Consider the following 219,883-nt stretch of genomic DNA (forward strand, 5'->3'; position numbering starts at 1 on the left):
TGATTTTTTATCTATTTTGACATTGAAGATATATTCTTCTATACAATTGATCACTGACAAAATTACGTACCTTTGCAAAGTCCTTTAGCTAGCTTTTAGACTTGAACAATTTGAAATAAAAACATCTGAATTAAACACTCCACAAAATCCTGAGTAATTTCAGAAGTTTTAAGCAAGACTTCTAATTCTTTTTCCATGGTCCCAAATCACATGTACAAAATAATGCCCCTCGGTTAGAACCTCTGCTTTCTGAAACTCTTTATACACCTCTGTTATGTGCTGTGCCTTTATTTGTATTATCTCACAGTGTGTGCATTTATAATACAGCAGGTAAAGGTAATGAGGAGCTGGTAATAAAACATGAGAAATAAAATCTTTGTGCTTCTCTCATGTTCTTCAATGCTTCTCTAGGAAAAGCCCAGAAGAATTCCACATTAGAAAGCCACACAGAAAAGCTGTCAAGGACTCAGAGTAGGCAAAAAAAGAACCAGAAAACCTAGTCACACAAATATTTGTACTATGGGAATGTGGTAAGTGAGTCTCTCTCTGGTTATCAAGAAAAAATTTTTTGTACTGCCATTTCTCTCATTCTCCAAGTTTTCAATGAAATTCAGCTGGTTAAAATCTAACCTTTCTAATCAGAGCTTCTCAGACTGTGGTCTCCATGAGACAGAAGTTGCTCTATAAAATAACTGCAATTCTTTTTTAGGGTTCTTTTTGGGGTTGTTTTTTTTGGTTGGTTTTTGGGTGGGGTTTTTTTTGTTGCTTTTTAATTCATGCACTTTCATTGCCACTCATGTAAAAAAGAAAACATCCCATTCTGCAACGGAAAACAAGGAATGGAATTCAACCCATACACTATTTTTATTCATTTATAAGTCATGCTTTTGGCAGTAATGCATGGAATTGTCTATGTACTTCTTTTTTCACTAAACTAAGACAGTTTGCTTTATATTTTCTGCATATTTAAAATACATTGTCCTCACTACCATAAGCTAAAATTAACATAAAAAAACCTGCTTAATTTCTCATTGGAATATATATCAAGCTGCTTGAATACTTGGTGTAGGAGAACCATGGAATAATTACTCACTAAATGGAATATTTAAAAAGAAAAGCAAAAGCCAAAACCCCCTTCCTTTTCTGTCTCTTCAGTTACAATTTTCTAACAGACTGTCCATACAGATCAATTGATATAAAGGACAAATTGTTAATTTCTTTTTAAGCAACATTACATATTAGTAATTTCACATTTTTAAATTGTAAATAATGTTGCTGTTTTCAAGAAGTGCACTGTTAATGAAAATATGCTTTAAAAAAGGGGTAGATCTAATAGGCAAGACGCAAAGGATGCAGCAAACTCACTAGAGTTTAATTATGGCACTGATTTATCAGAAAGTCAGTTATCCAAAATATTTTGAGTTACTAGAAATTTTCCCAGGTATTTTCCCAGGACTGACAGGAACTGAGAAGCTTTTTAGCAAGTGGAGAGCATTCTTAGCAGATAAGCCTAATATTGAACATAATAGAATCCTTGCACAAGCTTTGCAAAGATGCAATAGGCTCAGGAGAAAAAGATAATCAACATAAAAGAATTGTTTACACGTAGTTTATTTCATTCTAAATATTATGTTTATGTCAATAAAATGAAAGCATAAAATAACAAGTATCTGGAGTTAAAAGGAAGTGATTTTTGGGGCCTTATTCTTTCCTTTGTGGCACTTGACATACATATTCATTTGTGTGTGAACTGTAAGTTAAACTAAGATTTTGTACTCAGTATTTTAACAGTCATTTGCACTAATTTTTGACAGACACTGGAGACAGCACAAGGTGAGAGATGACTTCCTGATTCCCCTTTGCAAGTTCCATGTGTAGCTTTATATGTGCACTAATGTGTGCTTATGAGATGATTAGAATTTTGTTGCTCGAGATTTATTTCACTGCATAGTTTTGTATGAATGATGAATTCTTTCTGCTCTCAGTTTAAGATGTAAGTATCCAGACCACTTAGTCATAGTGCAGTCAGGAACCCAATATTTAAACAGACTAATCATAAAAAATTAGTCATGACAAATCTTAATTATTAAAGATGATAAAGGCCTGAGAAAGGTCAACATTAAACTGATGTTCCCATCCCAGTGAATTATTTCTTTTAAAAAATGTTTTTTTCAAACATCTGGATTCTTAGAGAAATCCTAAATTACTCAGGATTTCTGTAAAATTAAAATAATTACATTTCATACTTATTTAATAACTACTACAAGGAGTGAAAGAAATTACAGAGAGCAGAATTCATGCTAAATCATTGAAAATAATTCATTTATACAGCTACCAGTAACTCATATAAGGTGGTTCACACATAAAATTGATTCTGTAAAGAAAAATCTCTAACTCACAAAGACAAAGCAAGTTCAGAACTTTTGCTGTTCAGTAGTTTTCCAGAATGCCTTGGAAAAACATCCTTTAAACCATTATAATCAGATTTAACTGTTGTGTCTCTTAAGTCTCTTAGCAGCAGGTGAAAAGATTGAGTAACTGCAAACACTTTGTAACCATTAACTGCTGGTAATATCAAATAAGGCCAACCTTTCACACACTGTACTTTTTTCATGCTAGCCACATCCAAAATTTAGGTTCATAACCTTTTATGCTAATTCCTCAGGATAAAAACTGGGGGGGAAATCTACAGATCACTGCTGAGCAAGTGAAATGAAGCTGCTATTTTTAAAATTTTAACACACAGACGCATGACCCGCAATGACCACAAAGCCAATATTCCTTTGGCTCTGCAGCCCTAGAATGGGACAGCTAAGCTGCAGAGCTGACAGATGAAGTGAACTCTGGAACCAAGAAATTCACCTACCTGTTCCCCAGATGTTGTCAAACACTTCAGAGACAGTTGTGATAGTCTTAAGATGTCACTCCTTTTACTAACTTTTTATCATCCTCAAGCCCCAGTAGATAGAACTGCCTTCCTGAGCTTGTTGGGTTCAGCTGAATTACCTTCTACAGCAGTTAAAGATTTCTCAATTCATTATGCCCAAATATCTGCAGTCCAGTCACACTGAGACCTGTGAGGGGACAGAGCATATCCAACAGCTCAGTGGAGCTCGTATGCACATATTTCGTGTGGAGAGAGGTTATGGAAATAATTGGGAATACAATTATCAAAGATTTCACTGTTTAAATCTAGCGGTCATACTAGGAGTTATTCCCAAAAGGGTTAAATCTTGGTTAAATACATAGATTTTTCACAGAAATAACAACAAGCACATGCTCAATGGGCAGGTCACTTTCCTGCCAATATCAAATCTCAATTCCAAGCCTTTGGGTCATTCCACTATTTCAAAGAATAAAGTTGCCAGACCTTTGTTTTTCAATAAGGATAATACAGAACACACGTCCCTAGTTTACTTTTAAAAAAAAATTTGAAGAAGTTTACCATGTTGATTTTCTAAGTTGTTATTTCTTTGGACTTCATGCATTTGTTTGTTTTAAGGATTGCTGTGGTATTCGTAGGTATCCAAACTACATCCCAGACTATCACATGTGGATACTTAGTACAGCAGCACAACTTCTAGGAGTACTCATTTAGAATTTGTAGACTTTTGGACTGAGTGCCAAAACATTAATCCCGCTGAATCTGAAGCATAAAATTTCTTTCAATTATATTCCTCATATACAAGAAATATATTTAACGCTATGAGATACAAGCAGATATAATAAAATGTACACTGATATAAAATCGGAACACTTAAAATTAGCTCTTAATAATTCTTCCTTCTAAAGAGTTTTTAACACTATGAGTTTTAGCTAGTAAGTTCATATGTACAATAGTCTGGGAAAATCTAAGTAAAGCAATTTAATTTGAAAATGCTCAACATGACAGAGAAAGTGAAGGAGCTAATGCAATGCAAGTCCTTAGGCACTAACATTAGGGGCTCCTCTTGTCTCTGGTCACACATTCTTACTCCCTCTCCCCAAACCAGCATCTCCTGACAAGATGCTGGTCAAAAGGACCCTGCTTATCTTTTTTAGTAAGCTCAAGGAATGAAGCAAGTAAGATGTTATCCTTACAAAAAGGGAATTATTTTCTGCCAGTTCACTTCCCTGAACTGGTATGACAGCAAGGAAGGAGTATGAAGCCAGGATCAAGATGACCATTCCCATCTGGAAGTTTACTGTGTGCAAGTCAAAAATAACAGATAATGCTATTATTCTCTTTGAAACAACAGCAGGAAAAAAAAAGATGTGGCTGCCCGGGGAGGTGGTGGAATCACCATCCCTGGAAGTGTTCAAAAAAAGATTGGATGGGGCACTTGGTGCCATGGTTTAGTTGAGGTGTTAGGGTTGGACTCGATGTTCTTAGAGGTCTCTTCCAACCTGGTGATTCTGTGATTTTGAAACCACAACTTTCAAAGCCAAAATTATGTTTCCAAGCTTCTAGCCTTCTATGTGTCTATTAGTTTTTCTCATGTTTCTGATTCATAATCAGTATGAGATTCTCTTGCTCAGAGAAGTACTGGTTATATCTTAAGATTTATATAAAGCAGCTGCTGGCTTTGTAAATCACCTTTCTACTTAGAAGTTATGTGGTGTGATAATTCTCACTTTTCATATTTTATTCCACACTAACACCTCTTACATACTCTTCACATAAGAAGCAGTCAGGTGAGTAAGTATTGTATGAAATAGAGAATGCCACCAGCGCAGCTTGTAGGTAAAATGCTCAGAACTGTTAAGAAATTACCTTTGGAAAAGCTCTGCGCCGACGTGGGAAATCTATCTGTGTGTGAAGTAGGAATTGTGTTCGTGGTTATGAAACTGCTGTATCATTGAATACCTAAGAAGTATTAAAAGGATGTGAAATCAGCCATATGCTGTCAGGGCTGAGTAATCCATGTCTCAGACGTGGGGCTGTGGAAAATGTCCCACCCTAGCAGCTTCCAGTTAAGAGGGAACATAAAATGACAATGGAATGTCTGAGCCAGACGGCAACAAATTCACCCAAACTCTTCCTGCAAGCCAGGGTCTTAAGCTACAGATTTCCCTCAAAAATGAAAGGAAGATCAACAGCTACAACTAGACCTCAAAAGCTAAAGCATTTCAGAAGTGCTGTGGATCACAGAAAGATGGAAAACTTGTGCATGGAGAAGGAACAGTGAGGTGTGCTTTGCTAACTGAGGGCCGGCCAAATGAAAAGGAAACTGGCTTCAGAACTGTGACACAGACATGTATGCAACATAATTTAGCAAAGCTATATACAGAAGTGCACGGCACAGAGTGCACAGACTATGCCCAAAACAACATTAGAACTGAGGAAGGGAAGTATACACAGTATATTCAGTGTTTTCTCAGCTGTATGATAGACGCCAGCTAATACAAAGAATCATTGATTTTATGAAATTTTTACACCTGTCCTTGTCTCCTTCAACTATCACATCTTTCTAAGAGGTGAACTATAAACCCTGAGTGAGTAAAAGGGCGGCAAAAGGAAAAGCTGTGCTTAATCTTTCAGAGAATGTAGTGACACAGCTGTCAGTGCTCATCCTTGGCGGGAGGCACACGTGCAAGCAGCCAGCAAAGTCTCACACTTACCAAGGAATAGAAGACAAATAATCTGACTGAAAGCTGAACCAGAGAGAAATCTGCTTTCCACTTAGATCAAACAAAGCTTAAAGGTATATGGGCTTCAAGAGAAAGAATGGAAACAAAGCAAGCCATTTCCAGCTGACTGGACATTATGAAGCCTGTGACAAGCCTGTTTCTTCTCAGTTGTCAAGTTTCACTTTCAATAAAAGTTAACATAATTATGATTATTTCAGGAAACCTTCCATGCAGTCATACCTACAAGTGGATCTTCACTACAGAGATGCTCTTCATTAAATAACTTCTACAAAATTTGAGCTGTTACTTGTCTGTTCTTTCTATGCCAGAGGAAGATTTCGTACCTGAGACAAATACTTGCTCCCAATGAAATCTATATTCTTCCATATATTGTAAAATTACATCCAAGCTACTAAACTGGAATTTCAAACCATTTGTAGATATACCAAAAATAGGATCAGGACAACATTCAGAGCTGTTTTCTTAACATTATAGGTAACTATTTCTGTCTTTGACTTCTTTACTCATAAGAATTATTTATTCATAAGATAGCAATTTGCATTTTTAATACTTTTAATGCCTCTTCATTATTACATATTTCTTACTTGTTTGTAGGAAAAAAGTATGAGGGTGCATTGTGATTTTCTTCTTTTTTTCTGGGTGGAGAACCACAAGCAGGAACTTTGGAAATCACACATTAGCACAAAATTCAAGTCAAACCATGTCCAAACAGCTCTGGCTGCCTGCACTTCAAAGCACTGGCAAACCCCCACACAGTGTTCTTCCAAGGTTTGCTCGATTGCCATAGTGGTGAATCATGCATGACCATAAAAGAAGCTGTGTGAATGTTGGTTGGGTTTTTTCTCTCTATACAGGAAACAATAAAACATTAATAAAAAAGTAAGGTCAAGAGAGAACTATAGAACTGTTCTTCAGTGAGATCTAAGTGGCCAATTTTTTTTTGACCTGGGACACCCAGTCAAAACATTCGTTATTGAAGATCTCACTGTGACTCACATGTTAAAATTCCAGAAACAGTTTTAACTCACCCCTAACTCTGACAAACTGTGACAAACAAACTCTGAAACATTTTATATCAATAAATCTGACAGAGTTTTGTATATGTCACTCCAGAGCATTCTAGCTTGTTTTGGGTTTATTACTCGGACAAAAATTAAAGTATGGCAAAATTTGTGTCACTTAGCTCATGGAAAATTTAATGTTTTGCAAAATTAGACATCAAGGCTAATGATGGAAGCATTAACATATATCATGAATTTGCATTACCACAAATCCTGATACAGAGATTATGAAATGTTTGTCTTTTCTTTTGAGAGGCATTTAGAGTTTAACAAAAGATCTGCATGTTCTCAAAAAAATTGCTCATCTTGCCAAACTTTTAAAAGTAAACGAATCTTTCAACTGTATGGCAAATCTTGCAAAATCTTGATTAGTACAATACTTCTCCAGAAATATTTCCTTTACAGCATTTCAATTTTTTTTTCTTGCAGATATAAACCTGATTTTTATTTCAACTATTATTCCTGTCAGTGTAGGATAGGATATGATCTATAAAATCTTTACATGAATTCACTTTTTTGAAAGCACATATCCATTTAATGACAAATAAATCATTATATAATTCAAATAGCTAAGACCTGCTACTAGTACTCTGAATAGTACAGAATGCATTCTAATTTATTTTCTCATTATGAGTATCTACTTGAGAAAAAAAGTGAATTGTAGGCTTGAATCTCAAGGGAGAAGAACAAGGAAAAGCAAAGCTGAGTGAAATACGAAGTTCAGATATCTTTTGGAACTCCATACTCATGTAGAAAATAGCCCTTCACTTCAGGATGTCAAAGTCAACATCTGAATTACCACTTTTGTACACCAAAAGCACACAGCAACAGTACAACAGTAGTTGCTGTATACTGACTTTCAAAAAACCTGTCTTTAAGGACAGTCAGTCAGGTATGAAAATAGCAGAAAATTTAAGACTTCTGTGCAGCATTAAATATCACCCATTCAACTGTCAGTCCTACTCAAAAACCTGTTTTTATTTAATAATTTTCAAAGTAAGCATTAAGCTAACAAATAGCTTTCAGTAGACAAATTTTACAGCTTCAGCTCTTGGCTAGATTAAGAATATTGAAATTTAAATATCATAAAAATGTAAAAGTAAAGCTGTAACATTTCAAATAAAAGACTTCCTATTTCCAGTGAACATATATCTGTATGAAATGTGTTTGCTGTTGACAGGGGCTGATGAGAGCCAACTGGATTCAGCATTAATTTACAATTGTTTCAAACATACATAATACAGAACATTATGCCAAAGTCAAATAAGAACAGTAAAGCTCCTTTACAAAATACAGCTATGTTTAACAGTTTCCATTAAGTTGGTTTTTGGCACCAGAAAGATTCCTATGACCCAATTTCCACCTGCTTATTGGCTTTATATACCATCTAAAGTAAAGCACCAAATGGGAAACTGCTAAGGAAAAGGTAACAAAACATGAAGGTTTTTACAGTTTGCCATGTGTATGACATTATTTCTCCACTTAACTTATGAAAAATAATTATCGGTTAGGGAAGTGATGGAGACTGTGAACATTAAATTTCTTTAGGGAAATGCAAGTTAGGAGATCAACTGATTGGTGTTCTGACAATTTATAGCAGCAAACAAATAATCACAAACATTTATTAGAGTTACTATATAAGTCCCAATATTTTTATATCCTGTGTGTGGGTTTCACATAATTATGAATGCAAGAGTCAACAATGCAATATCAGGTAATGCAAACACTAATATTTGATTCCAAGTCCTAGATCTTTTTCAAACAGATGGCTTCCCAATGGTGATATTTATTGAATTAAAATTCCATTTGAGCTTTTCAGGGGAAAATTGTTTAACTGAAACCATATTTAATAATTTCTAATTGTATATGGGCAAAACAGCTCAAGCTAATGGGCGGTAAGTTAGGAGGTCTCATGCTGCAAATGTAACACAACATTGGCAAGTGCAACAATGGCAAATTTATAACATTTCAAATAGAAACTTTCTCCACAAGGTAAAACTTACATCTTAAAATTCTGTGGGGAAACACACTGGCAACTCCCCCTTATGTGCAGCCTCTCAAAAAGCTTTATCTCAGTCTCTTTCAGCCACACAAGAAACGTCAATAATCAAATCCATTCAAGCCACTTCAATTGCACCTGTTTGCACAAGGCTTGAACTCTAACTTGTCTGAAGTTGATTTAGTTACCAAAATCTCATTATATACTGCTATTTATTGACTCAGTAATTTCAAACATCTATTGGTTTGCATAAGCCTGTGCAAAAGTGAAATTAAGTTCAGCCCTGAATACATTTGGAGTGTCTTGTTTATAAAATTGGTCTTTTTATTAAAAAGCAGTTAATAACACACAGTTTGTACTTGGTCTATACAAAGTCCCTAAAGACTTTGAATTCTGCACTGCAGATTTTTAAATTGAGGTCAAAGAAATTACAGTATGCTTTTGGGAAAGAAGAAAAAGTTTTCAGGAAGGTCAGACCAATGAATCTTTGGAAACCCTGGCCTTAATATACTAATTAGGTCATCCTGAAATAGAAAGTAGCTTGTTACATCATTTGGCTCTTCTGCAAATAAAGATGGTATTTTCTTAATTCCCACTTATTTATTACATATTTTCATGGAATCATAGAATATCCTGAGTTGGAAGGGACCCACAAGGATCATCGAGTCCAACTCCCGGCCCTGTGCAGGACATCCCAACAATCCCACCATATGCCTGAAAGCATTGTCCAAATGCTCCTTGAACTCCTAAGCATCAGACCATAAAGGAAAATTTGCTTTGTACTTCAAAATTATTTTAAATAGGTGGCTTAAATACACTTCTCCTGCCCACTATCTTCCACCAAGGGAAAGCTTGCTATTAAAATCACTCAGATGTTTTAACCACAGTCACATTTCGATGTGTACCTTTCTCATAAGGGACTTGTCATATAACTGTAGTGCAATCTCAATCAACTCTGTTGCATATAATCAAAAACTTATAAAATCCAAATAATTCAATGTTAGCACGGTTTGAAGGTTACTCTGATTGCTTTTACTGTAATGGTAATAGCTCATCTAAGATGTAGCTATTCCTTTAGAGAAGATAATTCCCACAATATACTTTGTAGCATCTTCATATTCCCTCATCTTGGAAAAACTCCTGATCCTATTTATGTGATCTACACTAAAGAAACTAACTAAAGGTTACTTTTTAAAAAAACAAAAAAGAAAGGTATTTGTATTTTTACTTTGTATTAATAAATCTCTTCCTTGTATATTTAAGGAGACAACCTCCAACTGAAGCAAGCCTGTTGGGTGGTGTTTCAACACTGCAATTCTATTAGTCTTGATTGCACTTGCCTTTTCCATTCCCCCTTTCTTTACCTACAAGGCTTCATAAGGTGGTCAAGTCACTCCTCATGCACACTCCAACAATGCCGTCTGTCCCATTGTCACATGAGGGCCCAACAGCCCAGCACTAGGAGAAGAAAGATTTCTTCAGAAGTTCCTGTGATACTAAAGTTACGTGCATGTCCACACACTACTACTTCAGGGCAAGGGAAATAATGTGAAAACTAACAAATGTTCACCTTTTAAATTGAGAGCATTGTGTACTCCAGGACTCCACAAGCTTTTAATCAGAAGCATTAATTACAGTATTTCTGTTTAAAAAGGTGATTTTCTGTTGCAGCAATCTAAGACTGCAACTTCGAAAAAAAGTCAGATGAAGGTCAGGAAGCTATAAATGCTAAAGTTAATTTGCACAAAAATCCCTCTTTTACTGCACACATTCAACACTGATATCACAGCAAAATATTTTTAACTTTACACTGTAAATTTAAAAAAAGTGTAAGTGACATGTATGGTTCAACTTGGCTAAATTATTTTGGACCAAAGTAAGCTCAAGTTCAAGCCTGAGGTGCTTCTATTACAGACTTGGATACTGCACTTTGCAGGCACTGCATATATTACATGAAGAATTATATCCTAAGCAAATTAAAAATTTTTTTTATAGTTTGCTACCTTTCTTTGTGAGCCCCAGAGACTTTTTCTCTACACTCAAAGAACTCTCTCTGCATAAATAATGTATTTTATGAGTTCCTACTCTGCGTGGTTTTTATATCCCAGACACCTTCAAGCCACCTTCACAAGCCTTCTCCTGGAGATATCTGGCTCACCGATAATGTGCGTAGTTGGCAGAATGTACGCGACTTTTGAAAAAAGCAATCTTTACTTTTTGCTTAGATGTTCTATTAAGTCCAAACACAGCACAAGAGAAAACACTGTACTGGAATAAAACAAAAGAAAGACTTTGTACAAACTTTAAAAAAAAACTTGAATGTGAAATTAATGTTAAAGTCTTCATTCAAAAAATAAAACTGTAAGGATACAAAGAGAGCATACATGGAAGTTGAAATAAAAAATAAATTGAAGCATTGTTTCTTCTTTGGTATGCTCTGTCTTCCACACAAACTCAAAAGCAAAAATAATAATTAGATTATTAAAACAAACAAAATCCAAATTCAACTTACTCCCATTTGTAATGCAATCAGAGCATTCCAAGTAAGTGGCCTGAACCTTAGAGTCCTGGTCTGTCTGTTAGGGAAGACGGAATGCACTAGATGTGAACTGAAATTAGTATGTCTCACAACACTGACCACATGCAACAGGATAAACCCTTCTCTTTGTGCTTACATGATGCTTAAACTACACCAGGAGAATATTTGAAGAGAACTGTAGCAGATACTAAATGTCACTGGAAAGTATTTTTGTGTATTTATTCAAAGAATTTTAAAAACATTTTGCCTTTTCCTACAAATATCAAGATGAAAAGTTTATGTTGTCCCACAGAACTCCATTCCTGCATGAATACAGAAATATTAACCAAGAATACTTGGACTATGATTTCTAAGAACAGCTATTCTAATTGTTCTTATACTTCATTTCCCCTGCCTCCTCCCACCTGCATTATTCCTGTGCACCATTCAAGTTGCATTAAAAACCAGCTTCTGTGTAGCAGTGTAACTGCCCAGGTAGGTTTACAGTGAATATTTATCTGCGGGACCCCAGGCATGCTTCCATGCCTACTGTTGTGAAGACATCTCAAAAAGTAAGAATTTGTATTTTTGCCTAAGGGAACTGCTCAGAATGAGCTTCTATATGAAGTCTCTTACACAGTGATTATGTTCCAAATTCATAAAACCTTCATACACATTGTTTAAACTAACATCCTCACCGAATGAACACACATTTCTAACTCCATGCTCTGTGCTGGGAGTTTACCAGGAAAAGTTGCATTGCAGGTCTTTTCAGGACAAGAAGGCGGAGAGGGGCAGGGAGCGAGATCACTGCATAAACTAAGACTCTATAAAACAACACTGTCCCCACGCATTGAATTGAAATACAGAATAACACAGCTTAGTTAAAACACTATGGAGGCAGAGGGAAGGGGAAAGGACCAAGACACAAAAACATGGTATTTTACAGCGCAGACAGACCCAGGAATGATTTCAGAAAGAACAAATGAGGCAGAATAACTTGTTTATGTGTTTATGGAATAAGTGTTTATGATCATATTTGTCAAATGAAATTGAAGAAAACTGTCATACCTGATTTTGTCAAAAAATTTATAATAGATGTAAAACAAGTTAATTCACCATGTACTGCTTTCATGGAAAAAATTCACGTAGTCCCGAGTAAAGAAGTACTAAATTCATTTAAGCAATTATTCTTTTAATATGCAATAATGCCTCACATGAAAATAAAATATACTTATGGAGCTTAACTGAATTCAGTCTCAGAGTAGCTTCAGATATGTAATTATCATTTCCATTTTACAGATGGAGAAACCAGAGACGCAGAAGGGTTAAAGTGTGCTGCCCAATGTCACCCTAAAAACTGGTGGCTAAGCTGACGGTGAGGAAAATCAGATTATCCAGCGCCATCCTACCAGGAAAAAAAATTATCTGTCTCATAAATAACAGAGCAGCTCAGAAGTGTTTCTCCACTTTGCCAACATTGTGGATAAATGTTGGCAGTGTAAATGTGTGGAATTTGGCATAGAGCCTCTTTCCTTACAATGTGTCATTCATCCTCATTTTTAGCAATTCAGTGGCTGTTCCTTTTAGGTGGCTATTAAAGGAAGAATAACAGAACAAAACTAGATAATAGAACACACATATTACACTAATGAAACATAAGTGAAGTAGAACATCCTCTAGTAACTTTGTAGCATTAAAACAGCTCTACAATAACCATCAGATTAAGTGCCAGAGCTGTTCTAGTCCTGGGATCTATTGAAATATTCATTTTTCTGGTTTGATTTTGTTGGAAAAATGTGAAGTTGATTGTGATACGATTTTATAGTAAACTGAAAGAAGTGCCAGTAAAATTGCCAGAGCAATTTACTCTATCTAGAGCAAGCAAAGACAGGAAATACTGTACTGTTTCCCCTTACAATGCTGTAAATCTTCACAGCTTCCCTGAAGAATCATCCTCAACTAAAAACTTCAGCTAAATACAATATTAAATTCACATTTACAAAACACTTGAAATCTCTGCAGGTTGACTCAATTTTGAGTTTCCCAGCCACAGCTACTTACATATAGTACCAATAATTAAGGATTTCTGTCTTCTGAGAATAAGATGGTGTCTCAAGAATAAAAAGCACTGCGAAGCCAAGAAATCCTTTAAATTGTATCTTATTCTACACCAAGTTTGAAAATGCATTTGTGAACTGTTCTGGTTAAGTTGTATGCTGCTGTTTGATCCTCATCAGAGCAGTGGAAATACAAATAAACTGAAGGAGAAGAAAAATTCATTATTCATATTTGTTATAAAATCTCAACTAAGTGCATATAATAACAAAGATCAAAATGTTTGCAGATTCCCACCAACCAGGAATTTCAGTGTTAAACTTGTGATAAACATTCCAGGGTGGAAGAGAGACAAATCACTCTATGAAGAATTGCTTTAGTTTCAGACAAATGATTTCTAGAGACTTTTCAGCTTCCAAGTTCAGGATAATGTAGAATACAATATCCAGTAGCACGTATGGCATAAGAATTGGGCGTTGTACAAGGGAACTCAGGCAGCTGCTCAGACTCCAAGCCTTGCATTTGTAGTTCCCTCTCAACTCAGTGCTAAAAGAAAAAAACATCTTCCAGAGCATGAAAGGTGTGAGACAGTTGCAGCCACGTGAGAGTGAGCTGGATCACAGAGAAGTGCATGAACTGGCATGTCTGAATATGACTAAGTGCCAAGCAGTTCTACAGTGATTTAAACATGGCTCAGACTTCAGGAAATGAAGGGGGAGTGGGACACTGATTTTGAATGTGGCATAATATTATTTAATCACTAAGCCATTACCTTCTTCTAATGAAATATAAGTAAAGCACTCATGATTTTCAATTCAACTATGTCAATTCTCCAGTTATTCTTCTGTTTGGATATTTCAAATTTTGTAAGGGCTGTTAACTCCCTGCCTTGGTTTTATTATTAAGCAGATACTGTGTATCTATGATTATGGATGCTTTAACTTATTTATATTACCCATTTTTTCCATTCCAGTTTCCAGTAATAATTTCAGTTACCTAAAACCCAGACAGAGCATGCTAAATTGGATCCACCCAACCAGAGAGATCACTGGCACAGTTCGGAATTTCTCTCAGAATCATTCACACTGATTTCTGTTCCACAGAAAAAAGTCTGGAACATGGCAGCACCCTCAGTTTGTAATCTACAATAATAGCTCTGTGTGGTTTACACTAAAAGTTTTGAAAATTCAGTGTGGTGGGATTTTTTTTTCAGTTTGAATATAGATAGATCTTAGTAGGGCTCTCCTAATCTATGGAGTAAACACTGATGTCTGGTAGGTTCAGAATACACAAAGCAAGAGCAGCAATGAAAAATATATAAAACTCACAAGTCTTGCAAATTTTTCTGATCTACTACAAGTACTTGTATTTACATCTCACTACAGTAAACATTTTTACTTTCTGTTTTTCTAGGTTAGACTACATTAAACTTGGCAAGCAACTCACTTCTCCTTAGAGGAAACTTGAAAATCATCTGACCTTTTTGCCAGACTGAACTCTAAAGCTATCTGATATGCAAATATATTTCAGCATTAAGAAAAAAGGACAAACCCCCAAGTTTCCTGAAAATGAGTTAGCTGGCACTTACATTACTCAGAACACTAGACAAGTGTCAGCTTCCTGCTGTTTTTTTCCAGAAGTTTCTACAGTTGGACTGTTAGCAAGTATAACTCCAGTCAGATTTATAGGCCAGAAAGATCACTTACTCTGTTCTGTTTCCCACAGTACTGAGATGCCAATGCTTGGCCTTATTCTTCCTGTGCATATCATATACACATCTGCAGTCATCACATACTCCCATCTAGAGCTAGACAACACATTTTTGTATTTTATTTTTAGAATGTGCCTTGCAATACAACCAAGACCTCCCAAAACCAGGATGGAATAGAAACTGAATATTCTCTTCAAAGACTGCATGATGGCTTTCTCAGCAAAATCTGCTAACAGTAATTATCTATAAACTGAAAAACTAAGCAGAAAGCTGAAAAACTTAAAGTATATCTAGCATCTTCCAGCTGTCCCAAAGAAACATACAGATAGTAAACCTACTAGGAATGCTTGATAAGAAAATATTTCTCACTTTTACAAACTAAAATTAAATGACTAAATGAGGTGTCAGGGTTCTTATTAAGGATGTAAAAAGAATCAAGTAAAGGAATTTGTACAATACAAACCATTTCTTTCATTTTCCAGTGTCTATTTGACTAAATGTTTGTGTATTGTTTGCTAACATAAAAAACCCCCCTAGGTTCTTGTAAAGGTTTGTGATATAAATACCATAGTATTGGCATTTAATAGAAGAGCTGTGCAAACAACTAGTAGCAACCTTAGAGCTTGTTACACTATTACATTCATGTTAAACAGTAGTATATCAGTGACTATGAATTAGTTGTCGCTAATAAGGACAAGACACATAAAATCTTCCCCAGTGTGAAACATCTATATGCTGTGGTCCAGCTGAATGCTCAACACTTCCAGGCAGTGTTGATAGAATTGCATGCTATTCAACAAGACAGGAAAAAAACTTTATCTTTTCTCACTCTAGTGTCACATTTGTCAAAGGGCATCCCTGCACAAAATTTTACCTGCACAAGACTTTTCAGTTCTGTTTAAGAAACATTAAATGTGAAGACATAGGCAAGAGTTCAACAACTAATTAACTTCTTCTCATCTTTACTGATAACCTTTGTCCATTTTCCTTCAGGAATAGTAGGATTTTTTTGGTTTTGGTTTTGGGTTTTGCCTCCAAGCAAAACTCTTGCAGTTTTCTCTAGCTTTGATCATGTTTGACAATACACAGCTCTCAGGCTGTTAGATGAGCTCTTTGTCAGTGCCCCCAGCCTTCCCACTTGCAGGAATCCCCTTGCACTGGTGGCAGCACAGCTGAACACAATCCTTGCAGTAAGTTAAACAGTCACCATGCCAGATTATTCATTTTATGTTCCACTTCAGGTAAATATTCTGCATGTGGAGATGCAGTGCTCTACCCATGAACACACTGAGATTACACAGATTGCCTGAGTCATACAACAGCCTGTGAGAGGTAAAGAGACTGCAATTTCAAACACAGTGATAATTTCAGTTCTTGCAGAGAGAAACAACGTGAAGCCTATTTGCCAAAATGAGTAATAGAGCTATAAATACTGATTACAGTTCACAAACCTACCTTAAACTGTGTGATTACATTTGAAATTGTACTCCATGTTCAATTCAAAGCACAACGTTTATCCCAATAATTTATTCCTAAATACAAAGGTAAAATACACACAAGTAAAACTGTATGTAATGCAAACATTCAACATTTTTCAAAGGTTTTTTTACTGCATTTCTAAATGCTGTGTTTATGTGTGTGTTTGTTTTCAGAAATGCATTCAGGAAACAAGAAAGTGTTTTGTTTAGCTAACATAAGTGAGCATTTTGTAAATAGAAGTAGATGAGAACGTGATAGCCACCTTTAAATTAGTTGTGCATTACCTAAAACTGTTGAAATATGCTCAGGAAGGAACGCAGGGAAGAACCTTTATTTAAGAAACTGGAATTCAGGACATATCACAATTCTTTTCTTGTCTGAACTCCTGTAGAAGCAAAACACAGAACTTTCCAAATTCCTTATATGAGAAAACATCTACACTAGATTGAAAAGCATCTACTGACAGAAAATCTTCTGTTTCACCAAAATACACGGGCCTGAGTGCCTGTTTTGGCAAGCCAGAAGAAGAAAGTCTGTTTGCTTTTGAAGATACTGGGACACATGCACAAAAGCTTCTAGCTCGTGCTCATAAAACTCACACCCTAAGATTAGGTATCATACACACAAAAATAAACCAGACAATGTCTCTTCAAATATGAGTTTGTACATTCAGCATGTCTTCAAAAATTGCCAGACTATACTGGGAATCCTCTCAGAACACTGAAGCCTTTTTTTGCCATGAAAAATAGTACACTTTCCTCAGAAAATGCTACTTTTTACTGTTGCTTATTAGATCTATTTTATATGTTGGAGTAGCAATTTCAAACACACATCTTTCACAGATTACTTCCGCGGCAGAAAAACAGCTCCACCTGCTAACATTTGAGTGCTACTAGTATGGAAATATATTAAATTGAGCATCATTCTGTTCTTTAGTCTTCTTACAAATTCAACAGTTTTGTAGAGTTTGTATAGCTGCTGCTATAATTTTTTTCAGGATAAACTACATTAATTTAGATTTTAGTATGAGCTAGTCTTCATACCTAATTGACTTACTACTACTGTCATCATCAGTGTTTCAAAATACCTTTCAGAGTAGTTGCAAGGAAAAGAGGTATTTGTTAAAACCATCAGTCTAAAATATTTTCATACTTAGTTTATATTTAGTCTAATTCTTCTAGCTCTTTTTTCAAAAAGCAAAAAGAAGGCATAAAGAAGCTAAAAGACATTAAACAAATGATTCTGCCATTGAATTGCCACTTTACTTCAGACACATCCTCATCCCAAATTTCATGTTAGACATGAATTAGATGGACAATAAGATGTTAAATTCCTGTTCTTGGACATTATTAAAACCAAAGGTGTGAGTCTCAAAAATTCCTCTCAGCATAGTTGCAAATATCCATTACAAATTATTATTAAGATGCTATAAACACTTCAGAACATCTTAGTGCTGCACCCTCTACGAGACAGAAGAATTTACTTCAATTAAGAAAACTGACTGAAGTACTAAAAATACAGTGATCTGTTCTATGAGAATGGAATGCTACACATTTCAAGCAACACCTCATTTACCTCCTAAAATTTGCCAAAATATAAACACTTCCCATTAACTTCTTCACAGACTCATCATTTAGTACCACCATCCTTTAATCTGTTTTAGTAACAACTACTGTAAAACCTCAGGGGAGTATGGCACAACCCAGCAGAAAGGGTGATTAGTCTACAGGTGAGGGAGCCCAGTAATACTGAGGTGAAATTCTCTGGTAAATCATCTCTTTGCAACACTGTGTCATTCATTGAAGACAACATGCTCAGCACAGGACCAAACAACTGAACTATTATTTCCACTTTCAGCAGTTCTATGCTATTGTAGTAAGAAGTTTCTAATCGTAACTGGCAGCTTCTCAACAGCACATCAAAAATAGGATAACTGAAATTAAATCGAGCATATGAGAGAATTGAAAGGAAAGGCTGAAGCGTAAACCTTTTCTAAACAGAACGGAGAGTCAATTTTACATTACTGTGATATTGTTAGCAAATATGTATCAGTTATTTATTGCAAATGAGACAAGAAACTTCCCGTAATGCAAAAGACACATGCATATGCTTGGAGCAGACTTATTTTTGAAGTAAGAAGCATCCTACAATTAAATCATCTAACATCTAATTTAAAAAAACTCCACCCCCCTGAGTATATACATGAACTAAACATGTTCAGTCATCCTTAAACATTCTAAGTTTAAAATCCAATTTGAAAGAAATATTCAAAGTTGTAACATATTCAGAATCAAACAAAACAGCCATTCTTACCTCAGTAACAGTGCAAAGCTTTTTGAGGCTTATAAAAGGAACTGGTAACTTCAAAAAAAATTTTTTGAAGCAATCAACTTTAATACAATCGTATTTTCAGTCATTCGATGGATTAAAACCAGATCACAGATTAGGATTCAACTGGCTCAGCACAGCCACAACGTCCAGACTTTCATGTTCAGCTGCACACCACTACCAACCCCATCACACAGGGTCACTCTGGTACAACATTGTTTGCAAAACTTGTAGACTATAGACTGGCTCATGTATAAATACAACTATCAGCTCTTTTAAGAAATTAATATAAGCACAGGGAAATCTAACTTTTTCCAGTTTGGCTGAATGTTTTCCATATTGCATTTCTGAACAGATGTGTTCCATACAACTTAGCCTTGAGCTGGGACCAACTTGTGATCTGCTATAGCACTCATGGAAGCACATGGCTGCCAATAATTATTCTGATGGGAAAAAAAAAACTTTTTAAATGAGCTTCCTGCATACCTGTTAGAGCAAAAAGAACATCTTAAATATGAATACAATGACCCTACAAACCTCAGTCTAACCCACCATCTATTGCTCAACATCCAATGAGGGTATGGCAGTATTTCTGTAAAGCACACATGGAGTGTTAGTTTAGTGTAAGTTTAAAGCTGCAACAGTACAATACAAACAAGCAAATGTTTATTCATTTACTAAATGTACTGTGGAATAACTCAAGGAATCTGCTTCAATGTACATATCTGCTCTGCCGGCAGTAGTCTAAACACATCAAAAGCTAAGAACTTTTGATTTTCAGGACTCATCTTTATGCTCCGAATTGCCGAGGACATTTTTGTCTGCATTACATTTACTATGATTTAAAGACAGAACAAATCCAGGGTACTAGATGTTTTCTGGGCACCGTGACAGAACTCAGAAGTTTAAAGAAAGAAAGAATTGCAACATTTACTTTTTCCCACAAGCACCAGAAGTTTTAGCTTTCCATCTCTCTCTTGGTTTTACCACTGAGTCCGTAATAAAATTTAGTTCTCCATCTAAATCATCTGAAGCTTTTAACTTTTTCTCCAAACCATAAGCTCAAATCTTACACCAAGAACAGGCCATTGCACTCGCAGCAATCTTAATTTCACATGGAATTCATTCAGTCTCTTACCTGCCCCCATTCAAATCCATGCTTTAGAGACACTCACACTCTTTTCCCCAAGTCTAAATTACACAATTATCTCTACTTCTCATTTACCAGCAACTTCCTATATCCTGTGCTGCAATCCTGTGCATTTTGACACGTTGATACTTCTCACCCATAAATACTTGAGATAAAACTGAAAATTATTACTTCAAATACAGTTTTAACGTGCTTTCTGAGGCGAGCAATGAAGTACTCCATCACTACAGATAAATTATCACTGTCAAGTCTAAGTTCCAGCCAAATAAGCCCATTCTTGTTCCTCTGCGGTGGCAGGATTTCAGCTCACCTACCTCATTTGTTGCTGAGCCAGACCTCCCTCATGTTTCTCCACACCATTTCCTCAGATACTCCCATGTTCAGGCCTACACTGCCAAGTGCCCCTTTTTTTTTTTAAACACTCCTCACAAAATTCCCGTATTTTCTCAAGGCAATTCCTCACTTCCTTCAATGCCATCTTCCAGCGCTTCTATACATTGTTGATTGTTGCTTCCTACACCCTCCTCAGCGTCCCCCCAGCTCCGTCCCCTCAGAGCCAGCGGTGAGGACCGGCCGCTCCTGACCCTGCCCCAAGCAGGAACCCACCCAGCTGCACGGCTGCTGAGGAAAATGTTCCACGTCAGCGCTACCGAAGGCAAGGTAATACTGGCTCCTTCGGACAGTCGGAAGGCACAGGCACAACCCCTCAGGGCGGCTGCAGCCCCCGGCGCCACACGGCCGGCGGGGAGGGCAGGGGCGGCGGCCCCGCCGCCAGCGCCCGCCCGGCTCTGAAGGGAGCGGGAGAGGAGCGGAGAACCCGAGCGCGAGCTGAGCCGGGACAACGCTCCCAGGCACGCGGGGGAGGCTCGGGGCTGCCGGGTGCAGGGCCAGGAGCTGGACTCGACGACCCTCAGGAGATTCTGTGATTCAGTGACCTCTGAAGTCAGTTAACAGCACAAACCCCCAGCGAGCAGGAACCCCCAGAGCCATCACAACTAGTGATGACAGCTTTGCTTGCCCAAAACAAATTCTACACACATATTTTAAACGTACATTATGAAATAAATGTGGATCTAATTTAAGCTACATTCTTTCCCTCCTAGAATTAATTATTTCATTTAAGGTGCAGGGAAGTGGACCAAACCCCACACAACAGCGAGGCCTGGTGCAGGATCAGTGGGGCCAGTCCCTGCTTAGGACACCACCGTCCCTGACCTCTGACACTCGTCCACCCAAATTCAATGTTAGAAATATTACAGCCCCCTCAAGCACAGTTTAGTAGCTTACCCAGCTTATCAACAGATAAAATCAAACACACAAAGACTAAGACATGCAAGAACCCTGCTTTCTTAAGAGGTATTAATTATTGATAGACATCAGTTGATGAGGCTGACAGCTGGACTGGGGGCCTCACAGAGTTAGACCTAAAGACAGTCAGAATTTACCCATGAAAATATTACAGTGAAATTTTGCAGCTTCAGTGAAACCCACAGAGAAGGCCAAGAAGACAATCAACGAGAGAAGATGTTCTAGACACAAGGAGAGGATGTCCTTGTTATGGGACATTAAGAGTGTACAAGGAAGAATTTGTGGATAATACGTAGCAACTATACCTTTGCTTGTATAGCTAATTGTTTTACAGCCTCATCATTGTTTGCTAAGCAGCCAATCTCAATAGGCCACAGCCCTTGTGAAGAGGTATAAGAATTGCAGTAGAGAAAATAAAAAATCTTTTCTATCTCTCTCGAATATGGATTATGACTAGTGTGTGCTATTATGTCCGCCTCGACAAAAGCCACATCTGGGGACTAAGACATGCAAGAACCCTGCTTTCTTAAGCAGTATTAATTATTGATAGAGATCAGTAACATCCTGCTTCTCACAATGACAACTGAGAGGAGGCACGTAGAAATACTGGGTATAGCTGTTAACCTTTGTAGTGAAGTATGTACGTAGCCTACTCTGAAGAAACAAGTTATAAGGGATTGTATTGTGATGTAATTAAGACCTCTATTTTCCCTGCAGGTATGTAAGCATTGCTGTTCAAGAGTGAAAAAGATCCTAATGGCCTCGGGGTACAGACTCCAGGTGGATTCTCTGTGTCAGCTCAGCCCTCTGTGTCTCTTGAGCAGCTAATTCCTTGCCCCTTAACCTGTACTTCTGACAATCCCTTTAAATGCTTTTGTAGCCTTTTGTCATCATGACTCTTAAGCTCTGTCCCAAATCATGTTATGCCAGTTCTTTAGCATATACTGTTAATAATTCACTCCAACATTTGGAGAGAACACTGTGTGATTTACCTGAATCACCTCCAAGAGAGATGAATGCTCTATACAACTTTTATTAGGTGTTGCACATATTCAGAGAATTAAATTTGCAAATTGGTTTGGATACTCAAGATGAAAGTGATTTAAGTATTTAGTCCCAAGGTCAAGAGAGTCCTGGGGAAGAGAAGTCTCTGGCTCCTTGAGAGCAGAAGAGTTCAGTTACTAATTTTCCCTTGCATCACTAATAGCAAGACTTCTTTCCCACATTTTAGTGTGAGAATGTGATGATAGAGCTGCTATTAAACGATTTAATTATAGTACTTCTGGGAGTATTCTAAGGTTAGAAATGCAACATTTCACATTTAACATCTTGAAATTATTTTTCCCTTTGCAATGCCAGTTCACAATCATTTAAAAACCCATGAATTTTGACATACCTTCAAACAGGTTATTCCATGTTTAAATGGCAGTGCTTCCCACTCTAGTGTAAATACTGTATGATGAAGCCTTCTTAATATTCCACTCTTACCCAGCAATGGTTTTGAACTTGCTGATTTGTAGACTCTTTTGTTTTCACCCCTCCAAGGGAAACACAGAGCGATTTAAATCTTACGACAACAGGCTTGCTTTTCTTGGTTACATTTCACAAATATCTTGAAAATAGTCCATGAAACAAAAGGGTCTGATACTCAGGATGGCCAAAAAATTGTTATATTAGGAAGAAGGAAAGAAAAGAAAAAAAAAAAGATTTCACTAAAACCATTTCAGGTGCTAATAAATAAAAACAAGCCAGTTCCTAAGAAAATGTCTTTAATTTTCATGTTATGGAAATACATATTTTGGTTTTATTTCCATGATACAAAAATTTAAATATCAAACATTTTCTGAAATCTACCAATGCAGATCCTTTTTTAAACAAATAAAGGGCTGGTGCAGTTAGCAGGTTTATCACAGGTACCAAAAAACATTTTTTACAAAATCAGGATTTAAAAGTGGAAACAACAACAGATGTGAAAAAGAAAAACTACCTCCCACCAGGAAAATAATGTTTGAGAAACTTTCAAGTTACAGTTTTTTGAAAGGGTAAGGTATGTGTAATGCTGGTATTTAGATGAATACCACCTGCACAGGGGGTGGGGGTAGAGAACAGAAATTCAAAAAAATGTTCCCAGGTAAAGTAACTGGTAGAAAGCAATACATGAAACTGCAGTTCTACCTGTTTCCAGAATGCTGACAGCATACTGATGCTGCCTGAAAAAACAGCTAAATATTAGGAGAGCTGTGGTAACTCCCCAAGCAGAGGAAACGGCCTAGCACAAAATCACAGAGTGCCAGTTCTTGTTGTACAGTTCATAGCCAGCATGCCAAAGGAGGTGACTAAAAGGACATTGAGTCTTGCTTCTTAAACCTAACATCAGTTACAACAGCAAGGATTTCACAGGATCAACGACAAGTCATATACTAGGTGATATACACACAAGTAAAATTGACAGTGATTGTTCAAGAAACAGTTTAAAATAATTAAACTGATTTTCAGGACACATACTGCTTTGTTAACACCACTTTATTTAAATAAAGTATGGCTTCCAAGAGGTGTATTCTCTTAACTGCTTTCAAACAATTCCACTTGTTAAGGCAGTTGTTTCCTACCATGTTTCAGGGACCTCAAAAATTCCAGTGGAACTAGTTGTGAGGCTTCCTAAAAGACAGAATCATAGAACAAAAATTAAATCAAGCTTGGTGGTTTTCTTGTTTTTTCAGAGGATATTAAGACATATTTTCCTGTAGAGGGAAGCTCTAGAAACATTACTGGTAAGTCAATATTTATAAAGAGAAACCAAGAGACTGTTTATGAATAGGCACTTAAAAAAAAAAAAAAAAAGAAAAGAAACAGGAAAAAAATAAAGGTTCATTTCAGGCTTCTTACATAAATGGTAAATACTGTATTTTTAACCCTAATAATTAGGTAATTTCAGTTTTGCAGTTTTTGGGATGATAAAGTTAAATACTATTTCCCCAAGTGTACTTGTCGTTATTTTTATTCAGGCTGTTAAGACAGGGAAAAATATTTCCATCCCAAATTAATTGGAGAATAAAGATGACTCACACTAATACCGATAACGCATATTCCCATAATGCCAAACACAGAGCCTGAATTTTATACTCAGAATTACAGTACACACTCTTGTCATTTTGCATATGCTTACATGCCCCAACTGCCCTACTGAATAACAAGACGAAAACAATTTCCAAGGACAGCTTTGGAATCAGCTAAGAAAGATTTTACCAAATCAGGAGAAAGGATGCTTGGTATATAATAGCACTTTCTGGATAAAAGCTGCTAGTGCAGATATTGAAATGAAGCTTTAATTATGAATATTTGAATATACTTCAATGCAGGCAGTGCTCCAGATGACTAATATGGTATGGTCATCTGGACCAAATTAAGATAAGACAATTTTTATTATAGTCCAATTTCTGCAAGAAATTACTAACAAACATTGAAATAGAATCAACAATAAATGGATCAATAAAAATAAAATCTTTTGAAGTTTAAATTCATGTGACCTAAGGTTAGTTATTTCCTGGTTTTTGTACAAGCTAATAACTCACAAAAACATTACAAAAAATTAACAGGTGAAACATCATCATATGATTGTAGCCTGCCTGCATTTAGTCAGACATTCACTTCCAAATATTTTGACTAACAAAATATATAGGTATTAAAATCTGAAAACACCCACCTTCACTTCAACCCTAGGTGAAAAGTCTTCAGCCAAATAAATCACAATAAAGGTTATGGCTACAAACACCACACAGAACATTGCATGTATTAATGCATACATCAAAACAGAGTGCCTTCAATTTTGCTTATGACATGCAAAACACATTGAGTAACTTTAACTACAAAGTCACATTAAAAAATGTTAAGAATAGCTAAAAAAATATTCAAAAAGCTTTCTTTTAAGGAAGAAAGTTAGCAGAAGTAATAAAACAACTACATTCTGATTCCTTTCTTTGGTTGGTGTCAGACTGGGTTTTCATTGGTTTTGAGTTTTTTGGTTTGGAGTGAGTTCTTTGCTTTTTGATGTTGTTTTGGGTTCGTTTGTTGAGTTTTTTCACAATTTTTGTATGATGCCGTCTTCAGTGTCAAGAAGAACTTGGAATGTAAAGAAGTAAGTTACTGCTCGAAGTGAAGACTTTCAAGAAAACATTTTCAGTTCTGTTCAGGCCTAGGACACTTTCAAACAGAAAAGAAAACCATGTGCATGAACATTGCACTTACCTGCTGGAACTTGCTCTGTCTTGATCTTTTTCAACTTTTTGGGTCTCTTCTTACCATCTGGAAGGGACTCTGCACAGGAGTCTGCCTGATCATTTTCTGGACCTTGGCCTTCTCCCTCTTCCATATCATCAGAACCAGTTTCTTCCTCAATAGGACTCATGCTTCTCTTTCCCACTGTACTGGTACCTGTAAAACTGGAACACAGAAGAAAGATGATCATGAAAAGTCAAGAGTAACTATTACATAGGTACACGTTGTTGTACATCTATTAAATGCTTATGAAGGTAGAAAAATAAACTGTCATAAGTGGTGTACCATGAAATTACATTATCTGGAAGATCTGACTTCCATAAATTTACTATCTAATCCAATCTTATGTAGATCAAGGTATTCATTCTTTGTAGTATCGATATCTCAAATTTAGCTGCTATTCTGATGAGATCACTCATCTGAAATGTAATTAAATCAGTTCTCTATCCCTGCACAGTTTTACATTTTATTCTCATAGTTATGCAAGCTCTTGTAAAGCACTGTCAATAGACACCAAATTACGTACAACTGAAGCCTCAAAAGCACATCTTGATATTGAAGGATTCTACATGCTAACTTCATCCTCTCTCCTGGAACTACAAGTAGTTTTAAAAGCATTTCTATATAAAGGTAGAGAAAACCATCAAGCTCCATATAAAAACTTTAAATCCGGCTTTAAGAGTCCTATTATTCGTGGGGCTGGTAAAATAAAAAGCACAAAAAATTGCACACTCATTTCATTAGCAGCACTTGAATGAAGCCTGACTAACACAGTATAAAGATGAACTTAGAGCTCCACTTCATTCGGCGCACCCAGGAATAACCCTGGGTAGGCTTTCGTTCCACTGGAATGCTATTGTTAAACTTCCTTAAAAGACAAATGACAATATTAAAACCAAATTAGCATGAGTATAATAAAGAATGCAGTAGCAAGGGGGCTAATTAAAAAACAGTTCCCATTATGAACCTCTAGATATGTAAACACCAGCTACTTAAATGTCTAATATAACGCTTTTAGAACAACCAATTAAAAAATGTAGTTTTAGACTTATAAACTTCCATTTTTAAATTAGAACTATACAACATGGCTGTATGCATCTAAGCCATGTTCAATCCTGTGAGTTAAATAAATATTAATACTAAGTTATAAAACAAAGCCTTACAAGGTATTTTTTTTCTTTTTAATCAACAGCAGGGAATTATGGTGTTTCAATAAGGTTTCAGCCAAAGGAAGAACTGTTAAATTTTGTAGTATAGTTTTGGCTTTGAAATGGAATTTTTTCAGCTGAACATTTTGCAACTTAAAACAGACTCTGTCTGGGATGTCCAAAGGCAATAAACAAAGATGAAACATATGATTACATCTCATGCTCTTGCTTCCACTTTAGGAGCACAAACACCATTTACTTTGATGAATAGCTGGTTTTTGCTCCAAACATTCACACACAGAAGGCCTTCTTGCATGATTTCTTACAAATCATCATTGTGAGTCATACCACAACTACCACCAATAAAAAGATGGAAGCTAAAAAGCTGGATAGAATTGTTAATCCTATGTACACACTTCAATATTGCAAAACAGGCAAAAACTAGGGTCAGAAAGAAAAAAGTCTAGGGAAGAAGGAGTATTTAGGAAATGAAAAACTACTATTTTTAAAAAATATAGTTTAGAAAAGCCTGTAAGAATTCTACTTTGGGGAAAGCCATTCTGAAAAATACATTAGGAAGAAAAAACTCAGGAGCCATAAATTCTGATCCCAGGATTTCTTCAGACATATGAGGAGCACTTGGCTCTCAGGAGGGAACTTGGACTCACGGTAGGAAGAAGATCCCTTCTTGAATGGTCTCATGGCTGAATTTACCTTTTTCTAACTTATGACTCTCATGAAATTATTGCAAATAAAGAGAAACAAGTTCTTGACCATCACTGCACATTTAGCTGGGTACCAAAGTACAACATAAAAATTAATTTTAGGCCTTATGGTCCTCCTGCAGATATCTTAAGGGGAAAAAAAAACCCACCACCAAAAAGTGGCAGTACAAAATAAACATATTTTATAATGAAGAACCATTGACTTCTTGCTTTCTCCCAAAATACTAATTTTATTTTATATTCATTTATTGATTGCATGGCTTCTAAAGGTGAAAGGCTTAATTTTTTTACATCTTTTTCTTCTTTAACCTAAAATAAGATTCAAGATTACAGCAACATTATTTATGCACTTAGTAGTAAATGAGTATGGTTGCATATACGAGTTAGAGCACCACTCAGTTCACTTTTCTAATTGTAACACTTATTTTGGATGTGTCCACATATCTGCCTCAACTTCCTGATTCAGCTGAGAAACAACTGAACAAAGTTAAAGATTTAAGCACAATAATAGCCTCAGTCGTTGTCCAATGCAGACAGATATCTTTTATGATCCTCAACTGTCTGGATACCTGAACCATTCAGAGACACAGATTTACACCATCCTCTAACTACGTAACACCTGTACAACAGCTATCCAGGCAAAAACTGTATTTATTTTCTAGAGAATCTATTTCAAGAGGTACTAAATAGCAGCAATCCAACTAGTACCACGGTAATTAAATTGAAAGAATCAGCAAGTGGAGGGGGGCAAAAGATAGGAAAACAATTATGATCATGTAGCATTGAACATTTTCTGTTTTGGGAAAGCATATCTGAGTTTTAAAAGAAACACTTCATCACAACAAGGCATTTGAAACTGGCCTGGATATATGTGGAACTACAAATAAATTTCACTTACACAGAAACCTAAGTTCTCTTGACACTCAAAACAACATTGAGGGGTGTAGGGAGTAGATACTGATCCATCATAAAAATCAGTCATTTCAGCTTAAGAGCAGGTGAAATCACCTGAAATAACACTACAACACAGGAATACTACAATAATTTGCTTGCAATATTTGTTATCTATACCCTTAATACCTCAGCTTCTGCCAATTATTATTCTTCAGTGGGTAATAAACCACTATAAACAAACATTTCTGTAAAAAAACAAAAGAATCATCGGTAGAAACACTTGAACATTCCAAAAATTAGATAATCTTTGGCAAAATGAAGACATTCAAGGAAGTGGTGCTACAAACAGCACCCTGACTTGACAGAAGATGCAGCATTCATAGTTTTAGATAGAATATTTGTAAGGCAAAGTGATGTATCCCTTTCCTGTACTTCATACGAGTCTTTTGCCATTGGCCTTATCCTATTTTACTACTCCTAGATGATGATTAGGAGAATAAATAAGTACAAATAGAGCAGGACACCTAGTTTTCCATAGAGCATACCCTATTTGACTTTTCCTGCTATGGTTTAACACTATTTTGCTAAGGAAAAACTTAAAGCCATGCATTTAACAGTCATGGCAGAGCTGGCAGGCAGACATTTGCTAAGCACAACATAGCCAGTTCCATCTGTTTCCTAAGTGTGTTCTGAATAGCAACAGCTTTAGACAAGGGGATCTTATTTACTATTTGAAGTTTTGTCAAATGAAGCAGTTTTTCCTCTACTTCTCCATTGTATATCAATAATTAGGCATATTTCCATTGAAATAAATTTTTCTATTTAGCAGTAGTATTAAGTTACATGCAAGGAATATATATTAATTATAAATAATTTTACCTTGTGACTGCTACTAATAAACTTTATTTTCTGAAGAGAAGGTCCTCTACAATATAGGACTACAGTTTTATCAATAAGACAAGAATTAAAGAACCTTTGTTACATACTTATCAATCTGTCAATTTAAGACAAAAGTTCCTCACAAGAAATACCCAACAACTTCCTTACTCTATGAAAAAGTAGCCAGGACATATTGTCATCATGGAGACAAGCAGCTATTCTGCAGCTGTGCTCCTTGGCAGAAGCTGATGCAGCAAGCTTATTAAATAATAAATAAATAAAGGATGCAGTAACATGAAGCTATTATAAGGGATCAGCTGCTAGATACATCACAGTACTGAGTGCTCAACTAGATATGACTTCAACTAATCTGGACAAACATACACATTTATACATGCATACACATATAAATCTGTCCTAATTGTTTATATAAATATTGATATTATATTTTACATAAAATTATTATGGAATATATAAAATATAAATATTTTACATACCTTTATATATAAGTATTTTTATATACCTTTGTCTGGAAAAATAAAGTGTTCATCTTGAGTGACATGAAATACCATGGTTTGCAGTTCCACATTCTATCTAATCAGATTACACTTCAGAGGAAGCATTTACAAAATATAAATTGACAAAAGAATAAAATATAACTAGTAGCAAATAAAAATAAATTAAGAAAAACATGTCAAAAGACCTGCATGAGAAGGAATTTGGGACAGAACCAAATCACTTTATTAATGGAATAATAAAAGAACAAAAATTTATGTAACACCAATTACAAAAGAAGATCTCTCAACAAAATAAAGGCTGCTATCCAAGGATATCAAAATGTTGATCATGTAAAAACAAAAAGCTACTTGTAGAATTTTTTAACACTAGATGAAAAAATATATTAAAAATTTTCAAGGAGAGTAGGAGGATTGCTTAGACAAACAACCCTTTGGGGTATGTCAAACTTTTAAGGAAAGAATTTACTGAAAATTTTGTTCAGCAATTTTCCAAATTACACATTTGTGTGGACCTTAAACTTCTTTGCAAGACAACAGCAAATCAGCTTTCTGTATTTCCTGTTCTCCATAAGCTGCCACCGTTACCATCTGACTGGAACCTGTGAGGTACCCAAAACCCAACGCCCATTGAGAGGAGACACTTCCTCTGGCAGAAACAAAACTAGGACTTAGTATTTCTTTGCAGCAAACTCAAGGAGCAGTAAGTGTTTCCACACTGTTTAATAGTTTACTGCCTTAGTTACAGCCCTAAGCCTTAGCCACGTGCAGGCTAGTGCCAGGACAATCCTTAAAGCTCCTCAGCTCCTCACAGCATGTACTCTCCACGCTTCCTAAGTACAACAGTTCAATTAAACTAACTTCATTTCATATGGACTTTATCATCAGCTTCCTCCATATGTTTTTTGGAATCAAACATGTCTATAGCACATTTAGAATTCCCACCATGACAAAAGCCATGAACATCTGACAGCTGGCCAAAATACACACCTGCAAAATCATAAGGTCATGAGAAGAACAGAAAAAGTTCAGCAAATTTGTTACACAACAGATTAACATTTACAGGAAGATATAATGAGAACTAGAACTTAATGTAACATTTCCAAGAAAGATAAAGCAGAAATACCTCAGCACCGGTTTTATGACCACCATATTTGGTTTGTCTAACTATGGAGCAGGGAAGAAAAGGAGAAACAAACCCCCCCCAAACGAAACCAAAACATAAGCTTAGAGAAATGTAACTTATACACTCTACTTAAACTAATTCTCATATAGAATTGATGGAACTGGGGGGACAGTGCAGGAGAAGGGAGGGGGGAAGAATGGCAATAACTTGATGGGTTATTTATACAATCATATTAACACTGAAAAACTCTTCACATGCTCAGCTACACAGATGACTGAGAAAAAAGCTACCTGCTACCATCATATCCAAAACCTGTCATTAATATCAGAAAGTAAAAATGGAACAAGAAATACACACAGCAACACAGGAAACATACTGTACCAGAACCAAAAGTGGCATGTCCTGACTTAATTTTGCCCCTAAATAATGAACTAAAACCTTTTTCAAGTTTTCTACTAGAAGTTTAACACCATGCAAGTATCATCATTTGCTATCCTGTTTCTGAAGCATATGGACAACTTCATCAGGACTGCTCTAGAAGGGAATTTATACCCTTCTTTGTGGCACTATTATCACCACAGAAAGTCCAAAACCAACATGGTCTTTACAAGGATATATGATGACAGCTAAGTATCCACATGACACAAGCCATCTACAAGTGTCATATGAATAAAGAAAATAATTTTTTTATTTTGGTTATACGAAATGGTGCTGCTACATCAAGCTCAGAAGCTGTGATGCAACCTGCCCTCAAGATCCCAGAATTTAGAAATCTGTCTAACCACATTTGTGATGAAATTCCCTCTGTTCCTTTACCTATAATCTTGTGATAGCTGATACACCACTACTGATTTATATGCAAAGAAATATATACAGAAAAGTGTCCTGTGTTAGTTAAGAACTACCTGAAAATTGTTAGATTTTGAATAGAAGTGCAGTAAGAACATGAGCTGGCAGCACAGACATCTCACCTGTTAACGCAGTAGTATCGACTCGGGGAAACGTAAGGTGTGCACTGGGTTTTTAACCTCTTCCTCTCCATCTCCTTCCAACTATCTTCTGTACATTTTCTCTTGGCCTGTTTTTCTTCATGTTTTTTCTCCACATATTCTGCATATGTCTGGATCCTATAACTTTCAGCATACCGGCTGGTGTTTACAGCTATGGAGAAGAAGGATGATGTTATATACAAAACACTTAAATGACAGCATGCCCTCTCCTGAAATAACTTGTTTTGAAAAGCAGAAGGCTGCAAGCTATTTGTTCTGTTCATAAAACACTTTTTAGTTCCATTGTTAGCAATTAAAAAACAAACCAAAACAAACCCAAAATGCCATGCTCTCCAAAAGTCACTCTCTCTGAATTAGATGCTCAAAGCTCTTCTCAAAGTCAGACTTTGTGCAAAAAGAGTTAAATCTGCTTAAGACGTTTCTTTTAAATTAGAAACTATCAATTCTTCAGTCGTAACCCTCTTCCAGATTGCTTGTTGGCAAGAAAAGATTTCCAGGATTTTTTCCCTTTTAGTCTCATTACTTAACCCAGCAGGTTTATTTTGCAAGTCTGCCAGGAAAAGACGACATTTGCAAAGCCTTTGCCAAAACTCTGTTTGATTGCTGTGAAACATAAGCTTATTTGAGCTGCATTTTTGGTTGCACAAGATATCCATGGAAGAAGCACTTAACTAATAGCCAGCTGTTCCATCCTTGTATCTTTCTGATGTCTGATCTCCCTTCAACTAAAAAAGACTGCAAGTTCAAGGTAGAAAAGATTTCTGTCAATGCAAAATTAGAAGCACTTCAAAACTAAAGACAAAAACTTTCACTGCCTCCACTCAGTAACAATTTAACAACATTCCTTCAAGTCCCAGCATCTTCACAGCTCTCAGCCTTTAGTCTGTGAGCCAAGCTCTGGCCTGATGCCATCCCTGTAACAGATGAATCAGCAAATTAAACTGACAGTCAACTGGTGTCTTCTGCTGCTTTCAGCCTAGCTCTCTGAAAGAAAGTATTGTAAACCAACCAGTAAACCAGTTTAAATGTAAAACAAAACAAACCACCCCAAACCTCAGATTGTTTTTTTGCACATTTTAAAATACTGCAATTGTAGTGGAGACAAAATCCTGATGTTATTACGCACTTTCAATTTTTTTTGAGCAATTTCAGATGCATATCCAACTTTTGGATTCTAGCTGAGCTGTTTGAAATACAGGTATTCTGTGCTACGTCTGGTGCAAATGAAATGGCAAGCTCCAACATCAAATTTCAGAAAAAGTGAGGAGGATGGAAGTACGTGTTTTTTTCTCCTCTTTCAGGATGGATCATCTATTCTGTATATTTGCTGTGTTACAGTGAAATGAGTTATCCATAATACCTCCCATGGTATATAGATGATGCTGTTCAATGTCTGTAATGCACATAAAACCAGGCAAGAGTGTTGTCTATTTACTTTTAATTCCAAGTACAGATATCAGTAGTTATGATTAACAGCCCCATGAGATTGTTGCACTAACCAACAAGTGTCAGACATACCTCCTTTCACCCCCCTTCTATTTGTTTTGAACTGTGAAGTTACAGGATCTGTAAGAATTAGGACAGTATTTATTGCCCATGAAGTTATGCTGCAGGCATCATGAATGAATTAATAAGGCTCACTGGAGTTTACTCCATGCCAGCTGACATTCCTCAGGGTAAAATTTGTTTAGTTAAACTCAAGCATGTTTTTACTTGCTAAAATCAAGCACAAAGTTACCATGGATCATCTGATACATACTCATTTGTTAAAACACAATAACATTATTTGTTTTGCTACAAGCTATGAACCAAAGTTATGGGTCTGCCATTTAATTTCCCAACAAACTCAGCCCCTTTTTAGGAAAAAAACCAAACCAAATCATTTGAGGCCTAAAGGTAATTCTAAAATAAATCTGTGCAGGAGTCAGTATTTTTCAACAAAGACAACGCTGCTTTCTTGAAATATGACATGTATTTTGCAGCAATCCATTCTTATGGCACATACACACACAAATATATGTATATACATATATAACATATATATTCGATATAAAAAGTTATGTGCTGAATAAATTGTTTCATCATTGAACAACTGAAATGAAGGCATATGGAGAAGTCTACGGAGCCACACAAATAAATAAATCTCTCATGGTCTTGAATTAAAGAGCAGCTCCCTGTATGAGTTTAATACATTTGCTGATACTTTTTTGATAAATGCTGTCCATATTGCCTAACAAAGCAAATACAGTTACATTGTTCTGCACTCCCAGCAGAAGAAATGCATTGCTAGAATGCTCTGTGAGTTCTAAAAAGCTAAAGAGAACTCAGGGGGGCTATTTACTTATTTCCTTAAATTGTAAGAGATGAGAAAAATCTTTCTGTGAGAAACCTGACCTAGTTACCAACACCACATGGCTGCCATTTCACATTACTTGCAGCCCTAAAGTTTGTGTCTCATAGCAGAATAACAGTAATTGCAAATTATTTTAGGAAAAGCATTTCTAGAGGATGGCACCTTCCCTTGTTACTAGGGAAGACATTGAACAGGCTGACTGTCATTGAGTGGTCCAAGAGGAATGTGTACAAAGATACCCTTTTGCCAAGTCCTTGCTTTTATGCAGAGCAACATCCTGACAGATGGACACTGACAATATTAAGCCTCTTAATAAATAGACAAATATGTTGGTGAACTGTGTAGGTAAAAGAAAAAGCCACAATATACAAATACAATAAACACACAGAGCTATACAGATTAAGGCTGCAATACTAAACACTTAAGCTTATGAAATATTGAAGTAAAATTTCACCTGTGAAGCCTTTAAGTGACCACTGTATCGATGCTGCATTAATCTTATCTGATCATGTTCTACTTAAAACATGGGACCATTGCCGCAGCCAGAGCAACAGTGTGAAATTAGTGAGTAGCTAAGTTAGTGTTTTGTTTTACTCTCAATACTCACTGTATGGTTCCACAGCCTTATTTATTGACTACTAGGGCTATTCATGCCATGTAACAATCATGATGCTTGCCATGATGACAAAAGTGCACATGTATAGTCCACTATTTCAAAGTAAAACTCAGGAGTGGAAGCAGCAGTGCTGTGTGCCTATTTTATACACAGAAAGCAGAAGACTCAAGATCCCAAATTAGAAGGCATCTTTTTAATTAACCTAAATGGAATTAAAGTGTCCCCTATAGAACATTCAGGGCTGAGCTCCTCCACAGCAAATGTACAAACATATTCCCAGAGAAGCCATAAATCCTAAAGAAACAGTACATGATCACATAACCGTGGACATTATCAAGGCATAAGCAGAATTCAACTACATTATGTTAAATATTAGTGAAATTGTCATTGTAATATTAATGGCCCTTTTTGTTAGCCTATATACAGTTTTCAGTCTTTCAAGCATACCTGGACAATTTCTGCTGCAAGGCATCAAAATGTTAACACACATGACTAATTAGTTAGACCAGAGTCTCTTAAGTATACTTGATAATAGGAACTATCTGCAGGCTGTACCCAAACTGGTAACACCAATTTGTACATGGTGCTGCTCATCCCTTTGTTTTCCTCTCCTGTATCAGTTTAAGATTGAAGGTGCCCAAAAAAGAGTGTTGTACAAAGGTGGTCATCTCTCTTGGTATCTGAATGCAGAGCAAGGAGCAGTATTAATGCAGTGACAAAGCAGCTCTTCACCTTGCAAAGGAGGATGGCAAGTTAGACAGCAAACCAAAATGAGGCTTTAAACCTCCATGCTGGATAACAGGGGAAAATGGACAGGTAGTCTGAAAGAAAGTGGTTTTACAGAAGAAAGATAAAGTACTAAGTACAAAGCATGCCAAAGAAAGAGGAAGGATCCTTATGCAATGCTTAAACTTAAAATATTTCCCTCAACAAAAAAGAGAGATGATAGTGTAAGTCCACTGAGACATTTCATGCTATGCACATGTATGTAGATTGTTCTAAAGGACTTTAACTCCCTTACAGATGAAGTTATTTAATTACCGAAAGAATTCAAGCTACTTAACCTTTGCACCCTGCTAATTACCTCAGTAATTAATACATTTCACAGCTTTTGTTTCAACTCATTTCAAAAAATCCAAATCAAATGAAAAGGCAGTCACAAGACTTCCAATGTTAAGAAAAAGCCCTGTTCGAACTTACGGAGGACAAAGGGCATTTGGGGTTTGGGGTGGTTTTTTGTTTGTTTTGTTTATTTATTAGCTGATGAGAAAAAAATACAGCTGCAGGTGCCTTAAAGGCAAGTCTATAATCTGTCCTCTTAATATCACATCAGTAGTGCTAGATGTTGTAAAATAGCTATCTCTAATATGATTTATACCACAGGTTCCACTGTAATTCAGTAATTCATTTTCCTGCTGCAGTTGAGATTCCTGAACACCACAAGCTGAAATTCACCACATCTCAATCCCTGCATCCACTGCAGAAATGATTTTAAATAAACACTAGAAAATTTTTACTCCCAGGATTGCTAGTGAAGTGTTCATATCTGTGTACCTACAAATTAAAAGCGTAATGTGTTTAGAACATTTCCATTCTAGTCAGAAATTCTCCATGTCTATTATTACTCAAAGCTCAGAGAGCTCAGACCTGCAGGACTTTCACACAGAAATGGGCACAGTCTGGCCCCACAGCTGATTTCACCTTGGTACCAAATGGGAGTACCCTGTGTTCTGCTCCCTAGCCACTGCTCCAAACCACCTGGTCCCACTCTTTTAAATACCTCCAGGGATGGTGACTCCACTGCTTCCCTGGGCAGCCTGTTCCAATGCTTGACAACACTTTCAGTTAAGAAATTTCCCCTAATATCCAACCTAAACCTCTCTTGGTGCATCTGGAGGCCATTTCCCCTTGTTCTATCGCTTGTTACCTGGGAGAAGAGACCGACCCTCACCTGGCTATAACCTCCCCTCAGAATGTATCTGGCATGAATTTCACATTAACTTATTGCTGAGTACACAGTCATATGAAATGTAATTTTTCAGACTTTGGGTAATACAGAATCTACTACGTGCACTTTCCCCAAATTCAGTGAGGAGGGACTGATACACACACAATCTCAAATTACTTTTTAGATATTTAAACTGTGGTGGTAAGCACTCATGCTAAATAAAAAGCTCTATAGTAAACCTCAGAGAACACTTATAAACCATAAAGTCCAGCCCTGTCTGAGAAACTCAGAAGTTCAGAAAGATTAACGATTTAAACACAAATCACTGAAAGGCAGTCACAATTCCAGCTGCTGCACCTGCTTTAGTCCATTGCTCCCCTGCTGTCTGAATGCACTGGGCTTCTCAATGCCGAGAGGAAGAAGATATCCTGCACACACTAAATTCTGTATGAGCTCATGTATCAGGGCACCAACACATGGAATAACTTAACATTACTTCAATGCTTGCCATTTATGACAAGCAGTTGCTTTCCATATGTATTTAAAATTTCAGGTTAAGTATATTTACTGCATTTTAAACCAGCAAGAAACACATTCTCAGGAAGATTCTCAGGTTAAAATTACTTCAAAGTTGAACCAGTGGTCTTAAAATACTGCAGAAGTTATTCATAACGAAAATAGAGATATTATTAAACTGCACCTAAGCCTTAGGTAAAGGGAATTAAGTGCACGTGTTGGCTGCTAACGGAAAATAATTGAGGTGTATTTTTGAGGTACCACTGATAAATTTGTCCATTATTTTCATTAACATATAATCATGTAAAATGTCTCAGAAGCCCAATTTTATTTTCAAGCACTTTAAAACTTTAAACATATTTATAAGACTTGCCCATGTTTTAAAAATTAACCCATTCCAAGTACCAGTGGTTTTTAAGAGTACATTTTAGATGGCCTATAAAGACTCCACAAGCGCAAAGACATCTACAGGAACCTCCCTTTAAGAGTCTATCAAGGTTCTTTTTAGACCAGCAACCTGAACAGTCGAAGTTGGATGACAACAAAATTCAAGGAAACCATGAAAAACAAGAGCTTAACATCGATTCAAAGCATTCACTGAGGACTCTCAAAGTTAACTGCACAGAACAGTTGAGGGGCTGAAGTGGTTGAAACACAAATACTTCAGGTTATACCAACCTATTCATTAAAATAAAATACTGGGCTTACTTGACAGTTAAGACAAGCTGAAGTCTCTCCCATTTTTCCCACCATTTCCAGACTATTTGGATGAAGTCTAGACCCTTGTAAGTCACAGGATCATTGAAACAGCACTTACTCCATATAAACCTCTCCAAATGAAAGGCCAACTTTATAAACACACAAAGCTGAACAGAATCCAAAGGCAAACTTATCTAGCAAGACAGGAATCTTAAGAGCCAGAAGTTGTAAGCCAAAAGTTAGTTCTGAAGTTTCTTGTGTTCATCAGCTCTAAGAGTGCACAGTGTTTATCTTTTACCACACACTTCACAAGTACGTGCTTCACATTTGACAGAAATGCTGAGACCACTTGCAGTGCAACTTGGCAACAGAAAGTTTTGTCTCCCAGATGTCCAACTAAAGGAATATCAACCATTTAATCAATTCTTTTTAACTACCTACTTTGAACAGCAAATCCCAACAGAACATAGATTGTGTTTACTGCCCATTATAGTTTTCAGGTGCTTATAGCCTGGAAATCAGTTTACAGCACAGCATATTGCAAAAAGCTAGACAAATTAGAGCCATTTAAACCGCCACTGTCATTAACCTGTTACTGGCTTTAAGATGACATTGTGGCAGTCCAACAGTAAGAGTGACACAGAGCCCACTGGAAGCCAAGAACCTTCCCCTGGCAAGGATCAGGTCCAGCTGGCACAGACAGGCACAGCAGGGTGACTGTGCAACTGTTCCCTTGCATTTGTCAGGCTGCAGCTTCCACTTCAAGCTATAGAGAGCAATCTGATTTTATACAAGGACAAACCTTTTCTATGCATAATAAATCGGAGAGACTGCCAATGTGTGAGTGCATGAATAACCAAATAAAGTGAAGATTCTTGGACATTACTATAAGCAGCAAAATGAGAAGTTTAAGGCATTTGACTCCTGTTTCCCAAGGCTTCTGGTTTGTGCGTTTTAAGCATGCCATATTCAGTTGGAAAGTTAGAAGCAGCTCCAAAATTGCCCATAAAAATACTGCCCTTTTCCCTACTTAGTTTTTCAGAGGAAAATAAGTGGAAGAGGAAACAAGTCTTTCTATATTATGAAAGATTCATAGGTCCTTCAGGGTAACACTTTAACAATTAAAAAATTGGAATGCATATTCTCCCTGGCCACATAAACACTACTGATTACCACATGAAATTTGAGGAGCTGCTCATTAGCTGAATTCAGCTAATCAAATGTATATTTCATAAATAGAAAATCTAATGGACCAATGTTATATCAATCAGTTTTGGACTAGGTTTTAATGGTTACCATCCATGATATTACCTAACTCAGGAACATTGTTTTAAAGAGCACTGGGGGATGAAGAGATACATTTTATTCCCTACACACTCAAACCGGATTTTTGAATCTGTGAGAAATCCAATACATTCCCAGGGTACTGATGAAGAAGTTTTTAGCCCATTTAAAATACTGAAGCCAGGGGAGTTAGATGCAACAGAAACAGCATAGCATAGCAGAAACAGCTTATGCAAAGTGCCACATTTTGAGAGGTCTGCTAAAGGTTAAGCATGATAATTAATTATTTGAAATATGAAAGACAACTATCACAATTTCAATACTACCCTTAGATACAGTTACACAAAACTAGTAGTATAGACAAATCATATTTCAAGTTGTCTTGTAACATCTATGAAGCTGAACAAAATTAAAAGGCATTGGAGATAAATTGTTAAGAAACCAGGTAGATTCACTAACTGGTTATCTTGAGCATGCACATCAAGGGAGGACAGCAGATCAGTCTTTAAACGATCTGCTGTTCAAGTCTCTAACTTTATGTTAGTTCAGACAAATATCCAGTATTTGATCACTGCTGCAACAGAGAAATAAAGACACCTCCCAGGTATGAACTGGGTTTCAGAATCTGATAGACCCAGAATCACTTAACGCTCCATGCAGATAATTACAAAACCAGTCCCATTTTCGTTGCTTTTTCACACACCAGTTCCTTATTATAAAGATGCAAAGTAAGTCTGGATGTTTTTACAGTGCTTAAGACTCATCTATTATGGAAATCTGAACACTTTAGGGGAAACTTCCATACACTCTTCATGTCCTTGATCCATTTATGTCCCACAGATGTTTTTGTTGCACTCATGTTTTCTTAACTATATGTATTAATACCAGCTCAAAGTCAGAAACCTCTCTAAGAGGTAAGCATAGAAGCACACCTGTAGCAACATCTTGCCTTGTATTCATATTGTTTCACAGGCCCCCAAGGCTTTTTATAAAGTCCAGAAGATGCAGACATTTATATAAACAGGTTAATAAACTGGCCACATTATTAGTTTTTCCTAGGTTCTTCACTTAAGCACATCTCGCTAAATCACAAATACAAACAGTGACTTTTATTACCTAAACAGTTCATTAAAGAATTTAAGATCAGGAAATGGAATAACAAAATTGATTTTATGATGTATTTATTACAGAAAAAAAACCCCAAGCCAACAAAATACCAAGAATTTTAAGCAATTTTACAGTAAAAATCACACAATTTTTGGTAATTGAGGTTGCTATAGTTTATCAGCTTGGTTGGCTCACTGCTTTCAGTATATGAGCTTCCACTAACCTGATTTCATAAAAACCTATGAAAGACTATAATCACTTGAGCTTTCAAACAAATAACGTTTCCCAGCACACAGGCCACAGGACAAGCCTCCCTGTTTGTCAAAACAGAAAAAAAGACACAGAACAGTGCCAGAAAGATTCAGTTTCAGTATTTTGTAGACATTCAGTTTTTTCCAAAATATGTAGCTGCTATAATGAAAACAAGAAAAAAAACAAAACCAAGCCAAACAACAGAACAATAACAACAAAAAAAGTAGTGGTGATAATGTATATGCCAAGCATTTACACAATGGCTAAGTAACTGAGGTGACAGCAATGGCAAATTTACTGTAGCACCATCTAGGAAGGCTTTATTTGACATAATTCTTTATCTGGAACTTCTCATTAGAAATTATAACATTCTTACATCTATATGTAGATGAAGAAACAATGATTCTTGCTGCTATGGAGCAACTGCTGTAAGGAGGCTGCTGGTGAGCTCTCAAAATCCTCTGCAGAGCTAGGAATGTATTAGGAAGTATGATAAACACTCCCAGGATGTTAATAAGGAATTAGAGAGATGCACTGATTGTGCATCCAGACCCTGAAAGCTTCTCTATTTGAGCTTAGTAAGAATAGATGATGGTCAACTCAGTGGGGTTTTCTAATCTGTTTTATTCCTTTTTAGAACTTAATCATGGGAATTCTTTCTGTATAGCTCTTAAGTGCAACAAGACTTCAGCCAGTTAATCAGAAGTGCTACATATATTGCTGTTCTCACTGGCTCCACAGCATTGGGTGCAAGTGTTTCAGTAAGTGGGGATAACACCACCAGAACATATCCCACATGGATCATCTATAATGGCCTACTTCCAGCCAGTGCTCCCTGAAATAAGCGTATGGGTCAGTACTCAAATATAAACCCAAAAGAACTACAAAAAACTACAGAAACTACAGAGCTTGTGGATTCAACTACAGTCAATCAAATATCTTTAAAGAACCCCACCCCGAAACACAAATAAACCACCCCCAAAACAACATAAAATCCCCAAACCACAAATAAACCCAACCGAAAACCCACACACACCAAAAAGACTGTCCTCCCACATAACTAATAGTAATATTTTCAAATGTTTAAATAAAAATTTAAAAACTTAGGTCTGGAGAGATTGCACATTGTTCATACACAGACTGTAAGCACATTAGCAGTCCATGCTCTTCGGACACTATTATTTTGCATGTGTTCTACAATGCATCAAAAGGCTTCTCACTGCTTTTGTTCCTTGCAAATATAAGCCAAACTAAATGTGCATCAGTCCAAAGGGTATTTGGAGCCATAGACCACAAAAGACTTTGATAGTTCTACTCTGTGCAAAGTAACAGTAAAAAACCTCAATAAATACTGCACCAAATGAAGAAACCAGGACTACTCTACCTACAGGTTCAGGTACTTGGAGGATCATGGAATGAAACACAAAAATCTCATCCAAGTCCAGTTTGGGCTTGTCTTTGCTGCCACACATGTGCTACTGCTATGGAAGTCCAGTTCCTCCAAGCAAGTCAGTGGTTTTGCCATCAGAGTCACAGACCCTGCTGGCTCAGAGCATTCTGCAGGAGCCAGCTAAAGTCTTAATGCTAAAGTAAATTCAGTAACACTTACCTATTTGTACTTGCTCTGGCTGGCTCAATGAAACAAATGCTGATGTATCATCAATCCATGAAACCTGAATGTTACCTAGAAAAAGCAGAAGAAATTATTATGACCATTTTTATTTTAGACTCAGTCACAGATTTTTATCTGATGTGCCATGACATAAAAGAGCCAACTAAGAGTAACTTGCACCTCAGGCTTTTGTCCATAGGTGTGTAGTTCACACCCAGTTGCACAAGGGCCTGGAACTGTTCAGAAAATTAGGGCTGCACGTGCATCCTGTACACCCTCAGACCCTCCCATCCTCCCTTCATGGCTTCTATATAATTCTACTAAATAAATTGAAGACATTTTCTGGGAATTTCAGCCCTTTACTCAAATAAATAACAGCTCTTTGAGTGATGATAAATTCCAGTCAAGCAGCTGGTAGTAGGTAGAAGACTGATCACATCAATGGAGAACTCCAGTATTGGGACACTAAATCTTCAAACACTGGTTTGTTTGAATTCCACTATACATCATTTCCTGGATGTGAAATAAAAACTTAATTTGAGTCAATATGAGGACAAATGCACAAAATCATGGACCTCATTTGGAAGCTGTTACAATGGAACAGTGACTGGAAATAAGTTCCTCTATTCATCAAGTGTTAGTGCCTTTTCTATGTGAATGGCACTAGCACTAAAAGAGCTCATAATCAAACAAAAGTAGAGGAAAGGATTCCCATTCCAGACACAAGGTCTGAAATCCATTTACATCTCCTGTCCTTATCTAAGTGCTTTACTGTTAGTACAAGTCACATATTGAAAATTGGTGCCTTTTTTTCACGTAGACTAGAAAAATCAAGTTATATATAATGTTACACCACCATTTAACCTTCAGACATTACAAGGTTAAAAACAATGATGCAAAAGGGCTTAAAATACATTTATTCTCAGTTGTTTAATCTATTGAAATCTAATTTAGTCTACAGGTTACAAGGTTATAGAAGTCTCTTCTGAAATCCAGCCAGATTATAAACAGATTTTCTAATTATAAGAAAATAAAAGCCTAGATAGATTTCGTTCACATGCTATACATTTGAGTAGCCAGCTATTTAGGAGTTTAAGTTATAATCATTTTGATCATTGCCAAAACCATAATTAATTCAGTATGGTTTCTGACATCTCCCTGTACTGAAGGGCTAAGGGTGATATCAAGATGAGCCTACACCATGAAGTTAGAATTTCTTTAAACATTTTTTAGGGCACATAAATTCAATTTCTAATAGTTCTGTCTTTGAAGAACATAGAACTTTGCTGCCTATGGGTAAGGGTCTTTACTGTAGGGAGAACATCCTTTTGGCAGGACACTAACTTTCACAATACAAGGAAAGTCCGATCTGACTCAGGACTGCAGCTCAAAACTGTAGCGCATTTGGCAGGACCCTGACACTGAGCTTCCCTTACAGGACAGAAATTACTGTACAAATTCATATTGCTCCACATGCATTGACAAGTCATTGCTCCAAAACTCTTCATGTATCAAGTTCTCCATTTCTGTATTACTAATTACAAAATTTTCTAAACAATTATTTGAGACATCTGAGACCATATTCTGTTATAACTCTGGAACACAGAAGTGCTGTTCAGATTGTGTCCCTTTCCTATATATACAGTTAATTAATTTCAATCTACCTGAGTGGACTGAAAAAGATCAGAAAGAAAAACTCTCCTGAATATTTTGCAATTGTGCCCTCAGTGAAAAATAAGAAAGAACATCAGTGACAGACGAAAAAAAAAACCTCCTAAAGGAATTCAGCTACTATTCAATTGGACTTTAGCATCCATATTTTCACTAAGTACCAAATAAAAATAAATTAATAAAAATCCAACCTATTGGTGGCACATCATTTCAGTATCAGATCCTTATTCATTGTCACAGAAAGGCTGCTACTCTCTATATGACCCCTGACTTTGTATTTTTGGCTAATAGAGGGTTTCAATGCCTGCCAACATATGGTGCCTTTATACTCATATTTATACATTTTAAATACAGAATTTAAAGAAAGTCAAACATTAAATAGCAGACACTGAGTTACAATCTGAAGTGAACCACAACAAATGCTCTTATGCAACTCTCCATGCTTAAGAGATGCTCTCTTCAGACTATGCCACGATTCATCATTATTAAGAAGTAAGAATTTAGGAGAGATAAAATTAGTAAATTAAATCATTCGGCAATGCTGCTAAGCACTCAGTAAATATTGTGCATTTCAAAAGTATGGTGAAATGCAAATAAAGACCTGGAAAGCAAATGCATCTGTACCTGCAGTACAATATTTAGCAATCACTAGAGCCCCGTGCCAGCTCACTGCAAGGCCAGTCCAGTTAAGCCATGGACAGCAATGTAATGGAATACCAGCTCTAGAGAAATAAACCAAGAAACTTCTCTCTCTGCACTTCTAGAATACATCAAGAGTCTTCAATACTTTGAAGAATGCCACTGGCAGACTACGACATGAAGGTGCAAGTAACATATATTTCTTCTATAAATACATATGAAAATTCTCTATGTATCAACTAAAACATGCAAACAAGATTAAATCCACAGAATAAAATTATACTGATGGATTACATCACTGAAGCATTTTCCTTTTTATACTCAGTTCTAATACATTTCCTACATGGCTTTTACTGGTAATTAAGCAGTAGCTTTTATAATACTTTGATAATATGAGTTTCAATTAAAAGCCCAAAGACATTCATTTAAGTAGAAGTGAAGGCTATACATTAAAGCTGTATTCTAGCAAATCATATTTTAATTACTTCGTATTTCACATCAGCATGACCAAATAAACAACACCAATTTAAGATTCTAAAGTGTTCTAAGAGACTGCATAGTGCTGCAAGTACTTGTACAGTGAAACTACATTCACCCCTGAGACTATAAAAACATCTTGCATGAACAGGTGTCCATTTGGTATGCAGGCAGTCCTGAAGGATTTCAGAATCATGAACACCCCTTCTAGAGTAGCAAAAGTAAACCAGTTCCAAGTGTGACACTGCAGCCATTTCAGCTGTTTCATTGCTTTCATTAGAAGCTTCATGGAAGATTATAACTTTGCCTCAATTAATTCTAAAATAATTCTTCTGTAAAATTCGATTAATACTGCTTGATTTTAAAACACTTTTTTTAAACTGATGTAATATATTAGGATAATTCATGTCTCGTACTGCCTTTTTTTTTTTGCTTTTGGCAAATCACTGAACCTCATGCTGCTCCACTCTGCCCCTGACCACCTACAACTGGAAAAGCATGGGTACCTTCTGTATGCCAGAATTTTGGAAGGAATAACCTGCAGTTTGTTTTGAGACGCCATGGCAATTAGACCTAAACAACAATATTGAGTAATTATCGAACCTGGAGTTTGTAAACAGAAATATGAAAACATTCGGCTCTAAAATCTGGAGAAGTGCGAGAATTGACAATTCCCAGCCCGAGCATTCCGCGGTGGGCAAGTGCGCCCCCTGGCGGCGGTGCGCGTCCCCTGACACAGGGAAAGCCGGGGAACTGAGTGGTTGAAAACCCATGGAAATTCGGTCCAAACGATGTTCTCATCCCGGAACGGCAGCTCCGGGAGAATTCCTGTCATTTCTACATTCTCACATTCTACATTTCCCAGTCGGGACTATTAAATTCTATCTACTACACCGGCCCCTGCTGCAGTGAAGATGAAATGGTCAGAAAGAACTGAGGGAGTTTTATACAGGTCCAGAGAATGTGCATGTAGTACAAAGCCACAAGAGTAAGGAGCAGAAGACCACCATCAATTAGTTCAGCTCCCCAAGTCCCTACATTTTATACTTAGTAGAGCAACACCACAACTACTGGTCCTCAGTTATGAAATACCCTTTCTGCTGTTTCTTCTGGCTTGGGTGCTGTTCACAGTATTGAAAAATTGGTTATTTTCAAGCTTGCTTGCTTGCCTAGACTCACACATCCTGGAGTTTGGTTTTATGCAGACTGCAGGATGAACCTTGTTCCTAAAGCCTCGCTCTGCCTCACACCAATCCCCATTTCCTTTATCCACCTATATAAACTCTTACCTCCTTTCAGGAGAAGCTGTAAATAAAAGGATAAAAGATCCACAATATATTCAAAAAGCACCACATAAAGATTTCTAAAGAGCAGTTAATAAGAACAACAACTTTCAACACATCACTACAAAGTCCACACCATTAAAAAATTACAAAAAGACATTCATCATTATGTACACCAGGAGTAAGTCTGCACCCACAGACTAAAAATAACAAACCAGAAGTACTTGTCAATAATAACAACAACAAAAAAAGAAAGACAGACTGTATCACTCACCAAAGGCACTAAAAAGCTGGTATAGATCACTAGTCTTCCACTCTTTGGGAAAAGTAACATGAAGAACATTATCTCGTTTTGGCTGCACTACAAAACAAAAATGCTTTTGTTAAAGTAAGAGTCACTACTAGTATCTTTAGAATATCCTAGAACAGTCATCTAACATGGTCATGTAGCTTTTTTTTTTCCCAGTTTCCTTTTTAAATAAGAAAACAGGCCAAGATTTATGCAACTAGATAAGGCACAGCAAGAATGTGCATGCACTTAGGCATGAAAGACATACTAAATCCTACTAGCTCATCTGTATAAGAATTGAAACAGCATTTCCTGCAGTGGGGAAATGCCCACAAAACTAGTCCTTCCCATCCCTTGCATCAAACCAAGTTCAAGGACAGAAGGAAAAAAAAAAAAAAAAAAAATCAACAGCCTCTTCACGCTCCACCTTTAAAAAATTCTTAGCAATGATTCAATTTTGCCATTTTTCTGTCAATAAAAAACTTCCTGTGAAAATGTTCAACTCAGTTTTCATGTAATATTAGGTACAAGCTAGAATATACACACTGACTTTTTATTTCTACTACAAAAACTTATTACTCAAAACTACACCAGGAAAAAAAGACAGCTTATCAAGGCCAACATCTAAAGAAACGCAGAAGTCTTTAGGGTATATTGAAAGTCATTTTAAGCTTTGTCAACTTGAGAGACAGAATCCAAATCAAACTGCTGGAAGAGGTAAGAGTACAGCAGAAATTATCACATTATTATTACATATCTTACACACTTCTCCTAACTGAAGTTCCTTTCACTAGAGAGGTGAGCTTTTACAGCCTGTGAATTCCTATCATATTTTAAAAAGAAACAAGTGGAACACTGTATTTTCAGGGGCAAAGATACTGAAATATTTTACATTTTCCTACAAAACTATTTGCAGATCATTAATTAAGCCTCTCCCCAGGTATCTGCAGAGATCTATCTTGTAATGTACGACACATTGCTAAATCTTACATGGTGTTTTACATTGGACAACAGAGGCCGAACCATTAAAGTCGAGTGCTCCACTTCGCATTGTAGTGCTCCAGTTTGTTCAAGGTAACTCAAGGGTTAACTACACACAGCTTGATGTGATCAGATTTTAATCTGACCACCTGGTAACACTCTAAGGAAAAGCTTCTCTCTTCTTTTGGTATAGCAACATTGGGACTGTTTTTCATTTTAGTGAATGAACTAGCGACTTACCCTCCTGAATTTTTTTGTAATACAAACTTTTCTAGTTTCTGATCTCCTTAGCTTTCAGCACTAAAACTGGAGAGCTTTCCAAGATGTATCTCATTCATAGAGCAGGTGTCCAAAATCAGACCATCAACCACTTGTTATTGCTAAATAATTTAATCTGTTTCACCTAAACAAGTGGGTTAGCTTGAACTGGCCATAAAATCCCTAGTAATAAATTACAGGTGTACATGAGCATTGAGAGCTCAGGCAGGCTGGACAGAGACAAGTAATTAAGGAAAGCAATCCCTTCATGAGCACAGGTGAAATCCTGTTCCCTAAATCTGCTACTTAAACAGAAAGGACACAAAATTTTTTAAAGACAAAACCTCAATTTTTTTGCACTATGCAATTCAAAAACCAAAACCCCGTAAGCAACAGAAGATCAATTCAGTGCTGCACAGCTTACTAAACAGAGAGCAACTCGAAGTTTAATTATTTGTAATCCAGTAGTAGAAAATCACAGCATGAACAACTCCAGTTTCAGTTATTACAGCCTTTTTATATTGATTAGAGAAAAGAAACTATTCCTAACATTTCTGTATCTGTTCATTCCTAAATTCACTGTGAATCTGCTGTTAAAATCTCCAACTTCTACCTTGGGCAAAAACTATTTGATTCCTTTTCTGCTTTGCAGTCATTTTGCGCAGCAACTTCATTCTTTTAAATGAGTTTCTAACACACAGTAACAAAAGAAGATGATGAAATTCACATATTCAATACTATTTAACTTAGCATATGTTATTGAAATCCATTATTTCAGGAAAAATTGCACAAACCTGCTATTTCACTACCTGACAAACAGAAACACACAACTTACAACAGTCACTCAGTGAGCTGTGCCTCATCTCTTTTTTAAAAATAGACTCCAAGTGCACCTCCCACAGAAACATGGCTGTACTCTTTAGGTGGCTTTGCTTCTCTGCAAAACAGTCCCCCGCAGACAACCACCAGACAGCTTCCTCAACCTACAGTAGTGTTTCCATCTCAGAATAGCAACAGAAGTGTCTAAAACAGCCAGCTCAACATGCCACCCCCTACAAGTGCTTTCTGTTTCGAGGTTTAGAAAGCCTCGCTGGCTCAGGTTCTCCCTAACATCTGCATCAGTCTGTTCTACAGGAGTGGCTTTCAGATAAAAGAGACAGACTTTCAGAGGCAGACTCTTTTTTGGCAACCCTTCTTGGCAAAGTATCAAAACAATCCTGTAAGTCGGCCAGCAAGTGGAAGTAGCATCTTTACAAATTAGTAGCTTTGGCATTCTCTCAATGACCCAAAGTATTTACCCATTCTTCCACTCAGTATCCAACAGTTGGGGAAGGAAGATGCAATGTAATTAGATTACCATTCCAACAGAGCCAGAGCTCAGTGATCTCACCACCTAACTGAATTTAAAATTAAATATATGCCCTTACAGCATGTATTTTTCTCTCCAACAGTTACTTCCATCTCTCTAGAACTGCATTCTGTTACTATTACACTGGTATCTAACAGAGTCACACTCCAGTCTGAGCTTTCTGATGCAAGGAGTGGAAAATGTATCCACATCAGTATTGCTTCCAAATGGGTATAATTTTCAAGACATTGTGTATTTGACTCAATATAAAATGAAGCTTTTATCTAATCAAGGACCAGACTGACCTCCAGGGCCCCACATTCTCCTAAGTCAAGGCATCAGTGGGAACACTCATGCAAAGCTTTCCCCCTCATCATGAAACATCCCATAATAGTATAAGGACATTCAGATTAGTAAAATCTGTTTGCATTTAAATGTATTATTATAAACTAATTACAGCTCCAGGTTTGTAAACTGAAATAACCTGAAATGTAAAAGTATTTTAAAGTAACATTTTTCCATTATCCTAATCCCATGTGGCAAAAGAATTCTGATGTTTAGGTTGAAGTCAAGGAGAGGTACTGCTGCACATCACTTGAGAAACAAAGTGGCCACAAGATTTTCAGAACCATTTTCTATTCACTAGAACACACACCTCCTGTATTTACTGCTGGGGTGAGGGGACAGTGTTAAGATCCCACTTTTTATGTGATACAGTACATAAGAATAGTAACCCAAATAACAATAAAGCTGCTAATTTCAAACTCTCTCATTTAGTAACAACTTAATTTGTTCTCATCAACCCCCTTTATAATGCAGATTCTCTGGTCAAAGTTGAAGAATTTCTGGGTTTACTGTTTTGTTAAAGAAAAAAAAAGGAGCAGACACATTGAAATCATTTCATAAGTAGCTAATAGCCTAAATACAGCTAATAGATATGCTGATATCCATTCTTTAGATATACATAATTAATCTTTGCACTTCCTCCTCCAGGAAGTTTGTCAGAATGGCACTAAGTTTACAATGAAAGAAGCTACTTACAGTCTGGTCCTTCCAAATTGAGATACGGTATGTCCATTACTCTCATAAGAAACAGCCTAGAAGCAAAATGGAAAAGAACCATCAGCAAATTTCTGCCTGAAGACCTTTTCCTTTTAATAGTTTGTTCACGTTTCTTATGAAAAAGCAGAATTAACCATCCCAAACTTATCTTAAGCTATGTTAAAACAAACAGACCCTCTAAGGGCTAACAACCAGATTCAAAAAGTTACTTGGCATCATGACAGCAATTCTACATATTCAAGAAAACAAGGACAAAAAAGGCCCCAATTGTTACTGCTGAAAACAATAAAGACAAATGGGAAAGGAACATTAAGAAGCGGCAGCTCTGTGCAGTAAGAGACCCTTGCACAGTGGATAGTGCAAAAGCTGCCATCATTCTAAATTTACATAAACCTCTCCATTTTCTGAGCACTTCATCCTGCTTTAGACAGAATGGATCTTAAAACCCTAAAACTGCAAAAGCCATCTTGACTTCTCTGGAGATAACTGGAATGAGTCTTTTCCTCTATAACACATAACTGAAGAGTTTCTCAAAACATTCAAGAAATGCTTTCAATAAAAGCTATTATTCAGCTCTGAAAACTATTTCCTTCCAAAATAAGATGAACAGGTTAAAATCCTGTCATAGGTACAGGTGTCACATTGATGTCACAAAACATTTGCTGTGCATAGTGTTCACTGGAAGGCTAAAATAAGTAATGTTTTCCATCATAACTTTAAAAAGCTTCTAAAATGCTTATCAGATTACAGTTACAGCATTCAACTAAATACTAACTGATGTAAACAGCTGATAAAAACATTTTAAGTGTACAGACTGATCTGTAGTTCCCTAGAGATTCTTTGTATCATACTCCACTCACTAGTAGTTTCTAAGAGTTTGAGTATCATGCCCTTTCAGCGATTCCCTGTATCACTGAAAAGTCTTCTGGAATGCAGTTGTTAACTTGGCTTTGCTATAAATAGAAGAAAGAAAAAAAACCCCAAACAGAGGTAAAATATACTGCAAGGCAGGTTCATGTGTGAGCCACAGGGTGTGAGAACTGGCACCAATTGTGCCAAAACTGTCCCACCTCAGTTATCTTTGGAGTCTCAGGGAAGACACAGTATAACATGCACTGCATCCTCCTGAGCACTGCAGCACCTAAAAGGATCTTTATCAATAAAAATTACAAACATCTGCATCAATTACTTCAGAAACTTCACCCATTCCAGCACAGCACTGAGTAATGAAGACATTCTACAAAGAAGCCAGAGTTTCTTTTTATGTTTGACTTTAGGTGCCACACTTCTGTAGACTTGGCTTCATCATAGCTGTCTGTCTAAACTGGACAGGAGTGGCACCTTGGGAACAAAACTGGCTTTAAACACAGCTCCCACAAGGAAACCAAGGAAGATATCCTTACTCTGACATATCCAAGAGAGCCAGGGTAATTGTGAGAGCACTGTTGGCTCAAAAATGAAACAAAAAACCGCCATCCACCCAGAAAATAAAGAGGCACAGTGATCACACCACAAGGGTATCTTTTGTGGAATTAAAGGAAGGGGGAAAACAAAGAGGGAGCATGGGACACACCCTCCAAGGAACAATAGAAGGGATGTGACTACATTCCACCTCCGGTGGAAGACATCAGGCAGGATCACAACACCATAGCAGTGCACCCAGCTGGGCAGAAAAGAACTGGGATCTGTGCTCTGCCAGCAAGATGGACTGCAGACTGCCAGAAGACGCTCAGTTTGATTTATTACCTACAATCTGTGCTCACATCTTCATCTGTAATGTCAGTGTCACTGTTAGTAAGAGACACAGCCTTCTTCAGACCCCAGTGCAGGTGATAAGCACAGCCTAAATAGGCTAAATACAGTTTTTCTACCAGTCAGTAAAAGCAGTTTAGTCTTTGCTGGATAGTGGATGTCATCATCCATGCAGGACAGCAAAAGTGGGAGGTTTTATTAAAAAAAAAAATAAAGGCAGGTTTGCTCTAAGCTATCTGAACAAACATTTGCCAAGTTCTTGAAACCTACTACTTTTTAAAGCACTCCAATAACTGGTTTAAGTTTTGTAGGTAGCAGTTTTCATAAAGATAAAAATGGCATCTACCAAAAACACAACAAAAACTTCTGAGGAGAACACTAGTTAAGCTTCCCTCCTGGAGGTTTTATCATATTCAGGAAAGCAATACAGTGGCCAACCCCAAGAACAGATTTATGCCAAAAAAATACATATACCTGAAATGAATTAAGATCAGTTTTTTATTCCCTGAGACAAATCCTCCATTTATTTGTTTGGCAAAACAATTATGTCCCTAAACAGCACACATACACACAAACACACGTACTCCCTGTCGTCTAAATACTGATTTTAGTATTAATTGCACTTTAGGTATGTTACAGAAGTAACTGCATCTTGTAGCACTAACTTACACCACGTGGATTATGAACACTGAGTTCCAACATAATCCATAATTAAGCATCCACACCTATTCTAAGATTCCTCATCTACCTGTAGCACATTTAAATTAATAAGACTTCTCTGTATGACAGCATGAGCTCAGTATTAAATTAGCTAGATTCATGAGGTTGTGAGTTCATGTGAAAATCAATGTCATAGTTACACTTCTTTAAAAGGTAAGCAGACCAAGCTAAAAAAATGTTATTTCCTACACTGTTTAGGGACTATAGCCAGATCACACAGTCAGAGGACAGAGACCCATTTCTCAATAAGAACTATGAGGTATTTTGAGGAAGCTACTTGAAAGACAATTATTTCTGTGGCAAGTCAAGTAAAATGAGGAGAGTAACGTTATCATTGTGCCATTCACAGCAGTGCATAAATAGTCTCAAGGAGTCAACATTGTTCCTCTGCACTGAGCTAGGATGAAAGTTTTCACAGCTGTGTGGTGAACTGTGTAGAGAAACTGATCCAGCTGAAAAAAGAACAGGCATTTTTTTAAACCCAGCTCAGTTTACCAGTCCAGGTCAGTGACTACTTCAGCCACATGTGGCTGCAAGCACAAGAACAGTAACTATTTACTCCAACACCATGAGTGCAAAGCTATTGGTCAAACTGCACAAAAGCACACCAATCTCCTTTTGCAGTAATTTTGCAAAGAAAATTAAATATAGAAAAGCTGAGGGATTTGCAATGCACACCAGAGAACATAGCTCCCTATGCGAAATTTTCTACAAGTATAGCACAAACCCAAGTGATTTGCACAGATTTTGGTTTCTGATATCCATTGTATAAAACATTTCTAAGCTAATTTATATTTCTACAGACCATGATGCTATTCAGCTCAAGAAAACATGGTGTTCTCATTTCTCTACACCTCTTCCACCCCCTGCCTCCAGCTACATCAAAAGAATAAACAGCATTCAAACAACCCAAAGAGATACAAAAGAACATTGTCATTAAAAGTTTGTGAGGAGCTTGTGGGTGAGGGCAGGAAGATACGAAAGGAAAGAGCTCTTGCCCTAAACCAGTCAAAAAATTTCAAATCAACTCCAAAGTATATGAGATAATAACAATATCCAAATTATACCCATAAGAGTTTAGATACTGCAATAAAGAGTCCCATCATCTCAACTCATAAATGTTCATCGGGGATTACTCACAGCAGATGAGCAGGATTTTTCAAAGATATTGTATATACAAGAAAGCATAAAGATTACAGAAATGCATCTCTGGAATTCCTGGCTTATTGAGTTGTTTATCATATAACTTACTGCATTATGCCTAGAAGAGCCAAACAACCCTAAGGGAATGTCTGTTTTTAATCAGTTCCGCTCTCACAAAAGCCCTAAAACTAAAGATTTTACCTATGTTCATCATTAACCTATATGAACATTAACCTACACGCTGGCCATCACTCTTGAACAGGAAGCCAGGAAGTTCCTTAATTTTGCTGACATAATGAAAGACATCAAAAATGCTCTTGAAGAAAGTATTACCCTCATTTGAAAGCTAAGTTCATAAAAATCAAAGCTTGATTTTTTAATGTTAAATTTACTCCCACTAATCACATTAGTGACAAACCCATTCAAATAAGAAACATTTCCAAAACCCTAGCAATGATGTTAAAAGTTTAATCACTAAGCTGTATTTAAGTATTAACATCTACTATTCAGAGATCTTGAAATTAAGATTTTATGAGCAACCCAAAGAATCATGGTCTGCTCTAAAGAATATTTTCAAGACTATGTGGATAACAGTTCAAACTGAGAACACTGTTTCTAAATAGCTGCCCTACAATAAACTCCTCTGCTCAGCTTCTTTCAGGAAACACTTGTGACATAAGATATAACTTTCATTTGTTTAGCTTACTGTTTGCATGTTGTAGTTTGTGTTTTGCTTGAAGAACATGACTACAGCACAAAGGAAAAGGTTTCCTTGTTCTGACTGCTGCCCACAGGATCAGGTAGAACTTCTGGAGGAAGGAGGAAGATAGTTTTTTTTCTCCCCAGCAGGAAGAGAGGATGGTCAGCTAGGGAAAGACTCTACATCACAAACTAGAGACAACTAGGTGTAGCAGGAAGCTGGCTGGCAGCCCAGAGCACACCTGCCAAAAAGCCCCAGGAGCAACACACTCACTAAGGACCTTTAGGTAACACTGAACTGCAGAGCCTTGGATGCTCCTACAGGTGCTAAAAACACCACATGCTGCAGACAGAGACCTGGTCTGCAAGGACTGAATGAATGCAGAAAAAGACCTGTTCATTTAAACACCTCACAGCTCCAACTTCTGACATGCAGTTAAATCTTATTTAAAAAAAAGAAAAATAGAGTTGTCTTATTCTGGTTTGTTAGTTTGCATTATAGGAGAAAGAAAACTAGCTCAAAAAATACAACCCTTGGCCTGCTCACTGTAAGGAAAAGGTGAGACAGTCTCATGTCTAGGCTCTGACTTAGGTGATGTGGCAGATGGCTGATGTTAACTAGAAAATGGCAAAGCTTCTAAAATCATGTGGAAGTAAGACACGGCAAGTCTTCCAAGTTTCCATGATTTAAAAATAATATAATAGTTTTTCTGAAACAAGAAGCTACAAGTTCTGAATAATGACAGAATGGATAAACATTCTTTTCTTGCAAACAGTAATTTTCAGTTCTTGCTTAAAAAAGAAAAAAAAAAAAAAAAAAAAAAAGGCAGCTGCTCTCCCTACAGTTTTTTTGTTAACTCTTCCTTTCATTACAGTTAGGCAGTGTTAACTCTGAAGCCAGAACAGACACAGCAGGTTTCCTCTCACTTACTCTCACAACTTTGAAATGTCACTCCTAGAGGAATATTCCATTTCAAGTACACAACTAATTTGAAAAGCTTAAATTTAATGTATTATTGTGACAGTTTTAGAAGTTGCAGTTTGTACTTGTTGCAAATACGCATTTCTAGAAAGAATTTTGGTTATGATTGAAAAATTAACCTGCTCAATTGGCACCTACTAGTTGGTATGTGTGTGTTGGTGTTCCTGAAAACAACCTAGTGACAAATCCCATCTTAAAATGAAATTGTACCGATCAGTTCTATCTTCACCTTCGCATTCAAATCAAGTCACTGTGGGTCCACATTTAATCTACAGAATATTTGTAACATCTGCTAAATTATATGGAGTTACTGCCTCACGTCTCAGTGTCAAGAGAATCACATAACTGCTGTCACTATAATAATATGATTTTCAGAACAATGAAAGGTGAAAGCCACTTATCACAATTATTTCCTCATTTGTGAGGGCCATCTGAAGCTAAAATAATTAATTTTGCCAACCCTTGTATTACACGGTTTGAAAGAATGGAATTTTTCCCGAATTTAAACATTTAAATTCAAATTAATTTTTAATTCAATTTAAATTCAGCATTAGAACCTTTTTAATTTCAACTCCTTTTCCTTTATGTGACAGATTGCAGCACCTTTAGAAGTTTCCTAAAGTAAAATCTACAGATTAATTATGTAAAGGATCAAATCTGTGCATAAAGGCTTCTAGATTCCTCAAGTCCTTCCTTACTTCAATTTGTTCAAGGAGTTTGCATGAAGATCCAATTCAAAAGCAAAATACTTCTCATAGCATCATCCCGTAAATCATGTATGTACAGTTCTTATGCCATCTTATAATTGGGTTACCTGACAATGTTAGTATCAATGCTTTGTGTCATTTGAATTGACATTACCAGAGGGATATTTTAGTTTTTCCAGACTGTTGAGCACACTCAGTTTTCACTATCACCGGTTTCTGAGGCTCCTACAACATAAAGAACACCTGACCAGTTTTTCTTCAGTTCCACTACTCCCAAAGCTTACTCCAGAAACAATTTTCTAAATTGTAAATATATCCTCAACACTGGCATAAACAAGGCCATTAAAGCAGTCCGGGTACTCTTCTAAGTGTCCTTTCACAGGTCAGCAGAAAGTAAAGAAAAGGTATTTACTTCATAGATTCTCTCCAGCATTACCAGCATGAACCCGAAAGCCAATAAAACCTCAGTTTAAAGAAAAATGCAGTTAGTTATTGATTCCAAGGCTAGAGGTAAATCTGCTAAAGCTGATGCTGTACTTCCCTGTTTTAGCAGGTTTTTTAATACAACAACTACTTACTTGTTAAAAAAAGGTTCAATGAGTTTTGATCTAGCAGACACATGGCTTTTCGGAGGACTGAGGAATGAACCTGATGAATGAAGAATAAATTCAGTATGTATTAGCAGCTATGGACAGCACCAGGGAGAAGGTTTGGAAAAGACATCGTAAGTACCCAGGAAATTAGCCATGGAAATGAAGCACAGTCCAGTAATGTAAGCGTCATATCCTGCTTCATGGAGTTGTTCAGATGCTGTATCATAACTTGGAAATCCTTCTGCACTTTCTGAGGGGAAAAAGACATTTATAAATATATTATCACAGAAGATAGATAGTCCTGTATGCTTACCCACAGGATTATTTTGTCAGAGCTTAACATCATTTGGGGAAGTCTATACAATTTTCAGACTCTCTGAAATTTCTTAAGCTCTTAAAAAAGCAGTTTTCTTTGGCATTTTTAAGTAAGAATAGGTTTGTAAGATGGAAAGTCTTTCCTACTAAAAAGCCCTTAATCCCCAGACCTACTTAGCCAAATGGAGTATTAATTCTAAAACAATGACAGCAGGATTGCCCATAAAGAGTATCTTTTTTTCTGACTTACTTGCATTTAAGAGAACAGACACTCAGTCTAACTGAAAGCTTCACTATTAACCTGTTTGCCAACCATGTGATTGACCTATGGTCAGATTTTTCAGGGTATTTAAATGAAGATGGAACTAAGTGATTTAAGGATGTCTTTATTGATAAATGCATTGGTGTTTATGCTCTGCACATTCAGCAACATAAAGTACTACTCATCTTGATTTTTATCAAGCATTGAAACTTTCCCTTTCAACATACTCCACTCTTCAATATCACCTTCCCTATTCTAAATCAGCAGTTTAAGAAAAATTCCAGAACCTTGAGCTAAGATTGCCCCTTGATTAAATACCCTTGTGATCACCTCAAAGTAAAAAACCTTTTTCCTACTAGAAGAACTTCAGTAATGTCCAGAACACACACGACTGATCATTACTGTCTAAGTTTTCTTGGTTTTGTTTGTCCAAGTGCCTCTTGGAGTGCTCTGGCTTTGATCTGAAGACAACCACCAAACGGAAGTTTTAAATGAATTTCAAATTAATCCTCAAAAATCAACCTAAAAAAAAATCCATCATTAGAAGGTGATGAAACTGCTGTTCACTGAACACATCCATTCTTTTACTATCTGGATTCCATTTAAGTTCCAGGTATACTTCTAAATATAACTGCACTGTATGTATAGTGCCCTCATTTAAAGTCCCTTCATCAAAACACTAAGTATCAGTAGGGGAAAAGTACCAAGAACAAAAATAGTCAAAACACTTTGTTTCCTCTGAAAGAGGAAAACATTTCAGAAATAAGAGCATTTTGATATATCCTTACCAACTTTAGGAGGGCTGAATGGAACCTCTTTTAAACGCTTTTCCAGTTCTGCAAGTGATGTATTATTAATGATCTCCTGCAAGAAAAGCCATCATTAACTGCCAATGCCAAGCACATTTTCCCTGGAAACTGAAATCAAATAGGATCAAAGGAGTATTTACTGCTGCCACCTTGTGTTCTCTAAGGATTTACACACAGCCCCATTTCAAACTAAGGCACCAGAGGTGTGTCAAGACAAGTTTCAAAGTTAACTTGCCTCACCTGCATCGTGAGTCATGAGCATTTATTAATGCTGCTCAGAATTATTGATAGATTATGCCAAAGTAATATTTCTGTCTGAATCTAGTTTCATGCAGGGCACATGTGGCAAGGGAAAAGACAGCATGAACAGCAGGGCAAAATATTCTAAATATTGATCATAATAGTTGAAGGCATTCAAGGTGAGTATTGAAACGCTTGCTGACTGGACATTCTTGAATAGTTTTGTAAGTTTAAATTCTGCTGATTTAAAGTAATACAGAGACAGTGAAAGAAGCCTGACAATCAGAAAGTTGCTCCTACACTTCAACTTGGCTGAGTAGCATCAGTGAATCTACTGATAAATTATATGCATAAAATAAAAAACCACAAAGATGTATTAAAGATTAATCCCTTACTGAAGTTCTTAATCAAATATATGTTGTCAATCAGTACTACCGAGACATGCAGAATCAACAGCCAGGGAAGGCAAAACATCTCACACAATCTTTCTTAAGGTTGTCTGAGATCTATGAGGACCAGATTTCCTGTGGTTCTCAATCAAGCTTAGCTGTGCACACTCTTCATCAAGTCTGCAGACTAAAAAGTTACCAAGAACTAAGTACAGTGAACAAGCTCAAATGATGCATTAATTTGGCATCCCAAAGCAGCATTTCATAAACATAGCCTAAAAACCCAAGCATCTGCTGTAGAACTGCAAATATCAACACAACTGTACCAAACATAAAACTTGTGGAGGATTCTTACTTTTCAGAATGCCAAAGCCTCCATTCTTAGAGAGCAGTGTGCATCAAAAACCTGACAATACCCACAAGTATATTGTAGTAGCACTTCATTATGCAATGCTCTGGAGTTACAGAGCTATGCACAAAGACAGATGCTGCTTCCTCAGCATGTTTTTTAATTAATTCAAAGGCACATGGGAAAACAAGAGCTTATGAACACTTATCTCAATACTTCTTTAGAGAAATAAAACTCATGCTGTAAGAGATTTTAAGAGAAACCTGTAATTTTTTTTCCTCCTGCTGACTACCCACTGAGTTACTGGCCACAAGAGAACCTCATGATGATAAAGCATTTTTCCAGACAAATCTAAGTCAGCACTCACAGTACTCTAAGGTTTTGAGTATACAAGAAACTTCCAGATCCTGTTTGTTCATGAACAGCACTTTTTTTATCTCCTGAGGGGACATGCTACTTAACAAGAAGAAAATAATGTACTAATCACATTTTACGTAGCAAAAATTCTACATATTTTGGAATCCAAAGCTGCCAAACACAAAAGTCACTAGTAGGAAAAATTTGCATTCTATACATTCTGTAGGTTTAGATAAGGGGTAAAGAAAAATCATTGTTCTAAGCAGCATCACAGAAAACATTATTTTTACATTATATAGCTTTCTCTACAAAGAATATACTTTGTTTCAATAGACATGTATTAATTCAAGTTTGTATCTTCAAGTCATTCTATAATATTAATTTACCTTAAAAGGTTGAGTACTTGCCATCAGTTTAGTATCCAGTAACCTAGAAACAAAATAAGAGCTAAATAGGTTGAAACAGAAGAATGCCCGTTTTGCCAAATCCTCAAAAAATATTTTAGTGTATTAGCTTGGAAACAGCAGATACACCCTACTGAAAATTACTGTTGGATCTTGGAACAGCCAAAACATTCCTTGGCTTTGTTCAGCATGAAAAAGGACAGCAACTAAGGAACAGCAAGAGATGCAAACAACTACTAGCATATAAATCTTGTTCCAAATGAAGTGTAGATTCAAAACACCAAACATCACGCCAAACCCAGGGGAGTAGCAAAGGTGCATCTTTTGCCAAGAAGTGAACCAACAGCACTGCTTTTCTGAAAAAAAGCTGCTCAAAAATACTTTAAAAATTGTATTTATCTAACTTGATCCCAATTTCTTTTCCAGTAACAGCCAGGGTACAGGGCTAGGGCAAACAATATCAGCTTCCTGAAACTCTACTGAAATGGTTGAAAGTTTGAACTAAGAACTTACCGGGGAAAGACACACGATGTTACTTCCTTGAACTCACTTAGGTCCTAATTTAACATTAAACCGGAAGATAAAATCCAAGTCAGTGAAGTGTTTACAATCTCGGGAGGACAGAGAGCAGTAGCTACAAATATCCAAACAGCCTCTAAAAGTGAGCTACAGTAACTGAATTCTCACCATGTTAAGAGATATATCTGTCAGCACTACCATAGACACCACCTGCAATTACACACAACTACAGACTAAGTATTTCTGATTTGTCTGTCATTAGCAAGAAAGTGTTCCATCACTGCCAACGCCTTATCCTATTTTATAACCTAGGCTACCTCTAATTCCCACCTACTTAACAGTTCTTCTTAAGTGTTCCCAGCATTTAGTATTTCAATGGAATATAAGCAGTCACCCCAGGTATACAGTCAGTGACTGACTACAGGTTTAGATGTGCCAAGGGTCAAAGTACAGGAACTACTGACAATTGCTTAGGTTCCAACACCATCCAAATCAGTCCCAAACTTCTTTTTCCCATCTTACGATCAAGTGTTTCCCAGAACACCCACAAGTCCTTTAAGACTGCAAGTAACAATGTCATGTGAGCCATCCTTCCAATGAGACCTTTGGCTTCTTCAGACAATGTTCTTGGTGCCAATACACTGCTCAGCTTAACTGAAGTGTGAGGCTGTGCAGTCATGAACTGTTAGACTGCCCTGCTGCAGTCATCAAAGTGTGCTCCCTCCAATTATTCTGACATTACACCTCTTCACCCCAGTGAACATCATCCTGCTACAAGACTGCTTAGCATTTTATTAAGTGCACTATATTATATGAAAATACACGTTCCCATTTTGTAAACTACAAGGGGGAAAATGCCACATAATTGTCATGAAGCTCCACACCAGTATCTTGTAACATGTCAGTTAGTTAAATAGAGCTGATATAAACAAAAAACACAATTCCACTGTTTGATTTGTATATTTTAAAAATGCAAAGGGGAACAATTCAATCCAACTAAACTTTCTACATAAAGATTTATGAAAATAAGGCAGTAGCCCAGAAGTACCAAATGGATTATTTTAAAATGCTTTTCTATACTTCTTCACAGACTGACCAATTCTTCCAATCAGAAGAAAGTGTGGAGAACAAACTAAAAGACAAATACATTAAGGCATTTATTTTTTCATCTGAACACTCAAAAGATTACTTACATCAGGTAGGGGACAATAGAACTGATGTATGGTGTGCATAACATCCAGCAGCATGTTGTGCCCAATAACAAGCTTGCCCTGCAAAAAGAACATTAAATGTCTGTTACACTTCCAGTCCTGGCCATGGCAAAGGGTATCTGTGAAAACCCCTCTCAGATGCCAGCCAAGGGCACCTGGGAACAAATACACACCAAACTTCCCCATTTGCTCTCTGCCTGCCCCACACACTCCTCCGTTCTCTCAGAGCAGCCACTTCTTTTTCCTCTACTCCCAACCATTTATCAGAGGCTTCTGCAGCAGCTTCAAATGTTGAGAAGATGCACTAGAACAGCTACTTACAACTTGGGTTCCAAATGTTATCTACTTAAGATTGAAGTCAAGGCATTTCTCAGTCCATTACCTTTTAATTTACTTATAAAACAACACAATATATTCCTCATGGTTATAATATACAGTAATTATTAAGGGCATGGTCTGGCTCCTCACAGTGCAGAACCTTTCATGCCAGATTTTGTACAAGCAAGCTCCTTGAAAAAGCTCAAGCAGTTTTTTAAATGTTAACTTTTGATTCATTTGACATGACAACAACCCTTTTTGACAGCCTTTAACTGCCAGGGAAAAAAAACAAAAAAATCCACAATCTTTTCAGAACAGAGAAAAAAAAGCCACCAAAGTTCATTTACGTAAGAGTCCTAAGAAATTGCTATTCTTGACTCTTACAGAGAATAAGATTCTTCATGTTATTCTTTAGTTTAAGCTTACTTAACTTACTACACTCAACCACTGTAAACATGAAGAAACAAACTTCAAAAGTCACTTTAACTTGAATTTCATCTTCTCTTCCAAAATGTAACAGCAAAAGAATGCTTTCTTTGAATAATTTATTTTTTCTTACTAACAAAGGTAGGTTAAAAATCACATTAACTTACAGAATTAGCAATGGCATGAACAACTCTGGAGAATCCTACAGCATCATTCAATTCTTCCTGTAAGCAAAAATTCTGACATTAGTGAAACATAAATACAAATATTACCAAAACTGTACCTGCAAACTGGCAGATGCCCCCAGTTTGCCTCAAACTGTTTCTCAGCCATAGCCAAGAACAGACCACAAAGGAAATGTCAATATTTGGAAGATACAAGAGGCCAAAGCAGGATGCTGCTCGCAGAATTCCTGTTTTATACGTAGTTCTAGCTCACTGTCAAGTAGGACGAGTCACAAGCTCCTGTCCTGGGTTGCCCCTGGCCAGAAGCCAAACAGCCATTCTGCCCTTTGCTCACTCCTCACCCAAAATTCAAATAGAGACAGTAAGACTTGTGGATAAAGATAATGAGAGCCCTTCAGCCTCCTTCCTTTTGGGGGAGAGTGGGAGAGAAAGCCTTGACACTGTGCAAGTGCTGTTCAGCAGCAGACAAAACACATGGATGGTATCACTAGTGTTTTAGCCACAAATGCAAAGCACAGCAAAATACAGGCTGCTACAAAGAGGGGTAACTCCACCCCAACCAGAGCAGTAACAGCTGCAGTCAGTTCACTGTCAACACATGATCTCCAACAGTGCTCAGCAGCTATTACACTACAAACAGCTCAGAAGGTATTAAAATTAACCTACATATCTTCAGCTGTACTTTTTACAGCTATTGTTTAAATGCAACAGGTTGAATCCTGATTGTTACTCCTATTAAATCAGACCATATTTTTATGCTAACACAGACTGGGGAAGAAACATTTTTCATTATTATATAAACAAAATCAACAAGAAACATTAAAATGTGTGACATATTATATAACACTGTAGTTGTATAAACTGACTCTTGATAGATTTGGAGGGATCTGACTACAGCACAAACTGTTCTGTAACAGATTTTTCTTTTTCAGGTCTAGGGAAGTAATTTCTGCCTTGTGTTATCTGTCTTTATTCAACCAGAACTGAAATTCAGTAAAAACATTCACTGCTACTTTAGTTCAGCTCTGAATGCTGCTAGTCCAAGCAATAACACCCCCACTAAAAATGCTTCAGAAAAATCTACAGTAGAAGTAAATTGTTCCTGACTTGCCTTCTGGAAAAAAGAGATGCCACATTAGTTAATGTCTCTTTAGATATCTCTTTCCCTCTTAAAAGGCGCTCTGCATTGAAGTATTAGTTGCTCCACCCAAATTGACTTTATCTTGATATATGAAAGCACAAATCACAAGAGTCTGATCAGGAATTTCCACAATTCCAGTCTTATGACCCCCTGAAACTTGCATCACTCAGTAAGCAAAATACAAAGACCCATAAACAGTGAGAGTTCCTGAATATAGCAGGTGTGACCTCCTGGTCAGCCGGTTACCACAGCACTAGTGTACAGTGTGTTTCTATCAAGAAATGACACATTAATTGTACAGGACACTAACTCCGACAACTAAGAGCAAGCAAGCTTTGTAAGAGAAGGGAAGACTTCTTTGTGAATCCAAACAATGTGCCAACTTACTCAAGAATTTCTGCAAGAAACTGATGTTTCCTATTACTGGGCCACGCTTCTGTGAGAGCACAGATACCTGTAAGGAGGTATTCACTGCTCCAGAATACTCATTCAGTACTCCACAGATTCTGATTTTTTAGAATTTTTTAGAGTGCCATGCAACTTTTTGCTCTGTTGCAAAGCCTAAGTTATCTGGTAGAATTTAGAAGATCAGTTTCAGCCAGCCACAGCAAACCAAAGGGAAATGACACCAAACCCTATCCCGCATTTTTGCATTGCTGAGAGAAGTCAATGATTCTCACCCTACCCCTCTCACATAAACAAATGAAATTGAATTTATTTACCTGTTCTTTTGCTTGTTTCTGCTGCTCTCTTCTTTTTCGTTCCTCTTCATCTACCTTACTAATAACTATGTATCTCTCCTTCTAAAGCAAAAAATGAATCGTTTAAGGAATGACTCTGAGAAGTTCAGATTTAAGGCTGCTGCAAGTTGCTGTAAATTTACATCGTAAAGAAAACTGTCATACCTCAACAGCAGTTACTTGGCAACACAACTGTTTCTATTGTAGGCACCACATTATCACCTACTCCCAGAAGCCTACTTTAGAACGATGTATTTGATTCATCCACCAAACCTAATTTTTCCTAAACTCAATTTTTTCTTCTCAAAAAAGGTTATCAGCATTTCCTTGTAAATAGTTTGTGCCAAATACCTTTTGAAGCAGAAAACTGTGATGGGAAGTGAGGACACAGCATGTGATGCTGCTGTTTTTCCTTTAAGATCACAGCCTACTTTTCCCTAATATTGAACATCAGATCCACTGTACTTTAAAACATCTTTATTATCTGTTTAAAAAGTAATATTATGCCACACAAATACATGCCCACCATACATGTTGGTCAGATATAATGTTTAGGAACTAGTTCGCTGTATTCCATTTAAAACGTTTTCCATTTGCATAATAACAAAGCTCAAGTTAGATCTAAAAGTCAGGAGAGATGGTGAAATTGAGAAATACAATTTCCTTTAAACAGAACAAATGTTAGAGGCAGTAACAGGCCTAGTTACCTTATCTGATTCCAGCGTTTCCACATGGATACCTTTCGGATACCTACATCAAAACAAATGAAAAGAAAATATCAATAGCTATTTGCTTGGCATTTAGCATACTGAAACCACAAGAGTGATTCAGTAATTTCATGTTTCATTATTACTGTAAGTCTTAGGTGCAAAAGAACTACCACAAATCTCTTTTTAATTCTAATAATGGAAAATTTGAAGCAATAGGCTAGTTTAACTGGCTCCTTACATTACCTAACAGTAACTAGCATTTACACAATTTCCCATGCTATTGTTATGGAACCTGTAACTTCTTACTTTAGTGATATTAAGCAAACATCATCTAGATATTTCATCACAATCTAGAATCTTTGCTTTCAAGAAATCCAAACCAAAAATTCTGGTGAGAATGCTCTTTTTTACTTGCAGCCCCAAGACTGCATGCCTTTAATACATCAGTTATTTGGGGATTTATTAACAACCCTGAACTTTCTGCTAGCAGTAGATTTTAATAAGAATTATTAACTCAAATGTCATCACCTCTGCTACAGGGTTGCATCATGCCACTACAGCCACATTTAATTTCCAAAGTACTGCCATACACAGAGCCACAGAGCATCCAACTGATAGCAAAAGTAAGAGAATACTGCCTTTTACTGCTAAACCAGTAGCAATTACTCTCATCTCATTATAATAAACTAACCACAACTGTGCAACCACTGCAGAACCAGCAAATTTCCTTGTCCTCTGGCTCCTCCTAAAATTAGTACTGGAGAGCACACGCCAAACACTGTTGTGTCCTCTCCACGCTGACTGCTCACAGTTGAGAGCCTCAATCTCACTTACGAGCTGCCTCATGCCACAAACCTTGGATGCATCAAAACACTGATGCACAAGAGAACACTTCAATACAGAAAATGAGCTGTGAAGAGGTCAGGACACAAGGGCAGTCAATAACTTCACTCTTTTCTGCTTTAATTATCTCCATGCTACCTTCACAGCTTGGCTTTCTCTCTCCAACACACACAGAGTGTACTCATGTACAGCAATACTGCTGAATGTTAAAAAAAACACAGCTCAAGAACACATTCTTCCATCCACTCAGGGAAGACGCAAGGATAAGTGTCAGACAAACATAAAACTACATACTACAGGAAGCAATAGATATTTTACTGATCTATTAAAAAAAAGACACTGAAAAATTGTCAAAAACAATTCCACTGTTCTTCAGGTTAGTTCTCAAGCTCACTTCTTGCGATTCCATTTTATAAAGAGAAGCTTTATTTTATCCACTTTCAGTACTGCAGCACTGAATTAACTAAACATACAAAAAAAAGACTTGTGTATTTTCCACATCTTACTAATGCAGTCATAACAGTGAAAATCTTACTCTACAGCCTTATAGTTTCTCCTAAGGCCTTAAGGGATATATTTAGCCAATATACTAAGTTATCAGAACTGCTTATGCTTGGCATCCAACAGAAAACTATAACCATACCAGTACCTACTACAGAGTTACTATTTTTTCAGGTAAAGTCCACAATCTGTATAAGCACATGCACTTTCTGTTCAGTAAAAACCTAGCATGCTGCACTTGTTACATAATTCTAGGCTGCACTGCTCTATTCAGAGATTTTACATAGGAATGAAAAAACAAATACTAAGATTTAAAATATCTACATTAATCATCACAAGTAAGTTTAATGTAACTTATCTTCAGAACATTACAAAAGTCGTCTGTTAAAGGGAAAAAAAAAATGTCTATATGAATCACCCCAAAGTTAAGTAGATCAGCTCTTACCCAGATTTCTTACCAAAAGTACTAAAAATATACAGTAAGGCAGTATTATCAGTAACTTACTTCCAGCTCAAGGTCTGATAAATTAATTTCCTTTGAAATCTAAAACCAAAAGACAATAGTGTTACTAACAATCCTTTTACAGAGTGTTTCCTAGTAATTATTTTCAGTTTAAGCTGACTCGAAATGTACGTTTGTAGGAAGATTTTTTAAAGCAAGAGTCACTGCAATCAGAACCTATAGGCTAGGAAGAGATTTACTGAATTCCAATATTCAGTTGCCAAGCTGTAAAGGCATTTACACCATGTTTTACAGTTACCCACATATCTTCCCCTCAGAGAGTATTCTGCAGTCATGGTCACTCTGTATAGATACAGTGATGGTACCTTATCCCCAGCTTCACCATGCTGTACTATTTCTAAATTCAATTTTTAAAAAAAATTTTTTAAATAATCATGCTCTCCAAATATCTACTCTCCAAAGCAAATTAGATTTTTGGGAAGGAGACCTACTAGAAACAGTCATACACTGCCAACAGTGAACAACCAATAGCTCAACAGATTTGAAAAGTTTGTTTATAAAATGCATCTCCAACGCTTATGGAACACTTCAACAGTAACAAAAGGCAGCTCACACATACAAGACATTTCTTGGCTATACTTAAATATTTTACCACTACATGCAGAAGATACAGCTCAAAATAAATTACAACACCCGTATACATCACCACATTTTCTCAACATTCAAAAATTAATCAAATGTAGATTTTGCTACAGTTAACCCAAGTAAACATATTCTTCCCTGTCACTCCCCCAATTCTGTATGACCAAAAAAAAAAAATTTTTTTCGAAGAGATGCAGTTTCAGAAACTGACCCTGTACATGGCTCCAGTTCCAAACTTTCACTTTCTTCATTCTTTAATAAGTCTTCTATCTGTTCCCTGGAAGAAACAGATTATTTGCTTCTATAACTACTACTTGATTTTTTGAACATTTACAGCCCCTCCCAAAAGACAAGAAAATGCTTCAAAACAAAAAGAGCAGTGTTTGTTACAGTGAACTAATAGAAATGTCTTCAACATATGAAAATGTTACTACTGTTCACATTTTAGTTTTAACAACATCAGAGTACATTAAACAGCATTACTTACATTACTTTCTCAACAAATTTTTTCTGATCTTCAGGAATTGTTACAGGGCACTTTGTGGAATTAGGAGAAATGTATGACAGAGATCCTGCACCATTGGCTTGAGACCGTTTTTCATCATACTGTTCCCTTAGCTGTCTCTCTTCTTCCTGATTTAAATATGGAATTCCTAACAAAAAAAGTGAAAGCTCATCACAATTAGAGACAAATTAGGGATGTGTAGGGATTCAAGCATTTGCCTCTGTTACACCCCTGAAGGCTGAAATCAAACCCTTCCCTTTCAGTCATCTGCTCTAGATGTGTGTCTGTCCAGGCGTCCAGCACATGCCAGGTTAGCTGGAACCACTGCACTAAAGAGCCTCCTCTGCACAAGGCACGAGCCCCAGCACTGCAGAGCTGCAGGTCACCACAAAAGTATTGAGCACTTCTATCCTTGCTATCTGCATCACTTCAACAGCAGATCTGTAGCAGCCCCAGTCACAACGGACTGGTTCCTTTCCTAGACATTACCACTGATGTATTACACAGCTCCATACCTTGTTACTCTCTCTATTCATGCTTTGCCTCTATACAAAAATAAACAACCAAGCTCCCATGTAAGTGGGAATTCCATTCTGTTGAACTATGCAATGAATTCTTGGGAAGGGAGTTACCACCAGCACAACAGTAGACTGGATAGGAGTAATTCAAGAACTTCATTAGGAGTTAAGACAGTGTCATGGATGGCAGCCTTCTTTCTCTTTGTGGAAAATAATGAAAGGCGTCATCATAAATTTTGCAGACAATGAAAGAAATTTAAAAAAAAACCACAAAACCACAACAACTCACCGTTGCGAAAAACTTTATTAAAATCAAATCCTTGGTTTGCTAAAAAATCTATACTTGAACTCTGCAACAAGAGAAAAAGGCTTTACAATTGGCAAAAGTAGCTGTGGCATTAAAGATCAGTTCAGTTATCTTCATGCTTTTTTAGAAATTACACAGAGTCCAAAGCCAAGAACAACCAAGTCTGTGACCCTAACGAAGACACTGAGAGTTTAGCCTATGCTACTTTTCTTATTGGTTTTCAAATTCCATAAAGTACAAAAATAATGAATATGCTAAGGGTTAAAGATGAAAGAACAAACTATGTGGAGAGAGGAAACTAAAGAAAGCAAAATGTGGTTCAGGAGAACAAATCTGAGACCAGAAAAATGTTGGCAATAGCCAGGGAAGCAGTGAAAGCAAGATAAGCAGATGAGAACAAAGGATGAAAAAGCAAGGAAACTGGAAGTTCAATGAGAAAGGGGAAAAAAATAGAATTATCTTGCCAGGTTTGGAACGTTATCTCCAATTCCAGAAACCACACAATGCAATGCATAACAAGATTTAAAAACTGAAGTCAAGGATATTATCTTAAAGCTCATTTTTGGGATTGCTCTTAACTGATGCTTATTTTTTTTTTATAAGAAAAAAAACCCCAACCCAGAAACTTACATTTTTTTATCTTTAAAGTTGAAGTTTGTTTTGGGTATACCTTAACCAAACAAAATTTAATTGTTTTTCTACTAACCTGACAGACAAACTTGACATCTGGTGAATTTCTGTTAAAGGGTTTTGGAAAAATATAGAAGTTAAATGACTTCATTATATACCTGTAGAAAAGACAAGTTACATATCAATACAGCTTATCTGTATTACTTTAGAAAATCCCCAATTAAGAAAACAAGAATTAAAAGAATAACATACTTTTCTTCTGTGTCATCATATTTAAAAGTGCAAAGGCCAAACTGAAAGAGCAAAAAATCCATGGAATGCTGTAAAGGAAAGGAAAACTTTGCATAAGAATAAAATATGTACACATTTAAAGATTATCAGGGTGCATCCATATATGATTTCTCTCAATTTCAAAATTAAGTAAGGTGAATCTTCTTAACCAATGTTTGTTTTGCTGGCAATTTTACACACCAGATTTTTTCAACTAGTTTTCATCCCTATTTAATCATCTTACTATTGGCCCAAGATGACTTTAATATGCACTTCCATTCCACAAAGAGACAAGAACCATCTCTCTTCCTCCTCTTGGTCACACACACAAGATGCTGCACCAAAAGCAGGTTCAGTTTTCATTTTAGTCCATGTAAACACTTTACCTTTTTAAGTTTCTGATACCTTTCTTCTGGAGTGTCAAAGCCATTTGTTAATGCACTAACTGAAGGCCCATCACTGATTCCTGAGAAAGTAATACATATTTTTGAGTAAGCTTTTCAAAATTAACCACAGCAAAGAAATGCAACAACCAGTAATTTAAGAGAAACGTTTTCACTTAAAAGTACATGTTACAATTATTTCAGTTGAGAAAAATACTACTGCATAAAACCCATTCCTTTTAATGGCGGTGTTCTAGAAGCAAAGCTCTTCTGCAAAAGTTCTGTCATTCTGGCTCCTATTCAACATACCAGTAACAGGCCAAGACCTACCAGTACCCTAATGTAAATGGGCTTCACAACACAACGCAGGATCAAAGCAAAACTAAAAATGTGAAGAGTGTTGCCCAGAGATTCATTGAATAACTTACATCACCTTAACCAATATGCAACAACTGTATTTCCACAAGCACCTCATGTAAGAAAACCTAGTCTTGCTCACATTTGTGTCTCATGGATGAAGTGAACTCTGCATCCCAAAAGCAAAGTACCTATTTAAAGCATCTCTCTGCTGCATGTACCCTCTGGGTTTCACAAACACACAAGTTCTTAGTGCTGCCTTTCCATGTCCAAACATTTGTAGGGCCACCCTCACTTATCCCAATCCATTGCTTTCCTGATGCATACAACACCTTCTGGTTTTTTCACCCTCAGCTGCAACAATTATCAGTTGTCATGTTGAAAGATTACTGTGGGAGCAGAAGCAGCATGAGCATGACACGTATCTTTGACCAAAGCCTTGCTATCGCGCACGTAACAACTGGTTTAATCACTTTGTGGTAGCCTCAGCTTTAGCTTTTCAAGCCAACCCTGAGACACATCATAGGAGCAAACTCGGGCACCGAGGTCAAACCACCCCCCCTCAAGACACTGCCAACAGTTCACAATCACAAAACAGGTGTGACTGTACCTGAAAACTCCCCATCGATGGCCAGGAAGTCCGACTCTTCAATGGCTTCATACACTTTGTTTAGGTTATCCTTAAAATCTGCAGGTAAAGGGGTAAAACACACTTGAGACTACAATCGACATCGTCCGGCAGCCCGGCGCCCCTCGGGCGGGCAGGGGCGGCCAGCGCCGGCCGGACACGGCGGGGCAGGGGCCTTCCCGCCGCCCGCTCAGCCTCGGGGCCGCGCCTCCCCGCTCAGGGCTGCGCCTCACGGGTTCGGGGGGAGGGGGGGAATGGGGACCCCTTCGCCATGAAGGAGAGGCTGAGGCCGGAGCGGCCACCTGCCCAGGGCAAGGAAGCCGGTACGCCGGAACACCGGGACAGCTATGCGCCAGCGGCGCAGAGCTCGGGGCGCAGGGCCGAGTGGTCACTCACTGCTCCTGATCACCTCCATCCCGCGCCCCCGCCCGCCGGAGCTCGGCCCGGCACCGCCCGCCGCCGCCGCCGCCGAGCGCTTCCGGGACCGCCCCGCGCGCCGCACGTGAGCGCGCACGTGAGCCCGGGCCGCCGCCATTTCCTACCGGGGCGGAGCCCTCAGGGCCGCACCGCCCTGGCCGGCTGCGGGCCCGGCGCCGCCAGCTTTGAACGGTGCCCTGGGCCGGAGGCAGTGTGCTCTGAGGGGGACCGGAGTGGCTGCAGCCCGGGGGGAAGTCTTACACCAGCCGCAGTTCCGTGGGGTGTAGTGAAATGTCATAGATGTGGCCTCGCTCTCAGAGCCAGAAATGCGTAACTAACACCAGCAAGGAAGAGATAGGAATCTGCCTAGGAGACACCAGGAGGATGGTGGAGAACTGCTCGGGACGATGCCTTAATGATTGTAAGTCCAGGGGAACTGGAAATCTTGGCTTACTGCAGAAGAAGCGTCTTCCTATTACAAGCGGCAGTTTGACACCTCCTTGTGGAAGAGCGGAGCTCAGCACCCAGCAGGATGTCCCCGCAGCAGCGCTGTGGGAGGAAGACCTGCCCCAGAGAGAAGGTGCAGCACAAGGGCAGAGGGCAGGAGCTATGGGCACGGGGGGCACAAGAGTTCAGTGTGTGTGCTGCAGGGCTGGAGTTCACACGGCTCATGAAGCATCTTTTCCAGAATTCCAGCAGAATGAAAACAAATGAAAAATTCCCCCCAATTTCGGGGCACTCTCCCCTCCCAATTTCTGTATACAGAGAAAGATAAATAATTGTGCAGGCATTAGTGGAGGGAGCTTTTAAAGATTCTTCAGTATCAAGATTTGCCTTTTCAGTATAAGCTATTTATTCAACAGACATTCCCAGCAAATCATCTAATATGGTTAAATGGTTCACAATAAGATGTTAGTTAAAATTGCAGAGATGTTTTTATTTTGCAGTAAATTGGCTGAAGCCTAAAATTTTCATGTTACTCCTCAGGTTTTTAATATGCATTTCTGCAGTTTCTAGTTAAAGTGCTCATAGCACTTTAAAGTTTTATTTTATATTTATTTTTAAAAGCTGTTTTAGAAGCCTGACATTTTCCCCCAAGTAGCTGACAAATCTGGGAACTCTTTGCTTCCTTCACCTACAAAAGAAACTGCACATCAAACACTAAGATACTGTAATAAAGTACTTCAATAGGAATTGAAGTACTATGTCTTACAGATTAAACATTTGTTACTTCAACATGTATGTATTGTTAAATAAGCAGAAGGAACATCGAAAAAGTGGGAGAGGGCAATACAGGCAGTTAGTTTGAGACTCCATAGCTTTTTTAGATGTCAAATGTTTTATAAACTAGAACAGAAATGCCATGTTTTCACATCATTCAAGTCTGCTGCACAGACTATCAAACATTTGTATGTTCCGTTACTTTACTGAACATTGAATGTGAAGCTAAGTGAAAACACACACAAAAAAGTAGTGAAAAACTATAATCTAGAACAAGGCCTGAGTATTCTGGGCTGCATTTTCACCTTGTGTACCAAGGTAGATCTAGATGAACTCCCTCAGATCTAGAAGAGGTTGAATTCTTTCATGCTAGGGTAGTTAAACGATTTGCTGATTGGTTCTGTGGAAAAAATTGGCTAATACAGGAGAGAAAACAATGAGAGCCTACTATTTTATTTTTTTAAATAGGCTGGAATAATTAACTGAAATGTCATTTGAACTGGACTTGTAGCTTGCATCAAACTGGAACAAAATCTTCAAGAAAATGTCACTGTGTTGAACAGTGAAAAAGTACATCTCAGAGGTACTTCAAAAATTCACAGAATCACAAAATCGATTAGGTTGGAAAAATCCTCTGAGATCATTGAGTCTCACCTGTGACCAAACACCACCATATCACCCAGACCGTGGCACTCAGTGCTATGTCCAGTCCTTAAACACCTCCGGGGATAGTGACTCCACCACCTCCCTGTGCCGCCCATTCCAATCTCTAATCACCCTTTCCTAATGTCCAACCTAAACCTGCCCTGGTGCAGGTTAAGACTATGTCTTCTGGTTCTGTCACTTGTACCCTGGGAGAAGAGGCCCATCCCGACCTGGCTACAACCTCCTGTCAGGGTGTTGTAGAGAGTGAAACATTTTTTTTTGACTAGTCAAAAAGAATTTCAGTATGGGAACAGAGACTGATACAAGTATTGTGAATGTGTGGAGAGATAGACTCCTATGTGGTAAAAATAGTTTCTGTGCAGGATGCGTTAGCACTGCAATCAAACTAGCACCTGAAAGTCTCATTTACTTCTGAGAATACACCTCGAATCTTTATTGTAAAATCAGCCTTGAAGAGTTTCTGCGAAGGAAGGCTACCTGGGTACGTAGTGCACAGTAAGCAAACGTACCTCAGTTCTCACGAATATGGAAGTGCGTGTATTCCCAGAAACGGGAGTGTAGCAGTGCTCGTGTCTGGTGATTTTAAACGCTTGAAATAAAAAAGATGAGCGGCCATGGTGTCGCCCAGCGGCTGCGGCGACGGAGGAGCCGCAGTGCCGCCGTGCTCGCGGGGCGGGGCGGGGCGGAAGCGGCAGGGCGGGCCTGGCCCGGTCTCTCCTCAGCCCGTGGCTGCAGCCGGGCCGTGCGGGGCCCGAGCCTCCTGCTGTATCGGGCTGGGGCCGCCCCCGCGCCGGCCCGGCCCGACCCTGCACTGCCTTGCCCGGGCAGGAAAGGCCGCGGGCCCGCACCGGCCGTGCCGCGCCTCAGGAAGCAGCGCGGAGGGCAGGAAGCTGAAGCTGGGAAGAGACTGGAGAGGAGCTAGGAATTATTCTGCTGCTGGCTCTTACTTGGCGCAGACTGAGCGGTGAAATATTTTTCCTGTATTTTCCACAGAAGTCCTGTGCCTCTGTCTTTCAGGAAAACTAGAAGAATGTTTTTAGGTGCAAAATCATGCTTTTATTTCTCCATTTATAAGTGCTGTTTCAGGTTTGTGTTTTAGAAAGCCAGCAGCCTGTGCTTTGCCAGGGAAATGCAGGTTTGTAAATCTGAGGATTTTAGTTTCACTGTTGAACTATTGGTTTCTGTTCTTGAGGTTTTTTCTTAATTTTTATTCTTTACCTGCTTGCATGCTTGCCTCTTTGTGCTTGATCTGGATGGCAAGTTGGTAAGTTAAGTAGTAGGCAGGAGCCACATGGTGGAGAGTGTAATCATATTTTGGTTTGCTAGTGCCTGAGGAGAAAACTGTCTAGTTCTTGGTATCTTCTAACATACCATGAGTGATGAGTGAATGATCTGGATCAGTGTTTTTATTAAGAAACTATATACTGTTGTGTAAGAGAATGGAGTAGGAACATCAAGCAAATAGGTTTAAATTTTTGGTAAGCTTAGAACCATCTTAAACTCCTCTTATCTGTGCATTTTCTGTAATACTAACAAAATAACTGCAAGTAAAGTTAATGTGGAATTCAGACCTTTGAGAAGGTGTGCAGATCAATCCTTTATGATTCTGAAGCATATGACTTGGTTGATCAAACTTTTCTCTTTTTTTTAACGTTGCCCAGCAATGTCTAGCATTGACCTTTGTTAGTAATGTTTTATTCCATATGCTTGGAAAGAAGAGGGATGAAGTAAATTAGATCATTACATTATATTGGTATTTTATCTTTGTATCCTCTGATGGTATTTTCTAATAATATTTCCTTTGACTGGTGTATTTTGCTAAAACCTTGATTAAAGCTACTGTCAAAAGTCATGTGAATCATAGTGAGTTATTTTGTTTCACTTTCATGTATTTTGTAACATGGGAGAAGAAAGTACCAGGAGATTGACCCCAGCTATTTACATCTAGAATCTGGTTTTGATTGTAGTTAGCAGTGAATGTGTTGTTGAAAAAGTAGATCATGCTTCATTTTGGGGGGGGCTGAGTTACTTAAAAAGTTTAAAACCATCCGGGTGACAAAAGCGGTGCAATGATAAACCACATTGCTTACAATTCTAAACTTCTGTAATAGCTTTTTTCTTGTTGCTTTACAGAAGTAATGCCTTACCTGGTTTGAAGATCTAAGAGAGCTTTCTGTTTGTGTAAGGCATAAAAGAGAATGGAAGAAGATGAGAGTTTACGAGGGGAAACAGAGAGGGCAAAAGTTGAGCCACGTGCTACTCCTGGCCCCGGTCGGCAGATATCAGTCAGTGAGTTCCTGTGCCACTGCTGCTACGACATTCTGGTCAATCCCACCACCCTGAACTGTGGGCACAGCTTCTGTAGGCATTGCTTGGCCTTGTGGTGGGTATCGTCCAAGAAGAATGAATGCCCTGAATGCAGAGAAAAATGGGAAGGATTCCCCAAAGTCAACATCCTCCTCAGGTGAGTGAATTGTTTTGTGAATGCCATTTTTGTGTAAATGAAACCACGGAAATTAGCTGTCTGGTTTCTTGAGCTTGCTGCAGATTTTCTTAGTTTATTGGTAATCTTAACTGTCGCAAAAATTTAAATCCCAAAAGCTTTCAGCTTCTGCACTTGTAATGAATTATTCAAGTACATGGAATCAAGGGGTGGGTTGGTTGGTTTTGTTTTGAGGGAAGAGGTTTGTTTGGGGGGAGGGCTTTCCCCCCCTTCTAAATGTTTTGGGAGATGGAGAGGCAGGATCCTGAGCCTTCTAATATAGCTGGTTGTTTTCTAATAATTCTAAGTTAGATTGATCTTGGATAATTGTGTAGTTATTTCTGTAATAGGTACTATTTATTGGAAGAAATGTGATCATATTGCAGAACAAAGCTAGAAACATCTCTTTGACGTCTTGAATTACCCACAAGTTGTTTTGTTAATAACACTTTATTTGGGGTTAATAATATTTTAATAAATAGATGGTAGGATTGATGGTAGGCTTTTATGTTGTCTTTTGCTTAGCACTTTTCAATAATTGAGGCTTGCCAGTAGCACACAGAATTCTAATTTTATTTAAGAAATGACTTGGGAGTTATGTGGTATTTTAGCTTTAGAAGCTAAGGAAAATGTTGTTTAGCTGTGACTGATATAATTTTAAGTTTACTAAGATTTAATAACTAATTTTTTCTTGCTTTCAAAGATGATAGTCTTCAGTAGAGACTGGAAAACACAAATCCAAAAATTAGTCCCTTTTCTGAATATTAAGCCTCAACGGTTACAGTATAATGACAAATATTTTTCCTATTAGGGATGTTATTGAAAAGCTATTTTCTGATGCCATTGAACAAAGAAAAGAAGATATTCAACAAAACAGTGATGTAGCACACAGCTTAGCAACTTTCCAAAAATATGGGAATGACCAGATGCCGCCAGTTCCAAACACAAGAAGAATTAATCCTCGAGGAGGAGGGTTTTTCTCAGGCGTTCTGACAGCTTTAACTTGTGTAGCAGTAAGTTTCATCTGATTGGTTTTCCCTATTTGCTTAATTAAGCATGCAGTCAAATATTCTTAAATTACATGCACAGAAAAAAGATTGTCAGGACAGAAGAGACTCCAGCTGGGCAGAGTAAGTAAAGTGGCCTTCAGAGCTGTCTGTCAGGAGCTACAACTGCAGTGTACAGCAAATGGAAGTCAGTGGATAAAACTTCAAGATACTTTCTTATGAATATTCTAGTCTCCATGAAAAGGAAGATTCTACATGTCAAGCCCCTTACTGTGTGTTTATTTATATCATTAATGTATTTGCTTTGCAGGTAAAGGATCTTTGTTTATTTATCTCTGTAATCTACCTGTAGGTAGTTCTACTTGGCTATCACTGGAGTAGCAGAGAATTTGAAGATGATCTTCTTGTCCACAAGCCTGTTGCTAAGTGGACTGCTGAGGAAGTGATACTCTGGTTAGAGCAGCTGGGCCCATGGGCTTCACATTACAAAGAAAGATTTTTACTGGAGAAAGTAAATGGAAGGTGAGAGGCCTGATGGTCAAGGACAACTATCATGTGATTGGACTACTGATAGATTCATTAGGGATGGCTTGTTGTGAAATGACCATACTTTGTTACATAGATTGTGGGAATATTCTGTAGATGTATCAGAATAAATTTCAGAAGACGTTTTACCAATTGCCATTGAAAACTTTTAGTAGTAGATACTTACCAAGCTACCTGACAATTTTTGAAGAACTTTTTAAAACACTGACGATGCAGACTGAAGTGATACTGAGAGTAAAATTCTACTGATGTATTATTATCCACCCCTTCCACTTTTCCTTTCTTATGGAAACATGCACGTGCTATATGCATATGTATTCCACCCAAGAGCCATGCTGAAAGCAGGCAAGAGGAAGCTGGAAAAGAAGGAAATTTAAAACCCAGGCTCCGAGATGCAGTTGGTGTAGAACTCTTGATATGGAATGTAATGATGATCTTTTAAAGTCCCTGCCAACCCAAAGTATTCTATGATTCTTTCACCTAAAAGGTGCTACTTTGTATCGGTAGCTTAATGTTTCAGTATGCGGTTGTGTATTTGTTAGTCCTATCTTTTTTTGGTGAATAGGCACTGTTTACCTTCTGAATTCTTCTGCTTTTGTAGACTCCTCCTAACACTGACTGAGGAGGATTTCACCAAAGAGCCTTACAGTGTAGAGAACAGTAACCATAGGAGAGCTATTATGGCAGAACTGGAATGTGTGAAAACTTTAGGTGTTAAACCACCACAGAACCTTTGGGAATATAAGGTAAATTTTATATAAGTGTGTCATGTCATGTATATTGATTATTTCAAAAATAATATCTTTAAAACAAGATTCTCTTAAAGCCAGGAGGAGTGTTAAGGTAGTGGAATTACCTGTGTAAAAACTACTCAGTTTAATGAACTGTTGTTTTGAAAAACAATCCTTTGAAAAATGATTGTCAGAAAATCTAAGAACTCGCATGTCCCTTTCATTTTATTTTTTCACTGATTGAAACTTGATAATTTGATACCTTTATAGGCCGTAAACCCAGGAAAATCACTCTTTCTTCTGTATGCAATGAAGAGTTCTCCAAGACTCAGTATGTTATACCTATATTTGTTTGATTATGCAGAAGCTTTCCTACCTTTCATCCACACAATTTGTCCACTTGAAGACAAGTATGAAGATACTGTCACAAAACTGCTAGTAAGTATTCAGAACATTAAATATGCTACTTGCGTTAGTTATAAGCATTTCAAGACTAGCAGCATAAAAACACATGATGTAATTATTCATCATTTCATCTATTTACACTACAACTTTAAAAACAAAAACCCTACAGAGTAAGTGCTTCCTTGATTTTATTGTATGCAATCACCACTGTTGGAACCATTACCTTTAATAGGATTGATTCAAGGCTTTTAGACTTCAAATGTGTGAGACTGATTCTTCTGAAGTTCACATGACTACAGAAAGGCTCTTCACTCAAATTACCTGTATTTTAACAAATGGCATTATTGGGTCTGGCTGGCTGTGATGTTCTAATCTAGTGGAAATTACTGCATTACAGTATTACCTACTAGCAAGTATAATAAAGATAAATTACTGCTTTCAGTGTACAAAACCCCTAGCTTTTCAATGGAAGACTAGTGGAAATAAGCCAGTATTAAGTTTGTTTAATAGAAAATTGATTAACAGTCTTTTTATCCTAATTTACAGGACCTTAAAGATCCTTCTTGGAGGCAATGGAGAGAATTCATTGTAAAGTATTTATTTTTGCCATACCAGCTGATAGCTGAATTTGCTTGGGATTGGCTAGATGTGCACTACTGGACATCAAGATTTATAATTGTAAATGCCATGTTGCTCTCTGTTTTGGAATTATTGTCCTTTTGGAGGCTCTGGTCAAGAAGAGAATTAAAGTAAGTCTTACTGAGCTTGTGGAAGAGGGTAGGAAGTACATGGCCTTATAAACAGTCTTACAATTTCATAGTTGCTCACTGAAGTGAGTGTCTAACCTGAGCTCTGAGGTTAATAACAACGTGTGAATCTGAATTACCACATGTGCTACTGCTTGCTCTTGAGTACCTTTATTTCTGTGAATGCTTCCAAGGGTTTCTTACAGGTGGTTTTACTGATCAGATGTAGCAAATGCGGAAACAGTAACAGGCATGTTCTTAACCACTGGGAGATACTAACCCTTACCTTAAGAACTGCTTCTTATGGTGTCTGGTATTAGCTGTCAGCTCAGAACGAAATGCATCAGAATTTAGTCATGATACAGTGTAGTTATTACAGGATGAGTCTTCAGAATCCTAAGTAAGTTTAGTTATACTGATACTAGTTCTGATAATTTATCAGAATTTCTGTTTTCTGTTCTACCTCAGTCTTAATTCAAGCATATTAATATTCATAGTTGGTGGGACCTTTTATTTCCAGTTTTTGCAAATTGTATGGGAGAAATTCTTGTTTTGGTGTTTAGTGGATTTTGCCTTTGCCAGCCGATAGAGGGCAGAACGTGCCCAGAACAGCACAGGAGACATGGGACAACCTGAGGAAGAGCTGGGATGTGGCACTGGAACCTGCTGGGCACTGGGGTCTAAGTGCACTGACTCAGTGCTTCCTCTTTAAATCTGGTGCTACTGGGTTTTAAGAAAGTTTTTCCTGAAGTGCAAAATGGTGGTTTTTACAGGTACCCGAGTAAGGGCTAAGTAATTTAAAGCTGCAGCACCTACTAGCTGTTCTTAGAACTGGGTAAAAACAAACCAGAAAGTTCCTCTAAGCCTTTCCTTTTCCTTTTTCACAGGACTATTCCTCACAGAATGTGGAGACATTTCTGGAAAGTCTCAACCCAGGGACTTTTTGTTGCCATTTTTTGGCCTTTTATTCCTCAGTTTGTCTGCAATTGTTTGTTTTACTGGGCCTTGTATTTTAACCCAGTTATAAACATTGATCTTGTGGTTACAGAGATAAAGCGTCTGGAGACACAAGTGCAGTGATTGGCATTGGAACTTTTGAGTTGTTTAGCTTCTAAAAATGGACATTTTTGAATAAACTTTGCTTTTCTTCTTTATGTACGTGGCAGTGAAAATGGTGGATTATGTTAATTTAAACATACAAAAAAGCTTTAAGGTAAGTTACTCTTAAACCAGCTGATTCCAAATTGGAGGATGAAGGAAAAAGGAATTTTCTGTTGAAAAAAAAAATGCGCATTCGTGTATAGCCATGTAAAACTCATACAGTCATCTCACCCTATTTTTGGTCAGATAAATTTCTTTATTCTGTCCTGAGCATTCTGTGTATTTTCAAGCCTGCCTTAAAATCACTGTCTTCTGCACTGCTTCAGCGATTTCGTTTTTTTTCTTTTCAAACTTAGCATTTCATACTTAGCAATGTGTTCCTCAACTTAAGTTTGCCAAAGGAATGTCCTTCCTGGATAAGCTTGATGTTGAAAGTACTTCATTTATTTCGGTCTTCTTTACATGTAAAGTTGTAACTACCTTATACACAGTCTCACAGTAGAGTTTGTTCCAAAATTCCTGCAGTTGAAGGCAAAGACTACTTGAATTTTCTTGTGTCTTGGAAAATATGGTGATTACCATGGAAAATTTTTTATTCAGATCAGTTAGACTTCATCAATAGCTCCTATCATTCTCTCTTCTTGAATTCTGTTGCTAATTCATAAATTCAGGGTTATCTCTTAAAAAGGATTATTTTGGAAAAGTGACCTGACACTGTAATTACTTATGGCAATATAATGTGTGTATCTATGTCTGTGAGCAAATATTGACTGGAAAGTTAGTTTGTGTAAGCAGGATTGACATTTGTTAATGTATGTTCTTTTGACTGAAGCAAAAGGTAAGATTTTTTTGAGAGCTTTGTCCCCTTGCATTCTGCATTGGTTTGTTGTTTTGTTTATTTCACTTGTGTCAGTAATATGAACTAAATTTCCATATGAATATTTTTCATGATTAAAGATCTCTTTTGAAATCTTCACTATTCCTATAGAGGTGGGTTATTTTGTTTGGGTTTTGATTTTTTTTTTTTATTTTTAAATATTGAAGTACATGTTATTAGCTCTGACTTGTGCAAACCTGTTCTCTAGCCTGCATCTTTGAGTAAGTTGAGATGGGTGAAAATAGACATAAAACACTCCTGGCTCTATAACTGTTAAAGTTAGCAATTACAAAAAAGTGTATTATTCAGCAATTCAGGGTATTGATTTCTCTTCCCAAAAGGTTAAAAACGTCCATGAAGCGACCCTAGCTAAAACCATCTTTACATCCTGATGAGGTATGTACACTTCTGAACTTCATAAACTCTTGCTGTGTAGGATCAAGCACATGTGGGAAAGCCGGCTAACGACTTCTACATTTTTTCATGTTTCTGTTTTGGTGATGGTTTGCATTTGCATTTTTAAATCTGGCTTTTAAGTTCTAAGGGTAGAACTCCTCCCTGTGCTTACAGGAAATTCTGGATGTACATAGAGTAAGGAGCTTGAGCCACAACAAATAAGCAGCTGTTTAGAAAACTCTATTTAAAAAGTAAATGCTAGAAAAAAATAATTATATTAGGCTTTCTTTAATGCAGATAGGATTACTTAAGGTGAATGAGATTCAACAGTTAAATTAGGCTTTATAAGTGTTTAGTGTAGATGAGAGGGCTCTTTGTGCTGACACTGTCACTTCATGCACTTTATCCAGTCAGTTCGACGTTAACAAATGCTAAGATACACGTTAGTGGAGAAGTTTGGTTTGTATCTTACAGCCACTGGAGGGGGGATAAAAAGTTCACAGTGAATGATATTATGAATCTGAAACATCTGTGAATCTGAATATAAACAAAAATTAATATTGTCGGTTACTCCTTAAGCTGATAAACTCACATTTCTGTTTAGTCAATAAAAATGCATGGGAGAAGGTAAATAAGAGGAAAAATGTTTACTTCTGCCATTCTGGAGGTGGAGAGACTGAGGTGGCATGAAGGAGTACCAAGAAAGGGGAAAATCATTTGTTGTCATTACTGTGACCAAAAAAAAAGTCATTTTAGAATTAAATATATACAGAGTTACATATCTAATACCTACACAAAGGCTGAATCTCACCACACATAAAGTCTGGCCACAAAAGGTATTTTCTATGGTAGGGAGCTTTAGAAAAACATTTGGCAGCTTCACGGTCACATTCACATGCCATTTTTTGACATTTATCTTCTAGTGAGTCTGAAAGAAAACACAATAAGTTTGATATTAGTCTGAAGAAATTAAAAATACCAAATGGAATACCAAGAATTGCTCCCTCACGTTCCATATTTGGCCAACTATGCCTCTTCGATTTCAAGTGCAATAGGAACTGTACTGAACTTTGATAAGACTGAGAACCTGTGGATCAGTCAGTAATCACCAAACTTGGCAGATAAAAACTTAATTTTATCTGGCTTAAAAAGCCAGATAAAAACTTAAATACTCCTCTTCCAGTTTTTTAATAAAGGAACTCTGATAACTGATCCCTCTTTAGAAAGTGGTATGTGACCGTCCCTGCCTTCCCTCTTGCTCTAGTGAAACTTGACTTTGGGAAGATACTTCCTCCATTCACATACCCTTTATAATCTACTATAGGATATAGCATTAAAAATAATATATGGGATTTATACATGGCATGCAAAGATGTTCCATGTCCAGCCTAAATTGTCCACCTTTATTAATTTGTGCACTAAGAAGTTAGGTAAAGTGTGTTTGTGTGATAAAATCCATGTCTTGTCATGTTTGTTTTATAATTGTCGCGTTGTAACTCAACAGATTTCTTGGCATGAGCCTTTCTTCTTGGCATGAACATTTTCTTCTACAGCAATGTATTTTGGCTTCAGTGTGCCAACCCAGAAGTGTGTGGTTTTTTCTCTCTGTAACTGTAAACTGAAGAATCCTTGATTACATTTTGTCTTAGTGTTTGCCATTTTAAAAGCTCAGCCAAAACTCTGCTTGAGATTTGTCCAGGAGCAGAACAAGTGTTCAGTTTTGTGAATGAACTCAAATTTTGCCATGAAATGGAAGTGTTCTTAAAGTATGTATATGTTTATGCTGCAACTAGCTGCCCTAAGACCTACTCAATAGCATAAGTAGCATGAACAACATGATAGGATAAAAAATCAAAACATGTTAACTGAGAATTATTCTTCTCCTGGTATTGCTCCAGACTTTATCTTCTCCATGCTGCACTTTGTTTCCTGACAACATGCCTGCTATCTTGGCCGGTATTTTAAATATTGTCAGGAGCAAAATCTTCACAGCCAAGTAAGGGTGGACTGTAATGTGATTAATTAGTGTGAGAGAGAAGATGCTTTGTACATCTGGGGCAGGGGAAGAAATGAGCAAGTAGAGATTCTGAATGACACTTGGGCAAAGTAAAGGTTGAATGTGAAGAAGGAAAAGAGGTATTCCAAAACTTTCATTTGTTTTTGAGGCAAATTCTAAATTGAGTTATGAAAGGGGAGGTTTTTGTGTTCTCTGTGAATGGCCAACTGTGTTGCCTTTAAACCATGGTAGTCAGAAACTCAGACTTGTTTTAAACGAGTTTATGTAAGGGTTTTTGCATTTCTGTAGTGCAGATAATAACCAGTTCTCAAGCTCATTTGCATTCTAGGTAGAAGCATAAAATTACATGCAAAGTAACTGACCTAGCACCTGATTTTAAAAACAAAACAAACAAAACCCCAAACAACACACAGACAACAAACTAATACAAAAATTTGACCACAAGAAGAAAAAAGCTCAGCAAATGCTGGGGATTTGTGAGAAGCTACGGTTTCAATCAGTGTTTGAAGTATATGGAAAGCATTTGTTAAAATTTTGGGAGTTGTGAACAAAAAATACAAAAGAAAGCTGCTGTTTTCCAATAACCATTTTTTGGGGTTTTTCTTTCTTTGCGATCTCTTTGTCCTTCCCTTACTTCAGCATGACAAGTATATTTAGGAACAATCAAACAAAATTTATCAGGATGTGGTCAGCAGTCTGTTGCAATTTGTACACTTGTATTATGTAAATATACATAAATTTCAAATTAATATTTGTTAATTTAACTTCCAGAAATAAACATACTCATCAAATATTTTATTACCTCATTGTTTGAAACTGTAAACTGTAATTATGAATTCATTCATAAATTGCAGCCATCAGTGCAACTGATCAGGGGTAAATCTGCCAAAAACTTGTCCATTATAAACTTGCAAATGGTATGAAATATTTTCTGCCAAGTAGGGAAAAGATCCTTTTTAAAATGTTAAAATTTTCTTGTCTCCTGTTTGTAGTTGCTCTCCAGCTGGAGACCTGCAGGGAGTAGCATAACATGGGTTCTTCAACAACTGTAAATGCTCAGTAAAAGAAGGAGGGTTTTGGTTGTGTTTTCTGAAAAGGTAAGATGCTTCTAGATCACAGTTTTGTTTGCTTACTCAGTCAGTAGGGGTGGATTAAGAAGAAACAACTGCATTCAGTTGATTGGTTTAGCTGTGCTTTCTGGAGGCACAGTGTATCCTGGCAAAAAAAGTCACAAAAGGAAGGATACTAAACTAAGAGTTTTACAGTTAATTAAGAAAATACCTTTCTAATGAGATAATCAGTAGAAGTAATAAACAAACAAAACAAACAACCCACCCCCAAAACCAACACCAAAAAACTCCCAAGTGCTCACTCACCACACACAGCAGAATTGTCTTCACATTCCCAGTGGTAACTTTCAGTCTTTGGCTGACAACCTGCTTGTTCTGTCCTACCATAGCAGCAGTCGTGGTGAAAGCAGCACCTGAGAGGAACAGAAATGGTGATTTATGGTCACACAATCTGGGTGGGGTTTATCAGTGGGTTCCTACAGCTGTGAAATAATAAAACAGTCAACATCAGTGCATGTACAAACATTACCTGCTCAGGAACCAAACCAGGGTAATTGTTTATTAGATCACCTGGAAAAAGTTACTGCTTTAAATGTCTGATATACATTGAGCTAGTTGAATCTTCAAAGCATTCTGTTACATATGTGTATGCCTTCCTCCTAGCCCCTTCTACAAAATAAACTGTTAGCTCATTATCATTAGAAAATTTGGAAAGTTGCTCAAAATTATTATTTCAAAATTGTTCTTGTCATAATTGGCACAAAGAATTTATAGACTTTCTATGGTGTTGTGGAACTGAACAGTACAGGTAAGAATTAATGACATTTTAATGCTTAAAAAAGGCATTAAAGTATGCTGGTGCAGTGTCTCTGGTGCGGAGTCATCGCAAACCCAGAATACCAAGGGGGGGAGGTAACAAGGACCTGAAATTAGGCAGCTTGTAAGTTTTTGCTGCAAACTAATTACACCCTTTCTTTTTGACTTGGTGGAAGAACAGGGTGTTTCCACAAAGTCTGTCTTCATTCATTCCTTCTTTCCTTCATTCCTTCAGTTTCCTCCTGGTAGCCTAAAACTATCAGATCACAGTAGGCACGTGGTGTTTAGATGGTGTTTAGGTTGCTTGAGGAATTTGTGTCTGCAATAGGAAAAGTTAATGCTGTGAGCTCTCACTTTGCAATTACCGTTTTTTCCTATGCTTATTAAGTAATTACCTGGTCGTTCCCCACAAATCACTGTGTAAAGATCCTGTGGTACATAACAGTTGAACAACACAGCTCAACAACTCCATTTCATGCATAGAAATTAAAAAAAAACCCAAACCAAACCACACAACAACAAAACAAAAGCAGAACAAAACCCAGAAACTCATCATCTTGTCAGCTAATGTTCAATTATAAATTACATTGATGATAGTCAGTATGCTGAGATATAGTACTAAATGGAAAGGTTTGGTTTTTAGAATTCTTATATTTCAACAGGTTGAATTTTGCATAATTTTTAATGTATTATTTTGAATACTAGTAACATGGAAGATAGTAAAATCAAATGATTTTTCAATTGCCTTTTAAAAAAATTTTTACATAGCTTCAATGTTTGAGGTTTAAAGCTTCTCCAATAAGACTTTAGTTATTTAGCTCTTTGCCAAAAAGCAACAGCAAAGGAACTCTGTTGTACTGTGAATCCTTTATTAAAGCAATGAGAATTTGAATTAAAGGCAAGATCATGTACATCTACAGAAACACAATTTGAGTGCTTCAGAGTTTCTTAGCAATCTGAGGTGTGTTTAAACTGAGTTCCCTCTCTGCAACAGGCCTAATTTATATTTTAGTCCTTTTATCTGTCATCCGCATTCAGCACTTAATCACTCATATAAAAGTTACTCTCACCAGTCTACTCTGTCCTTGGGCCATCCTTTTCCTCCCAGGCCACAGTAGCATCCATAGCGTAGGTAGGCAAAAGGAGAGCGGCCTGTGGTGCATCTGATGGCTCCGGCTAATTCCAGAATTCCTCTTCGATTTCTAAAATGGGCTTCCCCAAAAGTGCCTTTATAAACTGTGGAATAAAAACTATTATTGAACTCATCAGCAAATATGAAATAGTTGGGATTGTTTGGGTTTTTTTAAGCATTGATAAAAAATGACAGTACTTGAAAATACTCCAGTTTTATTTTTGACACTTTGGGGCCACACTGCTTGACCCCAGTCCCTTTTTCTCCAGTCCATAGTGAGCAGAACACTGAACACTGAGAACGGCTGCAGTGGTTTCCTCCCATGGAGGCAGTATATGATGGCAGATTCCAGTCATTTCCAGTCCTCAAACTGGTGAGGGCCAGCATGTGTTCTGTGGCCCAGGCCCAGCCATCTGCTAAGTTTAGCTGCCCCAGGGTTGCAGTATTTTCTCTTTAACGTAACGTGCAATTTTGCCCATGTTATTTTGTAGAATGTAGTGCTTTACATTGGAACAAATAGGTCCTTTATGATAGGGTTTTGGTTTTCCTTAGTTTTAGACAAAGCAGCCAAATAATTGGAGGGGATGATGTGGTGGATGTAAGGCAGGGAAATGCGTGGGTGCTTGGAGTAATTTCCAGGGAAATTAGAAAGGTGGTGTTTGGTTATCTTTTTGTTTACTTTTGTTTGGGGTTGTTGTTTTTTAAGTGATTCTCACTTGTTATTTCTCCAGAACAAAGATTTCTTTAGGAACTATATTTTAACTATCTCATGTCAGTACTAAAGGAAGAGGTCCTAAGCAGCAGAAAACTGTTGAGACTCTGGGTGACACTTTTACAGGTTCATGTCATCCTGACAGATTGAACTAAAACACTGAAGAACCCCAATGAGAATGGGCAGCCTCTCCTTGCAGTGCAGGCTCCAAGCTATTCACAGCAAATTTTAAGAAGCTGAATGACTACAAAACAAATTAGTTTTACAAGGTTTCTGGTTAGAATTTCTTATTAATTACACAAATTTCCTGTTTTTGGTAAGAGGAGAACAGTTTATAAACCTAAACTCCCAGTACTGGTTACAGGTTGCAAAAGACATTAAGATTTAATAACTGATAACACCTGTGAGGGAGACAGCAGAAAAAAATAGTTAGTCTTTGTTGTTGAAGGCTTTGATAGTTATTTTCCTACAAAATAACTATATGATGATGCAATTGTTATGTAATCCGTATAATCACATAATCTATTATAATAGCATAATAGAGTAATCTTTTTTAATAGATTATATTATAATAGATTATATGATTAACTGTAATCAGTTAATGGAAAATCTGTCAGAAAAAATACTGGTCCCAGCACAGTTGAGTAACTTGAAACGTGTGGGATGCTGGTGACCTCCAGTACTTGTAATTTCATGAAACAATGGAATTTAAGCACCTCATGAAATCACCTCACTAAGAAATTCAATTGATTTGTGTGTGAGAATGGTAAAAAAACACTTCAGGAAGAATTCTGAGGCAGCATTTAGTATTTTCCTGACTGATGACCACTTCCAGATCTTTTCCCTCCTGCTTTTTGGGCATGTGATCTAGGGACAGAAGTGTTGAAACCAGGGTGCTTAAACTTGCACATGCAGCTTTGGCCATTGATTAAAAGCAATCATATCATGAGGAATTAAGATTGTAGTTGATTGCAGTTTCATCTCAAAACTGAGTTTGCACTAAACCTCCTTGCTAAGATAGTGAATAGTATCTGTTGTGCGTGGCTCCTGTTCCAGAATATTGCCTGTATGTTTAGTGTGAAATTTTGGTTCTGGGTAGCAGAAGCATCCATTTGGTTATAAACAAATTAGTTTTATGATAGCATTGAAAGTGTTATGTTATTTGTCAGTACAGGGTCAGTAAATTCTGAGCTGAAAAAAACCCTGCAATAAGGCTGCAGCATTAGAAATGGCAACTGGTTATACTCTTCAATGTTTAGTAATGGTTACTCTTGTACTCAGCCAGTAATGTCTGGAGGAACCATGGTTAATGGCAAATCTGGGTTTGCTCTGCATGACCTTGGGGATTCTGAAAAAGTGAAGAATTTTTACATTGTGTCTCAGTTTCTGGCAACTGGGTGTAGGAGAGATACAAGTCAGGAAGAAGAAAATAAGAATTTCAAAGTCATATTCCTGGTTTCATCAGAGCGTTTTTTGCTAACTTTGGACAATTCCTAGTCCCTTGATTTAAATCCATGACAAGTAGAAGTGATGAAATGTCTGGTAGCTGAGGAGTTCAAGTATAATATGCCATGTATCTTAAAAAAAGGACAAACTTTCTGTCCTTGTAATTTATTTGTGTTACAGTATCTGGACATCCAGTAAACCAGCACGGTATTGTACCATAGATACTCTGAATAGGATACTCTGTCACAACAGCTTTATGACCTGAGTTGTTAAAAGCATTGAGATATCATCTGAGAATGCATAGAACTATGGAAACAATCAGAGTATCAATATGTTGGTGATGATGATAGCATTGGTGTGTTTGTAATATAACAAAATCTCCAAAGATTTTTATCAGAACTGTTGTGGAATACAATTAGAGACTGAAGTGACGTTCTGCATATTTCCAAATGTTTTATGATTAAGTTTTTGTAATCTTCTGTGTGGTTGTTTTTGTTTTTATGAAGACTTTGTGAACAAGAGGTTTGATTATGTGTTTCTGAAAGAGCAGTGTTGTCTAGTCTGTTTTTTGGTTTTTGTCATTCAGATTGAGTGCAGCTCTGTCAAACACAACTTTGTAGGTGGGGAAAAAGGGAGGGAGCCAGATTGCATTTATTTTGATTTCATTGCTTTATAAAGTATTTTAAAAATCTACTCCCTTAAATTTCCATATGCAAACAGGGAAAAAAAATTAGAAACACAGTCATTTTTTGTGAAAGGTCTTATTTCCTATAATGTTTTACTCTTTGCAATGGGCTCAATGCAAAGATAATGATTATTTTTCCAGATACATTTTTATTGAAATGTACAACTTTGCATAATTGTGGCACCTAACTACATTATTAGCATCTAATACAGTGTATGCTGTTTCATGGGTTTAAAAAGAATTTCTAAGCCATTCTTTCAAAGACTGAGGGTACAGAAACATTTTTTGATGTTAAATGTATGTAAAATTTCCTATAGGGATATCTCTATGCAGTCATAGTACTCCAGTAGTTCAGAACTTGAAACTTGGGAATAAGCAGACTTTCTGATGCATCTCCAAGATCTTGCAAAAAAGAACTGTATGCCTTACAGAAACCTCTCCGTTTTTACTTAGACTTTTACCTCTTGTTTCATAAGCCATCAGGAATGGCGTTTTTCACCTCATTTTATTGCCCAGACAACTTACGTGCTATCTCCACAAACTCTGGTGATGTGTACATTTTTTGAAAGGTTAAATTTGCCTGTTTTGATACTTTGGACCAATTGAGAAACAGGTAAATTGCATTTCCCGTGCTCCTCACTCTGCCCACGGAGTGGGTGACTGAGATGCCTGACTCAGAGCTATCGGAGCGCAGCCAGGCTCTCTGTAATGAGCACTCTAAGCTGGCAGAAGCAGTGATTTCATTGCTTTCCTTAATGTTTTTGCTGAGGTTTGTGCCATGCAAAGGATGAAGTCTGGAGGGTGATCAAAATGCAGGAGGAATCATAGGGGCAATCTGAGGTCAGGAAGTAGAATTGGGGCAGGGAGCTTGGTGGGGCCCTAAGTCAGCCCCATTATGCAAGCACCTTACCTTGTGGGCTTTAATCACATGACTGCCTTCCCCCAGACCCAGCTCCATTCTGTGCCCAGAATCTGTTCTAGGAATGAATTGAGGCTCTTTTCTTTAGGATCCTGCTATTTGCAAGATTTGGTGTGGTGAATTTGCAAGCTGCGTAGGAATGTATAAAAAAAAAGTGGAAGAAAATCTTTTACTTAAGACAGCTGATTGCTATTCTGGAAGATAGGATTTTATCCTTACAGCTGTCACAAAGGTTCAGCATGAGGTTAATTTAATCACTTTAAAACAGTGCCTATTGATGTTTACTAATAGTAGGCTCCCAGCCGGCTGAATATTCTGGGGTTGGACTACCAAGCTACCACAGTACTCAGTGAGAACCAGGCTTTGAGCAGTTGAAGTTCCACATAATTTTATGTAGTTGTAGGTAAAAGTGGGTTCTTCTTCATGTCACCATGGGAACCTAAAATTAGAGGATGGTTTTTTGTGTCAGCCCACCTACCTATCTGAAAAAGAGGGACAATAATAAAGTTTCAGGTAAATGAGAGTATATTCAGATACTGTACTGATGAATACCACAGAAAACCTATGAGGAAATGGACTGTGAATTGTTACAAGCGGTCTTTAATACTGCTTAATAAATAGGATGTAGGAGACAAAAAAAATAATTAAATATTTGCCAAGTGAGTAATTGGCTGTGTGAAGGTATGAGGCAGGGGTCCTTTAATTACGTTTTCACATCATAACTTATTCATGAAGACTGACTCATTTTTCAGAATAACCCAGTTAGGGTTTTGTTGGCAATCTCAGTTCTAGCAATTCCTGCTTCTGAAATGCTTACTAACTCAAGTGCTCCACGACAGCTCACTCCAGTACCTGGAGAAGAGTGGGGGTAAAGATACTGGCTTTATAGAAAGATCGTTACTGCATGTGCAAGCTGCAAACTGATTTGAAACACGGAACTTCGTTAGCAGAGTTGTACATTACCGATGAACTTTACAGAAGTGATGTAAACCCCTCCAGCCCTGCTCCCGTGTGCAGGTGCGGGCTGAGCACCGGCCGGGCTGTCGGTGCAGCTCCAGCGGGGGTTCCTGACGGCGAGTCCCACCCAGCTGCGCCCGAGCGCTGGCCAGCTGTCACAGGGACTGCTCTCCGGCGTGGGCAGACAGGCGCTTCCCGTGAGTGTTTCTGCTAACACTCCTTTCTCTACCCCTCTTCCCACCTGCCCCCCGACGCTGCCAAGCCCCATCCGGCCGGGCACGGGCAAGGGAGCGCGTCCAGCAGAGCCCGTGGAGGCGCCGCTGCACGCGGCCGCTTCCCTGCCGGGAAGGACCGTGCGGATGCCGAGCCCCGGCCCGGGGCCCGGCTGTACTCACCGGCCGCCGGCAGCAGCAGCAGCAGCAGGAGCGGGGGCAGCAGCGCCATGGGCAGCGGCGGGCGGGGGTGCGGGTCCCGGCAGCGGCGTCCTGCTCTGCAGCCCAGTGTGTAGGTGTGAGCCGCGGCAGCGGCGTGCCGGCTATAAAAGGCTGCTTTCTGCCCCGAGCCGGGTCCCCCGGAGCCGGAGCCCGAGTCCAAGCTGTGCTGTCCATCTGGCCAGAAGGGAGGAGCTGCCGCTGGAAGAGCCGGGGAGAGCTGGGACCTGTCACTCGGGCAGCGGAGCGCGGTGCAGGCACAGGGGGTCACACCCCGCAGGTCTCTGATGGGGGCCGCTTCTCAGCTCCTCCAGACCTTCCTGCCCTGGTAGCTATATTTTCTTTTTGAACTACAGCAGTTCCTAGGTAATTTAATCTAGATCTGAAGAGTAAAGCAGGAACTGTGTTGTAAGTTAGTCTAGTGTCTAGTGGCTAATTATAACCAGTGCTGAAGACGTTCTCTATCTGGAGTCTGCATCAGCCAGACTTCATCTACTGATTGCTCCTTTCCTTAGATGAATAAAGAACAACCAACTCCTAAACTGGTTACGGATATCTGTAGCTTGATAAAAACTTCAATTGTACCTCAAATAAAACAGACTCTCAAAGTGAGTATTTTTTTTTGTACATTGTATTGTATTTGCATATTTTTCCATTCCCTTTCAAACTCTTGTATTATTTTGTAAAGCCTACAACCAGGTGTCTTACTACAATCTGTCTCATTCCCTCTCTCAACACGGACAATACCACTTGCTTTTATGTGAGTTGTTCTGTGCTCATATTTTCCAAGTATTTCTTCTTACCTTTTATTATTGCACTGAAACCAGTGCATTTCCTGCCAGTTGTTCGAGCAACCAGGAGCCCTGAAATTTAGAGTATTGATTTAGAGTATGTGTTTTGTCTTGTGGTGTTCTTTTTTTTTTTTTTTTTTGGCATTATTATATTTCAGGATATTACCCCCATTGGATCCCTTTGAGGCCTACACTACTAGGATATGGAAAGAGAAATAAAACTAGGGGGGTTTTTATGGAACTTACCAAGAACTTTTTCTTGGTTATGTCATCTTACTATTGGAGAGCAGCTGGTAGTTTGGTGGAGGGGTTTTGTGAACGGTATTTTCATCAAAGAAATAAAAACATTTTTTCCTGCACATACTGAAGGATAATTCTACTTTTGCATTAAAATGCTCTGATTTCTGTGTTATAACGTTCCTCTTTATTCAGGAGAGGTAGAAAATCATATGTGGTGTGATTCCAACATGCAAAAAGCATGCATGGACAGATCAGATTTGTTATGCTCTCATTAATCCAGGCCCTCTGAAATGTTTGTGTTGGCACTGAAGTGAGGGTAGCCTGGGATAAATGGAGGCAGGATATTGATAGGCTATTGTACACCTGGTAGGCCTTTGTGCAACTGCGTGCAGAACACCAGGTGAGGTGTGGCGGCTCAGCCAGGACTGTGCATGGCACTCGTCAAGGGAGAGGGTGATGGTGTGAACTCCACACAGCAGAAATCAGCAGGGTTCCCACCTGAGTGCTGGTGTTCTGCAGAGAGGGGAAGGTTGCCAGAGGCTTCCCGTGAAGCCCCGATGCCTTGCAGATCTGTACCAAGCAGCCACAGGTACGGTGTGCTGGGACAATGCTGCCAGCCCATGCTTCTCCTTCCATCCCTGTGCCTGGCTCCAGCCAACATGGGGGGCACAGCTACCACTGTGTGTCCCAACACAGCTGGAGTGGAATACTAGTGAAGTGGGTTGTGTGGCAACCAGAAAGGTTGTCCATGACCCTTACAAGTGTTGGTAGAAAACCCATCTATTGGGGATTTTTTTTTAAATTTTTTTTAAAGATTTTGTTGCTATTGCCATCAACTGGGTCAGGGCAATTTTCTTATTACTCATGGAGTCACATTGCTAATTACTGTTACTCTGGTCTCGTACTGTCACTTATACTTCATTTGTTTACCGACTCTTCCGGTCAATAAGTCACACCTATTAGAACATTTTAATGGTGTCCGAGAACTGGTTAATGAAACTTCCAGTTGAACAGTATCCCATCCAGCATACCATTGCATATGACAATGAAAACAGTATCGAAGGGAGCAAGATGAATTACATTTCATGTTGTTCTTCAGGACACTGATGCAATGTGTTAGTGCAGCTGATACGTTTTTCTCTGAAGAAAGGTAAGTAACCTTAAAACCACTGAAAAATCAAATGAGACTGAAATGCTCAGACTACACTGCTTCTATGAGAAAGCACACAAAGATGTGTAGGGATAAAAACTGTATGTAATGATGAAGTAAGGAATGCAAGTCATGAGTTCTGATTCCCATGAGTGTAATAGAAGTTCAAAGGAGAACATCTAGTGAAATTGGTGAGAGGGGAGGAAATCTGATAGAAGGAAATACTTTTATTGAGGTGGAGCTAGATTGTCCAGTTAATTGCCAGGTATATGGCTAAGAAAATATACTAGTAACAGATTGGAAGTTCATATGGATTACAATGATAGAGTCATATTTTTTTACATTAAATTTAGTTCCCTTAAAATTTCTTAATTAAAAACTTATGTGGCAGTGTAGATGTGTCATATTTCTTTTTGTAGTGTTTCTTTTCTTCTATTTGAAGCACTTGGAAACTGGCCAAAATCATATGTGACAAATGGCATTTCCCTCTTACTGATGAATTCTTTTTGTCTGTCAACTGGAGCTGTGCAGGGGCGGGGAGAAGCATTTGCTTTTCAAATATACTTTCTCAAGCAAGGCTGCATGTGCCTTATGATTGCTTTAATTGTTTTTAAATCTGAGAAACAGATTAATATAATTGAGACACATGGCTGTACTGAGGAACATTCTCACAGCATTACACTGTTATTGGCAACTTGTTAAATGAGTTCTAAAAGCCTCATTTCTCAGTGTCCAGGATTATGTACATGCAGGAAAATGACAGACTATAACAACACAAATGTTAAAATGTTTATGGAAAGTGCTAGAATGGTCTAAAATAAAGTTAATGTAAGTGCAAGTTAGCCACTACCCTGTGATCAGGTGAAGGTAGTGATTTTGAGACCAGTGTAACAGTAGATTTACTGCTGACTAAACAGCTGAAAAACGGTGGTTTTGGAGTAATAATAGCTCCATTAAAATATTTTTCTTTAGTAAGAGCAGTTATTTTTCCTGAGAAATGAAAAAGCATGGCACCTACCTTGGTCAAATTTATATATACTCTGCATTTAGCTGTTGTGAACAAATGTAATGTCGCTGATGATGAGTATAGAAGTACTAGGGTCTGTAGGTGTCTAACCAAAGCCCTAAAAAATTAGGATCCTACAGGATTAAGCATGTGGCAGTTAAGCCATAGGACATACTTGTTGCCCCACTGAATTAATGAACTAATAAAGAATGGTGAAAGAAATTATTTTCCTATTGCTAGAGATGGGAAATGGAGGCAGGATGATTTGCTTAAGGTGCTTCATGATGTCTGTAGCAGAGCTGGGAAACAGGAATTTGATGTTTTGCATTCCAGGTTAAGTCCCAGATTGGGTTCCTCTGTGGCACTGACTCCTGGAGGAAAATAAGGAAAAGAAGCACGTGCCTTACTGTGAGGGTATCAGAATAATTAAACCTGAAGAGTTTCTTCCCAGCAGTTAAGTCAAATGACTGTGTTTACTTGTTGCTATACTTGGTAAATGTCTCTGAGTTATTCCACATGTTCTTAAACATTAGACTGGGACACAGGTTCTGCCTGGAATACATCCATTACAAGTGTATGTTCCTTCAGATACTGAGTGTCCAAGTAGTACACAACTTCTTTATCATTGCTGTCTTCATAAAAATACCAAACCAAACAGCCTTAATTATCTATTTGTTTGGAAACATTCAGTGCCTTTGTTCTTATTTTTGGAAGTTTGGCTGGGTTTCCTCACTTTCATGTCCTTCCATCTTCTCTTAGTTCCTTTTCACAACCAATGCTTCCTTTTTACTAATGTTTTCTTCAGCTCATGTTGTTGGAGATGTTGTCCCAAAATGTACAAGAGTTATAAAGCAAAGTTTGGAGAGACAAACTCCATGTGGAAGATTAGCAAACATTCTGCTAAGCCATTTTATAGTATTTTATGATGTACATGTGTTATCTCAAATCCAGTTCTAGCATACAGAACAAAATACAGAACTTTAAGACTATACCAGCCTATAGCATAACCTGTAATGTCTCTGGTAATAGTAAGTCTCTGAGTAGCACAATATGTCCTGAGAGAAATTTGGGGATCATGTCTGTAACATTGTCCTTTACATGCCCTTTGGCAGCAATGTTACTCTGTCCACGCTGCAAAAACACCGTGCTAGTGTGTGACTGTCCATAACAAGACAGTTGTGTGCTGGAAAGGTTGTTATTACAGAAATGTTCTTGAAACTGGCTATAATGTCTGCAGAGGAGCTGAATTACTCCTACAGTTTTCTTCTCTCTTCCTTCTGGTTTTGTTTTTTTTCCTGTTCCCCAATCTCCCCTCTGCTCCTTAAGTAGAACAGCTGCTAAGACAGAGTCCATTCCATGTGTACAACCACCCAGGCAAGTAATGAGATTGCAAGAACATCCTCAGAGCACCACGTATTTACTGATGCAGTTCTGTCCATTTTTATGGCATGGAATTATATTGTCTGTCTTTGAGCAAAGGCACACACTGGAGATGCTGGGGAAGGACTCTCTAAATAACTTCCAGCTTGCTTGGCTCTTAGGCTCTGACAGTCATCTCTGCCTTCCAGAAGATTTGCACCCTTGAAGTCAAGTTCTGCTTTTGGCATTTGCACCCATAAAAAGGCCCATGGCCTGCTTCTTCTGGAATTCAGGGCTACTTCTTATTTTCATATCTTGAGAAAAAAAATACTTGGCAGTGCAATGTGTGCATTTTTCTAAAACAAAATTTGAAGTCTCCAGCATATGTCTGGAAGGATATTTTACTTGCTTTCTTTATATAGGTTACATCAACTTGGCTTCTTGAAATGGTTGATGTAATGACCAGGATGATGGCATAGAGTGACCTCTCAGCACATTTGTGGGTGATACTAAATTGGGGGGAGTGGCTGATATACTGGAAGGCAGGGCTGCTACTCAGACAGACCTAGTCAGACTGGAAAAATGAGCTCTTGGGGACCTCATGAAGTTCAGCAAAGGCAAATGCAAAGCCCTGCAACTGGGCTGGCATAATCCCACACAGTGGGACAGGCTGGGAACTGACTGGATAGCTTTCTAGAAAAGGAGCTGAGGGTAGTGGTGGACAAATTGAATGTGAGTCAACTGTGTGCTCCTGGAGCAAATGTGCCCAGCTGCAAACTGGGCTGAGTACCACTGGTGGGTTTGGAGGGAACTGATTCTTCCCCTCCATCTGACACTTGTGACACTACATCTGCAGCTCTGTGTCTCATTTTAAGAAAGCCCTTGACACACTAAAGCAAGGCTAGTGAAGGCCTCCAAACTGCTCAGGCAGCTGCAGTTCATGACATACATGAAGAGAGAGCTGGATTTGCTCAGGTTTAAAGAAGATAGTGAGTGGAGATCATCATGCTGTGTACCACTTCCTAATGGAAGGGTGTAGAAGAGATGGAGCCACATTTTTCCCAGAGATGCTCGAGAAGCAATGAGCACAACCTACAACAGTTCAATATAGGAAACAATTTTCTTTTTTTTTTAAGGATCAAATACTGAAACAACTTGCCCAGAGGGGCTGTGGGAACTCCCTCCTCAGAGATATACATAACTCAACTGAACATGACTAAAAGCAACCTGCTTTAATGGGATCTGCCATGAGGAGAAAGTTGGACTACAGAACTTGAAGAAGTCCCTTGCCACCTACACAATTCTGATAATGTGACATGATAGTAGATACATTCAAATTAGCAGTTCCACCCTGCCAGGGAAAGAGACTCCAATATCACTTCCTTTTGCCTAAAGGTTTTTATGAAACCATGGCCTGTAGGCAGGGAAGGCCTGTTCTGCAGTAACAAATTAATTGATAATTTTTTCCATATATCACCAAGTAAAATATGCAAATACACTGGAGAAGTCATCTGACCTGAATTCAAAGAGACTGGAGATTTTGCCTGCTTTTATTATCTAGACAGCTTTGTCACAAACAGAAAGAGTGCCCTTTTCATAAAGAACTACTTTCCTACCATTTTAACTCACTGTTATGAAATCCCATTTCTCTGCCTTTGTCCTTGTTAACCATTTCTGAATCTTCTTCCAGTTCTATTTTTACTGAGACCGGGGGGAGGCTGCAGAATTGAATGCAGTATCCAGGGTGGAGACAGAACATGGATTTATAGACGCTGCAGATTATATTTCATTTAAGAGAGAAGAAATAGAAATGCACATTTTGTGTAACTTTTCCTTTTACCATGTCTACTGGCTTTTCGTTGTCTCTAAATGTTTTAAATTGCTTGAAAATAAAATGAAGATTTTTGTTACCTGTTTATTTGTTCACCTCTTAGTTGTTTTGTCCTTCACCCTGTCAAGAGTGAATACCCTATTGGTGTGGTCTGCTTGTCTTGCAGTTTTCTTTCAGGACCTGTCTTTCTTGCTGCTCCTCAGCTGTGCAGTTTTGTGGCAACTGAACCCTTGTCAGGATAAACCCACTAAATAATGTGTCCATCAAAGGAAAGGTAGTATAATGTAGCCCTCATCTGTTCCAGGCTAATCTGCACAAGAGCCCTCTGTCTTTAAACACTTTAAACACCATCCAGACTGCTTTGGGAACTGGGAAGTTACTGAATGTATTGTTGAGGGTCAAAAAAATCCCTGGAAGTACTGAGGGGTAGGGCACACTGGGATTAGCCAGAGAATTTAAGAGTAGGAAAGAAGCGAGTATAGGAAAACTTGCATCTTAAGACATGTAAGATCAAAAAGGGGCTAAATAGCGCTCAAGAGCTGAGTATGTGTCACTTGTCAAGTAGGCTCTGAATTTCTCATCTACAAATCTCTGTGGGATGGTCTCCTACTTTTATTCTTTGCTTTTGCAGAGTGGTTGGGATGAGGAGTAATTGAACCAGAGAACTGTAAGCACTAACATCAGGATTTGCTATACCTGAATTAAACCAGATACTTCAAATCAGCCAAAAGATGCAAGAGTCACTTGCTGAGAGTATGCACAGTGCCAGTGCACAACAGGCAGGTTGATGTTCAATAAAATGTTGTTTAGGCACCAGCAGCTGTTTGATTTTCAATAAGAAGTGGGGACTCAATAGAAGGTAAGAGTTTAAATGTATTCACAAATCTGGGCCAACATGACAAACTTACTGTGTTTTCTATGTAGACCTATTTTCCACTGCACTGGAAGGCAACAAATGGCATGGTTACTATACAATATAAACAAATTAGAACAATTTATATAACCTATAATTATAAAGACTTAAGCTTATGTTTCTTTGAAGTATCAATTACTGACTTAAGAATACTTTTTCCTAAAACTAAGAAAGATTTTGTAGTTCTATAGACTTTATATTTCCTTTAAAAAAGCTCAACTATGGACAAAAGAAGACATGTTCAGGACTCTTATGAGCAGAAGACTTGTAGACTCATTGCCATAAAGAGCTAAGGAAACAGTGGAGTGTGAAGGAAGCTGCTGAATTGAAGTCCCAGTACCTTGTACATGTGACAGTGCTCAGGGAAGATGATATTTAACTCTTACAGAGTTCAGTGAATCTTCAAAGACCTATAGAAATGTTGCGTAATTTCCATAGTACAGATGGAAAACTAGCACACCAATGGGTTTGGCAGTCTTCAGACACAGTCATTCTTTTTGATTTCATTTTAATACAAGGAAGACAATCTGTGGGTGACCAAGCACTGGAACAGGTTGCCCAGGGTGGTTGTTGAGTTTCCCTCACTGGAGATATTCCAGAACCATCTGGATGCAATCCTGTGCCATGTGCTCTAGGATGACCCTGCTTGAGCAGGGGAGTTAGACTGGGACTGTGGTCCCCTCCAGCCTTACCCATTCTGTGATTCTCTGACCTAATCCAAATACATAAATTGCTTCCTTGGTTTAATATAAAACAAATTCCTCATGGTGATATTATATTTACAGAATTTCATAGTGAGCCATCTAGAAAAACTCTTACCTACAGATCCTGTGACTAATAAAGTTCATACCATCCTAAACACTGCTGCATTCTTTAAAATAACATGTATGAAGACTAGTGTTCCTACATATAAAGGAGAAAAAGTTTTAATTGCATATTAAATGCCATCATAAATTAAGAGACCCAATGCCATGAACTACCCCATTTGTACCAGCAGGGATGGAACCACCATTCTCTTTGCATTTACTATACAGAATGAGGGAGTTTGCTGTATTGTGTGTACCAGGCCTTGCTAATTGGCATCAGGATGTGCAAGACAGAAAGATAAAAAGGGAGTGACAAATCAGTCCTAGTAAAGCTTTAAAATGAACAGTTTTATCTTCAGCTGTTAGAGGTGTGAATCTTACTAAATGGATTTAAATTCTGCTGAGTACTTATCCTACTATATATATATATGTAGCATCCAGTCAAGGGTGATCTCAGAACCAGCAGTCAAAAAGTGACTGGGAATAAAGTAGTTCATTTCTTTGACTCCTTCTTTGATAGCTTTCTAGTTTCAAGTCTAGGTTATAGCCTTCACTGATTAGCCTTTTAAATAAACAGACATTTGCCCAAACAGCCATATTACAGTGTTCATGGAAGTCTTTCAGTTGGTAGGTACTAAATATATTTTTTCCTTTTTAGGGTGTAAACCAGCACATTTTAATTGTGTCTCAGTTACTTTACCATAAGTATCTCCATCTAAATTATGCTGAATGATAAAAATTTTGTCTAGCTTCTTTTTGTGACTGATACCCCAAAAATATGAGTAATATGGTGCATACAAAATTTTATGCTGATCATATTCAGATTATCTTTTAAAATACACATCTTATGCATACTTGACATTTTTACTTCACAGAACAAAACAGTTCTGCATACATGGAGTATTCTGAATTCTGTGTGTCTGCATATAGGATCTGCATATTTAAACTTAATGGTGATTTGATGCTGCTGGGAGACTCACAACCACCTAATTTCCCAATTCTGTATGCAATTTTTTAATGTTGCGTTGATGTTTTAATATTTCTCTAGTTAATTCCTCTCTCAGAAAGAAGAAAAGATAAAGCTTTATTAGTTTATGCACCATGTAATCCCTAGGAAGGATTAACCTGGGATAGATAATCTTTGCTTGTGTTCAAGTGTTATTTAGAATGGAGGGTCAACTTAATTACATAAGCAAGCCTAATTTTTATTCTGTAAAATACTATATTGAATTTTTGTTTAGATTGATTCTTTCTGAAAACCACAAAAAAACCCCCAACCCTGAATAGTTTTTATCAAAAAACCCAATGGCCAATACTGCACATCACTCTTCCAAATGCACTGACATTCACGGATAATTGTGTGCAGAGATGCTGCTGAACATCCATTTTCTTCCCATCAGCTGGTCTTTTTCATTTACTTGTTTTTATTGAAGCAACACACAGTTTGTCTATGGATGCGTGCAAACATGTTTTGCATATTCATACAATAAAGTAGAATTAAAATGTAAAGCACTGTAAAGTAGTTAATTCTCTGAAATTACTTCATTCCTGTTCCTAGGGGAGGGAATGCATCTTAAGATCTAAATAACACAAGCATGAAAGGATCACTTGTTTCATGTAAGGAGAGAAACATTTCCTACCATAGCACATATATTGCATCCCCCACCTCAGTTTTCTGTAATCTGCATAATTAGCTGATTACTGCAGAACTGGAAGGACTGGAATTAGGTGGGTCCTTTTATGATCCTTATGACAGCAAGTTGAAGGAAGAGGAGGAGCTGCAGCAGTCCTAATTTTACTTGAAATACTGGACTTAGAAACCTATGTGAGAACACTGAGCAGCACAATCCCTTGGAGAAGGGTGGCCATTGAAAACAAGTGTCACAGCTTACTGCTGTGCTGTTTTTGGTTTTGGTCTTTGAATTTTGTTTTTCATCACTTTGTTCTGACCTCTGTCCATCATCTTTTTATCTCTGGCTTAAGTCACTGGTCATTTGTTCAAGGAGCTGAAGGTCAGATCATCTGATCTGACTTTATGCCATAGGCCCTGAAATTTCTTGTACCAGCCCAAGTAATTTCTCTTTGAGCAAGGCATATTTTCTACCAGCTTAAAGCATATAATTAAATTTGGAGTCACACAACATTAGAAGATAAAGAACTTCCTGTTCTGTTATCACAAGAGCATCTTGTAAGGGGCCTATGTCTGGAAAAAGGCTGAATGGAGTAGGCACCAGAGGTAGAGATGGGACAGCCTAATTAGGGAAGGAGATATTTAAAACTGAATGACTTACAATAAGATGGGACTACACACATTTGGAGTGTGTCATATTTTTATAGTAAAAATAAAATTTAATAAACACTACTTTTTTTAACCCCTCAGAAAAAAGGTGGGCTACTAATTAAATATTTGTTATAAGCAATAATTTGGACCTTTGAGTAAAGGAAGGAATGGTAATAAGTTCAATACTAAAATGTTTCAACTAACCGTCAGAGAAGGTTTAGTCTTCAGAAAATACAAACGAAGTATAAACAGTATTTCTTACAGGTTAGGTTCTGACTTCAGGTAAACCAGTACATACCTAAGAGGTAACAAAAATATATAAAATTATCTAATGCCTGAGATTCAGCAGTTTACAGAAGAAAATACATTTTTAAAGAAAATAGTAATCACAGTTGCATAAGTCCCATTTTACAAATTTAAGTAGTGAGACCCAGGATAACTGAAGCTCTCTACAAAGTCAGTGGTAAGGTGCAAATTTGAAGAGCACAGTTGCTTGTCATTTTCTGTGCTACAGTGTGCTACTGCTGCTTATTGATCAAGAATAACAACGTTGTGGTTTTAAGGAAAGGCTGACATGCCCAGACTACATGTATATAGAAAAATCTCAGAAGGCAGGCAACATTTCCTTTTAAAATAGCTTCTAACAATGCTTTAGTATAATTATACATGCTCCAGACTGAGGTTTGGAAGAATGTTAACTCTCCTTTCAATTAAAAACCTCCTTTTGTATGCAGCCAATGGGTGGGATGCCACATTTGAGAGTGCAGCATTCAAGTTAAAACCTCAACCATCCAAGGTTTGTTTTGAGTCTTACAGCACACAAACTCAAACTTCAAATTTTGTGGAAGCCTACGTTGTTTCTAACAACATAGAAAAAAGATTTATAAAACAGATTTTAAAAGCATGAAAAAAGTGAAAAGTTGTTTAGAGTGAAGTATGAAAAACAGCAGGACTCTGCCTGTTGTAGCAACTTCAATCTTAATGGCAGTGCAATTCTGTTGCAATTGCAATTGTTTCCTAAAAACATTACTCCATGTATCTATGTCCTACCTTGCAATAGCTGTGTGAACTTGCGAAAGGTCTTGCTGCTCCATCCGTGCTATTATTTGTAATTGCTACCGTAAACTTCCTATTCTTCTGGATTCTCTTCCACACTTCAGAATTAGAACTCCATGAAACTAAGGATACTGTGTTAGTCTGTTAGTCCACTGTCATGAAACTCTCTTCACTTCTGAAATTGCCTGTTTGTAGGAGTAATCTGTCTATACCTGGATGCTTCCAATCCAGCTCACAGCTGCAGTTATGTCAGCACTACTAAATTAGGCAGTGCTAACACAGTAGTTCACACTTGCTTCCCAAAAGTCTTGAGCAGTGTGCTTACTAAGGAACACTGACTCTTTCAAGGAATAAGAAAATGTGCTAACCTTGTTTTTAGATATATTAATTTCTTCAGAATAATTCTTTGAGGAATCACTAATTTCCACGCATTGTGTTGCTTATATGGCAAATCAATTTTAGCCTGAGATTTTATAATTTTAGGGTCATATTGGTTTGAATGGACAGAGGGGTGCAATATACAATTCTTTACAGAAAATACTTTCCTAGGGTATCTATGGCAGCATTCACAGGGTCATGGAATGGTTTGGGTTGGAAGGAACCTTAAAGATTATCTTGTTCCAACTCCCTCTGTCACAGGCAGGGACACATTCCACTAGCACAGGTTGCTTTAGGGATGCATTCAAACAATTCTCATGCTTTCCTGCTCTACTTGTATGATTTCCTTAAAATGCTAATCCTTCTAGTTTGACAAACAACAATTAAAATACTCTTTACCCTTTTTGTATTTGAAAACACTTACTTGCCCAAGAAAAGTCAAGAATGGAAATGAAGATTGCCAGGAAGGAATGAAGGGTGAATTCTACAAAGAAATCTTATTTGGAAAAGTGTGAGTGGTTTAGGAGGATGGGAAGACTATTTTCTCCCCTGCCCTCTGAAGAAGATGTATTTTGAATCCTGTATTTCAGTAATGATTTTAAAGAAAACAAAACCAGCTCTTATCAGTTTGATGCTCAACAATACAAAACCATTAGTAAGTACATCAAATGTGTCAGCTAACTTCATTCTCCTTGTGTTTCTGCAGAGGTATTTTCTTTGAAAGACCCTAGTCAAGTCTGGCCACTCTTTATTTAAAGTTTTATTTAAATTAAGAATTATTCAGCGCATATATAAAATTGTTAGCTTTGTAACATAGCTTTTGTTTCACTGCATTTCAGGAGACATTAATTTTTTTTTCAGTATTTTCGCAACATGAAGCAGAGTGATAGAAAACAAAAGCAAACATTACTGTTAGGGATTTGAAACTGCAATTGCTTGCAAAGTGTCAGAGGTGAATGTGAAGAATTCCTTAAGTATGTTTTTATACTCAGACAGCTTGGAGACACTTTGCCATTTTTACTAGTGCTTGTAAACCTGCGTTTTGGATGACTTCTTGACCTTTTGGAATAAGTATGACAGTTAAGATAAGCTGATGAATAAAGGCTTATCCTGTTTGCTGGAATTAGGGTATTGGTCTATAACTGAGCGTCATGGTGACATTCTCTATATGAAGGGCCTGAGCTTCTTCCATAATACATGGAGAGAGTTGAGAATTCATAAGAGCCAATAAGATCATTGGGGAATTTCTGTTTTAGTCACATGGATATGATTAAGCAAGGCAGAAAGGTGTAACATTTTAGCCCCTTTGACCTAAGACTGCAGGGAAGCAGACTCAGTGCTGATGTGTTAATAGCTTTCAGGATATGAGAGATACAGTTTAGAGGCTTTGAAGATGTTTAACCTACTTAGCTCACCTACAAAAAGGATAATCTGATTGCCAGCTTCAAGAGGATTGTTAGCAACCCTCAGCAGTCTCCTGCAAAACTTGCTTTAGAGAGATCATTACTGCTCAGAGCAATCTAACTCACCAAGTGTGTGTTTGATTTAGCACTTCATTCTGGCTCAAAAGTGACCCAAACTGATTGCCCCCATGTACTGTGCTTTGGTTCATTTGATAGAGCTGTCTCAGAGCATGGAATTCCTTTGGGGAATAAAACAGGAAGATGTGCTCCAACCACGACATTCAACCTGTGTTTGGACTAAAGCCATTCCAAAGTTAACCCCTGAAACGTGCACTGGGGCTGAGCATTCAACAGCTACACAACATTTGCTTTCCAAAAGGGCTTCATTTGGATGAGTCTGCTTGCACATGGGCATGAGCATGTGCAAAGTCAGCAGCACCAGCACACACCTTCCTCTTTGGTCTCTCCCAGACAGCTTGTACTAAATATACACTCCTAAAAGTCACACTAATTTGCCTTTGACATTATCAAGGGATTGAGACCTTCTAGATCTTGGTAAAGCTAAAAAACAAAGAAAGGATTTTTTGCTATTCTGGCAGGAAACTCCCTGTGGAGAGAGGTATTCCTCAGTTCTGCTGTGTTACTTGGCAAAGCACCGATCTTTAACTGAATTAGACTACAAACCATTGTTTTCCCCTCCCCCATCTTCTTTATGGGCAGATTTAAACCTCATATATAACCTGTAATAGAAAAAAGATCAATTCACTTTACCCCTATTCCATCGTTGCAGTTACAGCAGAGTTCTCTAGCATTAAAGACCTGTTGTAATCAACCTCTAAATGGAAAGCAGAGCAAATATGGGCAATGTCAGGTGAAAAATCAAGATATTGAAGGTAATACATAGCTCTAAAGTACAGCTACAATGAGCATTATGGATTTAATAAAACACTTCCTGGGTTTCATGCTAGCAGTGGATACAGTGATAGTTTCTGTCTTCCAAAGGAAGTACTCAGACACACCTTATGTTGCTAAATTAGTCAGTGCAGCCACAGTTACAGAAAAGCAAATGATAAAATTGAGATGTGATGTAAACAGCTGAAGCTCATGATAATGGGTTAGCTAGTTACAACAGTGAGGTAAATATTATATTAACAAACAGGTCAGAAAAATAGGTGTAATTTTCCTCACCTTAATCTCCAAAGCCTGTTTATTACATACAAATAAAACAGCAGTTCTGAGAAAACGGAATAGAATAAAATAATCTAATAGCATAGGACATAGATTGCTACATTTAATCATTCCCAACCATAATAAATAACAAGGAAAAAAAGGGTTATTTTTAAAGGGTAGGAAAAATTCTAGTTTTTTTTTTTTTTGAGAAATGGAAAGACGTAACGTAATATTAACAAAATGAAAAGTGTCTCTGAAAGAAGAGTTGACAAACTAAAAACTTCATTATGTGCTTCCCTTGAATCCCTGAAGTATCTTGATACAAATAAAGCAGTATCTCGTTTTTCAAGACAGATCCTGCCCTTTCAGAAAGGGTCCTTATCTCACTGGACATGAAGTGAGAACTGCTCACACAACTATCTGAACTTCTGACGGCTCATTACCTATAATCAGGTAGGATAGGGGTAAGTTATTGTTAAATCAAGAATTGAAGCAATGTATATATGATTCCTATTGAAATATAGCCTTTTTGTCCACACAGATGCATTTCTCCAATAGTAAGAAAATTTGCAAATGTATAACTCTCTTAAGCAAATAGTAAAGCACCTTAAAAAATGTACAAATCTTAAGAGTATGCAGTGTCAAGGCTCAGTAAAGTGAAAAACTGAATTTAATCTACTAAGAGCCTGCAGAACAGACCTTTTATTTGTATCAGCCTCTCAAATTTACTCTTTAGTATTCCTTGTTTGAATTAATACAGAATCTTCCATTTCATTTTTAAACCACATTTTCAAAGCTCTGTGTGTGTGTGGCTCTGCAAACGAATTTTGAATTTCCTAGTCCAGCAAAAAGCTTTATTTGCAAAGTTTTACATACGTTGGACAACTAATGCTTAGGAAGGCTACCTTAGGCAGGCACCTTGATTGTAATGATTAAAAAATTAACTACAGCATTTTTAGAACAGCATGCTTGAAGAGAGGGTTTGGGTATTTGCTCTAGAGACATTTTCAGGAATGGCTTCAGTTTTGCCACTCTTCCTGTAAAAGTGTGTGTGTCACCATCAGGAGACAGTCTAAGCTGTAACATCACCCTCAGCCTAACGATTTTGTCTCTTATCCTTCCCCCTGCGAAAGTGAGATGGTGCAGTTTGATTTGTTGCCAAACATACTGAGAGGTTTGAGTAACTTAGATACCTCAGGGACTAAAGCTAGCTGGGGAAAAAAACATGGATCCACCTACCCATTATAACTGTTACAACAGTTAAAGGTTAAACACAGAGACTGGCATTACCCCATGCCCCTTCTTGTTTCTTTCTTCTGGCTAACAGAATACCTCTAATCAATCTAACCATTTGAAAAATGGTTTTGTGTTTTTTCTGTTCACATCCTCATTAGAGCAGTCATCCATGACTTTGTCGCAATGCAACGTATTTTACTCATGACTCTCCTCTGAGGCTATCCTGAGGCCTGAAGCTAATGCTCCTGATGGTGGCTGGCAGGACCACAATCCAGTTTAGCCCCGCTTAATATGTCTGGTGTCTGTGTGCTCAAACATTGCACCGAAATGGCTTGACTTTTTTTTTTTTACTTTTTTTTTTAATTCAAGCAATCCTTTCTAACGTTGCGCCTTCCAAGCCAGAGGAATCCTTGTTCCTCGCCTGCCGCGGGCCGGGTCAGACACGCCCCGGGAGGGACTCGCTCCCCCTGCTGGCTCGTGGCAGCGAAATTCCCCTTGGATCGAGCGAGATACTCCACGGCGAGGCGCTACGGAATGCTGCTTACGAGGGTTTAATTTTTGCCGCAGATTACGATTGAGACATTGAAATCAATCCAAAATATTATCTATTGTAAAAACCCACAATTTTCACTGCTTTCCACCAATTCCAATAAAATTTTAACATGCAAGAAATCTTAATTTTAAAACTGCTAAATAGTTTCTCAAGGAAACTAACGGTTCATAGGTAACCTCGGGCTCAGAGCATGTAAGTTACAGTTTAACTTGCCCTTTGGCTGTTGTCAAATACTCTGCTCCCCCTCCACCACGGTCAGTCTCCCAGCGATAGCAGAAATCACGTCTCTGCCAGGGCAAGAATGGTATGCAAAAAGCAACTGAACTTCAATGGTTGTTAGAGTGACAAGTCACAAATACAGCTTTGCAACATCCCATATGTGTAGTTGGAAGATACTGATACACTATTTAGCTCAGGTCTGAGGGTAACCAAGTTATAATATATAGATGTTTAAGAAAGAATAAGCAAAAAAGTAAAAAACCCCGCCACAATCTCTTCATTCATACAGAGGTAAGTGTTGTCTACTATAGGATATTTTTTCTTGCATGGATTAAAAAAAATGTACAGACTCGTGTAGTTGCTGCTAAAGTAAAAGTCATCCTATTTTCATGGCTCAAACCCATAATTTGACCAGTAGGTGGTGGAAATTATAATGTACAATTTCATCAGCATTTAAAAAGGAAAAGCTTTTGCTGTTTCAGTGATGCAGTGGGTCAGGGTTTTCAAAAGCATGGTATCACATGACAACAAATAAAATACCACAAAGAGAATAACTTGCATGCAACAATCAATGTTTTATCACAGAGATATTAAGAATCCATCACTACCAACAAAAAAGCAGAAACAAAACCTAATACCGGCAATACCTTCAGTGAGAGTCCTCCTCCATACGCTGGCGAGCTGCAAGAATGTGCCCTAGATCTTCCTGTTGTGGCCAGAGAAATGTTCACTCACCTCTAGGCATCTTAAGCAAACGAGCTGTGTCAAGCAGTGGCAGCAAATTGAACAATAGCCACCAACTGCAAATTGACTTTTAGAATGGATTACATTAGACTATATTTAATTTACACATGATTACTTTGACTAAAGAGCAGTATTCTGGTTAAGTCACCTTTGGAAAATAATTGTTCGTACTCTAATTTAGTTAGTTTAATTTTGCAGGTTTCTCTTCTCATAAAGTTCTAATACGGTTTAAGTATTGCAGCTTGATTAATTCAGGTCAATACCCCAAGCACACCTTCACCAAAGTTCCCCTTTTCATACTCTTGTTTTGTATAAAGCTCTGTCTTGGTGAAATTTTATAGAATGTATACATTCTTTGTTGTGGAGTATTTCCTTGGGTAGTAGTTATAACAAATTCCTGTCTGACTACAACTGGCTCTTTTTACAGATATTTAAAAGAAAAAATTTTAAATTTCATGGTTAAATTATTCAATTTAGATTGAAAGATTTTTTTTCCTTCCCATGACACATGCAGAGTTGGAATAACCATATATTCCGTAACGACTGTTTGAGGAAAGAGAGCAATGTCATCATCCATATTTATTATGGAATTCTGAGAAATTCTGGGAAAGATCAAGAACTTGATTCAAATTGAAAAAAAAATTGAAACAGCAAAATCAAAACAGTTTTGAAGGGAGTACATTCCTCAAATTATCTCCACACAAAAATAATTCATTCACATCAGAAATTCCAGTGAGCTGTAATCCTCATGTCAGAAAGTGTTGCATGATAAGGACTTCAGAGATTGCAGATTAAGGACTGCACTGGAAAAACTTACTTGTCTTCCACTCATCTGGAACTGTCATTCACTCTTGATCAGTGAGCACATAATAAATATGGGTTCCAAAGCAATTTACTTTATAATATTTGAATTATGAAAAGTCAGACTGGTTTTGTCTCCTCTCCAAAAGTTTGTTTAGAGTTCAAGAGAAGTCCCTTTGCTTGTTTTGTTTCATAAACTTATTCCAGATTTTATAGGAATGTAACTTTTAAAGTCAAAAGCTTGTTCAACAACCTCCTAATTCTAACCCAAAAATTTTTTTTTTCTAACAGTTTGAAAGGCAGGGTATTTGTATAGATATTTTAGTAATTTAACTTTACCTGATGGGAATTTCAGGCTCACATTTTCAGTCTGTATTACATCTGAAGTATTTCCAAAGTAGTCAGGAATTCCCAACAGGCCATTCTCTCCAGGTGAACAGTATGCAGCAAATCCTAACAGCAGGCTTGGAAAAACCAGCAACATGATTTATGTAATACCTATAAATCAAAAGGATTAATGGCTAAGATTAATATTTTTACTGTGTTACTACCAGCCAAAAGGTTTTACCTCAGCAGTGGCTTGTTGTTCTGGATGAGAATGATCATACTGCTTGCTTTCTTAAGCTGCTTAGTGTTCAAACAATTGTAGTTTGGAATTGGATAAGCTATCTTACCATTTTTATGGTCTATTTCATGGTTTATGATCCATGAATGTAACTGTTATTCTATGCATGATCTTTTTTTCTGTTTCTCTCATGTCCCTTTAGATCCTGTGGTAAGCAAAGGCCCAATTTCACAGTGACTCCTAGGGATCTGTTAAATGCCATATCATACACTTAGGCACTAACTGTTAATATCTGACTGCTGTGATTGAATTGTCACACTTAGTCTCAAGAATCACAAGGGCTGAGATCAGGGGGAGGTAATTCACCCTTTGGAATTGGGAAAAGCCTCAAGGCAAAGCTTCAACAATTTAGACAGTCCCTATAGGGTAATTAGACTGGAACAATGTTTAATACATTATTTATTAATAATTAATGTTTTAGGCCTTACCAGGTCAAGAAACATTCCATCAGTATCACTTTGCCAGATAAACTACTGCATTTCTTCCAGTCTTGATTAGTGGTAGTTTAATCTTCATACTGTTCTGGTTAAAACTTCTAAAACTTTTCTTTATGCAGTCCTACCATACAGCTCACATCAGTTAGTGGGGGTATCTGTGCAAGACTGATCAACTGCACTATTGACATTGCCATCACTAATGCTGCTGAAAAAAGAGAAACAGGATCAGAAAATCCTTAGTTGTAAAGGACCCATAAAAATAATTGAGTCCAACTCCTGGTCCTACACAGGACAGCCCCAAGAATCCCACCACGTGCCTGAGAGCCCTGTCCAAACATTCCTTGAGCTCTGTCAGGCTTGGTGCTTTGATCACTTCCGTGGGGAGCCTGTTCAGTGTCTGACCACCCTCTGGGGAACCTTTTCCTTATATCCAATCTAAACCTCCGCTAACACAACTTCTGCCATTCCCTCGGGTCCTGTCACTGGTCACCAGAGCAGAGATCAGTGTCAGCCCCTCCACTGGCCCTCATGAGGAAGCTGCAAGACCACAACGATGTCTGACTTCAGCCTCCTCCAGGCTGAACAAGCCAAGTAACCTCACATACTGCTCAAACGGCTTCCCCTCCAGACCCTTCACCATGATCGTCATGATGTTATCAGAACACAATTATGTCCACTGTCCGAGAAGAGAAAACCCAATTCCTCTCATTTGAGAGAGCACTCAAGAGAGCTCCAATCTGGCCGTTCCGCGGGCAGGGGGTGTGCCACCTGCCCGGCCAACGGACGGTGCTACTGCCTGTTCCTGGGATGGTGTCCCCGTCCGGCCAGGGGTTTTAGTGCCTGTCCCAGGGAAAGTGTCCCCGCCTGCACCTGCCGCTAGTCAGACTGGCCTCGGCCGTCGATTAAGGACGGCACAGCACCCCTTCGGCCTCGTGCTCACTCAGGGGCTTTTATCGGGCAAAGGCGTTTCCATTTTGTGCGTTCCGACATGAGGAACCCCAGACCACCGCAAGCCCCGGGGCTCACACGCGCTCCGGTCGGCTAAGCGCGGCTCCGCTGCCTGACGGCCCTCAGGGCACCGGGGCGCGCGCACGGCGCGAGGCGCGGCGGCAGCTCCGCCCCCCAGCTCACGCGCAGTGCCGCCTCCGCCAGGCGTGACGCCACTGGGCGCCAGGAATCCCGCGATCTGCCAACGTCACGCGGCTTCCGGGAGAACCAGCGGGAGCCTTAAAGGGCCGCGGCGTCCCGCTACCCGGAGCGGCAGCCCCGGGTGGTGGCGGCCCCGGCCCCGGTCGTACCGGTGTCTGTACAACCGGTCACACGGTACCACCGGCACACCGGCTAGGACGGGCTCCGGCCCGCTGAAGGGAAAGGCGCGTGAGGGCGGGGCCACAGGCAGGCACCCAATCAGCAGCTAAGAGCTTCCCAGCCGCCCCCAATCAGAAGCACCGCTTCCCAAAACGATCGTGGCGAGCCAATGGGAAGCCCGCACTGCTCAAGCTCCGCTCAGGCCGCCCCCGGGCTGTGCTCGCGGCCTCCCGGCAGCAGGGGGCGCGCGGGGGCGGCGGCGCTGCGCGGGCGGGGCGGAGGAGGCGCTGCCGCCGCTCTCGGTGTCGTTATCGCCGTCGCCGCTGTCGCGCCCGTCCCGCCGGCCCCGCCTCCCGCTGCGCTCCCGCGGCCTCACAGCAGGTACGGGCGGGGGGAGGGACAGACACACCGCATCCCAGTGCCCCCGCCGCACCCTCCGCCTGAGGAAGGAGTGCCCTGACGCGGCCGGCCCCGTTGCCGTTCCGCCCCGCTCCGGGCGCGGGGAGCCGGTCCCGCCCGTCCGTTCCCACGCCGCGGGGCCGCCGCTCCCCGCCGAGGTGGAGCCGCGGGGCCACCGCGCCCCTCCCGCGGGGGGTCGTGTGACCGCTCCCGGCCGCGGCCACTGTCGGTCCTGCCGGAGCCGCGGCCGGGCCGGGCCTCCCCGAGGGCTGTCCCCGGCTGCCGGAGCCGCTCGGCGCGAACAAAGGCGGCGGGCGGGCGCGGCGCGCTGCGGGCAGCACAACCGGCGGGTTAGGAGCTCTCCTGTTGCGCCGTGACTGGAACCAACCGGGGGGAGCGCTGACAGTGGCCGGGCCGCTGCCCGTCCTCTGCCCGCGTCCCCCCGGGACGAGTTTTTGGGGCTTTCCGCGCTAACAAGTGCGCGGTGACTTCTGTCGTTCCTCCGGCCCAGGGAAGGTGCCCGTGCGCCGTGCCTTCGCTGTGCTTGAGCAGCTCCGGGCGTCAGCCCTGGAAGTGTTTTGTTACGGAAAGTCAGAATTGTCTTACAGGAAGTGGGAGAGAAACCCCAAACCAACCCCAGAACCAAAACCATCAAGGAAACTCAAATATTGTCTATTGAAGTAATCAAAATCGGGTGTCAAAGTTTATCTTGCTTTAAATCCTGTTGATAAATCTGGATTATTGGTAAAATGCTCCTCCTTCAGTTAGGTTTTTGGATCTGTTCTTTAAATATCTGAGAGGACCATAAACTGAAGTCTTCCAGCCCCACTTCTTAATTTCCTGGGGAAATGAAGTGACTTCACAAAGCGTCTTTGTTTTCTCATGTTTTTCACATGGATTTAAAAAAAAAAGCCGTGAAAATAGAAAATAAATCTTGAACAGTATCTTATTCTTTTGTGGGTAGGGAACAAGTGGGAGGAGATGCAACTAAATACCAAAGGTAAGTAAAGAGTGGGAAATGAATAGGTCTTAAATTACTGCTATATATTCTGTTTACTTTTATTCAGATACTTCATTTTGACTACAGTCAAGGTCACTTCTCAGAAATAAAAAGTGTAACTGAGTTATGTCTGTGTTAGATGTTTTTTTGAGCTGACATAACAGAATTCTGTGATTGTGGCCAGAATTGTTAGATTAAGCAGAGGAGTTAACTTCGAACTATCGAAATGTGTGTTGTGTAATGTTTTTCCTGTTTCTCCCCCAGTATCTTACGTGTTTGAAATGTCTCATATAACAGCTCAATGGTGCATGAACATAAAATGTTTTGTGCTTTTGCTGTCTGAGGAACATATTTGTTCTATACAGATTTTGTGTTAAGATTTCTGTTTTGCATTATTTTGGTGCCAGTCCAAGTCTGCTGAGTTTACAATCTCTGTAAGGCATGCTTTGGCTTGCACTGTAGTTTATTATCTGTAATTATGCTTTTAATCTGTCAGGTGGTTGGGGTGGGCAATAAAACGGCTTTGACAAGTCTGCTTTCTGACAAGGCTTATTCTATGATGACATGTGCTCTGTGTCCAGTTGTGTCCTTGGCTGGGTTGGAGCTGGGGTTGGTGGACGTGTTTGTGTTGGTGGCATCTCTTGAAGAAGCGGTTTGGGTGTAGCTGCATGTGTGCCACTTTCTCACTTGGCTCTGTCGAGGCAGAGTTCTGCTTTCCTGTGCCCCTGGGGTGGGAATTACACGTATATAGCTTTTGGATCCAAGTGCCTGAATGTATTATGCTTGTTTCTGCTGTTAGTGGTGCAGGAGGTAGCAGCAGAGATAGACTTTTGCTTCTGTAGTGAAAGGGATTTATACTGCCTGTCTTCTTAGCCATATCTTCACTCCTGCTGTTCTGTTTCAGTCTTGCTCTTCTCTCTGCAGTATTCCCTTTACTCTAGGGTGTTACTTCTCTCCTCTGGAGTCCAGTGTTCCTATATGGAAATACTGGTGAACTGTTTGTAATGTTTTATACACAGGCGTCTGGTTTCACAGCTTCTGACCAAAGTTTGAGGTAGGATGGTGCAGATGATGGATTAATTTCTGACAGAATTGAGGGGGAGAAGGGTGATGCTAAAATATAGAAGGGGTCTCTTCACCTGGCTGATTTTACTCAGTAATTCAGCTGAATCACTGAGGCTGGTAGAGATCTATCAACTACAATAATGATAAAATTTTCAATGTGCTTTGTACTATACAGAGATCTAATTTGAGATTCCTGTAAGCTAGTAATTGTATTAATAGTGAACTCGGTGATACATGGCAAGAGGATATGCTCCTGTAATTTAAAAGAACACATCTATACACTGACCTTGCTTTGTAAGTTTTAGTTCTGTGGAGAGGGAAGTGCAACAAGGATCGCTGACTTCCAGTTTTCAGCATTTAGGCCTAAAGGTGCAGAGAATACTTACTTGAAGTATTTATAATAGCCAGAGCCATAAATATCTACAACAAACAATAACAGAATTATTTGGTCAGCTGAAGGTCATTAATTCCCAGGGGAGTATTTCTGGTGCCCAGATGATGTTATGCTTTTTCACAGCATTCTCTATTCATCTCTAAATAAGCAATGTGCAAAACTCTGTGTGAGAGGAGAAAGGATCAGTCCTTCCCAGTTCCCTGTCCTTTGGGACTGAGTTTTCAGCTGGGGGAACTTGTGTGCATGGCAAACTGTAGATAGTTGCTCTCTGGTCCTGCAGTTTAGAAATGGAAAGTCTCGACTCTTAAATTTTTACACAGTGTGACCTTCCTTTTTACAATAGCCAAGGCTTTTATTCCTTCTACAGAAAAACCCAATTTCTGCATTCTGTATGAATTTATTCACTTGTATTGCAAAGATTTGCTTTGCAAAGGTAGTCTAGCGATTGTATTCAAAGCCCTTGCGCCTGAATATGGCACATGGTGTATGCTAGGCATTGGGAATGTCCTTTAAAATGTATCTTGAATGCCTTAGAAGTGCCAAAATACAGAAAAGAAGAAAACTGTCTTGCCATGTGCTGGGAGGAAGGCAAATAACCAGAAAGAGGCATAAGTGGGTTTGTAGAAGAGAGAAGTGGAGGTATTCCTGTCTGCCTGCACTGGCACAAACCTGTTGTCCTTCATGTCTCTTGTTTGTGTAAGTGGACCAGCATCTGTCAGAGAAGGTGTCAGTGGCTTCTGGTACGGTACTTTCTGTCACTTGGCTTCTGCTTCTGGGAAACAGGATGAGTTAAAGCCTGTGATGTAGATAAAACAGGATAAATTGTTCTTTAAAATGTTTGAGTTTAGGCAGCCTTTTTTTTTTTTTTTTCTCTTTACTACATTTAGTAAATTGAGCTTGTATTGGTATCATAGGAACAGTTGTAGAAATACTGCATTTAATGCCTCACTTAGTTTTGCCTGTGATGTTAATTAGTGATACATTAGTCTGTGTTGTTTGGGGTTTTTTTCAGCTCCCATACTATTTCTTCTTTCCTTTAGGTTGTTTCTGTCAGTGAATTGCACCAAGAGTTAAACAACAGTACAGGCTTTGCTTTTCTTGTAATTTTTCAAGCAACAAAGCAACATTATACTGTTTAAATGTATGTATGTGCATAAGTTCATTCTTCTTTAAATGCTGTCCCTGCAAATGGAGAAGAATTGTTGCTAAGTAGGTGGGGGTTTCCTCTTGGATGGATGACATTAAAAGGCAAGACATGATTGTTATTTGCCTGGTGTATAACTGAGTCTAACATGCTTCTGGTTGCTCCAGAGGATATAAGGAAAATTTGGGTGGAAGAGATACTGTTAAAGGTGCTATCTGAAACAATTTTAAATACTCTGCAAAATCATCAAATATTGGGGCAATTTGATTGTCAGAGTATTCTAAGAAAAGATAATTTTTGCCTGAATATCTTGTGGATGCAAATGAATAGGAAAAAACCAGAAAACTGCTTTGAATAATAAATTTCAGCACTCACATATGTTCATCACTTGCTAGCTGTTCTTATATATGTGATGCCAGTTTGTAACATTTCCATTAACTTTATTGTTGTGGAGAAACTGGATCTGCACATCCTCAAGTTCAATATATCATTCTTTAATGTTATGTTAGAGGTGATAAATAAATGCACGTGTTACTGTGTAGGACTTCCTTCATCTCCTTGCAAGCTGGGGTGGAATACTAGGATTTCTTAAAATTAGTAAAGCTGATATTAATATTTGCCCAGATTGTGGTATATGCCAGACTCTTGTGTGGCAAGGTATTACACTGTCAGCTGTTAATTCACAGGACTGAAATGTGTTTTTCAAAGCTTACTTCTGAGGGAAAGCATGTGCTAATATTCCTGCTTTCTTTGGTTAGCGTGAGAATTTCTTATTCTTACAAGACTTTTTTGAACTCCAAAAGCTAATCCACGAGCGAGTAAATAAAAACTATTCAGATGCCCGATAAAATGTCCTTTAGGCATTTGTATTTTGATTTCTTCATAGATATGCAGTTATTTATTGAAACCTTTATTATGTAGTAAAAGTCCTTTAATATAGATACAGAAAGCACAATATGTATTATTAACTTATGGGAGAAAAGGTGATGCGTAAAATGACATGAAAAACAGTTCCTCTCTGGAAAGTAGATTACTGAGGGCTATTTATGTACCCAAGCAAACAATATCTGAGATATTCATGTTAGTGGACTATCACAGCCGTCCATGATATATATCTAGAGACTGAGTTTTATTTTCATGTTTTTTATAAAGCTTGCTCTGACTAGAGGTCACAGTGGGAAGTGAGGTGAAATGGGGACCTTGGAGTGCTTCCAATAATTTGTTTGGTGACCTTAAGAAAATTGCTCATTTTAGGAATGTGTTACAGTAGGACTAACTCGTAATGACTTAAAGTAGTCTAGACTTCAGACATTCGTTTAAGGGGCTTTGAAAAGGTTTGTAAATGTTATTAGAGCTGTAAATTCTTCATTTTGTTTCCTTATTCCAAATCATTCAGAGAAAGTAGGATATCTTCTGCAGCCTGTTTCCATCCACAGTTGGGATTTTGTGGAGTTTGCTGGGGTTTAGTTTGTTTTTCATTTTGCTTTGTTTTCATTCTTCTGCCATTGATGTGAAATGGCAAGCTGGCACAAAATACTGGCTTTTTAAAACTTAGTTTCAGGACAAACAGAAATGTACTGCATGTAGTTCAATTTATTTTTTTAACTATGAATTCCTACAATAAGTCATTTTCTTCACAAAACAGGCACATTTCCTCTAGCTAAAAGCCTTTTTCTGAACTTGAGCATTTTCAGAATAAAACGTTGTCCTATTGGTCCTTTTTTTGGAAAAATAAGTTGTATTCTTACATCAAAATTGGGCATAACCATATACAGTGGCAGCATACTTCAAATAGCCTTATACTGAAGGTTATGCAGTTCATTTTAGCTTGTTTAACTTGAGCATTTGTAAATCCAGTAAATTAAAAGACACAAACTAAAAAAAAATCACTGATTGAGACAAATTAAATTGAGATGTCAAGCTGATGATGTGGAATTACATTGGAGTGATTCAGTTTTTCAAGTGAAGGGAGTCTTTGCTACTGATGAAGTGTCCAAGGTTTTCACCTTGGCTGACTGGTAGATATTAATAAAGCAGTAGTGTTTGCTTCTGATTTCACCCTAGTGCTTGGGGAATGATGAGATGCTCTAGAACTAGACTTCATGGTAGCTATCTCATCAGCTGGGGTTTTATTAATAAATATACCAGGATCTTGAGTTCATTTCTACTTTAACAAGCAAATAAAAGAAGTGTAAAGCTGTTAAAAGGGGCCAGTGTAGAGCTTCAGTTTAGCAGTAATACCTGAGAAGCTGGACTTGTAGCTTGGTGCAGTTACACTAACAGGACTCTGCATCATCTGGAGGAAGTGAGTGGAAACTAAAGATAAATTAGAAATTGGAAGAAAGGTTCTCTGCAGAAATGTTGTGTAACTGGGCGCTGACAGAGGGGGTGCTGGTTGTGACCTGGGGCTTCTCCCTCTGTCGCTGTGAGTGCTTCACTTGTGTCAGGGGTTTCTGCAGTGGTCTCTGAAGCTGGGTGCAGAATCATCTTTGTACAGTGGACTTAGTGTTGATGTGAGAGCGGATCCTTCTGGTCCAAATGCACACTGAAACGTATTATAACAGCCATTTATCTCTCTTCCTTTTTGAGGAGTGGCATATCCGAAAAGTGGATGTTCAGGATAACATGTCCAATGTGTCGGAAGAGAGAAGCACTAGACAACAGGACATTAAGAAAGGACTCCAGTTTATAGAGTATGATTTTGTGGTTTTTATTCTTGTATGTTCATTCATATGTGTATATCTATTTCTATGAGATGGATAGCTCTGGGAAAGGCCTTTTGTGTTTCTCCTCAGAATATTTGCTAGCACTAACATGTTAAACAGGGAGCAGCTTTAAAGAAAAGACAGCACTTTTCTTTGTTCCTAAACAGAGTAGATTGAAGATGAGAGGTTATTCCTTTCCTGCCTTTGAGAAAAATTAGAATTTAATCTTTTTTTCTGTGGATAGGAAATGTTGCTAGCCTGAAAATCCACCTTATGAATAGCTACACCTAAGACTAGGTTGCTACTGAAAGGGATGGGTTTGCTCACCAGTACCTAAATGTTTTAACTCTGGAGCTAAAATTTAAGCTATTGAGAAATCATCTGGGTAGTTAATTTTCATTTAGGTCAATGCCAAATTCTTTTAAAGATCCTGGCTATCTTAAAATAATTTTGAAATTTCATATTAGTTCACTGTTCATATAAGGCATTCTTTGAAAACAAAAACAAAACAAAAAATCAACCAACCAACAAAAATACCAACAACAAAAGCTTCCCCCGCCCTCCCCCCCCAAACCCTGGCCATTTAAAAACAGAATCTCAGTTAACCTGTATGCAAAAGGAAAGGATTCCTGCTTTTCTTCCTGAAAATGTAGCAGTAAAGACCTCTTTTCTGTGCTAGAGAAAAATCTCTGTTGCATGTCATATAAAAGAGCTCTTAAAATTCCTGTTGTGTCATTGGTATGACTTAATTAAAAGTGATGTGGTTTTTGACAGATAATTTGTCATTTTATAGTACTTACAAGAATATTGCAGTTCCCCTCATCTCTAACATGGTTCTGTACAGGGGAGGAGAGGAAGGAAATTGTTTTTAAACAAACAACAGTGATGTCTAAAATTCTCAAAGCATTCAAAACCTTAATAGATTTTGAACAGCAGAGCTCAGACTGATTATGTAACTTCAAAAGAAAATGAGCCATTAGTAATGAGAAAGCACAGTTTTTTAATCAAAACTCATCTACAGCACTCTTCCTTGTTCAGGGCAGGCTATGAGCAAAATTCAGAGATTTGCCTGTTGCAGAAGCAAGGCTGCTATTACTAAGAACCATCATTCATTCCTCAGAGCGATTGTCTTTTAACAGATATGTATAATAAGTGAAGTTTGTGATTTTTTTTCTAGATCTACTTTGCCCTATCCAGGGACACAAGAACAATATGAGGTAATGAAATGACTTTCTAATTTCTAGAAGTGTTTTTAATATGGACCTATATTCTTACATTTAATGTTGGTTTGAGTCATCATTTAGGTAATGATATAGTATGACTGGTAATTTTAAAAGTCTCAGTATTGGAACTGTACAACTACTAACATTATTCAGGTATTTGGGTGTCCTGAAGTTACTCATACAGCAGTTCAGATGAAGTCTTTCTCTACTGGTGTTGGGGATAAATTTGGGGCATTAATTGAATGAAGCAATGTGCTATTCTGAGTAAAGTTCAGAGTAGCACAGCAAAAGTAAGATAAAAGGTCTTCAGTCACAGAAACCTTCAGAACATATTTTGTTTCTGTATGTGTTATGATTTTGCATAATTTTGGCTTGTATTTTCAGACTTGTCTTTTTAGTTCTTTTTCCAGTGATAAGTGATTTCATTGGATTTTAGAACATATTAGATAAAAATACAGTCATTCACATTTTGATGAAAAAACCCTTTCTGCAAAGCAGTTTTTGTGTTCTCCTGCTTTCCCAGTTGCTATGGCTGCTGCTTGCTGAAAGAATATGTGGAACATATATATACATCTTTGAGATTGTATTGGAAAAATGTCAGAAGAAAAACACTAATGCAGACAAAAGTTTTGCATTTCACTCCGATTCCATGAAGTTACAAATATAAATTTTCTACTTAAAATTTTCTTTGGAAGTATGGACAATAAACAAGAAACTGCTGTTGATGAGTTTTTCTTTTCTTTGTTCCAGTTATTTATACGAGATCTTGTTAGAAATCTTTTTCATGAAGGAAATGACGTATATCGAGAAGGTGATTGGAGAGGGTCACTGAGTCATTATACAGAAGCTATAAACATAGCTGATTATGCTAATTCTGAAGAAATCCATGTTTCTGATGATGTTTTAGAAAAGCTGCACGTGAACAGGATCGCGTGTTTCTCAAATATGGTAAGCTTCTGTTTAAACTAGGATTTCTCCAGGACAGGATGCAAACAGGGTATGAAGACTCAAAGTCTAGTGAGTGAAAAGCTCTTAATGGTAGTTTGAGGACTGACATGTTTCAAATCATCACTTTGGCACGTTCTTTAAAAGCTTTTTACAAGTATAATTGAGGTGGTTTTAGTTACTAATACTAGAATTAGCATAAAAGAGTCATACTAGGCTTGGAATTTGATGAACAGTATTTTTATCCATTTCCACTGCTGACTGCACTGACTTGGCTGCTTTCTCTATGGAACAAGATGGCTCTTGTGAAAAAGCTAAATTTTCTTTGTAACTGTTACTGGATTTTACATAATTATGGCCCCGCTTCTTTTTAGTTGCCTAATTTGGTGACTTAGCAAACCTTACAAATGCACTGTACAGTGGCCTTGGTGAATGCTTGATAATGTTTCAATACCTGTCTAATACAGTTCGAATTCACTATTTCCATGATAATAGTTCTGATTAGTGTCTTTTTTTCTTCTTTCTCCTCCTAGGGATTGCATGAAAAAGTTCTAGAAGACTGTGAGATAGCATTAAGATTGAACGAAAACAATTTCAGAGCTCTCTATCGCAAAGCAAAAGCTTTGAATGAACTGGGAAGGTATAAAAAGGCTTATGATGCTGTAGCAAAATGTTCTCTTGCTGTGCCACAGGTGGGTAAATTGTATATTGGTGATTATTATTGAAGTTTTGAAACCTGTACTTACTTCAAGACCAAGGTTGTTTCTTCTGGTTTGGAGTTTTTTTAATGCAATAAATTATTTTTATTCCTCTAAGCATTATTTTTTCTTGTAGAAGTGCAGACTTGAGGGCAGAGATTAGTCCCCAGGCCCAGTTTGTTGTGTTAACTTTCAGCAGAAATGCAGGTGGGGTCAAGTGCCATGAATGTTTGCAATAAGCACTAGAACCACTTAATTGCTTAAAATTCTCTATGACATGAAGAGAAACCCACCATAATTATAATGTACAATTCTTTTGATAACTGTATTTTAGCTTTCCAAGTGTTTAGTAACGTTCTTACCAGTGCATGTGAATCACTTGCTGTGCACCCCTAATCTTGGGCTCTGTCTGTGTTAGCAGGCAGTGTGTGGTGTAGATGATCTGTAGACTGAAATGCTGGTCCTGGGGATCTGCTTTCTGTGACTGTTTGTGTGGTTGGGTTGTGGTTTTTTATTTGTTTGGGTTTTTTTAAGAGCGGGAGTGCATCAAGTGCATTCATGCAGGGCTTTAATTATATCCAAAACCAATTTGGTTGTCTGGGACCCTTCATAATGCAAACCAAAATGTTGTGAGTGAGGATGATTAAGAGATTTCACTTCAGAAATGCATTCCTGATTTGAACTTACATGCTGATGGAATCTTAACATGCTTTGCTCAAAATAGACTGATCACAGGGTAGAACACTGACTTGCTGCTTCCTCACCTTTCTGCATCAAAACTACAGTGAGACGCTAGACAAAGTGTTGGGCATAGGTTTGCCTCTTGATAAGGAGAAGGTTTCAGTTGTGTTTCCAAAGACATAAACCAGTTATTTGGATGTGTAACTTTTGACTTTGGATCCTCACTTTGCACCTCCAGATCTGAACGTTTTTGCTTAAGGTTAATATGCCTTTATATAAGTTTTATAAATAGCTTCTTCTAGCTGTAGGACATGATCTGAATACTGAATCTTAATTTAAATGGGTAGTTATAACTGTAGGACAGAAGGAAATATGATGACTTTTTAACTTAGCTTTTGGAGTTGTATGATGTAATTCCTCCCAAAATACAGAGTGCTCATTAAATATTCATCAGTGTCATGTAGCAGCTCATATGGTAATCAGGAATATGGCCCTCAGTTTGTGTAAAAGCAAATCAACAAAATAAACCCCCATCCGCTGAAGGAACAAATGCCCTCCTCAAGTAAACAAACAAAGAACACCCACCCACAAAAAAACCCCCCCGAACAAAACACTTCTCTGAATTTCTCTTGTTTTGGAAAATCTTTACATTATTTTAAATCCAGATAAAAGGAAAAGGGGGGGGATACTGTCCATTTTCTGTCAACATAGTTTGTACTTGAAGGTAGCTGTATTTTTCAGGTTTAGGTTTCAGTCCTGTGTTTGTGAAAGAATAAAGCTGCATTTTGAGACATCCTGCATATAGGAATCTTGCAGAATACAGACTGAGATATAAACAGATGTCTTTGCTTGATGACAGTACATGTAAGTTATAAAATTTTATTTATGTCTTTTAGGATGAAAGTGTGATTAAGCTTACCCAAGAACTAGCTCAAAAACTAGGGTTAAAAATAAGGAAAGCATATGTAAGAGCAAAGGTAAGATTTTATTTTAACATTTAACATTAAGATTTCCCTCTCTTGATATCAAATTTGTATTTAATGGAAGTATCTTTTCTTTGTAGCCACCCTCAAATTCAGTTTCTAGTGATGTATCAGCTCAGGTAAGGTTTTACATGTTCCAAGTGCAAGCTGACTGTAAACTACGGTGAATAATTGTTTCATAATTTCATGATGATAAAGGGACATTGGTGCAATTGACATTTTATATTAGAGGCTGTTATTTGGGACTTTAGGGCTCTTTTGATCTTTATGTTCAGTTTTGCTGTATACTTACGGCAGACTAGGACATAAAATTATCATTGAAGTTATCTTTATAGAATAAATGTTAGCTAAAAGGTAAAATCCAGTGCAATGCATATATTTATTTTTCACGTCCTAAGGCAAGAGCAAAGTTAATGGGTTTATTTTTTATTTTATTTAGTTGACAGTTATCAAAATGAAGGGTGCTGTGATAAAATCCCTTTTACTTACATGCATGTGTCCAAATTTGATCCTCATTAGCAGCTGAACTTGGATTTATCTTGCTCTTTGTAATGTGTCTGAATAGCAGTAGTGAAGAGGAGTTCATCTTTATCTTACAGACTTCTTTCACATGAATATAGACAATTTAGCTGTGAATGAATGAGGAAATGTAGGAATAGCTCATTTGAGATACCATTCAGACTCTTTCATTCCCTGAAGTATCACTCTCACTTTTGTTGCTTGGTTGCAAATTTTTAGTGATACTATGAGTGGATTTCAGTCTGCAAGTGGATGCTTTATCTAAAAAATTATTTGACCTTTAAATTACATGAGACTTCATAAATTTGAGATTTTATAAAACCTGAATTTGAGAGGGTTTACATTCTTTGTCTGTAAATACGTATTTGAAAATTTTTAATGGCTCTTGTGGAAAGTGCTGAGAGGTATTTTTTTTCTCATTTACAGAATTCTTCTGTAGAAGATATTGAGTTAGGTGAGTTTTGTTGTGTTACATTACTAATGCTAGGGAGCTAGGTATGTCATACATATCTCATTGTGTTAGGAAAATTCAGAAGAAAATTCATCTGGCCATTTGAAAGTACTGGGGTAAAAGTCTGATCTGTTTATCTCTAAAACTGCATATTTAAATGTCTGAGCAAATTTCCTTCTGCTCTCCTTAACCTGATATGATTGTAACTGCTCCTGTAGTGATCATCTCCACACTGTCCTTTTTAACTTGAAAAAATAGGGAGGGGAGACTCTGCCAAAGATTTAGTAAAGTATCAGGTCGGTAACTTTTTCTGTCTGTTTTAGTTTGAGTAATAATTAAACATCGAGATAAAGGTACACATTATTTGGAAGCTGAAAACATTTAATGTGGTTTTGCTTAAACATTCCTCACATTTCTTTACTACCAAACCCTCCATGTTGTCAGGGTAAAAGTTAGGCAAGAACTTCTCACATCTTTGAACAGAGGTTCCAATCATTCCCATCTTATCTATTTCAGATTTATCTGACCAGAAACAAGAGATGGTTTCTGCTGCTTCTTCATCAAACTTTGTTTCTGAAGTGTCTAAAGTGTCACCAGTACCTGTACCACCTTTACCTACTGTTATGCCTCTTCAGATGGAAAAGGTTCCTTTGCCTTCTGCAGTGTTGGCAAATGGAGGGAATGTTTCTTTCTCTATGCCAGAAGCATGTTTAGATTGTGGAGATGGAGATATAATTATTGGAGAAGAACTTGATGAGTTACTTGATTCTGTGCCTGATCCAGATGAAGGTGTAATGGTAAGACTTTTTTGTCTGTTTTCATTCTCAAAAGACTCTCCTTATGAGCGGTATCTCCCTATTTTGAGTGGGCGAGTGGTGAAGTGTGTGCTACCTTTCCTAGTTACGTTGAGCTGTCTTTGTGCATAGTCAGGTTGGTTTTTTTTCAGGTGCAGATTCTTGTAAATGTGGCTGTAAAGATAGTAGGACTACTACTACTTCAGAAATACTGCTATGCTACTACCAGTGCTACTTACAGGAAGTACTGTGAAAAGTGAATTGGACATTTGAAGTCTGGACTAACGTGGTTTTTAAGGGGTTTTTTTTGTGCAAATAAACGCTCTTAGAACTTGAAGAGTGTGTCGGAATGCTCACCTTGTAGCTGTAGCAACTATAGTTAAACATCAGCAAAAAGCTTTGCAGCAGAGCAGTACTTGGGCTGTGGCCTTCAAGGGTGCTCCCTGGTATCTCTTCAATCAGAGCTTTGTCTAGATCCACCACCTGGCTGAATAGAAATGATCCATCATGAGTCTGACTTCTTGTATTTTTGGAAGAGCTATTAGAAATCTAGTTATATGAGGTGTTGTTCCTACTTACACTGTTATGCCAGACCTAGAGTAGACTGTGAAGCTGCCAGAGTTCCTCAGTTGTTAGTCAAAATGAGAGCTCTGATTGATGAGCAGAGATGTCTGAACTTATTACCAAGGTTACTGACTCCCTGCTCTGGCCCTGCCAGTCATTTGCATTAGTATTGCAGTGTTAAATGAGGCTGTGGCACATTCAGTTCTTCAGTTAGCTGTGATTTTAATTCCTCATTCAACTCTAATTTACAGTTGTAAATCTTTAAATCAAAAATCCTTGGCATTCTAATTTTCTGTTTTATGCACTTCGTGTTTTAGAAAGTATTTTGGAAATGGATAAAATAATTATTTTTAAGAGATCCTAGGACATTTGCCATAGTGAAAGCCAGGAGGAAATGCAGCCTTCCAGGAGAGACTGCAGTCTTGTGGAGTGTAGAATTGAGTGAGCTGTACAGCTGACCTGAGTGAATTGCAGGCAGATAACTGGGGGAACATGGAGTTTCCCATTGGGCAGACTCTGTGCAGACCTACTCACTCAACATCCAGACAGGGAGGGAGCTTCTTGGGATGGCAGGAAGAAGGGAGGGGAAACTCCCTCACTTGGTATGTCCTTAACAAAAGTGTACAGAAGGATATGTTATTTTTCATGGGAGGAAAGAATGTGACCTGGCCTTTGCAGAACATGTTATCATTTGATTGGATCTGAGGATTTACCTCAAAGCCAGCTCGTACCTCTTTGCTGTACTGCAGTTTGAATTACGTTCTTTTTATTTAGAAACAAATACTGTTGATACCTGGCTCTTCCTACTCTTCCCTGTTGTCTGTGCTTTTAACATAATTTGGAAATTCTGCTGTGATCCGATCGATAAAAAAATCCAAATCTGTTACAAACTTAGTAAGTGTCTGGTAACTGAACCTTTAAGGTACTTGATGAGTGGATAAAGCCTTGCACCTAGGGCATTGTTTAGGATTTGGTTACTGCAGCTCTGTGCAGGACTGTAGTGTACCTTTTAGTGATGTTTTTCAGTGGATTTATAAAAACTTCACAGAAACTTGACTAAAAGAAATACTATGGCAGATTATGTTTTTGAGGACTTTCTTTCTTGGTCTGAACATTCTTTTTAAATTTTTTTTTTCCCAGCAAACTACAGGAGCCAGAGGACCTATTCCTGCAGGAAGTGTAGCTCCTAGTGTACCTTTCTCTGCCTCTTTGTTGGGGACACTGCCAGTTACTGCAGGATTTGTTCCTTCAGCTTCTCTTTCAGAAATCTTTTCACAGCCTTTGGCTTCTTCGCTGGAAAACTTCTGTTCACCATTAAGCACCTTTTCAATCAGTGACCCAAAAAGAGGTAAGAAATGAGTCTTAATATTTAACCTTTTATGATGATGAGAGTTGTGCATGAGCCAAGTGGCTTTTCTTTTTGACAAATCAGTTTTCACAACTATTCAGTAATATTTAACACATAACATTTGATCTTTGCTCATAGTTTTTGAGTGTTGGTTGTGTACAAGAATTCATAAATAAAACTTCTGTGTTTCCTTGGGGTCTGCATAAGCATGCTCCAAGCTCCCTCTGTGTAGTTTTTCTGTATCTGTTATGTAAATTTATTTGTTTCAGGTGAATCAGTTTAAAGAAGAAACAGTATTCCCTCAAACTTTTTATTTTAAACAAACTTGCTCTTACACCTTAAGCCATTTGTCATGATTTGGCAATAAACAAGAATTCTAAAAGGGTAATATAACTGTATACTCTGAAAAGATACCAGTATTACATGCTTGGATTCAAACTACACAGACTATAATTATGTAGTGAAGTCAGGTATGTGAAATAACAAGATACAAATAACGAACTACAAAAGATAAAATAGAGTTTTGTCTTTAATTACCAGTGTTACAGGACCATGCTGTCTTCAGAACAAAGCCAAATTTACAAAATAAAATCAAAAATTGAAGTATCCTCTTACCCTCTTTCTTCTCCTCATTTTTTCATTGTCACATATGGCTTATCTTGCTACCCTTTTTGTACTGTACAAGTATCTTCATGTTGTTTTAGTATCTGCCTGTGAAGCTACTGCTGGTGGTAACCAGGTGTATATTTTGAAGATGATTGCCTAATAACTTTTCAGTCCAGATGTTTACAAGGGACATTTACATAATTTTAAAAAAAATTATTGTAGCAAACAAAAAACCTTTGGTGTTTGTCAAAAAACCCAAACCTCTGATATTTCTCAGGAATGGTAAATTATTTTTTGCATGGGATGTTCTGAGGAACTCTTATAATTAAAATATCTTTTTATTCCTTTAGACATCGCAAGTTCAGCTTCTAGAGATGGAACACCAACACTTAGCAGCAATAATTCCCCATTGTTTGTACGTATTTTTAATGTTTTTGTTCACATCAGTTCATATGTTAACATCTTGGAGGCTTTACACAAATCTGAATTTTTACAGCTGAAGTATCTATTTAAAAAAAAAATAGCACTTCTCCCATTAAAAGTGGGTTCTGGCTTGGAGAACACTTGTATGGGAACTCACAGGAACAGTAACACAAGAAAAAATGTACAGAGGTTGTTGTATGTATGCAAATTTTGACTACTGTCACAACCACTTTCCCATTCTGAGGAACTTGGTGTAAAATACTGTTGAATTATAAAATAACCAATCTAAAATCACTGATGATCGGAGTACCAAACATTAGGCATCCTGAAGAACTGTCCTAGTATAGGAACAGAGCAGATGCCACCTTGTGTCTGAGGATCTGTCTGCTTTCTGTATTGCAGTTGTGCTGTGCATTTTCAGTCATGCTGCTGGCATTGATTGCGTGGGGAAGGATGGATTGCATGAAGGATTGCATCCTTAGGAGCCAGGAGGGAGTAATAATCAGCCTGACAAAGGCTGTTGTTCTGCCTGTACCTGGTTGGCTCTTGTTTTATGCTTAGTTTGTGCTGTGTCTGTGGCCTTTGTAAAATCTCCACGTCCCTTCTCAGATGTGTCTTTGAAGTTCCTATTATGGCTTTGAAGAAAAATTTCAGTAGGTTAAATTTTAACTGTAGATAAGTAAATTCTATGTATCAACTAAAATATGCTTTCTTTCAACAGATAAATGGTCCTAGTAGTTTGTTTGGGTCTGAAAATTACATGGGAATTGCAGGCCAAACTAGAAATGACTTCTCCAATGTTTTTAGCAGTACAACTGCTAGTATACCTGTATCTCCAGCACTGGCAGGAAGGAACCCACTGGAAGGCACACATGAGCTAAGACAGGCCTGCCAGTTATGTTTTGTCAAAAAAGGTAAGGAGCTATTAGACTTGATTTTTTTTTTTTTAATTGAAAAGCATACATGTAAAATCTTCAGAATTTAACACTGTTGGCTTCTAAACCATGTTAATCCTGACTTGTTCTTCGCAGATGTAGCATGATCTTATGATTGGTGAAGTATTTCAACCACTATTGTATCTTCTTTCCTCTTGTCTTTATTTCTTGTCCTAATAGATTCTTGATTTCTAAACCCACCATGAATCACCAAATGCTTTCTCTGTGTGTAAGGTCGTTCACATTCTGTATCCACTTTCCTCCCAAACCCCAGGGTACTGTGAAGAATGACACCTTTGCTCAAGACTAAATAAAACTTGCAGTACTCTCTCTGATTGGCCATGGGGAATTGAACTGCAGTTCAAAGTAACTGGTAACCTTCACATCCCATCTGTTTTATCGTTCTTTCAAACTAATTCTAAATCATAATCATGAGGCTTTCAAACCTTAGTAATAATTAACTCCACTGTATTGACTTAAAGGAGCTTAACCAGTATTGGTCATTAATATAACTAATCTTTTAAACCTGAGCTGTTGCTGTTAAACAGAGCCATATTCTAAAGGCAATAGCTTCTATTAAAACTAATCTTAAAAATAAGCATTGTGTTTAAAGTTACAGGTATCATTGATATTGATATACTAATAAAGAATTGTATCAAGACCTTTAGGGGATGACTATTGTACCCTTAAGAACTTCTCTACTAGTTTAAAATTATTTTTACTAGAAAAATCCACAAAGTGAAGTTTGAAAAACCATAGAACATGTTCTGCTAAAGCTGGAGCTGTAAAATATTGGTGAAAGTACTTGGCATGTTCCTAGCTTCACTTTTTGTGTCAATGCATCTACTTCCTCTGTTTCTTTCCATCTCTATCAAAGCCTTTTAAGTGTCTCCTGCTTTTACTGCCTTTTGAAAATTACACTGTTCTATCATCTTCTTGTCCAGAGAAAACTGCGTCATGGTCTTGTTTTTCAGTCTTGCAAATAGCAAAATTCACTGAGCATTGCTCATCTTCAGATGCTCTTCCTTTAGTACCATACTAAAGACCAAGTTTGAAGCTAGGTGTATTTTTGTTTCCAAAATCACAAAGTTTTGGGATTGGCATTTATCTTTTTGGCACATGTGAACTTCTTACCGAGTATGTTTTGTCTCTGAACGTAGTACCTCTCCTGATAAAATAAATGTTGAAGAGAGCCATTTACTGATTACTGGAATTCATCTGCATTGACTTAATATGGATAAGCAATTTAAGTTTTAAACTAGTGTTATTGGCATGGATACTTTGGAGTTTGAAAAAATGCAGCAGTTTGCTGACCCACAGTAGCTTTAAGGTTGTAACACAGCATCCCTCCCCAAATATAAAATAACTTGTGGGTTTTTCTTGCTGAGACTGCCTTTTGTAAGTATTTGGGGGTTTTTTTCTATGCTGCTCAACGTGGTGGTTAATGACTTTTGGTTCTTCAGAGCTGCTGGTGCAAGTAGGAATTCTATAGAGTGTGTTTGTGAACTTTTCTTTTGGGCTTCTGTGCCAGTCTGTGTATGGACATGTTATTGTTTAATGCAATTTATGCAAATACAAGCAATTTTCTGATTGTTTCAGGTCCTAAATTATTGGATTACGCTTACCATCTCAATTTAGAACATAAATGTAAGAAGGATATTTTAATTGGCAGAATAAAAAACTCGGAAGATAAATCATGGAAAAAAATACGTCCAAGACCAACAAAGACACAGTATGTGGGACCATATCATATATGTAAAGGTACGTGTTACAGAGAGTAAATGGTGATGCCTACACTCAAAGTAATACAGTTTAGCTTTTCCATAGTGAAGTATAGAAGGAATTTTCATTTATGCTTATGGGAGGTGGAGAAGGAAGTTCTGGGTTAGTTATAATTTCAAAGGCTGTAAGAGAAGCCATATTTTGACCATTAATATGATTATTTAGAGAATATGCAGTGTACTTCTGTACCGTTCTTCATGAAGAATAAATTTGCTTTTGAGTATTGGATGATTAACTGTTAGCAACAAAGAAGCATTTTTTTTTCACTTTTGCAGTATGAACCTCTACTTATGATGTAAGCATGGATTAATGAGCAGCTTTACTGGAGCAGAGGGTATTCTGGGTTCTCAGAATCGTTGCCTTATTAGTGCAGGATAGTTGATGGAGGTGTTCATTAGCTGTTTTGAGGAGTTTTACATTTGCAAGTCATTCAGCATAAGGTTTTGCTTCTGTTAGATTTAAGTGACCCATTTACAACAGATCTATATAACTTCTTTATTAAAAGTATATGAAACAGATACAGTGGAAATTTTAAGGTGAATTTCCAATGAAAGTTGTGTAAAAGCAATGTCCTGTTCAATGCTGTCCTTTGAGATGTTGCTGCTGAGGAGGAATGCAGGTACCCAGGCCATTGCACGTTTGCCTATTGCCAAGAGGAGATCGACGTGTGGACGCTGGAGCGCAAAGGAGCCTTCAGTCGAGAAGCTCTTTTTGGAGGACCTGGAAAGATCAACTTGACTGTGTCGCAACTTCTTCAAGAATACCATGGATTATTTATGTTTCTTTGTGAGGTGCTGCTTAATTTCTCGTAACACAATAAAAATGGTAATAGATAATGAAACTATGTGGAAAGAAATGCTTTGGTTCATGGTTAACTATTTTGTAATTTTTGAAATGGATTTTCAGTAATAATCTGGCTGCCTTTAGATTAGAGACTAGATGAAATATCTGTTAAAATCTTTAAGGTAAGGTATATTTTTAATTGTCTAAAATACATACTGTCTAATTACTTGTTTTTATATTCCAGAAATGTTTTGATCACAAGCCCAGAATAATAAGCAAAAGGAACAAGGATAACTCATCATCTTGTTCTCACCCTGCTATGCATGACTTTGAAGATAACAAGTATGTTTGAAATACCATCTCTATAAGTTGAAATTTAAAAGCAAAGGCAGTTCTTAATACTGACTTACATTTCTTACCTGTCGGTTAACTTCTCTTCCCTGCTGACTGTTACACTTTGGCAGTGTAGGCAAGACAGACTTAAAGAACAAGGGTTGACAAATGTAACTAAATTAAAGTGAGCTATTTCTTTATCAGTCATTCAAAATTAGTGATGTCTACCCTCATCTTTGAATCTTATGGGGTTTGGTGTCAGGTTGTTAATAGCTTATATACCTGGTGAGCTGTATTGATGTAAATGGATGTGTAATGTTAAATTAAAACAGGAATTCATAAGTTTGCTCTTTCTTTGATCCATTTTGCTTATTTTGCTGTAGTTTTAACTCAGGTTTACCTTAATTACAGTGTATGAAATAGACCATGCTCCTTATAAATTCAGTTGATAAAAAAACAGTGTGAGTAGTGTCTTTAATTATTCTTGGAAAGTTAACAAAGTTTTTATTGTTGTAATAGTATAAGTTTTGGAGAATTAAGAGACTTTTGTCTTTGTATGATTTAAAAGTAAGTGGCAGCATTGGAATTGCTTTGTTTGTACTCCGTTTTCTTGTATTGAGGAAGCACTGCTGCTACAAGTGCTAGGCTGTTACTGTTATGCCTCACCTCTTCCTTAAATGGTGCTCTATAAAAGAAGTAGTACGTGGGTTAGTAATTAGATCAGGATATATACTTGAAAGTGGACATGATCTGCTTTCCCTCTCGGAAACCAGGGATCCGGTTGGATTGAATTCAGTAAGGCTTTGCAGAAGAGGGATTCTGGATTCTCAGGAGTACTGTTTGATGTGTTTACTCAGCCTAGAAATGATGCTTACATGTGACCTCCTTCTGAGAACTTCCCTGACTTTCTGATTTCAAGTTAAAAGTGATTGAAGGATATTTGAGCAAGCTGTGATGAAGGATGGTTATTTTAAAGAATATGTAAACTTGACTGTTTTCAAAACAGGTGCCTTGTCCACATTTTGCGAGAGACTATGGTGAAGTATTCCAAAATCCGCCCTTTCCAAGTTCGCTGTCAGCTTGATCTGTGCAGACATGAAGTGCATTATGGCTGCTTACGAGAGGATAAATGCTTTTATGCTCACAGTCTGGTAGAGCTTAAAGTCTGGATAATGCAAAAAGAATCAGGTATGTTTAGTAAAATGCTCACTTCACTCTTCATTGTATTGCAACTCCTTCATTTTCTCAACTCCCTCTGAAATTAGCAACTTGAGATTAGTGCAGGAGGCAAGCAGGAGCAACCTAGTGCCTCTCAGCTTTCATTTTGGAGAGGTTTTCCATGGTACATAAGACAGTGTAGCTTTTATAATTAGACTGACATTTGAGCTCTAGTACATTATGTTTAAATACTCAAAGATGAACCTTAACTTAGTGAACAATCTGTAATTTAAAAAGCTTGTATTCTTTCCATTGGGATGATACAGACAATATTTCTGTTTTGGATGCCCTCATGATGTTCTTAAGAGTGTGTATTTGTGTGTGTATGGATGTAACAGGATATCCATGATGTAAATGTATATCATGTATATCACAAGTGTGTGAATACTTACACAATATACAAAAAGAAAAACAGATAAAAGCTTTGGGGCTTCAGTAGCATTCCAGTTTGAGCATGTCTGTAAGGCTGCAACAGTCCTAAGTACTCAAAGACTGTTCCCCTTTCTTTACAGGTATTTCACATGATACTATAGTTCAAGAATCAAAGAAATACTGGCAGAACATGGAAGCTAGTGCACATGGATCACAGGTATTTTCATTTTTCCATTCAACTAATTCTGTGGTTTTATGCTTAGTTTGTGCTGTGTCTGTGGCCTTTGTAAAATCTCTGTGTCCCTTCTCAGACATGTCTTTGAAGTTCCTATTATGGCTTTGAAGAAAAATTTCTGGTGATAATACTTTTTTTATGTGTGTATCATGTAGCTTATTTTAGAAATTACTTTTGTAATGATCTCCAAATAATCTCTTTCACTGTAGGCTTTATTCAGCTTGCTCACTTAGACTAAAATGCCTGCTTTGCTGCTGTGCAACTCCTTTTTTGCTTTGCTTGTTCTGTCCCAGGTGAAACATAAAATGTAAATATAAGTTCAAAATTAGCTGCTCTAGGGCAATTAATTATCTTTTCAATATGTAGCACTTTTGTGTGTTTTGTTTGTACATATTACCTGTCACAACTTCAGGGTACATATACCTAAATAAGAAATAAGTTCAATAAAAAAATGCATTTGTTAAGAAATGTCTAGTTTTAAATGACAAGCTGAGTTATTACAAGGCATGCAGTGTAATATCTGCCTCCCAACATGTGTTGAAACTTCTGCCATAGGGAGTAATTCATAATTATGTATGGATTTCTTTGCAGATACAAAATACCTTTTATTGTTGTTGTTATTTTTTTGGCTTAAGATTCTTGGGAACCAAATGAAATATGGATCGCTTAATTTGAAGATGAAGTTTGTTTGTGGGCAGTGCTGGAGAAATGGTCAAGTTAGTGAGCCAGACAGAAACAAAAAATACTGTAGTGCAAAGGCAAGACACCCGTAAGTAAGACCAAACAGTGGAAATTCTACTGTTCTGTCAGCCATTTAAAACCTCTGGGAAACTGTTGCTTCTTAGGAAAGACTCATACAAGGAATTAAAAAAAACCAAACATACTGAAGTATGACAGAGTCATCTTTTTGTAGTATGCTAATAATTGGTACTGAGAAACACTTAGGTGGCTACCAAAGTGTTTGTGTTTCAGTTTTGGAGGTTTTTTTTGGTATTAACAGTTTTGGTCAAGTTTCAGCAGGACTTCATTAAATCTTAAATATATGGCTAAAGCTTTAAAAATAACCTTTCTGAGCTTTTCTGGTTCTGCTTCTGTGCAGAAATTGTAGCTTTTTTTAGTAATGCTTTCCTTCATTGAATGCTTGTGGTTTCCAGATGGAGCAAAGATCGCCGTGTGGTGCTGGTAATGTCTAATGAACGTAAGAAGTGGATGACCATTCGTCCTCTCCCTGCAAAGAAGCAAGTGCCTTTGCAGTTTGATGTATGTTAACCTAAAACTAACATTTTGGTTAAGAAGAGAGATAACAGTAACTGGGAAATATTAGTAATTGGGCTGGTTTCATCAGTTCTGCAGAAATTCCCATGGGAGTTGGTAGGAAAATGTTCATAGTGTTTCTACAACGTTCAGCCTTAGAAAAGCACTGATCTCATGTTACTACTGAAGCCCTTACTTGTCAGTGGAAGTAAATATTTCTGAAATAATTTATACATATCTGTGGTCTGGTAGTGTGGCAAAAAATACTCAATAGTACTTGCTTCCAGCAGTTCTCTTTTTCTAACTATAATAAATGAGGTTTTTTGTAAGATAAACATTTTTATTTTTCACATTATATAATTGTTTGACTGGGAGGGGAAACTCTATCCAAGACTTTAAAAAATTTAAAATTCTACTAGCATCCATTCTGCTTTATATTCCTAAGGATTTTTTTAAAATTAATGTTCCAGTTGTGCAATCATATTGCTTCCGGCAAGAAATGTCAGTATGATGGAAACTGCTCATTTGCTCACAGTCCTGAGGAGAGAGAGATGTGGACCTATATGAAGGAGAACAGCAGTAAGTAGAAGAGTAAATCTAACATGTTGTAAATGTAACTGTTCTGCTTTTCATTCTTGTACTTCAATTACTTTTTAATCTACTCTCATTATCTTCTGTAGTAAACCTTGCAGGTGCCCTTTTCTCTAAATTTAAACAAACCCAGACTGGGCATTCAAAAACAGTATTAAATAAAAATAGCTGTATTGTGTATTCGTTGCTTGATGGGTTTTTTAACAATAAAGTAGTTTGTATTGGTTTTTTAGGTGTCTTAGGAATATTATATTGATCCTTGCAGCAATATTAGTTGGTATTTGTATTGCCACGTGCACACACATGGATTCATGTAATTACACAGGGGGAAAACTATTTGCAGAACATTCCTCCCCAGTGTATTTACTGGGACTTGCCATTCACTTTCTGTTGTTGACTTTACTATCCCCATAGAGTTACTAGGGAGAATGCGCTGAAAATGAGAAGGAATAAATTGCATAAATAATCAGATAGTGGTCTGCAAGAAAGCAAACTAAATTTACCAAAAACTGTAGCACGCATGAGATTAGTTCTTTGAAATTCAGGTATTGATATGCAGCAGCACAGCTGTTATCTGTACTTTGGGTGCCCATTCAGAAACCTGTAACCTCTTGCTGTCCCCTCAATAGGCACAGAAGGTTCTTGGTAAGTAGCCAGAGATACCTGTTCCCCTTGGCTCTTAATCTCTAAACTGTGTAACTGTCTACATTTGTTTCCTTTCCTTTTTCTTCTTACGATAGGTGGGAACTGAATTATGCTCACAAACTCAGTCGATTATTTAGTGTTCTCAAACTCTTGCCTTAATTGCTAATTACTTATTTTAGCTTCTGCTCTCATTAGTTCAAGACTTGGAGCAGTTGTATGACATATGGCTAAAAACTCAAAAACCAGAAAAAGGAGATGATACAGCTGCTCAGGCAAACAAAGAAAATGGGAAGCAAATTCACATGCCAACTGACTATGCTGAAGTTACAGTAAGTAATCATAGGTATAATCCTAAATCCAAGCATGTGGGGGTTTGTTGGGCTTTTTTTTTTCCACAGTCAGTAACTTAGGTTGTTTCCCATATTTTCTTGGTGCTTCCTTAGACCACAGATACCTGCACTAAATGTAACTGACACTGTATACCAGTTCTTGTAAAGCCAGTGGAGATCATAAACTTTATGTGATTGTTTAAATAACTGTGTCTGTTTAGGTAAACAAAGAAAACATTCAGAATGTATTAGGAGAAGTTCTGTGCTTACAGCATTGCATTTCTCAATGTTTTGTTTTCAAATTCCTTGTAAAACAGGTGGATTTTCATTGTTGGATGTGTGGGAAGAACTGTAATAGTGAGAAGCAATGGCAGGGTCACATTTCTTCTGAAAAGCATAAGGAGAAGGTTTTCCACACTGAGGATGATCAGAACTGCTGGCAGTATCGCTTTCCAACAGGATATTTTACCATTTGTGATAGGTATGTCTTTTTTAAGATGGCAAAAATGCTGAAAAATGACAGTTCATAGTTTAAATAATAAAGGCAGTTACTAGTTTTGAAAAAGTTTCTAGTATTTCTTGATTTCCCTACATCTTTCAACAAGAAATTAAGTAATTAACAGTATTTTAACATGTTAGAACTCAGGGAGTGACAAGGTGCCTAATTTTGGAACCAAATTAATTGCCTGTGTGATATTAATGAAGGGTTGCAAGTTCATTGCAGCTGTGTGAAGTAGATATTGTTGGTATTATTACAAGTTTACTTAGGCATCAGCATATTAATTAGAGCCCAAGAACAGTACTTAGCTGGACAGTGATACTGGAAAGTAGAAATGTTGTTAGCATCAAACTAAATTTGTTAAAATTATGTATTTGTTACTAGAAATTATTTAGGAACATGTGGAAGAGAACTTCCAAGATCTTTTGGTTTTCCCCAGCACTGGTTGTATGTTTTGCTGCTCCCTTTAATTCTTAAGTGCAGCCTGTTTTACCTGACTGCAATAGATTTCTTTTGTAAGTCTGTTGAAAATTCCTTCCACTGTTGGAATCTTTTTGGAAGGGTAAAAACTTTGGAATCAGCATTCTGGAGTTTAAGGTTCAGTTTGCTGGTACAGATACCTTTGTTACTCCATTTCCAGTTAAAGATTTTGAGTGTCTTGGAGATCTTGAGAAATGGCATAGAAGAGAAAGCAACTTATTTTTCATTTGCAGTCTTTGCATGGAAATTTACATGTCCCTTTACTAAATGTTTAAGTAGTATTCTAAATGTATTTGTTTTGAACATAACAGACCTTGGATATGCAGCATAAAGTAATACAAACTGGCATGTTAAGTTGTACTGAGTATTCTAACCTCAAATTTAGTTAACAAGGGCAATCAATTAGTTGGATTTTTTTAACAATAGTAGTTCCTTAGCTTAGTGAGTTAAATGATAAGGTGTTCATTAACATGATGAACTTGAAGGTTTCAAGCATTAAGTGTCTGAGCCTAAGTAGAAACGTGAAGAATAGAAAGAGCCATCTTTTGTCTTCTGTAAATATTTGACAGCTGGGAAACTAAAATACAACCAAATGCTAAACAGAGCTATTATCATCTTACATTTTAAAGTAAATAACTCTTCCAATTTTTTTTTGTCCTTACTATGTAGTGTATTTGAAAAACATGACCTGAAGAAAATATAGACACAGTAGTGATGATGGTAATTGTATGAAAACACTGTTTAAAATCTGTCTTAACAGATATATGGCTGGTACTTGCACTGAAGGAAACAACTGTAAATTTGCCCATGGAAATGCTGAACTCCGTGAGTGGGAAGAACGAAGACAGGTTTTAAGAATGAAACTCAGCAAAGCAAGAAAAGACCACTTGATTGCTCCCAGTGATAATGACTTTGGAAAATATAGTTTTTTGTTTAAAGATTTAAACTAATACTGAGATGACACATACATGTTATCAGCTGGAAGCATAAACCAGAAAATTTGACAATAATCAAAAGCATGTGACAGAAAAGCTGCAGGTTTTCTGCTTTTATTGGCATACATTGTTCCTCCTGAACAGCAAAGTATGGTAGATTTAGGGGGATTGAGCAGACCTGTCTATGCTCTCATGAAACAGAGTGGTGATTAAAAAAATCTGAAGTATTATGTGCTTACTCACCTTCTGTTGGACAGAAAGTTAGGAACTAGAAGGGGGGAAGAGTGGTTATAATATCTAGAAAGCCCCCTAGTCTCAGACCTTCAGTTGAAAAACTTTAAGGCATCAAGGTATTGCAAAAGAGAGTGTTAGTGGGCTAAGAAATGATGGATGAAAATTCTTCAGATCTTTTAATGGAGAGGATTTGTTTAAAACAAAGTTTGCTACTTATCTATATGTAGGTTGCTAAAAAGGATTTTCTTATTAAAGATTTTAAACAAAATAACCATTTAACTACAATATATGTTGAATGGGTATTTTTTCTCTATTTGTATGTTTCAATATAATTTACTGAAAAAGGATCTTGGGAGGAAAAAAGTATTAATTTTTGAAAATGAAGTAGTTAAAATTCTGTTTCTTGGTCTTTGCTGTTTAAATGATGATTTTGAAAGATTACACTTGTATGTCAGTATTGTGTATTACTGTATGGACTAATGTTGCCTGTAATAAAGAGAACTTTACACAAAGCTATTTTCTGCATGTAGCCTCTCAGGATTGAGATTTTGTAAAAACAATGATTTGCCAGTTAGCAAAAGCTTGAGCACCTGTAGCTAAACATTTACTGAGTTGGTATTTGTGTCGCTAGCAGCTTGTTTGCAGTTTTCTGTATTGTCATTAGCTCATGGCATCACTAAAGTTAACAGAAATGGCCAAGAAGTTGTGATGTAGACAAGCAGTTTGGAGCTATGTGGTGCTGGGACACATTTTCAGCCTTGGACATAGACATGAACCACTGCCTCAGCTGCACGATGGATGGTGCTTCCCACTGCCTTTCCTGCAGAGCACAGGCAGTGGAAAACAATTTGCAGGCTGAGGTGACTCTCCTGACTGCTGAGCCTTTGGTCTTACCAGTCACTGGAGCTTCTGTTGTGTTTTGGTTTTTCTGCAGATCCTGCTTTCAGCTTTCTTTGTGTTTGCTTATTTCCTTTTTTTTTCCCAACGAAGCTTTTTTCAGCCATTCATTCAAAATAACTAAAACTAGGCTTCTTCCCTCCCTCCTCCGTCCCGAGTTTTTTTCTCTGTTCCTGGCTGACCTTACATAATTAGAAGAGCTTTAACAATGGTCTCAGTAGTTTGAATGTAGTCACTGAGCATACATTGTGTATGTAAAAAGTGTTGAACCAAAGTTCAGTGATACTCATACACGACATGGATGCTGTGTCCCTTTTGACTTCACAAAAGCACAACAAATTTGAAACCAACACATTAATGTGTGCTTCAGCCATAGCTTGGGGATCTTGAGAAGTGACTGCTGCTCCCAGGCTGGGCTGCAGTATATTGGAATACGAAATTAGCTTGGTGCTTGAAATGCCACCTGCTGCAGTGCTGATTTTTTACGTCGTTTGTAATAAAGTGAGCGTGAGACAGAGTACTATGGACACTGTTATTTGTGTGACAAAACCTGATTGTATCGTGTGCCTTTCTGAATTGTTTTCTCAATTTTCTGCTTTCGTTGTTTAATGTAAGTGCTCTGTACATCATTGCAATTAATTCTAGACAAAACTAAACATGACATCCTTGTTCTATAAGGCCGGTGTGAAATCTTTCCTGGATACGGGGTGGGGCTGTGGGGGAATAGCTGCCGGGGGGGCTCGGGGATTATTCACCCGCTGATCCCGGCCAGGAGACTGGTAACGGTGCCGATGCGGAGCGCAGGAGGCGAACACAGTCCCGTTCTTCCCTATGCCGAGCGCTGAGTGTAGGAGGCGAGCACAGCACTCCCCGCCCCGTTTTTCCCGGTGCCGCGGGCAGGACGTGGGGCGCCCGGCCGGCTGTGCGCCTGCTCGGGCGGGCGGACGTGGCGGCGGCGGGTTGGCGGGCGCAGGGGCCGTCCCGCCCGGCCCGGCGCGCCTCACGGGCGGGCGGTGGGAGACGTGTGCGAGCGGGAGCGGCCGGGGGCCCGCGGCCCTGCCCCCCTCGGCCGGGTCATGTCGGTGTGCGCCGGCCCCGGCGACGCGGCGGCCCCGCGGCTGCGGCCTCGCGCCGCCCTGATGGCACGGCGGCCCGAGCTGCTGTGCGGCGCGGCCATCGTGCTGGGCTGCGCCTTCCTTGTCGCCCTCAAAGTCACCTGCAGGTACCGGCGGGGGAGCGTGCGGACCCAGGGCTCGGCCGGGGGGGAGAGGCCGCTGGCCCACCGCTGTTCCCAGAGGCGGTGCTGCATCGGGGCCTGGGGCAGAGCCGTCGGCGGGGCCCGGCGGGACGTGGTCGCCCCGCGGCGCCGTGTACCCTCTGCGGCCGGGTCGCGTTGGGCACGGGCATGCCCGGGGTGGGGGACGGATCTTCCTCCCGGGCCCCACCTCATGTAGTTCCCCCCATGGCACCCGCTACTGGTCGCATGTCGGAGGATGCTATGTCCCCCTCAGCAGGGTGGCCGCGGGGCTGGCGATAAGAACGTGTCGTGGGGCGGGGGAGCGGAGTGTTTTAAGAGATACCTGCCCCACCGGGGGTGTCGTGCTGTGGCGGCAGGTTCGCGGGGGCACCCGCTCGTGAGGGCAGTATCGGGATATGCAGGGCGGTGTCTGAGGGTGCACCAGGCTGCTTCCTGGGGCCCAGTAATGGGACAGGAGGCATCGGGCAGGAACTGATGCCCAGGAAGTTCCGCCTGAACACGAGGAAGAGCTTCTTCACTGTGACTGACCGAGCACTGGGACAGATTGTCCAGGGAGGCTGTGGAGTCTCCCTCACTGGAAATATTCCAGAACCATCTGGACACAGTCCTGTGCCATGTGCTCTGGGATGGCCCTGCTTGAGCAGGGAGGTGGGACCAAAGGACCTACTGTGATCCCTTCCAACCTGACCCGTTCTGTGGTCTTGTGACAGGCACGTTGTTGAGATGGAGCTGCTTTTGCTCATCTCCAGAGGTAACTGGGACCTCGCACTGCCGCAGAAGGGCCGAGGGGGATCTAGGCTGCAGCCCTGCCCTCAGCGCTCTCAGCGTCGGCGGGGGCCAAACGAGTCTCTTCTGGCTCATGTGTGGATGTCGTCAGCCCCCTTTGCCTGCACCTGCTTCGGATAGAAAGATGTTTCGTGGTTTCCGTGCCAATCTCTGGTGGTGCTCCTCTTGGGAGCTGGAACTTCCTTCTTTGCAAAGGGCTCTCCAGTTCCTGTTTGCCGAGAGCTGGTGTACGTGGAAGCAGGAGATGTTTGTACTGGAGGGGCGGGAAGCGGCGGCAGTGAACGATGGGCACAGGCTGCTCGGTTCTGGAGCCTAAAACAGGGTCTAAATCTTCTGGGTGGGTTTTAGGTCAAGGTGACTGTTACATGCTCCGGGTCATACTATATTAAGAATATCTACTGCACGTGGGATTTAATTTTGATTTAATTTTAATTTTTAATGCAATGATGCTTCCTGCTCTCCTCTATTTAAAACCTGCTTATTCTTCTCAATTTTCTGCTAGCTGTGTTTGAAAGCTCACGGATGGAATGTGATTGGAATGTGGTTCTCACCACCCTGTACTCTGGAAGTTTGATTAAAGGGGTTCAGCTTTTCAGATCGTCGTTAAATAGACAAACTAATATCAGATAGGTATTCCCTGTTTGGTTGCTGTCAGAAATATAGAAGATTCAGGTGTAAAAATTCCTCATGCAATTTGGAGGATAGTTAATTGCACATGTTAACTATAAATACAGGACATAGTTTCTCACCACATGTGAGTGTGATTTACTAGCAAGACATAGGACCAGGGCATAGGTAGTACCACTGCTCTTACAATATATAACTTTCAAGATCAATGGATAAAAAGTATGGAAAGGAAAAATTCCTTTACTACAAGGCAGTCCATTAGTGGGATTTGAAATGTTGCGGGTTTATAGTGACTCAAGGCATAGCCAAGTGAGACCATGGGTTGTTATGGAAAGCCTGTCGTCTAGAACCTGAATTATTTCTGGCACTATGCAAATGTCTTTGAGACGATCCCACTCTCAGGACCGTGCAGTCAAAGGGGCTGGTCCTGTAGGCATTTGCATGTACTTCTTCCCTTTATTACCAGGGTGTTCTCATGGAAAGTTTAAGTTTTTATAAGCTCTGGCAGCAGGTAAATAATGCAATCAGTGTTTTAATAAACAGTTTGTGATTATTATGTTTGTGTAATAGTTTCTTATGTAATCCTCAGTTGATACGTGCATAAATTTTAGGGTTTTTCTTAGGAAACCTGGGAATTAGTCAAGGTATTCTGTTATATATTTGGTATTGTAGAGGAAGGCACTACTTAGCAAATCTCCTGAAGCAGCTGTTAGCTATTGATTTATTATGTTTTGGTTTTTAATAATTACTGGAGTTCTTTTCATATTTGAAGGTAGTCGTGTAGTTTCTGACTCACTCATGTCACGGGACTTCTGCTGATATGTTCTACTCATTCTTGGAATTTGGAGCCAATTCATTATCTAATTTTTAAGTCTTACGCTGTAGTTCTTGAACCAGTCACCCTCTTTTGGTTTAATCAGTAGAGGAAGCAGAGGTTTTAAACATATTGAGATTGTCTGTTTTCATTAAACTAGGTAAAGAGAAGATATTCTAGCTGATGTCTCTGAAGAAGTGCTGTGCTTTTAGCAGCTGATCAGCCTGTGTGTGCCAGAGCTGACACTGGAGCTGTGTCCTGTCCAGCTGGCAGGCAGAAATCATGGGAAGAAGCTGGCAGTTTGGATAATCATGGGGTGCAGGAATGGCAGGGAACCAGAGGTGTTGTTTGTGAGGTGACTGAAGAACTTAAGGGTTGGGAAGAAGGTGCTGAGTTGGTGACTGGGGGAGAAGGGAAGGAACACAGGTAGAAGTCCACAGAAGAAAGATTTTTGATCCTCTGTGTCAAACCATAATGTTGTGAGTAAAGGAATTAATGAATTATAAACATGAGGAACTCTCTAATATTTTCAAAAGTCTGGATTTAGAAGCAATTTTCTCTTATATGTGAATTAAGAATTTCCATTACTTACAGAAAATATACTGGGGGCAATTCTAAAATGTTAAGCTTTAAGTGAGTAGCCTGGAAATGAGAGAAGAGCTCCAATACAGTTTTTTGCTGTGTTGTAAAGACAAAGGTACTTCTTAAAAACTAGAAAGACTGTAAAGTTTGAAAGTGTGGCAGAGTTGTTAGGAGGTTGCTTAATATGAGTTTGACAGTGTTCAGGGCTCAATAATTCTATCACAATTACTAAAATTTTAACCTGAGAAGGATCAAATATCCATAATAAGATTTTTGTATTAGCTTTCTATTGCAACACAAAATAAAGAAATGCATGATCTTTCCTAAAACTTCCAGTCCCATTATGAACTATGGCAAAATTGAGCATGACAGTATTGTCCAGTTTTCAGTCTGACTTACTCTAGTGTAAATATAGCTAGTGGAAAATTTTAAAATGAAGAGAATATAAAAAGATAATAGGATCATTCACTTGCATTTAAGGCAGTTTATACCATAGCAACTTCTGAACACCTTGGAAGTGCCAAATTCTGGATTGTTTGATTGCTGATTGGATAGAAAGGGTTTCTTGAGTACTTGGTTTATGTTCTTCGTAATACTTACTGGCCAATCTAATTTCTCTTAAAAAACTTAATCTGTCATAATCTCTTTGAATTTAGACTGTTTGTTGATACTGTCCTTAGAGTGCCCTGAACAGTTTGCAGTCCCTGCTCTGATCAGTAAAATGAACTAGCACACATTTCCGTATCATTTCCTAATGCGATATAAAATAACAGAAGTATAGAATACTGTAAAACAAAGCATAAAGCAGGGTAATAGGCTCTGTTTATATAGACATCACATCACAAAACTTTATGACCAGTATCTCTTTTCTTATCAGGGTGCTGTTACCTAAAGTACAAGTGTTAAAAGAGGATGAGGCCAGGGAAGAAATCAAAAGAAATCACTCTTCCTGGTAATTTTGTGCCCTACAGCAACCAACCATAAGAGTGTGAGCTAACGTACCCATAAACAGTGCATGGTATCACAGTGTGACTTTCTAAAGCTTCTGAAGGGTGATCTTTAGATTTTTATAGTAATTCATGAAACTAACTCAGATAACATAAATTGTAGTAATTTTGCATCAATTTCTAAAGTTTTGTCATTGCATGATTTTTGCGAAGAATAAAACTTAGGGCTTTGGGCACAGTTTTTTAACTACTACTGTATAGTCTCAATAACCACTCTTAATTTTCTTCCTGCAGCCGAGCAAAAGATGTAACAATGCCAGCGAAGCTTCCGGTGAATTTTTTCTCCACAAAATCTCCAGTCATTGATCTTTTTCGGGGGCAGTTAGACTATGCAGATCAGCTCCATCAGGATTCAGAAATTGTGCTGTATTTCTTCTACGCTCCGTGGTGTGGGCAGTCCATTGCAGCAAGAGAAGAAATAGAACACGTGGCCAGCAGATTGTCAGACCAGGTAACTCCAGAGAAGATACCAATCTTAAACATGACCTGATAACTTTTCAATGTCCAAGCTGATGCTAATTTCTGTCTTCTCATGGAAAACAATTGGACTTGAATGCTCACATTTTAGGGTGACTCATCAGTCACCTTAATTTTAATTTAGCATACAGAGTGTTAGAATAAATGGAGACAGCCTGTGATTCCTGCTCAGTTGTCTGTTATTTCTGCTTCTGAATGGGGAAGTCTACAAGTTTCTTGTGAAGTGTTCTCAGATTTATTCACCTGCCTTCAGACAGAAATTCCATGGAATTTGCTTCCAGTTCTGGGATCCTTGGAGACACTAGTAATCATATAAAGATTGTACTTTATATACCATAGAACTGCTTTCAAGCAGTTGGGTGCCTGTGAACACTTCACAGGTACAGCTGTCCTAAACCTCCACTTGTTGAGCTCCACTCTGCAGAAAAAGTAATTAATGTGGGTTATGACTAAATTAATAAATTTGAAGGATTTAGATTAGGAAGCATAAAAGCTAGAAAGAGCAGTGACCAAAAGGATTATTGTTGCAAAATGACAAAAAGAATAAAAAAAAAAAGTCTGTCTGTGACAGATATGGCATACTGAGTTGAAAAGGCCCTGAAAATATCAGATGAAATGGATTGGAAAAAGTACATCAAGTACATCTTGGATAAAAGAGGTCACAGTAGTGTACTTTGTTGGCTGTGAATTTTTACCTGCTTTGCAGGTGCTGTTTGTGGCTGTAAATTGCTGGTGGAACCAGGGGAAATGCAGGAAGCAGAAGCATTTCTTTTATTTTCCTGTGATACACTTGTACCATCGGAGGTAAGATTTCGTATGTACAGTCTAGGTTTTTTAATTGTTGTTTTGGGAAACAGATATCATACAAAGTGCTGCATTTTGAAAATGCTACATTTCTGTCTTCAGTAAATAGTTCTTGGGTAGATTCTAGGTGAGCTCATCCTGTGTGCTACACAAGTGCTGGGTAGGGCTGTAACTGTCAGTTAAATGACATGCTGGGCAATTCTTCATCCTTATGGAAATTTTGGTTTGCCTGTGCATCTCCTGGAAGTTCTGCCTCCAATGAAAAGAAGTCAGAGTTACGTATTAATTTCAGATGTCTGCTTGCTCTGTAGATGGATTATAGCAACTGGTCCTAATTTATGACAGCATTAAAGAATGTACCTAAGGGTTGTTGAAGGAATTTAAGTGCATATTTAAATTGCACTATGTACTGAAGATCTTGTTCTAATTTTGAACTTTGCGCTCACTTTTTTGTTCCCCAGAAGCTAAGATATCATTGTATAAAATTTCATGTAACTTCACTTTTATTTTTTAGTATTTGTATGTGTTGTCCTTTTTTTCTCTTTGTGTGGAGCAGAAGGTAAGGAAGCACAGTTCCCAACAGTTTCTAATAAAAGCATTTATCCCTGTATTTTACTTTTTATTTTGCTAGTTTTGAACTGCAGCTCTCTTTCATTACAGAGGCTGATTTTGCTGTTGGGGGGAATTTATGCATTGAGGAGGAGCAGTCCTGGTCTTTGTTAGCTGAACTTGTAATAGACACAAGAGACACTGGCATAATTCAAACTGTAATAAAAGAATCCTACAGTGCCACTTGGATGTACATTGACTTAAACTTACTTGATCTTGAAATCACAACAGAGTAGATGGATGCACTTGGATTAGTAACATTAAACAGTTGTAACAAGACGAGGTGTAAATTGCTGTGAATATTTCATAAGATCCTGAAGGACAATGCATCCCTCATGCCTGAGATACTAAACCTCACATGTGGTGCCCTGGGCATGTGACGTGTTGAGCAGTGAGTATTGCTGTGAAGACGGAGGTTTGTAATAAACCAGTGCAGGATGTAGAATGATCTAGTGGGCTCTAGGAGACCATTTTGAAGCACCTCAATATAGGTATCTCAGTGCGAATTGGGTATTTTCCAGTGTGCCTGTATGTATAAGGTATATTAAAAATGCATCACATTAAATTCTTCAGTGGAAATGGACTAATTCTTTATGCTTTTTGTGTTTGATTTCGTTTGGGACAATGATGCTTTGTCCAGCCCAGTGATAATCAGGAGGAGAACCTCTGGAAATTGTAGCTGCAAGCCCCAGCCCACTTTATGTTTTAGCACTGCCTAACGTGGTGTGAGCTGTTTTATCAGATGGCTGGGGGGGAAACGGGAGCTTTGCCGAGTCTGTTCATCTGCAGTGCGACTGAATTTGTCCCTGCTTTGCTGATTGCTGCTCATAAAAGCCTGTGTAAAAATATTGCACCTTTTCAGATTGATACTGCTTGAGACATTGAAAAAACAAGGGAAAATAGTGACATTTTTCAGATCTGTATTTTTAAGTCACATGTGTTTACTTTGGACAAAGTGGAAAGATATGTATATGGTCATGTAATTCATACTTGAGTTTTACCAAGTTCTTTAATGGGACTCAGAAGTGGTCTCCATCCCTCCATGCTCACCAAGACTCTGCCCCTTCCACAGATATGCTGGCTCTTCCCACTGGTAACACAACTCCCTAATCAGTTACAGAAGCCACTGGTAAAACACAGAGAGCAATTCCCTAGAGGCTGAGCATGCTGTCTATGTAACTCCTATCTGCCACCCCCAGGAGGGACTCTCTATTGTTAATTTAAGTCTTAATGTTTTATTATTTTTTTTGGTACTAGTTTTGGACCAATTGAATACAAAGGCCCTATGAGTGCTGTTTATATTGAAAAGTTTGTTCGCCGGGTGATGACACCACTACTCTACATCTCGTCTCGATCAAAATTACTAGATTTCCTCTCAAATTATGAGGTACTTGTCTCTCTTCTCTAGCTTTACCACTGTGGTTCAGAAAGAGTTTGACTTGTTTAAGGATTAAATTTGATCTGCTCCAAAGTACTAGTTTATTTTCAGGATCCTGAAATCACTGCCCTGTAAATTTGTTAAAATCATAAAAATATGAAAAAACAAATTCATAATGTTGGTTCCTTGTACAGTTACTATTATGATTTAGTGATGCTCTTAATTTACATTACTTTAGTATCTAGAGACAACAATCAAAGTTGTTACCTCAAGAAAGAAGGGAGAAATCTTTTCACAAAAGTCTTGCAGTCTAAGTTGGGACAGCATTTGAGAAATATATAATCATTACTTTAATTTTAAAAGGAATGATAAGCTTTTCTAGTAGGATAAGTCTGTTAAGTGAAAACAAATGTGAAACCAGTTGAAGTGAGGGCTCCTAATCACTTTGTATGTGATAACTTGATGATTTTAATCCACTGGAATATGATGTTTTATTCATTTCAGTCTGTTGTGTTCAGGGATGCCAAGATTGGTAGCAATACTGTTGGATTAATAACTTCCAGTTAGACAAAATGTGCTTACAGCAGAGCCATTTAAAATCCCTTTATAACTGTTCATTCTTATAGTGCACAGTGGAGAAGTACCATAATCTTACTAAAGCCCAAGCTATTAGATCAGTGTGGAAAACCTGACCCACAAATCAGTGCAGTGGCAGTGGGCACGACATGGGAGGGACCCTCCAGTGTCTTGGACTGAAGAAGATCCCATGTGAGCACCTGGTGCATGTTGCAGTGCCTGGTTCTGCTGCAGGATGCAGCATGAGCTGTGCTGTTCAGTGGCAGCTGCCACGGTGTAGGGGACACACACTGGTAGTTCCCCTGGGTAGGACACACTTCATGCCAGGAACTGCTACTGGGTTTGGTTTTCCAGTGTTTTAAGTGGGCACTGTGAGTCAGGAGCAGTGAGTTGTGGCCTGTCTCTAGTGCTGGTACTTTCTTTCTATGATCATAAGCAATTCTGTTGTCCTTCCACTGCTTCAGTTTTGCTGTTCTAAAATTCTAAAAGATTTTTTTGCCTCTTACAGAGATTTGAAGAAGGCCATGCTTGGTTTTTGGTTTGTGTTCTGTCATTTCTTGGTAGACTGCAGAAGGTTACTAATGAGCATATTAAGCTTAAATTTGCTTAACAGTAAGAGGTGCACTTCCATTGGAAAAAGACTAAGATAAAAGACAAATTGAGGGGGGAACAACAAATAATTTTAAAATACTGCTTAGCAGTTGAATAGATAATTTTGTTTCTGTGTTCAAAGTTCCCCCCTTCCTGTGCTTGAAATGCAGTGGCTCCAAGTGCTGAGTTGCTGTTTATGTTCAGCATTTGTTGGTTCTTTTTTTTTCTGCAATGGCGCAAGAGTAGAGGCTGTTCTGCTGTGTTGCCCCACAGTCATTCATGCCTGAGGTTCTGTCCCAGAGCGTGGCTCCAGGTGCTCAGTGTCTTGCCTCTGTAAAGTTAAGCAAGAGGGGAAGGAGGGGCTACAAAAGTAACAGATACAGATAAGATGAAAGAAACAAAATTGTTTATGAAGATGGATGCAGAGAAAAACATAGACACAAAAGAAAAGTTAGTTTAAACTAGAAATAAACAGGTTGTTTTATCACTTCAAACAGTCAGAAATGTGAACGTTTTACAGTGTTTTCCATGCGAGCTGAGAAATTGATACCTTTTGTAGGAGAAGATAAAATCCAGGGGTTAGTCCTGTGTTTAAGAAGTGAGGAAGTCTGGGGAATAGAGTAGATTATGGGAAATTGGGACATGTGTGGCACAAACTAATTACTATTTTGAGACCCTTGGCTAGTGTCTTCCTTTGACTTTTGATCTCCTCTCTATAAAAAAATACTAATTTTTAGCAGAAGGGAAAGGACAGAAGGCTGTCAAGGATTGCTATTTGGCACTTTGGCCACTGTCTGCTGCTGGATCATGTTTTTGTGATTTCACTGAAAAGCTAATTAATTTCAAGCTCAAAATAATTCGAAAGATTTGTCATCATCAGTATCTAATTTTCGGTCCTGTGTTCTGATAGCAAATGTGTTCTGCAAACTAGGAGAAATACTGATGGGCAGAGTGCAGTTAATGTAAGAACAAGTGGTTGTCGCTTGGTCTTCAGTTCGTTCCTCGACCTGATCACGTGGCATGCCGTGTTGCTCTCACTAGAGGGCGCTCAAATCCTGTGAAAAAAAATTTGGGATCCTGCGTTCTCTGATGCTATTTAAGGTTGGTTTATATGGGGTTGTGGAATGATGCTAGTGCAAAACTGGAAATGGATAAGAATAAATTTTTGAGAGCAAGGAAAATATGCCATTTGGGAAGCAGTTAAAATCTTGGAACGTTGAGGAAGATCTAAGTTAAATGACAAGAAAGATGCAGTTCTTGCCATAATTCAAGGTTCCTGTGAGTACCTGTAATCAGATTTTCTTTTGTTTTCTTAACTGCAGAGATGTAGCAGTTTGATTTTAATCCAAACTGGCATCTCTCATTCCTCATCTGACTGACCCAGCTGCTAGAAATGGCCTCGGCCTCCTGAGGCACAGAGGAAGAAACAGGAAGCCACTGTAGTTAGACAAAAAGCTTCACTCCTTTATGAAAATTAAATGTGCCCAGGGAACTCATAATTTTCTGGCTTCAGGAGAGGTAGGAGAGGAGTTGGTCTCTCTGGGAGGTGGCTGGTGTGTCTCTTAACATGATGTCAGCTTTCTGCTGTGCTCTCTTTGTGTAGGAATGCTTCCTGAGCATCAGCCAGCTGTGTGAGATCTGTCGCAGCTGGGTCTTGTGTGGTGCCAGTGTTAAGTGATGCTGTGAAAATTTGCTTTCAGGTCTGGGTGCACAATGATTTTAACATCACTGAAAAATGATGTTAAATGTAAATTTAATGTCATATCAGTCAACAATTTCTTTGCATTTCTGCAGTACAGATTCAGTGGTATGTAATATTGGTTCTTCTGTTCCCTAGAGAAGACACATTCCTTTGCTCTTGCTGTTTTCTTTCCCATGTTCACAGATAAAATGAGGCAGGAATTGCCTGCCTGCACAAGTCTGAGAGTCTGAAAAAAGTAATCTCCCTGACCTCAATGCAGTATAGCCAAAACATTTTTTAAAATTACAAACTGGGATAGAAACAACTGGAGCATTAAAAGCATTTATCTGACTGTAAACTAATCAATAGGTGTGGGATTTTCCTATCTCCTGTTCCCATTATTTCACATTTTTGGCCTTTGAATTTCAGAGCTCTTTCATCACAGTCATTTAATGCTGCGACTAATTTCTCCAACGCTTCCAGTCAGCTGTAGTTTCAGTGATTCCCACCACCCTATGCAAATTTTGTTCCTCACCCTTTTCTCCCTTTTCTAAAGTTCTTATAGAAATATGAACTGCTTGAATATCAGTACACATCCTGGCTGGCTGTCTTTGGCTGCTGAAAAACATTAACTTCTAATGGTAGTTTTTTGTCTTTCCTACTAATCTGGAAAAGGGCCTTCCGTGTTATTCCTTATCACCTTAGTTTCTTCCGGAGTCGTTGGTAACTTCTTCTAGACTTCAGGGAATTACAGCATGCTGCATGGAGTCATCTACATGCTTGCTTATTCCTTCCAAGAACTGTGATAGGCCTGAGGCATGGTTCAGTAATAAAATTGTGCTGGCTTTTCTCCAGTAGAAATTACTCATCTGAAAATCTCTGTTCATTCTGAAAGTTTCCATACTTGCTGTTTTGTAATTGTTGAGATTCTTGGTAAGTCTGTTACTTGATTTAATTACATGCCATCACTTCCCATTCCTGTGGTGTAGAGACCAAGCAAGAAATAGGCTCCACTACAGTTAATGATTTTGTATTTCCATATATGAGCTTCATTTGGAGATAGCACTAAGAAGTCTTCACTAATGACATCCTCGGGTTTGTTCCAAAGCCCTTCCTACAGACACTTCGTTGGGGACGGGGACTGAAAATTGTTTCATGGAAAGAAAAGCTCCAGCAAGCTCCACTCTAGCAATGCCCATGCTCCTAATGCCCCTAAGCACCCCTGTGTCACATGTCAGTATTTACTCCTCCAACTTTAGACAGCAGCAGGTCATACCCTGTTCAGCTGATTGCTCCTCACTGCCTTCATGAGGATGAGCACCCAGAGCTGCACACACGTGGTTGCTTGGAAGCAGGTGATCATCAGTAACAGATTGGGTGTAGATGTCCTCATAAACTATTTGCAGGCAGCTGTTACTGAGTTTTGGAGGGTCTTACATGAAAGAATGTGGGAGTTGTTGCTGTCAAGCTCTTCTTGGCCTACTTGTACTCCAAAATAAGAACCTCTTGTTTACATTGCGATACCTCTTCTGTGCGACTTGAACCTCACTTGTGCAGAGCAAGAATTGTTGTTAGTTGCAATACCTGGAAGTGTTCAGTCTTGTTAAAAGCTTCATTCTTACAGACAGGGAAACTTTCACTGTACTTTCATTGTACCCTTTCCTCATGTATAATTGCAGCCTGTAACAGGGTGAAATTTTTAACTGGTCTGGGCTGATCATTAAAAGGACATTAGTTAACCAGATTACTGATTAGGCATAGAGCATTAGTAAATACCAGTATATATAGTAGTGTAGTATATATTAGTATATAATAGCATATATTCTCCCACTGCAATTTTTTTTAATTGAAAAAAAACACTTTCCAAAAATTATCTTTGGGAAACATTATTCACAATCTGGAAGTCTCAAGCTGCTGTTAGTGTACAGCAGAACTGGCAGTCTGAATCAGAAAATTACCTTTTAAATAACATTATAAATATTTCTCCATCTGACTTCTGGCTTCTTGCCACATTTTACTGTCACTTTTGACTCTTCTTTCATTCACTGTTTGGTGTCCTAAATTCAGTTGGTACAGGATTAGTATTCAAGAATGGTCCTAGAAAATGGGAAGCTAAAATTTTGATAATCTTATCTGTCTCCTTATTTTGGTTCAGTTGAATGCTTTAAAAGTTTTTTAGAAGAGATTGTTTCTTTTTACTGTCTTAGTTTGGAACCAAGAGAAAAAGATGAAGATTAATTACTAACCTGTATGTTGTTTAAAAATGAACACTGAGTGCTATTATTTTGCTGTGTTTTTTCACTACTATTTTATTTATATTTGTATTTTCTTCTTGGTAATTAACTATTGCAGAAATTTCACTAATTGTTTGTAACTCATTTTTATTATTGATAATTTTCTTGGGGTACCTCCCAAGGAATCTTTATGAACAAGGGGTTTATGCTTAGCATTCATCCATGTAAGAGAATTCCTGCCTAAAAAGAGAAGTCGTGAGGTGGAATGGGCAATATTGCTATTGGTGAACATCTTCAGATTGCTAATTAGTACTGAATTATGTCAGTGTGTAAGGCTGATGTGAATAACTGAATTCATATAAATAATAACAGGTAAAATGTATGCTCTTGTTTTAAGAAGAAATTTAAAATTTTATATGTAGAACTCAAAAAAAACCAACTAAACAAAGCAGCCTCTGAAATACCGAATGAAAATACTTACGTGAGGATATATTTGCCACACAAATGGGTGCCTGGTGAGTCTGGAATCTTCTGTTCCACAGCAGTCCCTGGAGTGCTCTTGCTTTGTGTGTCAAATGACTTCTGTATGCACTAGTGGAAGTGAGAAACAAATACACAAAATAACGAAATTCCATCACTCACTCTGTCCTGAAAGTTTATTAAGCCCACTCGAGTGATGTGTTAAAAACACAATTAATAGTAACTTTGAATGGATTATATTTGGAAAAATATAAAATCAAAGCTTAAGTGAAATACTGGAACCAGAAAAGTCTAGACTTTTTTCCTCTCTGTTCCAAGTCAGCTTCTCCCAGATTCTCTTCCTGACTTTAATTGGAAGTCATTCACCTGGAAAAATCAATAGGCCTGTTCTGGGATGAGTTGTTTAAATTTTGAATTGTCTGTCTGGCAATTTGAAGAGCTTTATGTGTATGCAGATGGGATATGGAGTTCTCAAGATTTTTATGCAGTTGGTCTCACTGACTCTTGCAGGATATACTGAAAGGATTTACAGTGACTGTAGCTTAAAGATGATCACTTGTCTTAGCAGTTCAGGTACTCACACACAAAATGTGTGAATTCTTATGTAAATTACTAATTATGTGCAACATAAACAAAGTATTACTGCTTAAGCCCTTTATACTCTGAAAAATTGTATTTCATATTCTAGTTCTAAAAGAAGTCTTTATGATACTTATGGTTCTTATCTTGGTGCTGGAAGTGGTTCAAAATACAGTTGCAAAGCAAATATTAATTGTTCTTGGTGAACTTCAAAATGGGAAACACACCGTTAGAAACGTAACATCCATAAAGCCCCTCTCTCTTACATAAGCTTTTGAATGACAGCTTCATTCTTTGAATGAGAACTGATTTTGATTGTCTTTTAATATTAAAATTCTTATTGCAGCATAAAGTGACTGTTCTTCAGTAAACATTGTTGTCTTTTAAGAGTCTGTTGTGTTTTACTGTAGTCCCATATATTTATACTTGAAAATAGCTTAAGTAACTCTAATTCTTATTATTTCAGCCTGGAGTTGTGGGATTTTTTGAGTTCAATGCTTCACCTCAACCTCCTGGTTATTTGACATTCTTCACATCAGCATTACATTCATTAAAGAAAGGTAAAAGCTCCATTTTCATAATTTAAGGCCTCTGTGAATGAGTTATGTCTAAATGCTTCAGTAGTTTTTTGTAATATTTAGTCTTTGTCTTGTGCAGCATGTTCAGTGTCAGAGGCTTTGGGATGAACTTGACTGTGTCAGCACTCAGTAGCTGAATTCAGTGATGTGGTCCTGGGTGGAGTTACAGAGCTGCTACAAGGCAGCTTGAGCAGGGTTTTCTCCCCCTCTTGTTTTGCATCGATAATCTAAAATACAATACCTCTTGTTTGTGTTTACACATGTAAACTGTGTGATGATTAATACCTCCTTTTTGGGTCATGAATTTTGGATGGAACTTTCTCAAAGTTAAGATTAACATGTTGTATAAATATTCTTTCCTGTCAGCAAATGAAGGAGATTCATACCACTCTGCTTATTTTTTACTGTGCCACTGATGCGATAAAGAGCCTGTTCTATATTTTGTTCTGTGATTTTCGCATTTATATGTTGGATTAGTTCTTTGCAACCTAAAGATAAGCAGTCTGTCTTTATCTGTGCATATTTATAAATGTAGAATAAATATTTATAAATTATATATATATACTCTAAATGTACAGTAAATGTACATCACTTAAGCAATGTTCATGCCTTTCCCTTACATGTATCATCTTGGCTTTTGAGATGCCATAAACCATTGCAAGGTACATCTATGATACCAGATTCTATACTTCATAAGCAAATTGGGGATTTGGACAATTCAGGTTAAATAGACAGGACTCTATACATGTGCAGGACTCTATACCTGGAGTGCAGAAAGGGAACACGTTTGTCCTTCTTGCCATCTTTCTTCTGCCTTAATCACCAGTGTTGGCAGTTGCTATTCACAGATTTCTGTGCCTTTACACAGCAGTGTTGTGTGTTCTGGTCTGAGGGTGGTATTCTGGGCCTTTCAGGGGAGTTCAGTGTGTGTAATTGTATTCAAAGATTGCGAATCTGCCCTTTCAGATTACCTTGGGACGATACGCTTTGGAGTGGTCACAGATAAACGGGTAGCAGAGGAGATCTCCCTGGTGCATTCTGGCAGTGTGTATTTGCACAGACATGCCAACACATCTCTTGTGAGTATCGCTCTCTGCTGTAGGGACTCTGATTTGGTACAGAGATGCTCAGGGATCAGAATTAGAAGACTACTTGAATGAGGATGTGGGCAAAGATTTTGTGAAGGGATAGTAGGAACAGTGAAAACTTGCATTTTGGCTTAAAGGTATAACATGATACTGTTTTGAAAAATCACACAAATTAAGTTATTTGAATTTATAATAACTCTTAATCCATGTGCCCTGTTTTTTGAAAAGCTAAGGCTGAAAATACTAACTTTCAGATTTACTCTTTGGCATAGACACACTACCTGCCCACACTGGCACCATGAGTGAAAACTCTGTGAGGATAGGTATTGTGATGTGTATTTTATTCAATTGAGACTAGGGAAAACAGGGATATTTTAGGTGAAATAACATAAAATACGTCAAATTACTTTTGTCTATACAAATTATTTAGGATAAACTTGCTTTAATACATTAAAATTTATTCTAGAAGCTGTGAGCACTTTTTGTTACAGATTTCTTTTCTCTGCATTCAGGAATAAGAAATACCAGTTTTAAATGCAGTCATGATGTTTGGTTCTTAAAAGGCTGATTTAAAAAGAGTTACTGAGTAGTGGGAAAAATGTTCTAATATGCTGTAAATTAAAATATGTGATGATACCAGCTTAGAGGTCTTTCACTTACAAAGAAAATTTGTACTATTGAGAATATAAAGATGCAATAAAAGGAAGAGGAGCTTCCCTGGTAGAATCCTTTTTGCTTGTGGATGTTACTATAATCTGATGAGCATTTGGAAAGCTTTTCCAAAGGAAAAGGGTGTATGAAATGCTGAAGTTTGCGGACACTCATTACATTTAGCAAAAGAGTTCTAGTCATTACAGTAACAAAGCATGCAGTACTGAAGAACTGCATTTGTTACTAAATCAAGTGAGGACAAAGAACTATTTTTTTTTCCCCCTTCAAGATCTATCCAAAAGACATCATGAACTTCACTGCTGAGAACATTTGCAAGTGGGCTCTGGAAAATCGGGAGATGCTCATACGTTGGCTGAGACCACATGGTGGGAAAAGCCTTCTTCTAAACAATGAGCTGAAGAAAGGACCAGCACTTCTTATATTTATACCTTACAATCCCCTAGCAGAAAATCATCCTCTTTTAGCTGAAGTAAGTGAAATAAGTTTTTTTTAACTTCAAAAATACTAAAACTTGAGAGCTGTAGTCAGGAGTCTGAGCTTGACTGTGACAGATACCTCATTTTATTTCACTATTCTAAGTATCCAGTTTTGTTTAAAACCACTTTCTCAAGCCATATTATCACAACTCCCTTACACTGGTTTGCGTCTCACACAGCGTGCCTTTGTCTCACTCAACAGCTGTTTAGAACAAGCATCTAACTCTTCTTGACCTCCTCCTTTTTGTGGTAGGTGCTGTGTAAGAAATGCAAATCTTTGCCAGCTGGAACTGAAGACTTGTGTGTTTTGTCTGCCCCATTCTATTTCTCCTCTCCTGTCTTTCCAGAGGGGTAAAACCGGACAATGTTATTTGAAATACAGCCCAATCAAACTACTCAGAGCCAATCTGATTTTTATATCCCGTGTGCTCCTTAGTCACCTTCCAATTTTCTCTTCGTCTGAACTGCCTAGGACAGGAGCTTGTGGAGCTGTGCAGAAATGAGATAGGGAAACTAAGAGAGGGAATTCCTTTTATGGTCCATACATATACCTTTTCTCTGCTTTGTTTTACCCTTGGTTATGAAAAGCAAAATGGTGATGTAGCATAGGAATGTTTGCATGGAGGGACAGGTTGTTTTTTTCCTATTTTCTTTCTTCTTTCAATATTTTACTGTGCAGAGTACACTTGAGTATTACAACTATATGCCTGTGGTTGGGAGAATACAAACATTGCTTCAGCATTCTTAGTGATTGTACAAAATCTGTGCGCTACCTATGCCAGAAGAAATCTCTATTCCCTTTCCATGTGGGAATGCTTTAATTTATTTTCTCCTCCTATTGGAAAATGAGGGAAATTCAGGAACCTCTACTCACTAACACTTCATGTAGTGGGGTTTAACCATAGGATGTAGTGTTATTGCACTGTAGTAAATCGGATGCATAGAGGACCTTGCAATTAGTGGATGGAATAATATTTTAAAGTGACTTTATTGTTCTCCATATTCAATGTTTATATGCTGAAATACTTGAAAATTTAACTTTTTGTTGTCAAGTGAGAGCCCTTGTAATTTTTTGAAAGAACAAAGATTACTCAGCTTCGTGTTTCTGAAATTCCATCTCTAGTTGCATATAATGTTGTTAAACAGATAACTGCATTTGGGTGAACTGTGTACAGTTAATCTTGATTTTATTTTTTTTTTCCCTCTCTTTTGTTTCCCCCCCATAGATTACCAAAGTGGCCTTGGAATACCACAAGTGTAATAAAAGCCAGGCAGCTGAGCCAGATCTTCAGCACTTAGGAGACTCTGATTCGCCAGCTTTTGATTCCTCTGTAACAGATGCACATCTGAAGTTCTCCGAAACATTTCCCATAGCCAAGTACCCATGCTGTAACACGGTGGTGCTTCCACAGTGGCACTCAATCTCCAGAACTCACAATGTCTGTGAGCTCTGTGTTAACCAGACTCTTGGTGTCAAGCCAAATAAAGTCCATGTGCCACACTGTAACTTTTTAGAGATAGAAGCAGCTTTGGATTCTTTCTACCTCCAGGAACATACCTTTTTTCAAGTAATATCAAATACCATAGAATGCAGCAATTTCTTAAGTTTCTATAGTCCCTTTAGCTATTACACTGCATGTTGCAGGACAGTAAACAGGCATTTTTTAAGTTTCATTAGTTCTGAAAAGACCATCTTTCAGACCCCCAAAGTAGCATTTTCTTCCCATGGGAAGAAAGATAACACTCAATTTTCTATTCCTCACATTGAGGATAGGAATTGTTTTATTCCTGACCTTAATATTAGTAGCACGAACATTACTGGTCTGAGCTGCAGGACCAACAAAACCTTGAATCTCTATCTACTGGATTCGAATCTCTTTTGGATATATGCAGAGAGACTAGGAGCATCAAGATCTACTCATCTTAAGGAATTTGCTGCCATTGTTGACCTGAAAGAGGAAGTGCACTATGTCCTGGACCAGAATCAGTCACTTGTTGGACCTACCCTCGGTACAGTATCCACTATACAAATGCTTGAATTCAGGCAATTATGTTTCCAAGCAGGAATGGAAAACTTGCTGCCATTTTGAAAAGTGAGACTACTTTGTGAAGTTAACATTGGGAATTATAATTTATTCTATTCTATTTAGTAGTTAACCAAGCATTTATGAATGATTTTGTTGGCTAGAACAGAATCATGTTGTAGGTGACGTAAGAACTAAGTTCCTTATACCAGAATTAATTTACTTTATAAGAAGTGAACCTTAAAATGTGTGATTCTTGACTGCCTGATGCCTTGGTGAATTTTAAAAGCTAAATTAATTTGCATGTGGAAAAAAATTTCTATTCATTTAAAATATTTGATATTACAGAAGATGTTTGTATACTAATGGTGGTGTTGATGTTTGCTCAGCTGTTTTTTGTACTAAAATATCACAGAATTTTGGGATATACTGACCACTTATCAGCAGAGACTTTCCCATCCTCTTGTCCTCTGAAACTAACTTAAATTGTTTTAAATTTGTTTTGAAAAGTGTGTCTGTTCTCAAGGTAGCAGGGTAGATCTCTGAAGTGGTTGTGGCCAAATCTGCCAATTATTATTTCCTGTCTGAATTGGAGGAGAAAAAAAAAAAAAAAAAGAAAAAAAACGGGAAAAAAATCTGACAAAACAACTCAAGGATTGCAGTTATGATTTATTTGCAAGTTCTTGAATAAGACAACATATCCCTAACCATGTGCATTTGCCTGTCATGCTGATGTGCAAAACTGAGTCTACCTTCAGAAAATACTGCGTTTCTTAATGTTAGCTACGTAAGCCAACATGGAAGAAAATTCAGGTATTAAACTGCTCAAGAACACATATCAGTATAATTCTTACAGCACTAATTACAGTTCTTTTTTGCCATCAATCTAAGTACAAAAGTATGCACAACATAGAACAAATAGCCGTGTTATTGTTAAGGATCACATGCAGCCCTGTATCCTGTCTCTATCCCAACCCCTCAGGACAAGACTCTGGAAAAACAAACAAAAACCTCAGTGACCATAAAAAGCTACTTGGGAAATATTAAGATAAGAATGAGGACATATAAATTTCCTTCCCCTTTGTGCTCCCAGTACTTTCTGTCTCAAACATTTCTTAGGTCACAGGATTTCCTGAGCATGGTGAGGGTTTCTCTGCAGAGCAAGACTCAGTACATTTCTGTTCCATCATTTGAACTTCCAGAAAACTTCTGCTTTTACATATTTTGTCAAGGAGTGTCTGATTTATGCTTGGGGCTTGTGCTTTTTATTTTAATTTTTTAAAATTCCTTAAGATCTTAACTTTTAATATTTCATAAAATCAAACCAGATTGGTGCTTAATACCTTTTTCAGATCTCACTCTTTGCAGATAGTTTCTAGAAAATCAGGAACATGTCTGTAATTAACCCCTTCCTTTCAGTTGCTACTTAATCATGCATAGATATTCCAAATCTGGAGATGTAAAAAGAAAAAAACCTCTTTTGGCCTGGTGTGAGAATTTAATGAAATGCTGAATAGTTAATAAAGAGCTAAGTGTACTGCTGTTTGCATTTCAGAGATAAACTTGATGGTCTGGTATTTTGTATATCTGTACAAAAGTGACAGTTTTACTTGGGCTTAGTTTTTGTGCTGGCAATACAAGCACAAGGTTGTTTCTATTTGACCAAACAATTATTTTTATTGTTTTTCATATTTTATCTTTTGTCTTGATTATTGAATAATCTTATTTTTTAATGCACAGAATAATACTTCTCTATCCAAGTTGAAAAGAAGGATATTGCTGATATCTTGCAGCAATTGAGAGAATGTAGTTCAGGCTCAGAGTAGTGTAGCTGAAGGTAGTTGAGGGCTTTGGAGCTTATTTTAAATTTTTACCAGTGGCCAGCTACTTGTTACATATCTTAAAATTAAGGAGAAAGTAGAACAAAGAGAAAGGTGGTCCCTGGTAGACAAAAGGGGGTTGGTTGTATTGGCATGGTAATAGCAGATATTTAAAGATCCAAAGAAGGGAATTGCAGAGAAAGTAATTAAAAATGGAAGAAAAAATGCAAATAAATGTGGAACTAAGTGGAGCCTTTCAAGATAATGTAGGTGTTCATAAATAGTAACCTCTCCATTTTTTACTTAGCAGGTATGTGGTTAGGAGAACAGAATATTATTATTATTATAGCACATTGATACAAGATTAAAGTCTGGTGTGGCAAGTGACAAGACTGTAATGAGCAAATTTAAAAAAAAGAGCAGTGAAACTTTTTCCTGTTTTCACATCAGTTGTGGTTACTCAAGAGTTGATCCAAAACTTAGAAATTAATGACATGAACCCAGGTTTCAGTTTGTATTTTCTCTGTACGTTCTTCTGGATTCTAAAGCAAAAACTGCCAAAATCACCTTTGCAAAACTGAAATAACTTTGTTATGTATCAATTTCATTTCAGAGAACTTCATTAAAAATTTCAGTGTTCTCTACAGTCCCTTGAAAAGGCATCTGGTTGATGACCCTTCAGTCCATTTTCATGAACAGCATGTGGTCACTGAAGTGACCACAAACACCTTTCACAAGACCGTGTTCCTGAGTGCCAAGGTACACCGCGTTACTCAACAGCTTTCTTGCAGATAATGGCACAGATTTTAAGGAGGGGTCTCAGTCTTGTTTAATATTGATATGCTTTTCTTACTTGTAACATAAAATACGGTGTTCTGTAAAAATTCAAAGCCTTTCCAATTGCATGCCATAAAAATAGATGTCATCCTGAGTACAGTTAAATTACCTTGATTTTTTAAAATACATGATTGTGAGGATTAATTAATATCCATTGTCATTCAACTCTGCAGTGAATGTCTGCATCTCCAGCTGGTTTCCAGCAGCCCCAGCCCCTGCTTTGCTAGTCAGAGGCAGAAAGCAGAAGTCTGGACATCATTTTTTTCCCCCCCATATGAAATGTACAGTCAGTGTTAGATATATAGGAATTTAAGATTGCAAAAGAATCTTGGGAAGTGTAGTAAAGTTTGGTGCATTTGCACTTAAAGGGAATGATGCTAAACTAAGTAATTTTTTTGTTTTGACTTTATGGAAAAAGAATTCCCCAAGAATTTTTGTGTTGACTCAGTAGTCAGAGGGCAGCAGTGAAAAACTTATTATAATAAAGTTCATTAATACTAGGAAAAAATTTGCTTTCACGTTTCAAGAGTTCCCATGCTAGATGTTGTGAAAACTACTCCTCCTTTCTGCAGATTTCCTCCAATAGATAATCAAACTCTTCTCCATTTCATTTTCCAGAATGTCTTGCTGCTCTATTATGCACAGTGGTGTGGATTCTGTGCTTCTCTTAATCACATTTTTATTCAACTTGCTCGTCTTTTGCCTCCCGACAGTTTCACCGTGGCAAGGTAAAAAGATTCTAATTTCATCTTTCCAGAATAATGTAAGATCATTGAGGTCATCAGCCTAGAAAATAAATACTTTTTTTTTCTCTACAACCATGCAATATAGATTTGAATGTCATCTGCTTAATATTTCTTTGAATGCATTGTTTTGTTTTCCTTTGTATAAATGTGGTGGTTTTCAATCTCACTGCCATAGTTATCAACTTCCATTAAAATTAATTTTTAAACTGTGCAATTAACCTTGAAACTTCCTAATTTCAGGAAGTGAATCAATAACTTTCTGATGATTTGTAGCAAATAGTAATATGCTATTTGTATATATGTTTTTGTTAGCAACACCGTTTTCATCACAAATCTAAAACAGCAACCTACATCCTACTATAAAGAAAATTAACTCTATCCCAGCCAAAACCAGTGTACAGAAATATATCTATATATGCATGTGTATAATGTATATTTTAAATATATATATTAAAATATATTTTTATATGTAAAAAAGACATGTTTTTCTTTGGTGTTTCCAGGGTTTTTAATGTTTCAGTTGCACTGCAACATTTTTGTTCATGTGTGTGATAATAATGCATAAATACTTAAAACATCTGCTCTGATTGCATCTTTGATTCTGACTAAACTTACTCCAGGAGACAGCATGAGATGTAGAGAAAAACTTAATCAATTAATAATCTGGATTTTCGTCCCCTGTTTATAATTGTGGCTTTATTGCCACAGATGTGATGTTATTCCCAAGGCTACACCTGTTCTCTTGCCCGACTTTGAAGTTCTCTCATTTGCTCCATTGTTTTCACAGCAGTATTACTGATGTGATTGTCTGTTTAGTTCTATAATAATTTGTAATTAATAGAATTTTATTTGTGAAAAGAAACCCTAAAATGCAGAAAAAAACCAGTAACAAACAGTTGCATCAAGTGTTCCTTTCTACACAGAGCTTTAGGAAAAAAAAAAGCCTTTAAGAATGTGCTTGTCCTTGGAAGTATCAAAGTAATTTACTCCCAAAACTGCTCAAGGGGACAATATTAAGAGAGATGTACTTGAGGAACAAATTAATGAATAGGAATAACTTGTCTCATGTTTGGCATGTCTGCCTCAGAAAAAAGGTGTGTACACAATGCATGCACTGTGTACACAGTGAGCGACTGGGGTTTAATTGATGGCTGAGAGCAGTTGCAATATTGAACATATTTTTCTAGAGAAAAAACCCCACAGATATTTCTTAAACTGACAGTCATCATCTTGAATATTGGTAATTTTATCTGCTGACTCATATGCACAATGTATTTCTGGCATAACACATTTAGACTTACTTTCACAGATACTTAAATTTCCTTCTTCCCAATCCCTAAAATGGCATTTTACAAGAAAAAAATTGCAGATTGTTTATCTGCCTGTTCTCTTCATCAGTATGTCTTTTCCTCACAGAATTGATGTAACTCGAAATGACCTTCCCTGGGAATTTATGACAGACCGTCTCCCAACCATTTTATTTTTTCCTCATCAGAGGTAATGTAATTCTTTTCCCTGTGGATTTTTAACTTCCATTTTACTAAGCTGCAGCAATTATCTGGTTACGTGTCTTAGCAGAGAAAAAAGCCAAAGCGTAATTCATTTCCATATATGCATTCTTACTTCATACATATTCTAATTAAAAAAAACCCCACCAGCAAAACAACAAAATAACCCAACCAACAGTCACCGATTTCCACCCTTCTCCCTCAAGGACTCTTACTATCAGCAAATGGGAAGTCAGACTGTTAGTACTGGGCAGTGAACTACCACCAAATCTTTAAACCTGTGCCTTAAGTTTTGCCATTCATGTTTTAATCCAGTACAGTTTTGTTTATATCAGTTCTGAGTCACCCCATTTCTTCTCCCATCTCCCTATTTCTTTTCATAGGTACTCATTTTGTCTTGGTCTCTGTAATGCTCTAGACAGTCTCTGGAGGGACGGACTGAATAGTTTTAATAAGATTATTTTTGTAATCTTCCAACTGGTTTTATAAAGGTACCTTACCTCTAGGCATTGCTTTCACTCCTGCTTTTCCTTTCCAGTGTTTTTTTATATTTTGCTGCATGTAGGTAATCAAGAAAATTAGGATCTGATAGTATTTTGTAGTATCTGTAGCACTACTAGAGTAGTCATACATTCATTTTGGATATGAAGGTGTCTCATATTAAGGCTTTTTATGCAGCTTCTTATCCATTTGCCTTATGTGACAATTTTTGCAAATCAACTCTGTTCTCAATTTCTTTCTACCACATGCTGTTAATATTTTGCTTTGCTATTTGTTTTACATAGCCTTTTAGCTTCTTTGATACATGCTGTGGTTTTGATCAATAAAAATGGATGATGATGTAGTAAAACATTACCACAGTATAATGAGTCATGTTTGATTTAGCATAGACTATTTTTTGCCTAAATTGTGTCACGATTCATTAATCTGGGATGGGAGCTGATTGTCAGCTGAGAAACTGCTGATGGTAATTACAAGAGTAACTTGGTTGATCACCAGCAGTCTGCAGAGGAGGAAAGCTCATGGTGCTTACTCTGCCAGAAATAGCCTAATCGTGGTGAGCAGGAGCCTCATCTGACTGAAGTTCTTGAATTATTGATAAAATATGGTTATCTATCTTCTACCTGAAGTACAATAAGTAGTTTTCAGTAAATGAAATTAAATGTTTTTATATCCCACATGCTTATGAGTTGGATTTCACAGAAGGCATTGTTCAGGGAAGTGTAATTGGTAACTGAGGAACTCCCCTGTTCCAGATGCGTGTTGTGATTCAGGACATAATATCACACACAGGGGGACACAAGAGTTGTCCGTGGTGTGGTGTGTGTTGTACAGGAGCATCATGAGGCTTTGGCATTATACTTGAATCTGGCTTTCTTGCTTTGCAATGATTTTTGTTTGGACTTACTCTATGCCCTTTACTCTAGTGATGAATTTGACAGCCAGAGGGGAGCAAACTAAGCTTTTCTTGTTTCAATGGCTGCCTCAGGAAGGACAATACGCTGCTGACTGGCAAAGCTGGAGGAGACCCAGAGTGATAAACTATTAGCTGGCTTCCCAGTTACATACACATAGTGAGGTGGAAGTGGCTGTGCTGCAGGAGGGAGTGAACTTGTGTTACACGGGAACATACTGAGTGAAAGGCTGAAGATGGAACTGGTTCAGAAAGAGAAGAGCAAGAGTTAGTTCCAGTCTAGTCCTTAGTGGACAATTTAGCCTCGTGTGTGTGCACAGGGTCCACAAAGGGCAGTAATTGCAACATTTGTCACAGCTGGAGCTGGTGTTTTTTAGTAGTTGGTAGTCTTGAGGAAGAAATTTGGTACTTGCTGTTCTTGACCTCTCTTACTAGGCTGTAACAGGTTATGGCATTGCAGAAAGCAGGGGGCTTACCTGCTCCATATGCTGGGTTTAGTCTTCACAGCTTTGGGGGAGAGAACACCAACAAAAACCAACAGAAAAACATTGTTTGGTTTGCTTCCTTCATCACCTCTGACATAAAGCAATAAGAGGAACAAGTAAAGAGACTTTTTTTTTATTGACAGCAAAAGGGCCTTACTTCTGACTGAAGTGACTTACTGTTTAAAAGCAAACTGCTCCCTTGCAGTGGCTTTCACATGCTGGAACACACTAAGCTACTGCTTTCAGGGTAAGAGAGAGGTTCAAAATAGTCATTTCCCATCAGGTAGCTTTATGTATCTGGACTTAAATTCTAATAATGTATGTAGACTTACGAACATTTAAATGTCATCCTTCAACTTAAAAATATTAATGGCACACACAGCACTGCTGCTGTATGTACTTCAAGCTCATAACCCATGACCACGATACTTCTTTAAGAGTGAAATCTGTTTTCTGAGATTTAACAGAATTTTTTCTTCAAATACTAGTCCCATGCAGAGATATTTATTACAGCACCCAGACTGGAACACAGGGAAAAGAGTTCATCAATCTGTGTGCTCTATCTTTATTACAGTTTAGGTTTCTCTTAGCTGCTGAACTAACCATACTTGATAAAAAATAAGATACCAAGTTGGAGTTGAACAGCAGCTGCTTAGATAAAATTATCATTGCTTAACTTGTTATGTCTTTCTAGGAAGGAGCAAAGTGTGAAGTTCCCTGAAGACTTCTCAGTTAACCTTCCTAATCTCCTGAAATTTATTTTACATCACTCAAGTCTTTCTCCATCAGAGCCCTGTACCAAAGAATGCCTACATAAAGAGTCAGTTCTACAGCAAGGACACATCTCACATTTAGAGAGAGAAATTCAGAAGTTAAGATCAGAAATCAGTGCCCTTCATCAGGCCCATAACCAGCTTGAAGCACAGCTTTCTGAAGCCAGGAGAGAGGAGCAGAGACTACAGCAGCAAAAACACACACTGGAAAAGCAGCACAAAACTCTGCAGCTCCACAGTGAGCAGTTACAGGCCACATATGACCAGAAGAATCAAGAATTGTTAGAAATGGCTGAAAAGCTTCATGAATTAGCTGATGCATCAGAAAACCTCCTTAAAGAGAATGCTTTACTGAGAATTCTGGTGGCAGCGAGGGGAGAAAAGCTACAGAGAAAAGATGAAATTAAAGAACCCCTTCAATCTGAGCAAACACTTTCTGAAGATAATGATCTATCACTTTCAACAGCTACTGCCACTTCAGAGGAAAAAAGGATTGACAATATTGATACCATAGAGACAGAGCACAGTAGTGGAAATAGGACAGAATAATTGCTTATACCAAGTCAAATGATGCAGTATTGGGTAGGTATTTATGCAAATTTTATTGACATTCATTGTAAATAAAGACTTCTTCCCCCACATGATCTAGAAAAAGAAAAATCAAATGGAGTATTTTTATATACTTGAACAACTTATTAGATACCCCCATCTTAAGAGAAGAGGAGAATGGAAAACACTTTCTGCACTTTACTATTGCACTAACTTGCAAACACCTATCCATTTAAATTAAAGATACTGGTTTGTAGGGGCAACAGTGAAGCACCTCTGACTAAGGACCAGTTAAGTTTTCACTGGCTTTCTCTTACAGCTGCTAGAAGGGAAATTAGACCTTTGATTTATACTTTTCCATAATTTCTGAAGTTTGCCCTTTACACTGCATTCTCTTTGCTGAATTAAAATAGATACTTCATCTGTGTAATCAGTAAACTTGAATGGACAAAGTCATCTTGCTACAACTGTTCTGTTCTATAACTTCCAGCACTTTGTATCACTTTTGTATACTGGTATTCTGACTGTCCTGGAAACCACAAGAGCCATGTGTGAACTGTTCTCTACTGAAAACTAAAGGAAGTCTTACTGAATTAATCCTTTTTTCTTTGCTTTTAAAAGGTCTGGAATACAGCAAGTGTACAGGTCTGACTATACATGCAAGTCTCTTAAGAGTAGCATCTTAAAAAAGCACGTGTCAGGGTAAGAACATTATCAGCTGTACCCCATATGTTGTACTCAAGAGGCAACAGCAAGAGCTTTTTGCTACTTTTTTGCTACTGACAGCATTTATTTGGCTTCAAATTATAGCTTTCAATTTAAAAACCACAAATGTAGCACTAACAAAGCAATTCAACCTCTTAGTGTAAAAGAAGGGGACAACTTACTGTCTAGGCCATTCTTGTCTTGCATATAGTTAAAATTCTCAAGCAAGCTTGCTAGGCCTTAAGTTATTCCATATGTACAGGTACAAGAAGCAAATCTCATGCTTCCTCTGGAGCTGAATTAAGGCTAGGCAATTAAGTGTTTAAAAATACCAGTATGCAAAGGAGGCCATGTATAAAGTAATAGAAAACAGGCCAGTGACCTCTAAAGCATGTGTGCCTACACAGAGTTTTAGAATATGTAAGCTGCCATTGGTTGCTCAATGTTGTTTCTTCTCCTCCCCTTTCTGGCTTTTCCCCCCAGACGTTTGCAGTCCAGAACATCCCATTTAACACCTTTTTACAGTTCGTATAGCTGAACTACAGCACAGAGCAGGAAATGTATGTTCTCTGGAAGGACTTGGCCATTGCTAGCTAAAAACTTCTACTGACCAGCAATAACCCTTGCCCCTACCAACAGTAGAAAAGACTGAAACTTCTCCTGTTGTAGTACAGTTCAATCAAAAGTTATATACAAGATACATTAACTGAATTCTAGAGTTGGCTGACTGTAGACTAAAATACCTTTTTATAACAGGCTGTTAACATACACCCTATCTGCTAAGTACACAAACTAGGGTTCTGGGAAGAATTCATACTAGTTGCACTTAAGCCAGTTTTGCTAAGTAATCACTTCTGCAGTTTCAGCACACAGACCTATGGAAGAAAAAAAGTCTGCTCTACTGCCATTCAAACACCTGGAAACCTTCTGGACTTCCCCTGAGGGTTCAGTATCCATCATTAGTTTCCATGTTAGAATCCATCAAAATGGCAGTTTCCTTGCAGTAGCTACATAGAGAACTCAGTCCTAGCAGCTTGGAGGCTTAAACAACATAGCTGCAACTAAAGGAACTCTTCCTTCTTGTAAGCTCCTGTGTGTCCTCCCTCAGCATATGACTAAATGCTTATCCCTTTTCAAATGAAGTACTCTGCATCAGCCCAATAAACTGTTCAAAGTTCTGACTTAATGGCTGCACACTCAATGTCATAGCAGAAGCAAGCTTTAACTGCAGATTTGGTTTTGAAGGTCTGGAGTCCCCTTGTGTATTACATACAAGTGCATCATATTCCCATATGCTACAGAACACAAAGCAAGAAGTTTCTGGCAGCCTATTTACAGTTCACAGTTGTAAAGTAGTTTACATTACAGTAGTAGTTCCATCAAAATAGGCTCAGCTAAACATTCAAGTAACAAAAAACAGTAGTAGTCTCTTCACACCAGAGTATCCCTGTGCCCATTGCCGGCAACGGACATTATGCCAGGCGAGTCAGCTCCTGCCATTGAGGAATTAGGATACACAGTCAATGCACAGTGCAACTTCTCAGTGCACGCAGTTGCAAACAAAGCTTATTTAATTCTCATCAGGGTGTGTTGCGATGAATGGTGTGCACGTGACCAGGTTTTTCACAGTATTGAGATGCTTCTGCTGGTTACACGTCACGAGCATAGTCCATCTGCATGTGTTGCTCCGAGTTAGCTGTGTACTTCTGGGCCATTCGGAGTTAGTTTTGCTTTCCTTTCCACACAAGGTCCTTTAGCAGAGTACTGCACCAGGAGAAAGGGCTCTTTGGTTTCTCCTTCACCCACAATGCTTTCCTCATCCTCAGACTGGCTGATCTTCTGCAGCCGCAGGTAGCACCAGCAGCCCAGGATCAGGGCTCCCAGAGCTGCAATAGCGATCAGGGTAACAATGACAGTCACCACTCCGGTGGTGGGGCTGTGATCCGTGATAGACATGGCCAATAGTTCAGGCTGTACTCTTCTTCAAGGAGATTTTTCTGTCCTCTCTATCAGTCTTGATGCATCTTCGAACTCCTGCAGGGTTAAAAATAAGTAATGAAGTTGTACAGTTTTACCGCACTCAGCAAGATTATATTCATGGCTGGTATCCTCCACCAGGGCATGGGACTCTCTTGCACTTAGTGCTTTGTGCTGTTCAGTCATAGAATCACAGAACCATGTTTTGGCTCTTGACATGCTTGTTGAGATAGCACATCATCAGCATACTAAAAGGTAGCAATTTTTACGTGGAGATGCAAGATGAGACAAAGCTGTATGGAATTTATACAGTTCAGTATAGGGAGATTTAAGACTATTGATACAAATGCTGTATCACAAGTCAGATCTCAAATCCATGACAAGGTAGCAATTCAGCTACCTTTAGTTTTCCTCAAGGAATCCTACAGAAACAGTATATTTGAGTGTCTGGCCCTTTTTAAAATTTAATTTACAACCCTCCTTCTTACATACTAAGAATTTCAGGATTGGTAGGCTAATTGTGAAGGTAATTACAGTGCTAATGCATTACTGTAAGTCTGTCCTTAACAGTGGTCTGCTTACAAGGGCTGAGTACATGCTAATTAATTGTTTGTTCACTGAGCTGATAAACACACATAAAACATCTGTTGCTTTTTTCATAAAAAGCAGTTAGAGCCATACTTAAGACTAATCAAGCACAATGGGAATATCATTATTTTAAGCTTCTGCTCCTCTTAGTGGCTTTAAAACCATAAGAGAAAGGCAGCCTGTTAGGACCACAGCTGGAATTGGAAGAGAGGCAGCAGGCAGGAAATCGGAAGATCTCCAAGAGTTCCTTAGTTTGCTGTAGTTTGAGCAGGACAAAAATGTACAGGTAATGTCTTTTGCTACTTCCCCTTCCAAATTCACAACCCTATTTAAAAAGTCATGTGAGCCTTGTCTTCAGTTTCCAAGTTACTGTTTACAAAGCTGATAGCTTCACTTTTCTTCCTTCGGCTAGGACATAAGTAAGTATGCATTCATTAGCTTTTCTCTCCTACTACCCTAGGTCTTCAACAAAACACAAACTCATGGAAGACTAGTAGAGACCAGAGGCAGTCCTACTCAAGAAAGTCTCTTACCTCTGTGCTATTGTAAAAATCAGGTTAGGGCTCAGTACTGCCATTTCAGGTACAAAAGGTGCAGTACCCAAAGGCTCTAAGGCCATCTGTAAGTGCACACCTGCCTTTCTCCTGACCTGTACCCAACTGACTAGCAATGGGGTAACAGAGTATCTTCTGGCTGCCAGTCTGTTGAGGGTCACATAGACCTATCCAAGAAAGGCTCTTCCTCACCATCACTGCTGCAGTCTCAGCTGCAGGTGCAGCATCTTCATACAAAAACTCCTCAGGAGAAGTCAGTCTTCAACCTTGAGCCAGGACCACTGGGTGTGTAACACAGTGAGTGTTACCCACTGCACCAGAAGTCTCACCTGCATTTCAACATGAGTCAAGGCAATTGCAGTGCAGGATCTTTACCAAGACAGCTCAAGCCAGAGACCAAGTTTGTTCCCTGATGTCTCATAGAATGACAGACCCATGTGTATCACCATTTCAGCAAGGACACCTCCACTACAAAGGAATTCAGCATGTGTCATTAGAGTCCAGTGTCACATAACTTGTAGACACTCTGGTTACATTCCCAGCCCTGTAAACTACAGCAATCAATAGCTTGTAGTGTATCTGATACAATCAGCCAAGTTCTGCAGACCCAGTTTTGCTTAAGTAGTAAAACCAAACCTGACCACACCGCACACCCTCAGCAGGGCTGTGTGCCCACTGCAGCCAGAGAAGTGTATGATTTGTCACAATCACCTTGGTTCTGCAATGCTTATTCAACACAGGGTGATCAGCTGAGGGTGATTAAGAGTGACTTTCATGTAGTTCACTTTCCTCAGGGCATGTCTGAACAGCAGCACTGTTTGATCCAGCCAAAACAGTACAGCATCAGCATAAAAGATACTTTACCTTGCTTCTCATGCAGGCTCTGCATGGCTACACTGAAACCTCTTCTGCAGCTTGCACCATTGCAAGCAGCAATGACAACCTACTGTTCCTCTACAGCAGTTTGGGGCAGCATATAGCCTTACATTAAGCAGTTACTATCACCTAGGAAATAATTTTTCACAGTGGAAACTATTGCAGATGCTACCCCTCTGCCAGTCTGACTGAGTAGACAGCATCAACTATATAAACTATGAAACTTTGCACATCACCAGCCTCTGCATCACCAGGATCTTCTGGCAATCTTGTTTCAGGACACACGAGACTGATTTATGCTGACTAAATTTTGAGTCCAAATTCGAGTGCAACATAGCAACTTACAGATTCCTCTTGAAGATCTTTCTTGGCCAAATCCATAGGTTTTTAAAAATCCAAATGTTTTCTATTTGGTTTACAATTCAAACAACTTCACTTCTCAATGACAAAAGTGTTAGGCATCCTTCCTTCAGGCATATCCTCTTCCCACACAGGTACCTGAGAGCCACCACCCTATATAAAGTCTGGTATGAAGCATCTGTACAGATTAACACTGGCACAAACAACTATTTAATAGTGCATGACAGTAGCTTTAGATAGTTTCAAAGCTATAGTGTTGCTAGCTCACACTGCTGTTTTTCTGGCCTTAGGCTACAACTAGTTCTAGTTCAGACTCACTTTCCCCTTACAGCCTACCTGAGCTAAAAATCCCCCATGAGCATACCAGGCACAGCAATGCCTTCATTTATCACTTTTGCTGTAAGATATTAGAGGCTGTAAATTCCTGATCTTCAAAGGGATTGCCAGCACCATCCATATACATTTGGTGGCACTTATAAAGCTATGTCCCTTCCCACCACACTTGCTATCAAATCAAGCATCTAAGCGTATTTACTCACAAGCAAGATTAGTCAGATCACTGGCATGAACTGCAAATAGCCTGTTTCAGTTCTTACAGCAATCAAGCCGTGAAAACATCAGCTAGAAATCATTTTTCCATGCATAACTTGCTGCTTTTCTTTTTTGCCTAACACCAGCTTCTACTCAGAAATTCGTTTGTGAAGTTTTATTATGCAATTCAGAAGCTGTAACTAGAGGACAAACAGGCAGTTTAAATTGCAGAAGGCTGCTAGGGGACAAATGCAGTGCAAGACTGGAATTAGTTTCTAAACCAAGTTTTTCATTATTACAGGCATTATGCTGCTAAGTTCACTATTATTAATGCCTGCAGGTATGTTTCACTGCTACCATTCAAGCCAAAGCTATAGGAAGAGGCTTCAAAAGCAAATCTACTACAGTTCACCCAAATATACTAAAGTTCTCATCAAGCAGTCATGTTCAAGGTTCAAGTATTAAGTCTTTGGGCTTTTTTTTCTTTTTTTTTTTGGGGGGGGGGGGGCGGGGCGGGGAGGAGATGGGAGCTACTGTCTTATAGTATTCCACCTAAATTAACTGGGGCACAGTAAAGGAAATGAGAATAAAACTACCAAGAGTGGCCTTCAGCTTAATTCTTTTTTAAAAAAATCAGTAAAAGCTGTTTAGTTAAAAAGCCTCCAACAACAGCTTGTAATCAACATGCTTCTAATTGTGAAAAATGCTTTCTTCTATTTCTGCTAGTAAAATCCCTTTTGAGGAATGCTGCATACTATCATAATAGCATCCTTTTTGCCAATGGAAGACAAGGGGAAAAGCCACTGGGAAGATCAGTGCTGTACATTTACCACTGGCACACAAGCATGTACAGCACCCACACTATCCAGCCACAGAAAGCAAGGCCTTTACAATACAGGAGTGCTCAGGCTTCACCATTGCAAAAAAAAAAAAAAAAAAAAAAAAAAAAAAAAAAAAAAAAAAAAAAAGCATCACTGTTATTCTTCATTAACTCCAGTTAATACCACCTCTTTCTGATAATGCCAAGTTACCTTGCACAAGCTGGGGCTTGGCCAGAGGCTATTTTAGAAGCAGGGAGCTGTTTAGTAGAAGGCTTCAATGCAAATCATCTTTTCCCAACCCCTGTTAGTTTTGATGAGGAATAAAAGAACAGGGCTTTTCTGTGGCTAATTAGCTGTGGAGAGTATTCCAAGAACTTAGCATTCAAGCAACTGTTAGAAACTCTAGAGCGAAAGCCAATACCTAACAGCATTGGCTGGACCAGCAGTTAGTTCCCACATGAGGTGTAGTGGTGCCTTACACTTAATCAAGACTCACTTTTAAAGCTTTGCACCAAGCTAAACCACACAGAAGTTGATAGTTTACAGAAGACAGCAAGATGGAGAGATGAGAGAGTAGCGGTCTAAGATGTTTTCCAGACATGACGACAGTTTCAAGAGCAGACAGACTTTCTCAGCAGCACAGCAAGTGGAAGAGGTTTATGCTGTAACTGCCTGTCAGGCAAGTCAGCCAGTCAATGCAGAACTGGAAACAGGCTTGTAGTGTTAAGACCATGTTTGCTTCAGAGGCAATTGCATGGCTTGCAAAACATCTGTCAGACTCCAGATTTTTATCTGTCAGTGTCACATCCACATGGAGCTCTAATGAAAAGTCTGTCCTGACATGGTAACAGTCAATTCTGACATTCCATTACCAGAAGTAACATGTTGTATACATCCCCTGGCATAGCTTAATTCTTGATATATTAGAAAAATTGCTGAGATGCCAACATTTAGTTTGCTGATAAAAACATGTTTTTCTATTTAGATTCAAGGTAGCTCTCCAAGTGTGTAGTTTCGGGTTTTTTTTTTTTTAATGGCTTTGTCTAACAGCAGCTACACAGCACCTGATGTTTCTGATAGTCAAACAGTTTTTATACGCAGCTCAAATCTTCAGACAGCAAGTACTCCAGGAGTCAGTCACATACCTGCACCAAGCAGCTCTGGCTAGGAGTCCTCTATGCAGAGTTTCTGAGTCACCTTATTAGAAAGGCAAAGGTCACACTGGTTTTGGATCTTGTCTGGTAAGTCTTCCCTCTCGCTCTTCCCCTGTGGAGAGGGAACACATTGGTCTCTAGCTGCTGCTCTGCATCCTGAGTGCCTTTCACTTTTGGCTTTCCAGTTACATAATCACGTTTAACTACTGGCTTCTGGCACAAGCTGTCAGGGAAAGATCCCTTACTGTTTCACCTACCTGCTAATCAAGGCAAGAGTCTCACAAGTGGTTTCGAGTTCTTTAGGGTTATTCAAAAGCAACATCTACTGACAAATGTAATGTCTACACCTGCATTTGTGTCAGGAAAAGGAAGAGCACGAGACGGCACGGCACACTGCAGATACTCAGAGGAAGGAACAAGACTCAGTTTGAACAACTTGCGTTACCGAAAACTCCCGAACTGTCATTAAGGTCGGTTTGGACATACCCTGCAACACGTACCGAACTCCTCGCACTGGGCGAACAGGGACGAGCCTCTCCTTCCGAAAGGAGCCCGGCGCCCACCGCGAGCAGCCGCCGACGAGCCGTGAGGCATCGCCTTGTGACTGCAGCACGGCAGGGCGGCTGCAAACCGCCAGGAGACGGGGCCGAGCCCCGGGGCAAACGGCGAAGCAGCACGGGCCGCCCGGGCCGGGGAAGTCCCGAGTCACTCACGGGGCCCACGCGAGGCCTGCGGGGCGCCCAGCACCGCTCGGAGCCCGGCAGGGCCGGGCGCGGACCCTCCCGCGGGCCGCCGCGGACACAAAGAGCGGGAAGGGGCGGCCCCGGCCCAGGGCAGAGGAACTCGGGGGGAATCCAGGCGGCCCCGACCCCAGCGCGGGTCCCTGCCCGCCTCACAGGCCCCAGCTCACAGCACGGCGAGCCCAACCCCGGCCCCGCACGGAGCCCAGCTCAGCCTCCCCTCGCATCGCTCGCCCAGTGTCACCGTCCCGCACAGACCCCACGTACCCACCGGCCTCCCCACGGCCGCGGCAGCTCCTTCCCCACCCGCGCCACCGCCTTATACCGGGGGCCGGGCGGCGCCGCGCGGCGCCAATCGCGGCCCGGGCAGCAACAGCCAACGGGCGGGGCTCCCTCGGCCCTTCCCTCCCTTTCCGTGACAGCCGCTGTGGGCCCCGCCCCGCCCGGGGTGAGAATGGAATTACAGAACAGAATCACGGAGTCAGAGAATCATAGAGGCATGGAATCGTGGAATCATCAAGGCTGGAAGAGACGTTTAATACTGTGTAGTCGAACCGTCAACCCAGCACCACCAAAACCGTCCCTAAACCTCTAAACCACATCACACAACGCCACATCCAGACGCCTCTTAAACACCACCAGGGATAGTGCCGCCACCACCTCCCCGGGCAACATATTCCAGTGCCTGACTACCCGAACAGCCCCCGTCTCAGCTTAAAGCCATTTCCTCTGGTCCCCTCACGGTAGGCACGGCAGAAGAGACCGGCCCCAGCTCACAACAACCTCCTTTCAGGCAGCTGTAGAGTCATGAGGTCCAGCCGGCGCCTCCTGGGGACTACACAAGCCCAGCTCCCTCAGGCACTTTCCACAGGACATGTTTTCCAGACGTTGCTTGGCGGGTCTCGGCGCTGGCGGCCCGCGGAAGGCGAGGCTGTGCTCAAGGGCTCCCATGAAGGGCTGCGCTCCTTCCCCTCGCCGCCTCAGCCCTAAGCCCCGCGCGGCGTCGAGGCGAGGGCGTGCGGGCACAGCCGTCCCCGCCAGGGACTGAGGGTGTCCGCCGTCGCTGGCCCAGCCCCAGCACCCTCCTCGCCAACTCCGCCGGGGTAAAACCCCTCAGACACCTCCGTGACCCCGCAAGAGGCGCCTTCTCGGTTCGCTGGGCAGCAACAGGACAAGGGCGCCGTTACCGGAGGCCACGCCTGAGCCGCCGCGGTGTTGGTGGCACTGACGGCCCCGCCGAGCCCGGCCAGCTCTCCTTCCGTGAGCCCCGAGCAGACAGCGCCGGCCCCCCTGAGGGCGTCTGCTTCAAACGTCCGGTAAGGTCTCATTCCCAGTATACCCATTATATTTGGTAATTCATGCTATGGTGCTGCAGTTAGGAAATTGCCCAGTGCAGGGGTTTGTCACCCTTCGGCTGAAGTTGGTCGTTATTGGAGTTATCAGGGACTCCTCTGATGTGGTATAGTTACTGGTAACACAGATTCCAACTTGTTTGAGGTTCATCTGAAATCTGGAAAAATGAGTTTTGAGGGAATAGACTGTGACAGAAGACCAAGTTTGGAAGCCACCATGACTTATAGAAAAACTTGTTTTACAACACAGTTTATCTCGTTGTGGTTTAACCCCAGTCAGCAACCAAGATCTCCATCAGCAGGATGGGGGAGAGAATCAGATGACTTTATTCTATTATTCACTTTTAATTATCAACCCCCCTTTCAGAGCAGATCCAAAACATAGCCCTACACTAGCTACTATGAAGAAAACTCGCTCTATTCTAACCAAAACTAGCACAACTGCAAAATTTTCTATGGAGTAAAAATAATTTTTCCTTCCATAAATGCAACAAGGTGCAGGGTCTCTTTCCATTCTCATTCAGTGGAAAGCGAAATATGGCCCAGTATCCACATGGATGCTTCACCTCCTCTATGTGCTCTCTAAGCCATCCAGACAGGAATCATCTTTTGCCTGGGAGCTGTACAGCTCCCTTCACATATGTTGGTGTGTCAGGAGACCTTCCTAAGATGACAGGTAACTCTGGACTGCTCCCGAATCCTATCTAGCCAGTTTGCAGCATTAGCAGAGCAGCTGTTTCACGGCACACACTGCCCTAAGCACACCATCCTGTAGTTTGTTTAATCAAAAATGTATGGTGGCATGGAATATCTGAGATACCACAGCCAGTTAAGAACATTTTTATAAAAGCCATTGTTTAATGTAAAATTAATGGTTTAAGATTTGGATCTAGTAAGTATAGTGCAACACCAGTTTCTACTGTCTTTATGCATCAACTGCCATAGAAGAGATGATAAAACATTACTAAACATTAAAAGCTCATAATCTTTTTTGAAAGAAGTGGAAGAGCAAGCACAGACACTGGCTTACTTTCACCGTTGGTAACTAGTGGTCTGGATTGTCTGTATTGGCCATGGCAGTTACCATCTGTCAGGTGAGCAGATGCAGAGGTAGCCTTTGGGCCAGTACTTTAATAAGATGTCTAAATCTCATTTAGATACTTGAATCTCTACAGGGATGCCTATTTTACTTACATAACCATGGATGGAGTCTCCACTGTATATGTGTCCCAATCCATTTCAGTGAGAAGGGTCATGCCCTTTTGTACAAAAATCATGAATGCAATTATGACAAAGCTGACTGGTAAAAGCCACCCAATAATAGCACAGCCATAAGAGAAGAAGACCAGCAATCTCTTTTGGTATAATTTGAAAACTTTTGCCTTTGAGAAAGTTTTAATAGTCATTTTGTATCTCATATTTAGTAAATGGCACAGAGAACAAAGAGGTTCATTCACATCAGTTTCTTATCTTTGTAAACGGGCTGCTTGCTCTGCACAGGCTTGGATGGGAAATTTCCAGTCTGTTGTGGAGAAAGTACAGGGCTGTTAATCCTTCAAAATTGCTTAAAATTTCTTCCTCTTACTTTCCCACTTTCACCCATCCCCAGTTAATGCTTAAGGCTTTTAGCAGGGACAAGGGTCTCATGATCTCAGATCCACACATGGGGAGCAAAGAACCCACTATATTTTTCACCAGGAGCTGCTGAAGCATACTCAGTTAAAGCCATTGAGTAATATGTTTTTCAGCTGTGTGAAGGATGAAAAAATGAGAGTTTTCTCTCATTTATTTACTGTTGCTCCTTAGCTGTGCACAAACAATGTACAACTGTGAACATGCAATATGCTAGTACAGGAGATAGTTTTCTCTTCCTTGGAAAAGAATTACAAGTTTATCAGTAAGATTTCTTCCTCAATATTCATAACTTACATAAACAGATTTGACAATTTTCTGAATTTATACTATAATTTAAAGCATACACTTACTGCTTTGATGTTTTCATATCACAAACACTCAGTAGTTTAAACCATTACATATGCGTATGGATTTCACTGGGAATTACCCACAGAAGAATTCTGGGGTCAGTTGTAGTTGCCATTGTCACAGTCATCTGGCTCTCTGCTGGAGTTACTCTGACCCCAGCATAGTTTCCAGCAGTGTTGATTTTAAGTGTTACTAATTATAGAGATTCTTTGGTTTCTCTTCAGGGACTATACCACTGTCAGAGAAAAATAATGACCAGATTATGATTTGCCTGTATTTTGTTTTGTTGGAAATAAATTGTTTCCATTGTTGCAAATTCACATTGCACACTCCTTGTCTGCTAATGTGGCTATTTTGAAAGTACTTATTTTTGGAGTTTCCTTCTGTCAGATCCTATGCCCTCTAAGTATATTCTTTGTATATTCATTACCCTTAAATTTTGAACAGTTACTGCCAATATTTGTTCCTTTATTAGGGGCGTATGCTGTGTTATTTCTGAAATGGTGGCTAGTGAAATAAACCATGTGCTTCCTCCATTTCCACTTGGAAAGACAGCGAATATGCAGGAGATGTGTGTTACACCTGTAATATCTATTCAATTTTCTGTTGTTCTGTAGAACTCCTTGGTGCAAAATGTGTCCAGTAATCACTGTGCACTCTAGAAAGTTTATCAGGGAAAGAGACCACACAGAACAGTTGTTGCAGATCTGTAGGGGGATTGTTAAAGAGGACAAAACACTGCTGTCTCTATTTGAGGAGGTCTAAATGACAACTTGCACCTTTACTTACTGGAGAGCACATATACAGAGAAAATGGGACCAAGCTGACCCTCTCCAGCAACTTGAGCAGGTTCTATCTTTTCATATTTCATGAAATTATTAATCCAGCTCTGTGCATGAAGAGGAATGAAAGTATATGAAGAGTTTGTACAGGTCAAATTTTAATTTTTTAAAGTTTTGCAAAACCTCAGGGTAATACTAAACCAAGATTTACTTCCTCTACCAGGGAATGCTGTACATGACCCCGAAGCTTTTCTTGCACTCTTCTGCTGTGGAGCCCTACCAGCTACCCTTAGCCTTCTGCTTAGGAAAGCATCTGTTGGGGTTTGTACTCAGCTATTTGTAATTATGGGTATGACTCATGAAGTGTAAAAGCATTTTTAAGATTAGTGTGAGAATAGACTCACTGTACATCTCAATAGTAGAATCAATCCACTTCTGCATTAGTGCTAGGAATACCCACCATACCTATTTAAAAAGAAAACGCTTAAAAGATAGTTTTTATATGACAGCATAATTGAATGATGCATTTTTAAATTCTGATTAGTGCTGTAAATGGTCCTTCATGATGAGAGACTGTGAATTCAGGCCAGGGAAAATGGATTGTTTAAAACCCATTTGAGCATAAGCTTTAATTTAGGATTCTGAAGGCTGTAGCCCTTTTTTGGCATAGAACCTAAACTGAGACAAGAGGTGTTTCTGTTTGGATGCCTTGCCTTCTGCCCTGAAAGGACAGCTTTTATATGTAACACCAGAGATGATAAAAGGTGAAAACAGTGCTATACGTCATATTGACAATGAAAAGTACAATCTTTATTTTGCTGCAACACTAGGAGAGAGCTGCAGCTATCTCCTATTCACTTCTACTACTTCAAAATATGAAAAAAGATGAATTTGCTGTGTTGAAACATCTTTATCTCATGCTTTGGAGACTGTTTTAGTACCTGAAAACTAATGAACAAGGTACAAAGTATTTTCTTTGTGCAGCAGTTGTTTCTAAAGCTCTCTGCCAGAGTTGTGAAGCCTACTGAGAAAAGGCATCTGATGAGATTGCCACCATTTCAGGCTCACTCTGTACATCTGGGTGCAGACAGTTCCTCATCCTTCCAGGATATTACTTAGCATCCAACAGTCATTTTAAAACATGTTCTTTTAAAACTTGACGCCAGACAGGTTTTAGCAAAATCAGATGTTGGCCTGTAGTCAGGCTGCAGGCCCAATGTGTAGCAGACAGGAGAGGTGGCAGTTTCCTAGTTGAAGGATCTGGCAGTGTGACAAACTTCACTTTGCAGGAACAGTGTTTGCTTGGAACTATAGGTAACTCTGGTATGCTGAAAAATAGATTTCTTGATATACATTTGGTAAGCACATTTGGTAGAGCATTTCCTTCAATTTAACTTTACCACAAAGAGATTTACAACAAAGCTATTCCCTGTTGCAAGACTGGAAGCAGAGGCAAAAAGTTTTTATTTTCATTCCTTCTCTCATCCATGGATAAAACCCCACATATTTTATGTTCCTGTGCGTAGCAGCCTTTTCCTACTCTGGATGAACCTAGCATGCTCTTGTTTCCTTCTGTCATTAGTAGCATGGCCCAGTATATGCTTTTCCTTTGGCAAAGCAGTCTGGGTTTTTTTTAGGACAAACAGTCTGCAATCAGCTTCTCAGTGGCTTCTTAGCAGGAAACTGAAGGACTCCAAAAATGGAAGATTAGATAAGCATGAGCTTAGCAACCTTAATAGCCTGCAGATAGTCCAGAGTATCAGGGACCAAAATACAAAAATTGTCTTTAAAAATGACATTGCTAACCATTATGAGTGTGGTTGGGTTTTTTGCTTTTTTTTTTTAAAGAAACATTTAATGAAACATGGGGTAATTGATCTACTTTCTGGAAGAGTTGGTCACATGAACATAGGATAGTATGGAAATATGCAAAGAAAAAACACATTACTCTCCTTTTACCAGGTAATATTAACATCATGCTGAGTTTATCAGGCCTGTAAAATCAGCGAATGTGACCACACCTCCCCACACCCCTTTCCACCTCCCTGAAGAAATCAAAAAGCATTTTATTCTGGTTTTACTTCTTAGTCCTTGAATCTTGAATTCTTTTCACTTTAAAGCTTGCAGATACTTACAGTATTTGTGAATTTCAGACTTTCTGTTCTTGCTTTTCACTGTAGATATTTCCAAGGGAGTCTTCTGGAAAGACTTCCCTTGTTATGTTCTCTCTAGCCCATCCTTTCCAGAAGAGAAGGATGTGTATAGGTTTAAAAAAGTATTCATCTGTTCAAATCAAGTAATTACAGTATTAGCACAGCCAAAGTAGTTTGGCTGTAAATCTCTTCCATTTTCATTCTTCTCTGCTCAATAAATTTTCATTTATTGATCTATTTCTGAGGTTACACCTCTTCCAGTTCTCCAGACACCATAAGCTTGACAAGGAAAAATTTTAAAGTAATACCAGAATGTCTTTTAAAAACCCCAACAAACAAACAAAACCCACAAAACAAAGCAAACGAAACAACAAACAAACACCCCCCCCCCGCTCCCCCCCATCTACCTGCTTTTAAAAAACAAGCAAACAACAAACTCGAGCTGCAGTCACATTTTTTCAGCTTTTCACTTACATATTATAAGGAAGGCCCCAAATTTTCTTTTATTTTTATAAATTAAATCAAGAAGGAGAAAAGAAACAATGGATTCAGATTTGTAAGTGAATCCAGAAGTGGGGGGAAGTGGGGGGCACTACAGGCAGAGCAGTGCTGAGGAGATACTTGCCTCTGACAGTCCACAGCCTCTAGACTGTGGGCCCTTAAATGTTATTAAGTAACTTCTTTCTTCCGGGTATTAAAAAATCCAATTGTAAAGAAGTCTTCAGTGTTTGTTTATGGATCTTGTTAGACCTTGGCCGATTTGGAGGTATGGATCAGTAAGTGCTCCATCCTGTACACTGGAACTGAAGCTTTCTTTCTCAAGTTTACCATTTTAAGTGCATTTGATCAAATAAGCAAAAAGTGGCTTTGAACACCTACCAGATTTTTAGCCCTCTCCTTGTTTACTGCTTCCCCTGCTTGAGCCATATTTCCTGTGTGGTCTTCAAGATACGTATTTCATGTGTTAGCTGGGGAAACCCAAAGAAATTCTGTTTAGATTGCAAATCTGTGTGTTTACAACACTTTTTTTTACCGTTTCAGCATACAGAGTAGAATTTGGCCCATATGCTTCACAGTGTACTTGAGCTACATTCACATGGAAGTAGACATTCAGATTGGAGTAGGATTGTTTTGAGACTGAGTAGTCAAACATTTAGTAACTTCTTGACAGTCTTACTAGACTTTATCACCATAGTTCTGCTTTTTACAGCAAGTGCTTCCTGAAACAGTGTAAGAGCAGTGACACAAATCAAGGTGTCCCCCAGTGCATTGTATTTACTGTGACAGATTGCATTGCAGTGAAACATCTCTCCAGATGAAGCCTAGTTTGAACCTTCCCTGCTGTAGCAAAGAGAAGAAATCCCTTGTTATCTCAACATTTGTGCCAATTTGCCTGACTTAGCTTTGAATTTTAGGAGTCTTTCTGAAAACAAATCCCAGTAAACAGTTCAAACTGGAAGTGTCAGCTCTTATGGAAACCAGAGAACACGACATGGCTGATACCTACCCAGAATAGAAATCTAATGAAACATTTGCTACTGCACTTTAGGACTAACTGCCTGGTGTTAGGAGAGAAGCTAGGGGTGGTTTAGAGGCAAAATGGGGGTTTGAGTGATGTAAAAAGGGAAGATAGAAATAATCTGGACGCCTAAACCCAAACTGACAAATCAATTCAGATGGCTTCATCTAGTCTCTTGAAAACTTTGGTCATCATTTTTTTTCTCCAAGTGTCCTGGTAAATTTTGCCTGGATGTTGTTGTTTACTCCTCTGGGAATAAACGCAATTTATGAAACCCAGGATAGGAATATTGCACCAGAGAGCAATCAGAACATTTAACATAGGCAGTTTTTTAATATATGAAGGAGCTATTTTATCTACTAACAGGGAAGACTGTTACAGTCTTCTGATTGTAATTGTTTGAGTTGCAATTAAGATCTTCAGATTAATTTTCTGAATACCAGCAATTACTCACTATACTACAAACTGAGCCATAAGCTGTTCTGATGCTGTTTGTTCAAAGGCCTTCACTCTGCTTCAGATTCCTGCAACTTAATCTATCTGTAACTTTCCCCTCTTCCATTTACTTCCATTGTTTCAAGTGTCAAGTAAAGATTTTTTTTCTCCTTATTAGGATTAGGTGTACTCTCCCTCTGAAAATCTGCAGCTGGACATAACTTGGGCTAATTCCGCTACTGTAGCTGCATTATGCTGTGTCAAATCCTAAATGTCAGAGTACATGCTTTTTGCTACATTTTAATTGTTGGTACCAATCTGTGACCAGTTTAGACAGGGGTAGCAGAGATGAAGAGAGTATGAAAGGAAGTTTGCAGTGGTAGAGGATGCGCTGGTCACTATGTGAGGATCACATCTCCTGAAGAAGGCCACAAAACTGCAAAGACCACTGAGTTTAGAGTGTGAATCTAGGGGGAGTACTACAGCTACCAACATATGCAAATCATTAGGGAAGGGGGAGTTTGAAGACTCAGGAATTCAAGGTGTTAACTGCATGGTGAGCAGTGCACAAGAAGTCAGCATTGGTGCTTGACTATTTTGCAAGTAAAATTTTATATCCTCGTTTCATCAGCTACAATGCTTATTTGAGCAGTGCTAACTTCCTCCAGGGAGGGCAGAGTTATGAGTGACTGTAAACTGTGGAAGGATCAGAACAGCCTTTCCTCTAGTGACCTAGCTGTTTTGTTGACTCAGCTTTTAGAAAATTCTGCTTTTATAAATTTTTATCTTGAGAAATGTGGGTTAAGTTGTGTATGTCAAAAGTTCAGTATAAATGTGATTTTTGTGGTGCTTTTGTTTGGAATAGCTCTAGTTTAGAAAATCCTTTATTGCAGAATTTGTGCAGTGGTAAAGCTGTTCCTATGAAACAGTTTACAGTAGCTGTCAGCATCAGATGTTTTGTAGGCACTACATTTGCCACCTAGCAACTACAGTAGGGTAATTGTGCTGCAAGTCATCCGTGTGTGCAGCCCTGTCAGATAAAGGGACTCTGCTGCAGGACTACCCACCAGTCATTAGTCATTAATGGCAAAATATCTTTCTACAGTACAAAGTCCTCTGGAGATTGCCCAGGGTGAGTGCACGGGGCTTCAAAACAGCACTTCATTTTTCTGTAAAAGGAAACCTATATGGTATTCCTTATGGTGAGGTCTCCAGTCAGCAGTTATTCCCTGCAAGACAACTTTTGTAGGAAATACTTGAGTTTTTTTCTTCCACTGCATTTCAGAATTCCAAAACTGGACGTGCATATTCTTTGAAGCTTATATTAATTGCTGTAAGAAATCAGATTCACTGTGCTACATGGAGAAGTATATAATCTTTTAAATACAATGAAGACATTCTTCTTTTTCCTGTCTATTCTGTAGATGCTCTTACACCCCCTCTGGATACCTGCTCTCCATTTTAGAGACCTCTTTGTTTTTTGAAGAGTCTCATATCTACTAGACTTTGCTGTGAAGCTTCTCTGCTATTACTCATTACTGCATCTATACTAATGATGGATATTCTGGACAACCTAGACTCTCCAGATTTAGACACTGTAGCTGTTCCCATTTTGGCAGCTGGCCAATGGCACTGGCTGAGTGCTGGCAAGGACAACATGCTGTATTGGGGCTTGTGGGATATTGCAAATTGAGTAACAGGACTTACAGTGAATGCTGCTGCTGGGAGAGCAGTTACTTATGAATACAGGGCAATTCCCTTAATTCTTTTAGTCTTCTGAAGAGTCAAGGACTCTATGGTAAGAATATTAGCAAGAAAAACAGAGAGCAAGCAATCTGAAGGACAAGAAAAATGCTTAAAAAGCTAAAGGAGAATACAGAACACTGGGAGGCAGTGTCAGTATCACCCCAGAAACTGGTGGAGATTATCCCAAACATGATAGCTCCTCTCCATTTTACTTGTTGAAGCACTGTAGGGAAAGACTGTAGCTTCAGGTGGGATATAAGATATCAGACATTAAGTGATTCTGGGAATAGTCTTCTGGATTTAGGTACACATTCTTTTAACAGAAAAATCAGGAAAATGTGTAGGTATTCAAACATGAATGGTATTACTAGGGTGCAGTTTAGATCTGCTCACACTTGTAACTGTGAGCAGTTTAGCTTTATATAGTGTATGGCTTCTCTTGGAGCTTATTTTTTACCAGATATCTGGATAGGGATGTGACGAGTGTGATTATTTGGATCTCATATTTCTATTTTATGTAGTAATAGTTACTTCTGTTTGCTGGAGTGCCAGTGTGTAGCCAGAGTTCCTTTTCTTTACTTTAGTTCCCATCTCTGCAGACCTGTCTGTTCCTGGCAGAAATACTTTTGTTCCAGCGTAGGCTGGTTGTGTTCCCTCAAATAAGTTGACTTCTTTCCTTGCATACAATTTTGTGTGTGGCAGAAGGGTGATAAAAGTGGAATCCTTGCCTGCACTGTTTTAAAATAAACCAGATATTTTCACGTTTTCAGAAGATTAACAGCAAGATTGCGATAGCTTTTCACGTATTCTGGTAGAATCCCCTTTCCTGTTGTATTAGATTACCGTATGCAGTTTTAGAGATTTGAATTTTTTCTTCTACTTTCCTCCAGACCTGTCCTTTCACTTAAGCAAATCCAAATCTACATTTGTATTCTGATGACATAAGACATAGCCTAATAAAAAGAAACACCACCACCTGTCACTGTCTACGTATCAGCGGCCAGTGACAGAAACTGTGGCCCACACTCACATATTAGCTAATTTACTGAAAAGGAAAATCCATGAGTGGAAGTCATGAGAGGGTATTCCAGTGAAAATCACATTTAAAACTAGCTAGTATAAACCTGTTTTTTCTTTCTTTCTTTTATCCCCTCCTTTTTCCCTTTCCTTAACCAAAAGCTTTGCTCTGACTTTATGAGGCTAAGGTAATGTGGCCATGCAAACAGTAGAAAGAATTCAAAGTTTGTTTGACTGAGCAGCAGTGGGTTTTTTGCTCACAGTTTTGCACTGTCTAGGTCACTGCTTGTAGCCCAGTTTTCTTCAGGTAGAGATGCTGTGACACAATGCTTCTTCAGATGGCAAGTGCAGTGCTCTCTAAATCCCAACTGCCAACTGGAACCTTGAAGCTATATTTAAGTAAAGGTACAACAAAGAGATTCCTTACCAGCGTGGAAGAGTCAACTTCAGACACTCAGCTGCACTTACTATGCAGCCAGCCATCCTAGTCTGGTGTACACAGAAACTTTATCCACATTTATCAAATATTTCAATTAGCTTTTTTCTGGTGAAAGTTAAGCTCTTTTGTAGGAGGAAGCTTGCTCCTACTCTGTTGCACTCTTTTCAGGGCAGCCTAAACATATTCATGTTCTAAATGGGTTTTTTTCCCCTCTTTAATTTCCAAGTCCTAAAGTGACTTTGTCATGCCCATGCACCTAAGCCATTTTCACTCTGTAGATACTACATTTGCCCCTCCTCCCAGTGTTTGCTTCACCTCTCCCTTCCAATATGCAGAGAAGTGCCTATAAAAAAAAGGGAAAGAGCTGTAATTAGGACACCAAATGACTAGATACACTTAACTGCAGAATTAGAGATCAAGAACTTGGCACATTAAATCCATCTTGGCTCAGCTTTTTTGGTTATTGCTGAATCAGCTTAGGGCACAGCTTTAAAATTGCATCAGCAACCTTATTATTATAAATGGGAAATTTTGTTAGGCTTTTCAGTTGGTGTTCCCTCACAAAGACCCATCTCTTCTGGAAAATACCTTATACAACACCCCCATTTTCTGCTGTTGATGTGTTCTTTATGAACGGTTCTTTTGTGAGCTAAAGGAGTCACATGAACTGTACCAATGGCTGGAATCACTGCTTTGCAAAGCAGTGCTGGCAGAACTCTTCCAAAGCTCTTCAGATGCTTGTTTCTCCTCACAGCATGAAAGACTGTGAATGATGTGACCCATGCAAATACAGACAATAACTGGGTTTTTTACATAAAATGACGTAACAGAAATTTCCAACTGCCATGTCCTGTAGCAGTGAGCTTGCCTCTACCTTGAGCCAAGTGTTAAAGGTGTCCAAGCTTCTCTGTGAAAGGCTCTAGTGAATTGCTGCTGCAGGAACTTGAAATAACTCAGCTATTTCCAGCCATGTCTGCATCACCAGAGTCTGGAGTGGTGACACATGCAGAACAAAGAGGTGTAAGAGGAGAACGTATCATACACAGGACTAAGTGCCGTGACTGGAGTTCCCTTTGGGATCCACCACTACCATAATCTGGGAACTGGAAGAGTTCCCCCACTTACCAGGTGTGTGTGATCTGTGGAAATCTGTTTTCAAAACAAACCAAATCATGTCTTCAATGGTGACAAGCCCTTGGCCATAATCATTAGGTAGAATTAAGCTACAGGATATGTGTGCTCTTTATGGCCCTTCAGGTACTTTCTGAGTCTCCTCTGGCTGAAGTGACTGTAACAGAAGGCACTTTGTTTTGACTGTAGTGGGAGAAGCCTCCAATATCCATGTTAAATGTTCTGGGTTGATTCCTGCTGACCTCTCTATAGGCAGGCATCTTATATATATAAATGATTCACAGTCTTTCAGCTTTATTGGATGTTCTAGGTCTTAAATTTCTACCTAAAAATAGGTTGCAGCAGCACAATTTATGGGGGCACAGTAACATCTCTTGAAGACACAGATTACCACAACGCTTCCCCCTCCCCACTTTTTAAAAAATGTGCTAAATTTACAGCAGTTTTGGCTAGTTGACAGCTTGGCTTTTCAACAAGAGTTTAAGAAAATGTTAATCAAATGATCATGTTCTAATGAATTGTTAATCTCTCTAGACTAGACAGAAAAGATCTACAGGATCTCTAAACTGATTTGTCTGGGAAATGGGATTGTAGCTCCATGATACTGCTTGCTATAGAAAGTGTTTAAATGCATAATGAATCACTTTGTACTTACATACCATGTGTTAGTTTATTCAGACTCTTGCTTTGCTAGGTTAAGCAAATCAGCTAATGACTTCTGTGTGTGATTAAACGTGGAAAGGGTCAAAAGCAGTAACTTAAATAATGAGAAATGCATGCCTTTTTGTTTAGAATGAGACTGATGCCATGGTTGTCAGATGTATGAAGAGTGAATTAGAATTACGTGGGAAGGAAGTCAGAGTTTTCCACAGTTAAAAATTAGACTTGCCAATTGCATAAATAATTCTTTGTATGCATATTATTAATGAATAGATAAATACTATTTTCTAGTGCTTCTATTAGGTATGTCACATGCCAGCTAAGTTTCAAAAAAGCCCCCCAAAACAACCCCCACAACATTCTAACAGATACTTCAAAGATGGATTTACTAACTCAAGATTCAGATTCAGGTGATAGTGTAGAACCCTCAGTACAATATTATTGCACATATTCATATGAATGAAGTGGCTTGTTTGTATAATTCTACAGACCCCAATCCTCTTCATTTTTGGAGCTGCTGAGCTCTCTTAACTCCCCAGGCAGCCACTGAGATCTCTTTGTGCTCGAATCTTCTAGAAATCTACCCCACTGCAATAGAATTCTAAATCAGAACACGTCCCTGTTGTGCATGACATCAGTCACAAGATTCCAGTTATTTGGCCTCAAGTGGAAGCGTACATATAAAATTGTCCCAGCCATTGCCCCTTTTTACATCTTGAAAGCAAGTTATTTTTCTTCTCTAACACAGAACATAAAAATAACACTGAACTCTCTCATATGCTACTAAAAAGACTGAGAGAAAGGATTAAATTTATGGAAAATAATTGGCTCCATAGGAAATGCATGCCTTGATTCTTACAGCATGACAGGTCTGAATGCTTGCACAATCAGGAAAGCAAACACCAACATACACAGGAAAAAAAGTAAAAATCAAGATCAGTATTCTGTGGAGGGGAGGGAAATGCAACTTACTGTTTTCTTTTCACCACTGTTGTTTAAACAAAACAGAAACACAAAGAAACTGTGGAATTTGTATATTTCTAAAATGTGCAATAGGATTCAAAGTTAATAGTGTCAGATTACTATCATGGGGAATGAACTTGTGTGCTGCTGTGCCTCACAGATATGGTAAACTGCTGACATCAAATGAAAACACACAGTAAAAATATAGCACTTATGTGCTAGCTGAAAAATGATTAATTTATGACTCTGCAGCTTTGAATGTCCTGACTCTCTTTGAACTGTCAGTTTTCAAAATGATTTCCAGAGTGCCTCTTTTATTTATCCTCTCTGCGCTGAGCAGGGTATGGAAGCACTTTTCCTTTTCCCTGAAATGTGTATCTGATTGGAGGTGTGAGGACAAAAGAGAAGTAAAACTGTTTTAAAGAGTCTGTACCACCCTGGGAAATGCCACAGGGCCACTTCAGACAGTTTTGCAACCTCTTCATCCTGGCAAGCCAAAGAAGAAAAGCCAAACTCAGGAGCTTTAAATTAAAACTTTTCAGTCTATCCTTCTCTTCATGTAAATAATTGTTTCTTTTCACTTCTACCCAGTAGTCTGGATTTGCCTGCACAGCCAGTCCAAATTAAGTGTATATTTCTTAAGCACCTTATTTTAAAATAACCTAGATAGTGGAGCAGTGCAGAGACACTTATCTTCCATGTGATGACTAGCAAAATTATTTTTTCTCACCATTTGATATCTACATTACAAAAGGACAGATTTCAGAAAATTCATCATTTTTGGACTTGGTTTAGATCGAATGTCTTTTCAGATGAAAGCAGCAGAACAGGGCATTTTAGGGCATCCTGAGTGACCTGTAAATGTAACAGACTATCAGTGGGTTTAAGTCTTTGCCAGAAAGAAATCTGAAGTTTGAAGGCTCGTTGCCCTCCAGTGTTTGCTCTCTCTGGAAAGCCACCTTCCCTTGCTCTGCCCTGAGCTCTGCGCTGAGTGCATGGTGAGGGCTGGGAACCAAGCATGTTACCAGGACAGTGCTGGATGTCTCACACTGTTCCTAACACACAGAAAGTCCTCTCTCCTGCCTTGGGGAATAATGATCTGTTGCACGGGGATATTGGGCAGACTGCTTAGTGATTGGGAAAGAAAACAGTTTTGAAAATGTAGAGAACAACATTTCCTAGATTTTTCCTTTACGCTTATTTTTGTCAGTTCCATCCTATTTGGTGTTACTATCTTTTTTATTCCTCTTTTCCATGTATTGTTTTTTCCTCTCTATACAACCAATACTGTTTCAATGCCATCTTAAAGACTTCTGCTTTTCTTGCTCACCTGTGAACTAATGTGGAATTGGGTTAAAATAAAATTTGTGCTATAGTCATAAGTAATACCAGGAAAAGGAGTCTGTACTTTGTGAGTCTGAAGTGTATTTTTATAGGTAGGTGAGTTCTAAAACCTCTAAAATAGGAGGCTGTTAGAATAGAAATGCTGAGATAAATGTTACTGGAGTGACCTGACTGCAAGGAACTGAACTTAAAGTTCTCTGAAAATAATGAGGAGTTTAAGTATTGCCACAGTAACACAATACTGGTATTTTCATTTTAAATGTTGATTTAAAATGGATTTACTTGATTTTCTCTCAGCTGTTCTGTACTCAGTTCTGCTCAGTCTCTTAACCCTACACCGCCTGCAATGACCCACGGCTGCCCTGGACAGCTGCTTACCTAAATGGGCACTAGGAAGAGACTACTTAGCATTCAATTCAGCACACAAGCTGCTGCTTTCTAAATTAAAATAACAGTTCTATTATCTATCAAGTGAAGAAATTCATGCAAGAACAGAAAAATTGCAACCTGCCAGCTTCTCTAAAGGCATCCACCAACTTAACGTTGCATGTTTCTGCAGCTAGTGCTCTTTGAGGTTGGCATGGCAGCCCTAACCATTGATCTCTGCATTTTGGCACTAATCAAACTGATACCACTTTTTATCCCAAAGTTGTACAGAAGCTGATTGTAATTCATAATTCCAAATGTGATTCATAATTCCAAATTATAATTACATTTAAATAGGCTGTTTATTTTTAGGAAATACTAAGATCCTCATCTTTTACTAACTGCACTGGTAACTACATAGAATAGTGAATGTAACTAGGTTTAAAATAGTAGTTGTCTCATGATGTTTCCAGAAACCTTTAGGGTGTCTATTCTGTGTTGGATCAACAGTGTTCTGTGAGCCAGACAATTTCATGTTCCAGTGATTGTAGTGCAGGGTCTGATTCTGTGCTTGTGAGAAACTGCTCAAATAGGCATTCCATTCATGTCAAAGACATTCAGAATAGCAGGAGGATTTTCATACTCAGGGTTTTCATACCCTTTTTGAATAAGGGCCTAAAATATTGCTGCTGGCAGAAAGGGAGATACACTGACGATTCCTAAGCAAGGATTAGCATTCCCTTTCCTGTGTCTGTGAGTCAGCTTTAGCTGACTTGACCTTTATTCTTTAGTATTTGCTTTTGCATTTTCATTGATGTTGAGCCCTCAGTGGGAAGAGACGGTGATTAAATTCTTCCCAGGGCTCTGAAGTGGAATATAGCAATTGAAGGATGATAATTCAGTGAGTGGCTGTGCAATTCAACCAGCCAAGGGGCAATGCAGATACATTGTGGCAGCACTGTATGATACCCTAGAATATCTCCACAATAAAAAGGGCTGGTTTTTTCAGTCCTTTACTGGTGGTGCAGATATCCTGGTGGTTTTGATGGCTGTCAGATCTTATTTGCAGAAAAATTAATATGCCAAAACTCACTATGGTAATGTAAGCTGCAAGACTTTCAAATGTCTAGGCTGACAATCAATGGAAGGATTATTCAATGAGAGGCATTTCTATCCTTTATATGTTTTAATAAATTGTTAAGGCTGAAACCTTTTTTCGTTTTCTTAAAAAAAGTTCTAGATGTTAAGCAAAATAAGTACTTATTAGCACAGGCTGTAAAGCTAACCATTTTTAAAAGAAAACCAAAGCTCTTTCTTGTTAAATTCAACAGACAGTGACTCTGCTTACTAGGCAGGATGATGACATCCATTCTTCCTTTTTGGCCAGTGTGAGCTTTGGAACCTCCCCACTATTTCTAGTGAGGGTTAAACATCCTATCACACATTGAGCTTATTTCTAGTGCACTCTATTAACTTCTCTGGGAGCTTTCCACCAGTGGCAGTGTGTTGGGGTGCCAGCTTAAGGAGGGCTTTGGGAGGTGAAGTCTTTGTGGGTTTGTGTTTTGTGATGGAATTCTGAATAATGTGACAACACTTTATACAGATGGGCAAGAGTGGGGAATTTCAGCTCCTGCTTCTTCAGTGCAAGGTTGCAGTTGAAAAATGGAATGTGTATCCAAAAGGAAACAGTTGGGATGAAGCTGTGTAGTGTTCACTATTTTGTACTTTTCTCATTCTTCTAATTCCTGCTTTCCCTTTGCCCAAACCCTTCTGAAGGGACAGCCTTCCACATCTTCCTCCTTTAATATCTAATATCCTTCTAGTAACCCATTAATGAGAAGAATTCTTTATTACTCTCCTTTCCCTGCCGCATAGAACATCTGCAATTGCCACTTTCTAAAAATTTTGTTTTACTCAGGTATTTCATGTATGAAAGACAAGAAAGATCTTCTTGAAAATCACTGGCTGATCTATATGATAGAGACGTTTATATGGTTACTGTGCTATGACGCTACTTTAGCTACTGTCTTCCACTGCCCAGGTGTAAATGGTCACCCAAATCCTAGCAATGTCAGCTGTTTAGTCTTGAAGAATACTAAAATAAAAAATAATGTCATAAAAAGCTTGAGAAGGGAGATACATTTATGAAAAGTAATTGCCTTCTCCCTTAGCCTACAAGGGGAAAATGGCATCATTTCCTTGTGGCACTGCACACAATGACATTTTCAGAGTGATCGTTCAAAGCACAAGGTGGAAGGAGTTTTCATGCAGCTACATTCAGTGTCATCCAGACAGTTTGGTTTTAACTGGTGTAAAGAAAAATGCTGCAGGATTGGCTTCAAGTTAAAATCAAATGAACACTGCGACTTAGTGCCTTCTAGCCAGGGGCCTCAGCATCTGCAGAACTGGCTGCCCACACAGCATCCTGTTACTGTGAAGGATGAGATTCCCCCATTTAGGAGGATATTGAAGGGAGCTAAATTATAATTAGAGAAGAAGTACTGCATCACAGTGGTCATTAATTCCCATACTTGTCAATAATGTCAGTGAAGAATATATAGACTAAACAGACAAAGACTAAATTATATACCTGAGGCTGGTCTCACCAGAGACAGCTGAGACAGTCCTCATGCAATGCAGAGTTTGTAATACTTGTGTGCTTGTTTAGGGTGTGGAGAGCCTGTAGGACTGTCAATATACAGTCACATTCCTTGGGATGCCTTACCTCTGTTATTCCAGGACAATTAATTCAGCTTCTGTTCACTCGTGTAAATAGTAGAAATCAAGATATCTGGCACAGTAGGTTAAAAACTATGCTTATAAACATGTGCAAATGAGAAACTTCAAGACGCAATAGAACTGCAGAGAAGGAAGATGGGTCTGTAGTCTATAGGTTGGCATGAGCTGAGGGAAGAGACAATAAGTGATTATAAAGACAAATTTCAGTCTAGAGCATTTAAAAGAGTATCATAAATCAAACAGAGGAGGCAGTTTCTTCACTCAATAACAGGCATACAGAGGCAATCATTCACACTGTGAGGTAGCTTGGAAGGTCTCTAGTCCAGCCCACCTCTGAAACCAGGGCAAATTTCAAGATTAGAGAAGATTGCTCAAGGCCTTGTCCAGTCGAGTTTTGAGTATCTTCCAGGCTGGAGATTGCACAGCCTCAGTTTCAATATGTTCCAGTGTTCCCCCCTCACTGTAAAGAATTCTTTTAAGTGATTTAACAGAAATTTTCCTTGCTGCAACTTGTGACTGTTAAGTCTTGTACATCTGGTTTTTTCAGCCACTCTCACAGTTGCATGAAGTGTTTTACCTCGGTAGCATATCAGAGCTCCATAAGTAGCTCTGTGCAAGCAAGCAACCTATCTCCAGTTAATGTATCCACTGCAAACTCTTAAGTTTTTATTAATCTTACTTATCATGATCCTTTAGAAAAATGTAAACCAGCAGGGAATACTGGACTTGGTAGATTTCCAGAAGTCTGCTAATTCATTTCAAAGAGTGAGTATTGCAGTTACTATTTTGACAGATGTTTCCTTGTTTTGTCCTAGACTAACCATTTGATTGCTGATTTTAAAGATTCTCAAGTTAATAGTGTGCTGACAACCTCAAGGGAGGAAGTGAGAGTTGTGCTTTCTTTTTCTTTGACAGGAAATTAGTCAAGGTTGACATACTGGCAGTTCAATATGGCACATGTTCTAGGTAAATATTGCTGCTTATTACTCCTTCTCCTTTGCATGCCTCTGTAAAAGGCCCCAGTAAGTATGCATCACTAATGTTCTCAGTAACCCTGCAGTTATTAGTAAGCATTTAACTGATTTGGCTCCCTCTTTGGAAGTGAAATACATGTTTATGTGCATAATTTGCAGGTTTGAACAACAGTCCAAACCATCAGCTGTCTCTGAACTCAGGTGGGGAGGCAGAAGGAGAAGCTGGTTTGAGATTCTGTTCAAAAGCAGGACTTGTTTAATATTAACTTCTTCTCTACCAAGAGGTAATTGCAGGGTTATTCTGTCCTGCTAAATAGTGTAATTTGCTGTGTTTCTAGTGGCTTCAGAAGGTCCACATATGAATCTTAAATGCTGTAAACTCATGGCTACCCCCAACTTCTTCTTGAAGGCAGGCAGCAACAGGGGATGATGCGAAAAGAAAGGTTAGTACAATAGCCAGTGGTGTGGGTGCAACAGCAGCAACTATATAGACTGACTGTTTTTAAAAAACCACATTGTAGAATTTTAAATAAATGTTTGACAATATTCCACTGCAGAATTTTGTAAGAATCCTTTCTGTTCATGATAAACATAAGGAAGGAAACAGCAGGCTGCAGAGGTGAACAGTGGAGCTTGCTAACAGCTGAATATGAACAAACAGCAGATCAGCTCTAGGAGCACATAAATTGAGAGTATGACCTGAAAATAAGGTAGGGGTAGATTAGGAAAGGTTTTGGACAATGAAAGTAGGAGAATCAAAAAAAGCTCTTTCAAGCAGGTTTTGATGGAATCATTTAAAAACTACCAGAGTAAAAAGTGTTGTTGAAGAAAGTCAATAGCATAAAGAGACTGAAACAACAGTTTTAATTGTACCCCTAATATATTAGGGGAAAAACAAAAGTAAAGAAAAATTCAATAAGTAAAGTACAATAAGTCCAGAATGTATTAAGACCACTGTGCATGAGAAGTTTTTATAGTGCTGCTTACAAGGGGCCAGGTAAAGAAAGTGGGAGAAATGAAAACACTTGGAGCAAGGTGATTTCAGTGTCATGGGTTTATCCGGAGGAGCTGAATAGTGAGATAACTGCACATCAGTATAGCTTAGAGAAACTGTGGAAACTCCTGTAGCAACAAAATAACTGCTAGAAGCAATTTAAAATGAAATTGATTGCACAGAAAAAAAATCAATGTGTAGAAGTCAGTCCAGAAGGAGGACTGAGTTGTGAGGGGAAAAAAATATACACATTCCTCTAGACCTCATTAATCAATTTCATTCTTTGAGTTACACATAAAATCACACAAAATATTTTGCAGTTTCCTCTGGGGCTGTACCAGTGCTTGCTGAAGGGAATAAAGGCAGCATCTGGGCTTGAATGTCCAAGCAGTTGTGGTGGTGGGGAGTATTGAGGAAAATTTGTTTACTAGCGTTTCATCTCCCTTTTCATTACCTTTTTTTCCCCAGGAAGTAAGTCAGTGTAAGTATGACCTTTCTTCTCAGTGGCTGTTACAGCCAGTCCACCGCAGGAGTTGGAGTGCCTTCATAATTTCCTGCTGAATAATACCTGGTGATCTGATTACCATGTGTCCAAAGCAATCTAATTAACATGTATCAAAATTAGCAATTTTTAATGATGAACAAATAATGGCCAATACAAAAGCATTCACTGCCAACAACTATTATATTCTCTTTGAAGCCAGAAGAATTTCCTCAGGATTTAAATTCATTAATGACATTTTTTGTTCTGCTGAGCCAACTGGATTCAGTTTGTCGTGATCAAAGCTCTCTGGGTAAAAAGAGAATGAAAAATGAAGAGAAGCAAACAAATACTTTTTCTTTCCAGAAATCTGCTCTATGTATCTAATTTGTTTAATGTATCCTTCAAAAATGCTTATAGACTTTTCTTATTTCCCTCTGTACACTTCTTATAGTGAAGGATTTTTCTGTCCTTATTAAAATAACAGCAAATTTATTAAAAAAATAGGAAAGTCTTCAGGGGGAGCAGATTTAGCCAAGGAAAGCAGCTGCTTTGCAATCTGTATATCATCATCAGAAAGACAGAAATTTATTGTATGAACTTATGTGCAGCGAAGTCTTGTCTAGAAAAATGTACTCTGTCTCAGAGTATCTGAATGTTATTTCTGGTCTGAGTCTTCTAAGAATGTAGGATTTCTCTAGACACTTCCTCTGTACTAAGGGAGGGTAATGAGAGGTTCTCTTAAATAATGCTGTTCACTGCTTGGATTAGGTTTTTGTCTTCTTTAATTTGGATTATAACAGACACTGTAGAAACTGCATGCCTGGATCAGACAGGGTGAAGCAATGAAGACTTCACATCCAAGTGTGTGGTTATGCAGGATGCTGGCTGCTGGCCCCAGTGAACTGGGGAAAGTGTTTGTGCAAAGGCACAAACACACTCAGAGAATACAAAAGCATGTGGCATTAGCTCTACATTCCATGTGCTCCACTAAGAAATTCTCAGCTCAAACTGCTTAGGTCAGTCCCTATGTGCAGCAGGAGTCAGGTTTTGAGAAGTCCGTGGAAAATGGTATTCCAAAGTGACCAATGATTTGGGTACCTCTGTTTCCAGAACGGAATGTGACATACTTAAAAGGAACTCATCTTCCAGCGTGGTGTTCCTACTCCCTGGTCACAAGCATTTGGAGATTATGGTATTGTCTCATCCCCAATTCCTTGCTGAAGAGCTGCCAATGAGCAGGGACCATCTTGGATACATCTGTGATCTCTGCTTGTGGCAAGGGAGAGGGAACCCCAGGCAGGCTCACTATGGAAGCCTGTATGACCCACAAAGGTGTCAATACTAACCTGTGTTTCAGAGGATGCTTTCCTGAGGATGTGTGTCATGAGATCCCCTGGGTCCATTGGGATCAGCCATCCCAACCAAGTCCCCTCCCAAGTTTTCGTGCACCCCCAGCCTCCTTGCTGGTGAGGTAGTACAAGAACAGAAAAGATAGCTGCTCCTGGCATAATGTTGGAGAACATTATGATCCTTCCTTGGGGCCTGAAATAAAAGTGAAAGTAGGTCACTTCTCTTGATTTGGATAGGTACTCATTGGCACAGTATCCTATTATTCTCTTATTAAATATTTCCAGAAATTGTGACCTAAGTGGGTCTTGTTCATAGATAACTGGCAAAACCCCTCCCTTTTGATGTACACAAGAGATGTTTTAACTTGATTCTCTCGTAAGTGTGGCAAATGGCAAGGAAACCCCGTTCCTTTCTGCTGGAGGCATTGCTCTTGGCTCTTGTCTAACACTGAGGCAGAACAGGTGTTCTGATTTTGCTCCTAACACAATCTCTATGTGACCAGCCATGAATTTAGTTGAAATCAGGTTGTCCATCAGTGTTGCCCTTTCCTGCAGTTATCATGAGGAGTTAGTAAACCAGTATGTTTATTTGATTTGAAATCAGAAATGTGCAAAACACCGTGTTAAAATATAAGGAATGTTTATTTTTAAAGTTTCAGATTAAAAGTATTTAAAAGTATTCAGATTTCTGGGCATAGAGCAGTGATATGGGATACACATCATAAAGTCACCCCAAGACAAAAGTATAGGTTTACTGGTTTTGTCTTGTCAATCCACCAACACTAACAGATGCATCAAATGTGAAAGGTGTATTCCTACTGATTTACAGTAATTCCAGTGAACATGTCTGATGTTCCTTGTATATGTTAAGAATATTTTGAAACTCAAATGCTGATTTCATAGGTATCATGAGGAAAAATGCTTTTATGACCACATAATATAAAATGTGAATAATCTAAATTATTGTAAGCTTCAAAACACTCTTATTCCTTAATGACCAGCAAATCTGAATAAATTTATTATATTGATCAGCTCTTTATTATAATCCTGCCTACAGGAATTAAAACCCAGGGTGAATAGAGGAAAAATGTCATCCAAATAGATGTGAAGATAATAGTTCAGTCCTGAGTGCAGTAGATTCATACTTGTAAAATATTCTGCCTTATAATGCATCATTTCATTTGTTTTTAAGCCAATTACATTTCGTTTTTCAGACTGTTTGGTGCAAGAAGGGAACTGGATTGGACTTGGAATCCAATAAATATTGAGCTGTGTTGTTCCAATGTGCTTTCTGGTTGTATTCCATCTACCCTACTCACAGATGGTAGATCAAGCCATATTGGCTCTACCAATATAGATACTGTGTTCAATAGACCTTCATGCACTCAGGCAATGGAGATGTTTTTAATTAAAACATATAATTATTCCAATCAAAGATAAACTAGTAAAATAAAATGCAAATTTCCAACATAGTTCTGTTAGTTATTTTGTCAAGAATCTATTTTAATTCCATCTTTTACATGGTAATGACTTTGCCTTTTTGAACAACATATCTCGAAGATTAACTGGTTTTCCCTTTCCTCTCTTTTCTACATAATGTTTAATTCCAAATGTACAGAGAAGTCCAGAACAAAAAGAACTTGCATGAGATCTAAAATTCCGTATTTTACAGTAAAAGAACTACTTGGTTCCTAATGCTTAGACCTACCTCTGCTGTCATATTATCCTTCAGTTGTAAAGATTTATTTTTCCTGGACCAGTTCCAAACTAAACCTTAATGCTGCAGTCTCAACAGATGCTGATATTTTCAAATAAAAATGATTCATTTGTATTTTTAGAGAGCATCCATCTCTAGGTTTAATATTGAAGTTTATAAATTTGGAAGGAAGACTGTCTCGTGATGATAAGTTTCTAAAATACTGTACTGGATCTGGCAATTTATTTGCAGAGACAGCTCTTGGTCATTCAGGTCAGGTCAGAACTGTAAATACAATCTGCATTAATATGGTGGAAGAGCAGATCTGAAATGTTATTAATCAGTCCGTAACTGAAGACAGTCATTACTACCCTTAAACTTGATGGGAGGGGAGGGAAGGGTGGAGAAAGGAGGGGGGAGGAAGAACATGGAGTCTACTACTGACATGTTGTCCATGTGACACAGGAAGAAGTCTGATTTTTCCATAAGATACCTGGAAAATTTGGACTTGGCCAGTGTAAGAGAACTAGCTTTCCTGTGAAGGGCATTGCTTGCCAGACTAACTTTAACATATGCAGCAAACCGAAAAGAAATTACAAAAAAAATATAGGTGTGGAAGGAAAAATGATATAATTTTTAAAATTTATCTACAGAACATTTTTAAGCCTGCTGTATGTCACTTTCACCTTTCAAGGACTAGGATAATGCAGCTATTTTTATTCTCTTCCCTCTCCTTATCCACTGCCTAAAATATCCCAGCCAGCAGAATGGATTAGCATTTTCTGCTCCACAGAACTTGATAAGAAAGCGTTCGGGCTGCAGAAGGTGCCAAGAACTTGACTGGCCCTGCTTTGTACAGGAATCAGAAGTTTAGGGCCAGAGGATTAGGCAGTAGAATCAATATATTTGTTCTATTTTTGCCACACTACTAAGAATTCTGGAGTCTTTTAAAGCAAGAAGAAAGTTTGTAATATATTTTTGGTACTATCACCGTGTAGTTTGCTTTCTGTGGAAAGTATCAGCCCTGCACTTTGCTTTCAGTCAGTGCCTAAAGGGACAATATCTTCATCTGCTCCTTTCTATTTATGGCATGACAGAGGGCAGCCCTTTAAAACAACTTGCCAAATTGTTTCTAAAGATCACAAAAACCTTCTCAGCTTGCTGAAGTTTCTTTTATGACTTTCTAATTTTTTGAGATGTGGAAGGAAATTGAGTCCAATGTATTGTATCTTCAGCAAAAGAACTTTTTTTGGTACATTTTCAACATTTTTTCCATTAAAAACATTTTAAAAGTATCTTTTCATTTAAATGAGGCCTTCATTCTTAAATGGTGTGCATAGATCCATCATCATATGTATTGCTTTTAAAAAGTTAACTTCTCAGGACATGCCACCTGTAGTGGTGCTTCTCATGCAAATGCTGCTGTTTTAGTACTGATCTCAGTGGAGCAAAACAAGGCCCTTGCAGTTCTAACTGCAGTTATAATATATGGAAACTGAACAGATACAGCTGAGGGCAAAATTAATTCCAGTATTTGGAGAGAGGGAGAAAGCTGTACATTTGGCGATTATGAGGAACCAAAAATATTTTGAATTAGTTACAGGACATTCATTGTCTTAATAGCACAATTTAAGACCCTAACATAAATAAACTCTGCTTCTTCAGAAATTTGTATGCAAGACAGCAGTAAATAGGCTGAGCTAGCAATCCTGTAGAAATATTAGCATTCTCACTGGTTTCAAGGCATCAGTCATCTACAATTATGTGTTTGTAATAAACCACTATTGAAGACTGAATTGGAAAAATAAAGTAGAAGATTATTTCACTGCTGACACAGGACTAGTTGTATATCCAAACCTGAACATCTACTTTCTGTAAGTACACCCCTTTAGTAAGAAAGGTATAGAGAAGTTTGGTATTTTGAGCAAACCCGTAGCAACATTCCATGGCTGATTTCTACTTTTGTCATACATTTTCAAGCGCAAGATGTAAGAAATTCTTCTGAATTCAAAAGTACCCCTATCAGAAGAGAGCTGTGTATGTCCTATTCATCACACAGTTCTTGTGTAAGGGGAAAACTCGTGTTGCACTTTTGTGGAGTTCCAAACACAACAATTTGAGAAAACTGTTCCCAGCATAGCAACTTTCTTGCACAGAACTGGTGTTTATTTATTTACTTCTATGATTTTGTACATATTCAAAATTTCTGCAATTTTGAAATAGCTCCAAGCTATTTCTCCAATTTTTCAATCACAATCTTTACATTTAGGCTCTAGTGCTTAATTGAGCATCTTGTGGTGGTACTTCAGTGATTTTAAATGATTGCACACAGATTGTCAGCATGCTGCAATTGCTTTGAAATTCACTTCCCATAAATGTTTTTGCAGCTAAATAGAGTTCTTGGTCTTGCATCTGTATTCAAAGGGCATCCAATCTCCCTATAGCCTGTGAAATAGAACTCCAGCTGAATAGTCACAGAATTATTTAAAAATAATCATTTGAGCAATCCATTGTATGATGGAACACAAAATAGGATCAGATCAAGAACTGAATGTGCAGTTCCCCAGTGTCCTGAAAGCCCTTACTAACAGCAATTAGAGACTCTGGCAGCAGCAAATTGCAAATGTGATTAACCTTAAATGGAAACAATTTTATTAAACTAAAGATCTGATTAGCAACTGAACTGCACAATACAGATTTTCCAGCAGGGGTTACAATACTACCACAGCCTACAATTTAATGCTGATATGAGTTGATTTGTTTCTTAGCATAAGTGCTGTGGTAAAGAAATTTTTTTTAAACCAGAAATGTCCATCCTTAAAATAATTCCTAGTGAATTTGTTGTTGCTAGTCAGTGGGCTGTGTTGGAAATGACTTACAGAACATTAGGAAAAAAAAAGGAAGATGGCTACTCATTCACATTGATGGGCATCCCTTGTTTTCTGGGGTAGGTATAGCAATAGGTATTGCTGCCTCCCTTCCACTCTCTGTAGAGATATTACAAAATGTCCACAGTTTATTTCCAGTATCTTTCCTTCCATGTTGCCCAGCAGAATTAAGGAACAGTCCCTGTTTGGAAGGTGTAAGAAATTCTGAGATCATGTGCAATACTGTTCCATAAATTCCATGCCTGTTTGTTTTTAAGCTGTTTGTACATTCAGAACTACCCAGCCAAGCTGTGACAAACAGAGGGAGACAGAATATTTTAGCCAATGTCTAGTGCAAGTCAGCTTTTATTTGTTCAGTTTGTGCATTAGGCTTCTCCAGAGAATGTGACATACATTCAACTCACGACACACCTGGAATCAAGCTCTTGGGTAAGATCCCCGCAGATCTAAACCCACCATGCTCAGTTTTATGGAAGCAGGGAATGTAGGCACAGCTCATGGACAAGGGAAGACCATGGTCTATGTATAAAAACCAGTAAGACGAGACCTCCTTAATTTGTAATTTCTAGGGATGTTATTCCTCAACTTTTCTTTCTAGGGCCGTATTCTATACAGTTGAAGAAGAGCTCTACAAAGAAAAGATTTTACCATAAATTGACACATCTTAACTTTTCTTATAGCATTTGGCCCGTTTCCTGTGGAGTTGAGGTAGCACAACATACCAGTCTTTATGAATGTATATGTGTGGGTGGAAACAGAGTCCTGTTTACCATTTCATGTAGGAAGTGAAATGTTTATGCAATCCATCAGCAAAATAAAATGTATGTGCCTTTTGATACTTCAAGGCTTGTTATCACAGTGCAGTGATGTAGACTTTGACATACACTGAGCTTTTCTTGCAGGCAATCCAGTTTTTGTTTTGTGTTTGGGTGACAGTAGTTCATTCCTTCCAGAGGAATGAATGGAACATTGTGTGTGCAGTGCGGGGATGTCTAATCCTCACTTGTGAGACTTCTGGCATTATAATGGCCTCTTTTGTGTGGGGAACAATGTTCCTCTTCCACTGCCTTCCCAGTTCCCTGGTCGGTGCTGCAGTCAGTCCATGCAGTCCTTCTGCCACTGCTGCCATGTGTCTGCTGCCTCTCTGCTCCCCAGTATTTTCTGTGGGAAAGGAATCTCGTTCCTCATTCAGAAAGCTGGGAATGCAGCTCATTAGAATCTCGGGAGCATGAATGAAGCTTGTCATCTAACATCAGATCTCATGGTGGCTCAACAGAAGATATAAATTGTCAGATAGGGAGCAAAACCAGTACATTATGGATTTAGTAATCTCTTTTTCCCCCCCCCCTCTATTTTCATATGCTTTTTGGGTATGAAGTAGAAGACTTTAAACTTCTCACTGAAGTGTTTTTGAAAGTGATCTCATTTCTTCTAGATCTCCAACATTATTGTGCTGCCCTCTTTCTGCCAGAGAATCCAAAGGTGCTTAAGGAAATTAAGTGCTACAGATATGATGCAAGAGTTGCTGAAGGGCAACTCCCTTAACAGGGGAAATGAGTTTTATTTATACATTTTCCTTCAATTCCCAAGGTGTCTCCAGGCATTTTGGACATCACATAAAGGATGCCACACTTCCTACCAGTTCTGGGGTGAAATTCTTTGAGCCTTAAGGAATGTGCACAATCCTCCTATCAATCCTGTGCACATTCTGGAAAAAGGCACAATTTGCTCACTTCCCAATTTATAATCCTGTCTAGTATGTTACTGTTGAATTCCTTTGGTCTTGAATTATTCCATGTTACTGTTTTAGGCCGGTTTTACACCTCTGTGTGATGTCATTCCTACCCACTTACTCCCACTCCTTTAGTCAGTCTTTTTTGCCATCCTTTCTAAAAGCACAAGTTCTCTGTGTATATATCTATATCTATATGTATACTGCAGTTACAGTTGGAAAAAATGCTTTGTTGGCTTCTCTGTCACACTTTTTCTTGATGCAAGCTAAGAAGACTGCAGTTGGGTAAGTTATTGTTTGTGGCAGCAGATTCTTAAGGTACAAACTTACATTCCCTCCCTCAATCCTTGCAGCTCTCTGGGACAGTCTGGCCCTCATTCCCCTATGGTGGGGGACAGGCAGCTGCTGCCGTGCATGAGCCCTGCAAGGGTAACGACACAAAGGAGGGAAACAGAGGCAGGTCTTTTGGGCATTACTTTAGTCTTGAGAGCCTTGCTGATGGAAATCTGCAGTAATGCCATTAGCACTAGCAGAATGTCATTTACATTGATGCAATCAGGCAAAATCTTTCTCTTCATTCCCAAAATGAAGGGAGGAGAGAAAAGAATCCTGACACAATCTGCTATGACCATTGCAAAGGCACTGGTGCAAGGAAGGAGGTACTCACTATCCCTTTTAGCCTCTGTTGTAGCCAGTTCACCAAGTTTGAAATTATTACAAAGAAACAAAATCAGAATCAAGTAATAACCAAAAACATGGTGAAAACAAGCAAGGTTATATTATTGAGAGAGAAAGAGAGAGAAGCAGAGAAAGAGAGACAGAGGAGCTTTGTCCCCACTGTTCAAGCTGCAGTTACCTATGTCATCTGTATATATATTTTAATTTCCTGTTGACTGTGTCTGTTTCTGTGATACCTTCTCCTATTTTAACAGGTATTCTTCTGTCAGTTATGCTGTACATGAGTCTCTGTACTCATGTCATCCATACTTACAGGTGCAAAGTTCCACTTTCACAGTAAATGGAAATACTGAATGTCTGTGAGTCAAGTGACACAGCTTCACTAGATGTGTTTAAGCCAGTGTTGTCAGAAGATATGTGTCTTGCATGTGTCAGAAAAACTGGAAGATCTTTTAATGAATAAACACCAGTTATGATTTTAGTTATTACAAGGAACAAGCTGTTTACACTTGTTCAGCTTGTAATTTTGAGCATTTAGAGTACCAGAAGGTATATGGACATTTATAGCTTAGAATCAATAGAATATTGAAATTACTCAAATCACACTGAAATTAATTTCTTAAGAGTCTGAAGTAGCTTTTAATGTTTAACCATGAGTATCTGCAGTAGCTGAGCTGCAGTGAGACAACCTGTAAATTAAATGAGTATCCTTGAAGTGTTTTCCACTGATTTAACTAGATTGCATATGATTCATTTTGTTCTAATTTAAACTGCAGTTTATACTCTGTAGCTTTCCTTTGTGAACAAGGCCTCAGAACTGAAGGTACACTAGAATGAGGTCTTGCCCAGCCCAGCACATTCAACATCACTTGTTTTTAAATTGCGTCTTTCTTCTCATAGGATGAGGAGGTGCTAAAGAAGTGCCAAGTCACAACACAAGACCCGTGGTTAAGTCATCTCTACAGTCTGGCAGGAATTAAACTGGCCGTGTCATCTGTCTTCCTTTGTTTCTTCCCAGACACGCTCCGATTTTTCCCTGAAGCAGAAAACTCTGCTCTCAGCTTAAGGCTGGGTGTGCTCTCTTCAGGGCACTTTGCATCTGTGTTTTGTTGGAGCACAGAATTCAAGTACTTTCCAAACCTGCCAGTCACTGATGCAGTTAAGTTCCGACTGCAAGTAATGGAACTGCTGTAGAAAAGCGTAGCTTCCCTCCTTTATTAAACAAAACACAGAAGTACAGAGTTTGTTAAAGGAAATCATAAATTACAAAGCTGAGCACTTGCTAAAGGATGCTGTCTTTGGGCACCTGTTTTGTGCAGTGTGGGTGACTGTATTAACAGATCAAATGCCTTAGATGCCTGAAGTTAGGTGGGATGAATAGGGGTCTAAACCAGTTTCAGGCAATTACCTGATTTGCTATGGCTTCTGCAGCTAACAGTGCATAAAAATAACTGTAGCAAAGATAGAGTCTCCAACAAATAAGCCAGTGTTTAAGGTTTATATAAAATAAAGAGTTATTATAATTTTCCCTGCATGCTGGATCATTGCCTGAGGTCCAAGGGCTGGTGCAGTGTAAGCATGGCAGCAAGGTCTGTACTGTCAGTGCTAGTTGCTGTGGAAGGAGAATGAACAGTGAGTTCTGACTGAACAAGTACTTGACCTGACTGAGAAGGGGAAGCCGAGCCCTGCCATTACCATGAGTTTTGTCAGTAGATAAGTAAGTACTAGTACTTTATACAAGTGCATGTACTTATAGCAGAACTCTATCTATACAATAGTGGTGGTTGTGTGAATGGGGACTGACAGCAGAAAAATTTCAACCCAGTTTATGAAAAGCTTAAGTAATTTCTTTAATCTAAAAAGTCCACTCAGCCAGTAATGCAGCCTTGTGATTTTATCATATTCCATGTTGCCTAGCTATTTTGTGCAGAATCAAAGATGTTTGCAGGCCATAACTAAGATGTGGGTTTATACAAATAACCTGATAATTAAAAAAAAAAAAAAATCTGTAAGACTTAAATTGATTTCATTCATCTACAGTCCGGGCTGTAGTGCTATCATCTGTTTTTATTAGGGCATCACTGAAAAAGATATGCTAATAATTCCCTATGGTCACCAAGCATTTAGTAGAGTGGAGAAGTTATTAGAACAGGTTATTGTAGCTATTTAGGCTTGGGTACTGGGTTTGGAAGTGTAGCTCTTCCTTTTGCTTTCAAATGTTTTGTTGGGCTGTTTCATGGAGTATTAGTGTTCCCTAACTCCTGTGTTCAGAAACTGCATATGAAAACTTCCATTTTATGGCTAAATGTCTGGAAAGGGTAAGGTATTAACCTGTATACAGCCAGCCTAGTTGTATGGAACATAAAAGAGATGTATATGAGATGTCTCTGTAGTGTTCTGGTTTCATGTTTGAAAGTGTTAGCCGAATAGGTGTGAAAAGAGACAACTTTTCAAGGCTTCGAAGTTCTTTTTAAAAATGTTGTCAAGTTTTCCTACTACCAAGCAAACCTAGTAGCAGATGTTGCTTTTCTAGTCTAATATATATCCAGTATACATTTTTATGACTACTGATGACAGCAGAGATTCCTCATGGTGTGTTGCTTTCAGTGAGGTAGGGACAAAGGACAGGATCTGACAGCTCTGCTGTAGGGGTGACTCATCCACACACCTTGAGATCCTGGAGATGGCTGCCCTGGGATTTGCTAGCACAGCTCATTCAGTCCAGTGTTGTCTCCTGTGGGAGGAAAGCAATGGGTCTGAAACTTAACGTACTTACTATAAGGTATTTGGAGGAAAGATATTTGCAAGTGTTTTGTTAAATTTAAAAGAGATTATGGCTCTCTAGAATTTTTAAGTTTAAAGACGCTTTTAATACATTAAGCCTGGTTTTCACTTTATTGAAGGGTTTAAATGTTACTTAAAACAATGCCAAGCAATTATGTCCTAGATACAAACTACCCAGTTCTCTCCTTACATGTACTGCAAAGCTCAGAATGTCTTGGTGCTGCTGGCTGCAAGGCATTTTCTAGGCATGTTTGATGGGGAATTACATGCCCTAGAAAGAAAATTAATAAAGAGATCTGCTTTCAACTCCTAAATTTTCTACATAGTTCTTTCTGTGATTAAAAAGCACATATTTTAATATATGCAATCCTAACACTTAAAATTACACAGTCCATTTTTTTGTGATGTCTAGGACTTCAATAACTCAAGCAATTCATGGGAGAGTAGTGGGAACATTTGTATTATCTCTTCCAGATGAGCTGGATCTGAGTAAATAGGCTGTATACAGTTCTGAAAAAGCAGCTTGTTTCAAAGGGATCCTTTCAGCTGCAAGCCATTATGTCATTCCCTCTGAAGGGCTGCCCAGGCCTGCAGCTCTGGGAGAGCTCAGAGTGCCTTTCCTGGGGCTGGCTGGACAGACTCCAGTATTTGACTATAGACTGGGATGCTGGGTGAGTGGCATATTCACGCTGGAGGTGAGAAGCAGACTTGTTAGTGATGCTGGCAAGGTGGCTATGAAGAAAAGTATTTATATCACATTTTTAAGAATCTAAGATGTTTTTATGCAGCCATTCTTTATAGCTGTATAACCAAAGTCTCGTAGAATGCTGTGTTCTCATGACTCAGAATACGTCTCCTGCAGTCATTTGTTTTGAAGACTCACCACTGGAGTGTAAAGCTGGCTTATGTTAAGATCTGTGATGAAATGTTACTTCCATTACTTTTGATACATGGGCTTCATCCACTTTGTTCACTGTTGAATGGCTTTGGTAAACACCCATCTGTGTGTGATACACAAATTCTTTCCTAAACTGCAAAATCTGCAGAAGCAAAGTTAAGTATTTTTGACCCTTATGTTTCTTTATCCTTTCTTGTATCTCTTTGGGTAAAACTTGCTTTTTTTTCATTAATATCTCTTTTCATCTTCATTTTAACTGGTGATTTCTCTTTCATCTGCTACTGTTACTTGGGACATCCATAATAGTTTTAAGGTTCAAAACATTGGCAAAACTTTTTTTTTTCTTTTGGACAAAAAGTTTAGTTTATGAGAATGTGTATTTTTAGTATCTCTTTACAATGAAGTTCCTCCGAATTGCTGTGGATGTGGTGTCCAGATTACCCTACGGATTTCTAAACGGGAAGAAGGAGGAAGATTTTTGTATGTGGTTTCAGGAGACTCTAAGTAAAAGCTTAATAAACTGAGATTGAATGCCCTTGGTAAACAACTGTACATTACCATGCTTAAACCCACTTGTGACTGTTACATCCCCCTTCAAACTATTTACTTCTTATCTACTGGAGGTTAATCACTGAATTAATGTTCAGTTATATGTTAATCAAGAGAAAAGCAAGGCTATAAATTACCACTGAGATTAGATTGGTTAAACAGCGTTCTGAATTACTCAGAAGCATCTGATGAGCTTCAACCACTTTGGAGGATAACATTCTGTATTACAGGCAATCTTGAATGCCTTCATGAGTTTACTTTTTTTATTTCATATATATTATTTCATGGTCTTAAAGCAGGTCTTGAACTTCGGTGTATTTGAGAATCTTTGAGAGAAGATTGAGGAGCTGTCAGAGTAATTACTTTGCAGGAGTATAAAGAGTATAAAATTATAAAAAGTAAAAAAAGTATAAATTCCCTTCAGAACACTCATTTAATGGTTTGAAGAAACAACAGCACCTTGTGGAGCTCCAGGCGGGCCGTGTGTAATGGAAACAGAGGATTGGTGCTGTGAGATGGAGCAGAACAAGGCTGCAGGGCCAGAGGCCAGCCCTGCCATGGGTCCCACGGCTCTCTCGCAGCCAGCCAGGGCTGTGTCCTGCGGGATGGAGGCCAGGGAAGAGCTGCTGTGGTTCCAGAGGTGGGATGGCATGGAAGCACAAGGTGGAAGAAAAAGATGACTGGAGGAGCCAGAGTTGATGAAAGGTCTTGTCAGGAGCAGGAATAATATCTCGTGGATAGTGAAACACTGAAGTGGAATTAGGTTCACTTTTATTGCTATACTCTAATTATTAATAGCTGTTATACACTTGTGTCTGATTAATAAAGGAGCTAAAGGGAAAGAGGGTGATGGTAGTTCTGCCATCCTGATGCAGATGGAAAGAAGAAAAACACAACTGAGTTCACATATAGGGAATAGCTTTAATAATCTGGATTTAATCTATTTGTAAAAGTTTAAAAAGATAAAAAAGGAGCATGGGTGATATGGACAAGAACAATGTTTTGCAGCAAGGTAGTTTATGTAGGTACCTGTAAATTGCTCTTGCTGCTGTGGAAAAACGTAGATCCTGTTCAACTTGGAAAGGATGGAGAAACTGATTTTAAGAGTAATGTGTGTAGTAAAGAAATAGCTGCAGGAATCCAATGAAATACTGCCTGTCCTAATAAATCTTTGCTGTCTATAGGTAGTATTTTGTTTGTCTTTCTTGTGGAAGTTATATTTTCAAATGCAAAATAACTGCAAGTTGCTGTTATAAAATGAACTTTCGCCCTTTCCTGGTGCTTTTATTTGTGAGCCTGAAAAACCTGGATCTTGGGTAAAGGAATCTCATTTTCCACATAAGCAGAAGTATCAGTTCTAAGAAAATTCTTTGCTAGAAAGTGGAGCTGTGTTTAAAACAGGGCAAGGAGATGTGTGCCCTGCATGCAGCACTGCTATTGTTTGGCAATCCATACAGAATAAAATAGCCAAGAGAATCTGCAGCTGTATATGTGCTGCTGGTCCATAATCATTAGTAGTGATTCTCTTCAGCAGAGACAAGAAATTTGTTTACCTTATATTACTTAATAAATACTTCTAATGTAACAGACTTGAAGGTGGTGTTGTTTTTTGTTTTGGTTTCATTTTTTTCTTTTGGGGAAGAAGGTATAAAAATGCTCAGTTAGCTTTCCAGCTCAGGCTGCAGATGCATCTGTCCTGCTTGCAGTCTTTCAGAGGGCTAACAATATTTACTGCTGCATACACGAGGACTGGACACACTGGCTCCTCTGGGCTGTGTAACCTTGCAGCCAGAGTAGCAAAACTTCACAGATCCTGTATACCTGCCAGTCAGGGACACTGTATGCTTGTGTACTGGACACAGGTTCCAGTCTAATGAGAGGACAAGGGAGCCAGCATTCCAGCCTCTTGAGCTGAGCAGAGTTCACTTTTCATTGTGGAATAAGCAGCAGAAACAGCTTTTTCCAACTGTTGTGCTTTCTGGCAGCAATGTGGTCACTTGGCTTTTTTACAGACATGGCTCCTTCTGTTCCTCACCCTGTGGTCTGGCACACAGTAACTAAACCTTCAGCACCAGCATGTTGCAGCAGGAATATGCTCTGACATATGCCATGGAAGGTAACAGATGGTGCACAGTCCATACAAGAGTGTACAAGAAATGATCAGAATGACAGCAAACATCTCAGAAGCTATTTCTGAGTCCCTCCTTAACAGATAGAGGCAGTCCTGTTTCATGAGACCTCAGAGGGAATATGGAGAGATAGGAAAGTAGCAGGGTGCTATTTTAATCAAGATGACCCTCAACCAGCATGTCTTAACATACAACTTAACATCCTTTGTACAGCCTCTCTTTGTCTGGAATGTAAGCAAATGACTTACTACTTCTCCATTTCCCTTGTACAGAAGGTAGACGCGTATTGTGAGAAGAGAGAGCATAGATACCTTGCTGACTTGCGTATTTGCATGGTGAAATGTGAAAAAATGGTGAAAAGTGACCTTTACCATTTCTGAGGCTTGTCAAAGGCTACTGTGGCACAGGTGTTTAAGGGCCTCTTGTCTGCTTTCCCAACTGCACAGACATTGCCTGTGGACCATTCTAAAGTCACAGGAAAATCCTGCTGTGGATTGTGCAGGTACATTCTTGGGACGTCTGAAGCTACTTAGAGGTCTCCCAGGAGGTACATCCATGCAGGGCAGTAGCCCCAGGGAAATTCTGCCATGGGGAGGGAGCCTCATGCACTTCCTACCTTTAGCAGCATGCTTTCTCCAGGATCTTTCACCCACTTAGTGCTGATCTCACACTTCTCTTGTGAGCTTTAGTAATCTTCTGGGGGTTTAGCCCCTAGCAGCACTCTGGCCTTTCACTTAAAAGGACAACATCCAATGCTGTGTCACACATAAATGAATGAAAAACCTAAAAGCTGATGCTCAAGTCCTTTTGGTAGGATTCTGATACAGAGTGTTCTGATGAAGTGCTGCAGCTCTATCTTTTTGCACTATCATATTTGTCAGATACAAATTTTATCTAATTCAAGCAATAAAAGATTGTATGGTGATTTCTAATTGTTACCTGGGAGACCTATTTGCATTATCCTGCAAATTCAAATAAGGCAGCTTTAACTAGGATATCCTGCCTTTTCCAGGGAATCATTTGTATTTCCCAATTTGCTTTTACACAGCTGCTGAAAGAGCAGAATTGCAAGTGCAGCACTGTCAGCTACAATCCTGGCAGGCTTGTTATCACCCATCCAGCTTTCCCTGTATAACTGGGAATCCAGTGCAGCTCTTGTTGAAGAAAGTTGGAGATTTTGAGTTGCACTGAGATTTCGTAAGTGCTTCAGATAACCACAGCTAAAAGCATCCAATGTGCTTGTACTGAAGCAAAGACAAGTAGGTTTTTCTCTTTTTTTCAGGTCAGTGGTCTCCAGAATAATAATGTATGGTTGAACACACAGCCTCAATTCCAGAAGGATGATATTGCAGCTTCAATGTTTGACATTACAGCACTACAAATTCTAGCCTCTACACAGGGCTGTTTTTACCCAATTAAAATAGTTCAGCAGCAGTGTATTAACACAGTGGTGTGCTTATTAATAAATAAATGCAGTCCCTCCTACTCTCAGACAAAACTGATCAGTGCTTTCTCAAAAAAGGAGGAATGTTTCAATCTCTGTAATATTTCATATCTGTATCCATTTTCTACCTATAGTGTGGGGGGAAGTAAATGATACCACATGAATAGATTCTTCCTGATCCGTGCCAGCTGTCTCCTGCTCTACATCACTCCCTCTGACAGACTACTACTGTAAAACCCTGAATGTGGTGGAACTCAGCTTGGTGGCCATCTCAAAATCTGCCTCAATCTCATTAGCCTGAATTTGGGAAATTAGTAAGTCTTTGGAGTAAATTCATATCTGTTATTAAATTATATATACTTCTTTTCCCTGTGATTTTTAAACTGAGACTTAAAGTTATTGCAAGCTGACTGCTTGCTTTGACAGTTTTAATACACTGTTAGGACTTCTAAAATCTAACTCCAGTGTGGAGGGGAAAGTAATAATTCCATAATACCTATCCTGAATTTTCCTTTTTGTCCTCTATTCTTGACCCAGAATACACCAGCTGACCATGAGAGGGGTGTTGCACCATGAGCTGCAGTTATGTGTTGTTTCCTGGAATCAGTCTGTGTCTTTGAGCACTTTACAGAGTCGAGTCTGAAACTTCCTGAACTCAGCCACTTTCAGAGATGTCTGTAAGTGAAGTCCATGTGTACAAAGTGTTGGGAGATTCTTTCTGATAACCCCCAAAGAATGTATCTCGTGCAATTTCTGAAATAGTAATCCCAAATGTACTGAGTTCTTGCACACAGACTATAAAATCAGAAAAAACCACAAACCCCTTAATCTGTAGCAACAGTAAGACCTGGCAGAAGCCATGTAGAAACAAATTTCTGATCCCAGTCTGGTGTACAGAGCTCTTTCTTGGGGAAGGCACAAAGAATAGTGGTAAGGAAACACAGTTCCCACTGACTTAGTTTAAAAGACACTTAATTGATTTCCATTTTCCTCCACAATAACTAATTCATCCACATTAAATGGGACCCATTCCATTACCTCCAAGAAAAGCAAACAGTTCAATCTGTAATAAAGGCTGACCTAAATCCACACTTTATTATATACCACTGCAAAAGATGTTTTGTGGGAATAGGCTTGAACTGGAGTAAATACACTATTTTGCTCTCTGCCTTGCATTCAGAACCTGAAAGTTGATTCATAACTATAATAAAAAGATAAGCTGTAATTTCTTAGAATGCTCATTGTGGGGCACTGAGAATAAAAAATTGATGTGTCAGCAGCAGTTTAACCAATTTGCCCATTTTAATTCCATTTTCTGGGGTCTATTTCACATTCATAACTAATCTGAAAAATATCGACAGGCTGACATTTAATTAAAAGGTATGTCACATTCCTCTCTATGGGGAAATTAGATGCTGATTTCACACTGATTTAACATTGCTCCTCTAGGCCACTTTTGCAGCTGACATTTGTGTCTTTCCTCTGGGTATCCAAACCCAGTGTCTGACCTAATCAGAAATGGCTGGACATTGAATGGCTTGGGCATTCTGGAACAAAGTAGGCATATTCCAACTCAGAAATAAACGAATAGCAAATGTGTTAATAGTATCATATACAGTTAGTGGTCCACACCAACTGATTTATTAGAAGATAAAATGCCTGGTTTGCTAGACCAACTTCTCCTCTAATTTTTCAAGTTCTCAGGATAGGCAGCATACTGATACTGCTGCCATCAATCTCCAGTAACTTCATGGAGCAGTATAACTTCAAATAAGAAGGAATACCACAGAGAATGTTGTGTGCCTGAATAAAAGATTTTTCTGATGGGGATTTCCATTACACACTGTGTAAATCTCTCTGGGCTTGAAATGGAGAGGAGACATTACATGGACATGTAGCTCCCACTTTAGAGCTGGAATAATTAATGCAGATTTTATTTTTTATATATATGTGTGTGTGTGATATAAGGTTTTTGGGAGGATTGGTGGCAGGGTGAGTTTTTTGGGTTTTATTATTTTTAATGAACAATTTGTATAACTTCTACCTCTGCACCTGGCTGATTTTTAAATTGATTTTTCCCCCTCTGTTTTGTCATCAAACACTAATAAGTAATGGACTGTCCATTAAATTTGCTCAAAATACAACCCCATATTAATCATCTGCAACAGAAGAAATTCCATGTTCTGTTCTTATTGATCCACCTCATCTTGCCACTGTGGATGTGGCTTTCCCATGTACTTTGCTGGAGGTCGCCTTTGTGAGCTCTGAGTAACAGCAATTAATCTCATTTTGTCAGTGGCAGCTCTGTGCAGTGGAGTTGGAATTACTTTTGTAATTATTTACAGAGCAATTCAGTAAAGGAAGTAGGAAACGAAACTTGGGTACTCAGACTACCAATATTAATTCTACTGATCAGCTGTCCCCTCACCCAGCTTTCTTATTCTCAAGTACTTAGCGGGGTTCAGGTGTTTTCCCCAAGCCTGGAAGCAGACCTGATGCATACCTAAGAGCACTTTCTAGCTGGAATAAAGCACAAAAGTGCAAAGTAGGAGTTGGAATAGTGATAGTTGTATGCAGTTATATTTCTTCACTTTCACAAAGAGTCTGCTTTACCTTGTATAAAATGAAATTTAGCCCCAAGTTTCCACAGTGTCTTTAGTTTAAATGTTAAAAAGAAAAGGCCTCTAGTGCGTATCTGTTTCTCTTACAGCACTTCTGAGCACTTTCACAAGTTCTGTAGAGCTGTTAACCTTAAAATAAATTTCTTCCAAGTGTCCTTTCTACTTCACACTCACTACCAGCCAGTTCACAGCTCAGAGCACTGCCTGTTCACTGGTGCATTGTAACTTCTGAGTGTCTCTGAGCTGAGAGATGCCCTTCTTGGCACTACTTGAAACCTTCTCCTTTCACTCTCAACAGTCCAATCACTTAGCTGATTTTTGCTCAAAACTTCAGCTGTGGCAGGTACTAACACAGAACAACCCTTGCCGTGCAGCACGTGGGCGATTCTCTGCTCTTTTCTGTGAAATGGTCAAGAGCAAACAGAAATATGATGTCAGCATCAGAAAGGGACCTTGTTTTGTGGGAGCACTGGTGTACTTATTGCACCTGTTGTATTTGCTGCACTTATAATTCCAGGGATTTTAGTCACTTCATGTACACATTGCTGAAAATCCCTCCTCAGTGACATCTCAAACCCTTGTTGGCCTCTGAGACTTCAGTTGCCCATTGTAGCAGGAATTTTTCACTCCCTTGAAAGTTTGCCTATAGGACAGAAACCAAACACATTTCAGTTTTCTGAAGAGCCACCAAGGGACAGCTTCCTTCACGCTTCTTGAAAGCAGCCGGGTGGGAAAACCTGCCCGGTTGTCTTGGTTTAGGCTAATTCCAGTTGGCAGTGACAACAAGCTCAGTCTGAATGGGGGGGAAAATGAACACTGAGGGGTTTTATTTTTAATCTGAACAGACCTGTGAGGGCTCTGAGAATCTGATGTCTTTCAGTTATCAAGTATGTAGGGATAAATTCTTCTAGACTGTTACTAATTTTATCTTCCTATGAAGCACTGTTGCCTTCACTCTGAGTTTTTCAGGTTTGGTCAGTTCTTTAAACCCTCAGCCCTTTCCACTCTTGCCTGCTTCTCCTAGGCAACAGGCTGGTAAAAACCAGATGTTCAGTAAGGTTATAATATTTCTCCCTGCAATACCTTTGCCTCTTGTGTATGACTTAACTTGGTTCCAGCCACCTGAAATCTGAAAGAGAAAAAATAGTTCCCCTGGATGACAGACATTTTCTGTTTTCCATGTGAACTGAAGTCTGCTTATCTCTGACGCAAGCAGATTTTTGGATTATATAAGCAAACCAAGAAAATAATTACAGACAGGTTTTCTTCTGTGCTTGCCTAGAAGGATAAGGAAATTAAGAAGGATAATTACCATGAAGGTTTTTTGTCCCACAGATGTTACAAAGCACATTTCTGTGTCAGTCCCTTCTGGCTACGGTGTGTGCCATCTTGTGGACAAATCACACTATGTCTGAATCCTTGAGACAAATATTTAAAGACCATAATATTTTGTGTATAAAATTGCTTAGTTATTTGTAGCTCAATGCACACAATCTTTCTTCTTGGGGACTTATTTTTAAATTGAAGTTACTTCAGTTTGCTTGGTTCCCTTACTTTTGAGGATGCTTGATTTCCTTTGTTCCATTTGTCAACAGCTGTAAAACTATCAAATGTAAAATTCTCTGCAGTTTTCTATTTAATTAAGTTTAAATCAATGACCTTAATTAAGTTTAAATCAAAATGTTCATCTGTGTACAAATCAGACGTAATTCTGAGAAATCTGCCAAAGCAGCATAATTGCTACATGCCAACAATAGGGAGAAAATAATTTTAGAAATTCCTTTGCTTCAAAACTTAAAGCAAAAATACTCTTCTTATTACAGACACAACAGACTTGTACAAATATTTTTATTTGAAGTTAAGATGTATATATTCTTTATATTCTTTATTGACCTATAATAGCTTGATTCTTTCTTGGTAGAATGCAAGTGACCACTCTTATGTCATTCTTTAGTGAGTGAAAAATCCTTTCCAAATGCAATAAGGCTTCATTTTATGATGAAGGCTTTAATCCCCCAATATTTGTCAAAATATTATACTTGCTGAATGAGAATTTCCCTTTTGTAAAAGTCCTTTGGAGACAGCCCACTGCCTGTTTTTCTAAAGTTTATGGTAAATGTTCCCAAAACCAAGTATATAAAACTTAAAACAAATGGTTACAAAGGTGACATTTTTGCTCTTACATTGAAAGTACAGTTCTAACATGAAACAGCTTCAGCTGTTGGTCTGACTTAAATTCTAATTTGGACTCAATTTTTTGTTTAAAATAAAGAAGACTCTAATTTAAATTTGATTTAATTAATAAAATTTAGTGGACAAATAAAGTATTGTCACTCCCACCTGATTAAAGAAACATTAAGGTTCATTGTGCTGGTAGCTGCGTCTGCCCTACAGGTGGGCAGAGCCACTCCTGGCTTTAGGGCAGGTGTTCTTAATTGCTCATACAGACATACTGGAAAGGTGGCCAATTACCAAGCTCTCCCACCATCCAGGTGTAGCAGAATTGGTGCCACAGAGGTGGCAGCTTCTTAAATAGATTTGTGAGGCAACTCTGGAGTGCTGAAAGCTATCAAGGAAGTGGTAAAGCAGCTGGGTCAGATATACAAATGAGGGTAACATAAGCTGCTCAGAGAACTGATGACTTACTAAAAAACCATCTGGGGCTAAACCCAAGTGTTGCAGGTATTTGAAGATACTAAAATAGCTGGCTCTAATGACAATTGATGAGGTCGTGCATAATGTGATAGTCATAAGCACATAATCAATGCATTTGCTGACCATTACTGGACAGTTATTTATGAGCTGGACTAACTGAGTCATAAATTTGCAGAGAAACAGTTTATTTTTAGTTACGGTAGATTCTGTTGTGATTGTGTCACAGAACACATGATTTTGCTACAGGGCAAATTCAGGAGGAGCTGTGCATGCAATCAAGACTTGCAGAATCTATGCAACCAGCAGATCAGTCAGTTCTCACAAGCCCACGTGAGGCTTTCTAGTTCACTTTATTACTAGTCTTTGTAAGCATATTCATAATTGTTTACTGATTGCTTTGCTTATCACAAAGGCTCAGTCTGAAAAGACAAAGGTTTCATTTCAAACAAGGAGTCTCCTAAACATTTGGCATCCAGTGTAACAAGCCACTCAAGGCTGCACGCAAATTTGGAGAAATGTTTTCTTGGTGTGTAGCAATGGCAGATGAGATTGCATTTCACCATGATTAGTCATCAGTTTGGTAAATGGCTGTTAATGCTCACATTGCTGCTGCTGTTTTAGCTCTGTAGCCATGACACTTTTGCCCAGATGATAAGCTTCCTGGCTTGCTGCTTCCTACAGACAACCAGTATCAAGTGACAAGATATGACATATAATGTCTGAGTTTCTGAAAGAGGAACTGACCCCTTCTGAGCTGAGACTTGAGAGATTCACTGAAGTGTCTTCAATTAAGGCAGTCCTGCCAGAGGTAGGGAACTGGAATGCTAAACATTATGTCTATTCTTAAATCATGCAACCTAAGTAAAAAAACCTAGAGATTATAAACCAATACAGAATTCAATATCAATAGCTCATAAAGTGAGAGGAACATAAGAAAATAAATGCTTATTGGAATCTAGCTTTGCACATAATGTGTGAATGATGCTAGAAACAGTCTTTAAGAGAAGTGGTTATTTGAGGCCTGAAGGAAAGCCTTATAAGATAACTATGAATTTTTAGTAATATGGTCTTAATCTTTACACATATTTCTGTATTTCTTCCCTATATCCCAACTAGATTACAATAATTCTGGTGTCCAGATGACAGCTGTGTGAATATTCTATCAGAATTATGCACAACAGAATACTGTATCATTCCTTACTCACTTTAGATCCACAGAGTTGAATCAAAGCACTTTATTACAACATGTCTGGCTGCTGCCTTAAGCAAAATAGCAGGGAGCTTCACTGCAAGATTCAGATCAGTGATTTCAGTGGTCAGGTACAACAAGAGCTGGCAAGGCTGATTTATGCCAAGACTATACCACAGCTTGGCCAAACGCAGGTCAGGCATTATTCTGGAGGAAGGGTAGGAAGAAGGGGTTTTTGCACCACTTCATTCAGCAATGACATCAAAGCAGTGGAAATCTTACTTCAGTTCTGTCTACAGGAAAAATAACCAGGCAGCTTTATTTTTAAAATCACATCCTTCCTGTACCCTGTCAAGGGAATAGGAAGATGAATATGAAGAGTAAATGGTTGGAGAATCATAATTTTTCCTATATGTTTTGTTATGGCATTAATAGATAATCCATCAAATAATGGATGACTTAATCAGGACAGATCTGCTGTTTTTAAATGTGAAGCTTTTCTATCATAACTATTTCTTTTTGATTGTTCATTCTAGGAGACCCATTACTGGCAGTGAATGGTTATTCTCCATGTAATTCTTTATGTGAAGTGCCAAGTGTTCTGAGAAGAAGAAATCTATCATTAGCTCTTTTGACACCACACTTCTGTCTC

The 219,883-nt window shown here is 38.6% G+C and overlaps 6 protein-coding genes and 1 long non-coding RNA gene across 20 annotated transcripts; 4 read left to right on the forward strand and 3 right to left on the reverse strand.

Moving 5' to 3' along the window:
* Positions 1 to 23,748: 23,748 nt before the first annotated feature.
* Positions 23,749 to 71,703, reverse strand: PARN (poly(A)-specific ribonuclease). 3 transcript variants are annotated; one of them, XM_042037195.1, is made up of 24 exons: positions 71,625 to 71,703; positions 71,211 to 71,288; positions 70,247 to 70,326; positions 69,843 to 69,910; positions 69,667 to 69,748; positions 68,943 to 69,003; positions 68,118 to 68,283; positions 67,842 to 67,907; positions 67,031 to 67,069; positions 65,179 to 65,221; positions 64,454 to 64,534; positions 62,573 to 62,629; positions 61,644 to 61,721; positions 60,445 to 60,488; positions 59,914 to 59,956; positions 58,172 to 58,247; positions 56,946 to 57,056; positions 56,792 to 56,861; positions 50,190 to 50,245; positions 46,547 to 46,633; positions 42,200 to 42,274; positions 31,777 to 31,966; positions 25,489 to 25,682; positions 23,749 to 23,901 (listed from the first exon to the last, which is right to left on the reverse strand). In XM_042037195.1, the coding sequence occupies exons 1-24, from the start codon at positions 71,641 to 71,643 to the stop codon at positions 23,849 to 23,851; spliced, it is 1,917 nt and encodes a 638-aa protein (XP_041893129.1). In that variant the 5' UTR covers positions 71,644 to 71,703; the 3' UTR covers positions 23,749 to 23,848. The 3 variants fall into 3 exon arrangements, with proteins under 3 accessions (XP_041893129.1, XP_041893131.1, XP_041893130.1); XM_042037197.1 differs by having other exon boundaries at positions 71,638 to 71,680; XM_042037196.1 differs by lacking the exon at positions 64,454 to 64,534 and having other exon boundaries at positions 71,625 to 71,658.
* Positions 71,704 to 71,765: 62 nt separating this feature from the next.
* Positions 71,766 to 81,526, forward strand: BFAR (bifunctional apoptosis regulator). Of its 5 annotated transcripts, none has more exons than XM_042037054.1 (8): positions 71,766 to 72,066; positions 75,666 to 75,996; positions 76,826 to 77,027; positions 77,374 to 77,543; positions 78,169 to 78,313; positions 78,569 to 78,736; positions 79,250 to 79,452; positions 80,337 to 81,526. In XM_042037054.1, the coding sequence occupies exons 2-8, from the start codon at positions 75,731 to 75,733 to the stop codon at positions 80,527 to 80,529; spliced, it is 1,347 nt and encodes a 448-aa protein (XP_041892988.1). In that variant the 5' UTR covers positions 71,766 to 72,066; positions 75,666 to 75,730; the 3' UTR covers positions 80,530 to 81,526. The 5 variants fall into 5 exon arrangements, with proteins under 5 accessions (XP_041892988.1, XP_041892990.1, XP_041892987.1 ...); XM_042037056.1 differs by lacking the exon at positions 71,766 to 72,066 and adding an exon at positions 72,075 to 72,225; XM_042037053.1 differs by lacking the exon at positions 71,766 to 72,066 and adding an exon at positions 74,244 to 74,572.
* Positions 81,527 to 82,455: 929 nt separating this feature from the next.
* Positions 82,456 to 111,386, reverse strand: PLA2G10 (phospholipase A2 group X). 3 transcript variants are annotated; one of them, XM_042037060.1, is made up of 5 exons: positions 110,999 to 111,386; positions 110,285 to 110,409; positions 86,797 to 86,962; positions 85,217 to 85,323; positions 82,456 to 82,751 (listed from the first exon to the last, which is right to left on the reverse strand). In XM_042037060.1, the coding sequence occupies exons 1-5, from the start codon at positions 111,016 to 111,018 to the stop codon at positions 82,606 to 82,608; spliced, it is 564 nt and encodes a 187-aa protein (XP_041892994.1). In that variant the 5' UTR covers positions 111,019 to 111,386; the 3' UTR covers positions 82,456 to 82,605. The 3 variants fall into 3 exon arrangements, with proteins under 3 accessions (XP_041892994.1, XP_041892993.1, XP_041892995.1); XM_042037059.1 differs by having other exon boundaries at positions 110,285 to 110,443; XM_042037061.1 differs by lacking the exons at positions 110,285 to 110,409; positions 110,999 to 111,386 and adding an exon at positions 91,973 to 92,527.
* On the forward strand, positions 92,532 to 98,470 carry LOC121668846. Its single transcript, XR_006017569.1, has 2 exons — positions 92,532 to 92,616; positions 95,529 to 98,470. It is a non-coding gene; the product is annotated as an uncharacterized LOC121668846 (long non-coding RNA).
* Positions 111,387 to 112,469: 1,083 nt separating the features above from the next.
* On the forward strand, positions 112,470 to 140,456 carry ZC3H7A (zinc finger CCCH-type containing 7A). 4 transcript variants are annotated; one of them, XM_042037200.1, is made up of 23 exons: positions 112,579 to 112,696; positions 118,907 to 119,010; positions 120,200 to 120,239; positions 120,996 to 121,193; positions 121,724 to 121,882; positions 123,466 to 123,546; positions 123,633 to 123,671; positions 124,498 to 124,525; positions 125,039 to 125,319; positions 127,021 to 127,228; positions 128,185 to 128,249; positions 128,979 to 129,171; positions 130,792 to 130,953; positions 131,569 to 131,765; positions 132,002 to 132,099; positions 133,097 to 133,278; positions 133,821 to 133,897; positions 134,551 to 134,684; positions 135,070 to 135,175; positions 135,640 to 135,748; positions 136,601 to 136,734; positions 137,052 to 137,215; positions 138,474 to 140,456. In XM_042037200.1, the coding sequence occupies exons 2-23, from the start codon at positions 118,943 to 118,945 to the stop codon at positions 138,661 to 138,663; spliced, it is 2,913 nt and encodes a 970-aa protein (XP_041893134.1). In that variant the 5' UTR covers positions 112,579 to 112,696; positions 118,907 to 118,942; the 3' UTR covers positions 138,664 to 140,456. The 4 variants fall into 4 exon arrangements, with proteins under 4 accessions (XP_041893132.1, XP_041893135.1, XP_041893134.1 ...); XM_042037199.1 differs by lacking the exon at positions 112,579 to 112,696 and adding an exon at positions 113,026 to 113,714; XM_042037198.1 differs by lacking the exon at positions 118,907 to 119,010 and having other exon boundaries at positions 112,470 to 112,696.
* A 384-nt stretch (positions 140,457 to 140,840) lies between these two features.
* On the forward strand, positions 140,841 to 167,688 carry TXNDC11 (thioredoxin domain containing 11). Of its 3 annotated transcripts, none has more exons than XM_042037202.1 (12): positions 140,841 to 141,001; positions 145,088 to 145,304; positions 146,037 to 146,134; positions 148,001 to 148,130; positions 154,729 to 154,822; positions 155,807 to 155,919; positions 156,869 to 157,069; positions 158,303 to 159,086; positions 161,534 to 161,679; positions 162,376 to 162,485; positions 163,920 to 164,000; positions 166,605 to 167,688. In XM_042037202.1, the coding sequence occupies exons 1-12, from the start codon at positions 140,856 to 140,858 to the stop codon at positions 167,230 to 167,232; spliced, it is 2,748 nt and encodes a 915-aa protein (XP_041893136.1). In that variant the 5' UTR covers positions 140,841 to 140,855; the 3' UTR covers positions 167,233 to 167,688. The 3 variants fall into 3 exon arrangements, with proteins under 3 accessions (XP_041893136.1, XP_041893137.1, XP_041893138.1); XM_042037203.1 differs by lacking the exon at positions 140,841 to 141,001 and adding an exon at positions 144,683 to 144,798; XM_042037204.1 differs by lacking the exons at positions 140,841 to 141,001; positions 148,001 to 148,130 and having other exon boundaries at positions 145,220 to 145,304.
* Positions 167,262 to 169,971, reverse strand: SNN (stannin). Its single transcript, XM_042037207.1, has one exon. It carries the CDS (start codon positions 169,891 to 169,893, stop codon positions 169,630 to 169,632), a length of 264 nt encoding a protein of 87 aa, XP_041893141.1. The 5' UTR covers positions 169,894 to 169,971; the 3' UTR covers positions 167,262 to 169,629.
* Positions 169,972 to 219,883: the final 49,912 nt, after the last annotated feature.

Source organism: Corvus kubaryi, unplaced genomic scaffold (assembly GCF_017639235.1).
Source record: "Corvus kubaryi isolate FWS band 111438036 unplaced genomic scaffold, C.kubaryi_AGA036_p1.0 37387, whole genome shotgun sequence".
In the NCBI taxonomy this organism is placed as follows: domain Eukaryota; kingdom Metazoa; phylum Chordata; class Aves; order Passeriformes; family Corvidae; genus Corvus; species Corvus kubaryi.

What these genes read in the sequence shown, in the direction of transcription:
- PARN (XM_042037195.1), bottom strand. An exon ending in TATGATGACACAGAAGAAAA is followed by an intron (nt 69,749 to 69,842) that starts GTATGTTATTCT and finishes TCTTTTCTACAG; the next exon opens with GTATATAATGAAGTCATTTA. An exon ending in TTCATGCCATTGCTAATTCT is followed by an intron (nt 61,722 to 62,572) that starts GTAAGTTAATGT and finishes TTCTTTTTGCAG; the next exon opens with GGCAAGCTTGTTATTGGGCA.
- BFAR (XM_042037054.1), top strand. Translation starts at nt 75,731, where the DNA reads ATGGAAGAAGATGAGAGTTTACGAGGGGAAACAGAGAGGGCAAAAGTT. An exon ending in CAGCTTTAACTTGTGTAGCA is followed by an intron (nt 77,028 to 77,373) that starts GTAAGTTTCATC and finishes ATCTACCTGTAG; the next exon opens with GTAGTTCTACTTGGCTATCA. An exon ending in ATACTGTCACAAAACTGCTA is followed by an intron (nt 78,737 to 79,249) that starts GTAAGTATTCAG and finishes CCTAATTTACAG; the next exon opens with GACCTTAAAGATCCTTCTTG.
- PLA2G10 (XM_042037060.1), bottom strand. Translation starts at nt 111,018, where the DNA reads ATGGAATGTTTCTTGACCTG. An exon ending in ATGGAATGTTTCTTGACCTG is followed by an intron (nt 110,410 to 110,998) that starts GTAAGGCCTAAA and finishes GGTTTTTCCAAG; the next exon opens with CCTGCTGTTAGGATTTGCTG. An exon ending in GAGCCTGAAATTCCCATCAG is followed by an intron (nt 86,963 to 110,284) that starts GTAAAGTTAAAT and finishes TTTATTCCACAG; the next exon opens with TTTATAAAGGCACTTTTGGG.
- ZC3H7A (XM_042037198.1), top strand. Translation starts at nt 112,485, where the DNA reads ATGGGAAGCCCGCACTGCTCAAGCTCCGCTCAGGCCGCCCCCGGGCTG. An exon ending in AAGCATATGTAAGAGCAAAG is followed by an intron (nt 123,547 to 123,632) that starts GTAAGATTTTAT and finishes TTTTCTTTGTAG; the next exon opens with CCACCCTCAAATTCAGTTTC. An exon ending in ACCATATCATATATGTAAAG is followed by an intron (nt 130,954 to 131,568) that starts GTACGTGTTACA and finishes CTGTCCTTTGAG; the next exon opens with ATGTTGCTGCTGAGGAGGAA.
- TXNDC11 (XM_042037202.1), top strand. Translation starts at nt 140,856, where the DNA reads ATGTCGGTGTGCGCCGGCCCCGGCGACGCGGCGGCCCCGCGGCTGCGG. An exon ending in GCCCTCAAAGTCACCTGCAG is followed by an intron (nt 141,002 to 145,087) that starts GTACCGGCGGGG and finishes TTCTTCCTGCAG; the next exon opens with CCGAGCAAAAGATGTAACAA. An exon ending in ATACACTTGTACCATCGGAG is followed by an intron (nt 146,135 to 148,000) that starts GTAAGATTTCGT and finishes TTTTGGTACTAG; the next exon opens with TTTTGGACCAATTGAATACA.
- SNN (XM_042037207.1), bottom strand. Translation starts at nt 169,893, where the DNA reads ATGTCTATCACGGATCACAGCCCCACCACCGGAGTGGTGACTGTCATT.